This window comes from Abramis brama, assembly GCF_963993115.1.
Source record: "Abramis brama genome assembly, chromosome: 9".
Taxonomy (NCBI): Eukaryota; Metazoa; Chordata; class Actinopteri; order Cypriniformes; family Leuciscidae; genus Abramis; species Abramis brama.
Genome location: NC_139971.1, coordinates 2,480,886 through 2,732,500, shown reverse-complemented (window position 1 = coordinate 2,732,500; position 251,615 = coordinate 2,480,886). Strand labels below are relative to the sequence as shown.

The 251,615-nt window shown below is 38.0% G+C and overlaps 1 protein-coding gene across 6 annotated transcripts; it reads right to left on the bottom strand.

Annotated features, from left to right (window-relative positions):
* Positions 1-11,624: 11,624 nt before the first annotated feature.
* LOC311089269 (leucine-rich repeat and fibronectin type III domain-containing protein 1-like protein) lies at positions 11,625-187,015 on the bottom strand. 6 transcript variants are annotated; one of them, XM_084123826.1, is made up of 7 exons: positions 186,273-187,015; positions 96,770-96,900; positions 32,655-34,031; positions 19,030-19,681; positions 13,195-13,869; positions 12,529-12,815; positions 11,625-12,014 (listed from the first exon to the last, which is right to left on the bottom strand). In XM_084123826.1, the coding sequence occupies exons 2-4, from the start codon at positions 96,814-96,816 to the stop codon at positions 19,132-19,134; spliced, it is 1,974 nt and encodes a 657-aa protein (XP_083979952.1). In that variant the 5' UTR covers positions 96,817-96,900; positions 186,273-187,015; the 3' UTR covers positions 11,625-12,014; positions 12,529-12,815; positions 13,195-13,869; positions 19,030-19,131. The 6 variants fall into 6 exon arrangements, with proteins under 6 accessions (XP_083979952.1, XP_083979953.1, XP_083979951.1 ...); XM_084123827.1 differs by lacking the exon at positions 11,625-12,014 and having other exon boundaries at positions 12,760-12,818; XM_084123825.1 differs by lacking the exons at positions 11,625-12,014; positions 12,529-12,815 and adding an exon at positions 12,933-13,070.
* Positions 187,016-251,615: the final 64,600 nt, after the last annotated feature.

Here is a 251,615-nt window from a genome sequence, read left to right as displayed (position 1 = left end):
CAGTCTACTAATACTTAACTAACACTCTAATGAGAGTTAGTAGACATGTAGGTGCGACGCTACTTATAGTCAACAGAATGTGTTAAAGGGACCATCAAAATAAAGTGAAACCCTTAAGCTTTAGTGGCAATGCATCACTGACCTGTCAACTGTAGTTCACACTTGTTCACGTTCATGTTCACAACATTGCAATGTTAGAATTCATAAAGTTTCCAGCCAGTTGGCGATCGACACCGTTTCACATACTCACCAACGCATATTTTTACTCTCATTTGTCGAGTGTTAATTTTAGGCCCAACATGGTTTGGTTTTTTCAGAATGTCATCTCATTCTTGCTAAATAGTTGACATTTATCAGATGAAATGGTATTCCCCTTCCCTCATTCCTGATGTATGAGTGCGAGTGCAGGCCTGGCACACGGCCTCTCTGACCTCTTCCAATGCGGAGCGGAGCCTGGCTCTCTGAGCAGGGTTTGTCCGGCACGGATCCCAGCGTGTTATAGATGGTTACACAATTCATTAAAATACTATTTCAGGACACAAAGCATGTGGCTGTTACTCAAAGAGCTTTCCTCGCACAAAGCTGGAGAGCCACAAAAAAGCGATCATTGTTTCACGAGTCCTTCATTACTGCCGGTCCATGTCATTCACAAGCGTTCCGGCACAAAGAAAAGCATTTAACTCGCTCACCTCGCACTGCGTATGGGAACCAAAACAAAAATTATCTTATACTTTGCACAATGTGAGCTCGTTTACATAATTACTGTTTTTTTTTCCGGTTACTCAATCCTTAATGAAAAGGAAATTATTTATTTTTCATATGACATTGTGTTTTATTCTTGATTATACAAAGGTTTGTTGTTAATTATTCACTTTAGATATTCTTTTTTATGCAGGTACGTTTTTAATAATTAGTCAATTCACGCTCCACAGTGTTTGACAGCTCACAAGCACCCGTAAGTTCACTCAGATGGACATTCGCACACACACACACACACTTTCTTTGATTTGAAGCAGGGCGTTTGATAAGTATGGACAGCCTCAAGCACTCGGCCATAGAAGCGACTGAACATGTTCGCTTGGTGAACTGAAGGCCAGACAGCGCCTGCCATTTCCCTTTGACTCATTAAAGGGCTTCAGGATCTGCTCTTGTTAGCAGTCATTAGCCTGAGGAGTCCCTGGCAGCACACACACACACACACACACACACACACTGGTGCTCCACAGGGGGGAAAGTGAACCGCAGGAAGAGCAAAACCCACTCTTCCACTGATTTGAGAGCTGAACGATGACTCGACTGATTATGTTATAAACTGCAAGTACAGCAACAATAGACTACATTACATGCATATCAATATTCTGACAGTAATTGGGATGTGTCAATATTCAGATTAGTGTCATTGCCCAACAATATTCTGATTCCCCAAAATACGATTGATCTAGTTTTGTACCTTGCTATGTTTTGAGTTTGTGGCAGAGGTCCCTTGTGAAAAAGAAGTGCACTTAATTGTACAGAATGTGCACTTTGTAGTGTACTTCAAATCTTAAAAGTATATTTAAGTCAAGTCAAGTCATCTTCATTTATATAGCGCTTTTAACAATGTAGATTGTTTCAAAGCAGCTTTACAGAGATAAACGTATAATTTAAGGTAACAGAGATTGTTTTGGCTTCATAGCGGTTCTTTAATAAAGTTATTTTCCAGCTAAAGTTAGTTTTGATTGATTTGCTTCCGTCGCAACGATCATTTGTTATTAAATTAGGGGCCGCTAAGACGACACCATTCTCTCTACACAGACTTTAAACGCGAACCTGTGATTAACGCTGATGGCGTTCACATGCGCATTAAGAACTGGTTCTATAGTTATGTGCATTTATTTAAAGAAATCTGTTCTTGCAGATAATAAAATACACACTTTAATGACTATGTTTCTTAACGCACTTAAGTACACCTTTGAAAAATGCACTTTGTAATAATGCTAAATAAAATGTTTTTTAAATCATTTTGGTTGTAATAATCTTTTCTCATGCTTTAAAGTACACTTATTTTGATGTGCTGACTAAATACTAAAGCACATGTAAAGTATTTGTTTTTAACTGTAGTGTGTTATTTGATATTACATTCAAAGTTAATATATTGTAAATGTTCTAAATTGCAACCACACACACACACACACACACACACACACACACACACACACACACACACACACTCACTCACAGTGAGCATGAACGTATGTTAACAAAGAGGTCTGTGTTTGTGCGAGTGTGTTTCTCTTTCACATTTAACGGATGAAAAGCAAGCACTACAAATGACAGTGCTTTTCTTAAATACATCTGTATTCTTCAAAAATGTGTTCAGAAGCAATATAGTGCTCTCTCCGTTCATTACAAAACCTTTTGACATTTCTTGAGTGCCTACACTGTTTGTAGGGATGATAATGAATTTCAGTTAGGTTTCTTTTTTCTGATAAATGTTGTGTTTGTGGCACTTACATATAGATTGATGTCTATTGCATTTTCGGGTGTAATGAATTCTACATACAGAAGGTTTTGGAATCTACTTGAACACTTTACGACTGTCAGCTGTGATTTCAGGACGGCTACACCCAAAGTACCAAAATACATTTTAAACTATGACAATGTACAAGCCATACATATTTAAAGTGAAGTTTTCTTAGGTTTCATGAAAATGGTTCCCTGTGAATAAGCAAATGCTGAAATCTAAAATTACAATAAAATGACTTCCAAATAACGTGAAACGCCAAGTGTAATTATTATTATTATTATTATTTAAAAGATCTTGAAGTCAACAACAACATAGCCTACAATAATAACAGAAAAAGAAAGCCGCTCAACAGTAAACCATTAATTTCTGTCTCATATTTACCACCGAGCTACTTTCAAATTTCACAAGCTTTTGGCTGGCTGGTAGCTGGTGCTAATTCTCATCTGTGCCGAGCTGTGACATTAGGTGCTTTAGCTTACTTCCCCTGTAGTATCTTTGCTCGTTGATGCCCGGAACATGTCCATTATTTTGGAGCATTTTGCGGCCTCCTCCTCCATAATTTCTGAGTCTGACCTTCTCAGCGCCAACTTTCCCTTTTATTTTTTGTCTTTCCATCATTTGGGGCTGTTTACACCAGGCCACTTCGTGCGTTTTCTCAGATCGGAGAGCTATCTGATTTATCAAAACGATTCCATTTACACCTGGTCACATAAATGTGTTTTTGCAAAACGGATATAAATCCGATCTTCAATTCCCGCGCTATATAGGCCTACAGATTTAATGGAGTGCACGTCACCGAAAGCAACAGATAGCCTATGAACTGCATTTTATTGATCATCAGCTAAAATGTCAAAATCAAAGACCGCAATAAGAGAGCGGCAACAGTAGATCTTTTCAGTTCTTTACTTTTAATGAAGATGATTGTGTTAAGCATCTGCGACTTGCGACTTACTTTCACTTTAATTCACTTAGTTTGCACGTTGGCTTGATGAGTAGATGCTCAGCTGCGATCGGATTCGGATTCAAATCCGTCTCGAATGTGTTTCGGAGGGCATTTACACCTGGTCTTTTCACGATCAGATAGCTATCCGATCACAGAAAACGCATTAAGTGGCCAGGTGTAAACATTCCACTCACTCACACACTGTCTGTAAAACGTGGCTTTACGACATTTTACGTTATTTCTGAAAATCGTTAGTGCTTTCTGATTAACCTGTGATTCTACTGAAACAAGAGGCTGATGCGGCCCGCCGTATGGGTTTAGCAGAGAGGCTGCACAGTTTGACCCGATGGTGTTGCTAAGAACTTGCAATGTATAACTATTATCAGACCCTCGCGGCCTCAAAACACTACCGGCCCACCGGGAAAAGTCCCGACTCTCCCGATTGCCACTCCGCCCCTGACACATTGTGATTTTGTTTCTTAAAGGGATAGTTCCCCCAAAATAAAAATTCTGTCATCATTTACTCACCCTCATGTTTTACTATTCAACTATTCAAAGTCTATTCATTCAAAACTTTCATAAAGATAAATCCTTATGAATCAAATGTTTTAATCCTTCTGAAGAGATTTAATTTAGGCTTTTATTCACATAAACATTGACAGCGAACATAAACAACAGCTCAAATGTACTTGCTTGATGCGCGAGAACCTCATTGGTTCTTGCTGAAGCTCAAACGTCCTGCGTAACACGAGAATGAACCTCATTGGTTCTTGCTGAAGCTCAAACGTCCTGCGTAACACGAGAATGAACCTCATTGGTTCTTGCTGAAGCTCAAACGTCCTGCGTAACACAAGAATGAACCTATGAATAAAAAGAATGAATAAAAGGCTAAATTAAATCTGTTCATCATAAAAATATCATGTCTTTTCAGAAGACTTGGAATAAAACATCTTGTTTTGGGTGAATAGATGGAGGTATAAAGGTATAGAGATATAAGAGATATATAAGAGGTATAAACATCTCTCAGATATCATTAAAAATATCTTCATTGTGTGTTTTGATGAATGAAAGTCTTATGGATTTGGAACAACATGAGGGTGAGTAAATGACAGAATTTGCATTTTGGGGAATTTTCATCTCATGTTAAATTACACACTAATGCTGGCCATGCTTGAATATTTTAAGCCTGATTTTGGGCCCAATTTGCACCCGCCAATGAGCGAGGGGCTTTGCCAAATTCAAGGCTTGTCGTGACCAATCAACTGGTGTCATTGCCAATGAGAGCGAGCGAGCTTCACCAACCCAGTGGCGTCATGCCCATTCAAAGTGAGGGGGCACGTGCCCCCTCAGATTTTTCCTCCCTGATAATTTTTTTGTCACAACTTTATTCCTATTATGCTCCATAATATACCAGAGCCTATAACGACTCAAATGTATTATTCTGGATGTGTAATAAATCGGTCAGCATCAGCCCGCCCCTTTTTCCTAATATGGTGTCTGTGTATATAAAATCATGCTACGCGCGTAGCGCTCTAGAATCTTTGCTGTGTATGTACAAGCAACTCACTCGTCTCGCACGTTGAGCTGGCAATGTTTTACAGATGGTCTTGAAGTGGTAAGTCGGCAAAGCAACAAATCGGCATTGAATTAGTTATCGGATGATATTAAAAGGTAGTGGGATTATTTGTGGTTGACCTGGAAATTTTAACTTGATCAAAAGTTATGGATTTGATATTAGCTGCGAATTCAGAGCATTAACTTAAGTTGTGTCAGTGTAACGTTATCGATAGCTAGCCTAGTCTAACCGTAAACTAGTTGGCTAACGTTACTGCCATACAAATCCATAGTAACGTCATCTGATCGGTTTTGAAACATCTGTTCTGTTTTGTCTTGTGTCAAAGTCTCCAGCTGGTTCAATTGTTTTCAGTTTCATAGAAACGAGGGTGTTAAATTTGTTGTAGGCTAACTGCAAAATCCAGCCTAACGTTATCAAGGCATCAACTTGATGTTTCTCCCATAGACTGTTATTATGTAACTACAGTATTTCAATGGTTTCACTAAAGTAATGTTACATATTACATTTGATTTGATTACTTTTTTACATTTCTGTCAAATATTAACCATTTTCAAATAAACGGGGTAGTGTTAACCTTATTCAGCACTGAAATCTGTCAAACTTCTTTTTCAAAGTCCTTCATCACATATTAATATTAAAATAACTTAATTTAAGAGCACCACAAAGTCAGACCTCAGCACCTTTATGTACCTTTAATGTAAGATCGTTCTTAGGTCACATACCAATTTAAAATCATAACATAAAAACTGCAAAGGTACTGTTTTTAAAATCATGTGTAGTAGGCCTAAGTGTACAGTAAGTGTGTGTGTAAACATGCTTTAATGAAGTAGACTTCAAACGCTTTTGAATTTGTGCTTACAGTTCTTTCATCAACCTGTCTTTTACATAAACTTACAAAATAGATACTTTAACTTAGTCCTCAGATAGAGGAGGGTTGCTGCTAGCTACGTTAAGGTATTTCTGTCCCTCCCAAACTGCATTGAAATGGTATGTTTAGCAGCCAGAATTTAAAAATGTTCAGGGGGAGAAACCCCCTAACCCCTCCTAACATGATCCATATCACCCGTCAGAAAACAATTTCAACGTCTCAGATTGTGCCCCCCCCAGAATTTTGGCTTGCATGACGCCCCTGCACCAACTGCATCTCGCATCCTCTTAAACCGCTCTGCAAAGTGTACTCTATAATCCATGTCTTCACAGCCAAGATTTCACCCATATTCTTTTTCTCCTTTTCTTTCCTCGCTGCGATACAGAACACGCCAGGAGAGCGAGCTGATGACGTCAGTCGTCCTCCATGTTTGTTTTTCTTCTAAAATCACGTTTGATCACGCGAGTTTCTGTGAGATCTTGCGTCTGTGGAATTGCCACTGTTAAATCAATACAATCGGCAGGTGTGTGGTGTGCGTTCAGAGGATTATAACGTTAAAAATCGGTTGAAATCGTTCTTCGTTCTTTAATCGCTTACGCTTAAAAATCATCTAGTGTGTCCCAGGGCTAGAGGAAAAGTTGCAGCAGACTGACATCATTCTTGCAATTTGACTTAAAACATTGCAAATAATGTTGCTGTTACCATTTCTTGTAGTTGTGACTTCTCATTTTCACATCTCATTGTGACGTTATACCTTTCAATGAACTTTAATACACACAATTATCTTTTTTTTTAGGAAGGCATGGGCTCAGCTTGACCCTAAGGACTATATGGGCATTTTCCTTTTAGCTCGTTGATTGTAATGAAGTGTGAGTCCCTCGGCTGAATCCGGTGCTCTCATTACTCAAGATCTGTTTGCGTCCAGCCGTCACCACCACAGCATGAGAGATCTTTAAGCCTTCAGAGCGACAGAGGGGATTTAGAGAGCGCCGAGATCAAACAAGTCACCCGTACACACACATAAAATACAATAGAGTTTCAAAGACAGCTCTAGACATATTAATCACGAACATATGAAACGAACAGGGACATGTTGGGCCAGGGATGAACTGACAAACGAGGCTTTTTTACCCCCTGCTAACTGACAGCAGGGTTATTAGCGTTATCTAAAACTGTTAAAAATATTTCTGTTAATTGAAAATTACAATAAACAAAATATTATCTGAAAAAAATTAACTAAACAATAATTTGAAATGTTGCCTTGGAAATAATCTGAAGTTGCTGAACTAAATTTATCAACTGGAAATAGATAAAACTAAAACTAAACTAGAACTAAAATAAAAATATAAATAAATTACACCTAAATAACAATATTTAAATATAAACTAATAAAATGATTAAACATTAATACAAATTAAACTAATATTAACATATAAAAATAAAAGCTAATTGACCCTTCGCTAAGCCCCGCCCTCCTTAGTTACTGTTGCTACGCCTGTCAAGCTTTTGCGCCTGGCACGTCTATTACAGTATGTATGCACTGGTTTCAGACATTCCTAAGGAGATAATTAGTCATTTTTGGCAAACAGGTGAAAATATGAGAGTGCAATACTGCAGTATGCATTCGAGGGCTATATCCACGACATAATATACAAACGATTAGAGAATAATTTCATCAAAATTGAAGTTAAAGCATAACGTTAGGTCCCAGCGCAAGCAGCAACCGCCTCATATGCTGACCATTCAAATGGGAAACACACAAATTTGAGGAACAGCTTTGTGCATGCCCAGCAGGGTAAGTGAAATTTGAAAATATTCTAATATTTATAAAACAAACAGCTTATCCATATGTATTGTGGAATAAACACAAGACATTAGCCTGACCACTTTCCAATGATAACATTCTCCCGCTTGTATTTTTAGCGTGCCAGGCTAACGTTACTGCTCACACGTCGGACTAACTTACTGTTATGAACTGATTAAGTTTGCATACCAACCTTTTCCTTGGAGATCTCCGGCAAGCCCCCTGATGTTCCCTCCTTTTACTAACTACCTTTTACTTTTACTAGAACTAACGGGAGAGTCGCGATCGGATTGGGGTAACGGTTTGGCCGTCGATTAACAAAATGTTGAAATATATTTTTAAGTAACGTTATGTCAGTGAGCCTCCGTCTTGCCTTTAATCACACTGCTTGATCCACGAGCTGGACAATAACTTTATTCTAGAGCTGCTATAAAGCCAAAACTTTACTTTTAATTTCCTATTATCAAACCTGCTTTGGAACAATCTACATTGTTAAAAGCGCTATATAAATGAAGATGACGCCCGGCATTTCTCCCCTTGGGTTTTAGGTTTCGGGAAGGGAACAAAATCCACCACCCCGTCCAAACTTTTAGGATACCGGGTATCAGATTTGCACAATCCATACGCACAACGCTTCGGCATGTTTCCCTCTCGCTCGAAAGCTTGCCAGACCTCCCGCGCCTAGTTACGGTTGCTAAGCCACGATTGGCCTGTGGCGGTTTTCGGGCGTGGCTTAGCGAAGGGTCAATTCAAAGTATTAATAAAACTATAATAAAGATGAAATTGTTGGTTCAGTTAATTGTGTAAATCAGTTGCATTTAGCATCATATATATTACTGATGACATTATGTAAGGATGTTATTGAAACTCTATCCATTTTTCAGGCTACTGTTTTTTGGTACTTTATTAAGCACAGTAGTAGACAAAATGGCAGAACAATAATGCTTTGATTCTTGTAGTGCTTATTTCGGTTGTGAACAACTGTGTTGTTTGAATGATTCAATGACTCGCTCATAAAAGTCAAAAGGAGACTCACTTGTCAGAATCAGTCTTTGAACGAATCTTTTCAGTGGACGGAATCAAAACCACTAAGAGTCAAAATCACTAACACTGACATTACATATGCATACTTAGCCAGCCATTACATTACAGCTCATAAAACTCATGTTCAGTCTGCACACAGCAGCATTAGAGACTATTGGCACTTCTGAGTGCAGAACATTAGTTTCAAGGACAGAACAATTGAAAGGCCTAAAATGCCCCAACATGAATGAATGAATAAAGTGGAGAGATGGGATTGCTCCAGGCTTTCCTCAGTTAGACAGCTCAGCACTGGGCCTGGCTCTCGGTCTGTAATGGCTTTGGCATTTTCCGTTTCTAAAAGACCTCCAGACTGACACCTCTAAAAGACTGCTGGCTTTCACAATAACAGCAGCGCTGAAAGAGAAGAATCAGCGGATGACGAGAAGCAGATGTAAGTACTCCAGAAAAATGAATCTTCTGTGTTTTAGCATGATTTCCACTTAAAGGTCATTGCACGATATTTAATGATAGTGTTTCTGTTGTAGTTGCTAAATGCTGCATGAGTTTGCAGACTTCACTAAGACTTCAGAGGGCAAAATCAATTACAGCAAAAGGCAAACTTAGACTATAATCAACAACTAAATGACTTGCATTTCTTGCATTGGCATTTATCCTCTTTAGTTTGTTTTCCTGTATAGAGCATGTTCTTTAAGATTAAAAAGTGCACTTTGTATTTGTTTTTCGTGAGAAAGTTTTAACTTTTTTCAATGGAATTTCTAGAATGTCTAGATTTCAGAGAAGGGAAAGTCCCAAGTGGAAAGTCCCAAGTAAAAAGACAATCATGATAATGTGTTCTCTCTGACTTTATCTGTGATCATTTCTGAGTGAGAACCTCAGTTGGGAAACCAATGTCTGCAAAAAGAAAAAAGAAAAAAGAAAACACACAAAATGAAAAATAGACAGTTTATAAACGACGTAAAATTATCAAAATCATGGCTGAATTAGCAGCTGGAAATACAAAAATTAGTGAGCTCCCTACATAGGCAGTATTTCAAGATGCTCTATGTGTGCATCTATACAAAAAGGTAGCCATTGCAATTGGTATTTTTTATATCATAGTATATATTTTTTATAACTGTAGCAGATAATATATTAATGAGATAAAAGACCATGTATGTGCACTTGAAGAGAGCACACTTTCATGACTGTTTTTCAACACACTTAAATACACCTTTAAAATGTGCACTTTGTAATAAATTCAAAATAAAAGTTTTAAAGTAGGCCTACATCAATATGGTTAATATTTGTTTGGTGCTTTAAAGAAGTACACTTATTTTGATGTGTCGACTAACATACTAAAACATGTAAAGTACTTGATTATAATTTTAACCATAGTGTGTTATTCAATATTACATTTAAAGTTAGTATATTTATGTACTAAATTGCAACTTCATCATGACAAATGTGTAAAATAGATTTTAAAATACATGACATATAAGGTTCAATAGAAATGACAGTAAAGTTTATTTTAGTTCATCATAAATGCTTGTCAGTACATTCAGCAGGAACTTTAACAATATTTTTTAAACACAATTGAACTAATTATGAAATTACATGTAAATATGACCTGAAGTCCAACTTAAGTGAGGCAAAAAGCACTCTTTAAGTTCAACTAATTGCAATTAATATAAATTTAAACTATATATATTTTTTCATTTAATTGTATTTAATATAAATATTTGAGCTACGTTTAGCTTAGCGGTATGCTAACACCAAACTGTTGAAATCTTTGACTGAATCATTCACTTGTCTCCCAAGGAGGTTTTTTAAATTGCAAGCGAGTCGCTTTTAAGACACATTCTTGTGTTCAAAACAGCAAGTCAGAGATGCATTTGAACGTTGCACTGTTTTTACTTCACACACAGCAAACAAATACATAAAATAATTAAAAACCAGCCCCTTATGTTCGCAATAAACAGCGAAGCAGAATTGAATTTGGAAGCGAGCCATTGCTTCAGAAACGATCCACAGCTTCCCATCAATATCCCCATGTTAAATTGAGAAGACACAATATGAAACGTGTTTTGCTGCATATCTTCAGGCTCGCTTCGACAGCACCTCAAAATTACAATCTGGTGTTTAATTAACAGCAGAAGCAAACACTTCGCCAGCTGTTTGACAAAGCTTCACTAATCATGGGGTTTAATAGAGCTTTAGTGAAGTCTCTGGCATCTTCATAAGACATGACAATAATACATGTGCAACATCCCACCATCTTCATGAAATATGACCTGAAGGCATGAAGTTGAACACATCATCAGACGCATTGATTTGTTCATGCCGTTCAGCCTCAGCTGTGTTGGAGAAACTCGGGTCCTTTATTCAGCGTGTTTAGACTCTTATCAGATTACACTGTGAACCGCTGTGTGTGGGAGTCGCGGCGATTATGAGAGACAGCGGAGAGAAAGGGAAGAGCTCTGTGTGTGTAAACTCTTACTCTAGAGACTGTGCTCTTGCTTAGAAGGCGTTTATAAATACGGCCAGTCACTGCTTGCTTTTTTGGGGATTATATATCCAGAAAACAGCCGCATATTTGGGCCTAATAGTGCTTGGTCCCCTTTGGGCAAATATGAAATATGACCAACCACTAAGCATAGTTTGTTCCCATGTTCATCCAGCGTTTCTGCTTCCCTCAGTCCCTCTCCTATTACAATTATCCATAAAGGCATGTTATTTTCCTTTTCCATATGTGACAGCATGAGAGAGAGAGAGGGATTAATTCATTAGTTCCTACGTGTGTTCAGGCATTGAATTAAATTTGTAAACACACACACACACATATATATATATATATATATTAGAGAGACATTTTGCCTGAAAAAAGAAAAAGAAAAAAAAAAGCAAGCAAGCAAAAGTGTGATTTATTCATTAGTTCAAAGAGTTAAATTATATTTGTAAAATAATATAATTATTGAAAATACATTTGCCTGTGATACAATAAATTAATATAAAATACAATACAATTTAGAAGGTGCACGTATTTATACACTTAAATTATATTTGTAAAAAATATAATAATGGAAAAGATTTGATCTGTCTGGATTAAAAAACAACAACAACAACAACAACAACATAAATAATTGAATTAAAGCTTTTTTCTTGAGATCTGGCAACTAGACTTTCTGATCTCGCCAACAAAAGATGCAAGAGTTCAGAGTATCCCCGAAGTGTCCACGGTCTCGCAGAGCCTCTGTGTCTCGGTGTTGGGAAGATTATTGGAGAAGCTCTGCTGCCCTGTAGCGGTCAACATTTGGGTAATTTTAGCATTAGGATTCATTTGCATGTTTATCAGAAGGCATCATTCTCCTTTTGTACGGCCTCTGGCATCTGTGTGGCACATTCACTCTGATAAACTGCCCTGTAACGACAAACTGAGGCATTGTGGGTAATAACAGCCACAGCATGATGATTTCTAACGTCTCTGGTGTATTAGTCTAAAGGAATCCACAAACATTGTGATTTTCACTGAAACTATATTAGTAACGGCAGGGGTTTCGCATGATTGTCGGCGTCATCATAACAGAAACCGGAGCAGAATTTAAAACAAGATGAGGTGTGTCGTTCCTTCTGAAAATGGCCAAAACAAAATAAACCTAGACAATGCCTTAATGTGAATTAATGTTAACTTCCTATTGTCATAAGAACACATTCAATCATATAACAATATCAAAACAAGGAAGAGCATCCTACACTTTGTTTAAAAGCCCTTAAGAAAGTTTAAAGTGCTGATAATAACGCTGTAACGTACCATGATCAGGAACTGAAGTCATCAGTCCAATGGTTCAGGATGGGACACGAGCAAGTGTGTGTGCAGTGACATCTTGTGGTGATGCGAGCCATTATGGCTTCATTATATTAGCATGAACGCCTTTGGCTACAAATAATCCATGCATTTGTAAACATTTGACACTCAATAGTGCAACAAGATAAACATTCTCTCTAGAATATTGAGATTATGAGTAATGCACAAGACTGAAAATCACTAGCATATGTTTTGCAGTAGGCTATGCTTGACTTCCACTCAGCCCTGAAGACCTGCTGGAAGAGAAAACCCTTTAAATATGTTTCATCATGAAAATAATCAAACCACTGCGCAGTGGAGGGAGTATCAGGAAGAAAATCTCGGTTAATGAAAAGTCTTTAACACAAGCCTTGAAGAAAAATACTTTATTTCTTTATAAATCCACATAGAGTACCTATGAAAGCATAAAATTCCATCCCATATTTTTATTTATTTATTATTTTCTCCTTGAAATCAAATGATTAAAATCAGAGATGGCTGAAGGTGTACTTCACATACAAATACGTCCACGGTCAATTGGAGGGAAAAAAAAGAACAGTATTTATTTCAGTGTGTTTATCGCTGCTTTCACATAGTCTGTTGTCAGATAATGAGTTCTCAAAAGTGCCTTACCGTCAATCCTTGTCGACACGGGAGATTCAGAAAGTTTTAGTGCATCGTGATAATCAATGTTCTGCCGGTGCCTCTCCTGTTTGACCTAATCTCCAGATCCCAAGAACACACTCCCCATGTTTGTTAATCAGCTGGATATCGATCCCAGTGTTCAGTTTCCCAATAAAGAGAGCGCCAGAGACAATACAGAGGAATCCATAATAAAGTGCTCCTGAAGGTCCACAAATGTTAACTTGATACCGACTCATCAATATTTCATTGAACTTTGATAAGTCTGAATCCACACGGGCCTGCGGGAGAACATTAAATCCACACGATTCAGTCCTTTGGCACTGGACCATCGGTGAGAGCGGAGCTGCTATTTAACACTGATATTTAGTCAAAACATTTCCAACATCTTCACACAAAAAAACAACCGCAACGTATTCCCAAAGAGTTTCATTGTCTCTTCCCATAAAATGATTTGATGATTTGATTCTTCTCTCTCAGGGCATTAACCTCTGGTTTAAAATGAAACATAATAATATCCACGGTCTGGGGAGAGTCTTGCATAAAGAACTGAACACGGAGAGCCTGTTATATTTGCCTTCCGACCGCAGCTTGTCCTACTAATAGATTGGATCCAATCCCATTTAATCTGGCATTCTGCATTTAGCTTCCAGACTGTGAGTTTGCCTTGAAAAACAACAGAGGCAAGAGATCAGCTTCAGCAGCTTAACACATTTAAACAGGTATTAAAGTCTGCAAATGAAATGCAGAGGAATAAGCGAGGTCTGAGTGGACAGGTCTGAATGCTTTCAAAGGGAAAAGACAGTAAAGACATTCCTCTAATAAAGTGATTTTATACATTTTTACTCCTTAACATCCATCTCGGGTGATCATTGCAGGTCTAAACGGGGTCTCTAATGTTTGGACCACATTCAGAGTCAGAAATGCATGTGACCGCATGGTATTTTGTAGTAAATGCTAATCTGCCCATGAATGATCGCCTACTCACCTGTCAATCATCCACTGTGCTATATATTCAAGGGCTTTAGCTTATAATTGCTTTAAAAAGTATTTGATTACAAAAATTAATTAAAACAATTAAAAATTATTTTAAAGTTTTTTTATATTAAAATATTAATCAAATTAAAATGTATTTTATTAAATAAATAATAAAGATAACACATATTGCTAAATTAAACCCAATCATTAACATTTAAAATGCAACAAAGTGCCTTTTTTTTTTAAATACTTTTTTGTGTGTGTTTAATCCTTTATATGCTCGTAGCTAAAAAGCATAACGTGGCTCTAGCAACACTCAAGTCATGGGATCGATTCCCAGGAAACATTGACATTATAAGTGGCTCCCACTGAAATCTGATCACAAGAGGCGTTTAAACAGTGACCAGTTTCTCCTGACCACTTGTGATGTGATATCAGGTATAAACTGGGCCTGGAGAATCACTGAGTGTGTTTATACACACTCTGAAAGTGTAAAAGTTTGATTTCAGTCAGACTAAAACAATTTAAAATGTGATGTAACACTTTAGTGTGACTATCTGTTTTTGTGAAGTCTGACTGACTAACTCAGGGTTTCCCAAACTGGGGTTCAGGAATTGATGGAAAGCTAATAATGAATTGAATCATAAAATATAAAATTTAAATAATGTTTACCTGCATGTCACATGACCGTTAATTGTCATCAGAGTGAATATGCAAATGTGTTGTTAAATCCTTGAAATACTGACTTCATATCAGGGGGTAAATACTTTAGGTCAATGGGACTCAGCTGACAAAAAAAGTTTGTGAATCTCCGAACAAATTAACTGACTAACTGACTAACTAACTAACTGACTGACTGACTGACTGACTGACTGACTGACTAACTAACTAACTGACTGACTGACTGACCTACTAACTAACTAACTAACTAACTAACTGACTGACTGACTGACTGACTGACTGACTAACTAACTGACCTACTAACTAACTAACTTACTGACTGACTAACTAACTGACCTACTAACTAACTAACTAACTGACTGACTGACTAACTAACTAACTGACCTACTAACTAACTAACTAACTGACTGACTGACTGACTGACTGACCTACTAACTAGCTGACTGACTGACTGACTGACTAACTGACCTACTAACTAACTAACTAACTAACTAACTAACTGACTGACTGACTGACTGACTGACTAACTAACTAACTGACCTACTAACTAACTATCTAACTGACTGACTGACTGACTGACTGACTAACTAACTGACCTACTAACTAACTAACTAACTAACTAACTAACTGACTGACTGACTGACTGACTAACTAACTGACCTACTAACTAACTAACTAACTAACTGACTGACTGACTGACTGACTGACTGACTGACTAACTAACTGACCTACTAACTAACTAACTAACTAACTGACTGACTGACTGACTAACTAACTGACCTACTAACAGACTGACTGACTGACTGACTGACCTACTAACTAGCTGACTGACTGACTGACTAACTGACCTACTAACTAACTAACTAACTAACTAACTAACTAACTAACTAACTGACTGACTGACTGACTGACTGACTGACTAACTAACTAACTGATCTACTAACTAACTAACTATCTAACTGACTGACTGACTGACTGACTGACTGACTGACTAACTGACTGACTAACTGACCTACTAACTAACTAACTAACTAAAAAAGCTGGCAGATGCATGAATGTAAATGTAAATGTAAATGAATAAATTATGTAAAATAAATGACTAACTTTATAATTGCAATTGTAACTTGGCTTTGTCCAGTAAACATACACATTAACACAGTGCCATTTCAGTAAATATTATTGCACCAAACTTAATCCGTATCAGAGGAAACGGCACCCAAGGATACGCAAACAATTTTCTCACAACACCGGCTGAGCTTGCATAAACAGACAGAGCGAGGGACTATACATAGCGCATGCTAATTGGACATTTAACGACTTCATTAACTCCAACCATCATCAATTTACTCAGACTTTCCTCCCAGATTTAATTCAGAACTAACAGAGACTCCAAGGCCTGATATGTTGCGGTTAGCTAGTTATCTGCAGTGAGCTCGCAGTCGCTAATGCTAGGCCTCATTCAGACGGCTATTTTTAGCGTGCCCTGCTTCAGCCTGGAGGGATTCTGGTTCGCATCGGCTGTCGGCAGGGAAGGAGAAGAGAGCTTGTGGCTCATTTTGCGGAGAACAAATAGTAATTGCCTTCTACTGTGGGTCTTCTCGTATTCTGCAACATCTCAGCCCACAGATCAACCCATTTGTCTCAATATCTGAGAGACCAGGCCTTTACCCTTTTATCTCAATCTCTAAACCCCCATCACAATACTCATATCAACCCTTTTTCTTCCATCATAGTGCATTTGCTATCTCCGTAGCTCTTTTCCAGGCCTCGTATCTCTATCCCCTCCACGTCCTAATCTGTCCCATTTCACGCTGAGCAAAAGGAAATGTAAATCCATCAGAAGCTAATAGGAGAAGGAGCTCTACTTGTGCTTTAATTTTAGAAACAAGACCTGCATTTTAATCAATTATGGTCCATCAAAAATGTTATATCATGAATCGGCACTCAATTGAGCTACAGGCAGGTTTGAAAATAATAACACAAATGTGACCCTGGATCACAAAACCAGTCTCGAGTCGCACGGGTTTATCTGTGGCAATAGCCAACAATACATTGTATGGGTCAAAATGATCGATTTTTCTTTTATGCCAAAAATCATTAGGATATTAAGTAAAGATCATGTTCCATGAAGATATTTTGTAAATTTCCTACCATAAATATATAAAACATTTATTTTTGTGAGTGAATGCAGCACAATCGTGAACATAAATTAACAACTTTAAAGGAGATTTTCTCAATGTTTTGATTTTTTTGCACCCTCAGATTCCAGATGTTCAATAGTTGTATCTCGACCAAATATTGCCCTATCCTAACAAACCATACATCAATGGAAAGCTTATTTATTCAGCTTTCAGATGATGTATACATCTCAATTTCAGAAAATTGACCCATTTGTGGTCCAGGGTCACATATAAGCTCACTGGCTCGTAACTTATAAATGACTCCAAAAACTCATAACCAGCGAGTGATGATTCCTAAACGACGAAGGAACGTCCAACATTAGCATAAAAAGAGTCACATCTATAAAATGTACACATGCATTTAATTCATAATTAATGTAAAAAATCGTATTATATTATATTTTTTGGTATTTTTACTGTAAAACATTACTAAAAAAAAATATATTAATACACAGTAGTTTTATTTGTAAATAATTGCTGTTTTAAAAGATAAATCACTGATATTTTTATGGTATATGCGAACAATGATTCAGAAAATCAGTATTAATACTAAATATAGTAAATTCATATATTATAATCTGGGTTGTTTCTGACATTTATTTTTTTGTTTTGGCTAAAAGAAGTTCTGAATGGCCCGTTTCAAACCCCAGACGAATAAAGCGAAACATAATCCACATGTGATCCAGAGCTGCTGATTAAAAGATGGATGTTTTTCAGGTCAAAAATTTATCTCATAAGCTTGAGAAGTCTTTGACCCTGATCAGATATGATCACTCATTGTTCACCCTAACTTCACACGCCACAGAAGCCTTGTGGAGTTTCTCCTGAGACACTCTTCAGCCCTTCATCTCTTAGTCGAGATTCCAGATTCCTGTCCGCTGGAGGAGCTGTTTCCCACCGATCCGCTTCATTCTCAACCGAAGGCATCCGTGACCAATTCACTGAGATGGCTCTCTCCTGGTCATGTTAAATGGACTTATCTCTTGGACCTGAGAGCTGAGGTGTCCATCGCTGTGTATTATCCACACTGCTGATTGAGGAACCAGGCCAACATAGATTGTGCCTCCAAGGGCGTCATACAAATACAACTCGAATACAAACCAGAGAACATGCCTCTAGCGCTGCCGCTGAGCTGGTGGTTGCCCAGCAAGCAAAAGCCGTCATTTCACCGTAGGTCAATATATCTATTTAAAATAATTCTGTATTTTCAGCTTCAGAATCATGAATATTGTTATTCTGGAGTCTCTATTGTCCTGTGCATTGGGTTTCCAGCACCAAGTCCAAGCCTATTCATTTACACACACAATGTAATACCAAATTTGGCATTTTAGTCAACAGTTAATTTCTTTTGTTGACCTTTTATCATATGTCTTGGAGTATCGCAATAATATTGTCTTGTGAGTTCAGTATCGTGATATATATCGAGTCGTGACAACACCCCTAGTATTGTGTGAAGTCATGTGCCTTAACTCTGGCTTGGACTCATAATACTGTGATGAAGTGATAATTCAGATTCAGTCTCTGCAAAATACCAATATTTAGACGCATGACCTGCACCTCGCGAAGGAAAATAGCACTATTGGGAACTCAGCAGGGATATGTATAACATACACATGAGCCTAATGTACTGAAATGTGCAAACCATATGCAAACATCCCAACTAGGAATAGCGTTTCAATTTTACGCCTTTGTAATTCAAATGCATGCTATTGAGCTTAACAACTGTCAGGCTATCAATTTAAATAGTGTTCTCAAGCGTACCGTACCGTTCGGGAAATCTTTTTAGGCCCGTTGCCCTGACACAGACAGACAGCAGAGTCGGTACGCCTGTAATTTATCCATTAAAGGAGGTCTAATTAACAGAACTGGAGAACCTCTGCATCAGCACTGAGGGGAGATTCTATCACGCTGGCAACCAGTTACCTAGCAACAAATCCTTAACAGATAGAGGAGAGGAGAGAAAAAATAATAGATAAATCGTCCTCACCTTGGACAGAAGAAATCCTCAGTAAGACGTGGCAACAGAAAACAAAACTGAATGGGTTGAGGTGTGAAGAGAATGGGAAGGGAGGCGGGATTGAACCCTGTGTTATTGTGATATGGAGTCGTCCTCTTTCACGGATTTCCCGTATTCCGGGTTCAAGTCCACGACCGTGGTTCCTTTCAGTGCCCCGTAACCCCCGTCCAGGCCGTGTGGCCCGTCTTGTCGGTCCGACCCGAGCGGGACGGAGGGCTTGTTGGCGGATCCCGAGGAGGATGAGGATCTGGGAGGAGGGCCCGATGACGCCCCCTGCTGGCCTCCGTTGGTCTGAGAACAAACGTTACTGACGCGGGCCGCCTTCTGCTTGTAGTGCTGACTGTGCAGTTTGTACTTCATCAGCAGGATGAAGATGAAGACGAGGACCGAGGCCACGATGATCCCACCGATGACGATGATCATGGTGCCGCCGAGGAACTGGTCGTGGATGGAGCGGCAGTGGCGAAACTCGCGCTCCGTGGCGAAGGACACGCAACCGACCAATCGCGTGCCGGTGAGAGACGTGATGCCGTCGTCGTAGACCGCCAGGACACAGAGCTCGTAGTCCCGCGACGAGGCCAGATCACTCAGTGTGAACAACTTATGAGAGGCGGGGATCATCCTGAGAGAGAGAGAGAGAGAGAGAGAGAGAGAGAGAGAGAGAGAGAGAGAGAGAGAGAGAGAGAAGATGCATTAAAAGGTTAAATAAATGCACGTCTAAGTTGCATCTTCTGTTCTTGTCACCAAGGCTGTAATTATTTTATTTAAAATACAGCGAAAGTTGTGAAATATTATTAGGCTACAATTTAATATAGCTATTTGCTATGTGAATATATTTGTAAGATGTAATTAATTCCTGTGAATTTTCAGCATCATTACTCCAGTCTTCAGTGTCACATGATCCTTTACAAATCATTATAATATGATGATTTGATGTTCAAGAAACATTTATGATTATTATCAGTGTTGAAAACAGTTGTGCTGCTTCATATTTTTTTTGTGGAAACCGTGATTAACTACCATTCAATAGTCTTGGTTGAGATTTAAAAAGAACGAGATAAATTAGCCTAATACTTTTATTTACCAATGGTGAATAAAAAAATTATCAAAAGCGACGGTAAATGCATTATAAACATTTATAATATTACAAAAGATTTCTATTTTATATGCTTTCAAATGCTTTTCTTTTTAACTTTCTATTCATGGTTTTCACAAAACAATTATTTAAAACATTGATAATAATAAGAACAATTGTTGATAATTGAGCACCAATAATAACATTCCTGTCCCAAAATTTAGTCCTTACCCTATCCCTATCCCTACCCCTAAACCTAACCCTACCCATAACCTATCCCTAAAATCAGAGGGAAATGAGAGGTGAATAACACTGATGTTGAAGCACCTCACCCTGGGTCTAAGCCTAAACTTGACATAAACTGTAAATTTGTTCCTCAAATTGGAAAGTTGTTCCAGGATCAACAAAGATGTTGATCCAGGAACATGTGGTACTTGGTGAGATCACGTTCACCTTATATATTCACATAGAAAACAGCTGTTTTACATTGGAATAATATATCAGTTTTTACTGTATTTTTTATCAAATAAATGCAGCCTAGGTGAGCAGAAGAAACTTCTTAAAAACAAAAACATTAAATAATGTCATTCCAAACTTTCGGTGAGAGTGAACAAATGTTCTGAGAGTTTTAAACTGCACAGAATTGAATTCAGGGCAGATGGCTGTCATGAACACACAGTGTTTACAATATTGCCATGCTGTCCAAAGGGAGACACTTGTCAAAGTAGATTTAGGCCTAACATGTGCTCTGTGCGGCGCCATCTGCTGCCGAGAGACTGTGTCTGCGCGCTTTCACTACAGGACGGCGTAAAGAAGAGCAACAGTGTCGAAAAACTTCATCTGTCTTCATCAGGGGTCAGTGAGTTTGAGGAAGGTTGAACTTTGGTACATTAGCAAAAAAAAAAAAAGAATGGAGAGGAGGTTTTGTATATGATTGTCATTTTATTTTAGCTGTCAGCGTCCACAATTAACAGCAAATGCATGCTGATAAATAATTTACATTTAAAATTCAGCTGCCAGTCATTAATATTCAGAAATCAGGAAAATATATTGTATATAGTGCATTTTACATACTTCCTCTAGATATAGCAAATACAGAGATTCTGTAGCTTACTGTAAAACAAATAAAAATACAGTTATTTACTGTAATCAGAGAATACAATAAAATTATGTAAATTAAATTACAGAAACGCTACTGTAAAAAATACAGTAACCCTGCTGCCAGTATTTTACTGTAAAAATTTATATTTTTTCTATAGAAATAAGCTTGCGTAAATAAAACACGTTGAACTCTATAATCTGACTGTATCACATCCCAACCGAAGTGACCAGACAGATTTTTTTTTTTTTTTTTTAAATAATGCAGGTGTTATACATTTTTCAAAGGAAAGATTCACAGTTTTAAATGTACGGATTAAACATGCACTATCATTTTCCCAAACTAAGCACCAGAAGAAACGGCATAACTCATTCAAAGATTAAAATAGCTGGTAAAACTGAACTTGAAGCCTGTATGTATAATGCATCATACAAGTATTTGAATGCATTAATTATGTCTTGTACATTATTTAATGAGAAACTGCAGCCACAGTTATAATACATTATAATGCTTTTTTAACACTTTTAGAAAGTATACTTTTTTAAAACACATGATGAACATCCGATTTTGTGCGTAGCAAGTAATCTGCAAATATTATAGCCTAATGCATTTTAACTAGCATTACAGCGTTCATAATGAGTGCATTTATAATGCACTATACAGGCATTATAAAGTGTTACCAAATATATATTTTTTGAATCTACTAAACCGATGTAAGCCTAATCCCATGAGCACGAGGATCATGCTTTCTGCAGGTTTGGTGAAGTTATGTGCATTATTCAGCAGACTCTGTCCAGCTCTGCACTTCTTCTCTCTGATGCTCTGAAGATGAAGATGAAGACCTGAGTCACGCTGTGCTCCTCACCCTGGGTGATGGTGTGTGTGTGTGTGACCCTGAGCATGACCGCATATTTTTGCATTTGACCCCGCGGGTAATTGGCCGAGCTGCGTCTGCGAGCGAGGGCTTGACGGTGAGGGTAATGGTGCATGAGTGTGTGTGTGTGTGTGTGTGAGTGTAAGTGTGTATACTGCTATCTGCTTACACACTGTGGAGAGCCGCTCGCTCTTTTTGATTGCTATTGACAAACAGACGCATATGAAATTACATCATATCAGCAGTGAATTGGCCCAATGTTTTCTTTTTGATGGAGCAACACTTTTATCAGAGATTGTAAAACACGACAGTGCTAGTAAATATTGCATATGATTGTTTACTTTTTTAGGGTTATCTTTCAATAACCAGAGCATCAGATCCAACCTGAATACTATTATAACAGCTTACTAAGGGCATTTTTAATTAATGTAAAATGTAAAAATAATCAAATAATGTATTAAAAATAAATACATACATTTTTATCAATTATTCTAAATAAATAAATAACCAGGGGTCTCATTTATAAAGCGTGCGTACGCACAAAACGGGGATGGAAATGTACGTAGGGGAGAACGGGGTAATGTGAGACATCGGGTAATGTGAGACACCCCCTATATCTAGGCAACGGAACACAGTTTTGGTCATTTGACCATTATGTTTTCAAGCCCCTTCCATTTCACCTTGGCCATGAAGAAGAGGACCTCATGGTGCTGTAGTAAGCATGTTTTTTTCACAAAAATATTTTTTTTGCATGTAAAAGTAAATTTTCTTGCTGTCAACATAATCGACTGTTGTGCCAAAGCAAATTGATTCAGGAAGAAAAACTTATGTCATACATGTTGATGAACTACCAACATATAAAACCATGTGATGATGCTAGCTGAAGATAAGCCTGAATTGCTAAGAGAGATCGTTTTTTTCTAAAATGTGGCAGAGGGGTAAAGTGAGACAAATGCTGTGGGGTAAAGTGAGACATGAGGCACAAGTTAAGTTTAGTCTTAAACATATTTTAATGTAATATTACATGACATATGTTTTATTTTTAATGTCATAAACATAGTAGAAAAGCCATCATGCCAAGGCAATACACCAGGAAGAAAACCTGATGGCCCGAAGGAGAGGGTGCACTCCTCTGGGCCCCAGGCAACCCGGAGGCGCCTGTTTTCCATTACCTAGTCCGATAAGAGTGTCGTCTCCCTCCTCTACAACACCCCGAGCGTCCATGTTTGGACCGTCGTTGCTCCAGCAGGAGCGCCAGCAGGTGTACGGATCTTACTTTGACCGGAGATGACCCACCCTCCCTGGGGCCGGCCCGGGAGGTCTGCGAGCATGGAGCTCTTCTTCAAATACAAGATATTTTTGGACATTTTTACAAGGAGGAATATCCTCCCGTGTGTCTTTCACCCCTAGCTCACCCAGGATGGTTCACGTTCACCGTTGTGCACGCCCTGGCACCGAGGGACTGGGTGTCCAAACCAGACCCTATTTACTGGAAGTCTCGCCCGCACAAAGTGCACTTTCTCTGGCCTGGGTCAGGCTGTTTCTCCACCCGGTCTGACCACCACGGTTCTCTGGTCCATGTTCCTTGTCCGAGCGGAGCATTGTCCCTCCTCCACAAAGACCCAAAGATCCATTTTAGGACTGACTGTGCTCCAAACGGAGCTCCAGCGGTGGCGGACAAATCCGAATCTGGCTCAGGACGGGCCACTCTCCCTGGGCTGGCCAGGGGAGGTCTGACAGCATTTAGTTTTCCAAATGTATCACAATAATTTGGACATAGTTAATTTTTTTTAGGAGGAATTTCCTCCAGTGTGCCATTCACCCTAAGCACGCCAAGGGCGTTGCACCTTCACTTGGATGCGCACCGGTGGGTCATCAAAAAATTGTGCTTAATTGACCAATCCCCATGATTCTGTTACTAGTTCTGGAATGTGTGGTTGTCAAGCTAGCTGTCAAGATTCTTACTGTTACAACATGTGTTGTTATGGAAGTTTCAGAGTGGAAAAAGTAAGTGGATCAGTTTACCCCCAGCTGGTTCACTTTACCCCCTTGATTTCTCTGGTCTGTCTCAGTTTACCCCTAAGCTGGGGTAAAGTGAGACACAAGACCACTTTTTTAAAAACAATCATATTTTCACTGCCCTTCATCCTGAATACATTCTAATAATTTCCATTGCTAGGAAACATCCTGAATTAATGGGAAATGTGTACATTTGACTGATCATATCATTTTAGCTTGCTTAGAGGGTAACAAATGTAAAAAATGTCTCACTTTACCCCACTCTCCCCTACGCCAGTTCCCACGCAAAGGTTGTGATCTATAAAAAACAAACTTGACGGGAGAATGTGCGCACCTTTAAGCAAACTTTGAGCCGTGCGTACGCACATTTTGGAGACAAAGGGAATTGGCGACACAGATGGTGAGCTGGAGTTAAAGGTGCATTGCGCAACATTTCATGTTAAAAATACCCGTTTTTCTAACCCATACATGCTTAAACAATTGCCTGATGGGCTGAATGAGCCCTTCTCTGATCACTGCGATTGCCTCTATAATCCTGTACAGTAAAATAAATAAGAGGGATTCGGGACGGAATTTGAGACTGGGCGTGACGTCATGCGCGTTCACGCTCACCTGGTAATGTCTGGCAGGTTTGTGTATTCGCCGCCATTCTCCGTAGCGAAGACAACTCGAGCGACAAAACAAAACTTTAGTCAACTTTCGACAAAAGTAAAAGATGGATTCAAAGAGACCGGCTTGTAGTTCATTCCAAACCCCAATGCAAACTCCACGTAAGACAAAGAAAAGAAAACTTTTGTCTAGTGCCACAGGTGTCGCAATAAGATGAGAGTCAACATCGGGAAGGCTTTCAACAAATGGAGAGATCTCCGGTCTGCACACACTAGGAAGCGCCCGCGCCCTCAGATCACTTGGACGTGGCTGTGTACAAAAGGTAAAAACGATATAAATACTGTTCGTTGGAATCTCCGGTCTGCTCTAGGGCTCAAACGGGATCCTCAGTTGCCTTTTTTCTTGATAAAACGGTAAGATATAGCCCAGTCTCTAATGTCTGATACGGCAAATCTATGACAACAAATGATGTAATAATCTATGAATATTACCTTGAGACATTTGAGTGCATTTTGTTGACCAACTGTGTATGGTATGATTATTATTTTGAGCTTTTACAAAGTAATAACAAAGTAATAACTTATATTGTTCATGAATGTGTTTCCATAATAATACAATCATAAGTGGATACAGTAAACACATAAAACAGTTCAACATGGAGATAGATGGAAACAAAAACCGAAGTTTTCTACTACCCCCGTTTTCCCCTCACACATAAGTGTGTAATTTACTCAAATGCCTTTCCTTTCACATATTTAAAATGACTTGCAGATTTATAACTTTATTACCTCTGAAGACATTATGACTGTAAACAAAAGATTTGTGCGGCTGATGCTCCTTTGGTTATGAACAGCTCATGCAAGCGTGCGTGTGCGTGTGGTCCATGAACGTGCACACCTCTGGTTGCAGTTTCGCTTGTCGCCAGAGGGGGCATAGTTCTGCAAAAACTCAGAGACTTGCGCAATGCACCTTTAAAGGGATAGTCCACCCAAAAATGAAAATTCTGTCATCATTTACTCACCCTCAAGTTGTTCCAAACCTGTATGAGTTTCTTTGTTCTGCTGAACACAAAGGAAGATATTTGGAAGAATGTTTGTAATCAACAGATCTCGGTCCCCATTGACTTCCATAGTAGGAAAAAAATGTACTATGGTAGTCAATGGGGACCGAGATCTGTTTGGTTACAAACATTCTTCCAAATATCTTCCTTTGTGTTCAGCAGAACAAAGAAACTCATACAGGTTTGGAACAACTTGAGGGTGAGTAAATGATGACAGAATTTTCATTTTTGGGTGAACTATCCCTTTAAGTGTCTTTTTGGTCACTTTTAGACAGAAAATCTAAAGAAAATTAAACATATACAGAAAGATAATACAAATATAATTTCACTCAAGCCTATCTTGAAGCAAATATCCATCCCTTCTTAAATGTCCACGCCAGCGAGCACGTTGGGCCGTTTAGTGAAACTGACGCAAATAACAGTTTAAATAAATAAAATAATGATTTAAACTATGTTTTACTTCTGTTCTGATATAAACATTTAGATTAAATATGCCTTTCAAATTAATGGAGTTAAACACTTAAACATGAAATCATTACTGAGAAGTTACAACATTTTTTATATTCAAATTCAATCAATATAGAAATATTTGTTGTGGATGCGATGTTTTTGAACACTTTTCCTGTAGCGTGATGTGTTTTAATGTTTTAACCACAGAGATAATTGCTTATCATGATAATACAAGATTCGTGATAGTTTCGTGCAAATAATGCCCAAGGCCTATCTGTTTCCATTAAAAAATATAAATCAATTAAAAATACAATTCGGCCAGTGGAAAAGATTGAGAAAAACTTTCTCTGAAATGTATTTTACACTATTTGATTTATGTATTCAAAAACAAGACAAGGATAGGCAAGTACATGATTTTTATTAATGTAATGTGTCTTGTACCGTTAAACGTTATCACGTGGATGAATAATCATATGCAAATGATATGCAGATGAGGATATGCATAGTAAAACTAGGCGTTGTAAGCTACATATATGGCTATTTCGGGGTGGAGACGCATGTGCGCACAATCTTCCGCTGACTGGGATTTATAAAGTGAATTCTGCGCAGGTTCTGGCATACGAACGGTTTTATAAGTCTGAATATTTTTTTGCGTACGCCATTTTTGGCTTTCGGGCGCACGTACACTTTTAGTAAGGTTCCTACGCACAGTTTTATAAATGAGGCCCCTGAGCATGTCAAATATTAAATCCAATCTGAATATTATTATAACAGCTTACTAAGGAAATGTTTAGTTAATGTAAAATATAAAACTAAATATTAAAATAATTTGTTAAAATAAATAATTTGAAATACATTTATTACATTATTCAATACAAAATACAAAATTTAATAAAATAATTACAGATAATAATAAAATAGACTTTAAATAGATATGCAGTATCACAAAAAACTCCCATGAATAACTTATTACTGTAAAATGTACTGTTTTTACAGTTTTAGTGTCCACTGATTAGCTGTCCTGTATGTCCTAACTGGATCTGCATGTTCATCCACACGCATCGTCTTATATCCCATAACCGTTAAACACTGTTGTCAGTGAGTTTTAATAAGCGTTAGGTTTGGAGAAGCTACAGCTCTGTGTCATGTGCTAATGAGCAGATACAGGGATCTCTCTTCAGTCTGTTCCTCTGGATCCTCTCAGGGCATTTGATGGATTTATACGGAGAAATCCCTCTCACTTTGGCAGGCACTGGTGTTTTTAAGCGTGGAGGGTCAGACTGATGCTCCTCTGTCTCTGAGCTGTCACTGTAAGTGGAGGAGAGGGTTCGAGCTCTTCTGGAGACGTGTCACTTGGCACACAGACCCTGTCATCTCACTGTCTTCTGAAGGAGCTCGCACAGCTTAATTACCCACTTAAAAGAGGCTTAAAAACATGCAAATAAAGAGGGACATAATAAAGGGAGCGAGAGAGAGAGAAAGATACAATGTGAATGTGAAAAATATGAGGTACGATAATGAGAGCTAACAGTGACATTCTCAAGCAGAGACCCTCGTCACCTACAGCTTCTTCTTTTAAAGGAACAGTTTTTCTATTTTAAAAAAGAAAGAAATACTGGCAATTCAAACCGGTTTGACTTTCTTTATTCTGTAAAACACAAAGGGAGAAATTCTGAAGACTGTGCTTGTATATTTATCCATTTTATATTATGAATGCAACCAATATGTATATATATGAAGAGTTCAGATGCAAAAGCCTCTAAGTGCCATCTGAAATTTTCTTCTAGAATGATCATTTTTATCAAGCTTGTATATTTAAGTTCAATAATTTCACTTAAATGGCAATGCAAATTACCTATTGACTGTCATTTAAGTGAAATTACTGAACTTAAATGCTTTCTAAAAATGATCATTCTAGAAGAAAATTTCAGATGGCACTTAGAGGCTTTTGCATCTGAACTCTTCATATATATATATATATATATATATATAGACACACAAACGGGGGCTGTCGATTTAACACGTTCATTTAATTCATCATGGAAAAATAACATATTAAAATAATTGAATGTACCCGCCCCGTCCCAGACCTATATAGTTCATCTTCCTATATAGTTCATCTTACATTCAGCAACTCACTGATGGAGACTATAGAATGCAGTTATAATGGCCCTAAAATGTAAGATATCAGGGCAAATTTTTATCTCATATTTATATCATATGACATTGTTAAACAATATCACACGAGTGCTGTTTTGTCCCAAATAGCACGAGTGCAAATGTGACATTGATTTTATACAACAGTTCAATAAAGAAGTTAATACTGTGATATATTTTACTCACAATATTGTCTGTTTTTGCTGAATTTTGTCAGTGAAAAGCCAGAGCAGAACTGCTGTAAGCCTGTGAGCAACACACAGCGGTGTTTGAATTCTGAATGAATCCGAGTTTTGAGCGAATCAATCGGGTGAGCCGATGATTCAATGACTCGTTCGCTAAAAAGAGCCATTTCTTTCATTGCTCTTCACAGCCCTGATATATTGGAATGTGCATTTGCAGATAATATAACATTAATGAAATAAAAGGCCACTTAAGTGAATATGTTTCTTAAGACACGAGTGCACATTTAAAAAAAGTGCACTTTGTAATAATATCAAATTGTTACTTTAAAACAAACAGTTTTACTTTAAAATACATTTTAAATATGTTTTAATAATTTTCTGTCATGCTTTATAGAAGTATACTTATTTTGATGCGCTAACTAACATACTAAAGCACATGTAAAGTACTTGATTATATTTTTAACCATAGTGTTTTTACAGTTAAAGTTAATATATTTGAAATGTCAGGAAAAATGAAGCCACTGGTTTTCCTATGGGTTTTTATAAAGGTTTTTTTTCAATTTATGAACACATCAGACGGTCTTATCTGGTTACTTACATTTTTTTAAATATACATAACGCCCTAAAAATTCGGGATTTCGATATGGGCGTATGAAATTCACATTGTAGAGCAAACTGTCCAAGAAGAGCCTTCACTGTCCTGTCAGTGGCTGGAAGAGAGCGTCTGAGATGAGAACGCATGTCGATGTAAATGCACTCCACACCTTCACTTCATCCAGGTCTTCGTTCGGCATCATGCACACTGTGCCTCCAGCGCTCTTTCACCCACACATCACTTCAAATGTAATCTGTCTTTTCAGCTCAAAGTTTACACTCTACATTCTCACCTCAGCCACCATCTCGCAGTCATCTGTACTCTAACCCGGCTCGCTGTCAACAGGGAGTTCCTCCGCATGCATTCCTAATTGATTCTGAAAGATTTTTAGATTACTCTGCAGCTCCATAAACCAAAGAACTCCCCTTGCCTTTTCCATAATTAATAGCAAATTGCTTTCTGTATGTATCTTTTCTTCTCTCTTAATCTATCCACAGGGATTATTGCAGGAGTTAATTACATCCTTACAGAGGCCTTCAATGAGGAATCATGGTCATCACTGGCAGTGGGGTGAATGCTAAAAAGTGTCCGCATAAAGACATGCAACCCATCCTCTTAATATAGTACAAAGCAAAATATTGGGTTTTGAATTTGAGACATATTTCAACATCAATGCAAATACTCCTTCATTGTAATCTTTCTGGAGCATCAGAAACGAGGGCAAGAGCTCGACGCGCAGCTTCTGTTGTTATTCTGTTATTATGGTCTTCCTCAGCGCACCTCGAGCGCTGTGATTTATTGAAGGGTGTCAATGCGTCTGCTTGCGGATCCTGCTTTGCAAAATTCGGTTTGAATTGCATCAGGCTGAAAGTATTACCGTGGAAGCCAATCTGTCAGCGCACTAATGAAAATCCTTCAAGAGCTTTTCTGACTTGTCGAGCAGAGACCCTATAACAGCTGTTCCCGTCGGGAAGGAGCCTTTGATTAGCACAGAACAAAAGTATGGATGCGTTTCATATATTGCATTCATGATATTGTTGTGTCTTTGTTGGCTGGCAATCATTGAGGTCCATTTGTATTCATCAGAGGAATTGCAATGTTTCATCCCCTATCTGAATAGGATTGCGCTATAAGCCATTAACACCCCCAGCCTCAGATGCCAGCCTTTCCCTTTGAACAAAGACAGAATCAATTTGTTTATCTAATGCAGAATTACCCAGATTCAAAACCTATTTGGGGAGATAGTCCATCCACAGTACTCTCTCAAATATTGCGTTTCAAAACGAGATTTTTTACTAAAAAATAAAGTCTAAAATCTATAAATGTCTTGCATTTCATATCAACAAACTTCATTGTAAATTTGGACTTTCAAGCTGCATGTATTTTGACATTGATTTAAGAGTACTTAAACTGCTGTAATCTCCATGTCACATTGCAATGTTTTCATGAATCTTTTCAAAACACTTCCGTTACATGTATGCCAACCAGAGAGATTACAGGCCGAATCAGCTGTGAGCTTGATGTTTGACTCGGGTGGATATCTATGTACACAACTTTATTTTTAACTTAATTATATGATAATAATTATTATAATGTTGATATTCATGCAACTGGGAATACATTAGAGGCAAAAGCTGATTTAAATGAGTAGATCAGAGAGAAGAGAAACCATGAGCTGGCTCTGAATTAAAAAAAAATATATCACATATATCTGTAAATCATTTAATTAATGTTGGTAAAATCCTTTTATTTCTTATGGAAGGGGATGATAAAGTGTCTGGGGAAGTGCATCAAAAATATCAATGTGGCGTCTGTCGGCCTCCAGTGTAGACGCATCGATTAAAATAAAAGCATTTTAGACACGCCGCTCACGTCCTCAGTACCACTAACATGAGTCTGTCTGCAGTCTAATCACCAATAAAATCACTGCAAACCTTGTTATTATAGTTAAAAGCATACTAAAACTAAAAGCATACAAAATGCTGCAACTAGACATAAAATTAGCGTTAATCGACATAAAATCCCATTTTATTCCAGCTAGTTACCAAGGAAATATTTCTCATTTTCATTTGGTTTAAGTAATAAAATAACTAAAACTAAAACTGAAATTAAACAGACATAATAATAATAAAACACAATTACTAAAACTTTAACAAAAATTAAATTAATAACAGAAAATATAAACAATTTAACAATTCAAACTATTAACAACTATAATAGTACAATAATAGTATCTCATTATTCTAATTATTTTAGCATCATTGAGATACTATTATAGTTTTTATTGATATTTTGAATATTTCTATAATTTCCGTTTTCATTTTAATTTTAGTTGTGAATTTCTTCATTTTTAATAGTTTTTTTTTTTTAAATGTCTAAATCATTTTTACATTTTTTTTATTTTAGTTTTAGTTATTTTAGTACATAAAGTAATAATCCTGACTAAGGGGCTGTTTTCACGACACCATTTTCAACTAAAAAACGTTCGTTTACGCGACAACAGTGTTTTGGGTGACTGAAAGCGCAAACTTTTGAAAATGGGTTTCAAAGTGCAAGTTCTTGAAAACGGTCTCTGTGTAAACAACAAAAACGCGAATCTCTGAAGACCATGATGTCATGCATATGCTTATTACATGTTCAGTCTATAGTGCTTCATCGCCATCTACTGGCCTGGCAGCAGAATACAGCGTTTTTATTCGTTTTCGCGGATCCCTATGAATGGGCATCATTTTGACAATGCTGTTGTCTGTACATGGAAAACTCAAAGGAAAAACGTCTCCATTTTAAGTATACTGTTGTCGTGTAAATGTACCCTGAAATAACACTGGTGCAAATCATAGAGGACAGAAAGCTATTTACGTTCTTGTTTCCATAAGTTAGACGCTAGTTTCGCCTTCATCACGCAAGTCGTTAAAGACGGCAAGTGATGATTGGTCATGTAAGTCTGACATGTTTCTTGTCCACGACACAACAAGAGTATAGGAGTCAAAAGTGCATAATCTGACACAGTGAGTATCGTAACAAACAAACATATTGTGTAGTCTAAAAGTTTCAGGTTTAGTTAACTATAATAACAGTGACTAAAATAACGGTGACACTTTACAATAAGGTTCATTAGTTAACATTAGTTAATGTATTAACTAACATGAACTAACCATGAGCAATATAGTTGTTACTGTATTTGATCATCTTTGTTAATGTTCGTTAATAAAAATAAAGCTGTTCATTGTTTGTTCATGTTAGTTCACAGTGCATTAACTATCAACATTTTAATAAAGTAAGTAAATGTTGAAAGCAACATTAACAAAGTTTAATAGATGCTGTATAAGTGCAGTTCGTTATTAGTTCATGCTAACTAATGTAATTAACCAATGTTAACTAATGAACCTTATTGCAAAGTGTTACCAAAATAACAGTGGTGCAAATCATAGAAAGCTCTGTGTTAATCTCTAGAATCTGAGACGAATCTCACCTGTATATGAGGATGTCATCGGTGGAGCTGTTGTACTGGATCTGGTACATGCGAACTCCAGGGATGTGGCTTTGAGGAGGCCAGCGGATCAACACTGAGCTTGAGGTTATTTCTGAGACGCTGACCCGCTGATCCGCTCGAGACTGGCCTCCACTTCCACTACTGTTGGACTTTATGGATGTCGGCATGTCCGAGGGTCCCGGTTCAGGCTCCAGTTTGGGGTCGTAATGCGGCGAAGGGTTCACGACTAATTCCACCGGAGCCGTAGCCTCTCCGGCAGCATTGGACGCGATGCATGTGAACACGCCAGAGTCTTTCACCGTAGCCGTCAAGATATCCAGAGAGCCGTTATCGTAGCATACGGTGCGCGAGGTGTTTCCGATCAGCTTCCCGTCCGGACTGACCCAGTGGACGGTCGGCTCGGGGTCTCCGATGGAGCGGCATCTCAAACTAACCTCTTGGCCTTCCATCACGAACATCTTAGACGTGTGCCGAGTGATCATGGGCGGCTCGCACACGAACTCCTCCTCGCGAATCGTCCAGAAGTATTTTCCCGCTAGCTCTCGCGGGGACGCGCACGTCTCCAGATCGTCCTCCCGCGTCAGGCGTCGAAGCCAAACCAGCTCGCAATTACAATGCAACGGGTTCCCGCCGAAACTCAGCACTAGCGCGGTTAGCGGCGAGCCTTTTGTTTTGGCGTAGACCGGGATGCGCAGGAACAGAGGATCCGGCGGGATCTTCTTCAGCTTGTTGGACGTCATATCCAGTCTAGCCAATTTGTGAAGATTTGAAAATATCCCTTCAGGCACGAAGTCGATGAGATTGTGATCCAAACTAAGAGTGTTAACGCTGGATAGCATAGATATAGTGTCCCACGGCAAATCCACCAGATTGTTATACGAAAGATCGAGATCCTCGAGAGTTTCTAGGAAGTCTTGAAAGGCTCCATCCGAGATGCTGTGAAGCTGGTTATTTGCGAGGATAAGGTGTCGTAGATTCACCAACCCCTGTAAATGTGTGTCGTCCAGCGCCGTGAGCCGGTTTGCGTCGAGATGTAACGCGTGCAGATCCTGCAGGTCGGCGAAGGCGTACGGCTGGATCTGGCTGATGGTGTTTCGGGAGAGCGTGAGGTGGATGAGACTGCTCATGTTAGCGAAGTCTCGGTGGCGCAGGGTGGTGATGAAGTTGTCCATCAGTCGCAGCTCGGCGGTCTGCCGGTCGATGTTCGGTGGGACGAAGAGCAGGCCGGTTTTGGCACACAGGACGGTGTAGGAGGGCAGCAGGTTCTGGCAGGTGCAGCGTTTGGGACACAGCATGGCGTGGGACGGCATGGAGAACAGAGCCAGGACCAGCAGCAGCCGCTCCATGGGTGCAATCCTGCAGGAACCAGAACACAGGGACAAACGCTTTAGCTCTCATGCTGAGTCGCTTCCCTCTGTCTGGGAATGTCTCTCCACACACTATAACCTTCCCAAACACACATGCACACACACAGGCACACACACACACACACATACACACACAGTCTGGTTCGCTATCTTTGTGGGGACTCTCCATAGACGTAATGGTTTTTATACTGTCCAAACTGTATATTCTGTCCCCTTACACTAACCCTACCCCTAAACCTACCCATCACACACACACACACACACACACACACACACACACACACACACACACACACACACACACACACACACACACACACACGTTTAAGAGAATGCTTGAATTAAACATGCAAATACTGTTGGACACATTAAGACAGTGGGAAGGTAAAACTGAGCAGACATCGTGATACTTACTTGCATGTATCAAAATTTGCTAATGCCCAAATGGTATTCGCTCCTTATGCACATTTGCCTAATTAAATTAGCACATTAACATTTTACTAACAACATGATGTATGAATTTTCCACATCTGCAGTTGCAAACTACAATATTATGCATGAAACTGTTCTTCTAGCTGTATTGTTTAAAGGGACAGTACACCAAAAAATGCATTTCTGTCTTCTGGTGAATGCATGTTTCTAAAATTTATTGAGATGTAAAATTAAAAGAAACAGAAAGAAACAAAAAACCATAAGACATAAAAACCAAACAATGATCTGAGCATCCATTCCTTTTCCCTTTTTAAATTAAATTGGGAAGATGTGGTTTCTTCTTCAATGGTTCTAACACTGATTAATAGAATAAGCAGATCATTTTCTTGATAATATTCTATGCCTAAAAAAAATAATGCAGGAAAATATATCTGGAAAAGTAGGATAAAAACACTTTATATATATATATATTAACCTCAAGCTTACCCTAAACCTGACCACTTAATGTGACAATTTTATATTTTAAACTTGATCTCACAATTACCAGTTTGATTTTTTATTCTGAAGAGGAACAACAGGCTTCCATACTCTTGTCTTTGGAAACCTGTATGACTCTCTTTCTCCCACTGAACAGAAACTGAGATCATAGTAAAATTCTCAATGAATCATATCAAATTATATTCCTCACATAAAGCTATAAGACTTGGAATATAGTGCACAAACCCTGTGGCACTTTGTTTTCTCCATCATCCACTCGCATTGGGGGAAAACTAGCTCAACACCTTTCGTGATACAGTCATATAGTATTGAAATATCATGAGGGTGAGTAAATGATGATAAAAATGATGAACTCTATCTTTAAAACATGCAGAACGCTGCGAGACTGAGAAACTGCTTATTTAATTTCACCAAATCTGATGTTGAACACAAAATTACTAGATATTATCGTTCAGTCTGGATGTGTTAATGCAGGCATCTATTCCCGTGTTATATAAAACTGCTGTCTCTGCCTTCAATAACATATGCAGGATCTGCAGAGAGAGAGAGAGAGAGAGAGAGAGAGAGAGAGATGAAGAGGAGGGGCTGCTATAATTTCACACAAAACCCAATGAGGAAGAAGACGAACAGGAGAGAGAGAGAGTTGGAGGACGTGGCCTTCGGAGCCGGCTGGTTTTAATAGCCCTCGCTCCTGAAATTCATATGTGGTTACAGCGAGCCGATAAAAAAGGCCGTGGAGAATATGAATTATTATTCTATGCCATTGCTTTCACACAAATGCTAATATCTGATGTGTGGCTCTTTCTTTATTGTGTGTGCATACCATTCCATTGTAATAACTTTTATGTAAAAGCACATGAATGCAATTATTTTCCACCGCTCGCGAAGCCGTCGTGGATATCAAGGTTCAGGCCTGCGGTTTATCATCGAAGGGATCTCTGACTATAACAACTATCACCAGCAGGACTTTACCTCTCTCAGCCAGTAGGAGGGAACGTTGAGCTTCAGTCCGGGGAAAGAAGAAGTGAAAGTGCTGGAGTGCGAGATGTTGTGTGATGCATTCAGGCGAGCTTAAGCTCCCTCTCTCCATTACACTCAGAAAACAGAGTCACGGAAACCCTCAAGAGAGAGCCATTATCCACACAACTAACTACACACAAAAGCAGTCTCTCACTTTAGTTTGCATCGGCTTTTTAGATGCATGTGCATTTGCCCGCTCCGCTATAGACATGCATCTCACAAATAAATGGAAAGGCACGACAGATTTCCAAATATTGCACCGTGTTTCAGACCAGTGATATTTTCCCCCAGTCTCAGCCAGCGAGTCGAACACAACACGGGGAGGATTACAGGGAAAGCGGAGGATGATTTACACGCAGAAGCCTCCTTAGGATGCCCTCGCGTTTAATTCCAGAAACACGCTGACAACGTGATACTGTGCTGGCTTGTGTCATTATGACAATGCGAGAATAAATGGATTTATTCTGCTTGGGATAAATGGATATCAATTGAATTTGTTGCAAAGCATGAATGAATTTCAGTGCAAGTGGATAAAAATGTGGTTAAAAAAACACCTCAAAGCGGCTCTAATTAGGTGAAGATGAAATGTCAACATGGTCAACATTTTACCCTGGCATCCATCTCTCTCTCTCTCTCTCTCTCTCTCTCTCCATATCGACAGGATTCATTAATATTTCAGAGAGGACACAGGCTGCTGTGGGTATTTGACACAGTGTGTAAAAATTAAACCGTACTGCACTGGTGCCTTTCTTCGACAAATGAAGGGCAAACACACATCATGCATTATCATCCGTATGAATACTTTATAAAGACAAAAGTATAAAGTATACAAGGAATTTGTTTTGGTGTACATGGAAACAGTACAGACATTACGGCAAGGCAAAATAATGAAGTAATGAGATAGTAATGAGAGGTGATGAGTATGAAAACATATGCAATGAGAAGTCATTGTTGATCATTACATATTTTTGGCCAAATTACTATTCAAGTCAAGATGGTTTATATAGACATAAACAAATTTGTTGGTTAGGAAAATCTGATATGCATTAAATACAGAAAGATGCAAGATATTATTCAACATTTATTGTGGTCATCAAATGGTCATTGATCACTTTGGGTGGTATAAAGATTATCCCTTTATTTAAAAGATGATATAGTAGTATAAAAAAACATCCAAAATACATATTTAAGTGTTTTATTACACTTTCTATGTGTGTCTGTAGATTACATAGGCTTCACCAAACGTTACAGTTTTATTCCTGTCTTTATTCTGAAGGCTTTTACAGAGGGGTTTAAATATCATATATAACTCGAAGATGCCAATAGAGTGAAACAAGAATTTTGAATCTGGCTTTATCCAATGTTCGGATTTCTGTTCTGGAAATGTACGCAAATTAGTTAATTTTTTTAATTACATAATGCCTCATTTGCATATTTAAACATAACATTTCAGAAAACTTGCAATGCACAATTTAAATGTGTTAATGTACTGTGATTAATTAACTGTGGAAGTATGATGATATATGTTAGTTAAAATTGTCTCCCTGTTAACCTGTGGTGACTTAGAAAGATATTCAAACATCGTCTATTACTGTTTAAAGTTAGATTTACTGTAAAATGCTATTGCAATCATCAGGCCATTCGTTTGCAGTGGTGCAAGACATCTCTAAATGTGTCCTCCTTTGGTTTCCTATGACAGTGGTTCAGCATATTTCAGATTTCTGTTCCATCAGGGATTTATTATCAGTGAGAAATATCTGCAAGGATAGGAACAGTTTCAGTCTCTCTGTGTCCTTATTTAAAGACTTCAGGACAAAATCAACAGGGATTTAAATACAGCCTGTTCTAATCTATCTATCTATCTATCTATCTATCTATCTATCTATCTATCTATCTATCTATCTATCTATCTATCTATCTATCTATCTATCTATCTATCCATCCATCCATCCATCCATCCATCCATCCATCCATCCATCCATCCATCCATCCATCCATCCATCCACACACACATTGGGTTTCCATGTTTTAAAGTGACTTTCAATTATTTTTATAATGTACAAACTGTATATTGTATATTCTATAGATTGTATATTATGCATACTGTATATTCTACTGTACATCATAACCCTACCCCTACACACAACTCTCACAGATATCTTTCGGCATTTTTACTTCTGTTACATTTTTACAAATGTCCCCACAAGAACAAAAGTGACTAGGACTATTCTTGTGGGGTTCCCAAAACAAAGGGTTTTCCAGGACCACACACACACACACACACACACACACACACACACACACACACACACACACACACACACACACACACACACACACACACACACACACACACACTATCCACATCAACTCATCAACAGAGTGTCTTCAGAGGATACAGTGCAACACAACAGCAATAACATTTTCGTCTGAGAGGTCGTGTTGTTCAGTGTGTGTGTGTGTGTGTGTGTGTGTACAGAATCCTCTAATATTATGCAGATTACACAGAGGTCTCTAACCTGCCCGAAAAAGATGCATGCTGATTGTGTCCGTGTCCCGCTGTTACTCCCTCGGTCCCTGTCGCAATCTCTCCGTCTTTCTTTGCTCATTTACAGCAGAGTCAACAGCAGAATCAGGCTGTGATATTTAACTAAAGACAGACCTCTTCACTTCTCCACCCTGGACGACTCCACGTCCCGCAGAGGAACAGTTCTCTACGCTTGACTATCAATGGATGATAGTGGGACTTCACTGTACTAGCATGCTTGTTACCTAACCTATTCCCAATGCAACACTGACTGTACGACAGACTATTCCCTCCTTATGCATCTGATGGACTTTCTCTCTGTAGCCTGTAATGACCATCCATGATTTTAATGTACACAGGTGGGGGGTTTGGATACGGTCGAGGCTGCTGTACTTTGACCAGTTGAGTGTTGAATAATTGGGGTTTTAAAAGAGAACGAAACAAGTAAACGCTGGCCAGGCAATTAGCCTTCGCAGTGCATTAAACTCAGGCCATCAACACCTGCACACAATAAACCTCACAGCCTCAACATTACAGCTCAAAGGTGAATATTTCACAGCTGAGGGTGTTACAGCGGAGATGCTTCTGGACAGAGCTTTCGCTGAAACGAATTAAATCCAAAAATCCATAAACGTTACTGTCCTTGTTTGTTGATTTGCAACATGTTTTATGAACTGAGTATATGTTAGTGGGACTGAATATGTAGTCTGACTGAGTTATCAGCATTGCTAGTATATGATAATAATGAAATTTAAAAATGTAATATATAATATCTCAGTATATACTGTATTATAACCATTATAATTTAAATAGTGAGCCTAGTTTATAGTACTGTGGGGTTTGTGGGGATATGAATTAAAGCTATGAAATCCACACTGATTTATTCCTCCTGTAGTTTAATTTACATGACAGATTTCACATTTCACAGCGTGTTTATGCCTTTGCTGAATATTCTCTTGCAACGGAGGTCCATAATGTTTATGAGATATTTAATAGTCTATAAAGTCACCCTCTCTCTGCAAAAAGACACACACCATCACACCTCAGAAACATCCATAACTCAATCCGTGTCTCACTCAACCCTTAGCAGCGCTATTCAGAACTGAACTGAGAAAGTCTTTCAGTCGTCAATTCTTCATTATGGAAGCAAAGGATGTGCTGAAAAAATCTAAATGGATTTTATGGAAGTAGAAATGCCTACAACTGCTGTAAATGTATGAATTCAGTATGAATTGAGCATAAGCAAGCAACACACACACACATACACACACACACACACACACACACACACACACACACACACACACACACACATATATATATATATATATATATATATATATATATATATATATATTGTAAAGTTTATGTTGGCTAATCTGTTCTGTAACTATACACCTTTAATTATCCCACATAAACTTAAAGTAACCTATACTTGGGAGTAATTTTGAATTATATGGAGTCTTGTCAAATGTCTTTATTATTACAGTTGTTTTCAATTGCTAACATCCTTTTGTCCAATCTGTAGTCACATTTTCAAAACTCTAAAGACAATTAGCACAACATCTGTCTGTTTTGACCATACCATTAACACAATTCATGTTGTTTTCACACAAAATGCAGTCAATTAAGACGTTTCTAGAAGGCCTACATTGTCTTTACATATAAGCATACCCAATACCAAAATCATTGATCTTTATAGTCATTTAAAAAAAAAATGCTTTAACGCAGCTTGCCAGAAATGAAGACCTAAGAAGACCTAAGAGTATATATATATATAATATTCAAACAGCTGATAAGCATTTTCAAATGACTGATCATTACAGTCTCAAATCTCCAATAGACTCCAATAGAGATATTCCAATCTCAAAGACTTTTTACACAAGAAAAAGGCACTCTTTGGACTAGTTTTGTTCAAAGCAACACAGAGGAGCAGAAAACGAAAGAAAATGTCTGGACGAGGGAGAGGACTAGTTGGTCGAGGGAGAGGACTAGTTGGACCAGGGAGAGGACTAGTTAGACGAGGGAGAGGACTAGATGGTCGAGGGAGAGGACTAGTTAGACGAAGGAGATAACTAGTTGGACAAAGGAGAGGACTAGTTAGATGAGGGAGAGGACTAGTTAGATGAGGGAGAGGACTAGTTGGACCAGGGAGAGGACTAGTTGGACCAGGGAGAGGACTAGTTAGACGAGGGAGAGGACTAGATGGTCGAGGGAGAGGACTAGTTGGACGAGGGAGAGGACTAGATGGTCGAGGGAGAGGACTAGTTAGACGAAGGAGATAACTAGTTGGACAAAGGAGAGGACTAGTTAGATGAGGGAGAGGACTAGTTAGATGAGGGAGAGGACTAGTTGGACCAGGGAGAGGACTAGTTGGACCAGGGAGAGGACTAGTTAGACGAGGGAGAGGACTAGATGGTCGAGGGAGAGGACTAGTTGGACCAGGGAGAGGACTATTGGACAAGGGAGAAGGAGAGGTAGGGGGAGAGGTGTAATAATGTGAGCTGCTGTTCGAAGGAGAGTAAGAGCTGTTGTCACGTATGAAATAAGAGCCACCATCATAGAGCATGTGATAAACCATGCTATCATTGAGAGAGGCTGGTGAAAGAGTCCAGCCTAATCTCAGACGGTCAACCATTGCTTCCATTATCCGGATTTTTCAACAAACCAACAGGTAAATCATGCATTTCATGAGGGCTATCAGTGCAGTTGCTATTTACTGTATTACAGTAACTGCTGGCCACTAGCAATATGTTGTATTTTTGTTCCTCTAAAGGACACAACGACTTCCTCGCTCTGGGGAAAGAAGAAAGCTTCTCAGTGAAGGCCAAGAACATGCCATTGAGGGATGGGTCATTGCTGACAATGCAATAAAACTGAGAGAAATTCAGACCAGAATTGTAGAGGACAACCTGGTATTCCAGAACGTGGAAAGCATCAGCTTGGCTTCCATTGCTCAGACTCTGACCAAACACAGAATTCAAATGAAACAGTTGTACACGGTTCCCTTTGAGAGAAACAGTGATCGGGTCAAGGAACTCCGGCACCAATACGTCCAGGTATGGTGTCTATACACCATGTCTGATTCTACAATGACTATTTTTTCACTATTCTCTATTGCTACTCTACAAGTAAACACCCACATAGTGAAAAGCATTTATGTAAAAATTGTGTTTGATTTTTCTTTCAGAGAATTATGGAGTTGAAGGCTAATCAGACACTGCATGAATTCATTTATGTAGACAAGGCAGGGTTTAACCTGGCAAAAACACGTAGACGAGGAAGAAATGTGATTGGGAAAAGGGCCACCGTTGATGTGCCGGGTCAGAGAGGAGCAAATATCACAATGTGTGCTGCAATCTCAAGTGCTGGTTTGGTCCCGCAGAAAAGCCAGATTGGTCCCTTCAACACAGAGCGCCTTCTTTTGTTTTTAGATGACCTCCACCAACAACTGGTGCCAGAAGCAGAACAGGTGGGAGGAAACATGAGGACATTTGTGATTACATGGGACAATGTAGCATTCTACTGACTATAAGTAACTTGGCAACTACAAGTCAACTAATTCTCCTAACCCAAACCCTAACAACTAACCATAACCTTACAGTCTACTGATAGTCTACTAATACTCTAATGAGAGTTAGTTGACATGTAGTTGAAAAGTTACTTATAGTTAGTGGATTGTCTAAAGTGGACTATCGAAACAAAGTGTAACCCATCCGAGAATGATTTTCCTTTTCCTTCCTCTGTACTCTCCAACCCCATTGAGGAATTATTTTCTGCTTGGAGGAGGAAAGTATATGATCATCAGCCGCATGACCAAATGTCCCTCCTGGATGCCATAGATGCTGGCTGCAGAGACATCTCGAGGTGGATAAGGCATGCCAAGTGTTTCTATCCAAGGTGTATAGTGAGCAGATGCGGCCTTACCTATGTTTCACCCGTTTCAATTGAAACAGGCCCCGCCCTCCAAGGGGGACCCCAATAGACCAGCAAAATCCCATTCGTTTTCTCCGTAGGATATTGATTTTCAGCCATAATGTCTAAACCTTCCAAGGTAGATTGACAAAGAGCTACGAGGTTGTGAAACGAAAGTTTCTGCTCCTATAAAAGCCACAAGGTATGAAATCAACCTTGTAATTTGCGATCTTCTGGAGAAATACTACACTACCCACAATTCTAAGCAAAACACTGACGTCTCTGATTGGTCGAACTCGCGCCGCGGTTACCATGGTGACGTTTACCGCCCCCCGCAAACGGCTTAAGTGGTGCTGAAATAACGCGGAGCCCATCGTTATTTATGATAAGTTCGGTTCAGTGTCAGTCAGACACTTTTTCTTCTTTGCTTTTGTTAAATAATTAAAGTTTAGGGGATGTTTGAGCTGTTTTTTTTTTTAAAGTCAGCCCAGACAGCTGAAAATATACTGCGCAAATCAATTAAGCAGTGAAGTTGCCCTGCGTGAAAGGGCGAGGCTTATTCCAACGTAAAACGCTGTATAATTGTATATAGTTTTAATCAAATGAGGTTGGATTATTTCTATGTTGAGCTGCCTATTCATGAAGCTGAAAGTGCACATATAATGCACATAATACAATAGTGCACATAGTACAATAATATACCATTGATGCAAACCAACAGGAATCCTTGCTTTTTCTGCTCTATAATGTTTATGTTTATGTGGGTAGGGCCCCATATTAGTTATTGAAACGAGCCCCCAGATGCTTAAGGCCTCTGCTGATAGTGAGAGACAACATACGATGTGATGTAGACGAGAACATGTGGCCAAATGTTGGAGATCATATAGATTTGAACAGGACTTTTTTTTCTGTGCCTTTTCTCTGTCATTTTTTTATTTTTGCACACTTTAAACCAAAGGCCATGTATGTTTGTCTTTTTTGTTTCGTTTTGTTGATCACTGACAGCAATTTCATATTGCTAATAAAGCCTTTACTGCAGCAATTCTGGGTAACACTTTATAATAACGTTCAGTTGTAAGGCATTTATAAGTGGTTAGTTAATGATGAACTAATCATTTACAGAACATTCATAAATGATTAGCAAGTGATATACTAATATTTTATGTATGTTTTGTAAATTCCGTTACAAGTCATTTACTAGTGATTAGTAAATGATTAATTAATTATTTTTCGAAACATGACTATGCATTCATAAATGATTAATAAGTGATATATTAATTATTGTATGCATATTTTGTAGATTCAGTTAGAAGTCATTTACAATTGATTAGTAAATGATTAACTAATCATATACAAATGTTTAATAAATAATGTATTTTTTGTATGTATGTAGCAATTAGATGGTGCAGAAAGTGCTGTAAATGCCTTGAATACATGTACAGATCATTTGTAACATATTTACGAGTGATGAATAGTTTACACTTTAGATTAGGGGTGTCACGGTGTCAGGTTTGTGTTCTCCAGGTGTCCACTAGATGTCCTCCTTCCCCACGGTGTTAGTCACATTTTGAAACTACATTCCCCACGATCCTTGTCTCATCATTGCACTCAGCTGTTCTTTATCACTAATCATTGCACTCAGTCAATTCCCCATTAGCATTGTCATTTCCCTGTGTATATAACCCTGTCTGTTTTAGTATGTGTTACGGAGTCCTTGTTTGTTCACACCACTTCAGTTCCCTGTTTTCCCAGTTTGTTTTCTGTTCTTGGATTGATATTTGGATTTTGACCTTTTTGCATGGAGGACTACGATTTGGATTACCCTAAATAAAAGAACTTACACTGCGTTTGGATCTTGCCTGTTTCCTTGTGTGGATAGTGACAGAAGGACTCCGTCATGCAGAGATCCAGTAGTGTGAGTTCGAGCCTCTTTTCCCCAGCCACTGAACTGGAGAGGAGAGAGTACTTTAAAGGAACCCACCTTGTCATTTTTCGTGGGACCCGGGGAGGTCGCAGAGGAGGAGGTGGTCGAGTGGAGGTCCAGCATCACTCTCCACCATGGCCCCCATTCGACCCTGGGCTCGTGAGGGACGGACCGGAACCACCATCTCGCCGTCGCGGACGGAGAAGAGGGAAGAAGAACACGTCTGCCGATCCAGAGACTGTTCACGTCACGTCTGCCGAGCCTGTGTATTCGGACAAGATGGCCGTCGCGGAGCTGGTGTCCCCTGAAGAGATGGCCACTGGAACATTGTTTGATTATTTTTCAACGCTACTTAAGATCCTAGAAACACCTAGGAATGTTCACGTCACGTCTGCCGAGCCTATGTCTTCGGACAAGATGGCCGCCGCCGAGCCTGTTCACATCACGTCTCCTGAGCCGGTGGACTCTGTTCCTGAGCCGGTGGTGTCTGAGCCGGTGGTGTCTGAGCCGGTGGTGTCTGAGCCGGTGGTGTCTGAGCCGGTGGTGTCTGTTCCTGAGCCGGTGGAGTCTGTTCCTGAGCCGGTGGAGTCTGTTCCTGAGCCGGTGGAGCCAGTTCCTGAGCCGGTGGTGCCAGTTCCTGAGCCGGTGGAGCCAGTTCCTGAGCCGGTGGTGTCTGAGCCGGTGGAGTCTGTTCCTGAGCCGGTGGAGCCAGTTCCTGAGCCGGTGGTGCCAGTTCCTGAGCCGGTGGAGCCAGTTCCTGAGCCGGTGGAGTCTGTTCCTGAGCCGGTGGAGTCTGTTCCTGAGCCGGTGGAGTCTGTTCCTGAGCCGGTGGAGTCTGTTCCTGAGCCGGTGGAGTCTGTTCCTGAGCCGGTGGTGCCAGTTCCAGTGCCTGAGCCGGTGGTGCCAGTTCCAGTCCCTGAGCCGGTGGAGCCAGTTCCTGAGCCGGTGGAGTCTGTTCCTGAGCCGGTGGTGCCAGTTCCAGTGCCTGAGCCGGTGGTGCCAGTTCCAGTGCCTGAGCCGGTGGTGCCAGTTCCAGTGCCTGAGCCGGTGGTGCCAGTTCCAGTGCCTGAGCCGGTGGTGCCAGTGCAAGTGCCTGAGCCGGTGGTGCCAGTGCAAGTGCCTGAGCCGGTGGTGCCAGCGCAAGTGCCTGAGCCGGTGGTGCCAGCGCAAGTGCCTGAGCCGGTGGTGCCAGTTCCAGTGCCTGAGCCGGTGGTGCCAGTGCAAGTGCCTGAGCCGGTGGTGCCAGTTCCAGTGCCGGAGCCGGTGGTGCCAGTTCCAGTTCCTGAGCCGGTGGTGACAGTTCCAGTGCCTGAGCCCTGGCCGCCCGAGGGAAAGTCTCCGCCCTGGCCGCCCGAGGGAAAGTCTCCGCCCTGGCCGCCCGAGGGAAAGTCTCCGCCCTGGCCGCCAGATGGACTGGCCGCTCCGCCCTGGGCGCCCGAGGGAGAGTCTCCGCCCTGGCCGCCTGATGAATGGTCATCTCCGCCCTGGCCGCCTGATGGACTGTCACTCCCTGTCCCCGTTTCCCTCCATGGACCTGGCCCTCCATCCCTCCCCCTGATCCTCCACCAGTCCACCTCCCGCCCTGGACTCTTGTTTTGAGTTTTGTGTTTTGTGGTCTTGGAGTGTCTGGTAGCCACTCCGTAGAGGGGGGGTTATGTCACGGTGTCAGGTTTGTGTTCTCCAGGTGTCCACTAGATGTCCTCCTTCCCCACGGTGTTAGTCACATTTTGAAACTACATTCCCCACGATCCTTGTCTCATCATTGCACTCAGCTGTTCTTTATCACTAATCATTGCACTCAGTCAATTCCCCATTAGCATTGTCATTTCCCTGTGTATATAACCCTGTCTGTTTTAGTATGTGTTACGGAGTCCTTGTTTGTTCACACCACTTCAGTTCCCTGTTTTCCCAGTTTGTTTTCTGTTCTTGGATTGATATTTGGATTTTGACCTTTTGCATGGAGGACTACGATTTGGATTACCCTAAATAAAAGAACTTACACTGCGTTTGGATCTTGCCTGTTTCCTTGTGTGGATAGTGACAAGGGGATGCAGAAAGTGTTGTAAATCATTTATAACACATTCTGCATCCCCTAATCTAAAGTGTAAACTATTCATCACTTGTAAATGTTTTACATATACATTCGTAGATTCGATTCGTTGATCTTATGCCTTTTTGATTCTTGAAGTGGTAATCTACGAATGATGTGTAACACATTTACAAGTGATGAATAGTTTACACTTTAGATTAGGGGATGCAGAAAGTGTTGTAAATGATTTATTCATGCGTTTACACATCTATAACAGGTGTTGAACACTGTAGTGTGTACTGCAGTGTAAGTGCTGACTGGTGAGGGTATAGACAGCTGTCTTCTCTGAAACTCATGGAGTCTTTAACCACTGTGCACCTGATGTGAGCAAAACATTAAAAAAAATGGTAACACTTTACAATAAGGTTCATTAGTTAACTACATTAGTTAACATTAACTAATAATGAACTGCACTTATACAGCATTTGTTCATCTTTGTTAATGTTAATTTCAACATTTACTAATACTTTATTAAAATCTTGTAAACATTAGGTAATGCACTGTGAACTAACATGAACAAACAATGAACAGCTTTATTTTCATTAACTAACATTAACAAAGATTAACAAAAACATTAGTAAATGTATTGCTCATTGTTAGTTCATGTTAGTTAATACATTTACTAATGTTTAATAAAGGAACCTTATTGTAAAGTGTTACCAAAAAAATGTAACATCATTTATTAAACATTTATGAAACGCATAGTCATGTTTTGTAAATGATTAGTTAATTATTAACTAATCAATTGTAAATGACTTCTAACTGAATCTACAAAACATACATAAAATAATGAACATATCACTAATTAATCATTTATGAATGCATAGTCATGTTTTGTAAATGATTAGTTAATCATTAACTAATCAATTGTAGATGACTTGTAACGGAATTTACAAAACATACATAAAATATTAGTATATCACTTGCTAATCATTTATGAATGTTCTGTAAATGATTAGTTCATCATTAACCAACCACTTATAAATGCCTTACAACTGAACATTATTATAAAGTGTTACCAGATATTATACTATCTAATGCACCATGAATTCACACACACACAGCTGAATGAAAAAACAAACAAAATTGATTTCATACTGTATGTTCTATACAGATAGAACTGAAACATGACACATAATGCAGTTTTTGTAATGCCACCAACTGTTAGTATATTGACAGTCATTGCGCTATGATTGACTGTGTTCATGTTGTATAGAAAACGAATGCTAGAGTTTTGACCGAATGATTCGATTTTTAAATGGTTTGCAGTGTTTTGATAGAGTTAGTGTATATCAAAAAAGGTTTTTTTTGCATTTTGCATTTTGAAATGTACAGTTTGTATTTATTTAAGAAAATGTGGTTTTGGCCAGAAAATTTACTATTTGGCTAATTGTGTGTTGTAGGTGTGTTGCTGTGTTAAGAGTTTAGAAAAAGTATTTTAAGAATTGGTAAACGCTTCTTGGGGCAAATATAGAAACACTACCTCTAGCGTCACATGACTACGCCACCCTATTTAATAGGGAAATCTAGATGTTACTACTAAGAATTGGTAAAAGATACACAGGAACGTAATTAGCAAGAAGGGGCTAGAGACGTGGATACCAATAATACAAAAGTTTTTATTTAAATACAATCATTTTTAAAATATATAAAAACTTAAAATCATCAACAGACACATACAGGAGAGACCATAATCCGAAGGAGACCGAGGCTTGATGGCAGACACACGCCCAAGGCTTCAATATCACTCTCAACACCCCGTGTACAAGTAACAGCACACACACTGCAATAAAGTCAAGAAATAATCACACAGCACTCTGTGACGAGCTCTCTACCACCACGTACGGGCCTACTAGTGGTCTGCCCCAAAGCCTCAGCTCCTGTAACAAGAGTGTGAAATTATTTATGGTCTCAATATACAACACCCCCACTCAAAACATGCACAAATAATAAACAGTTAGATCAACAAACAAGAAAATACTACAGAAAATGAAAATATGAAAGTCAAAGTTTGGTGCTGGCATTGGGTATTACTCTCACTGACCTTCTACCAGCACCTCTTGAAGGAACTCACAAATCAAAATAAATACAACACTGCAAAACACTCAAAATAAACAAATCAGATCACTCAATACACACAAACAATTATAAATGAAAATACTGCAAAATTTGAATGTATAGTGTGGAAGACACTCATCCTTTAATTCATAAACCCATCGCCCATCCACAGGAACAGGACACAACATCCCCGAAGCACGGGAATGCAAAGGGAGAGCAGCAGCCACTCAAAACTCAAACCGCGGGCCATCCACGCAGCTCAAAGCATATGACACGGGACTGCAAGAGGCATGTAACGTGAGAGCCGGAGCCGCCAACAGCCGCGGGCCATCCACGCAGCTCAAAGCGGAAGCGCTGCAGAAACAAGGGGCGGTCCCACGGGCAATGACGCGACGCTCAAACGCCAAGCACATGCAGGAGGTGACTACATGTTCTTTTATACTGTCCCACCCTGCTCGTAATTGGACCTGCACTACCCCAAGCACATTAGTCTAATTACAGCGCCACAATACGTCCCACTACATTAGCAATTGAAAAAAACTGTAAAGTATGGCATGAACATAACCTTTTCCACATCTGTGAGAAGGTCCTTGTACATGAAGTGCATGTCTATGATTTACACTGTCATCTTTGTCAAGTATATTTACAGGGTGTGTCCAGGAACACTGCGCACTACATGATCGGCAGTACGGTGACTGATGACTAGACAAGCGCCTCTTGCGAAGGTGTGGTTCATGAGGACATGTTCAGCCCTGATTTCTACTTCTACAAAGGCTACTGCATTCCCAGAAGCAATAATGTGGATCAGTATCTGCAATATGTTCAGGTGAGATAGAAGGTTCCAGTGCAACTGCCACTTTAGATGGAAGTGAGAAATTGAAGCGAGACTGTGTAGACAATGGTGGTTTATTACAACACTGTGGGCTGTTCCCTGGTCAAGACTCACAGCAGAGTGACTCCAATTAACATTTACAATAAATTCTGCCAATACTGAGTACCAATACTTACTTTAAAAAACAACAACATTACAATTCTAAAATGATACCAAGTAATGTGATAAATTGATCCAAGCAGAAACAAATTCACTGAACCTCCTCAAGAGATAAATTATGCAACAGCTTTGCATAATGCAAAGTTCCTTTACAATTATAAGCTGTTAATGTAAATTCCAAGTGCATTTTTTTTTTTTTTTACAAAGGTGTTTGCGTGTGTGTATATATACAGCGGGGAAAATAAGTATTGAACACGTCATCATTTTTCTCAGTAAATATATTTCCAAAGGTGCTATTGACATGAAATTTTCACCAGATGTTGGTAACAACCCAAGTAAGCCATACATACAAAGAAACAAACAAAAATAAGTTCAGAAATTAAGTTATGTGTAATAATGTGAAATGACACAGGGAAAAAGTATTGAACACATGAAGAAAGGGATCCTTGGCTCTTGGACAACTCTTCTGATTATTCTTTTCACTCCTCTATCAGAAATCTTGCGAGGAGCACTGGTCGAGGCAAATTTATGGTGAAATTATTGTCTTTCCACTTCCGTATTATGGCCCCAAAAGTGCTCACTGGACCATTCAGAAGCTTAGAATGGCGCCTATAACCAATGCCATCATTATGTTTTGCAACAGTTAGGTTGCAAAGGTCTTGAGACAGCTCTTTGCTTTTACCCATCATGAGATGTGTCTTGTGTGACACCTTGGCAATGAGACCTTTTTGTAGGCCATCATTTGGGACTGAACCAGCTGTTATTAATTGAGAAAAATGAAAAATTATGACGTGTTCAATACTTATTTCCCCCGCTGTACATATATATATATATATATACAAAGCAAATAAATAAAATAAATAAATACAATTTTTGATGTCAGTATTTAATTAGAATATATCTGAAATAACGTGTTGGGTATTTTAAATTTAAATCAAAATGAAAATCTGTTTGGATGGTTCTGTTAAATATTTTCACAATTAGTTTGATCATTTGAGAAAACAAATCTACCCATCAGAGAACAAACAGACCCAGTTTGTCTAAATAAACGACTGTTTGTCATGAAACGCCTGTTGTGTGAATGCTTCAGTTTATTCCTCTTACGGTCGCTTCAATCCAATTTCCATTTCAACGTCATAGGAAGTGTCCAGATTAATTCAGACTATCGTGATTTTCATTTAGCCAAATCTTAAATTGTAAAAAAAAATATATATATTAAAAAAATCCATCCCATCCCAGTTATACAAACAATTCCAACATTCAGTCACCTAGAAAAGCAAGAGTCCAGCTGCAGCTCCTCTCCGTTTCTCAGCCCACAAAACAACTCTTTCTTCAGCCAAAACAAACAGACAGTGAGATCGAGAGAGGAGCAGTGACACACACACACTCGACACACACTCGATGGACACACGCGTCTGACAGATCCATCAGCTCTGCCTTCCCTCGCAGTCACCGCTACCATGCCTGCCAGACCTGTGTGTCACTCCCATTACACACCCAGCCAAACACACTCTCTGTCCTTCGCCTGAACACACTGTCAGACACACACACAGCCAAACACACTCTCTGTCCTTCGCCTGAACACACTGTCAGACACACACACAGCCAAACACACTCTCTGTCCTTTGCCTGAACACACTGTCAGACACACACACACACAGCCAAACACACTCTCTGTCCTTCGCCTGAACACACTGTCAGACACACACGCACGCACACACACACACACACACACACACGCACACACACAGGGGACGTCAGTTACGCGATTGAGTCGTCAGTTATGACTGCCAAAACATTACATGCTATTAACACTGCTAATTACTTGCTCATCATCATCATCATCATCATCTTCATCATCATGCCCTCGATCCAGCGCATCTGCCATTGAGACGAACGTGTTTCTCCGGCTGTCAGAAACATCCTCGGCTCAGACTGACACTATACACAAGGACTGATGGCGTAAAACGTGCTAAGATCTGACAAATGTGCTCTTTTTACTCTCATAAGCTTTTTAGAAACTTCAATAACACTTTAAAAAAACCTGAATGTCATTAAATGTCTTGTTTTGTGTTAAATATTTCTGTTAAAGCCTGAATATTAGAGCGACTGTACACTGTAAATATATATATATATATATATATATATATATATATATATATATATATATATATATATATATATATATATTACAAGGTTATACATAAAACAAAGATCACTGGAGTATGTTTTACAGGAAAAAACTATTTCAGTCTTTCTACTTCAACATGTCATATTTAATTCACTGTGTAACTAGTTTTTTTCTTTGTAGTTATTTGATAAATTTACAACAAAATTGTTTTAAAGTAAACACTGCATTTCTTTTTTTCAGTGTACGCAGCATCAAAACGATTTTCCAAAACAGTTTTAAATATATTTTTTGAGGTAAAAAGTATTTTTAACTGGTTTGTATCATTGCTAGTCACACCACATGATAAATCATAACAAAGAAACAGTTTTAAATATTTTTCAAGGGAACATTTTTATTTATTTTTTTCCCACCAAAATGTAGATTATTTATTCAGTAAATACTTTAGGGGGTCCTTTTCTCACCATGAAATGTCTGTCTTTGTGCCCCAAAGAATATACTTTTTTACTAAAACATGCTCATTTATATTCAAGTCAATGTATTTCTTGCATTTTTTTATATATTGAGTCAATGACCCTCAAAAACAGTTTCTATATACTCATATCACCAACATAGGTGCAATAATTTCCTGCAGTGATATAATAGACATAATATCTCCATGCATCTGTAAATCTCCAGTCAACATTAGCAGCAATCACATGAGCTCAGCAGGAGCGACGCAGGCCTGATGTGTTTGTGGCTTTCCCGTCGACGCTGTTGTCGCAGTTGTTTAGCAGTGGATGTTTGCCTGAGGGTTTGAACCGTTCTGTAGGACATGTGCTATTTTGCCAGAGGACGAAGGCAAGGAAGACACGGTGCAAATCATCAAGGCATAAAGCACACAACAGTTGCAGACGGGCTCATGTCTGATATTAAAAATGCTGCAGAATGGAAGAGTTTTGCCTCCGGATGAAAACACTCACCTCAGCCGAACTCTCAGACCTCGCAGCAAGTCAACACTTACTTCCAGTGGTGATTTTACCAACTCCACACTTTTCTATTACAGGTGTGTCGAAAGAAAGTAGAGCAAATAAAAGCACCTAGATAAAGTTTTGTGTGAAATCAGCCCAGACGTCTGCAATACATGTTAACTTCATGAACACATCCATAAGACCTTGCATGTCTACAGTCATACTGAGGAAATCAATGCTATTGTGCAACGTCTCAGTCTGGCCTCGCTGACGTGAATGGCCTGTTATATGAGTGCGTTCTTCCTCCTCTTTCTTCTTTGATCTTTCCTCAAGAAGAAAGGAGGAAGAGAGAGAGAGAGAGAGAGAGAGAGAGAGATTCATATCAAGTTAGCATTGCTCAGGAGGTCTTTGTTATTACATTTCAGAAGTGCTAACTAGCCTGGATGTGTTGTGTTCGTGGGGCGGAGACAGAAAAGGAGTGAAAACGAGCATCCCTTGGTTCTCTCGGCAGCTGGAGCCGGATCTCAGATCTCAGTATGGACTGGAATTGTAATGCTCGGTTAAAGTTTGCCTCGGGTTATTCTGGCGTTCAGCTCAGGCGGAAGCATGTTAGCGGCCATTTTGGACACTGGCACTTCTCTTCTTGGCAAACATCAAACAAACACTTTTCTTTTCTAGTTTTTTGACTCTCTCTGTCTAGCCCATGGCTAGAGAAAGAGTTTCCAGGGATAGTGATCCGTCTCTGTTCCAGCAAGATTTGGACTAGATATAGAGGGAAAAAAGGACAGGCAGTGGCCTAAAGATATGTTAAAGGATTATCTCGTAAATTCTGGCCTCATTTATGCACTCGCGTGTCTTTCGAAACCCAAATAGCATTCGTTTTCTGTGGAACACAAAAGGAGATGTTTTGCAGAATGTTTTTGTGTGAACATTCCCAATAGATCTTTTTGTTTTTTTGCAGTGGTGTTAAGTATTTGAGAAATTAGTTGAGGAATTATTCGAGTGATACTGTACTTGAGTATGTTTTTTGCTACTTTGGCTGAGAATCAAAGATATATGCAACTTTTACTCTCTACTTGACTATTTCTGATTAGTAAATGTACTTTTTACTTCAATACGTTTATTTCTGCTACAAAAGAAGTGATATCGCCATCTATGGGGCATTGGAGGCACTGTATTGTGTGTTTTGCACTTCTTGTCAACAATGCTAGTTTACAGGAATATGAGTACATTAGCAGGTAGTTGAAGAATCACAGGTGTTTCATATATGAGATGAGGACATGCTCTGCGTTCATGTCGTAATAGACTTTAGTTGGACGCCATATTGAATAAAAACGAGGCTGTGATGGACAGTCTTTGGCACGCACTGGGTAAAGGTTATAGATATCATTTTCACAACTCATGCACCTTTTAAAACTGTTTTATGTAGCGCCTGTCCACTGAAAGTCTATACGGAAAGATGTTTTGTCCGCTGAACAGATTGTTGTTAAACACCAGTACAATCCACTGAACACACTGCATTTTATCCCTCACAGCCTCGTTTTCTTTCCTGTCAAACATATACAGCGGGGAAAATAAGTATTGAACACGTCATCATTTTTCTCAGTAAATATATTTCCAAAGGTGCTATTGACATGCAATTTTCACCAGATGTTGGTAACAACCCAAGTAAGCCATACATACAAAGAAACAAACAAAAATAAGTTCAGAAATTAAGTTATGTGTAATAATGTGAAATGACACAGGGAAAAAGTATTGAACACATGAAGAAAGGGAGGCGCAAAAAGGCATTGAAAGCCAAGACAACTGCTGAAAACTTACAATAATTAAAAAGCAATCCAGCCCCGTCAGTGGAAATTAATAACAGCTGGTTCAGTCCCAAATGATGGCCTACAAAAAGGTCTCATTGCCAAGGTGTCACACAAGACACATCTCATGATGGGTAAAAGCAAAGAGCTGTCTCAAGACCTTCGCAACCTAATTGTTGCAGAACATAATGATGGCATTGGTTATAGGCGCCATTCTAAGCTTCTGAATGGTCCAGTGAGCACTTTTGGGGCCATAATACGGAAGTGGAAAGACAATAATTTCACCATAAATTTGCCTCGACCAGTGCTCCTCGCAAGATTTCTGATAGAGGAGTGAAAAGAATAATCAGAAGAGTTGTCCAAGAGCCAAGGATAACTTGTGGAGAGCTTCAAAAAGACCTGCAGATAGCAGGTACTGTTGTCTCAAAGAAAACAGTAAGTAATGCACTCCACCGCCATGGCCTGTATGCACGCTCACCACACAAGACTCCATTACTGAAAAAAAAGCATGTTGAAGCTCATTTAAAGTTTGCTGCACAACATTTGGAAAAGCCAGTGAAATACTGGGAGAATATAGTGTGGTCACATGAGAGCAAAATTTAACTGTTTGGATGCCATAATACACACCATATTTGGAGGAGAAATGGCAGTGCACATTACCCTAAAAACACCATACACCTTGGTGTTGGCTCTTGGACAACTCTTCTGATTATTCTTTTCACTCCTCTATCAGAAATCTTGCGAGGAGAACTGGTCGAGGCAAATTTATGGTGAAATTATTGTCTTTCCACTTCCGTATTATGGCCCCAAAAGTCCTAACTGGACCATTCAGAAGCTTAGAATGGCGCCTATAACCAATGCCATCATTATGTGTTGCAACAGTTAGGTTGCGAAGGTCTTGAGACAGCTCTTTGCTTTTACCCATCATGAGATGTGTCTTGTGTGACACCTTGGCAATGAGACCTTTTTGTAGGCCATCATTTGGGACTGAACCAGCTGTTATTAATTTCCACTGACAGGGGGCTGGATTGCTTTTTAATTACTGTAAGTTTTCAGCAGTTGTCTTGGCTTTCAATGCCTTTTTGCGCCTCCCTTTCTTCATGTGTTCAATACTTTTTCCCTGTGTCATTTCACATTATTACACATAACTTAATTTCTGAACTTATTTTTGTTTGTTTCTTTGTATGTATGGCTTACTTGGGTTGTTACCAACATCTGGTGAAAATTTCATGTCAATAGCACCTTCAATACTTGCGTACAACACAAACGTGTTTAATACTTATTTCCCCCGCTGTAAATATGGTGCTACCCTGACTAAGGTATATTACCGTAATCACCAGATGACAACACGTAAAGGTCTCTAACACTATCACCGCATTAATGAATCTACAACAGTCACATGGTACAAGTCGGAGCTTTCAGGAAATTTCAAGCTAACTGAGACTTTAAGACTTTGCAGACATTTAAGTGTTTTTTGCATTGACCTTGATTTATTGCAATATTGAGGTGCTCAGTTTCTGTTTTAGAACAGACTGATTCTTGATTTTCACTGGCATGTCTCTCGGGTGTAGAGGACTAGTGCATCTCTGAGCCTACTTTTAGTACGAGTAAAACACTGTTCAAATCACATACTGTAAGACTTTCACTCAAATGATACTGGAATTGGTGACTTTTCACAGTAATGTGTCTCTACTTTTACTTACATATGGGTTTCAGGTACTCTTTACACCTCTTTTGTCATTTTTATGACAAGGCATTGTTAGTTTTCTTTTTTCGAGAGTATAAATCAGCTAAAACATTTATTGATTATGGTATAAATGTTTTAAAGACACCTGAAAACAACATACAAGTCATATAAACATATATTAAATACATTTTATGTGGTTCCATTCAGTATGGAAAATAACATCTTGGATGTTCTACTAAATGTCTTTTTTTTAATTCCACAGAAGAAAGAGCGTCTTTGGGTTAATGATGATAGAATCGTTTCATTAAACGTCTCGCTTTAATTAGTAGTACTATAAGTACATTAAGTAGCTAGGAGATGATAATGAGAGATGACAAGTAAACAGAGAAGTAAAATGAAAGATCCAAACCCCAAACAGAAATACTGATACATCACTGGCCGCTGAAGCAACAGTCAATGGTTTTCCTGAACAACAATGGTATTGTAGGGATTGACAGGTTAACAGTGTTGACTCAGAGTCCACACAAATCCACACACAATCATTCTTTGACGTCTCTAGAAGTGCATTATCTCTACCCACACAATCGCAACAAAACAGCAAACCAGCCTCCCACACGCTCACCTCGTCTCAAAGACACGCTCCCTCACCTTACACACCCACCCACACACACACACACACACACTTGAGAAACCAGACAGAGAGCACTCGGAGAAGACACGAACATCAGGTGTTCAGCTTGTGAAATCCCACATATTGTGTGTGAGAACCGTCCGGAAGCAACGGCACACCGAGAGCCTCTCTGTTAGAGACCCGCCGATTGTTCTCGCTCGCGTTGTCACTAGGGAAACATTAAATCTTCCTTCAAGGCAGTATCATCTATTACACACTTCTATCTATGTTTAATATTCAAGAAAATATTTCATAATTACCCTGCACTAGAACATTAAGGAATGCTAGGAAATGATCACATTTAAAAACAATATATTTTATATGGAGATATATGATACTTGCGCACTTCTGAGTGTGATAAGCACGGTGTGTTCATTTTAGACACTGGGATTTTTGGGGGTATTTGTATGCACTTTTATTTTGTATAGCATTTTAAAGCATTTTAGTATCTTTTGAAAAGTGTCCTTTTCGTGAATGAATGAAAGAACGAACAAACCACTTCAAGTCAAATATTTTGAATATTTCGAATTTTTTCATGCTTTTAAAAAAAAGTTTATTAAATATTACAAAAGTTTTCTATTTAGTTTTCAAATAAATGCTGTTATTTTGAACTTTCTATTCATCAAATAAAGCTATTTTTGATCAAATAAATGCAGTTTTGAGCATAAAAAATTTATTATTCACAAATTTTGACCAGAAGTGTGTATGTGCATATATATATATATATATATATATATATATATATATATATATATATATGCACACACACACACACACACACACACACACACAAACATATACTGACATTTAATTGTGCAGTTGTTAATTTATAAAACTATTTCTACCTCAGACCCTTAACAGTTATTGCTATTGTTTGTCAGTTTGATTAATTGATATTAAATAGATGATCTGACTGAAGCAGTTGATTTAGATGTTGCCACATGAAGCATATTTTTATTTTACCTGACAAAACAAATATACAGTGATACATAACATACCAATACACCTTTTAAATGAACATGCACTGTTATAATTACAGGACATTATAAATATATGCTTGTTTTTCTTCTTGAATCCTCTCATGATATTTCATCAGTGGATAAAGCATATTCTGTGGTGTTATAACATGTACTTGAGTCTATTTGACTTGCTAATCATACAGCTGAGAATAGCATGGCAGTAATGATATACTGCACGTGTTGAGCGAGTCGCTGGGACACACGTATAGCTGTGTAATAGAGACAGCGACAGCGATAAATCACTCGTCCTACACACACAACGGCAGGTCAAGGAGAGCGGCTCTCCTCTCTCTCACTTTCACACTCATTCTGTCCTCCATCGCAATGCCGAGCTCATGAAGCTGTCCTGCTAAACTAAAAACTACACATCAGTTTAATAGACAACATTGTTACTTTCTATTTACTACTATTAATACACAATAATTCAAAAGCTTGGGATAAGGGTGGGCGATCATCCCAAAATATCATATCACAATCTTATAACAAACAATCTTGATCTTCCCAATTTTGAGATACACTATAGAGAATAGACTTATCCATTTACAACACAGTATTGCATCAATCAATTGGCAAAATATTCATTAAACCCTAAGTTAAACTTGAACCCTTGTGTGGTGTTCGTGGGTCTGGTGGACCCGCTGCATTTTTGGGTTTTTAAGAGGACATAAAATATCACAATCTCTACGATTCGATTGAAAAGTAGATTGTGCACGTCTTCAAGATCGATCACGATATTAAATCGTCAGATCGCCCGTCCCTAGTTTGGCGTATAGATTGGGGTGGAAAGAAAGGAGTACTTTTACTCAGCAAAGATGCATTCAATTTATCAAAGAAGACACAATGTTACCAGAGATTAATGTAACTAAGATTAATGTTAGATTTCCATTTCAAATAAATGTTGTTCGGTTGTTTGTCAAAGAATCCTGAAGAATAAAATGTATCACAGTTTCAACAAAAATATCAAGCATCATCACAACTCTTTTCAAAATTGATAATAATCAGAAATGTTTCTTGATCATCATATTAGAATGATTTCTGAAGGATCATGTGACACTGAAGACTGGAGTAATGATGCTGAAAAATCAGCTTTGATCACAGGAATAAATTACACTTTACTATATATTCACATAGAAAACAGTTATTTAAAATTGTAATAATATTTTACAATATTACTGTTTTTGTTTTTGTTTTATCAATTGAATGCATACTTGGTGAGCAGAAGAGCCTTCCTTCCAAAAAAAATTAAAAATCTCACTAAACCCAATTCTGCATTATTTCTGTGTGCCTGATCAAATAAATAAATTCATGTTATTGATCATGTGACTCTTTGTGCCGATGGTCAGATCATTCTGGAGAACATGATCATCAGTGTTTACACAAAAACGTGTCATTAAAGCAAAATCTAAAGGAAATCTGACATTCACATTTTCGCTCAAAACGTTACGCTAATAATAATATTTCTATTTATTAAAAAAATGGTCTCAGACTTTCAGACTAGAGGTTTCCAACACATTTTGTGTTGCCCCATTTTAGTGTTTTTAAAAACATTATTCCATCTCATATTTGTTCACTGACTTCCGGCACAAGCTGTTATATCAGGTGCTCATCGTCGCTTTCAGAACGAAACACCTGTAGACAGCCAATCATCCACACACCTCACACACAGCTCACACACAGCTCAGTGCAGGCCTGGGTGCGGCTTCACCGGCGGACTGGTTTAATAGATCACTCCTCTGAGAAACAGGGACCATATTGCGTTTGCTGAGGCGGCAGCAGGGACGAGATTATTGACCTTGGAGAAACAGGTTGGCTTTACGGCAGGAGGTTGTCAGCGCTGACACTAAACACACAGGTAGCAGTGTGTTGTTGTTTTGTTGTTGCACAAGGAGGACACATCGCACAGTATTGCCAGAAACAGCCGTCTTCTAAGAACTCAGAAGGGCTTTTATCCAGAGAGCTTGTATTAACACATTTCTCAGAAGGACGTAATACACAGGTACTTACGATTTCCCTTTTTTAAAAGGGACCGGAACTCAATTCAAATTTCATTGCTAGATTAACTTCTGTGATTGTCTGTTCTCGAAAGAACAGCCTCTTCATTTCGCTTCACATTTCCGTCACAGCATGATGTAACCCAGTTCATGGGAAATAAAGTGAATGCATCATTGCTGAAGTGAATAAGCTGCGAGTAGATGGCGAAGTCACTCCATAGGGACGGTGCCTTATTCCAGTTCTGTAGAGAAATGAGCCCGTGTCACAGATACATTATTTACATCTCCCGGTCCTTTTTTTTTTTTTTTTTTTTTGTTCTTTCACCAAAGGGACTGCTTTATTTAAACACATAAACAGAAGAGTACCGGATGACATATTGACATCTCTACCACTGGGACGTCTACTTGATCTACATTTCAGCACACACAAAAAACAGACACTAAAGGCTTTTGTAGTATTATGCAGATGTTGTATGATGATGTAACATATTTACTTCCTGTGATCCTGTGTGGTCTATTTTGATTGGAGGATTGTCAAGCTTCACTTCCTGACCTTAATTCTTGTTGCTTTATATTTCTGATTTTAGATTGAGGTTCTAAGCCTTTTGCCATTTGAGATCCAGATTTTGTATAAAGGTCATATTGTATCTTAGATTTCACATAATATTTTAAGCACGGAAGCATTCACCAATACAGAAATTCTGCATGATATTGATAATTATTTTCATGTTATGGCTGATAACTGATACATGGCAAATATTTCTACACTGCAAAAAATGCGTTTCTTACTTGTTTTCAGTCCAAATATCATTAAAAAAAAAAAAAAAAAAAACTTAAATCAAGATGCATTTACTAAAGTAATAAAATGCCATAAGATATTATGTCTTGTTTTCTGGGTAAATAAATCAAAATTAAGTGAGTTTTTGCTTAAAACAAGCAAAATTATCTGTCCATGGGCTAAGAAAAATAATCTAAGATAATTTAGCTTGTTTTAAGCAAAAACTCACTTAATTTTGATTAATTCCCCTGGAAAACAAGACATAATATCTTATCTAATTTTACTTATCTAGTATATGCATCTTGATTTAAAAATGTTTTTGATATTTTTAGATATTTATAATAAATCATTTTGAATGATACAAATATGAAAAATGGATATTCAATTGGAGAGTTGCAAAAGTCTTTTATGGAGTATTGCAGTGTTTATTCTAAATGATTTATCTGTGCACATCATTTTTGTTTTAAATTCATGTTCCTGGTAATCTTGAATCAAAAAAACTTCCCCTCGCTCTTCAGCATCTCTTCTCTTCTCTTCTCTGATGACGAGGGCGGGGCAACCTGTCACTCACATGAGATCCACCAATAGCAAACCACAACCAGCAAATCAATTCCCCACGGACAAAATCAAGCCCCGCCCACATTTGTTCTCGTTCCAGAAATGATTCTCTCAGATATACGGCACAATAGGGAAGAAAAGATGAGTGCAACTTACGACTTTAAGGGAGTGTTACATTTCAACAAAGGTAATCTAAATGTAAAAACATCAGCATGCACACACATCAAATGTCAACCTATATAGATAAAACAAAAAGCATACATAAAACATACAATATAACTGATGCATTATGCATCCCTAACAGTAAGTATAACTACAACTACATATACGTTAAAAAAATATACTATAAACAAGATTCAGACCTGAAGGTTGAAAAGCTCTCTCTTAGATTTACTCTGTTCTGAACCTTCCTCAATTGTTACTTTTAACAGATCAGTTCCTGCAAACATAATTGCCTAAAACTGCTGTATATGCATAACAGAATAGCAATAATGTTTCTATGCTCACTTAACTAGAATCAATGCAGAACATCTGGCATGGCTTCCTTTACTCCCATGTTACACAGCACTAGTCAATAAGGCAGAGGGAGAAAAAGGGCTGCAGTAAAGGAGAAGAGAAAGCGCATGTGTGACAAACAGCACTGAAAATGGACGTGAGAGATAGGAAAGTGGGCCGGGAGAGAATGGAAGCGCTTAGCCAAGCGTGAGTATGTCTTTCCAAGCTCACGATAAGAGCAGCTCTTGTCTTGTCATCGTTTTAGCACGAGTTCACAGCTTCACCAAGGTATTGTCCTCAGGCTTATTCTCTTCCGTACAGCCATTATTTAAATTAATCGCAGAGCTTCATTAATCCTAATGACTCCTTTTGGAAGGATCTATAGAGAGAGGCGGCTTGCGACAGGGATTTTGCGATCAAATGGAGCGATTCTGCTTTTGTGCAGCGCAGAACTGACCAGTCTGAGCCCAGTCCCGTTTTGAACACGAGACACGCTCTCAAGCAGAATTAAAGTTAATGAAACCCATCTGAACAGACTCAAATGACAGCAGCTGAGCCATTTAATCACTTAATATGCTATTGTTCTATGAGGTTATAATTAAAGTATTTATAGGCACTGCCATTATTGTGTAATTACAAGATATGACTCATGCAGTTTGTACTGTGCTGCAGTAACAATTTCATATTTACATGTGAAGTGTGTCATTTTTAAGACTTTAAATACTTTAATCCCAGTTTAATACAACATAAGCAAGTCATTAGTAAGTTGATTCCTTTGACAAGTATGAACATGACTCATTCGCGATATGAAACCAGTTTAAACTGCACTCAACCAATTGCACGTGTTTGGGGGCCGGACTATCCATTTGAGTGACCAATGGCAGACGAGGGGTGCGGTCAGGAAATATGCGTTTACTTTTGCAACTCTGGATATGTCTACATTAATCTGGATCCACAGCATTTTCAAATTTCCAAAAGTTTCTCATCCACACTGAAACCATCTTAAAAATAATCTTACTGTGTATGCGTAAAATGTAATAATAGCTCACTGAGATGATGCCAAGAGACCAGGCGTAATAAAGATCTCACGCTTCTCTTCCGGAACAATAATTTTATTAGCGAGTCGTTCTCAATCGACGTTCCATATATAATCTAAAACACAATGATTTGCCACAGAACAGCAATTGCAAGTAAATGTTCTGTTTTCTTTGCTGGAATGTAATATGAAGGTTGAACAAAGTAACATTTATCTTTGCAAACACTGAGAAAGTGAATAGCACTTAAGCACGGAATTATGTAATATGTAATAATATGTCTATCAGTACAATATAAGTCACATGACAAAACGTGTCATCACTTTCAAATGCCTCTGTTTTCACAGTCCGCCTGTTTGGGAAACTGGACTTTCGAAGAACAAAACGCTGTTTCAGAGTGAACCGAAGGCCAGAACATAGAGAAAAAGATGCGATTACCAATGAATCTGGATAATGTAGAGGTAGTTCGGTGATGCTAGTGGTGCACAAATGACACACTTCTCTTTAAATATAGTCATACTAAATAATGAAAATGTGTTACCTTATTATCAGCATGATGTGGACATAACGTATGTAATTAATGTTTCTTTTTCATTAAATGCCAGAGGAAGTGTTATGAAATGCAATATAGTGGATACGAAGTCAATGAATATTGACAGAAGGACATTTCTAAATGTATCTTCCCCAGAGTATAATCACTGACATTGCCATGAACTGCCACACAAAGTATACAGAAGATATACAGCCTTCTGGGCGTTTTTCCAGTATTGGCAATCAACATGATTCTTTGTTTTTGTCAGTGTCCGTGACAACTTCACACGCACCTCGTTTCTGCCTCAATTCAATATGTATCGAATAAAAGTGGAAAACTTGCCTAATTTCCCTTTTCTGAGGAATTATTGGCATTCTTGCTTGTGGTCGATTACTCTCTGTCGCTGTGCCTGTTTTTCCCCGAGCTTGTTCGCGTGTGTTGGGCGGGAGCGTCATTATCGCCTGTGCAGGGATTTAATTGAATGTGTGAAATAACACAGGAGGTTATGATAAAATGACAGTGAGAAATTCACCGTGGAATAACCACTAAACTGCTGATCTGTTGTGAAAAGAGTCACAACAGACAAAGACTAAATAGAAAGGAGAGCATTAAATCAGATGGGTGCGAGCAGGTGGGACATCCAGTTGAGTTATGTGCTGATATGCTTCGAAAAACACCGTCAGACTTTTTTATATGAGAGCCTCATTATCATTCCACAGTTTGTTTATGCAGATATGACTGATTCCTACTATTAAAAAAAAATTAAAAAAAAATCATTTTGACCAAATTATGTGATGAAATATTGGAATGTTCTTATAAACTGTTCTTAAAGAAACACCTGAGCTACACGATTCTGGATGAAATGAGAAACATGATTTTTTTTTAATTAAAATAAAGATCACGTTTCTGAATAGACACCTAAACAAAAAATATTTAATTTACTTCAAGTTCTGACAAAATGTTAATTGCTGCAATCTATTTAAAAAATATCAATTGAATTTAAAGTTTTTTTTTTTTTTTTTTTTTTTTTATCGGATCGAGTGAATGATTCAATGACTCACTCATAAAGACTTGTTTCATTATTTGGATGAATCTGTGTTTTTCAATGAATCTTATGAATGAATGATTCAATGGTGAATACATTCAGATAACAGTCACTTGTTGTCGCCACCTACTGGTGTAACGATGTAATTGATACAATCATTATTTGAAGCGTCAATATACTTTCAAAACCTGATTTGCTTTATTTTTGATTTGCTACTGTAGACATATATGCAAACTAAAAACTTTTAGCCCAGTACTTCTGTGATAATTTTAATTATTGCAACACAGAAATATTGTGTGTTTGAAAAGAGTGTTTGTGAAGCTGTTTCAAAACTGGACATGACAGCTGCTCTCTCTGGGTCAGAAGTTTAATTGACGAATCGTTGTCATTTAGGAATGAGATCGCGTGTTTGAATCGAGACTGAGATCTTTTAACTATTAATTGTGCAGCTCTAAAACCTATACAAAACCCTCATATTGTTCAAAACCTGTAGGACAATAAAGGATATATTTTAAAGAATTTTTCTAATGAAAAGTAATGGGGTCCAAAAAACAAAAATTTCTATGTCTATGTGTCTATGGAAGAAAGAAAGCCATGAAGGTTTGGAATGACATGGGGTGAAGAAATGATGACCGAAGATACATTTTTCTGTGTACTATCCCTTTAAGGATATGGAACTTGTGCGATGTAATATTTATTATGAGGTTGTTTGTGACACTTTTGCTGCAGCTTCTAGAAACCATCAAAACAATCCATTAAAATCCATAGTTCTCAATGCTCCTCGGGTACATTTTTACAAATAGCATGGACCTGCCCTCAGATCAATAGCTTCTGGGAACTGACCTCAAAAGCCCTGTCTGGGAACTTTCCCTGTAAACCTAATGTTTCGTAAATGAATCATAATTCAGTTTTGAATCTTATGTTTGGCCTGCTAGACTGACTGCAACAAAACAATCAAGTGTTGGTGTCAAGTGTTGGTCTCTCTCTCTCTCTCTCTCTCTCTCTCTCTCTCTCTCTCTCTCTCTTCTGACAGCTAAACCAGTGAAATCAAAAACCTGGAGTGGAGCTGAAGCACTTTACAAAACACTTTAAGCAAGAGGTTTACTTTAACCACCCCACTCACATAATCCGTTCCAGCAGAATTCATTTTTATTCACACTCCAAGAAAAGTCCCATTAAAATACAGCCCATTTGTTAAAATGACAGAATTTACTGTACTGATTTTAACATGTTTTACCCATATTTTGAATTTTTATTTGCACTGTATATTGTTTTATGGTAATTTTCTGCCAGTACATTACCTGTTTTTAGTCAGCCCTACATTTTGCGTTGGCCTAGACCCTAACAGCAACAGCTATATTTATTATTAATTATTTTTCTTTCTTTTTTTCAGTCACTCACATGTTTTGGCTTGACAAAAACAATCCGTTTTTGCATACTGACTAAAATATACCGAATATAAATTTCATGATGTTGTATGGGTTTGACTAAAATTGCATCTTATTTTAGCCAACAAAAACGTTAAAAACATTAAGATATTATAATTTTAGTTGATGAGAAAATGCTAAATTAAGCAAAATATTCAAACATTATTATTTTACAATGAATATTTCATGCAAACATGTAAAAATGTTCTTTGTTGTTCTTCATGTTTTTGTTATTTGTTATGAAAAACATTTAGAATCAATATTCGTTATGCACACATTTGTGTATATCACAAATATCAGGATTGTCAGTTGATGGAGTGGATAGGGCTAGTTATTTCGACTTGAATGTCTGAAAAACAAAAAGTAAATCACAAAAAGAAGATTAATAACAATGCAATGGCGTCACCATTAAGTTACTTGTTTAAACCTGGTGGGGTGTCCTTTAAAACGGCTAGGACTTCGTGAAAGTCAGCGGAAGTCGTACTGTGGCTGATTGCTATTTGATTTGCCACACAGCTTGATTTGTTTTGTGCCACATCATGCTGCAGAAGTGAGAAGATGCCCCGAGGAGATGCGTTTGAGTGTCGGGATTTCATCCGTTGGAAGCTGAGAGTTGACTGCACTGACAAAGAGATGGAAGTCTAATTCGAGATGTGTCTTAGGGAAGTACTAAGAGGAGGAAGAATATTCCAGTGGGGCGAGTGAGGAGTTGTGTGCTCAACCTGTGAAATGAATTATTACCGAAAGCGAATTAAAACTCACGCCGACACGTGCAAAGGTATATAAATGCATATTATAAATACATGCACACAAACCTCTTTGCCATTAGAGGATTAGGTGTGCGCCTCGGAGCAGCCGGAGAGACTTTTACACATTAATCTTGTGGTTTAAATTCCTCTCGGTGTCAGAACGTTACACACCACGATGCAGGAGAGAACACAGCAGGACGAATTAATTGAATTCTGGGACTACAATGCAGTTTTTTTTCCCCTGATGACCTCCGTGTGTATTAGTCTCAGGTTACTGAGCATATTTCTACCAATGGAGTGTGAAATGAATTCAGGCCTTGATGTATGTGTCTATAAATACAAGGGGGGTCATAGATGCGGTTGAGTGAATTGACAAGAAAGTGAGTTTGTGTGTGTTTGTTCGAGCGTTCAGACTCAACCGGCGATGTTGGTTTCTGTTTTACGACCAATGGCAAAAGAGAGGAACTGGGAAACCTGTTTGGAAACAGTGTTCTGATGGCTCACTAACTGCAGCATGTAAACCGTGCAAACTACATATTCTTTATGAATAAATCTGCAAAAAATGCACAATATATTGATTAGTGTATCCTTCTCGATTTGACCATCTGTCACTGCTGCGATTTTACATTTGTATTTTCAATATTTGCCAAGAGATTCACTCCCAGTTTCACAGATGAGGCTTTAGATAGTTCCAGACGAAAATGCATGTTTGAGCTGTTTTAATTGAAAGCATATCTTTTCATATGTCAGTGTCATTGTTTTGTCTCAAGATTTACACCAGTATTTATTTTTTATTTTTTTTTTAAATAACCTAAATAACCGTGTTTCCACTGTTGGCAGAGCCGGATGATTTCATACACTAGCTATCATCAGCATTAAAGACTTTTTAAATCATTTTAGCTCAAAACTCACTTTCAGACAGCAGCGAGTGTCTGAAATAACTTCTGTTTTTGATCTGATGTGGAATATGATCACCGTATAAGGCAGAAATGTTTATATGCAATGCAAAAGATGATGTGTGCCATCCATTCCCATAGTAAACATGGTAAATACAACCGCATGAAGAAATCAAACAAATCATATAGGCTATCGCAATCGTGTATTTATATTCTTTGTTAGTGCGTCTCGTCCCTTTATACCGGTTCTGTCTGATATTCATATTTAGCTCTGCATATGTCATAAAATAAAGCAAGTCCAGTTTTTCAGGATCTTCCTCTGTTTCGCTGACTGAAACTATAAGTTTATTGGGACTGTCACTGGAGAGAGTGCTAAAGCTCCTCAGGTCGTATTTTTGGTGGAAAATATGTAGAAATTATCATTCTTTCTAAATGTGATGTAATGTCCTGTGACTGCAAATGAACAGAAACAGATACGACTGAATAAGTGTGTCCTCTTTCTTTTGTGAAATAACTGTAAATACCACTTCTGAGTGACTAATGTGCAATCTTGACATTTACATTTATTGTGGTCAATGTATCACTTATTAGTGCAAAACTATGGTAAAACATAAATGCTTAGGTTTTAAATCTTTAGGTAAACAACCAAAATGCCAACAAGCAGTGACTTTTATTTACATTTACATTTAGTCATTTAGCGGACGCTTTTGTCCAAAGCGACTTACAAATTAGGACTAAATTAAGCGAGTCATCGTGAAGAGGCAAAAAACAACGCAAGAAGTGCTCAAAATACAAAGTGCAGGCATTGCTCAGAGCAGCATAAGCCCGATAAGCGAGGGTTTAAAGAAAAAAGGAAATTTCCTTTTTTTTTATGAGGTTAAGTGCTCACGGAAGAGAAGGGTTTTCAGCTGTCTTTTGAATGTTGTCAGGGATTCTGCATTCCGGATGAGGGTGGGGAGAGCGTTCCACCAGCAGGGAACTGTGAATGAGAATGTTCTGGAAAGTGATTTTGTGGCTTTCTGTGATGGAACCACGAGACGTCGCTCGTTGGCCGATCATAGGCTTCTGGTAGGGATGTAGACTCGTAGGAGTGAGTGAAAGTAGGAGGGAGCTGAGCCTGTGATAGATCTGTAAGCAAGCGTCAATGCCTTGAACTTGATGCGAGCAGCGAGTGGATGAGATGATGAACAGAGGAGTGACGTGGGCCCTCTTGGGCTCGTTGAAGACAAGACGAGCTGCAGCATTCTGGATCATCTGTAGAGGTTTAGTTGCACATGATGGAAGTCCAGCCAGAAGAGCATTGCAGTAGTCAAGCCTAGAAATGACCAGGGCCTGGACGAGAAGTTGTGTTGCATGCTCAGTAAGGAAAGGCCTGATCTTCCTGATGTTGTGCAGTGCAAACCTGCATGATCGAGCTGTCTTTGAAATGTGGTCTGTGAAGCTCAGCTGGTCATCAAATATTACTCCAAGATTTCTGACCGACCTTGATGGGGTGATTGATGATGAGTCTAGCTGGATAGTGAAGTCGTGCTGTAGAGACGGATTGGCAGGGAGGACGAGAAGCTCAGTCTTTGCCAGGTTGAGCTGCAGGTGATGTTCCTTCATCCATGCCGAGATGTCCGTCAGACAGCTTGAGATCCGTGCAGCTACTGTGGGATCATCTGGTTGAAATGAATGTTAGTTTTGCGATCTCGCTGTTAGTTTTGCGATCTCGCTGTTAGTTGTCATGTTAGTTTTGCGATCTCGCTGTTTCCAGTGATTTCTTTCTGATATGTGTTCTGATAAAACTTTCATTTGTTGGTGAAATGCTAGGTTTGTGTGACGTTGTTCCAGAGAGCGTGTTTTAGGCGTAGCTTCAGGCCCGACGGTGGAAACACAGACTGGTTTTGGGCTCAGTGCTACAGATCTGAGGCTATTCACCCCGCCTGGCTCATTTAAAGCCCTGGCTCACACCGGCCCGACAGTGGAAAAGCGGCTAATGTTTACCAAAACACTACACTAACAAAACACTATACTATTTCACTTCATTTTAAAACTACACAACATACACAGATACAGCCAGTGTAAAATGTCCACTTAGAAGAATAAGATTCCCTTATTATGTGTAATAATAGTATAGTAATAATACCGGTATATATGCAGTATACACGGCACAGTATTCGGTAAGTATTCTAAACACATTCAATTATTATTTTTGCGATTCTGTATAATGGCAATAGTGGAACAGAATGACACACTTCACCTCTGAAAACAACAGATGTTTAGGGGATGTGCAAATATATGAATGTGTGTGTGAGTGAGGTGGGTTGGTTTACATAATAATTAAGGTGTGTGTGTGTGTGTGTGTGTCCTGCAGGGATGTGATGATGAGCTTTCCCCCGGCAGGCTGAAAGCAGTGAAGTGGAATGGCTCCCCACGACCGCTGTCCCCTACAAAGTGATGTTCATTAACACAACCAACAAAACCATGTGATGCTGTTTCGATCATAATCTGCTGCTTATGTGCTGCTGTTCAGAAGATTGGGGTCAGTAAACGTTTTTGAAAGAAGTCTCTTCTGCTCAGCAAGGCTGCATTCATTTGACCACAAATACAGTGAAAACAGTAATATTGTGAAATATTGTTCAAATTTAAAATGTGTTTTCTGAAAGCTTCCTCAACAATGCTCCTGATGTTCACACACAGAGACGCTGCTTCTGCATTCTGCTCATGATTCATATTTCAGCCATATTTACGTGATTATAATATGATCACCTAGCTCAACTCTGAATCTCTCAAATGCCACGTGACATGTATGGAAAATGATACAGCTTAAGAAGGGAACATTGGGCTTTTTGTTAAGAATGGTATACTAACATACTGTGCAGTACATGCTTTACACTGCCCATATATATATATATCACTGGAAAAAATGAAATTATTTTAAAACTGAACATTTGAAAAAGTAGTATGCCACATTGTTGACAAGACTTAATTATGTTGCATGTTCAATTCAGTGTCCAGTTTTTAATCTGGATAATAAAAAGATATTTAGCATTTTTAATTTACTTTTCTGTATTTCTTCTTTTTTTTTATTTTTATTTTTTTATTCAGTTGTCCAGTCAAATACTGCGGTTGTACAGTACAACACTGTAAATAAGTACAGCATTATTGGACACAGCATTCCATGTGCCTTATATAATGCACATTTTGTGATAAATTTAATATGTCATTCTGTGCATACAGAAAATTCCCATGCTATTTACTGTAGCAACATGGTAGTGTGCTAGTGTGTGTATTTGTGTGGAGAGGTTTGCCCAGAGGGCTTTTTAAACAGACAACGCCTTTTCCCTAACGCATCAATTGTGTTAAAGCAGAATGAATACATCCACCTGTCAGCGAGAGAAGAGCCCTGTGAGAACGTGTGCCCTTCTGTTTATCCTTTCCTTTCTGACCAGCCAAATTGCAGGAGCGATTTCCATGCCACGATTCATCTGTCCTCGCGCTTCCGCCTGTCGCTCTCAGAGTCTCAGAGTCCGACTCTCTTTTCATCTGCGTCTGATGGCTTTGAGAGAAATCTGCAGTGCCACTTCCCTCTGGATGTTGAGGTGAAAATCACAGCGCTCTATCGGAAATGACAGGCGCTTCTCCTAAAATGGCGACCTCATCCGGGTCGCAGACGGCAGTTTGCCTGTGTATTGATGTTTGTTTCTTGACGTCTCTGTTCAGTCGAATGGGACGAGCATCTCGCTGTAGAGATCTGGTGTGATTACCTCCCACTCCAGCCAGTGTGTATTTCTTCTCCTTGTTTTCTCCCGTTCCCTGCTGGTGAATCTTAATTAGGATCTGACTAGGCCACGGGCCTGTGAGCATCAAAGAGTAGAAATCAATCTGAGATTGAGCGAGATACGCGTGGAGGACTTCTGCCATCTGCAGACATGCTGAATCATGGTCCCTCACTCCGGGAAAGTGTGATTGCTTTCCCTCTCTACACTCCACTTCATCCTCGGATCTCTTCCTTTGTTCTCACAACACATCGGTCACTTATCCATTCCCTTCTCTGAGTCTCTGTTTTCATGTTTCTGAACTCGCCATCAATCTTTCCTCTTCTCTCTTCATGTGTCATTTCATAGTTGGTGGTCCCACTATATATACAGCATATCCCACATGCTGTCCTCAAGCACAGGGATCCAGATTTACTTGTTGTCTCTCCTGTTCTTTGTCGCTCCCCTGTACTTTTCAATATTTCCAGTCCTATCTATTCATTGTTCTGTATATCTCCTGTCCCTTTCCTGTCCTGTTTCATTCTTCTTCTCTGAACAGTTTTGTTTATTTCCTATTCTGCCCAGCACATTTCTTTTCCTGTTCCATGCAGTCTCATTCATTTCCTTTTCTTTCGTTTCCATTTCCTGACCATCACATTTCCTCCCATTTAATTTTCTTTCCTTTGTCTCTTTCCTGTACTGTCCATTTCTCAATTCCTGTACTGTTCATCATGTTAATTATTTTCTTTTCTTTTCTTTTCCTTTCCCACTTTTTCCTTTGCTTTCAATTCCCATTTTTTCCCTTTCAACCTTTCCTTTCCTTTTCTTTCTTTTCTATTCCTTTGACACATTTTACGTTCCTTCCCTTCCATTTCCCACTTTTTCATTTCCTTTCATTTTCTTTTTCCATTCCTTTCCTTTCCAATTTCATTCCTTTGCTTTCATTTCCTTTCCCCAATTTTTGCTTTCCTTTCCTTTCCCACTTTTTCCTTTCCTTTCCTTTCCTTTCCTTTCCTTTCCTTTCCTTTCCTTTCCTTTCGCGCTGTTCATTGGTGTTGTTGTTTTTGATGTGCCTGGCGACATGGAAAGACAGCCAGAAGGTTTCTCTCTAGCCTGACTGTTCTGGTTAGCAGACATCCGCTCCTTGCCCTAACACCCTCACACACACACACACACACACACACACACACACACACACACACACACACACATGCAGAAATGCATATTTAATCACAAAACACTGTGATAAAATAACAGCAGTCAGAAAAACAGGCAGGTCTCCTCGCACAACACGCACACATGCAAACAAATATAGAAGCAGCTCTGCAAATATACTCATCCACACGCGCTTGTATATTTCCCATCCGGTGAGATGAAGTGGGTTAGGTTGTGTTGGCTCTTTGGCACAGTACAGCGGGAACAGATGGCCAGGACTGGATCACGTCCCGGCTACAGTTCTTCAGGGAGTGGCACGCAGAAGGACTGGGATCTTCAGCCATCCGCCAGCCTGAAACCTTCATCCTTTCAGTTTAAGAGCTGACAAATATCACTCCATCTCTGTCTCTCTCTCTCTCTCTCTCCCACTGTCTCTCTCCCAGTGAGCTGCTTTCCCACCTGCTCTCTACAATTAATCTAATGTCCTCCTAAATCTTAATTTCAAACCCTCTTCCAAGAAGAAGGATCTGATTTTAACTAATTAATAGATCAAGGTATGCAGAATGTGTGATGAGTCTCGGATCGCAGGAGGGAGGGAGGCTTCAGTCCCCTCCCAATGATTTTCCCATTTCATGCTCATTTGTTATGTTAACTATTATTCAACATGGCGTGATGAATTGTTGCGATTGTTCAATTTAATCCTTGTAAGACGTCTTCAATCATCTTTGAGTAATCATGTCTGACATGCTCATCAATTATAAATAAAATTGCTTTTTTTATATCATATTCAAATGTTGCGTATGATTCGCATAGAGGATAATTCGCAAGTTTCCAAAGCTTGCAAACTACACTATATTATAAAAAGAATGTGGACGTTTGAAAACAACACCTGTATGAGCTTCTTGAACAACTATAATTTCAACATCATTAATAGAGAGTTGGTTGTGCCATTCAGCTTTAACAGCTTCTTCTGGGAAGGTTTTCCACTTGACGCTGGAATGTTCTTCGAGCTGTGGCAGAGATTTACTACCATTTAGGCACAATGACTCACAGTCAGCCTTCCACTTCATCTCAAAGGTGTTTAGTGGGCTTTGTCCACACACGGTTCAGCAAACCATTTCTTCATGGACTTCGCTTTGTGCACAGGAGGCACAAAGAAAGTGTTATCTGTGTTATCACACTGAATCAGAAAAGGTTCTACGGAATTATGTTTGCCATTCTACAAAAAATGTTTTTTGTTGATTTCATAGCAGTATGTTTGATTTTTTGCACATGCTCGTAAAGTGTGTAGCTGATTTAGGCCAATCTGTTGATTAGAAAGGGATGTCCACATACTGTAGTGGAACCTGAAAAGCATTAAATGCATGCAAATGAAAGTAAGGCTGTGAAGGGTCAATGTAAAAATCTGTTCAATTGGTTGTTGTCATGGGTCCTGGTTGCAGCAGAGAAGAAACAGGATCTATATGTAGCAGTCTTTATTAATCACAAACTCAAACTAACAGAAATACTCAGAATTCTAATACAAGGAACAGAACAACCAAGGTGAAGATGAGGACAGATGACTAGACATGATTAAACTCAGGCTTAAATACACAGGCAAACAAGCGGAACCAATGAGGCTGATTAACAAGACAAACCTGAACTCAACCAACACAATCAGTAACCATAGAAACAAACAGGAGAGAAGGAAGGAGAACTGAAGTGAAAAACAGAAACAAACTCAAACATGAACAGAACTCAAAACGTGACAGTTGTACTGTTGTGTCCATGTTCAGCTGCATCTATGGCATTATGAAAAATACCCAGTGGTTAACCAATAATACCAATGAATAAACAAATAAATAAAAAGACAATGCAAACACATCTGTTAAAATCACATCTGTTAAAATCAGTGCACATGCATTTTACACATGCATCCTTGTTTTCATCAGTGTTAAATTAAATGTCTGTACTGTCAAATACATATTCCTAAACAATCCTAAAATCACCTTTGGCCACTACTGTGTATGCATATGTATATTTGGCATGTTTCTTTGCGTTATCGCTAATTAAACAATTGACATATACACAATATGCTTACAAAATCTTTAACAGGTTTTTAATAATATTTGAATCAAGATGTCTAGCCTGGACATCACTGATTATGCAGGCTGAAATCAAAATTTATCACAAATGATAAATAATTCTGCCATGAAACTCAAGATGGCGCAATCTGATAGGTCAAACTGCTTGTAATCACGTCATTATCTATAGAGCACAGCTGATTGGTTCCTATCAGTAGCCAATGAGCTCGCAGCTCAACCTTCAAATCCTCGGTCAGCATTTGCTGTAGCAGTGCAGCGCAGTTTCAGAAACCCTCCCCAGCTCCACCTGTATAGATCTGCTACGGGTAATAGCTGGGTTTCAGTCACGTGATTATGATGACGTGCGAAGGCGGCGCGATTTTAGACGGAGGGCAGGAAGTAAACATAGAGAATACGTCTATGGAGGAAACCGTATTGTACGGATTTAGATCCAGTTTCAAGACATAGATACAAGGAGTTAATTAACAGATATGTTGGACGGGACCCATTCCTCATGAAGATGAGTGAGTTTTCGGGAGAACTTAAAGATTTGCCGACAGTCGAGGCTGTTGACATCACCAACTATCTGGTCCTTCAGACATCGTACTACACCAGACAGCAAATGAAGTCCTATAAAAGTCTGGAAGCATTCAACTTTTTTGTCGAAGAGATACCTCTGATTTAGGCTTAGTTTTTTGGTAACCGTCGGAGCCCAGTCTCCCGACTCAACGTCACCCAAAGCGCTAGGGCAGCCTAAAAATTCCCAATGAAGTCCATATTAGACTACCGGTAACTTAATAATCACTACTAAGTAAATGAGCATTTAACAACAACCTAATGCTATATAAACACAGACACAAAAACCAAGTTAGCTAGCTAACATACCTCCGACGAAGTGGTCGCTGCAGACACAGGCATTAGCAGACTCTTCTCCTCCCGACCGCAGACGTAGGTTTAAAATTCACTTTTCACGGCATTGTTCTGTGAGCTTTTCACATTTCTCACCTTTATGAATGACAACATTTCGTACTCTATAAAACCCCTTTCCCTTTTCTCGGTTAGAACGATTGGAGCAGCCGTAAACTACACAAAACATGGGCATTTTTTCAGACGGAAGATCCTCAGCTATTTCACTCCCTGCCCTCCATCTGAATTTCCTGCTCTCGCGAAGCAGCAACGTCACGTGAAACCAACCTATTCGCTATATTGTACAGCAGTAGCATGTCTTACTTGCTCACATCAGCGTGTCATGTGTGTTTTGGCAGTAGCAAGTCCCATACTTGCTCTGAAGCAGCAGAAGCAGCAGCGTAGCAAATCTATTCCACTAAGACCAAACATATCAGCATTGTCATACCCATTATCATGCCAAACACTCAGAGAGTTGTCGTGACAGACCTTCAAATTGCAATGAAAACGTTCCTATGTTTAGCCAATTCATCTGAACCACAGGGACTCCCTTCTCATAAACGAGCTTATATTCTGCCAAACACTAGCACACCTATAAAAACAAACCCCCCCTTTCCTTTAATGGCCTGCTGCTGTCAGGACAATATAAAAACACTCGCCCCATAACCCTTCATTGGGCTGAATTCATCACGCCACGACGATGGACATTGGATGAGAAAGTCCGAAAGGTGTTGGGTAAAAACATGGTGATGTCTCTCCACCTAATGAGGAACGTCTTCAATCCCAGAAACGACGGTGTTGAGTGAAGTCATCATTACCTCCTAATAGACTCGGTGTAATGACTACTTTCACTCTCTTTCTTTCAGCACCGTTCCCTCTCTCTGATGACAGTCGTCTAATGGAGACTAAGCAGGATCATTCCCCACTCCTTAAAACACAGCCCGCCACACTCTTTCATTCAATAGCTCTTTTCCCGAGCTGATGATGTTTACTCCCTTTGAAGCAGACGGAGACGGCAGAACAAAAGGAAAACACGCAATTGTCACCAGTCACTTCAAAAAGCCATTTTGAGCATCAATCTTGTTTTCATTTTCTCTTTTTTCCGACGACACGATCCGTGGTCAATAGAGCCGGTAGAGGTGTCAAACTCTCCGCGTCAGGCGAGGTGTTTGGTTAAAGATAAACTGGCAGGGATGTGCTCGCTCTTGGCAGGTTATACATCATGTGGATGCATTTCCTCTTAAAGTTGGATGAACACAGCGGCAGGGAGACAGCTAAATACATCAGTAAATACTGGATTCACTGCGCCATTAAATATAAACTCGAACCCCATTTAAATACCTTTGACATTTGGTGGTGTTCATTTCTTTAAGTTCATTTAACAAGCAATTTATTGTAGATAAAAATGTGGTTTAGAAACAAACAAACAAACACATCCCGGAAAAGAGTTATTTCAGATTAACACACATTAATGTGTGAAATACTGTATGTCTTCAAATGATCTACAATCACCAATTTGATTATATTAATATTTCATTAGCAAGCAAGCATGAGATTAATGAAAGTAAAATATATGTCAAGGTTTTTATAGTTAACTAAAACCATAGAACATTTTAGTTACTTGAAATAAAATAAACTTAACTGAAATAAAAAATTAAATATATATATAAAAAAATGTTTTTCAGCTAGATGCCAAAGTGACTCTCCATAACTTTACTAAAATAACTAAAACTAAAATAAAAACAACAAAATTACCAAAACTTTAACTAAAATAAAAAATAAAATGGACAATATAAAAATAATTTATAAAAACGACAAATAATGACAATGACACTAAAATAACACTGACGCACATACACATATTACTATGTATATATACAGTATATATATGTATGATTATATATATATAGTATTCCTAGTATTGACTTGCATCATGTGATGGTGCTTGTTTTTAAGTGCTACAATCCCAAATGAAATGCTAACCAATTTGCTCTTGTTCTTCGAGAAACTACAGAAGGAAGTCCTTCAGCTATAATGAACCTGGAGGAACCCTGAAGCCTTGAGGAGTGAAGTGGAGCGAAGTGAAGTGTTCTCAGATCAGCATGACAACACCTCGACACCATCAGCTCAAGAACAGCCAGAGTCTAGACATAACAAGGATGCGACTGAATGGGGAAACTTGTTTCTCAGATACAAGACTGGATGTGAGAGATAAAGAGGGAGGAGAGAGAGTGACGGAAGCCCACTGGGGGAGATTTGATGAGATCTGCCATTGGCTAATATCAGACATGAGCATCATATTATCTGATAAAACTGCTCCAGCTCCCCGAGACACACACACACACACACACACACACATACACACACACTCTTGTACCCTGACCCTAAACCGACCCTTAACCTCATTATAACCTTATCCCTAAAACCAGGTCTTGACCCTCAAACAGGCCTTTAAAGGCTCTCAGAAAGTGGTTTGGTCACTCCAATGGTCTAAAACTCAAACTGGTCCTCACAAAGATAGTTGTACAAGTACACACACACACACACACACACTCTCTCTGTGCGCATGCACGAGTGTGGTGTGTCTGTGAGAGCGGCTGTGTTTTTACCAGCTTTCACGGTTAGTTTTTTTTTTTTTTTTTTTTTTGGGAAGTTAGGAGAGTGGGTTGTTTTTTTTGTTGTTGTTGCTGGTCATTATGGCCAGTGTGAAGGAGGGAACGGGGTTTGAACAGCTCACCCGGCGGCGTGGGATTCAGGTGCCGGTCGGCGTCGAGTGTTCAGTGGAGGAATGTAGTCTTGCGGTTGGACTGGTGATTGGGCATGAAAGCATAAGATCGGCTTCTAGAATGAATAGTACGATGGTTCTTTTCTTAGAAGGTGAACAAGATTGTTCACACTCCGAAACGCACACACTCCCGTTTTTCCACTTGTCAATCCAGCAATGAAAATTACTTTGTCAAATGTCACACCATTTGTTAAGGATGATGTTTTGGTACGTGAGTTGTCACGATATGGTCAATGTGTTTCGGCATTAAGAAAAATACCGGTAGGATTTAAGTCAACGATTTTGAAGCACGTAGTTTCATTTAGATGACAAGAAAAAAAAGTGTTTTAGTTGTGGCAAAGAAGGACATTTAGTTAGAGCTTGTCCTGAAAAAAGACAGCAGGATTCAGATACGAGAGAAATTCAATGTAGCAATGCAACTACGGAAAAATAAGTGATAGAAAATGCTACGCAAATTGTTTGTGGAATGGGTAGGCCTACAACTGCAGAATTAACAGAAAAAACTAATATTACTGCAATAGAAAATAAAGAGGAAGTAAGAGAGGAAATGGCAAAAGATGTTGCAGAATTTGTTTCTGGGCAAGATTTGATGGAAGTTATTGAACCGGATTTCAAAATACCAGTTGTGAAACGTAAAGCAACGAAGACTGCAGGTGAACAGAACTCAAAAAGAGGTCATATTAAAAAAAAAAAAAAATAGACAGGTGAATAAAAAGTGAATAAGACTAATACTTGCGGTGAGATTGAGCATACATCAGAATCTGATAGGGAAAGAGAAATCTGCACTCAGATCATGACAAGTGCAAAGGAGGAGAATTATGATGTAGAACAGCTCTGGAGATTCCTACAAAAGGAAAGAGAAATGTGGTTGTTGATGATTTTTTCTCGAATCGAGCGAAGTTCATTGAATCCGCAAAGGTGATGATGAAAGATGTTCATCGATGCCTCACGAAAACTGAAGTTTATTAAGAAACTGGTGCAAATGGCACGAACACAACCAACACAGGATGAATTGGAAGGATCACAATATTTTATGGAAATTTTATGTTGTGAGGTTTGTCTTGATAGTCATAACTCTTTTAACATTTTTTATGGCTGAGTTTAAGATTTCCTCACTAAATTTAAATGGAGCACGAGATGTTAAGAAAATAGTTTCTTTTTATGAGTTAATGAAATTGAAGAATGTTGACATTTCATTTGTACAAGAAACTCCCTCATGCATTGATAATGAAGTTGATTGGCAGAGGGAATGGGATGGCACTGTTATAATGAGTCGTAAAAGTTCTGTTAGTGCTGGAGATGCCATTCTTTTTTCAAGATCTTTTATTCCTCTGGCATATGAAGTAGAAGAAGTCGTAGCAGGAAGGCTCATTAAAGTCATTGTAAAATATGAAAGAAAAACAATGATTTTGATTAATGTATATGCTCCAGTTAATGCAAAAGAAAGGATGCTTGTTTTGGAAGAACTGTCTGATACACTGGCAAGATGCGAGTCTGTTGATTTTCTTTTTTTAGCTGGAGATTTTAATTGTACGATCAATAACTTAGATCACAATCATGTTGAGCCACACATCGCTTCAAGAAAAAAGCTTGCAAGTATTGTGGAAACTTTTGACTTAGCAGATGTATGGAGTGATAAACATGGAGTTTTAGACAACATTCTTGAGCACATTATCGAGAAAATTTTATTTCCATGGCTAGAATTGATAGAATATACTGTTATAAACATAATTTACAGATCTTTAAATCCTGTGCTATAACTCCAGTTAGTTTTTCAGATCATGGTTTGGTTTGTGGAGTTGTTTTTATTAATTCTGTCAAAGCCAAGAGTGCTTATTGGCATTTTAATGTTTCATTGTTAAATGATATGCATTTTAAGTAAGGGTTTATGCTCTTTTGGGAACAATGGACAACAAATTTACATCAGTTTGAATCAGCTCAATAATGGTGGGATGTGGGAAAAGTTCAGATTCAACAATTCTGTAAAGAATATACTCTTTATACCTCTAGGAGTATTGTAAAAATTAATTGAAGATTTTGAATCTGAAATAATTGAACTTCAGTTTTTAAGTGACTCCGCTCAAGATCAAAGTCATTTTCAATCTATTAAAAAGAAAAAATATGTTTTCACAGATCTGCTGGGACTCAAAGGGAAAGGAGCATTAGTGAGATCTCACTTTCAGAATTTAAACGAGATGGACCAGTTTTTTTTTTTTTTTTTTTTTTTTTTGGTCTTTAACAAAAGATGTAGACAATGCAGATTAATTAATTCCTTACGGTATGATAATGGGAATGATTTGACAGTGCCCTCGGAAATTCGTAAGAGAGCTGTTGATTTTTATTCAAATCTATATGCCTCTGAATATCAAGAAGATATTAATATTGCACAGCAGTCTTTTGAAGGTCTTCCGAAAATAAAATAAATACTAAACTTGAACAACCGTAGTTATTGCCTGAACTGTACTCAGCAGTGATGAGTTTGGGAAATGGGAAAATTTCCAATGGGAAAGCTCCAGGAATCGATGGAATCCCCATAGAGTTTTATACAACTTTTTGGAGCATAATGGGTTCAGATATGTTAGCAGTCTTTAATGAGAGCTTTGTCAAAGAGCATCTCCCAGTGGGGATTTGAGAGATATAGCTAACTGGAGACCTGTTGCTCTGTTATGTGCTGATTACAAGGCTCTCTCTAAAGCTTTGGTAAATAGGGTTAAGGATGGCAATGGAGTATGTGATCAATGATCAGTCCTATTGTATTCCTGGTAGATCAGTTTTTGATAACTTATATTTCATAAGGGATTTACTCCATACTTCTAATTTGTTTGGTTTTAAATTTGGATTGTTTTCGATGAATCAAGAGAAGGCTTTTGATCGTGTGGAGCAAATATTTATGGAGCACAATGGAGGCTTTTAATTTTTCTTCAGGTTTTCTGAATATGGTTAATTCTTTATGGAGGTATTGAAAGTGTATTAAAGGTCAAAGGTGGCTTAAGTGCCTCTTTTAATGTGAAAAGGGGGATAAGACAAGGTTGCTCATTATTGGGCATGTTGTATACATTAGCTATTGAACCTTTATTGAACAGATTTCGCAATGATTTAATTGGGCTTAAAATTGCTGATGAGTTTGCATCTGTATAAACAACATCAGCTAATGCATATGATGTTGTGGTTATTATTAAAAATCAAGAGGATATAAATAAAATAACCTCAATAGTACATGATTTTGGTAATATATCATCTGCTAAAGTCAATTGGAAAAAGTTATTAGTAGGAGATTGGAGGGAGTGGTCTAAGTTTGCGTAATGGAGGTTTTAAGTATTTAGGTGTTTATTTAGGAAATCATTTTATGGAAAAGAAAAATTGGGAGGGCATTTTAGAAATGGTAGAAGGAAGATTAAAAAATGGAGATCCATGTATGTCTTGCAGAGGTAGAATATTGATGGTCAATAATTTGATAGCTTCTGCATTATGGCATTATGGTTTTAGAACCTCCAATTGGTCTATTAATGAAAGCTCAAAGAATGGTTGTTGATTTCTTCTGGGACAAACTGCACTGGATACCACAGAGTGTTTTATATCTTTCAAAAGAGTTTGGAGGTCAAGGTTTGATACATTTAGCCAGTAGAAAGCTGCTTTTAGAATACAACTTGTGCAAAAGTGTTTATATGGTAACCTAGAAACATCATGACGAGGATTAACTGGGTGTATTCTAAAGCAAGTTGGAAATTTAGGATTGAAAAACTTTTCAACAATCAAAATATTGTTTTTCCTTTTGGACAGCAATGTTTAAAATGTGAGAGGGACTATTCCTTTTTATTTAAGTGTTTTTAAAGCTTGGGACATTCTAGAATGCAGAAAACTTTTCACACAAAAATCCTCTTTATATTGGCTATTAGAAGAACCAATTGTTTATGGATCAAGAATGGACTTTAAGAGAAATGAGGCTTGGATGATGCCTTCATCAAAGCTAAAGCTGTTACAGTAAAACATCTGGCATTATTAGCAGGCTCAGAACTGGACAATGTGGATGCTGTGGCCAGAGGACTTGGTGTTCATTCGGTTCGGAAAGTTGGACAGATCCTACAGAGTTTTTGAGATTCATTAACAGAAGAAGAAACATTGCTAAAAAATTGGACGGAAGGTTGTGAAACACCTGATCGGGTTGATTTGTTTCCGATTATGGGTGTAAGACCGAACATTGATGAAGAGGACTTTCAGGTGTTATCTTGGAATTTTAAAAATGATGTTCGTTTACTGTTTTTAATTCTATTGGAGGAAAAAGGGTTTACACTTTTTGTGTTAAAATGATGAATAAAGAAAAACTTAAAAATAGGATAGATACACCTTGGAGAAAATATTTAGGAGTAAAAGATGAAGAAATACCAAAATGGGAAGTAATTTATAAGCCACCATTAACCAAAGGGGTTGGAGATATTCAGTGGAGAATATTGCACAATATTATCGCTTTTAACACTTTTGTGTCCATTTTGAATGTCCTTTTTTGTAATTGTAGAGAAACAATTGTCCATTGTTTCCTTAGATGTGAACGAATAATTCCTTTACTAGATTTTTTTAAATAATTGTCTGATTCCTTTGAAGAGTTTGGGAAAAACAGAAATGTATAATTTGTAATTTTCTATTGGGTCAAGCTAAAATGGCAATTTATGCAACACGGACAAGGAAAATTGAAAATCACAATTGTATTGATGCTCTTGTGTTTTTTAAATGCATTGTCAGAGCTAGAATATTTTTAGAATATAAATATTATAGTTTTATGGATAATATAGAGGGTTTTAAAGAAATTTGGAGTTTTAATGGACAATTATGTAGAGAAACTTGCATAATGTTTGTATTTTTAAATTGTTTTTTTGTAATTTTATTGGTGACCTTTTAAGAAAGCTCTCTCTCTCTCTCTCTCTCTCTCTCTCTCTCTCTCTCTCTCTCTCTCTCTCTCTCTCCTCTCCCTCCCCCTCCCTCGCTCCCTCTCTCTCTCTGTCATTACTTGAAAAATGGTGGAATTGCAAAGAATCAATATTTTCCTTCATGTCCTTCCTCATGCTACATTTCCTGAAAAGGTCAGTAATTTATTAAATCTTCAGTATAGTGAGAGCATGATTCTTTATCAGTGTGTTTTAGACACTGTTTAAAACCTTTTCATTCTCTTCATTGATTCACTTACATTGATTTTTTTTCAGAAGCCTCAAACTATTGTCCGCTGGCACAGGCCTGAGGCTGCAAATACTGACTGGCGTTTTCATATGCGCTGACTTCATTTACAAACAAGTACAAACAAATGACTTCCAGACTGTGGAGTATAAACTGTTTCATATATATATATGCTGCTGTTGGGTTGGTGAAAGATGCATTAAGGATGCATTAACTTGACCAAAAGATTATATTTCAAATTTATACGGTTCTTTTTAACTTTCTATTCTTTTATCATGCTTTCCACAAAAAAAATGAAGCAGCAGCGCAACCGTTTTCATTGATAATAATCAGAAATGCTTCTTGAGCAGCAAATCAGCATATTAGAATGATTTCTGAAGGATCATGTGACTTACACAGTCAGATACAGTAAGAGCTAACAGAAATCTGTATTCATGCATTTCGCGAAATGAAGATATGTAATTTATGCATAATAAATAATAAAAAATTGTATTTTACTGTAATTATGTTTATGATTGACATACAATTGCTAATGTTTGCGATAAACGTCTAAAACGTCTTTTCAATCAGGCAGCCGATAACTAATAAGTCTGTAAAATGCAGGGCGTTTAATTCCTCTTGTAGGGAATGAAATACATAGAGGCAAAGTAAATATTGCATCAATTATTTTAATCTACTGATAGCCATACTTACTAAGTTGCCTTAATGTGTCATTCAGCATCATTTTCATAACAGAGATGAGAGAAAATATTTATTTTAATAAACTGATCAGTCTTCAACGATGAAACAATTCAACCTAAAGAGTTTTGCATTTGAAGACACAATAGAAAATATTATTATTGCTGTAATATGCTGTATTTTCCAGTTGTCCTCCCTGCTGCCAAGCGCTGTGGGTGCAGATTACACGTCTCTCAGAAAACATCTCGTTTACAACGCCTCGTTTTAGTGGCAGCTCTTTAAAATCATTCAATGTTTTATTTCCACAGTTGGAGTCAAATGGCCCAAACAGAACTCTTTCCAAAATTATTTAATTAACATGTTACTTCCTTGGCCCATTTGCCATGTGGAGTATTTAGCTAGTAGTTCAGTTCAATTCAGTTCAATTCACGTTTTTCGTTAAACTGGTCATTTCAGAGCAGCTTTATAGAATATGCATGTTTTGATGATACAATATCATTCGGCCCTAATGAACAGGGAATCCTGCACTAAATCATGACATTTTCAGCAATCCGCAGTGAGCTCCAATGGTGGCGTTGGAGAAAAACAGTAAAATAATGTCATATAACAATAATGCACATCTGTAAGCTGTACAAGTAATGCTTTCAGTCAGACAGACAAAATGATGCTATCTGCCAACGAATTAATAAGGCAGTAAATATAGCTTGTGATTGCAATATAAGGATAATATAATGGAATAACATTCTGTTTGGTAATTAAATATTCTTCCATCCAAAGTTGTGCAAAAATAGATTATATTGCAAAAAACAAAAACAAAAAAAAAAAACATTTGCAAATAAAGCATCTTGTGTTCAAGACATCAAAATCTTCGCTTCCTGGGAAACTGGTGCAAAGTATCAATAACTGTGACTCTTTTTTTCTACATGATACATTTATTGTGTAAAATGCAATAACGCTGTCATGTTATATTGCATTCGGATGTGTTTCTATCACAGTTTATGAGCATGTTTTCTTGTTGAGAAGTTTCTAATAAATGATAAGCCCCAATTGAGCGCATACGCTATTATGCAGATTTTAAAGGGGTCATGAACTGCATTGTTTTATAATGTTTCCTGTGGTGCACTTATAATGTTAGTATGATTTTACATCAAACATGGTCATAATTTAGAAATAAAAGGCATTTTTCCTACCTTGGTTTTAGCCTCTGATTTGAATGCTCTGTTTGAAGGGGCGTGTCTGTGTGAGACTTCAGTGTAAACTGCTGTGATTGGCTGTGAGACTTCAGTGTAAACGCCCACTGCTGTGATTGGCTGACACAAGTATTACATGTGGAACACTCTCGAAAACTTTTAGCATGTTTTTGCTATTACAGCTCTCAAGTTTAACTAATTGTGAAAAGTGTTGATTGCAGCAACACTAAGAAAAAAGTGATTATTTTAAAGGTTCGAGGAACTCAAAATGGTTCCTCTATGGCATCACTGCGAAAACGTCCTTTTAGCACTTTTATTTTTAAGTGTGTGCAGTCTTTTGGTACTGAATTATGTAATGCCCTGTCAACAACTAGGGTACGAAACAGCCACACAAAAGGTGAACAAAAGACATGGGACCCCAGATTGCAAATCCATGGAAAGAGCTCTTCCATGAGTATAAACACAGCTAATGTGGGTTGATTCATTATCCTCAAACACTCAGCAGCAGATGACCTTTGAACCCACAGCAGGAGAGCGGCTCCAACACTTAACAGTAGATGAGTACTCGTCCCTCAGTAGGAGATCAGTACCAAGCCCTCAGCGGGAGATGAGTACTCAGGGATCTGTCCTAAATTAAGCCCAGTTGGAGACTCAGTGTGTCAGGAGCTTCAGACGAGCTTTAACCACGTCTGAGACAGCAGAGTCATGACCCACATCCCTCTTCCGATCAGAACCCCAGCGGAAAGCAAGGAGCCCAGGGATCCAATCTGGGAGAAAGGTGTAAATTCAAATCTGCACAGGAAACCAAGGACGGTGTGAATGAACACGGTGTCTGCTGTTCTGTGTTATCTGAATGATGGCAGGAGTGGAGGCCTGTTAAGCAGCTAATGAGAGAGTCAAGGGTTATCTTGTGGCTGAGAGAGCCTGTTAGTTTTTGGATGTCTTTAGGCAGGGCGAGTGAGGACTATATCACAGGACACTTTCCAACTGGTTTATAGATGAATGGACAGGTGGTTGAATTGGTGCAGATGTGAGTTAAACACCCGTTTACATTCCACTGTGATTGGCTGGCTTCTGGTACAGCTCTGGAAATTGCAACTTTCATTGGAAATAAATAACCGGCAGACTCTTTGTCAGTGTAAAAGCCCTTTTCAGAAATATAGTTCAGAGGTCAGTCCTCTTATATCATTATAATAAGGGACAGCAGTGTTGTGTACTCGAGACTCGGACTCGGTCTCGAGACCATATTTTAATGGTCTCGCTCTTGTCATGGACTCGTGTGCATTTTGACTCGGAATTGACTCGTACTCTAACATATTAGGACTCGGACTTATTCCCGAGTCCACTCGAGTCCCATTCAAAATATTTCATGATTGTTACTGTATGTTAATATTTCTTTAAATTGTTGTTTGATTGAAACGTCCAATGATTGCTGACTTTCTTGTGCGCAACTGCGCATGACTTGAGACTAACGTTCGCGCCACGCAAATGCAGCAGGAGCCTGGTCAGATGTGATGTGGAGCCTCTAGCTCAACTATGTATTGAAAATGTCTGCCTTATATAGATATCTTTAGGTCTGGTTTTAGACCCAACCTTAGGTTATCCAACCTCTCTGGTCTCGGTCTCGACTCAACTCGGACTCGACTCTCTTTGGTCTCGGTCCCGACTCGGACTCGACCCTCTCTGGTCTCGGTCTCGACTCAACTCGGACTCAACCCTCTCTGGTCTCGGTCTCGGTCTCGACTCGGACTCGAGTGAGCTGGTCTCGACTACAACACTGAGGGACAGCATGAAAAATTTAATTTTAATGCTTTTGCGTTCACTTTCACAACCTTTTGCAAGCTCCTCCAAGAAACTTTGCGTCCACAAAGTTTTTCAGTTGAATGCAAATGTTAAGGAAGTGAACGCAAAAGTTTTGCAAAAAGATGCAAAGTTCATTGGAAAAACTGCAAGTGAACACAAAAATATTTCAAAATTTTTTTCCTCATCATATCCTAGAGGTGTGCAATACCACCCCACGTGGGCTCTCGCAAAATATAATGATCTAATAATAACAGCATACAGAAGTCAGAACGTTTCGGGTGTGAGCTGGATAAAATCGAATATATAGTTGACAGAAGCGGGTGGGAAGTAAGGGTTAATGCCCGACGAGGTGTCCATTATCAGGTATTAATGGACGACGGCGAGGCGTGAACCGTCCGACGCGCAGCGGAGTCCATTAATACCTGACAATGGACACCTCGAAGGGCATTAACCCGCTTATACCATGGTCACTTACGAAAGAAAGAAATATTTAATCAATTAATAATACTTTAATGTGTTTTAGAGTAAAAATCGTGAGGGTTTTTATTTATTAAGTCGAGCGCACTATTTAATATCTCCCGTATACAGGCGTTGCCAAGCAACGTGGCCACAGCGACCCGACCGCAGCAGTTGATTGAGCCAGCGCAATCATTTAGAACTGTCATCAGGCAAATTGACGGGACACCTTTCCTAGGTGTACATTATCACTTTTTAATGGACACCCTGCAGCCAATCAGAATCGAGTATTCACCCAGACCATGGTATAATATCTAATAAATCAATATCTACATACCTAAAATTATAATGAGAAGATCATTATAATTGTGCGCTTGGGACATGGATTTTAATGGTGATACTTTTGCTTTAGTAATCAGGCTCTCAAAAATAATATAAAAATTTGGATTTATATTTATTGGCCAATATATCGGATATCGGCTTTTAAATATAAAGAATTATCATATCGGTGCATACAATTTTCATATCGGTGCATCCCTAGAAGGTTCATGGTTAGTACCTTTACCCAGTTATTGCAATTACTATAATCAGTACATAGTATGCACATGGAGAACAGGACTGTAAAATAAAGGTATGGTACCGATATGTGCATCCCTAAGAAAGACAAACTGACCCACTTACACTTAAATCAACACAATGAAGTTATGAGATTAAAATGCTCTCTCCATCAGCTCACATTAACAATGTCCAAAAAAATGTTCTTGAAAAACTGTTAAAACTTTTCATTGGACCTTCACAGTTTGTGTTTGTGTTTCAGGGCAGGTGCCGCCGTGACCTCGTTTCATGCAAGAATGTAGTGGGATATTTTGAGGCAGCAGAACAATAGACTTCAGGACTCTAGAGACTTCTGTCCATCTTTACTGTAAGTCACAGAAGATCACAGAGAGTTTGAACATCAGAACTCTCAGCATAAGAAATATGAGCTGTACGGAGCAGCCAGAGAACCTCAGGCATTAGGACTATGGGGCTTTGAGGATGAGAGCATCTGTCCATCCAGGCAGAGAGGATTGTGGGAGAGATTTCCACTATAGCTCTCTGCAGTGTTTAAACAGATGGGCCCTCCAGCTCCAAGAGTTACACACTCGCTCTCTCTGTCTAACACAGATACACATGCACACACCACCTCGCAGTGGCAGGGAGGAGAGAAACGGATGCCCTCAGAAATACATGAGACACACTGGCAGGAGAGATAAAGAAACAGAGAGCGGAGAAGTGGATCAGCTCCAGCTGCTTTCTGCATTAAGTTCAGTGTTGTTGGATAATGCAGTTGGGTAAACATGATGTCCCCTGGCTATCCTCTGAGAGCCAATAAACTTCAGACTCTTCTGAACCACTACAGCACTTAACAGAGTGTCGTGCCAAACATACTTAACACCTACATGCACATTCTTCCATAGTCTTTTACCTGGTTTGTCTGAGTCAGCAGCTGATTGGATTCATTATAGCGCTACATGCTAGAAAAAAATAAATAAATAAAAGTGGAATAGCACACAGTCAGCGGTAGCGCTCAGATTAGGAGGAGGATCTGAAACTCTGTTGACTTGACAGACTGCAGCTGTGTGCATTCGGCTCTCACCACACCTGAGTGATTACAGCGAGGTTGCTTAAAACCACTCTCTCTCTCACACTCTCACACACACACACACACACTCTCTCTCTCTCTCACACTCACAAAGCGTTCTTTGAGAAGCTGTCTCTTTCTTCACTCTCTCATCTAACAACAGAAAAATGTCAAAAGGAGCTCATCAAATTCATGACATTTTATGTAACCATTTTTTTGAACATAATAAAACATATAAACATTTTAAAAAGATTATATTTTTTTTATTTTTAATAAATTGAATGCATTTACGCACACACACACATTCTGTATTTAATTTAAGTCTGGATAATGTGTCTGTATAAATGTTATTATTTTTTTATTTACTAGTTTTAGTTTATTTAGGCTATAGTAAGTTAATATAAGTTAAAATTAGAAATTTTGCCTTGGCAAGTAGCTAAAATAAAATAAGGTTACTTTTTTATATTTTATTTTATTTAAGTAAATGTTTATTTTATTTCAATTAACAAAAATGTTAGTTTTAGTTATAGTTGATAACAACCCTGCTCTGTGTGTGTGTGTGTGTGTGTGTGTGTGTGTGTGTGTGTGTGTGTGTGTGTGTGTGTGTGTGTGTGTGAGAGTGTGAGTGAGTGAGTGAGAGAGAGAGAGAGAGAGAGAGAGAGAGAGAGAGAGAGAGAGAGAGAGAGAGAGAGAGAGAGAGAGAGAGAGAGAGAGAGATAATTAGTGCATTTCCATCATTTCTGTTATGAAGGAAAAATAGTTTACCATGATGAGTAGATGTGGGTAAATGGAGAGCAAAGCACCCTTCATTCAGAAAGTGCATTAGATGAGTGGGTAGGTAAATATGTAGTATGTGTGTCAGACAGTTCAGAAACTCAAAAGAACTCAAACCACAATCTTTAAAGTGAGATGTCTGTCAGACTGTACTGTCAGACGCTGAACAGCGAGGGGTCCTCCTACTCGATCCAGTCAACTGGGATGTTTAGGGATGTTGTCATGGTGAGGCTCAGCCACTCTTGTCAAAAGATTCCATGACATCACAATGTTATCCTGCAGAACCGGCCAATCAGAAGGCAGAGAGTGTGAATGTATAATGAGGTGGAATCCACCAGCAGGACCAGAGAGTACCAGATGGCTGAGACGTCTGGGAGCTGAGAGCAATCTCTTCTCTTTTACCCCTCTCAATCCATCTCTCTCTCTCTCTCTCTCTCTCTCTCTCTCTCTCTCTCTCTCTCTCTCTCTCTCTCTTTTTAGTCTTGTCTACTACAGCGTAAGATTCAGCATTTTTTTTTTTTTAAACATATGGACATGATATTCTTATACAAATGCAATATGTATAACACAAGTTATTCATTAAGGGGTGGATCCCCCACCAGCCACAAACCCAATAGATACTTCAGCTATAATAGTGCTTATAATCAGTTAGATTAAAGATAGATATTGAGATGACTTCTGTGATGGAGATGAAAGACACTTGTAAAAAGAAGTGTCATGCATATTCAAACTTGAGCTGTTCAGGTGGATTATGAATGTGACCTCCAAACAAATTGCTCAAAATTCTTATGACTTTTTCTCCATACAGTGAAAATGCATTATGGCCATTGGCTGTCAAGATCAGTTAATAAATAAATAATAATAAATAAGGGGGCAAAACAGAGAACGAGCAAGGGAGAAAGAGTATGAATGGTAGGGAAAAAGTCTACACCTGCTTTAATAAACCATCTACAGCTCGCCGCTCACAGAACTAAACTGAATGAATTTAAAACAAAAGATCAGGATAGAGAAAGACTACATGCATGTTACAGCAAATCATAAGCCTCAACAGTCTCATCTGCAACTGCTCAAGATCATTAATCATCATTTAATTAGTAAAAATTGGTAAACAAGTGCATGGTCCACAGAAACACACATCATTAGTAAAATCACTTTAGAAGGGAAGAAAAGTTACAGCGTTCGCCACAAACATCACCTAATAGAAATGTAATAAAGTAAAATGAGTGTTTTCAAACAGGTTTCCCAAAAACCCTGCTATTGATATCGATGCATATTAAATCGGGATAGAAGAGTGTATTTCAACACATCACCTTTATGTCATTCAAACCCATTCATGCATGTGGACGTTTTCAAACCAACATCGCATTACGTAAATCCCAACACTATTAACGTTGCATTGTGAGATCTAGTAATTGTTCCCATGTGATTCCCGGACTCTTAGAACTCCCTGATAGCCGGAATAGAGTGTGTTTACATTATTTCCCAGGCTGCAATGGTCTTTAATGGCACCTGGGAGGACACATGGATCTGACTATTATCCATTGGTGTCAGTGCATTAGTGTTCGACAGAGAGACACAGACCAATAACATGCAATACGAATCAAGGAGATGTGTGGTGGGACATTAAACAGTCCTCCGATACAGAAGGAGGATTAATCTGCACACCCACACGTCCCGTCTCATTGCGCACATAAAGGTCAGAGAACAATGAAGAACTGAGATCTGTCTAGAATGAATGTGCATCCATGTTTTTTGACGGATGGCCACTGGGATGGATCAAAGCGTTGACTGCAATTGTTCCAAGTCTCTCGACTTTGAATTCAGTCATTAAAGACACGCAAAACACTGTTAGATGAACACATAACAGACTACAGCTGCAAAATAACCTTTATTGTTATTTACGGGTCTTTTCCTCATGGAAAAATACCAAAGCAGTCACTGTTGCCAATGAGAAAGCATCCATCATAACACGAACAATGTGAAATCCCCATTCCAAGCATGCATCTTTTTTATTATGCAGGATGCAGAGCCGAGGATAAAAAACAACAACACCAATAACAAAAAAGAAGCTATTTTATGAACACATTATGAGGTCCGTGTCCCACTGAGGCAAGACTAGGGAAACTCTGTAAGCAAGTGCTTCGTATTTAATCACCAAAACCATAATTGTACCACTCGACGAATCAAACTACAGCCATTAGGTGTATAGTATGCTTTAAAGGGATGACTATGGTCTCCGTCTAGAAGCCCTGAAGACACACTAAGACTATCTTGCTCTCCCAGACACTAACGGCTAATTCATTGACTTGTGCTTCTTCCTCAGCTGCCCTCCTGGCTTGATCCCCAACTTTCCTTGCAACTGCATAAATTAATTTCAAAACAGGGTGAGACAGAGACCAAGAGAGCGGGATGTGGAGGGGAGGGTTGCATTAATCCAATGCAAATGGAGTCTGTTGCCACTGGCAGAGGTAAAAGAGACACGACGAGAGAAACAGAGACACGCTGCTAGAAGAGATGGAGATGCAAACGCATATACACAGGCCAACACAATGAGAGAGCAACGGGATTTCATTAGGATCCGTTCCGAATGCCTTTATCTTTGTTTGTCCAATTCCTAATGAGCGCTGTGGCTCGACGAGGCTGTTCCCGTCCTCGCTCCCCTGCACACATCTGGCACCTCTGGAAGCCCAGAAGCACCTGCTGATAGTCAATGAGGGCGTCCAGCCACAGACTGAGCTGCCAAACGCCATCTGCCCGACTGACCGAGGCTTAAACACCCTCCTGCCACCTCGAGTCTCTTCCAGAACGGCCCCTTACAGCTCTAACACTGATCTCTAATGCAGCTGAACACTGACCCTGCAAAACAACTCAGGGAGATTCAAGATGACTGTTAATTTGTGTGTGACTGTAAAGACTGTAAAAAAAAATATGGACGTAGTGTCTGTGACGTCACCCGTAGTGTTTCTGAAGAGCATTTTTGAAGCCCAAAGTGGGCGGAGCCGGCCGTCGCCATCTTGGCCGCGCATCACTCTCGGATAAACGAAACTGGGCAGCGAGGCGGATTAGCTGAGGTGACGTGATGCTAACAGACAGCAGACAAACGGCTAGTCGTGACATCAGCGGCAATCCACCTGTCACTCAAGTGGCCACACCCTTAATTATGCAGAACTTTAAGGCTTAATATAAAAAATTTAACAGATGAGTTATAAAAATATTCACCCCCCTCACAGTTGTCATGAAGGGGAAAATTAGCTATATAGACCAAAACCACTTTTTTCACCAGGCTGTAAACCTTTTTTCTGCTGTAAAGTTGGGGATTTTAACATGGGGGTCTATAGGACTGACTCTCTTTTGGAGCCGGCCTCTAGTGGCCAGTCGATGGACTGCAGTTTAAGTCACTTCTGTGTTGGATTGAAGAGAGGTTGCCGCTTGGTGAAAATGTGTATTAGCATTATATTAAAATGATATGGCCCCACATTATATTAGTGTTTAACTACTTCCCTGTACTAGTTACGTGCGCCAGGTCTAGTTTATACTACCGTTCAAATGTTATTTAACAAAATTAATACTTTTATTCAGCAAGGATGCATTAAATTGATCAAGAGACTTTTATAAGGATACAAAAAAATTGTATTTCAAATAAATGCTGTTCTTTTGATCTTTCTATTCATTAAATAATTCTGGAAAAAAATGTATCACTGTTTCCACTGTTTCAAATATAAAGCAGCTCAACTGTTTTCAACATTGATAATAATCATAAATGTTTCTTGAGCAGCAAATCCTCATATTAGAATGAAGGATCATGTGACACTGAAGACTGGAGTAATGATGCTGAAACTTCAGCTTTAATCACAGGAATAAATTACATTTGACTATATATTCACATTTTAAACTGCTATTTTAAACTGTAATATTTTACATTTGTCCATATAATACAGCCTACTGTAACATAAGATACTTATTTCAAAAACCTTAAAACAATTTGAATGGTAGTGTAGGTTTACAGTTAAGTGAAATAAATGGTTAATTGGTTAAGTGAAACTAAACACATTCAAATATATTTTAACCACAGTCATTATTGTATTTTAATAGAGTATGCTATATATACCCCCCCCCCCCCCCTCCATTTTTTTTTAATTCAAACTCAAAATTATTTAAATAGCTAGTTTACAAAGCTAGTTTACTTGTTTATCATCTAAAGTAAATGATCTATTTCAAGGAACATTAATATTGTAGATGATTAGAGGCATATCAGAATACATAGAGAATGTGTCTAAACAGAAACAGTTAATCAGTGGAGTGCAGATGCTCTCTAAATTATGAGCTGTTGTAAAAACATAAATAAAATTGGACATTGAATCTGCATGGGTGTTTGCTTACAAAACACAAGCACGCGCACACACACACATGGCATCAACATGAATTTTCCATTGATATATATATCTCACATTATTCCACATCAGCAAAAACACATTCAATTTCTCCTGATTCATCAGACGATCACTTTGCAAATACTGAAAATGAGGCTGAATTCCAGCCACCGAACAGAACCTTCTCACTTCCTCTCAGCTGGGCCATTTTTCTACACAAAAGTCCGGATACATTTACACTTTGCAGGAATCATCTCACTTCCAGGGTTCAAGATCAGTGTCCCTTTGTGAAGGAGGATCTCTAGGGAATCCAAATTCAGGCGGCACGTGTTCTCTGCACTGTCACCGCTGAATCGATTCGGCCACCGCAGATCCGCTGGGGAGACAAAAGGGTCACGGCTTCCCTGTGCTACGGCCATTTAGTGCTCTTAAAAACATCCACTCCCACCGAGATTAAACTTGGTCTGCTCAGATATAAAAACCAGACCAGTACAAGAATGACTGCACATTTCAGACTCCATCTTCCCATTGAGATTGACCGCTTTCGGATGTGTGAGAGATGCTGGGTTGCACACTTTTTAAATATAAAGGTCATTTTTAGTATTGCTGTATCGGACACTTGACTACATGGCCAACAGTATGTAGACTGTTAATCTGTTAATTAACATGTTTGGCTATTTCAGTTACACTCCTTACAAACCAGTGAACAGCCATGACATCTCCGTAGGCAAACAATTTCTGTAGAATGGAGACTTTTTCTGCTCCAGCATGATAATGCCCCAGTGCACAAAGCCAAGACCATAAAGAAATGGCTTATAGAGTCTAGTGTGGACTTGACTGGCCTGCATAAAGACCAGAATAAAACCCCACTGAGAAGCTTGAGGATGAATTGTAGCGCCGACTGTGAGCCAGACCTCGACGCTCAACATCATGCCTGACCTCACGAATCTCCACAGCCATCATCTACTGCAAACTCTGGAGAGGAACAACTCGCTATGTGGTTGTTCACACTAGTCAAAGGTTTTTGCAATGCTAAACTGAAACATAATGTGATTATCAGTTTTGCGAGGTCCGTCTTTCCAACATTTTGTTTCCAACGTTTTCTGCTACTTGTTCTACAATCTGTGTCCAATCTTCACTTAGATCATCTTCAGACCAAACCTCACAAAATTAACTTGTGAAATTTTGGTGTTGGTTATAAAATCGCTAACACTTAAAGGGGTGGATGATTATGATTTCACTTTTCTAACTTTAGTTAGTGTGTAATGTTGCTGTTTGAGCATAAACAACATCTGCAAAGTTACGACGCTCAAAGTTCAAAGCAAAGGGAGATATTTGCTTTTAAAGAAATCGCTTTTTAAGGACTACAACAAATGGCTGGTAGAGACTACACCACATTCCTCCCGGGTTAGTGACATCACCAACCCTAGAATTTACATAAACCCCGCCCCCTGAACACGATTTATAGATTATCAAGACAGAATATGCTAATCAATGACTAGAAGATAACTACACATAAGGTACATTAATTCATCAACTAACCATTCAGAAATGAGTCTCTCCATCTTTGTTTGACTCTGATTTGAACATAAAAGGCTAAAAGATTTTGAAATTTTCAGAACACAAGCTGTTGTAGCTCCGCCTCCTGTGCCGCTCATTTGCATTTAAAGGGAAACTGTGCGTTTTTGCTCACCCTCAAAAAGTGATAACTTATATGCTGTATAAAAATATCTGTTGGGTATTTTGAGCTAAAACTTCACACACACACTCCATCAGAGACTTATTTTACATCTTGTGAAAAGGGCATTATACCACTCCTTTAATTTATAAACCCATTAGTTAATGTTAGATAATGCTTTAACTCTTTCACCACCATTGACAGAATTTTAGGCTTTCAGTGTTTCCACTGTTATAGGGTAGGGGGCGCTACTACACATCTTCTGATAGAGTACTGACTCTCCTGATCAAAACAGGTGAAAAAGAAGCAGAAACAAGCGATAGCATATGTTAGGACGTGCATATAAATCAAAACTGCCTAATGTTACTGAATAAAATGTTGACCCAGGACGAGCTACAGTGTGAAGCTTTGGGGGTGTTGATGGACTCCATCTACTTCATCTGTGTTTTGATCATCATTCTGAATCCGATCTAGATGTATTATTGGACAAAAACGTAATATTCTCAGTTTTGTGCAAAATATGTTGATTTGTCTGTGAAACTTACCCACATCCAGGTGTTGATTATAAAAGAACGCATGCTTTTTTAAAGCAGAGCGTCTGTTCTTTTGAAATATTGCATGTTCAGATATTCATACAACAAAATATTCAGGGGGCCATGAAACGTTTCTGAAAATGAACAAAAATGCTGGCGGTGGCTGGCATCTTTTTAAAAACACTGGCATTTGATAAATGTTAGAAATATGTTAACTAATGTTAACAAATGGAACCGTATTGTAAAGTATTACCTTCCCGGTAATTCAGGATGCCCGTCATTATTTCATAAAATTATCTGTGCATATCTTTGTACGTATCATTGCCACAATGCTCTGATGATCCCATGCATGATGCCAAAAGTTATGCAGACATAAATCTGCTTATAGTCCTTGAACTAATTTTCATCCTGTCACCAAAGGGAGTGGCATGACCAAGCAAATCTGGGTTTGGGGTTCATCCGCATAATTGCTGCCTGTGGTTAAATCTGCCGTTGCTCTCCCTCATGGGTAAAGCATCCAGGAACAGACCTGTAAATAAGACTGAATGTCAGCATGGCATCACAACGGCATGGCAGGACTTCACTGACCTTCTGAGAAGTTGACCCAGCATTCTGAAGTCTTTCTTTCCGTCCATTTTCTCCTCTCTACAGGGTGCGATGACACCAAGTTACTGAGTTACAGCAGCTATTGAGTCATTGGCTCAGATACACCAATCTATCTGTGGGAAAGAGAGAAAGAACCAATACAGATGAAGACAAAATGACTGTCAAGGCACCTGAGCAGTGCTTCACGTTCTCTTATATTTACACAGCTAAGGGTAATTGATTACATCCAGGACAAAAACAGAGAATGAGTGGAGCCCAGTGTTGAGAAAAGCTGATTGTTCTTCATTCATCAGCTCTCGAGAGACAAATGTGCTTGTTAAATGACAGGCTTCCCTCGGCTTCACACCGAGATGCTCGAGTCAAAGTGCTCCTGAATTACAGAGTGGGATTTTTTCTGTTGGCCACTGTGTAATTGGCATGTTCTGGTGCTAATGGTGGAGTAACGGGAGATGTTCGGGAGAGACCAAATTACCATTCATTATAGTGGAATAACACAAACAGAGAGTAAAGCGCCATGGAATTCTGTAAAATTGGGTGTAATTACAAAGAATGTTAAAAAAAAAAAAGCTGCACAATTGTCATTTATTTCCCTTGATAATGTAATAACTCTTGTGTTCACATAGCAAAATTTGCATATAAATTAGGGCTGTACATTTAACATGTTAATTTATTGTTATTAATTATTTATTAAAAATTAATGCAATTAATCATGTTCTCCTGACTCAAATGTAAATTTTAGGGAATTAAAAAAAAATCTAGATGGAGTAGAATGGAATTGAACACATGCATAAAAAATAAAGGGTAACACTTTAGTTTAGGGTTCAGTCCTCACTATTAACTATAGTTGTGTATTATCATGCATATTACTAGGATATTTGCTGATTATTAGTACTTATAAAGCACATATTAATGGCTTATTCTGCATGACCATATTCTACATCCCTTAATCCAGACAATACCTAAATTTAACAACCTTTCTAACTAATAAGCAGTAATAAGGAGTTTATTGAGGCAAAAGGTGAGAATTGGACACTAAAATGTGACCAAAAAATAAATAAACTCCCTTTAAAAGTTTGGGGAAGGTAAGATATTTTTTTTTATTACTTTTATTCATCAAGCACAAATCAAATTGAACAGAAAATACATTTATAAAGTTATAAAAGTTTCCTTTTCAAATAAAAGTTATTTTGAATTTTCTATTCATTAAAGAATCCTGAAAAATAAAATGTATCACTGTTTCCACAGAAATATGAAGCTCAACTGTTTTCAACATTGATAATAATCATAACTGTTTTCTTGATCATAAAATCATCATATTATGCTGATTTCTGAAGGATCATGTGACACTGAAGACTGGAGTAATGATGCTGAAAATTCAGCTTTGATCACAGGAATAAATTACACTTTACAATATATTCACATAGAAAACCGCCATTTCAAATTGTAATAATATTTCACAATATTACTGTTTTTTCTTAAATTTTAATCATTTAAATGCAGCCTTGGTAAGAGCAAGAGACATGTTATGGAAATTAAAACACTGAATTTGTATTGCATATTCAAAGATTTACTCGTCTACCTCAATAATGCAGTCGAATTATCTTTAATTAGAGGGGTTTCAGCTGCAAATATTGATATATGTGATTATTTGTGATTAATTTGATTGATGAATTGCGGTCTCATGTAATTAATCCGATTAAAAGTTTTAATTGTTTGAAAGCTCTAATTAAACAATGAGTAAATCAAGACAGCATCTAAACAGTGACCTTCACATTGGCCCTCTGGGCCGCATGAAAAACACAATTCTAATTATGCCCAGAAACTGAGCAACGCGACGATATACTAGCGCGCTCGCAACCATTAAAATCACTGATTCTGTCACTGCAAGTTTGCACAGTTTGAGGCCTGCAGTTCAGCACGAGTTCACCGAGTTCTGGACTTGCAAATGCTCCCCTTAAAATCCACATAGCTGTCTCTGCAGAGTAAATATCTCATTTACACCTCGCTTTATTGGCTGTTAAACCGACTGCACTGCAAGCGAGCGGCACGACATGCAACAAATCCAAAATAATTCCAAAATTACCAATGCTTCATTTTTCTCAGGGTCAGGTGATGCTCCGTCAGCATCTCAATTTCACGTGCCATCGCCGACTGAAGTGAAGACGCAGATGTGTGGATCAGATTGCTTATAAATCACTCATTAAGGACCAGATGTTATGCTTTGATTGGATATTACATTTATGTGCATGACTGACATGTCTGTGATTGGTTATAAATCTCAACGTCTGCAAAACACACTAAAAAATATCTATATTTGCAAAACTCCACAAATTATGATTATGTGCAGATTATTGATTAATAGACACATTTTAATGTGGTTCCTTGAATAGTTGTATGTTATGAGCTCAATACACTTTTACCATAGTGCATGATTTGTAAACTAATAGAATTTGATGTTTACATCACATAACCAGCCCCATATGTTTCGCTTTTTTCTGATGTAGTAAACTACACTTTGAAGGATTTTTTTTTTTTGAAGAAGAAGAATCATTGTATGATTTAAATTCTACTACTCTATGTTGGAAAATGAATATGTTTTCTTGAGGTATTTATGTGCACATTTAAGGGTTAATGATGTTCTGATCAATGCGCATAACAGAATAACATTTAGAATAAAGACAATCATGACACAGATAGGAAAACCGTTCACATTAGCAAAGGAACAATCCAAGGATAGATAGAAAGTCCATCCAAAAGCAGAGCAAATGTTTAGACGTGATATGAGAGAAATCTGTGACAGGCAGTGAAGGGAAATGTCGTGCATTTTAATATTCCCTATTGACGGGTATTATTCTTTTTTCCCAAGGAAATATGCTTTGATTAAAGCCAATGGGAGCTGCTGGGTCACACTGGCAGATCGGCACTGCTTGACTGCAGTTGTGTAAGCCTTGAAATTCAAAAGCTGAAGCAAAATCCCCTTTGAGCACCTCGGGGATTGGAGCTGAGGAGACGAGAAACCTTCAACAATCACTTCGTTTTCTGCGTCTGACCTCCTGACCTTTGAATAAAAATGAAGAAACGCTCTCTTGTACGCGCATATTTAATTGTCTAATGTGTAGAGTTACTGAACTGCAGTCATAAAAGTAAAGAGCAGGACATACAATTTCATTTCAAGGATGTATACCAGCACAGACTATTGTATTGGGTTAATTATACAAGATTTTATAATGTTCAAATTTAAAACAAAGACGCACGTAACTATAAGTTTCGGTTATATAACTGGATTCTTTTCTGGTCGTTTGAACAAATATACTTTTTTATATTTCCTTCAAACATCCCTGGTTTTCTTCCCCGTCATTAGATCTGCAGATTGCAAATGAGTCACATCTAAGAAAATGCCAAACTTTCATCAGACGCAGCTACTGAGCTGAGAAGCATCACCTTACACACACACACACACACACACTCGTTCATGGCATTGCTGAAGTTCTCAGGCATGACATCAAGGATTCGCTTCGTATAAAACCTTTCCATTCTAATAAAAGCGAAACGCTCGATAAATAAGTCCAATCTGGCAACCTGAGCGAAGGAATGCGAGTGTACGATCGGCGTCAGCTCTTCTCCAGTCCAAACGCCTGCTGTCTACGCTTTTACAGCAAGTGTGTGTCAGATCTCGACCCAAACATGTTGTTAACGATCTAACTTCTCAAGCATTCTTCTGTGATTTATATAGCCTAAAAGAACACGTAACGACACCATATTTTCATTTGAATGGTATAATCTGTTATAGATAATCTCACTAAAGACGAAACTAATGATTGGTCTCTTCAGACTGTCTTAGTGGGCGGTTCATGAGATTAGAATTCATGCAGAGTCAAAAACCACTATTGAAATGACCCATAATCTCAGCGGTCCAGTTGACGCTGCATCACGTCATGTCATCTGGATCCTCTGAACGTTCATTTGCCGCTAATGAGCTTGTAATAATGCATGTGTAAATGTGATGGAAAGACCCCTTATCTTTGATGATGTCAGCCATTTTCCCAAGCTTTCTCATTCTTTTCTAACACATGTGAAGGGAAATGCGTGTTTGATTGGCACGACGACAGCCTCTTTAGCTGAGATCCGGTTCACATGCAAATCAGGCCAAAGTCAGGCAGGAGTTTGCGGGATCTGTGACCCGAAACGCTGAAGCTGTCCGGTCAACAGTTACAAGCCCTGAGAGAGACAAATGAAGCCAGATGGGGAGGAGAAGGAGAAATAGCGAGAGACGGATGAGAGAAAGAAATCGAGAGCGACTGCTACTGTATATCAAACAGCGCTTACAGTTTCAGAAGAACAAGTTACAGTTTAGTTGCATCTGACCACAAACCCACACCACTGATTAAATCACAGTGCATTATAATAAACATGCAAACACTCCAAACCCTTTTATACAACAACCTCTAGCAGAGATCACTTTTTTAAATGACTAATTAAGTCATCAAACACAAGGAAAGGTCTAACACAGACTCACTGGTTTGCTCTTTATCAAAGCTCTGCAAGTATAATGACTCTCTAGATCCGCACTCTCAACTGGTGCAACTCAAAACAACAACGCAAGTACCAATAACTAAACACACCTAACTGCATTATCATGTAGGACAGAAACATAAATAGGCTTTTAAAAGGCAGGTGAAAATGATTCCAATGTCATGTTCTGACGTCAAAGGCTGTGCAGCTAATCAGACGCTAACACATTTTAGCATTACTTTTCACCCAGTAAGAGCTTGGATGATGCCAACATGTTAAATATCTTTTTTTCGTCATTTATTTTTCTGTTTCCATTTTTTTCTTAGACCATTTGCTTGGTTTAAAGAGACTCTCTTCCTTATTTTCTTACATAAATTACTTTGTTTCTTCTGTCAAACATAAAAAAAAAAAAAAATTGTTTTATTTTTTTGGTGACTATCATGTTGTAAAGCATAAAGAAAATCAAACAGGTTTGTAAGGAGATAAAAGTAAGTAAACAATTTTCATTCATGTTTTTGGGTAAACTATCCCTTTAAAACCTCGAAAAATATTTGTTGATTTATAAATATGTTCTAGTGGGGTAAATGCATAGTAAACACACAAAACATGTATATATTCTCTGAAAACAAGTGTTATACCGTATATTAGCAACATTACAGATAAATAAACTATTTTGGCACAGATTCCTTAAAAATGTGGGAACAGAGGGGGAAGGGTTTCTGTCTGATACACTTAGTTTTATTTATCTTTAGTGGAGTTAAAATAATCAAACACACTCTGTAATGCACTACTGCATGCAACAAAGTGCACTAATATATTATACATGGTTTTATGAGCTTACAATACATTTATGCAGATGCTTTTATCCAAAGCAGCTTACATTGCTTTGAGTTTATGCAGCCTGGCGTCTCGCTCTACTGTTAATGTCAGACAAATAAACAGATCTGTATATCTGTAACTGAATGCACAAATAAATACAGAGCCATTTGAATTTGCAAAATTTTTCATTTTTAATAACTTTTGAAATGTTATTAAAGGATTTACCTCAAACAAACAACAGTCCCAACTTTCCATAAAGCAAACTCGTGCATAATCCCCAAAAAACGTAATTTTCTCTTACAATTAAAAACAACCAATGCTATCTTCTCAGATAAATGTGTTTAGTTTTTCATGACCATTTGGCACAAAAGCGAATATCAAGCGTCCGAATGTTTGTGCACAGCTGGATGAGTTATTGTGCAAAACACCGGGAACATTGAACTTCCAGGTAAACAGAAGCTCAAGTATTAATGTTACACCTGCGGTTTGTTCGAACGAGATAGAGATCTGCAGCCTGTTTTCTTTGTTAACTAAAGCTTGTATCGATCACAGTGCTGTATATACGGCGTGTTTTAGATTTTAGTTGGTATAAAGATGAAACACTGAGCTCCCAACTGGGTTTCCATTGGAGTCAGAGCTCTTCCACTCTTTCGCTCTTGCTCTTTCTGTTCACACAAAAGCAGGCCTTTCATTTTGCATTAAATTCTAGAAAGACCCAGACAACAGAATAAAGAGAAAGAGAGAGGTAAGCGAACATAATCGAGGAACAGAATGGAAAGTGCCTCTGTGTTGAGGTTGGATCTGGTTAGTATATTTTGACGGGTGAATTATGTGTTTGAGTCAGGAATCCAGTGTCGCCTTTGCGTTTACTGCTTGATTCCAGCGACTGATATCAAACTACTGCCAATGGAGAGATCAGATGTATTCAGAATACTCCCAAATGAAACTCTACAAGAGAGAGACCAGTAATCAAATACAACCGATCAAACTCAGTACGTCCACTGGGTGAATTTAGATCTGCAATGACATCTTTATTTTGACCCAGCGAACCAAAATATGTTCTAAGAACGTTTTGCCAACATTCCCATTAAGTTGTAAGTTAAGTATTTCGGAATGTTCTCGGAATGTTCAAAGCATCATTTTTTAAGGAATTAAGGAAACATTCATTCTGCAAACATAATGGGAATGCTACTTTCTGAACATTCTGAAACAAAAATGTTAGATGAATTTATCCATCCATTTAAATATCAATTTAAAATATTTCATTTAAAAAGTTTCATGGACAACGTGTATATAACATTTTTGTGCTGATGTATAAAGACCATTAACTTCGAACAGGCGTTCTGTTAAATTTACTGGAATAATGTTTGTTCATAATAACTTTGAGAACATTATGTTATTCTGTTGTGTAAATAATAATCAAATCCTAAAAGAGACAAAAAGGGAACAGTCCAAAACTCAACACAAACACAGAACACACTCAAGATATGCAGCTATAAGAAAGAAATAGCTAGAAACTGAATCTTAATATACTTTAAAACATTAAATAAATATTACAACTTTTCATAAGTTATCAAGGATATCCAGACCTCATTTGAGTTGTACATTACTCAAACAGCAGCATATAGTCCAAAGCACAATAATCTAGGCAAAACATTAAAAGATTTAGGTCAGATCTTTCTTAACGGTCATGAATAAAGCCCTCGACCAAACAACCGATAAAATCGAGAAAAACAACTCTGTGACTCTGTGATCATTTCAATGAAATCAATCTATAGTTTGCAAGCCGACCAACCAGGTGTTTGTAGCGGTGGGTGTTCATGAGAGATGCTCTGTCAGATAAACCAGCGTATATATTGACCTCCTGGAGTGATCCAGTCCGCTTGCAGAACATTTGGCAAAAGTTTATAATCTTCAAAAGACGAGCCGAGGCCTTGAAAACAAGCATGCCCCGAAGCCTTCTTTATATTATCAGCATCATAAATGAAAAAGCAGTACCCTGGGAAACTTTGATGTATGTATGAACGCACTAACGTGGAACATCATCAAAGCAATTTGTGCCATTCAAAGTTATACCATAAAATGAACATTTCGTGTAAACCTTGATGGATTTTTTTATTTGACATTTCCTGTTCATGCTCTCCATGAAAAAGCAAGAGGATCTGTCAGTAGAGCTGTCTACATTAGCCAGGAAAATATCACCCTACGGGACCACAGAAACTACTTGTAAAAGTTCGGAGAAACACAAACCAACTCATGCGTAGCAAAATTAGGCCAATTCCCATTTTACAAATCTTCATCCTGAGCTTGCATCTCTAAGCGTGTCTGATGTTCGAAGCTGTAATGATCCAGCACATGCAAAACCAATCTCCTGTGGCAGACCATCAGTACAAATCCAATAGCAGAACATGCGTGCATGGCTTCAGCAATAATGATTCCTTCGAAATAAAGAGAGAGGCAGACTCTTGAATGCTGGATGACTCGAGGCTTCTGGAGTCGCCGACGTAAATCTCAAGTGGGACACTCCAGTGAAAATGAAGAGCTGCGTTCTCCAACATGACACTCACTTTAAGTGCTCGTGAAGTTCCACCACACGATATTGTTCCCGTCCCTTGATCCCAGCAATGTACGATGTGAAAATGCACAAGCGAGGATTGATTTGAAAATATCTTCTGGTTGAATGGAAAGGACAGGGGGAAGAAAAGTCAAGCTGAATGAAGGCCAGTGTCAAGGTGGCAGTGGTGGACTGGGACACATAGATGGACAGAGAGAGAATAAGGACATTGAAACATTAGTGAAAAGATGGTTCTGGTTCTGATTTTAGAACCAAAGAGGTTAGAGCGATAAGTTACCAAAAAATAAAAATTCAACACAAAACAAGCGTTTTCTTTTTTTCAAAAGTCAATGAACAGCAATGTTTTTTGGACCACACTGAATTTAATTGTATGGACAAAAAATGTTTTATTAATATTTTGCATATAAGAATGACAGCCATATGTAGCCCTCCCGCCGGGTAGAATCTTATGGCTCACAAGTTAGAAATCTATCTAGGGGATCTTGAATTTACCCACTACCCCGGTAAAGGCACATTCTCTTCAGTCACAGTACAACTATAACCCAGATTGTCAGATTTATGTTTCTTCTTTTCTGAAAATAATAAATAAATAAACAACTACTGTGTTTCCCTTTAGATAAAAAAACCTATTAACAAATCAATTCTTTCCACAGGAAATCACACAAAATTATGGCAGATCAATAAACATGTATTTATTCTTCTCCGAAACTCTTTTTCTCTTTTGTCTCTCTTTGAATTACCAAATAATTCAATTTACAGAGTCACAACAATGAATCAACATAACCCCAAAAAGAATAAAATAAAATATCAATGCAACACTCAAAATTTACCCAGCTGGGATTTTCAGTACACAGATGGCGCGCTAGTTGGAGCTCTTTGATGCAAAACCAGAGTAGCCTACTCACGAACAGGGTTGCCAGATTGGGCGGTTTACCAATCTATTTTACGGGCAAAAATGGGTTTGGGCGGGTGGATAAAAATTGGGCTGGTTTCGGATCAGTTCGGCGGGTTTTTAATTGCCGAAACACCGGCACTTCAGATCCTTCTTCCTGCGACCCAGTGTTCAGCCAGGCAGCAGTCTCACTCACTCACTCACTCACACACACTACGTGCCCCCTAACCTCACAACAGACACTCCCTCCGAGTCCCACTACCTTCAGTGATGCACGCGCCCGCGCCCCTCAAACAACAACACACTAGATCGCGGGGTTTTCAAACTTACTTAGCTCGCTGACTGATATTGCGGTTTCATGACAACTCTCTCTGGGTCAGCGGAAGCGCCAACACAGATTTGAATGTTGCGATATGATTTTGTCAAAGGTTTAATAGACAGACGAAATGGAATAAGATCGCGTGGGTGTTTGAATCGAGATCACAGTCTTTTAAAGAAGAATCGTGCAGCTCTATAACGACATTTCATCCTGAAACGTTTTTGAAACGATAGTGGCTAACTTCTGTCAACCTCATCTATAAGCAAGGGCAAAAATAAAGCAATTTAATTTGAATTAATATCTGTAATATTCTGTAATAAAAAAAAATCTATTTAAAAAAAAAATGCGATACCTAAGTTAGGTGAATCGATTTTTTTCTCCCAGCCCTTATATGCATGTTTCATGTTGCCATTTGAAATAATTGAAATGTTAAAGTGGGTTATTTTTTATGTCCATATATCCACTCAATGTTTTTATGTTACTGAATGCTTCCAAGCGACTTTTATTGACAATAAACAGACTCATCGATAGCCTAAGTTGATCACATTATTTTCCGTAACATAATAGAATAGTCTGACTGAGGTAGGCTACAGCCTACTTTTGCGTTCATTTGATTGAATATTGTTTCTAAAATCGGATAGGCTAAGTCGAAAAAATGGGTAATTTTAAAGCTTGTTAGTGATTTTAATGTGTTTAAACGAGAAACAAGCCACAAAAAAATTGGGCGTTTTTTTGTGCATTCTCGCGGTTTTTGACGAGGTTTTGGGCTGGAAAACCTTGCTGGCATCTGGCAACCCTGCTCACGAATCAGGACAACAAGAATTCCAGTTGTAGAATAGTAACCTCGAATCCTTACTCCTCGCCGAGATGATAAACAGTATCCATGATGACACATCCCACGACGACGCTTGAGTGGATCTCAATGAACTCCTCCCTCCTCGAACTGGTTAGATGCAACCGCGGAAATCAATATAGATCTCCCGATTTCGACGATCTCTCGTTTTAAAGAAAAATAAACACACACTTAACGTGCACTCTCAACTAGATAGACCACTGCAAAGCTTATTCCCAAAATTAACCAAATAAAACACTGGTATTTTCTTCCGGATTTCAAACGACTTACACAACTTATTATAACTCAAGAAATTAAACTCGGGAATATTCTTCCGGGTGATTTCACAATCTAAAACTAATAAAACAAATAAACGTAAAGATAGAAAATAACAATATCTCTCACGTGTGATCCTCGTGCTAGATCTCCTCCTCACGCGAAACGGAAATGCACAGTCTCTCACCGAACTCTCTCGAAATGTTCGGTTTTTCGTGCTGCAAACTGATTTGTGACACTTTCACAGTTCACACCAATCTCTCGCGCAAACTTTCATCACCAAACGGCACTCAAAAATGTCCGTGAACACTGATTTCTCTCAGCTGTCAGCCGAACTGCAACTCATCCGCCAGAGAGAGAGGAAAAAACAACAACTGCGTGTCCTCTCTCATCCCCTGCACCTCGAACTTTTTCAGAGGTCAAAGTACACAGTTCTCATCGTCAGACTGACGCTCTCAGAAAACACAATTAAATGCAACCATTTATGATTTGTTTTCATTTACACACACATATTCGAAAAAAAAAAAAAAAACTTTTATAAACATGTCTCATATGAACATGCGAGAGAAAACAAACAAACAAAGTCCATCAACACTTTGCGTATGAATACAATTTCAGGCCCAAATACAAATAATTAAATTATCTTATTTATAAAGAAGATTTATGACAGGTATACATGTAGAAAACCCAAAACATTTTTCCTAGGTCTCTACACATATACTGTTTGAAACAACATGAGGGCGAGTTCATTTTTGGAAAATGATTAAAATTTTTCATTTTTGCAGTCAAGAATCACTCAGGCCAATTCTGACAGTAAGTCGTGCAACTCGATCTCGTTGTAATTGGTAAGTATTGTTGAGTTTTAGATTAGTACGATCATACGATTTGTAGGTGAAACCTAACCATGAAGGTCCACCCTTAAACCTGACCAGTGCAAACAAAACATGCCATTCATGATGGTTGAATGGATGAATTCTAGGTGATTCTCAACTCTTTCCCGCCAGTGTTTTCTAAAAAGGTTGCCATCCAGCACCAACATTTTTGATCATTTTCACAAAACTTTCATATATTTTGAATATTTTGTTGTGTGAATATGTGAACATACAATGCATCAAAAGAAACAGCAGAGCCTCTGCTTTAAAAAAATATATATTCTAGCTTGAATTATTTTTTATTTTTTTTATCAACACTTGAATGTTGAAATATCTGTGAAAACAGGGATTGCTTGCCGGAAAAACTCAATGGCAGGGAAATAGTTAAAAGTAAAGCATTGAATTCAGTTCAGTTCAAATTCTTCCTTAAAAGCTGATGACATTTATTCAAATCTTGTCATTATAACTAATAATCAGGACAACTTGACCTCCGAAAGTACATTTTTTCAATGACGTAAAACAGTGACAAACATGCTTTTAAATTATATCATTAAATAATTCTTTTGTTTAGCTTTTTGTTAGGCATTGCCTTAATGCTGAACCCATGAAAACATAATGAGTAAAAAAATAAATAACTGCAAATGTCATAGAAGAGGTATATCGGATGAAGATATTTTTCATGAAGACACAAGATATTTTTCAGGCACTTTGGGGCACTTTGCAAATGGAAAGAATTAACAAAAACAAGCAAATGAAAAGAGTCCATCTATTCCATTTTGCTTATTATTTATTTTTATTTTTTTATAATAATGGCCTCTTGCAATCTTTTTCATTACTGCGAAGTCAAAACACATGTGTGTGTCTATACTTTGAGAATGACTCTTCAATCGAAAGATTGCATGTTTCTTACATTTTAAGAGAGAAATACTGTGCCGCTGATAGAGTAAGAAGAAAGCGAGCAAACCAGCTCTTATTTAAAAATTATTTCACCTCCACCACTTTAGAGCCTTTATGTTCACATCACATTTTATCAGTGTCATAAAGATGATGGTCGAGGCCTGAGGACAAAGGACGGGCATCAAACGTCGAGGCATGGCGAACTGAGAATTTCACAGTGTGACCTGCACTCTATAAAAGCAACCCTCTCCGAACACACACTGAGTCTGGGACTCCGGGAGAGAGAGTTAAGCAGATTGATGGATAGATAAATGGGAAATGGGAGAGAAAAACATTTTCAGGGGGCAAAAGAAGTGGTCTTTTGCACAGTAGGTAGGGAACAAAATATGTCTGTATCCATTGAAGAGTTCACATCATCTCTCACCTGCATTTGTTTCTGTGGTCATCAATGCATGCTAAGTGCTTGCAGGAATAAAAGTGGGCCATGTGACACCAAGTGATGGGCGCTTTCGAAACACTGCTTCATGACGCTTTGAAACCTTTACAAATCTTTGGTTTCGAATCAGTGGTTCAGAGCACGTATCAAACTGCAAAAAAGTCATGTGATTTCAGTAAATGGCATCATAACTGTTTTGAAACAGAAAGATAAAAGACAACTGAAACACAAAGGCATATGCACAGGATAACAAGAGGCTAACAAGGAACAGGTGTGGGTAATTAATCACTATGAAGACTAACAAGAGTACTATGGAAATAAAAAAGGCAGCTATGAAAACAAAGGTAAACAGGATCTAAACACAAGAGGAGAAACAGTGCAACAAACAGAACAGAAAATACACTTCAAAAAACACATGGGAAATCATGACAAACAACATCTTTTTAACAATGTCTAATTACACATGTAGTTTAACTGATACAACCACATCTTTCAGTCCTCTACCACTGAGATTTGCTCCTGACTGCTGTGCCAGCGGCTTGATGTCTGTAATCATGTGGCCAAATCCATTCATGGCCTCTGTTGTTATGAATGACCTCCGAAAAAAGTGAGAGCAGTCTTTTATTGTCAGCCAAACTATAAAAATGGCTGGTTTCACAGACAAGGCTTAAGCTAGTCCCAGACTAAAATACATGTTTGAGCTGTTTTGACTGAAAGCAACTTACACTGGTGTATCTTAAAATATGTCAGTGCACTTGTTTTGTCTCAAGATTCACACCAGTAATGTTTTTTTCTAAGGCACGTTTATTAAAGCTACTTAAATGTCCTAATTCAACTAAGGCCTAATATGGCTAAATCTAAGCCCTGTCTGTGAAACCAGGCCATAATATTCTAAAATGCTATGTTTAGTATATTCTATATCATAATATCATATAGTTATTTGTGATTGACAGTTACTGGAAATATGACAGAAAAGGCTTGGTACTAGTTTGCTGCGGGAGAATACTATACCGGAAGCTCACGTAGGACTGAGATTTTAGCGCAAATATGTAGATAGTCGTGTCCATAGCTATTGCTGAACTGCCAAAAATAATTTTCGCAATCAGTACTTTTGTCTTGTTTTTGAGCAAAAATATCTACATCCTCAATCCCAATTATTAAGACTTGTTTGCAGATCGCTCCTTATTCTAAGCAAAAAAAAAAGATGAAAAATAAAACACTAAAAAATAAAATCAGTCATTTGCTACAAATGCTACAAGCGAACTTAGATATTATAACATACAGTTTAAAAAAAGTGGACAATTACTTTTGTAGTTTGCTAAATATTACGAACCATACTGGTCAACCTGAGTAGACTGGGTAGACCTTCAGACTGACCATCGCAGCTTTCATTGGCTAAGGACCGCACAGAGGCCGTCTGACTGACATGCAAGGCAACCAATCACAGTTGGTTTTGTTCTGCGTCATGTTTAGGGGCATGAGAATGGAAAGTCGATGTCCCTACGATAACAGACCGGCGTGCATCCAGTAAATGATTCATTCAAGAACATTGTGCAAGTTCACTGCAACAATGGGGCCTCGAACTTTGAAAATACTTACTTAATAACATACTTTTGAAAATCCAGCGTTTAGTTGGCTTTGTTTCCAGGCGGACCATTAAAGAACGCGACACACATGTCTCCAACCCTGGAGATCCAGAGTTCTCACGAGAGCACAAGTTGAATTTGCTCAGCGAGTGACTCTGGCGTCGAGTATGATGCTCATTAAATATGCCCTTGTATCCGAGCTGCACCAATCACATCGGGTTATCTGATATAGACTGGTCAGAGGCGAGATGATAACAGCGCTGTGACGTCAAAGTCATTAGTAAACATTGCAAGATGGCTATGGATGAACACCAGTTGTTTGAAACGGCTTTTGGTTAGACTTGGCTTTTCATCTAAAAGAGGAACAGAAGACGGCGCTCGAATCGTTCCTTTGCAAGAAGGGCTTTTTTGCTGTTTTACCGACCGGATACGGCAAGAGTCTAATCTACCAGTTATCTCCGCTGGTAGCTAAGGGTATGAGGCTTGTTGTGATTGGTCGTAGTGTTATCCAATTGCGTGCAGTGAGATCTTCAAACGCATGCTTGGTGCCGCCCCTCGAGCTGGCCGATTTTCATTAGTCGATGCCAGACCATTAATCTTTCATATTTAGGTCTGGATTTCCAGGCTACACGTCTCCCGGACATCCTGTAGAATTTAACCAATCAGATGACGACTTCCCAAATCCTGAAGTGTTTCCAGTTAAGTGTGCCATGTTCACCAGACGTTCAGCCAACAGTCGGTGGGCGTGACGTCTGAGGCTGAGGTGGTTAATCTAGTAAAGGTCTGACATGTTCCAAAACACCTTGAACTTGCTGACCACAAGAAACCAACCTGCTTATATTGGAGCTTGTTAATTCGGTACTGGGCTTGAAGTTGTCCTTTCATGTCACACATAAAACCCTTATCGCTGGATCACCATTGACCCTTCTAGCATTTATATATATTGTATGTGTATTGGACATGGCACAATCACACAATTATCACTATGAATGTCCTTGTTGCAGAGGCGATGAGAAAGCAGCATGAAAGAATCCAGTGGGAGGCGTAAATTCAGTGAGCGTGGAGTTGTGGGTTCAATCAATTCTCATAACTGCTTTGCCTGAATCCAATTAGCCGAACAGCCCTAACACGATCCGGGCGTCCAGGCCAGGGCACGGATCTCTCTCCCACCTGACCTTGCTCAGCAGGAGACGTTAATACACGTCAAAAGGTAAAGAAAGAGAACGTGAACTGTGCGAGAGAGGTGATGCACAGGAGACGGGATGTTGGCTAAATTGGGAAGGAGAGTGGCAGAGGAGAGAAAAAGCGAGTGTGAATGATGGAAATCACGGTATGCTGTGAGCGAGAGTAAATAGAAGACGGCGAGAATGAGAGACGGAGCGCTTTGGCTCACACTCCATCACATCCAGTGCAGGATCACACTGAAAATCCTCATTGGAATGCTATTTTTGGCGAAGGGAAGTGTCTGATTTTGAATGTGGGTATGTGCGTGTATGAGTGTGGGTGTGTGCGTGTGTATGAGTGTGGGTGTGGGTGCGTGTGTGTTTGAGTGTGGGTATGTGCGTGTGTATGAGTGTGGGTGTGTGCATGTGGGTATGTGCGCGTGTCAGTGGAGCGCTGTCTGTTGTCTGCTATCCTGCTATGCTGGGGATATGTGTGAAAAGAGGGGTTATGGACCAATTACTCTGAGAAAGCAGGTATATATATAGAGAGAGAGCGAGAGAGAGACAGACAGAGAGAGACAGACAGAGAGACAGACAGAGAGAGACAGACAGAGAGAGAGAGAGAGAGAGAGAGAGAGAGAGAGAGAGAGAGAGAGATTGGCTGCTGCCCGACTGTTTGGTGTTAATACTGCAACACAGGAACTGTCAAGCCATTGTGCAACATTTATCTCATAGATCTTCTGTAGCTCTGCCCCCTTTCAGTCTTCCGGTTTGTGTTTCCACAGCATGAAGGTAAGATCTTACGGATTTATGAATGAATTAACCGCTTGTTTAAATTGTCCGGTCTACTGACATTTATTACGACATCCGCTTAAAACATTACAATGCTCATGATAACTTTCGTTAACTCTACAATAAGTAAATTCACTTCACCAGATAATTACTCTTCGACAGCAATGCTATGGAAATATACAGAGCGACCGCAAAAGCAGAAGTTTAAAGACAATATTCTAAAGATGGCTGCGTGTTTGTTTCTCTGGCACATATAGTGTTAATATACAGTAGTAAAGTCAGCTATCAGTTGACAGGCCTTTATTTCGATGGTCCCATTCTACTAACTACAAGTAACTTTGCAACTACATGTCAATAACAGTCATTAGAGTATTAGTAGACTGTCTGATTAATATCTGCTAGCATTTTATTTTCAATAGACATTCAACTGACTGTAAGTATCATTGCAACAACATGTCAACCTATTCTACTAACCTGAACCCTAACAGTACTAATACTCTAGTGATTGCTAGTTGACATGTAGTTGCAAAGTTACTTGTAGTTAGTAGCATGTCTAAAGTGGACTCAAAATAAAGTATAACCATTTTTTCCTTACTATACACTCCAACTCACACAGGCACAATTTTGTATTTCAAACACTGAGACATAAACAAATGGATCAAAATTTTGTAAATAAGATCCAGAAAAACAAATTCACTATCGAGTGACCAAATTGTCAGAGGCATGTTATCCATATTCATTTGACTCTTATTCAACTGTCATATTTGAGTTATTTTAGGAGAAACATCTGCGAGTTGATACTTACATTTTACAAAACTGTAATCTCCATTAAGGAGATCTGAAAAAGGAACCTTTGAGCAATACAACTTTACTATATGGGTCAATAATAAAAAATAAAAAAAGAAGGTATTGTAAGATATCCATATTGTAAGAGTCAATGGCACTGTCATATTTACGTCAAACAGGCAGAGACCAAAATTAAAAGTCATTGCATTTGCATTGCATGCATCATTGCAAATAAATGCACCATTAAACAAACCATTTAAAGCACACTGTTAGGAAATAAACTCTATATGACATTGACCAGGCTCTGTTATAAACTAGGATCAGACCATCTCTAATGCAATATATATTTCAGACGACACTAAACCTCGCTGACGTGACGCCATCAAACTCCCGACCGTAAAACCTTCTGCGCTCAATCTTGCTCTTTCTCACTCATGCCAGCAGTCAATGTCACATTTACCACGCGGCCGGACGCCGGGTACCTCATCACATTACACCCCCGTCCGGTGACAGCATGCTGGCTCCAGTACAGCATCGCCTCATCGAGTATATTTCTCCAGTCCAAACGAGAGGTACAGCTGATAGAATTAGCATCAATGTGTCCTAGTTACAGTAATTGCTCTCCTTTAATGGAGCGAGAACACTGCACAATGCAGTTTCTCCGTTGGAGAGAGAAAGGAGGACTTTCACCTGCCGAGGCCTGTCAGGGCTGAGTGTTTTAGTGTAAGAGATCCGTGGAATGCACACGGCTTTTGGCTGGTAATGATTTCAGCTGGCGCCATTTGTTGAACAGACACAGGCAAACATCATTTTTCCCCATCTTGCTGGGAGAGTCAACATCCCATTCGTCGGAGGACAGCAGAGAAAAAGACAGAGTCTCGGTTTCCCTTGAAAGCACACAATTTCTATTTTGCTGTTCCTTCTAACTATTGCTTTTACAGTGCATTTTAAATGTCAAATAGAATGAGAACTGATGCAATAAAAAGGAAAAGAAAGAGCGCTCTGGCTTCCCCCCTGCCTGCTACATCACGCCTGGCACTTTTCTGTCACCTGCTATTTCGCTCTTGCCGAGTTTCTTTCTGGTTCCCTCCGAATGGCGCTCCAGGATTTTATAGATCTATTCCATACCAGCTGTTTTAAAAACGCACGGCAGGAAACTCGTCAGCTCTTCCTGTCAGTTTAGACTCTCACAGCTCGCACACATACGGAAGGATATCAACCCGAGAAAAGAAAAGTTTACAGAACGTTGCAAATGGAAATCAAGCTAAAGCTATTTCGTAAGCAACACACAGTTTATGTAATGTCCTTTTTTCGTTTTACACAATGATCGAACACAATTGTAATTGAACATTTAGGACATCCTTAAAATGTATTTAGATTTAATCGTATTTAAAGGCACAATATGTAACTTTTTTGCTTTAAAAATAGCAAAAATCACTATATCTATGTTATTTTTTTTATTTTTTTTTGTGTACTTACATTATCCTTACAAGCAAAACGTCATCGGACCAACTCATCGTCTTAATCACACACTCGATTTAATTATATCATATGGAACCGATCCAACCGATATAGATATCATTCCACAAAGTGATGATGTCACTGACCATTACTTGGTAACTTGCATATTACGTACTGCTGTAATATGTCATGCTGCACCGCGTTATCGACCAGGCAGAACAATCCTTCCATCCACCATAGATAATTTCTCAAATTGCTTATCTAATCTGTCTCAGCTGCTGCCTGAACCCAAACAAACAGATGAACTAGAAGAACTAACTAGCACTATGAGCACCATTCTCTCTAGAACATTGGATGTTGTTGCACCCATTAAATTAAAAAAGGTCAGAGAGAAAATTAAAGCACCATGGTACAATAATACTACGCATGTTCTAAAGAGAGAAACCCGTAATTTAGAGCGTAAATGGAAACAAACTAATTTAGATGTCTTTAGAATCGCATGGAAAGACAGTATGTCACGTTATAAAAAAGCGGCCAGGGCTGAGCACCTCCGCAAACTAATAGAAAATAACCAAAACAATCCTAGGTTTTTATTTAACACCGTGGCTAGACTAACAAATAAACAGACGTCACCCGAACAAAATATCCCGTTACAGTTTAGTAGTAATGATTTCATGAACTTCTTCACTGAGAAAATAGAAAACATCAGAACCACAATTGTAAACGCTCAATCCTCAATCGCGCCTTATAATTCAGCCTCAATTATCACGACGCAAGAACAATTACAGTGCTTTACAACTATAGAACAAAAAGAGTTAAATAAACTCATCACTTCATCTAAAACAACAACATGTTTATTAGATCCTATACCAACTAAACTACTGAAAGAAGTGTTACCTATAGTGGAAGAGCCTCTCCTCAATATTATTAACTCATCTTTATCTTTAGGTCATGTTCCAAGAACATTTAAACTGGCAGTATAAAACCTCTCATTAAGAAACCACAATTAGATCATAATAATCTAGCAAATTATAGACCCATTTCAAATCTTCCATTTATGTCTAAAATACTAGAAAAAGTTGTGTCCGCTCAACTGGGCTCTTTCTTGCAAGAAAATGACATCTATGAAAAGTTTCAGTCTGGATTCAGGCCGCATCATAGCACTGAAACTGCACTCGTTAAAATCACAAATGATTTACTCCTACCTTCTGACCAAGGCTGTATCTCAATACTAGTTTTACTTGATCTAAGTGCTGCGTTCGATACTATAGATCACATTATACTCTTAGATCGACTACAAAATTATACTGGTGTTCAAGGACAAGCATTAAGCTGGTTTAGATCATACTTATCTGACCGCTACCATTTTGTCTATTTAAATGTAGAAAAATCGATCATAACTCCAGTAAACTATGGAGTGCCGCAGGGATCTGTGTTAGGCCCTCTATTATTCTCAATATATATGATGCCACTTGGAAATATTATAAGGAAACATGGAATTAGTTTCCATTGTTATGCTGATGACACTCAAATATATATTTCATCACGGCCGGATGAAAACGCTAAATTATCCAAATTGACAGAGTGTGTTAAAGATATAAAAGATTGGATGACGCGTAATTTTCTTTTATTAAATCCAGACAAGACAGAGGTACTAATCATCGGTTCAAAAAACCGCCCACAAAACCTCTCACACTACAACTTTAACATAGTAGGATGTCCTGTTACTTTATCCTCTACAGTAAAAGACCTGGGTGTTATACTAGACTGCAACCTGTCTTTTGAAAATCATATTTCATATGTTACAAGAACTGCCTTTTTCCACCTTAGAAACATTGCTAAGCTACGTAACATGCTATCAGTTTCTGATGCAGAAAAGTTAGTTCATGCATTCATGACCTCGAGACTAGATTACTGTAATGCTTTATTAGCCGGTTGTCCTGCATCCTCAATAAACAAGCTACAGTTAGTCCAAAATGCTGCCGCTAGAGTTCTTACTAGATCAAGAAAATATGATCATATAACACCGATTTTATCATCACTACATTGGTTACCTATAAAGTTCCGTATTAATTATAAGGTATTGCTACTGACTTATAAAGCCCTAAACGGCTTAGCTCCAGTCTATTTAACGGATCTTCTATCGCCCTATAATCCATCGCGCTCTTTAAGATCAATAAATTTGAGGCTTTTGGTCATACCTAGGATATCCAGATCCACCAAAGGAGGGAGAGCATTTTCACATTTGGCTCCGAAACTCTGGAATAGTCTTCCTGATACTGTTCGTTGCTCGGACTCACTCTCCCAGTTTAAAACTAGATTAAAGACGCATCTTTTCGGCCAGGCATTCATATAATATTGTTAATCTTACAGTTCAAACTACAATCCGGCCTCTAGTTCATAAATGCCAGAGGAGAACTGGCCCCCGACTGAGCCTGGGTTCTCCCAAGGTTTTTTTTTTCTCCATTAGGTCACTTGATGGAGTTTTAGGACACCATTAGGTCACTTGATGGAGTTTTTTCGGTTCCTTGCCACTGTTGCCTTTGGCTTGCTCAGTTGGGGATATTTTGGGGATATTTAATTTTATTCTATCAATCAATAAATTCCACTAGAAACAAACCTTGTTGTATTATTTTATTTTAATTTAATACTGTGAAGCTACTTTGATACAATCTGTATTGTGAAAAGCGCTATACAAATATACTTGATTTGATTTGATTTGATTTATCCCGACTGTTTCCAACAACTTTCAAACCAAGAGAAATTTGTAATTTAATTAGAAGACACGTCCCGTTTCTTTATTTCCGTTTTGTCGCAGTCAATGGCGTCATATCCGCGTTGTCCCTGGTTTCCGCTTGTACTGCCATGGCAACCAGAGCTATGAACCAGAGCCGTCTGATAGTAACCAAGACGACAGACGTGGACCACTGTAGTTCGCAATGTCTATCTGCACGCTGTTGTTGTTTCGTTCAAACATTATGGACCATGGCAAGCAGACTTTGGATAAAAAAGGAGAACTAAAATGAGAATCAATATCAGCACGGTGTTTTCGAGATGCCGAGAGCTCCCATAGACAGTATATAAACGAGAGCTCCACGTCCGAGACTTCGACCGCTTCTACATGTACTTTATTAAACAGGTGAGCACATTTACATAAAACTAATCAATGTTATATAGTTCAACAATGATAAAATGTCAGAATATGATCTGTATGTTATTCTAATGTTGATCTAGTTTACTGCTAGTCTCATACAGACAGACTAACACATACATTTCAACACATTCAAATGCAGTTTAGTGTGCTAGTGTAATGTTAGACCAAGTGAAACAGCGCTGCGTTACCTCACAAGTTTAATTTGTCTAATAAACTGACCTGTGAGTAGTAATTCTGCACTCGCGTGTAGTTCGGTAGAATGAAATGTCCATATTCCTTTTATATCCGCGGGACTCGCACCGCTTGTGGAGCTGATAGCTGTCTCTTAGCAATCCCTAACTGCTTCATATCACAGTCATGATAAAAACATTGATGTATTCAGTCATCCATAAACATTATTAGATCGGTCGGCTTGACGTTGACGACAAGATCCATAATTCTTAGCAAATGTTGCGTCATCAAACTACGCCTTTGTTATTGTAAATAGGTTAGCGACCCCTAGTGGAGAAAAAATTCCATACTGTACGTTTAAGAGACAAAGACAAGAAACTCATTTGTCATATTTCCTGAAAATCATGAAAATTCCCAACACAGTGTCACTTCCATAACATCTCAAATTATGTATTATTCTGTGATTGAAATTACGTTTTTGAACACAGTTGACTCTTTTGTAAACTCCTTTGCTAAGGCAGCATTTTATGAAATACTAAAACACAGTGTTAAATAATATCATCACTCTTTATTCATAAATAAAGAAAAAACACTGAATTGGAAAAGAATGGACATTTTGGACAATATTTTAACATTGTATAAGTGATATCTTAATTTATTTTTGTCACAAACCAGTTTATAATTACTTCCCTCTAATTATCGTCATAGTTTTAAACATGTAATAATTTATATTTTTTTTGTGACAGATTTTCATATTTTAAGATAGAAAGTCTGGGACACGGGTATAACAATACAATCCACTGGAAAGATGTGCATTAAACTACATTGAAAATATGCAAATATAAATGTGCATGATAACAATCTTACAAGACTGTTTTAATGTGAACTTTATATATTAAAAATAAAAAATAAAAAATAAAACTATCTGTTAGTTTCAATAAAAATCAACCCCTGGGACATAAAACAGGCTTAAAGTTGGAGAAACACTCATAAATTGATCAAAACTGAAATGAAAGGTTAAGACTGGTAGTCAAACGTTAGTGGAATGTTAATGAACTACACCTCTGTGTGAACTTGAGGAGAACCGGCTTCATAAATCCACTAAAATCCTCAAACACCAGCTGACTGAAAGTCAAAAGTGAAGATAGTTCAAAGAAAAGCACAATTTCCCCACTAATATGTTGCATCTAATGCAATGACATTCAGGCTGTTTTAAGTGTCCAAAAGTGTCTGTTTCTTTTTCTGTGCTGATAATTGTTTATTTTGCAATAATGACAAGTGACTGTATACTTGACTGCACTCCACTGTGAATGAGAATCACTCACATTAATGGCTTGTGTTGATGCAGCCAAAGCCATTTTAGTTGAAACCACTTTATTTTAGAAACCTGATCGAAGGATAAAGCATGAAGAAAATGGCAGAATGCAGACCAAAATGGCAGCACAAGAAAACGGCACAATCAGGACTGCATTGTCCTCTCGCCGACTGCTTTTGTCCAATGACATTCAAACGAACGGAGGAGTATCAAATAATTCATCTCGAATCTCAAGAGCAACCAATTAGCTAGCGAGGGCCTTCAACGTGCTAAACATCTGATATCACGAGCGCGTGCGCTCTGTCAAAGACACTGAGAAAAGATACAAATCTTCTCTTTAGATCTTTTTCAGCCTGATAACTGAACAAGATGACCCTGTTTTTTTGTGAGAAACCCCCAAGAGGAGCTTTAGCACCCTGACGGTCTCTCTGAGCTGGCTTTCTTTCAGGGTTGATCGAGCATGTTAAAGGATTAGTTCACTTTCCAAAAAAAAAAAATTGCTGATAATTTACTCAATATCCAAGATATCCATTTCTTTCTTTCTTCAGTCGAAAATAAATGAAGGTTTTTGAGGAAAACATTCCAGGATTTTTCTACACAGAATGGACTTCAATTGCAACCAACTATACCAATGTTCAAAGAAGGTTTAAATGTCCGTCTCAATGCAGCTTCAAAGTCTCGTCACGATCCCAGTCGAGAAATAAGGGTAAAGAAAAAAAATAAGAAATAAGAAAAATGACCGATCATTTCGCTATATAAGACCCTTATTTCTCGACTGGGATCGTGACGAGACTTTGAAGCTGCATTGAGACGGACATTTGAACCTTCTTTGAACATTGGTATAGTTGGTTGCAATTGAAGTCCATTCTGTGTAGAAAAATCCTGGAATGTTTTCCTCTTTTCGACTGAAGAAAGAAAGACATGGATATCTTGGATGACATCGGGGTGAGTAAATTAAAAGCAAATTTTTTTTTGCAAGTGAACTAATCCTTTAACGTCTGATAATCAGCCTCATAGAGGGTGTGGTTTTCAAAGGTGGATGTGGCTGTTTGATGCTGGAGGCTCTCCTGTTACTTTTTCATTATTAATGTCTTCTATTCTTTATTTATTTATCAATTCCTCCCTCTGCATCCCAGGCTACACAAACCCCTTAACACACACACGGTGACTGTCAGACCTTAGTAAAGGTGACATCTTTTAAAAAGCCTTCCCGATCTGTAAACCTCATTAGCGACTGCTAATGTATTCTGGTAAGTGTACGAAACGTCTGTTTTTGTGAACTCTGACCTCACTGTCACAATACTGTACTGCCATTGATCTCTGCTAGTCTCTTCTTTTGTAGTGATATGCAGAGATGGAATTCATTAAGATAATTAAAGATTATAAATGCTGATGTTGAAAGCTTTTTCATCACAGTTTTGTCCTTCTTGCTATTTTTATCACAGTGGTTTGGTTGTTGATAATGGCATTACTGATTTATTTCTCAATATATTGTCAGACAGCAGATCTAGCTCATAGAGAGACACAATCATGTTTGTATCTGGGCTTATTTAGATGTATTTAAAAGCATAATATTTAGGGCTGTCAATTTAACATGCTAATTTAGTGTGATTAATTATTTTAAAAATCATGTGCTAAAAATAACTTAATTGTTCATGTGTACAAAATAATGTATCTATCATCTGAACAATTCAAGCTTGAAGCCCCAGCTGTTGTTACCTGCACCTCACTGAACTACACTAATACTGAGACACTTACACTCGGAAATATTCATATGAAATCATTTATTATACTTTTTTCTTTTTTTTGGGGTGGGGTGTGGGGGGGGGGGGGGGTCTTAATATAATCATATAATCATAAATATAATAAGTGCTTTTGTCCTAATCAACCCATGACAGCGATATGAGACGAGCGACAGGAAATTATATTTTAGATACGATTTATATTTCCACAATGTCGCGGCTGGAACTACACCATACAAAATATGACAATTATAATATCAGGTACTGATTATGGGCTAATTTAATTTAACTATTTATCAGATCAGTGTTGTTATTGTTAACAGAAAATAAAACTACTGAAAACTTAACGATTAAACGTAATTAGAAATGTTTTTTTCTGAAATAACTGAAATAAGCTCTAAATACTAACATTAACACTAACACATAGTAAATAAAAAAGAATAAAAACAAATACTAATAAAACAAATAATAACAAAATTATTACAACTAAAATAAAAACAGAAAACATGAAAATAAAAACATTCAGAATATTAATGAAACTATAATGGAATGTTGATAATACTAAAATAACACTATGCAACATAATAGAACATAATTCAGAGAAACATTATTATAAATTGAATCACTTTTAACTTCACCATAAATGTGGCGCTTATGGCGCAAGACACTGTAAAAAAGCAAGCTGTGATGTAACAGCTAAATATTATGTTAATATTAAAAAATTGACATCTGCAAGTGATTAATATGTAAGGGATAATGTAGAGCGAGGCGGTTGTTATAGCGAATACACCCCCGACAGGCTGATCGGGACCCCGACGTGAAGCGGAGCTTGAATCCTGAAGGGGTTGTATTCGCTATAACAACCGCCTCGCTCTACATTATCCCGCTTATTACATGGCTACCTACCAAATAAATCAATAATTTGACACAAAATATCGATTTAAAAAGGAGTTTATTGATTTAAAAACGATTGTATTGCTTCCGCTAAAGAAAATAGTCCGTTCTGTCTCTGCGGTTATCAAGAAATAACACACCGCATTCTACATTAGAATTCAACCAAGCCATGTAATACAATTAATTAATCAACATGTAATTGATTTGAAAATAATAATAATCAACTGCCAGCCCTAATTAATTTGAAATTTGACAGTATTGATGCCAATAAGAGTAGCATTTTACATACACTAAAGGTGATGATACTCAGGGCAACTTTTTGAGCAATGTTGCTGGGCAATCTTGCTGGTCGATTGTTGCTTGGGCACTTTCCCATTGAAAATAAGCAATACATTTATATCTGGATAATTTAGATCGCTCGTGTGTCTCACTGGCTTGCCTGTTGACGGTAACATTGCCCAACAACATTTTTTTAAAAGTTGCCCAGCATATCATCACCTTGAGGCTTTGAATGTTTAATTCAGAGATTTCTGTGTCATTCATTCAATCATGATGGGTATGGAATATGTGTTTGTGTGACTATAAATAACAGACATTGTGAGCAGGAGGACGAAAGTCACGTTTCTCTGTCAGGCAGAAGTAGAGACGAGCAAACCTGTCCAACATCTACAGCACTGGAGGATCCCTGTCTCAATAATGAACACCAGCACCAGCCACTCATCAATAATTACATTGATTTCGTCAAATATGAGCTCCATATTCGATATTAATCTTGATTAAAATATGTATCGAGGATAGCATCTGGAGGGATGGAAATTAAGGTCAAACCGAAGAGCGTAACTCCATCACACAAACTCTGGTCTCAATCCGTCTAATTCACACGCTCATGCATTACGAAGACGCCACATGTGCATCGGAAAGCATTGAGCACTGTGGCCAGCCGGCGTACGAGCTGTAAAGTGGAGTCTGTAAACAGCAGTGTGGGAGGCGGTCGGGCCAGAGATCTCTGGGGAACATGGTACACTGCACAAATAAAACAACACAACATCACGACAGACCGTAGTAGCATCCGACCGTGATTAATGACACAGACCTCCTCCAATGCAAAGCTCAAATCCTTCTGAAGCACAAGTGTACATTACATATTCAAAATTACACTTAATTGGAAGCAGCTCACTGACTGAATCACGTTTTGAAAAATGAGCCAATTACACATCACAGGTACGTTTCAATATTTCAGCTGCACACCGTAGAAGCTATTTACTTTTCTAAGACACGCTCCTGGTTTTATTGGGAAAGACTGTGTGCAGGAGTACAACTAAAACAAATGTTTCTCGCAGTGTCCTCGGAAACCACTTTACTTTCCAGCTGACATCATCGAGGCCCTCTTAATCTACAACCTCTCGCATCCAACCATCGGTCAAACAGAGACCACTTTTCAAGAACCAATCAAGTCCCAGTGGGAAAAAAATCAAGCCTCAGCCTTTATTTTCTTCACTTTGAATATCCTGTTTGACTGGATATCAAACTCCAGAGAGTAAAATGGGTTGCGAAGCAGGGTCTGAATATGTAATGTTCAGGGCTTCTTTGTAATATTCGATATATTTCATGCTATTGTATATGGGCAGGAGTCTGCGCATGAAATTAAATAGGTGAAATTAAATATTTTGGCCCATTTTATTCTTTCAGCTGCTAGAATGTACTACTCTGTTCTGTTTCTTACATGTTTTACATGAATCCCAGAGATTTCCCAAAAAGAATCACTGTATAAAATGTGGAAGAAGAAGATTTCATCTGAGCCTGGTTATTTAAGAAAAAAAAAACTTTCCATTTCAGTTGTCCAATACCCTAGTGCCTCTTAAAGCTGTCGGAGAGGCTCTGGCTGCGTCCGAAATCTCATACTCTCTTGAGTAGGTACTTATTTTGAACAAGTAATTACTTCACGATTTCTAAAAAAAAGTATGTTCTATATAGTATGAATGCACACTTCATAATCTCACCAGACGCATAGGTCATCTGGGTTATTTTTGCCTATACTCTTTTATGAGTACTGTGAATTTGGACTTACTTCATTTGTAACATACTGTTTTTTACCTACTATATAGTAGGGAAGTATGCAGCCAATACTTTAATGTTATTGGGCTACTGGTTAAAACTCTCTTTACATCCTGATTGCAATCCATAATAGAGGCGGTCTAAATATTTTTAAAAAATTTACAAAAACTGTGCGTGTTCATGTGTTTTGAAGGAGGCGTGGCTTTGGAGACGCTCTGAAGGGAGGGCGGATCTCGAGTTTTGAAAGCTAGCTTGCTATTGCTAGTCTCTCCAAATCTGCCTATCCCACCTTTGACGAAAATGTATTTCTGACACTGTCACGAACGTCGTTTAATGTAGCAATTACCCGAGCCTGTATAAAAGAAGTGGTTCATTCTTATATAAATATTGAGCACTATAAACTCTCCAATTCATTTATGAAGCTGTAGTACTTCAGTGTTTATCCCTAGAGATAATCACAAAACAGCTGTAGAAACTGAAAAAACATTTGGAAATGTTTACTTCAATTCTTAAAGCAACTGAAAAAGAGGAGTGCCTTAAAACTCACCAAATTACTTGAAATATATATCGATTAATCCTCTAAGTTTAATTTAAATCATTTTAATTAGCTTTGTTGATGTTGCTTTTATTTTCAATGTATGCTGCATGGATTTATTGTGGCTCTGTTTAACAATGGGAATGTATGGAGCCCCTAAAGGGACATGGTGGTGGAAAAAATATGGGTTGGGAGGAAAAAAATTTTTTTCAAAGCTTTTGCAAAGTTTCTCGGGGGAACGCAAAAGAGAATGCAAAAGCTTTGAAAAATATTTTTCCTCCCATCCCATATTTTTTTCCGCCACCATGTCCCTTTAGGGGCTCCGTGATAATGCCTGTTAGTAATAGAAGAGGTTAAATTAAAGTAAAGAATAAAAATAATTCAATCGGCTGTGTGTTAGCTCTCCAACACGCATGCGCATTAATGACCTGACCAAAAAAAAAAAAATATTTTAAGCATGATTGTGTGTAAACAATAGACAATTCTGTTGTTGTCTGATTTTAAACTGTTATTTAAACATAATTTTGATCTTTTCTCTCATTCTTGTAGCCAGAAGGTGTTCTACCGTTGGAAAAGCCGCTGAGAAGCGATACGAATGTGACCGCCGAGTGAACTGACGTATACGCACAGCTCAAGGCTGCAGTACTTCTTTGACTCGTTTGACTGCTACTCACCACTCATTTCAGTAAATCTCAATCTCCTTTCTGCTGCAGGGGCTCGTGAGGTTTTACTGAAGTCATTCTGCTGATTTCATTTCCCCATGCTCATTTTTTGCAGCTGCAGATAGCAGAGTCATGTCATCCTCTTAAAACACAATGGCACATTACCTGTTCGTCATTAGACACGCCTGATCTGAATCTCTCACCGAAGGCAATCACACAGCTAAAGATACTCATTACACAGAGCAGGGCTGGCGGAGATTAGGATGTCATACTTCTGTGAACAATGCACACCAGCACAGTGAGATACCGTAAATGTACCGTATATTCATGAACAACAAGAGCACTGTCTGGTTTCATTGACAGCTTATTCCTACTGCTCTGGTAATGGCAATTTCATGGTCAGATTTTTTTTTTTCCAGACATTTCCGAACATGAGGAGGCTGTTGTATGTTAATGTTGATATATTATACTTCATTAAACTCCTCTGTGCTTGATTCTCATACAAAATCATCACTTTGTCTGACACTAAACTTAATCTAAACTTAAAGGCCAAATAAAAAGCAATGTACACAATGACAGTATATTGATTCTTTTTAAATTGACATCAAAATCCTTGTGAATATATCCTGAAATAAGCGATATCACATAAGCAAGATCATTGTTTCTAATCAGCCAAACGACAGACATTTTATGATTCACGCTAACAACACAAATGCTTTCATACGGTATCAAAATAATATAGAGTAACTTACAGTTCAAATTGTTTTTGAACAAATTGGTCGATTGAATTATTCAACGACTATAATTATTCAATATATCTGAAATCACATACTGTATGGTACATTGGATTTTAAACTTACTTTGTGACCATAAAAAAAGTTTTTAGTATGAAAGTGTGTAGTACCCAGCCAATATTTGTATGTGGGGCCCGTGGGATTAAAATGGGCTGAAAAATGGGCCCCATGTTGGATTGTCCGAGGGTTACATAAATTTCATGTAGGATTGCACTTGGTATTAGGTGGGACAAGTGGGCAACATGCACAAGACCCATCTCGGTCCCAGCGAATGGAATTTGGACATACTACATCCGCCATTTTGTCGTTATTATGGGCCTACGTTCAGTTGCATCGCTTCATTTCAACTCACAAAATCTCCGTTATGGCATCATGGGATAGTAGCCTGGCTAACGTCAGACCTCTTCTCATTGAGACGTGGTCTGGGAACCACATGTTCATTTTCTTGTATTTGAGGCGTGGTTTACGAATGCCCAGAGCCGTTTATTGGGCGCTACGAATGTCTATCAAATGCGCCTGTACGTAGCTTAAAGCCAATCGTTTCAATTATACCAGATGACGTATGTAGAGCGACAGAAATTCGACGAGGAAGAAGACGATGGGTCAGAGATTTATGTTTACACGATGGCGTTCAGCGACTATTGCCGTTTGTGCAAGACAAACATCGAAAGGTAACTTCGTGTCTGCTGCCATGTTGGATCCATAGATATAAACAAACTGCTTCGGTGTGTCACATAGACGTCGTCATCGTCTTGCTGCTCCCTCCCCGTTCTGTGATTGGTCCCCTCGCTGAGGCGCAAATCTGGTCCATGGAATCCAGGCTGCCTAGCAGCGTGAATAAAATCGCGCTGTGCGCAAGGCAGCATGGGGAAACCCAGGCTAATGGGATAGTAAACTGTCCATTAAATGCACACCTCAGTAGTACTCAGAAGTAGTAGGTTGTCCGGTTACTTTTCCCCTACTGTTTAATGAATACTATGAATTCAGACATACTACTTGGCTCACATACTGTTTTTCCCTTACTATATAGTATGGATGTAGGCATATTTGGATGCAGCTAATCTGTGTTTATGAATGAAAAATAATTTGAACAAACAAATCAACTAATCATTTATAAAAACAGTCCAATGTTGCCACCTACTGGCGCAACAATATAACCTGCATAAAGAGTCACTGAAAACCCACTAATAAACAAACAGTGAAATGTCTCACACTGTATTTTTTTATTTTTTTTTAAACTTAAAGGGATACTTCAGCATTTAGCATTAAGCTTTGTATCAGTAGAAAACCTGTAGTATTTTCGAATTTCCGTGCTTCCCTCCCTCATATCCCCCTGAGACAAGAGATTTACATATTTTTGTCTGGAAAAAATCTTCCGATGACGCAAAAATCATCATTTTGCGTCATTGGAGGATTTTTTGGCCAGAGGCTAAAGACTACAGCCAGTAGGAGGAGCTGTCCTGCATGTTTTCAACCCGCCCATTAGAGGGTGGGATCTCACTCACAGAATGTACACATAGTGTCAGCCATCTTTTATTTGGAAGCTAAGCTAGCAGGCTCTTGTTCTGTGGAGAAAGCTGAGTAGTAGGGGTTACCATCCTCTTTTTCCCGGACACGTCCGGCCGCCGAGATCGTCCAAAATGTCCGGGATTCGGCTTTTGCTTTCTGCGGTCGCCATTCATTGTTTACATGCCTCGTCCTGCTCGCCACAGTAAACATAATGAATGGCGACTGTAGAAAGCAAAAGCCGAATCCCATTTTAAATACACATTCATCTTTCCAGAGGTGAAGTATCCCTTTAAAAACTTTACATATATAAAATAATAAATTGACTTGAAAAATAGAGTTGAGTCTTGTAATCTTAAATTATGCTGAAATCGGTTACATTATTTTGATGAGTTAAAGTAATGAAAATTCATATGTTGACTTATTGAACATATCCTTTTTGGACTTTCAGCACATTTGAAACAGTGCTCAACAAATTCACACTGTAATTCAACATATCGCCCAGCTCAATATACTGAACATCAATAAACTTTAATTTAACCGTGGTTACACTGATGTACAATATTCTTATAATTTACTGTAGCCTATATTAGCAGAGTCCCAAATGCACCACGCCTGCAGCACAATCAGTGTTGCTGAGAGAAACTCAGTCTAATTCTCTCACAAGTAAATGACTGCGGTACTGAAGTATGGAAATGAGATGCTCAGTGGATGAGCAGAGGAAAACATAAGAGCGGAGAAACGGGAAGAGAAGACATAAATAAAACACTCTGATCACAACAATGTTGTATTTTACCCATGCACTCAAGATCTCATCATGTTCACTCAAGTGATATAGATTGAAACAGCTTATTCTGAATTCCACACCCATAACGCAAAAAGGTCCAGCCGCATTCCCACAGGAGATAACAAGTCGTAACGGTATGCTGATGACTGGCAAATGTTACGTGTCTCTCTGCTTAGACAGACGCCCCTCTGGTTTCAAATCTGTCGGACCGCAAGTCTTCCGAACCACTTGTATCCCAAGCGTCTCTTCTGTTGCCCTAAACGAAGTAAAAAAAAGACAGCAGAATGTTGCGCCTAATGCTTCAGGAATACATGATAGATGCTCAGTCATTTAATATCACCTTGTTGCTCATCAATCACCGCTGACATTTAGCAAGCATCTCCTCCCTTTCCTGGAGAGAAGCCTTTTAGGGTATTAAAATGACAGACAGAATGCTGGTAATGAGCTTCTAATGGTACTAGATTATATGGTGGTTTCCAGGTAAGACTTATTCAAGCCTCTAATCATATAATACGGCTCTGATGAAGGCCTCGTGTGGAAGAACTCCCGCTGCGTGTGCTATAGCTGTGTCACTGGTCGGACAGGATAATGTTCATCATTTCCTCAGAATATTCTAGGTCATGCAAATGAACTCAGAAGAAAGAGGAGAGAATATATAATGACATCGCTTTTGGAGTGAACAATCCTCTCATTTGTTCACCTGCCTTCCTGAATCCCTCAGCGCCTCGATGACAGACGGACGGACCGAAGACAAGGCCGGAGCCGCAGAGACCAAATTGGACAGATGGGAGTTGATTTATGGACAATTATTCTGAATGTGCTGGCAAGGGCATCAAAATTCACATCAGGAAGCACAATTGCTCGGCTAACGTGGGCAAAGATCCTGCAGAACTAACACTGTAAAGAGGCGAATCACAGCTATGTGCAACGGGAAACGGCGAGTTACGTAAGCTCTACAGCAATGTGTTCATTCAAATAAAAAGGCATGGCTTGATGTGTTATGTATTTTTAACTCTTGTGCTGTGCAATCTTAGATGAAAAGCTCAGACTGAATGCCTAATGTCGGCCGTTAGTTCTAATGAGGACAAACACAACGTGTCATGCCTGAGACTGACTGATCACTGACCCTGGGAAGTTTCCACTCACAGTGGTTGTATTAAATTCATCCCGAATACAGCATGGCTTAAGGAAATGCATTTTTTTTATTTATTTTTTTTTATTAGCTTAAATCTTCAAATTACAGAAAATATTTTTCAACCTTAAAATACCTTTTGGGTTGTATACAAAGTATATAAAAACACAATATATATATATTGAAAATACATCAAAATGGCCTAAAGTTATGAGGAAATACAGTAAAGCAAAAAGTACTGACAATATATTTATGTAAACATATTTTTGGCCATTTGTTATATAATATGCTGAACAGCCCATCAGCTTCAGAAAATAAATGCAATTTTAAATTGAAATATTTAGTTTTTCAAAAAGTGTACTTGTTATGGAAAAATATTATTGTACTTGTTGAATATACAGTGTGAACTGCACGTAATGTTTTTGGAAGCTTAAAGGCGGGGTATGTGATTCTCTTTTTTGTCCATTTATTCAAAATCACTTGAAATCCTATTCCTAACCCACTTACAGCCACTGCGTTAGAAGCACTGAAATGAAAATTAAGCAATTTAATCATCTGTGGAACGGGCAGGACTCGAAAACTCCAGCCAATCATTTCCAAGACCACCTAGAATCATTGGACAGTAAGTTCGTCAATCAAACGGTTGTACACCCTCCCCCATCCCCCTCGCGTGCGTGACCGCGAGAGACAGAGAGAGAGTAATGGGTGGAGTCAGGGCCAGCGTTGGAGGAAAGAAGGTAGGACCATTTGAGTGTATTTTCAAAATCTGCCGGCCGTTTTGCAAATCCCATACCCTACTTTTAATTGCATGTTAATTGCAATTAAACAAATGTATTACTATTTACATTTATATTAAATTCAATTAGATGATCTTCACGGTGCTGCTTTTTGACTCACTTAAATAGTACATCTTTAAAAGTATAATTTCATAATTTTTCACAAGGCAAGTGAACAAACAAAACCAGCAAGCGGACCAGCATCTGTTTTGAGCCGCAAACGGACTCGTCTGGGCGGCGATGCAAAGGAATGTTCACGTATTGTTTCCAACGCAATTAAAATTGCACGGTAAAAATCACCGCCTGTACGAGGAAATCATTTCTGAATGGTGTCTAATAGGTTCACAGCGCAGTCAGACAGTGACAGGTGTCAGTTCCCATCGGGAGAGCACACCTGAGCCAGATGTGGACTGAGCATGTGCAGGTGCTTCACTGGAAGAGCAAGAGCAGGTGTCAGACACACACACACACACACACACACAGATGCTTTCTCTTAAAACCACTGAAAACAAGATGAAACCGAGCACAATGCCTGTCCATCTGCATGGATATCTACACCTATATTCACATATACGTCCATCTTTTAAATGAGTTTTAGGTTTAGATTGATTTTACCTTAATTATTTTAAAAGGTAAATGGTAAATTAATTTTATTGTTGACAATACAACTCTCTTTGAATAATTTGTCTTGTACGTGAAGGTTGCCAAATCCTCCTCCTGCCAGACTCACACACTGCTAATACTGGATCCAAGCCTAATCATTCATACTTGACTTTATTAAACAGATGTTCCTCTGGGCTCTTGTGTATTTGGGGAAACTCTGGGTCAAAACTTTGGGGTTTTCAGCAGTGCTGGAGTAAAACCCCAGAATTAAAATAGGCCTATTACTCCAGTAAAAAAAATAAAGATACTCATTTTCAGGTTTGCTTGAATAAAAGTTCAAAAGTACTTGATAACTAAAGTATAGTTAAAGTATTTCTTCTAGTCAATATTGAATCAGTGAGTGGTCGACTCCAGGACAGCTGCGGTTGGATCAATCCGATTGAATTGTTCAGTGGAATATGTGAAACAGTTCTTCACGTTCATTGGAAAGAATCAACTCATTCAGTTGGAAATAACAAGGAACGACATGTTTTTATGGAATGTAGTGGAGTAAAAGTAATAGTTTCCCAAAATGAAAAATGTTCTGTCCAACACTGGTTTCGAGTCAAATGAGCTGGTAAGAATTTATTTTTATTTTATTTTTTATATACTAATAAATAAAAGGAATATTAGGATGGATAGATAGATAGATAGATAGATAGATAGATAGATAGATAGATAGATAGATAGATATTTAATATGAATACAAATTATTCTGCACTAATCAAATGGAAGCTAATTTGTGACTCTTTTGTACAGACTGTCAGATGTTCATTCTTCCATTGAAGCACAAAATCATTCTCATTAAAGCAAATGAGACACAAACCAAATACTGACCTTCTGAAATACAATGAAATGCAAAACACCCTCAAACCATTCACGATTCATCCATTCAGTGAAATCACAATGCTGATGATATGATTTGGAATAAAATAAACAGCTAATTTTCACTAGTGGTCTCAGACTTTGGCGCCCAAGCTCATTTTCTGTAAAATATACTAAGCTGCACTAGATCAGATACTTCACAGGTCAAACCAGCATCAACAAACAGGATTTCTCTGTTTTCCACAACAAAACCAGCAGGAAATCTTGACGTCTCCATCGCCACAGATTGAGGAGAAGCTGGTGACGAATGGAGGAGGAATCCATGTAAACCTCCTGCTTACTACACACACTAGTCCAGCTCACAGACTGCGTTCAGGTTCAGCTGTCGCTCAATAACTCAAAGCTGCTGCTGTTTCAGAGCTTAATTAAATAACGTTTTAAGTCATGATGGAGAGAGATGCTCATTGAAAGCATCAACCGTGGATGAAAACGTAAACACACGAGTCCCAGAATACATCTCTAGATCTTCTTTAGAGGATCATGATGAGGAAAGACTCGGATCGACGTTTCCCAAAGTTACCTAAACATTTTTTTTTCCCTTTTTCCTATATTGTCCCTTCCCATAGCAACTGCTTCAAGTGATATTCCGTGAATTGATTGGATCCATTTGTTACCATTAGCTAACATGAACTAAAAATGAACAGTTGTACCCCCCCCCCCCCCCAAAAAAAAAATTAAATAAAAAATAAATAAAAATAAATAATAATAATAATAATAATAATAATAATTATATATTTGCATTTATTTTTACACTGTGTAAAATAGTCAAGAGCTGTACAAAAACCTGTATTTTTACATACAATCATATCTCCAGTATTGCTTTATATTTAGTGCACAATATATATATATATATATATATATATGAAATTGGTCAAATATGGTTGGGAAAAAAAAATATGATCAGAATATGGACTTGCATAATAATTATGCATGCACTGTAAAATATTGCATCGATAGTCTGATTGATTTGTGCCCACCAGCTTTTGGGTTCATACACAGACCGAACGTAACAAAAGCAGCATGAAGCCGTAATTAAACTGCCAGACAAAAATGCAGGTTAAAGTTTGATTTCTTTCATCAGAACTGTGGAAGTTGAATAAAGAAATGCATTCATTTATGATGAAGTTTCTTAGCGGCGAAGTTTCTTAGTGTCACGATTATCCCTTCGTTGCCAGGGTCATTGAACTCCGTCTGCGTATGACTGCGTGAATAATTATTCCACATGTCCTGCTGCTTAAAATAATGAGGTTTTGATTTGACAGGGTTTGGTGTGTGTTGTGTGGTTACGGCCCGGTGATTTTTATCGTTATCTGGGTAATTAACTCCAGAGCAGGATGAGTAAAGATATGACAATACAGAGCATATATGTCAAGTCATTATCGCTGGAATATATCGACTCGCGTGTTAACATGCATAACCTGTTTAAGGAGTCGAAACCCTATAGTTTGTGTTCTTGTTCTGCTATTAAATGATTATCAGCTCTGTTTTGACAGCACACAATCTTTAAGCCCCACAGAGACTTATCAGATAAAAGGCTTATATTTAATTTGTAACTCTGCGTGATACTGAATATGGTTTATAAATAGATGTGTTAGCTATGCTATGCTCTGCCCTTCGTCTGATTCGCCCACACTGAATCTCTCATGCGCAAAACAGCACATAAACAGTGTCCATCACTAGAGAAAACACATTAATGCACATGCATAAACAGTTGAACGTGCATTTCACATTAATAAGCATGAGTGACACTGATGTGCGCATGCGTGAACGCCTCCACTGGCACACACACACACACAGGCGTAATGTGCATCTCTGACCGATGCTAATGTGCTGTAATTTAGTGTAATTGAGTGCGAGGCTGTCCGGAGTTCATCTCAGGCGTGGATGAAGTCGCACAAACACACTTATTTGGTCACAAAGTCGAAGGCGAGTCAAACGGACAGCTTCCAAAGGTTAAACAAATGATTTGTGCTCTGGATCTAATTGCCTCCCCACGGCATGTAATCAAAAAGCCAAGACATGATTGCATTAGGATGAATTAAACAGGCACAAAACCTTCCTGTGACCCATCTTGATCTGATCAAAGTTTCTGACCTGCCCTGATGTGAGAATACTGAGAAAAAGACTACAGACTAACAGAAGGCTGAATGTTTTTCGGCCTGCAGCTAGTGTGTGTGTGTGTGGGTAAGACTTTACTAAGATTTTTACATTTAAATTAGATTTGTCTATTAAGGAAGGATGCATTAAATTAATAAAAATTACATTAAACACTTTTATAATGTTACAAAAGATTTCAAAAATAAAATGTATCACAGTTTCCACAAAAATCTGAAGCAGCACAACTGTTTTTGACATTGATAAAATCATAACTATTTTCTTGATCATCAAATCATCATATTAGAATGATTTCTGAAAGATCATGTGACACTGAAGTCTGGAGTAATGAAGACTTTGATCACAGGAATAAATTACACTTTAATATATATTCACATTCAAAACAGTTCTGTATCAGTAAAATGTAACTGCAATGTCACTATGTCACCTTAAAATAAAGTGTAACCAAAAATCTTAACGATCCCAGTATTTTGAATGATAGTTTATATGTATTAATATGAGTATTATTTTTTTGGGGATTCATCTGAAAATCCACTCCGAATGGATTTTCTTGCTCAAAGGACATCTTAAACCAGCTCATGCGGGTCTGCTAGTCTTGTGTGGTTTCCCAGACTGGCCTGTTGGCTGGTTTAGACTGGTTTTGTGCACTTTTCAGCTGCTCATGCTGGGACCTAAAACAGATTCGAGTTAATTTGACCTTAAATTTCATGTCATAAAACAATTTGTGATCAAAATGAGTGTGCGCCATTTCTCCATGTTGCTTTATTGACATGCACACGCTGAAGTGCTTGAAGTTTAACAGCAACAATCGCGTTTAATCACTCGCTTGCTGGAAAAATGTTTTGCAAAGTGGAAATGCTCGCCGTACGGATATAGCAGTGAAATGTAAGATATGCCCTGATAAAACAAAACCCTCTCAACCACGTGAAGCAACACACTGACAGCTGCCAACCTCGTCATGAAACTATATCCTCATGACCTTCTTAGTTATAAAGCATTTATCTCAAAGTGCTGTCGGTTTCAACAACTTATATTTAAGACTTTCATCTCTCTCTCTCTCTCTCTCTCTCTCTCTCTCTCTCTCTCTCTCTCTCTCTGTGGCCATTTATCAAACGTGTTTTTGCCATGAAAAGTTTACGTCTGCTGGTAAACCACTGTCAATCTGTACAGAGTGCAAAAACCAAATAACTGATCATGAAATTTGTTATCATCTATTTTCATCATTGATAATCAATCGTATTAACTCGCAGTTGGTAATTTCTTTCTTCTGATTTTCTTCCAGAAGCATTTGCTGACTAATCCCATATTTGCTGATTTAATCGCATATGAAAAAGAACATTAGACCTCCAGAAAAGGAAAAAGCCATTTTTCATGTTTGTCCCGTAGCTGAATGCCAGCAGTGGTCATTACCGCAGCGCTGAACCCGTGAGTCCACAGGCTGCAAACGCTCTCCTGTCGTGATCCTCGCTTCAAACATAACCTATAAAAGAGCTGACGTTTCACACAACTAAAATCTGCCACAATTTGATGGTTTAAGAAACCAATTTGTAAAGGAAGTGTTTGTGAATAATTCTGTTCTCCGCCATGATGTGTGTATTCGCTGTGCTGAATGTTTCTGAGCGCACACACACAGCATGTGCTTATCACAGAAGAAAGAGAGATTTCGCCCACACATCTGACTTGCTCATTGGCTTTGATGCAGCTCCTATTGGTTGTTTTTCAGTGTTTTGTTCTTCTGAATCATTCGAATACAAGTGATTTTTGCCATATGTTGCTTTGTCTATGTATCTCTTATGTTCCCCACATCTGATCTACACTCTAAAAAAATAATATGATCAATAAGTTATGCTTTTACATAGCCATTTTCAACTTTTTTATATAAGATATACAAGATTCAACTCATTTTTTAAAGTCGGTTTAATGTAATTAAGTTGAAATAACTTAATCCTTCAAGTCAATTATACTTAAAAAAATAAATCTATTTTAAATGACAAAAACAACAACAAGCAAACTAGAATCCAGATAATGAACAGTATTTGCAAAAACTAGATTCAGTAAAATATTGTTCTGAGTATCTGTTAATTTTCCATCAATCAGCAGGTCAGCTTCAGTGGGAAACATTGTAGGCCTATTCATAGGAAATCAATATGAATTATTTATTTATTTATTTTTATGTTTTTGAAATAGTTCATTATACATTACTGTCACTTTTGATCAAATAATGCATCCATGCAGAATAAAAGTATTAACTTCTTTAAAAATCATATTGTTTACTTATTACCTTATTTGTAATTTGTTTGCAGAATTGTTTCATGAATATTGAATGTGGATATCTCAAATGAGAGAACATTTTTTAAAGATAAACAAAATTTGAACATGAAATGTCTGGAGAGAGGGAATGGAAGGGAAAATAGGAAAGGAAAGGAAGGGAAAATAGGAAAGGAAAGGAATGGAGGGAAAGGGAAGGGAAAATAGGAAAGGAAAGGAAAGGAAAGGAAAGGAAAGGAAGGGAAAATAGGAAAGGAAAGGAAGGGAGGGAAAGGGAAGGGAAAATAGGAAAGGAAAGGAAAGGAAAGGAAAGGAAAGGAAAGGAAAGGAAAGGAAAGGAAAGGAAAGGAAAGGAAAGGAAAGGAAAATAGGAAAGGAATGGAAAATAGGAAAGGAAGGGAAAATAGGAAAGGAAAGGAAGGGAAGGGAAAGGGAAGGGAAAATAGGAAAGGAAAGGAAAGGAAAGGAAAGGAAATAGGAAAGGAAGGGAAAATAGGAAAGGAAAGGAAAGGAAAGGAAAGGAAAGGAAAGGAAAGGAAGAAAGGAAGGGAAAATAGGAAAGGAAGGGAAAGGAAGGGAAATGAAATGAAATGAAAGGAAAGGAAAGGAAAGGAAAGGAAAGGAAAGGAAAGGAAAGGAAAGGAAAGGAAAGGAAAGGAAAGGAAAGGAAAGGAAAGGAAAGGAAAATAGGAAAGGGAAGGGAAGGGAAGGGAAGGGAAGGGAAGGAGTTTTTTTTTACTCATGTCATGTGATGAAGAGCAATAAGGACCTGTCTCGGAGATGCACCGATCTGGAGGGTGAAAAACCCCTTTCTGACTTTCTTTGTTCGGCCAGCTCAGCGTCTGATATACACTTTCTTGGAGTAAGTATTATTTCTTTCCTCCTCCTCCAGGGTCACTCCCACAACTCAAGCGCACAAACATGTTGAGTTGCTTTTATTAGACAGCAGTTAAGTTAATGTTCAAGAACTGACTCTAAATCTTGAGGTTCATTTCTTAAATTTCCCCAGTGACACATTTGTAAGGTGAGGTGTGTAATTTCCACTCCTTGAGCGTCACCAGGTGGAAGTTCAAAAATAATGTTTGCAGGTTTCCGGAACACTCTGCCATTGGTCAAACAAACAGAAGCCCCGCCCTCAAACTCACGCCATTGGTTGAGCCAGCATTGCTGTGCCAGGCTGGTTGAAGAGCACTGCCATTTTCTGTTTACACTTTCCAAAGAGTTGTCTCTGCATATTAATCTAGGATAGAGGAAAGAAATTTAACATAAAAAAAAAAACAAATAACCTCTAAAGGTGTAAATTTTTAGATGCGATTTATAGTGGGGGAGATATATAGATCTGAAAAAAAAAAAAAAGAAAAAAAAAAATCTGTTCAGTTTCTTATCCAAATACATACATTAAACAATATCTTGTGTAGAGCATAAAAGTTGCTGTTTTTATTTTGTGAAAATAAACGCATGTATATATATTTTATTTTTTTCTCAGTTGAATATAATATAATGCTTAAATACTTTTAATATAAAGGATTTAAGTACAAAGATGCATTGTGGTCAGAGAGCTATTAATACAAACCTACATTAATTATTATTATTATTATTATTATTTACAATTTGCAATCTTTTAATATAGTCGTACTAAGTCAGTCTGTCTCAATTTGGGGATTATTTTATTTAGGAACAACACTATTTTATGAGCTTTACCTCATACAGTATATAAGTGTTTTTTCCTCATTTTAATCTTTTTTTCCTCGTTTTATATTTTTTTTCCTCATTGTCTTTTAATATAAAGATTTTAAGTCTTTGATACAAAGATAGGCCTACATTATTGTCAGAAATCCAAACTGCAATGCAAACCCACAATTTTTATCTTTTCTGTTTTCAACAATTTCCAGTCTTTTAACATCAGTCTGTCTTGATTTGGCATTAAATCCTAAATATGAGCTTTTCCTCATATACAGTTGGTAATTTGGAAGTAATACTATGTCGAGTCATTCATTGCGGATGTATGGCTAATTTAAATGAGCAGGATCGTCATATGTAACCCAATGCACGCCATATCAGCGAAACCCCAAGCTGTCGTTCACTATACCGAAATAGCTCAGAGGTAAAAGTTAGTTTGGGAAAAGTGACTTTCCGAACCTTGCATGCACTTCGCCACCGTAACTTTCTCAGATTATTCATCACAAGCCTTTGATGGCGGTCCGCGGAGTCTAACGCGAGAGCACTGGGACTGAGGGAGCTCGTTGTTCTCCAGCAAACTACATTGTTTCTTATGCTCATGAGGCGAGCCAAGAGATAGAAGTGGATCTTTGACAAACCAAGGGAAGGAGAAGACAAAGAAAAGAGGGTCAGATCAAAGCCTAGATAGTGAAAAGGCCATTTGCTAACTATCATAATGCAAGCAGAGAGGACAAAACCGCAATGCCAGTTAGTCCATGTGCATCCCTCCTCCTTATCGCTTTACCTCTTGTCACTGTATAAACGCCAAGCCTCGGGCAAGAAAGTGATATGATTCATACTTTTCAGACTGGAGAGTATTTTTGCCCGAAGGTTTGTTTGATGCAGTAACATAATCACAGTACGACAGCAATTTTGTTTGTACGACAACTAAATCTGAGCAGAGAGCAGCCATGATGACAGTAGTTTCATTTGGAGGAATTACTCTGCAAACTGCTGATTCTGAAGTTTAAAGTGGTTGTTTTTTTCCGCTCAGATGAAAGTAACAAACCAGCTGAAGCTGTAGAAAATCGTGATGATGATTTTAAAGGTAAAGCTGAATCAGGCGCTGGCTGAAGGGAAACTCGGCCACCCAGATCCCATAGAAGCTTCTGATTCTGCCGTGAACTAATCCTTTTAGGCCGACACCGTCTAACTGAACACTCCTTCACTCTTTGAAGCTCTTCTCCCCTCGGAGAACTACAAAAGTCATTTTTTTGTCCTTTGTCTGGAGGCTGACCCAAGATTAGAAGTGAAAACAACTTGCCCACCTCAACCTACTTTGACACTTGTCTCGTTCCCTCCTCTTTGCACTGGCAGCAGGTCTGGGATTAGATCTAAGAATGATATATATCATATATATATATCCATGATCATTGCACTTTAAATTCCAACCATGTCCTACCATCCAAAATTGTCAGAATTTAAAGCGAATATAGAGTCCTTCATTTTGGCAGCGATAGTTAAGCGCTCAAGGCGATCTCGGGAGGAGCTCCAAATGCGCTTTGCATTGAAATCTCTCTCAAAAGGTGTGTGTTTTCACTTTATTTTCACATTTGCATGATTCCACAAGTTTTTGGAGGTTAAAAGTCACCATAAAAATCGAATTAAAATGTAATGACACAGAGGAGGATTTTGAAAGAGGAGCAAAACTGTCAATGACACACAGAAACTTAAAGGTTTTCCATTATGCAAAATTAAGACTCGAGGGTTTAACTTCTTAAAATGCCACCTGAAAGTGCATAAATTAGGACAGAAATATATTACCATTACATAAGACAATCCATGGCTAGTGCATTTAAAGATTTTAATGCATGATGTGGAGGCAAAGAACCACCCAACAAATGGTTTAATGCACATCTGGCCGTGGATTATCCCGCTTATACCACGGTCATTTACCAGCATTGACAACCTACAGCTGTTATTGATTTGCAGAGCAATATTTGACCGAAGGGGTAAAAATTAAGGTTAATTTTCGCCATTTACGGCTCGTTAGATCAAGCATTCTGCCCGCTTTATATCATACACAGAGATTAAGCAGTGCGTAAGATTACATTTATTTGAATGAATGAATAGCATTTACTGGAATTAATTATCGAGAGAGAGAGAGAGAGAGAGAGAGAGAGAGATGAGAGATGCGTGTGTGAATTACCTGCATCTGTTCAGCATCTCTCTCTAACAGCGAAGCTATAAGTTTAATTCCTTCAAAACCAGCAATTTTACCCCCTCGTTGCTGAGAAATATAATGTAGTGAATAAGTAGTGAAGCTTTTTATTAATACAAGTCATTGATAACAAGTTTCTGTGCTTCTGAATGTTTCTGTGTGCACAGTGTGATCTCCGAGTGATGTGTGTGTGTGTGTGTGTGTGTGTGTGTGTGTGTGTGTGTGTGTGTGTGTGTGTGTTTCTGTATGTGTTTCTGTGTGTGTTTAATGAAAACAGTGCACTAATATAGAATGGTAATTAAACTGACTTGGAACTACCTTAAACTGTATTATCGAACACGTTTTAGCCAATCAGAATCAAGTATTCAGTCAGACCATGGTATAATAATTCTTATTTTCACTACAAAAAATAATAAATAATGTTGCATTATTCTAAATTAATGTTTGGATGGGCTGGCCAATAAAAACAACTGTGTGAATGGAAAATAGACTTAACTATAATATAATATAATATAATATAATATAATATAATATAATATAATATAATATAATATAATATAATATAATATAATATAATGGGCCCTATCTTGCACCCAGCGCAATTGACTTTGTACACCGACGCATTTATCATTCCTATTTTGCACCCGCGCACAGCGGACTTTTCCCTCCACAGACGCACGTCGGTTAACTAAGAAATACACTTGCGCTCCCGGGGGCGGTTCAGTGCAAAGAGGAGGCGTGTTCCGGCGCAAACGTTCCCTGGTGCTATTTTGCAGGTTTAGAAAACAATTCCACCACTGACCGAAAAAAAACAGTTTAAAGTCAGTGGCGCGTTGCGCATGTTATTCATATGCTATTTTAAGGGCGCATGCTTGGCCATAATCAATGTAGCGTGTGCACAACGCACATACACTTTGATTCTCTCATCTACACACAGACGCAGCAGTTATCATTTTTGCAAATCATACATTATTACGATAGATAGATAGATAGATAGATAGATAGATAGATAGATAGATAGATAGATAGATAGATAGATAGATAGATAGACAGTTTATTATAAAAGCATACATCTAGCTTACACATTTACCCAAATTATTATACGCCTGTTTAACCGAAGCTAATCTGGGTGTGTTTCTCCATCCCCAATGTCACTTCTCTGTGTTTTACGGCCCTGACGAGAACGTCGGTCTCCTCGGCTGTGAACCGCTCCTGGCAAATCCGCCGTTATAATAGCGATCCGCCATGGAACAAGCGCGCCTGCTCTTAAAGGGAATGTGAGATGACGCTCTGATTGGTTTATTTCACGTTACGCCAAAACCACACCTATGAATAATGAAGCGACTTCAGACCAACACATTTTAGATTTGCGTCGGGCGCAAGAGTCATTTATCCCGCTGGTATAATAGCAACAGCGCCCGAGACCCGCCCACAAAGTTACTTGCATTTTGCGCTTGATACTTGCGTTTCAGATCGTTAAAATAGGGCCCTAAATAATATAAATTCATGTCATTATATAACAGCAAATAATACATTTGTATTTCAATTTAAATGTGATTTTTTTAAAAAAAATAAAACTTGATATCATCCATGAAAATGAGTTATGTCTGTATAAATTCATGACTTTAGGTTGATTCAGTGATTTTTGATTATTTTTTATTATTATTATTTTTAAAAACAGTAATATTAGATGTTACCAATTTATTTTTCATTATTATTATTATTGTGGCATGTACAAAACAGCCAATCTGTAATCCCAATTATTTGTATCACACACTAATACCATCCAAACGTTATAGTCATGACAGTTCGTAACATAATAAATGAAAAATCACTTCAAGTTCTAGTCTAATTTTGTTACGCTTTCGTAATGGCTGAAACACAGTGCTAAGAGCTGTTTCCCATTCGTCTTGCTGTCAGCATACAGAAATACAGCATTGCATTATTGTACGGAACACCACTTGAGACAAATGTGTCTTACTTACGAGACTCCATAGCCAAACCCTAGGCCTTTACTTTATGAAACACATTTGTTTTAAAATTCATATCATCCCTCTCCAAAAAAAGACAAATGCTCTCGACCCTAACGTGATCATGGTTTATGCTTTATGCTTTAGTTTACAGTATTGCGTTTGCATATGCATGCAGCTGAAGGAGATGGTGTATTCAAACACGGTGAGACATCTGACAGAGCATCTTTGGTTTGAACATATTCATGTCGTCTTACATCTGTGGCCTGGAAGCACAAGTCTTCACACCGCAGTGGTGTGTGTGTGTGTGTGTGTTTTAGTCTCAGCAGACGTGCCAATCTGACGGATGGTCCCTCAGTATGATTCTGTCAAACAGTGAGGTGAAAAGGGCACATGAAGGTGAAGCTGTGTTTGCTTTCACATATAACACAAGATCAAATCCTCCGGAGGAACAGCAATGATGTAGGTTGAGTCAGGAATAGATGAACTCATGAATTTGTCAACAGATGAACAGAAAACATGGCGAGGTCCTGCGAGAGGTATGGCTCTTACCTTGCAAATAAACACGTTTGATATTGACATGAAAATCTATTTACGCCTCACCAGAGCCAATCTAAAGCTCACAACACGGGGCGGCCATCGTGATGAAGGCTGAGACATCGAATCCGGTGTAATATGTAAATCTTATGGCAGATATCCAGATAAAGCTTTCAGTCACAGGTCTGAGCTTGTCTACATTTCTGCAATCCCATGTTCCCATAAGAATTGAAATAAAAAACATGAGACATGTCAGTACGTCTCTGTAGTAAACATCAGAGACCCTGAGTACACTCGCAAGTGCTCCTGTAGAGAAGTACATTTACTGGCTAGTGCTGCTTGAGATTCAGATCAGTGTGTGTGTGTGTGTGTGTGTGTGTGTGTGTGTCAGTGGGGTTTTAAAATGAGAAGGTGAACTCTTCACAGTTGTTGTTATTGTTTTCACATATATATATATATATATATATATATATATATATCGCCTCTTGTTTAGAATTGCATGAGGTCTTTATGTAATGTTTATTTAACCAGGAAATATGTGTATATATATATATATATATATATATATATAGTTATATTTATTTATTTATTTATTGCACGAACCAATCATATCCAATCATATTCAATCAGCGCAATGGAGGCATTCATTCATTCATTTCCCCCATTCATTCTCAATTACCCCCCACTAAACCCAGTGCTTTTTTTTTACAGTATATATATATATATTCATACACACAGTAGTATGCAAAAGTGATGTCCAGAAGGGATATTTGTTCTTAATGACCGTACAGGTTGATTAAACCATCAAAATATGAGGAAGATATTTTTTATTTGTTTTTTAAATATGAGGGGAGAGTAAAGCACTTACCTTGGTTCAGGTGTTTATCTGACAAAATCATTTGGTAAAACAGGCAAACATCAGCTACAGATTTTATTTAAAAAGCAGAGAAAAACAAAAAGCTCACAGGAAAAAGCATGCACTGACTACAGCATAATTAGTTAATAATAATTGTTTGGTTCTCTCTTGTTTTTTGCATGTGTTCTTAGTTTCTTTGTATGACAGTCTGGCCAAAAATGATGTCGCAAAATTTGGCATGTTTCATAAAAAAGACAAAAAAGCCAATCGACTCTACGCACAACTATGTATTCTGGCAAAATCTTTAATAGAATAATAGAATAGTCAATTTTCATAGGCTAGACCTTAATTTTGGCCACTATTGTGTATACACACACACACACACATACTCTTTGAGCTATTTTTGTGTCATGTGGAATCGTTTGACGAGCCTTAGGCTGTGTATTAAGTCTGATGATCAGTGACACTAGTTTATTAATCACGGTTACATGGAATTCATGGAAGCAGAAAACTTACAGTTTTGTGTCAGACTTCCAATTGTTTTTAGAAATCATTTCAACTCCACAATATGAATTCATCTTATATATTTGTTCATTTGCATAATTGGACATGTGTACGAATCCACGTGTTTCATTCAAATGCACACAATCCACACACCGAGATCTGAGGATCAGCATGCATGCGGTCCATCAGTGATCTCGTTCCACAGCATCACTATTATTCTCTGCAGTCTTTGTGATTCAAGTTAGTTCTTACTGCCATGAATCTTCATTTTGTTCTGTCCCGCTTCTTTTATGTTCCCTTTATTCCCCGTAGCTAACAATCAGACACCCGTGACTGTCGTTAGCTCGCTGACAAGCAGAATAACTCGCAAGCTATTTTCTCTGATGGAGTAGTGTGTGTTTCGATGTTGCTTTAAAGACGTTGCCGTTGGTTTTAGGTTAAAAATAGAGCCGTTAAAAGTTTAATCAAATTGATTGCATTAAATGTCAATTACATGATTAAAATAATGGTATGCATGTCTGAAGATGAATAAGAAGGATGAGGATGAATAATAAAGATATTTTAAAGTCATTACATTCTTGTGTCAAAATAAATCACTGGACTGCCTTTAGAAGTCAATATAGTGTTTCATGTTTAAACAAAATGAATCGCACTAAAATAATGTTAATTTGACATAAATTAACATAAATTATATTACAAAATATTTTGAATTTATATATTTTGTTTGTTTAGTTATAGGATGCATGTCACGCACGGACCAATGCAATGCAAAAATTGATAATCGCAGCATCTCCTGTTTTATGTTTCATCTGACGAGCTGTAATGACTATAAGCTCAGATGAATTGTGTGTTCGGGACAGTTTGCTCTCATTTAGCTTCGTTTGAACTTCTTCTCTGATACTTCAGTACACAGACTGGAACGATCCAGAACACGTTTTTGACGGGCATATCTACACACAGCCGTAGTACGCCTTCATCTATCTCTTTCTGAGGACGCAAGTGAAAAAAGCAGAAACACAGAGGTCGGCGGAGGCTTGTGAGATTGCGAGAAAGAATAATGAGCTCGTCTGCTTTTAACAATCCCCCTTTTTTCCCCTTATTTCAGAAAGCCTGCGGCAGAATTCCAGGTTTGTCGTTTGTCAGGCTACGGTCAGACTGTCAAGCGGACTATCTATTTCTGTACGGCCTTTATCTTTTACCAGCCCTGCTTCACCGGCTGCGTAATCATTATTTTACACAAAAACAGCCACTGGTGGATGTAATAAAAAGCTCTTATTAAATGCCCCATTGCATTGAGCTATTGTTGAGCATGTGACCGAGTTCGGGAATCAGCAGAGCGCTCGTCCCAAGGAAATAAACAACGCTTTCTGACTCGGACTGTTAACCTCCACAAGTCTAAACCTCATATGTGACCCTGGATCACGTCACCAGTCTCGAGGCGCACGGGTATATCTGTGGCAATAGCCAACAATACATTGTATGGGTCAAAATTATCGATTTTTATTTTATGCCAAAAATCATTAGGATATTAAGTAAAGATCATGTTCCATGAAGATATTTTGTACATTTACTACTGTAAATATATAAAACATTTATTTTTGTGAGTGAATGCAGCACAATCGCCAACATAAATGAACAACTTTAAAGGAGATTTTCTCAATGTTTTGATTTTTCTGCACCCTCAGATTCCAGATTTACAATAGTCGTATCTCGGCCAAATATAATCCTATACATATCCACTATACATCACTGGAAAGCTTATTTATTCAGAGTTCAGATGATGTATAAATGTGTGAAATAGATGTGACCCATGTGACTGGTTTTGTGGTCCAGGGTCAGAAACATGACATTAGCTCTCCTGTGCCGAACAAAACTTGCGTAATCAATCAGTGTGCACTAGAGTCAAGGACAAGCTGTCACGACTTTACTTCAGACCGCAATCCCATTTCATGCATTATACTGAGGAAAAACATATATTGTTAGTATGTTAGCAAATGATAAACTCAAATATCTTTAGACTGATGTGCTCTCTCTTCCACTGACTTCATCATTCTATGACATAAATCAGGAATGCATTTTCTGGGAAGAATAATAAACTGGCTAGTCCATCTTTATGTGCATTGTTCACACACTTTATCAGGTAATTATGTTTCGTCTTCAGCGATTCCTGGAAGAAAATCGAGAGGTTGGATTTACTTATTTTAGCCTGCAAGACATCAGCAAGTAATAGCATTGATCTGTAACAAGAGCAAAGCATGAAGGGAAAGATTACACCCAATTATTTAGTTTTTTACCAATTCCTGAGACATTCTTGGGAATAAAAACAAGCTACAGATTATGAAGTTTTGTAGACGGATTAAAGAAGTATTGTGGATTAAATCTGTTAAAAATGTGAGTTTATGTTGTCGTGTGACCTCCTGCTACTGCCATGTTCTCGCGAAATGTGTTTCCTCATTGTGTGAACAATGTCAGATACTAAAATAATGTGCAATGTCAGGTCAGATATTTATAATTAACATTTGTATTCAGCTTATTAGCAAAGAATCAAGACTTCAGGATGGTTTCAAACTGTTTTAGCTCTATACTTGTCAGTTGTTTTGTTGAAACCGCATATGAATTCATTTCAGCAGTCATTTTGTTTTCTATAGTGATGTTAGTTACTAATATGACCTACAATCCCCAAAAAATTATTTACAATTTGTGTGATGGAGCTGAAACACCAGGGTTATTATACAGCAGTGGTCAAACATGATGCCTGTCATAGGAATATTGGCATCACCCTTTATTCAAATATTGTTACAAATGTGAAAAGATTTTGTAAGCATATTGCGTAGTTGCACTTGGAGTCAATTGTTTTATTTGTGATATTAAGGCAATGAAACATGACAAATTGTGCAACAATTAATAATTAATTATGCTGTAGTCAGTGTATGCTTTTTTCCTGTGAGCTTTTTGTTTTTCTCTGCATTTTCTTACACAGGACAATAAAACCTGTAGCTGTAGTTTGCCCTTTTTTGCCAAATAATTAGGTCAGATAAATATCTAAACCAAGGTGTGTGATTTGCTCTTCCCTCATATTTAATATATATGTATATATATATATATATATATATATATATATATATATACATATATATATATATATATATATATATACATTTACATATATATTATTGTTATATTTATATATAATGTTCCTTATATATACATTTACATATATATTATTGCTATATTTATATATAATGTTCCTTATATATATATATATATATATATATATATATATATATACACACACATATATATTACAATTAAATAGTTTCCTCATAATTTTATGGTTTAATTGAACTTGTAGGGTTATTATTATTATAAAAAAAAAAAAAAAAATGGTGGCCACTACTGTAAAACTAAAACATAAACAGTAAAAATTTATAAATAAATAAATTCTACTTATTTGCTTACAGCTAGCTGTTTAAGTTAAAACTAAAACTGAAATAAAAAAATATATAATCTCTCTCTCTCTCTCTCTCTCTCTCTCTCTCTCTCTCTCTCTCTCTCTCTCTCTCTCTCTCTCTCTCTCTCTCTCTCTCTCTCTCTCTCTCTCTCTCTCTCTCTCTCTCTCTCTCTCTCTCTCTCTCTCTCTCTCTCTCTCTCTCTATATATATATATATATATATATATAGAAAGAAAAACCAACCTGGTGAGAGTTGAAAAGAGGACCTTCAGGAGGACATGATTTCTATTGCTTGATTTTTTTTTTTTTTTTTTTTTTTCCATAAGTCTCTGATGGTATTTAAGGACACAGACGTGGAAGCTTATAAGAGCTTTTTTTTTTTCGTTTTTTCAAGGGTAATTTTTTTTTTTTTTTTTTATGTGCATGGCGCATTGATTTATGAACCAAGGACAGGTGGTATGGGAAGGAGTGACCATGTCCTTTTATAATATTTAATAACGCTTTCGTTTAGGCTACAATTCTCTATTCACTATTAACTATTTTCTTATTATCATGCATATTACTAGGATATTGGCTGTTTATTAGTACTTATAAAGCACATATTAATGCATGACCATATTCTGCATCCCTTAATCCTCCCCAATCCCTAAATTTAACAACTAATAATAAGCAGTAATTATGAGTTTATTAGGCAAAAGTCATAGTTAATAGTGAGAATTAGACCCTAAACTAAAGTGTGACCAAATATTCAGAAAATAAACAGCAAACAAGGCGATATTTCTGATCGAGTCGCTCCAAAATAATGTCAGGTCAAAGTGTGCGACATGTTTTGTTTGCCGTGTCGTATCATCACCTTCATTTTTCTTCCCAGAGACAACACTTTTATTTTTAGACAAGGGCTAGAAAAGCATTGAGCAATTGATTTAAAGTTTTAGTGGCTGCATGGGCTGACCTTTTAAAAACAAGTTGTGCGAACACAGCAGTGACTAATGTTTGTGTGGTTGTGCGTCGACATCATCACACACTTCAGGTGAATGTCTATAAAGGTTAAACATGAAAGCACAGGTTAATATCATTCAGTCTGAAGTACTCTCCGGTTTCCAGCCACATTGTTTGTATAGCTGTAGCACGAGCCGAGCGGTTAATGTGAAGGTAACAGGGGTGACGCCTCGACAGATGCTGGGAAGCGGCAAATCCAATTGGGTGGCACATAATTAAACTGGCAGAGAGATTCCTGCGGCAAAGACGCTTACAAGAGAAACACCCCCAGCCTCTCTGCTGGAAGCACAACCATTAAATCATCACAGTCAAACATTCCTTTAAATAATATTAAGTCAAGCTCATTCCCAGAAAATCGGGCGGATCGGTGGCCTACTTTGATAGTTAGGCTACAAAAAAAATGATGTTCGTCCTCAGTAATTTCCATACAAGACAAATATATTTACTTCAGAAGCACAGAAACAGAAGTCTTGTTTTCTGAGAAACATGCTTCAAAATGAAGTGACTCTGTGCTTAAAACTAGAAAATAAGACCTGCCGATGAGTTTTGGATTGAAGTTTTCACGTGTTATTGTATTTTTTCTGACCCCATTGGCAGGTTTTGTTGTTGTTGTTATTTTAAGCATAAAGTTACTTCATTTTGATCAGTTTTCAAACTATGTTTTAGACGGGATTAATTTTGTTATATGAAATCTTGTCATTTTTGCATCAAGATATAATTACTTTAGAAGCAAAATTACAATGTATGAAAAATGAAAAACAAGAAAAAAATATCTGCAAATGGGTTCATAAAATAATCTTGTTTTCCCTTTAAATTAAGTTTATGTTTTTATGTTTTATTTTTATTTATGTTTTATGCATAAAGTCACTTCTTTTTGATCTGTTTTTCAAACTATTTTTTAGACAGTTGTCTTGTTTTATGAAAATCTTGTCATTTTGCATCAAGATATCATTACTTCAGAAGAAAAAAATATTTATGAAAAATGTATCAAATACTTTGTGCTTAAAAAAACAAACAATATCTGTTAATAAAATAATCTTGTTTTCCCTTTAAATTAAGTTTATTATTCTGACCCCATTAACAGATTATTTTATTTATTTTTTAATTGTTGTTTTAAGCATAAAATCAAGATACATTTTTCAACAAGACTTCATACCTTCAGTCATTTAGCATCTCAAGTAAATGTATCTTGATTTACGCATGTTTTACTGCGAAACAAGACAAAAACACAGAGGAAGAACATCATTTGTTTGCAGTGTCAGAGCGGCTGTTTTTGGTCAACGCAGAAGGAAGGTTGGGAAATTTCATCTCGAGCAATTAAAGAAATTAAAACTTGCAAACACAAGCACAAATGCAGAATAACACAAGGCTCCCTGGGGACCAGAGGTAAATCGGCGCTGGATCCTTCTTTATCATCCATCAATGGAAAACTCATACCGGTTGAGATGTCGCTCAAATGAAACAAAGTTTATATATTGACAGTATTGAGAAGATCAGAAAATAAGCCTAGACTGCCACCGCTACATTATGTCTCCACCTGCGTCATGATCATCCTTATTTTTCCATTGTTTAGCAGAAATGCACATTAATAACAGAACTCAAATTATTGAAAGACATCAAAGTGAAAACAAGGTTATTTGATGTGCATTTTGAGGCTTTTTAGAAACAGGTTTGAATGAGAGCTAGATAAATACAGTGCGATTCTCACAGCATGACACCTATACAAAGCCAGAGCTGCGCTTTCCAATAAATCTAACATTGGCTAGGACACAGCGGTGGTTGTCTGGTCGACTTAGAAAGCAGGAACGAACACCTCCGAGCGAGCGTGACTCCAGCCCGTGTCTTCGCCGAGCCGTACGAGCATCACAATCTGATTTGAGTCATTCTCGGAGGTGAAGAGTTACCCAGCAATCTCGGCAAGGCCTCGGGCCGTCGTGGCCAGCCAACAAAGACCGCCCAGGATAAGAACAACAATGCATGCTTTCAAACTGATTTTCAAAAGGGACGTTTGAGTGCGGGAAAAAACACACTCTTTGAGAAAATGGAGCATATTGTGTGCTTTCGCTACACCTACACCAGGTCAAATACTGACTCTTCCGCTCTAGCTTCGGTCTCCGTCCTCTTTTGAGAGGAATCCTGACACAAAACATTGCCAAATGTAACACTAAAAACACCTATCCATGTTCAAGCTACATACAAACTTTACAAATTTATATGTATAAGCAATAATATGACACTGTTAAAGTTTAATTTAGAACTGATACCATAAAAGTGCTAATTACTTAACTATATAGAGTTAAGGCTACGTCTACATTAATCGGGATACATTTGAAAACGGTGTTTTCGTTTATAAACGCTCTCCGTCCACACTTTTCAGGCGTTTTCGGACGTTTCAGTGTGGATGAGAAACTTTTGAAAAACGCCTGAAAACGCTAAATTCACCTTTACTGCGCATGCGTAACCCCACACAAGATCACTGATATGATTCAGATGGAAAAATAAATAATGAAGTTATCACGCAATTCTTCTGACAGGATCATTTTATTTAGTGAAATATCTGAGCATTCACTGATGCGGTCCAGGTCGCACACAGTCACCAGATGTTTGGTCTAAAACGCTGAAACTGCTCTCATGTATTGCAGCAAATGTGAGTAAATTCTGTCATCTTTGCAGGACTGTGATATGAAGAGTGTGCAATGTAGAACATTTTTAGCAACAGTGTGAAAGTGAATAGCACATAACAGGCACAATACTGGTATAAACATGAATATCTATTGGTACAGTATGCGTCACATGACTAAATTTACGTCATCGTTTTTAAATACCACTGGTATTTGGCCTTGTCGGCTCCTGAGGTAAAATCCCATTGTATCCTAAACCTGTTAAAACTCAATAAATATTGTTTCATTCACTTTTCCATAAAAGAAACCGCGTTGTTGCTTTTTGTTTCATGTTACGTCCTTTACCCTAGACGGGGCGTAACCAAGCGGCAACATTCTAATCTGAAAAATGAAGCCTACCCGGAAGTGCGTAAAACTGCAATACATCGAAAATCCACTAGAGGGAGGTCCCAAAAGGGAGCAAATGTCCATAGCCCCCATGTTAAAATGTCCGTTTTCACAGCATAAATTCATGTTTTTACAGGTTGGTCCCATGGACTTTTATTGTATTTTTCGATAGCTTCCGAGTGCCTGATAACTGTGAGGGGGGTGAATTTTCTTCTAACTCGTTAGTTTAGATCGTATTTAGATATAAAATGTATGACAAATAAGGGCGTGGTTAACTTTGATTGACAGCTAGATTGACAGCTTAGGCTGCGCCAAGGAGAATGACAACATAAGAAGCGCCATTTTTTAACACAGTTGAAATATAATACTACTGTTTCTGTATCATGAAATGTAGTTTTAAGAGTTTTTCAACGTCAACAGTGCGCACGTTCCGATCAGCTGTTCCATAGTGTTTACACAATCGAATGACAAGGACGTAAAAAGTAGAAAATTAACAATGGTGCGAACTTGTAAATTCCCAGGTTGTGATTCTCAGATTCCATCGTTTTCCTGTTTCGGATATATCTAATATGAGACAGCTTTGGCTGGTTGCCATCGGCTACTCTGCGGGAGCTAAAATATCCAGAATCAAGGATTTTCGTGCTCACTTCAGCGAAGACGATTACATCCCCAACCAAGGAGAAAAAAAAAAAAACAGATTTTAAAGAGTTTTGCTGTACCAGTACCACGGGTAAGCTCTATATTTACTAACTTTATGATCCCATGTCTAAACTGTACAGTAAACAATGTTTAGACTCCAGTAGAAATCACATGAAAAGAGGTCTAATATAAAAACAGTATATAGGGATATAGGTACAATTTGCTGAGAAAACTATTTGGATGTAATGCAGACAGACCTGTAATGCAGTTGGCGTCCTCGTCAATCGATGGGTTTTGCATCTGTGGCATGAGTTCCCATTCGTGGCAGCAATAGCTTCTGTTGGCATAACTTGACAATTTGAACAAGTGCACCACCATTTGTCGTTCATCCTGGCTCTTGCTACAGCAGTGGGCAGCATCAACTTGGACAACTTCATCTCTGTCCTCTCGCTCTCTCTCTTCCCGTTCTATCTCCATCTGCTGAAGTTCGGCATCGGTATAATCCGGTTCATAAAGGTATCCCTTTGGCGTTGTGCTAAAATTACTTTAATCATCATCTGTTCCGTCTGACATTGTGCTAAAATTGGTTTCATCATCAGAAGTTTCGTAGTCAGACATGTTGTCAGCGAGTCGCGCTATCAACAGCTGATCGGAACGTGCGCACTGTTGACGTTGACAGCAGCGCGGATTGATAGAAATGGAAAGAAAATAGTGCCGATTAAAACTGAGGTATGAATTTTGTCTGGCGTGTTTTTTGTACTGTAAATTAATCAAGCTTTGAAACGCATATAATTTTTTCACGTAAAAACGCACAGTTTTGAGGCCCCGGAAACTAACCGGGAATACTTTCTTGAAAAACTTTCAGCGGCCAGAACTCTGACCAGGGAGGTGACCACAGAGTGGGCCAGTGTACATGCACTATAGTGCTGGTAATGATTGCATACAACTTAATGTCTGAAATGGGCGAACTAACCCTTTAACTTTACCTTTGTATGGTTAGACTAGAGCGCTGACTTTGTCTGCTTGACTGAATTGTTTGCTTTATTTGTATAGCTTCTTGTACCTTTTACTTATACTTTTATAATGGCTAATATTGATAAAACTGAAATTTAACAAAAAGAGACTGGGTTGAGTTCAAAATCTGTTGTTTAGTACAAATGCACATATTGCCTGGACCATATTAAAATGTTTACTATTTTTATATTATATTTAAAACGAAAAGAGGCAGGTTTGTGTTTTATATTTTGTTTTTTTTATAAATAGGCAAACGTTATGTGCAGTGAATATAATCAATACGCGTTGCCTGAACGACATTTGTATGGCTATAATGTTTAAGATTTCTTTAAATGAAAACGAAAAGAGTTAGTATGGTGTTTTATAACATATTTCGTTGCCTAAAATATACACAGAGATAACCGGAGTAGCAGAGCGAGCTGAGTGACGCGCGCTGCGTCAGAAGGTGGGCGGAGTTAGGATTTCCCAAGATTTCCCAAGATGGCGCCGCCCATACCCCCCATAAACGGCTTCAAACCCGTTCTTCAGAAAGTCTATGGGTGACGTCACAGACGCTTTGTCCATATTTTTTACAGTCTATGGGCGTAACACAAGTGTACACTTGATCTGTAGCAGCAGCAATGATAATCAGCAGAAGATACCGAGACCAAATACATATACTCATTCAATAGCATGCTAAAACTATTCCAAGAGTTGTCATGATTGAAATAAATAAATAATCTGTTAAATTAAATGTAAATAATCACACAATAAAACATTTAATTCAAATTTTAAACTTTAATTATTAGGTTTTCATTATTAGGAAGCCTCGACTTCACCCTATAGCAAAGCAATATCAGTTTGTCTACACACATTGACTTAGACCTGCAGTGAGTAATAAAAACTCACTGTCCGGGGGTAAAAACCAGAATCAAACAAACACATTTATTTTATTTTATTTTATTTTATTTTATTTTATTTTATTTTATTTTTAAATTTTTTATTATTATTATTTTATTTTATTATTATTATTATTATTATTTTATTTTATTTTTTAAATCATTGAAATGTTGTACCTCTCAAATACCCTGCTCAGATTCATCCTAAAACTGCTGCTGTCATATGAAAGTCTAAGCACTGTTCATTGTTTCGTCTGCTACACGTTCTGTTACTGGCATCTATAGAGAGTTATTTTAAGAACTGACAGGAAAAATCTGATAAAAGAGGCAGATAAAAGTCTTCCATTAAACATGACTACAGTGGCTCTTCAAGTGAGAAGGTTTCTGCAGCTCTTTTAGCTCATTCAATTCTCATATCAGCCATTAAAGAGCCGGCCAGCCCTCAGCGGACTCGGCGAACGACAGCAGACGTCACATCGAGCTGTGGGATAACTGTGGGATAACTGTGGGATAACTGTGGGATAACTGTGGGATAACTGTGGGATAACTGTGGGAGGCGCTCGTATGGAAGCGTGTCTAATCTGAACTGACTCCAAGACGTTTGACCTCTACAGAAACAATAAACTTCTGAAGAACCTCAGCTTGCCTACAGGCCTGGGACAGGCTCTCACTGACCTGATGCCAGGGACTGACCGTTCTTCAAGATGAAAAGAACTTCCTGGAAGTGGGATGACAAAGACACAAGGGCATTTACACTAAGAGACAGCAATGACGTTTTAGTTGTTTTGTATCAGAGTTTGTAAGTTGCATTGCATGAATTATATCAAATATTCCAAACTTAACATGACAGATCTTATTGATCTTCTCCAAATTATGGGGTTCAATGAAGCATGTCATTTTGTTGATTAAAACTCTCAATCACAGCAAATTCCCATATGTTTGTTGACAAAATATTTTAATTTCATGCAGAGCAGAAAATACATGTCTGATCTGATCTTATTCTCTTTTATATCCGGGGTTTAAAGTAAGTACAGCTCAATCCGCAGCATTTTTGGCATTATGTTGATTACCAAAAACAAAAACTTTTTTGGTAACACTTTATAATTAACTAATCAATTGTAAATGACTTATAACTGAATCTACAAAACATACATACAATAATGAACATATCACTTATTAATAATTGATGAACACATAGTCATGTTTCGTAAATAATTAGTTAATCATTTACTAATCACTTGTAGATGACTTGTAATGGAATTTACAAAACATTTACATAAAATTTACATTTACAATTTACATAAAATGTTAGTATATCACTTGATAATCATTTATGAATGTTTTGTAAATGATTAGTTCATCATTAACTAACCACTTATAAATGACTTACAACTGAACATTATTATAAAGTGTTACCATTTTTTTTTTTTTTTTTGACTCAATCCTATTGAAAAATAAATAAATAAATAAATGACTTAACCATATTAAAAAAATATGTATGAGGATATGGTTAGGTACTTATAATATATGTGAATGTGGCCAATTTTTTGTTGGATTTAAACGCATGTTCCAGATTTATACAAAATAAATAAACACATATTATATATACACGATTTGTTTGCATTATTTGGGCTGTAAAGCTGTTCAAATCATCATGCATGCAGTTGATTTAGGGCTTTAGGCTTTATGTTTCCATGGACTTCACAGAAAAAGGTTAATAAGAGATTTTTTCAAACTTTAATCATGTTAACACACATATATAGTTGATGTTTTGTGGTTGTACTTTTGAAACATTTTACATTTGTGGATCGGCTCCATTCACTTATATTGTGAGTGCCTCAGTTTAATGAAGATTTTTGCTTTAAAAAAAAAAAAAATAGGGACAATCTGAAATGAATTTTTGTGGTAATCAACACTGTGAAATAAATGTTGTCAGCTGAACTTGTGCTAACCCCGCAATATTCCTTCATGAATAATGCTCAGCAACGCAAAAGCAGCGTTCCCGTAAAACTGATTCATTAAGTAATTAAACCGCACCGTATCCAGAGTCATTAACTTATCAACAAGTAATCATTCTCAGTCTGAAAGGCCCTAAATATTGCACCCTTCACACACAGACATTAGGCAGGAGATTAATTACCTGCAAACAAACACCTGACCGGCTGAGCGTCTCTAGTGAAAGCATATCTCTGCCATCTCTTCCTGGATAATTATGCCCTCTGTCTTACAATTAGCCAAGCATTCGCAGGCTGTCACTCTTCATCAGTCTACAGTCACTGTTCCACGCCACGCTTATCTTTGACCCGGGAGATTTGTATTGCTCTTTCATATCTCAGGAGACCTAAAGGACTTCTCAGCTATCTTTCATTTTAGTATCACATTTGTCACAGACGTTTCTGGTAAATTCACATAGGAATATAAAAACAGAAGCAAATACGATCATTGGTTCAGTAACTCTCTATTCAGTCTGTGTTTAGTGTGTAATGTTGCTGTCTGAGCATGAAAAAGCTCTGCAAAGCTCCAGTTCTTCTCTATATCAGTGTCAGTGTTTCTGAACTCCTGAAACGCCTCCATTGTAGTCTTGAGTTTCTTCCGGGAACGAACACGTCACAATATTCCTCATTTAAATCATTAATACGCAGAATAAAGGGGCGGGGCCTGGTTGAGTTAGTTAGTAGTGTGTTAAACTGGTGGTTATGGTAAGGGGCGGGACATTTCCCAAACACACTCGAAGCGCTCGACCAATCACAACACACTGATCCAGCCGACCAATCAGAGCACAGTGTGCTTTTCAGAAGGAGGAGCTTCATAGAGACGGGAAGTAAACAGAACGTTACCTTACAGACTGGGAAGAGAGGAGCCGCAACAATGGAGAATATGAGGAAAAGAATGTCTTTTTCAACATTTAAACGTTGAAAAAAAATGCAATTTATACATTCAATGACTTAAAAAAAACAACTGCCCTGATATTACAGTCTGCTCGATACCAATCATTCCCATGGGTCAAAAGAAAATCCCAGTGAGCTTTCCGCCTCCACCATTACCTCTCTTACAGACGAACATGTCCTGTCACAGGGCACTGGCGGCCATCAAATGTGATTCCCCGCGTAAATATTTGTCAAACAAGCGATGCATTGCCCTGTCCTGTCACCACTTAAGAAAAGCCGTGCCTTTCCCCGTTTGAATTATACCAATTTGTGGCTTCATGTCTGGAGTCCGTGCTCTGCTTTTCTTCCTCCCCGCCACATCTGAGGCTTCCTCTAATGGTGCATAATTCCTCACAAAGTGAGCCAGGCCGGTGAAGAGGGGCTATTTGAGATGATGGGCACGGGCAATAACAGAGCCACTGGGCTGTGCCGGGCGAACGGAGCGGCCTGGGAGAAGAGGAGCGGATTGTCAGGCTTTATCAGACCCTCTATCAGCAACACGGCTGGAGAAATGGGCCCTCATAAATTATGAAGGATGTATTATCACACAAATGGAATAGGTGACAGTGATGGAAATTAGAAATGGGATTCAGCTCTTCGGTCGTGCCCGGTAATTATACGGCAACAATATATTACGGTTTCTCCAGAGCCCAATGTCAGACGCTTTACCTGGGCGCTGATGTGCATGAGCGCGCACGCACTTAAATCTCTCATGTTTCTCCGTAGTGGAATCCGACGGTGGTCGGTTTGAAATTTAATGACGCCACACACTCTTTCTGGACCGAATTGCTGCAAAAAAACAGGGTTTTGGTCCATGAATTATAAATGACTATTTTTTTTTTGGGAAGGGATCTACTTTGGGGGTATCGCCGAACTCAATTTCCAGACAGCATCAAGGTCATTTCTGAGCAAAGGAGTATGAATTGTAATTATTAATTAGCGAGACGATAATCGCTGGTGTGCGTTTCACCTTTGAGACAAGAAGAGCGAGTGGCTGATTGAGTTTTCTCTCTGAGGTTTAACAGACGAAACATGCACACTCAATCACAAGGTGCGGAGATCTCATTTCCAGACTGATTTCTTTGTTTTCTCGCAGTTTCCCAGCACAGACTGACTGAAAACCAGGAGCAACGCATCGCTTTCTTCTGCTTCTCCTTGAGTTGGGAAGCTGAAGGTCAGCTGTAAAGCTTCATTACACTCTCAGCTAGACTGTATCTCTGTCTCGGCTTTTATGGCTGTTTAGATGGGTGTGTTTGAAAGAGGCTATTTTTGGCCTGTTATTAATTGCTTTATACTGTGTGTTTTCAGGTTCAGGACTTCCTCGCGGCTGAAGTGCTGTGAAAGAGACTTTCTGGCAGTTGTCTAAATAAATCAAATCTCGTCTGAGCTCTCCAGAAAGATGACAGGAACTGAAGAGCAAGCTAGACTATTTGTCGAGGCCCAGCTGGCTTTGGAAATGGAGATGAAGGCTTGATTAACATGAAGAGAGACATGTTTGCTCTGTTTTAAAACCTGAGTTTAACAGATGAGTCCATTATAGAACAGCTAACCCCTGTGGTGTGCTTAATTATACTGAATGTGCATTTTGTATTAATGAAAAAAGCCACTTAAGTGCATTTAAAGAGTGTTTGAATGTTTCATAACACACCTAAGACATTTAAAGAGAACTTTAATTGTCATATTAAAAGTTTTACTTTAAAGTATTTTAAATCATGTTGTTTTACATTACATTAAGCATGACAAACACTTATTTTGATGTGCTGACTAACATAAAGTTAGTCAACACATCAAAAAAATAGCGATGTGTTTCAGATGTATTGTAAATCGTATTGCAACCCTCGAAAACGAGATGGTTCATCTCAAGGGGTTTATCCTATTCAATAAACTTGAACCTAAACAAACTATATATATATTATTATAATAGTATTATTATATGCAATAAGTGTACTACTTTTCCCACAAGGACAAATCCCAGAATGCATTAATATTCTGAGAAATCTGTCATAAAATTAAAATCAAAAACAAATTAAAAGTGGGTTATTTCATGGATTAATTGGCCGTATGAGAGCATGACACTAATGCCAGTCCTAGTGCAACATGCTAATGCCAAACTCACAGCTATTGTGTGTTAAATGCAGATTCTCTTCAGTGTCTTGTCTTGTATTTTCTCTTTTGTATGCCAATGCTGCTATTATTGGTCTTGTTTTTTTATGTGAATTTCAATTTAATATCTTCATCAAAACCTTGTCAAATTCTCTTTTATGACAGATGTGCAAATTAGACTGGCTTAGCATTTGACCAAAGATAATTTCTGCCCTCTCTTTCTCTGTTTTCTTTCCCTCTCTTTTATCCCCATCCAGAAACTGAAAAAGAAGCATGCATGTTTTTAAAACCTTCTGATCTTTGGATTGTGTCGCTCCAGACTGGCAGAAGGGCTTGGATATCATCCCTCAACACAGCTACTGTTTTATTTCGATGCAGTTTTACTGATCTACAAGATTTAATACTATAAAGGCCCTCAGGAAAAGACAAACACTCAGATATTCATTGTTTCAGCTAGGATTTTATATCAAGCATACTTTGCTGAGGGAACTGAGCTATTTTACTGAAAACTAATGTCTGTCATGCTTTGTTTAAGCTGGATGTATCTCCAGCGCTTTAAACAGTGACAATGCTCAACAGAGAAAATGCAAGACGAAAAACTATTTCGCTCATCATTACTTTTGCTGCAAACCATTTAATCAGCATCTCTCAACCATCCTTTTACAACCATGCAGACGTGGTCCATCGAATTGAGTGGAAATGAAATGGATCACATGGTCTCTGTCACTTTAGTCTCTACAGTCGTCATTCTCAGGGCTAAACCAACTTAAGTATGGAACTTATTTATAAATGGCTTGTTGCCTCTAGACCAAGATAAAACACATAAGAGCTTATGAAAACAAAGTGGAGTTGCTATTAAATTTACGTGTGGTGCATTCATGTTTGTATTGATCAAAGGTGAATTATTCAGATTATACCACTGTTATCAGTTAATGCATTCCCTGGACATTGAACCATTGATCTTGCTCTACTAGCTGAGCTATTGCATGTTGTTTTGCTGAGGAGGTACAGCTGGATGTACAGATCCTTTGAAGCTCTGGTCAAGTTCTGGCTGAGTGATTTTAAACTGTAATGCGGTAAAACAATGCAGTTGTTGTAGAAATTGCTACAATGAACTCTCAATATGCATGACAGCAGAAGAGACTATTGCAGGAGGGAAAGAGACACACCCTTCAAAATAAAGGTTACAAAAGGGTTCTTTTGCAGTGAAGAACCATTTTTGATTCCCCAAAGAACCTTTCAGCGAATACAGAACTAAAGCTTATTTGATGGCATCTGGTTCCAAGAATCTGGAATGTTGGAAACATGAAACGTAAAGGTTCACAAAAGGGTCTTTAGATTATTAAAATTCTTCACATTAAAAAAAAAAAAAAAAAAAAAAAAAAGGTTCTTCTATGGCATCACTGCAACTTTTTTTTTTTTTTTTTTTTTCTTATATAAAGGACATTTTAACAATATACATAACTTTTTGTTCCACTATGAAGTGCCTTCTGTGGAATGGAAAGGCTCCATGGATGTTTAAAGGTTTGTCATGGAACCATTGATGCCAACAGATAACTTTTATATGTATTTAGTCAAACGTTAGGGTCCAATTCTTTTAACAAACTATTAACTACGACTTTTGCCTCAATAAACTCCTAATTACTGCTTATTAATATTTAGTAAGTAAGGATTAAGGGATGTAGAATATGGTCATGAATAATGCATTAATATGCATGCTAATAAGCAAGTTAATAATGAGAATTGGACCCTAAACTAATGTGTTACCTTTATGTAATTATTTTTTTCCAGTGTGCACACACGGATTATTCAGTGTCTTCTGAAAGAGGACGGGATACTGACAGTAAGCCTCCAGTTGCCGGTCTCTTCTAGCAAGGGACAAAATCCCAAATCCCATTATGAGGGATGCAATCTTTTTTTTTTTTCACTGTTGTTCATCAGAGTGTTGTACTAAAGCTCAGCATGACAGTCAGCGCTCTTGAAACAAACGGCTGTATAATATTAACTCAATGATGTAAAACAATGCATAAGTTTCTGGTGTTGTATTGTTTGGATCAACGCTCTCACTCTTGCTTTCATTCGTTCTCCCGTCCATCCAGTGCAGCGATGTTTGATGTTTCCATTCTCATTGATGTTCATATTCTCTTTTTTTTTTTTTTTTTTCAAAAAGAGCCCTTATTTCCCACTCCGAAAGTTAAAGAAGCAACCTTTCTTTGAAAAGTTTTGCTTGCTATGCTGCTTTTGTCTCATATGCCTTGGGATCATAAGGTCTGCTGAATTTAAATGCAAATTGCCAAAATAAATTATTGATTGCTTCAAAGCTGCAGCAATAAGAAAACATGTGGGAACAACGCCGACCCTTCATCCCTCCGGACCCGCAAACAATATATCAACTTTTGTAGACGTATGCAGATTGTTTAAGGGAAGAGAACAATAAACAAACAAACACACGGATGAGTTTCAGGACAATGCTAATATATGCACAATAGCTTGGCCTGCGAGTCTACATAATTCATTATATAAGATAATAATACAAAGGCGTGATAAAATATTCAACAATATATAGTGATATCACCTCAGTTTGACATGCAAGAGGGAAATTGATCATTAAACAATGAAACTCCAGTGCTTTGGAAAATGAATGCAAATGTTAGTCCTCTGACGGGTCACAGGCCTGGGGTGCGTTTCCCAAAAGCATCGTTAGCCAACTATGGTCGCAAGTTCTGCCGTTATCATCATAGTTCAGCGAGTCTGTGTTTCCCGAAACCATCGTTCCAAGGAACATTCGCAAACAGCATCGCAGAGTTGTGTGTTTGAGCGACAGATCTCGACCTGTGGTTAGAAGAAGAGTTTCTAGTTTTCATGACATGTGGACTCAATAAATCCTGATCTTGAGCCAAATAAGCAAGCTGACATGCAGTACAATCTGTATATTTTATTTCGAATACATACAAATGTCATTTACGTCTTTTAGTTTGTCAAGAGATTTAAAGTGTCGTTTTTGAAGAGTGTGCATGTGTGAACGAGCTCTAGTGTAAGAACGAGCCTATGAGTGAATCTGGAGATAAAGCAAAATAACTGAGAGAAATGAGAAATAGTCCTCAGATGTCATGTCCCACACCTGTGTGACATCATTAACCAACGTGGTTGAACGACCAATTTGCGACATTATGGTTTTGGGAAACAGTCGCGACTAGCTTTGATTTCTTCAACAATGTATCGTACTATAGTAAAGCAGCGAGTTACAGCGGTGTACGGGAAACACACCCCAGGTCAGGTCTTCTGTCCTCCTCATTACTATTTTCAACCCTCATCTGGGGACGGCAGGAGTACAGTAGGTAGAGGGATGTCCTAGTTACATTCATACCTTGAGAACAGACGGGGAGGACACATGAACACCATCTGACCAGAGAAATTCTGTCTTCAATTAATATGGTTAATTGAGCTGTCAGAGGAAAATATTTGATGATAAAACAAAACAATGTTGTACACATGGAGGCATTTGCACGCCGGCAACATTAAATGACATTCTTACCTTTGTGTCTGTGTGTGTTTTCTATAATGAAAGGTTAAATAGAGTTTTAATGAAACCATTGTGTGATGTCAATTACAGAAAGCCCAAAGCTGACTTCCAGTTTTCAAATAATAAAGGCCTGCAGGTGTAATTAGATAAGCAACAGTGTGATTATGAAAACAAAAGACATTTCAAATGAGATATTAGTACCACTAACCAACTAGTAAACTATTGTTAATGTTGTTGTTACACAGAGAAATGCAAAACAAAAACAACAACAACAAAAAAAACAGGTTTCCTGGTTTTCCAGTTAAGTACGACATCACAACTTAAATTAAAATATAGAAATAAGTACAGGAAGATTATATATTTTAACTGGAATACTACTACTAATAACAATAATAATACTGAAATTACATAAGATATTATACAATATACCCTTAAATTAATTTTAGATTTCTTACCCCATTGGCGTATGTATTATTCTTAGTATCTTATGCAATTTCATTTTTCAATATATATTTTTTTCAAGTTTACAGGAAGTTTGTATAATTTTTGCTGGAAACTGAGACACAAAAATGTTATTTAATAATAATAATAATTTTAATAATACTAATAATTTCTTGCCAGAGAAAGGACAGGTAATTATGCAAAGAAGAGGAAGGGAATGGGAGCTATAATGTCGCGAGCTGGATCCAAACCCACATCGATCACATGAGCACCATCCGCTACGCCACATCTCCAACTATCATTGTATTCCAGCTGAAACAAACTGCCCTCGCGCTCTCCTTCTGAGCCAGCTGCTTTCTGTCCTGAAACCATATCAAAGATCACAGTGGCAGGAAGTCTTCAATGTCTATTTGTCACGGTCGATAGATAATACTCTGCAATGACCAGTCGAATGCCGGAAACGTGATTTAGCCTGTTACCTTGAGCATTGATCCATGAGCCACACGGGTTCCTCTCACTTCCAGTAAGTTCGAAGAGAGGAATCCCAACACCCGAGTTTCCTCAACTCTGAGAAGTGTGTAATTGGGATTTCAACCATAGTTTATTTGACTACAAATACGAGAATGATGAGATTCAACATCCTGATTGAGCACATCTCGAGATACGAGACGTCCATGTTCTCTCATTAAAGTAAAACCGCTCAGAGGAGTGTGTTCGCCCAAGGCGTGTGTGTAAGGAAATGCACGCGAGCTCAGAATAACACGTCCTTTTTCTCCATTCAATGCAATCTCTGCCTCTAACAGAGCAGAAGCGACACAGAAAATGCATTAATGGAGAATCGCACCCGAGGGTCCGCGATCGCCTCGCACCAACCCAGGTCTGTTCGACAGGGTCTTGCACCGATGCACACTGGATCCTCTCCCGAAACCTGTCTGTCTCTCCGAGGATGGCTATAAGGTGGCACATGCCACATCGGTTCAGAAGGAATGACCCTCCATGTTATCTGTAGAGACACAGCTCTGTCTGATGGGTATAAAGGAGCAGGTTCGATTGGCTGAAGCTGAATGTCTAATACGAGCGATTTAATCAAAGCTGACTCGGAGATCAGCGAGAGAAAAACGAGTGTGAGATATTTCTGAAGAGAAGATGAGGAAGTGTAACAAGATTATTTCACATTACCTCGGGCAACATCCAGCCAGAGCCGTTTGTCCAAATCTCTCCTCAATCCAGTCCAGCGCTTATTCTGAAATATTAATTCTAATCGCAATCAAGCACATAATTACCCAAACGTGATGGCTAAAAATATTCATCATGTGAAAACGTGATAAATTAGGCATGATGATATTTTGCATATTTCGAATGAGCGCTTTGACTGTTGTTTGCATGTGTTATACTTCATTTTTCACTTCGGGAAGATATGCATGTGTGAATTTCAGCATGAACACGTTCTAACGGTGACAATTTCTTTATCCAGCCATTCAAACGTGATAAGTGTGTGTGTGTGTGTGTTGCATACTGACACATCTGAGATGGTTCTGTGAAACAAACCAAGTTAAAAAAAAACCTGTAACTGTCTGTCAGGCTGCAATATCATGGAGTCACTCAATAATCACAGAGAATGGCTCATTTATGATCTGACAAAACTCAAGCTCTCAGGCAGAGACATGAACCAGACGCGAGACGTCTACCGAAGACGGAGGATGCCTTTGCTATGTATTTTAGTTAACTGAAAGTACATACATTATTATTATTATTATTATTATTATTATTATTATTAGAGACATAGAATTTAAAGAAAACACTTGGCGCTCTATTATTTCTGTGTTGAGCACATATAATCTCACAGTGAAATTTCAACCCAGTAAAACTGAAAACTCAGTTTGAACTGCTGCCATTCATTTTTAAGTAAAAGTGGAGCAAAAGATACAATTTGCAATTCAATTTTTTTAACCACTTTAAACCCAAACTACTTTCTTTCTTCTATAGAAGACCAAAGGCAAATCTCTGGAGGCTTTTCACTAGTTCTTTTCCATGCAATGAACGGATACTGAAGCTTTTAGACTCAAAAAAAAAAAGATGAAAAACATCATAAAAGTATCATAAAAGCACTCCATTGAACGTGTGCTATATTCCTAGTCTTTGTGCAAGACATTGAATTTTAAGTCATTATTAATTAAAAACAAAAACTTGGCATCCACACTAGTTCTCTTTGAGACAAGCAGTCATGGTTTGTGAACAAATTCTTTGAGTCAGATCTTTTCAATAGCCGTGTTTCCACTGTCAAAAGAGTGCTAGTGCTTGCCAGGGCCAGTCGCGTTTCCACTGTCAGTTCCAGGGCTTGATCGGGCCTCATCTGGGCCTCATCTGGGCCTCAACTGGGCCTCAACTGGGCCTCGTCTGGGGTCTCATTTATAAACGTGGCGTACGCACAAAACGGGGCTGAAAATGTGCGTACGCCGCTTCCGACGCATAAGTTGTGATTTATAAAAACAAACTTGACGGGAAAATTTGCGCACCTGCACGCAAACTCTGACCCATGCGTATGAACGTTTTGGAGATGGAGCAGTTTGGCGACACAGATGGTGAGCTGGAGTTAAGCGTCTTTTTGTTCACTTTTAGACAGAAAATCTAAAGAAATACAAGATAATACAAATATAATTTCACTCACCAAGCCTGTCACTTGAAGCAAATATCCATCCCTTCTTAAATGTCCGCGCCAGCGAGCGTGCTGGGCCGTTTGGTGAAACTGACGCAAATAACAGTTTAAATAAATAAAATAATGATTTAAACTATGTTTTACTTCTGATATAAACATTTAGATTAAATATGCCATTCAAATTAATGGAGAACACTTAAACATGAAATCATTACTGAGAAGTTACAACATTTTTTATATTCAAATTCAATCAATAGAAATATTTGTTGTGGATGCGATGTTTTTGAGCACTTTTCCTGTAGCGTGATGTGTTTTAATGTTTTAACCACAGAGATAATTGCTTATCATGATAATACCAGATTGTCTGAGAAAATAGTTTCGTGCAAATAATGCCCAAGGCCTATCTGTTTCCATTAAAAATATAAATCAATTAAAAATACTATTCGGCCAGTGGAAAAGATGAAATGTATTTTACACTATTTGATTTATGTATTCAAAAACAAGACAAGGATAGGCAAGTACATGATTTTTATTAATGTAATGTGTCTTGTACCGTTAAACGTTATCACGTGGATGAATAATCATATGCAAATGATATGCAGATGAGGATATGCATAGTAAAACTAGGCGTTGTAAGCTCCATATATGGTTATTTCGGGGTGGAGACGCATGTGCGCACAATCTTCCGCTGACTGGGATTTATAAAGTGAATTCTGCGCAGGTTCTGGCATACGAACGGTTTTATAAGTCTGAATATTTTTTTGCGTACGTCATTTTTGGCTTTCATACGCACGTACACTTTTAGTAAGGTTCCTACGCACAGTTTTATAAATGAGACCCCTGAGCCTCATCTGGGCCTCATCTGGGCCTCAACTGGACCTCAACTGGACCTCATCTGGGCCTCATCTGGGCCTCATCTGGGCCAACAGCCAGGGGTTTGTGGCCCGCCGAATACCTTGGTCCAAAGTGGGCCCATTTCCCATGATATTTTATCAGGTTACCTGCTAACTTCAACATTTAAAACATTTTGAACTATTTTTAGCTCAAAACTTTTTAAACACCAGCGAGTGTTTGAACTAACTTCCTTGCAATCCGATGGGGATTCTGATCAATTTTCAAGTTAATTTAAGAATTGCAGGAATTATTCTGACAAGACTAATGCAACAAATATGTAATAGTAACAATTTTCCTAAATATCTAAATTAAATAGACAAAAAAGGCAAAATAAGTATCTTCTGCTCATCAAGGCTGGATTTCTTTGATCAAAAATACAGTAAAAACAGTAATATTGTGAAATATTATTCCAGTTTAAAATAGCTGTTTTCTATGTGAATGTATTGTAAAATGTAATGTATTCCTGTGATCAAAGCTGAATTTTCAGCATTACTCCAGTCTTCAGTGTCACATGATCCTTCAGAAATCATTCTAAAGTTTAATAACAACTTTAGTTTAGAAAAAGCATAAAACAACATGAGTATGTGATTTTTTCTTTGGGGTGGGGTTGAAAATCTGAAAACTCACTGCAGAAATCTTTCTGACGAGTAACAGAAAAGAACAAAGATGTTACAATAACATAATGATTGAGTGATGCATTGTTACAGTGTTGCGTGAGGCCTAGTAAACATTGACCAGCTAAAGACATCACATGATTTCTCTCAGACTGCATTCAGATATCATCACCTTTATGAGTATCTGCCTTTCAAATGCTGCACATTCTCAGGGGAGTCTAAGCAAAACACAACTGTGGCAATGAAGCCTTGGATTGTTTTTCATTGCAGGCATGGCGAAATTGATTTTGAGGGTGTGAAAAGTGCTCAGCTGAGCCCTCGGCCGAAGGGACGTGTGATGGGGTTTAGGTGTCTGCGAAGGTGTAGATCGAACAGTGAATTGTCAAGGCGTTTGGAAATGGCCTCTTTCTGTAGGTGTGGATCGGATGGCAAGCTGTTGACTCTGTTGTTAATGGACTATTGTTTCCCTTGAAAGCTCCACATCGCTATAAAAACACAATAACCATAAAGTTTTATTTCTGTTTTTATTTATCCATGATGCTAGAATCAATTCTGAAACCATTATATAAAGAAGGAAGGAATTACATTCATTTACAATAAAAATAAAGTGGCTTTTAAAAAAAAGTAATTTGGCCTTGAAATCATATTTGCCAAACTCCAATGAATATTTCATCAGTGAATCCGTGCCAGCTGTGCCAGACACCACAGAACAGGATCTTCATGCATATCATTTTGAAAACAGAGCACTGGTGGCCTTAGGAAACACTAAATGCAGATAAACACTTAAAACGTTTCTCTTACCGTCCAGGAACAGCGGGCTCCCATGAGAGCGCGTTCAAGCTCACCCGACTTATTTCTTTATTTGGGTGGAACTGCAGCTGTGAGCGAAAGCATTTCAGAGAGCGGGGTAAAGAACTGGGCCACAAGTTGTTAAAAAAAGTTTGGAATGAAAAAAAAAAAAATGAAATCTCTTATGCTCATCAAGGCTGCATTGATTTGATAAAAAAAAAAAAGGTAATATTGTGAAATATTATATTTATATATTATTTAAAATAGCCGTTTTCTATGTGAATATATAGTAAAATGTAATTTATTCCTGTGATTAAAACTACATTTTCAGCATCATTACTCCAGTCTTCAGTGTCACATGATCTACATGATGTTTTATTAACAAAGTTCAGGAGGAGCACGTTCAGATAATTAACACAAGTGGAGAGCACTCAGCAACCAGTGGAAAGAGGTATATATAGACTCAGCAGTCTCACCTCAATCCATTGACAGTTTTGCAGCATCCCCCCACCACCCCTCCTCCACGCTTCTAGTCCTAAACACTTACACATACGGGGGGAGTACTCTGGGTTCGGGCCGAACTCTGAGCTCAGAGCCCTCCCCCCGGACAGCACGCCAAATACGCATTAAACTTTACCCCCTCAAATTGTCTGTAAGTGTGAACTCGTGAAATGATATACATCACAATAGGGAAGAAAAGACACAATTTGAGTTTCATAGAGACAGAGCGCAACGCGTCATAATCTGAAGACCACGCCCACCGGGGGGGAAACAATCCAACCGACTCGTAAACGCTCGTTTTTTGGGGTCGACAGATTATAAAAACGTATTTCTGGGTTTTTTAGCTTGTTTGCTGTACACCTCGTCACATAGCAGCTTTTAGACATTGTTTTGTTTTTTGTTATAAGTCAGAAATGACAAGGAGGCAGCCTCTCGCAATGCAAAGTCAATGGAGACGGCTGGATTGCCCCCCCCCCCCTCTTTTGCGAACCTTTGACTGGTTTTAGATTTCGAAAAGAAAATCCACATGATCTGTGCCTCTAAAGCTTTAAAGACAGTCATGGACACCAAAGTGCACCGCATTGCTGGAATGTGTTGTATTTGTTGTCGTCACCCACATGTGTAGACCAGCGGGAGCACATGTGACTTCTCTGAGTGCAGAACATGAGGGCGTCCAACAGAAATCTAATCACTGCAATCTCACTTCCACAGCGAGCGCCGACTGCGATACTCCTGATCGATTACCACTCAGTTTGTCTGTGTGTGAGGGAATGTGTGCGTCTCCTACAAAGAGTTGTGTGTGCAAATGAAACATTTCACAAGGCCGCCGAGTGTGCTGATGGTTATTATATCTATTTTTGGATGAGCACAGGACTGTGCACGTGTGCGTATCTCTGTGTCAAGCACCAATTAGATGTAATATGTATTGAGGGTCTAGCATGGGAGCTTGGTATGCTAATGTTCTGATCTGAAGAAGCTCTAGAGAAAGGGCACATTAAATTCCTTGAGCCTCAAGGACTCAGGAAATATAAGCAATAACGGATCAATGCTTTGATCAATCGTAGCAATTACCGTTTAAAGCAGGTTTTGCTGTGCCACGCTAGCACTCTGCCTAGCATCATCACCCAGCATGCCACACTGCGTCCTAAATGAAAAATTCATGAGGATCCCTTTTATAGGGAATATATCAAGTGCCAAATTACAGAGGATGAAACACACACACACACACACACACACACACACAAACAAACCCAGACAATTTTTCTCTCTCATAAGCAGGTCCAGACAGAATCCACACACTTTTTTGGGGGGATCTTCTGTGCTAATATATTTGAGGCAAAATATGCAGAACAGGCATAAACGATACTCATGCTGTGAGTAGTTTTATATTAATTATATAGTATGTCTTCGTACAGTTATTTTTGATGGACATTCAATCTCCAATGCTTTATATATCCCATAATCATGTACTAATGTCTAATAATCATTTTGCTACACCATCACTAGCTGTGCTTTCTCACTCACTCTTCTCTACGACAGCAAGTTCATACACACCACACTGTGTGTTATAATATATAAGTATATAGTTCACTGTGTACGTTTGCACGCGATCAGCTCTTTTTTTAGCATGTAAAACGAGCACTTCACAGTATGACTCTGCATGCGCTGCGGGTTTAACATGCAATGTGCGCCAGATACGCTTTATTTTCACATATTTCGCTTAATTTCAAACATTTTTTTTTTTTTTTGTGGAATATTGCATTGTCGATTAAATATGATTTTTATGTGCACATCATTGTTGTTTTAAATGTATGTTCTTGGTAATCTTGAATCAGATAATAATTGACGAAGATGTGGTGACTATGACAACAGACATGGCCATTATCGTTGTGACAGCGATGTTTTGGATGATATTTAGATTAGCCTTTATGATACCTTAATACTTGATTTCAATCTTAAGTTTGTACTTCTATACTATTACAGAATCCACCATTCATTAGGTGTTACTAACGAGCCCTAAAGTCACCGTGAAATCAAAATGGACAGCTCTTATTCTCTATGGAATATTGCAGTGTTTATTCTAAATTATTTATCGGTGCACATGATAATTATTTTAAATTCAAGTTCCTGGTAATCTTGAATCAGAATAACAGCGACATCTCTTCTCTGATGACGAGGGCGGGGCAATCTGTCACTCACATGAGATCAGCCAATAGCAAACCACAACCATCCAATCAATTCCTCACAGACAAAATCAAGCCCCGCCCACATTTGTTCTTGTTCCAGAAGCGTTTCACTCGTATATACGTCATTATAGGGAAGACTAGTGCAACTTCTGTTTCATGTTGACTAAAAAGGTCTTCTTGCAGTTTTCTGCCAAAATAAAAGCTCGACGGTTTATCTCTGTTTGCATTTTTCAGAAAATGCAATCGATAATTCTGGCATTAGTGCATAAATAGCTTCACATTATGTAACATTTAGGTTATAAGACTCAAAACAGTATAAGCAGTGCTTAAATCAGAATCGCCCCGTTCATTCCTCCTTCACTCTCTCGTTCTATTAATCCTGTCCTGATGTGATCGCCTTGTGTGCTTATACACACAAATGAATCCATTCAGAGGCTTTTGATCAGACTAAAGAGGCAATAAAAAGTCAGAGTTAATTACTTGAGAATATCACTCAGGACAGACATTTGGAGGGGTATTAAAATTATTCACAGATATTAGCTGAATGCGCAAACTGATAAAGAAGATAATGAAAGCAGTAATAATTTACTACTGGGTGCATTCAAAGTTTAATAACTCTATAATGATTCGGCTAGATTAAAAGTGATTTTATGTGTTAAAGGATACTGAGCAAATGAACAGCATGTGCTGTAATAAGGATGAAGACAAGACAAGTGAAGTTCAAAGAAGTGAAAGTTCCTGTTCTAATCGGCTCTTTCAGAAGTTCCAGACTTTTGCAAAGACAGTGAGATGTGGAGATCAGTGATCACTTCATGTCTGCACAGAGCAAAGCACAAATGTAAGATTAGAAGAACAGTTCTGCCCTGCAAAGGCAAAAGACCTTAAGTCGCTAGAGTGTGGAACTGAGAAAAATGACTTTAAAGATTTGTAGTTGTCCAGCCAAATTAATTATAAGTAGGACACTGGAAATCTGGCAAATAGATGTTTTAGTAATGAAAATTATATACATTAAAAAAAATCCTGACTTTTGACCACTATTTTAAAGTTACTGTACTCTGCCTTTGTATTGTCAGCAAAAAGTGAGAAGTCATGCCAAGGCAAAAGGCAGTAACTTCCACATTATCAATATTTGGTTGCTGATCATCATTAACAAAATCATTATAGTAACACATGTATAAAATCTAGTGATCATGGCATTTATTTTGTATGATTTACAATTATTTATAGCCATCTACAATTGCTATCCTGTGCTTTGGTTGCATTCTGATGGCATTATTAATACATTTGACATGACAAAATACCTCCATAGATATATTAGTCCAGCGTTGGCTCGACCGTGTTTAGGGCTGTTCTGAAGGCACCGGCAAAGTTTTGGCGCTCTGCCAGCTAGATGCATGAGTGTTTCAACCAGGTCCGGTACCCGAACTGGGTGAGGCGGGGCTTTAGTTCTTTGTTGTATTCATCTGCTACGGCATGTGTAACATTTTTACAGTACACAGGCTACACCGTAATTTTAATTTTAATGGACAGTAAAACAAAGGCAAGGTAGACAATCTGGTAGGTAGCATTATTTGATAGAACACCGGCACAGTAACTTCATATTGACGCGCGGCTAAACAAAGGCAGAGCACCGTAACTCAATTTGAGCGTTCCAAAACAAAGCCAAAGAGCGGTAACTGATGTTACGGTGTTCTGCCTTGGTTTCTCATGGGCTTTTGGAAGTTACTGTTAAGACAACTCATTATTTTCTCGAAAAAACAACGGAATTGATTCAAGATACTCATCCACATGATAAAGGAGGTCTTGAATGTGCCAAAAATATGAATAACTCACTTTCGACCATAAACGAAGTTACGGTCTTTCGCCTTTTTCTCGGCAGAGTTCTTCTCCAAAAAAATGAAAATACCCTCATGCCACTCCAAACCTGTAACACAAAAGCTCCATATGACTTTTGTATGATACCTTGTGTAAAAGAAGCACGTGTACATACTTTAAAAAAAGAGTACTTATTATGGAGATAATATACTTTAAAAGAATATACTTAAGTGTGAACTGATGTCATGTTTTCAGACACTTAACTGCGTGTTATTTACAATTAAATAAAAATATATCATTGTTTAAATTTACAATAAATGCAATTTTTAAACATGCTTTTTGACCCACTTGTTAAGTGTATTTTCATAATTACTTGAAAATCTCTCCTCCCCCATCATGTGTGGACACGCCCCCTACTGCTGATTGGCTCACTCTCTCTCTTCCCCCATCATAATTGGACACGCCCCCTACTGCTGATTGGCTCACTCTCTCTCTTCTCCCATCATAATTGGACACGCCCCCTACTGATGATTGGCTCACTCTCTCTCCTCCCCCATCATAATTGGACACGCCCCCTACTGATGATTGGCTCACTCTCTCTCCTCCCCCATCATAATTGGACACGCCCCCTACTGATGATTGGCTCACTCTCTCTCCTCCCCCATCATAATTGGACACGCCTCCTACTGATGATTGGCTCACTCTCTCTCCTCCCCCATCATAATTGGACACGCCCCCTACTGATGATTGGCTCACTCTCCATCCTCCCCCATCATAATTGGACACGCCCCCTACTGATGATTGGCTCACTCTCCATCCTCCCCCATCATAATTGGACACGCCCCCTACTGCTGATTGGCTCACTCTCTCTCCTCCCCCATCATAATTGGACACGCCCCCTACTGCTGATTGGCTCACTCTCTCTCCTCCCCCATCATAATTGGACACGCCTCTTACTGATGATTGGCTCACTCTCTCTCCTCCCCCATCATAATTGGACACGCCTCCTACCGATGATTGTCTCACTCTCTCTCCACCCTCATCATAATTGGACACGCCCCCTACTGATGATTGGCTCACTCTCTCTCCACCCTCATCATGAGTGGACACGCCCCCTACTGTTGATTGGGTCACTCTCTCTCCACCCTCATCATGAGTGGACACGCCCCCTACTGCTGATTGGCTACAAGTGTGTTTTGCTGCTCTTTCCAATCCACTTTCTACAGCGTTTCTCAGAAATCGCTTACTGCACCTTTAAGCATACTTATTTTTCACAAGGGTTATTCAAAGTCATACAGCTTGCCCTCCACTGCTGCTGACAAAATGTATTGCTTCAGAAGACATGGACTACTTTTATGGTGTTTTGGTCCTTGAAGCAGTAAAGATGATTGTGTATGGGTTTGTAATGACAAGTCACTTGGGGGTGAGTGTTTTCTAGAAGTGATTATAAACACATTTCATTTATGGGTGAACTGTTCCTTTAAGAATGAAAGTATAATTTCCAGTGAGTCCACAGTAGTGACCTGAAGTTCTCTGCCCAGAGTTAGTGTCATCGCAGAGGAGAGAAAAGAGAGGTCCATTAGTCTCTCCTGTCACAAGGCTAAATAGTATATGAGTGTCTTTTTCTAGATTTGAGGGAACCTTTAATGCTTTGAATTTTTTAAAAAGTGGTGGCTCAGAACAAGTATAGTAGTCCATACCAGACCAGTAACCATTTGACAGGGCACTTTAGTATCAATATACTATTTTTCATGTCATAATGTCATAGTCATCCATTTTAGTCTATTTCTAATTATCTGTCATAATAAAATAGACTACACTGTCAATCGTTTTAGTCTATTTTACTGATATTTTTTACAAATAATTTAAGTTGGTGAAATTGTGCAAAATACCAGAAACATGCCCGACCGAATTTTCTTGTTCTTTTTTTCAAAAAATGTCTAAACATTTATGCATTCACATATTTATAAAACATAAGAAGTATTTCACATAAATACTGTCCTTGTGAAAAACCTGAACTCCTGAAAAAGTCAAAAGTCAAAAAAAGTTCATCAAAGTTGTCCTAAGACAAGAACGGGTATCGTTCAAAATATAACTTTGATGAAAAGTTTTGATCCACTTCAAATGTTGAAAACTGTATATAATTAAGTATTTTTTCATGCTTTAGCAACTGCATTATCACTGAAAAAATAACAAATACAAAATGGTCAACTAGCATTTTAATCTTATCTTCAAGATTAACAGGTAAAGTCGACAGGTGTGGAAGTTAGAAGCTGAAAAACCCAGTCTGCGCTCCGTCTGTGTGCGGGTTGGTAAAACATGTCTTCGTCGTTCCGTTGACCTTGATGTCAATGTCTAAACAGAATAAGCTTTATTCCCTACAGCAGCGTCTGTCAGGATTTTTACTGATTTACTCTGTTGCCAGAGTTCATTAGGTCTGTAGCAGAGACGTCCATGGCAGACGCTAAACATTTGCCAAGACCAATCCGCTTACAAGAGATTTCACCACTTGCTGACTCACATGACTTATGAAATGTTGTGGAAAATCTTTCTTTTGTGAAGACTAAAGTCATGTCGGGACATTGTATTAGCGATAAAAGAGTTCCTGCTACTCTGAATCTCAGTCTAATGTGAAAAGAAGAAATACAAAGTCTGCATCATAAATAATGACAATGAAGGCTTGAAAGTGAAGCACAATGAAACTGCCCAGCTGAATGCTGCTAATGCGACAGCTATTCACCACATGCTCAGAATACGAAGCTAGTCATGGATGAGCAGCATAGTAAGCAATTGCATTTACTCTCCTTTAATAACCTAGAGCTGATGCAATCTCTATAATGACTGTGTGAATATGTTATTCATTTGTAAACTAGACTTCATATTTCTTTCCATGTAGTTCGGTCAAATAATGACAATATCAATCCACTATAAGTGTGCACAGTAAGCCTATAGCCTATTATTCACAACGCTGTGTCTGTTGCATTGATTTCAGCATGATCACAATGGGAGATGTTCAAAGAAAGTCAAGCCAGTAACTCTGTGTGAAGGCCGTCCTCTTCCCCAACACGGCCAGGTTAAGTAGGTCCATTAACTCAACCCTGCAACCAAAAGACACTTTGACCTTGGCCAGAGAGACGGAGAGCAATGAAGCCATGAGCAAAACGCTATTAGCTGCTTCTAATGAGCCGAAACAATCTGACAGTCTGTTAGGAGCACACAAACAATAAGGGGGGGAAATCAGTAAATGAAAGCCCTTATCAATGCAATTTTAATTAGTCATAAAATATTAATGCTTTACAGCACATGTCCACATACAAATGATCTTCTCACCTAATAACCATCTGTGTCGCCTAATGGCTTTAATAATCAAATGGTTGTAAAGCAGCCAGACAAATCAACCCTGTCTCATTCTTATGTGCATCTATCAGATCTCTTTATTTCACAAACCAACGTCATGTTTGACACAAAAAGCCACTTGCACCTTTCCTCTTTCTTAAAGTCATCATGGAACGGTCTTTTCTTCCCAATTGTGACGTATATCCGAGTGAAAAGCTTCTCGAACAAGAACAAATGTGGGCGGGGCTTGATTTTGTCTGTGGGGAATTGTTTGGATGGTTGTGGTTTGCTATTGGCTGATCTCATGTGAGTGACAGATTGCCCCGCCCTCGTCATCAGAGAAGAGAAGAGATGTCACTGTTATTCTTATTCAAGATTATTAAAACAATAATGATGTGCGCCGATAAATCATTTTGAAAAACAAAAATGCAATATTCCATAAAAAATAAAAATTGTCCATTTTGATTTCATGCTGACTTTAGGGCTCGTTAGTAACACCTAATGAATGGTGGATTCTGTAATAGTATAGGAATGCAAACTTAAGATTGAAATCAAGTATTTGTCTTTTCTCAGAATCCTTTTCAAAAACGCCCCAACTAAACCTTTTCTGATTCATAAAGGCTAATCTAAATATCATCCAAAACATCGCTGTCACAACGATAATGGCCATGTCTGTTGTCATAGTCACCACATCTTCGTCAATTATCACCGCTCACTCCATTTCATTGTATCTGGCATCATAAACATGTGACATGTGATTTGGAAAAAAGTAATTCATGCTTTTATCTTTTCACGGTTAGATTATTGCAATTCCATTTACCTTGGGACTTGTCATCCGCATATCACACGTCTCCAGTTAGTTCAAAACGCTGCTGTAAGATTGCTTATGAATGCAAAGAAGACAGATCATATTAGGTATACATATATTAGGTGTTAATTATCCCACGAGTTCATCTTAAATCCAAGGGCGATCGTGCTTTTGCTGTTGCTGGTCCGTGATTATGGAACGACTACCCTTTTCTGTTAGATCTTCCCAACATTAAATAGTTTTAGGTTTCGTCTAAAATCGTACTTGTTCTCTCTTGCATTTTAAGTCACTCTTTTAAAGCGTGTTGTACTTTTGTATTGTTTATCTTGTTGTTTTGTCCTCGGTCATTTGTAATGTAGAGCTGTTTTGATCATTTGTAATGTACAGCACTTTGGAGCTACTGTATAGCCTGGAAGATGCTTTATAAATAAATAAATACAAATACAAAATAAAACCCATGCTTCCCACTCCTTTCCCGACACCCTTCCTTGCCTAATGATTATGAATTTGTAAATATGAGTCTCATCTGTTAGACTAGATGAAATAAACCTCCTTCTGCTGTGTAGAAGAGAGAGACGTTCTAAAGACACAGGAAGTGAGGTAATCAAATGCTGAGAAGAAGATCGATTGGCTATTTTTGGCAAGAGGCTTTTGCGGCACGTTGTGTGCGGTCGAAATCTCAGTCCCTCGCAAACATGAGCTGCAGATCTTTGACTTTGAAGAAGCGAGACAAATGTTGCAAACACGATGAAGATTCAAAGCATTGTGCATTAATGCAGGACATAATTATAAGCCATTACACTTCTCTTACAACTTATGTTTCTTGTAAAAGAGTCCTTATTCACAATAATATTGTTCAAAAATAGACTGGGCAGTTAAAGTTACAATAAAGTTATTGAATGTAATTATTGAACTACTGTTAAGTCTTTGTTTTCAGGCTCTACTACAGTTGGTTTTCATGCTTGAATGTTCATTATTTCTCTTATACTTGACATTGTTGCGGCTCCTCTCTTCCCAGTCTGTCAGTAACGCTCTGTTTAGTTCCTGTCTCTATGAAGCCCCTCCTTCTGAAAAGCACACTGTGCTCTGATTGGTCGGCTGGAGCAGTGTGTTGTGATTGGTCGAGCGCTTCGAGTGTGTTTGGGAAATGTCCCGCCCCTTACCATAACCACCAGTTTAACACACTACTAACTAACTCAACCAGGCCCCGCCCCTTTATTCTGCGTATGAATTATTATAATGAGGAATATTGTGACGTGTTCGTTCCCGGAAGAAACTCAAGACTACAATGGAGGCGTTTCAGGAGTTCAGAAACACTGATATAGAGAAGAACTCCCGCTGTGGAGGGACTTTGGAAACCTTTTTAATGCTCAAACAGCAACATTACACACGCTAAAGAAAGATGAATGTGTAAAAAAGCATATCAAGACCTCTTTAAAGTAGGGTTTACTTTGTGTTCATGTTATGATTGTGAACTTAATACATTCTTTATTGTAGCTGTAAGCATGTAACCTGATCCTTATTAATTGCCTTTAATCCAACACTATAAAGCTCAATTGACATTTTCCAAAGCAGCTTATAGCAAGCGCTGTGTTGATCGACTCTACATGAGAGGAAGGATTCACACACGCTCTGCAAAGAGACCTGTCTATCACAACCGCACTTACTGTAGCACGATGCATTAATAAACATCTCTCTGTCACCAACAATCAGTCCAAACACATCACCATTTCAACAGGAGGAGCAGAAATCATGTATATGAGCACAGAGAATAACCAGACACAACCAACACGAGATGTTCGGGACTGAGAACAGATTTATTCCATTAGGACTTTGTCACTTTTGTTTTGCATTGCATGGAAAGTTTGACCCTTCATTTTCTTGTTTACTACTATCATCCCACAAATGTATTGCATTCTGTAATAACTCAATATGACGTATGAATAATGCAGACATTATGAAAAATTATCTGCATTATTTAATGCATTTCATATATGGAGCGAACTGTGATTGTGAGTAAATACTTGCGTGGAAGAACCAATCATGTCCAGTCATGCATAAAGATATTCTCTATAAGAAGATTTCAGAACATTAACTTCAAACACGTCATTATGTTTTAATCAAAGAGCTAAATGTGGATATTTTGTTCGAGCGTGAGCAATTCTTGCATGCCTTCGCGTTATGTATTCAGATCACAGAGGCGGACAGAGAATGATAAAGTCATTGAAAGACACGTGCTGGAACCAAAGACACGCAGAGATCGCTTTCTCAAACCTGCACTGTACATATGTGTGTGTCATTTTAGCACTAAAAAAGTCAAGTAAAAAGATTACCTTGCTGCCATATGGTGGTGAAAACTATGAAAAGCTTGTTTCCGCCACAGAATAAAATATTGTAAAAGATAATTGAGACTTTTTATCTCACAATTCTGACATCTTTTCTTACAATTGCGTGTCAGAATTGTGAGATAAAAACTCCAAATTCGGAGAAAAAAAGTCAGAATTGGACTTTATAACTCGCAATTGCGAGTTTATATCTCACAATTCTGACTTTATAACCAAGAAATGTGAGATTATATCTCACAATTCTGAGAAAAGATGTCAGAATTGTGATATATAAACTCGCAATTGCGAGTTATAAAGTCCAATTCTGACTTTTTTTCTCCGAATTTGGAGTTTATATCTCACAATTCTGACTTTATAACACACAGTTGTGAGAAAAAAGTCAGAATTGTGAGATAAAAGTCGCAATTACCTTTTTTATTTTTTATTCCGTGGCGGAAACAAGCTTCCATAAAATACATGTAACTCTATAGTAAAATAAGGTTAAAATGATATTTTTCATAAGAAAAAGCAAACATCTTTTTCTTTAGTAGACTAAACAGGAGTGTTTTCCTCCATTGCTCTTGTCAGACGGAAGAGGTATCCAACATTAAACGTTTGCACATGCTTGACTGTTAAAGTTTGAGATGGTCTATTATTAACTCCTGTTCACACAACAGTGATTGAGATAATTGGTTGGTGTTTAGCTGAGTAGACATTCAAAGACAACCACCCTTCCCTCTGCCTCGCGCTGGCATTACACACAGTGTGTGTTCCACCCACAGGCATTAGCTATTAGTGTTCACCATTGCAGACCCTTGTGCAGAGTGCGGAGTGAGAGAGCAGTGTTTACACTGCAGATGCATGAACAAATGATCAGCAGAAGAAAGACAGCGAGTCCCCCAGGCAGAGGAATGCAAGAAGAGAGGAACACTGTGGAAGAAGAACAGGACATTAAAACAAGAGAGGGGAGAATGAATGGATGGATGACGCATGCTTCACTATACGGCCATAAACCTTTTATGTGATATCAGCGATGCCAAAAGTGGCATTTCTTCAATGTTAAAATAGAAAATGCACCGTTTCTTTCCTTCTGCAGCATCAGTCGCTGTCTGACTGACACTGAACGCTCACATGCATATGTTCATGCATGCTCTGTGAAGTGTGCGCTCACTGCCTCGCGGTGATGTGGCTGAAAATGCACGTCTTGCTTGAAAAGACTGTCTTAAGTGCATGAAGAATATCTGATGTGTCCCAGGCCTATTAGTCCAGTCATTTTATGAAAAAAGGTTGAACAAATTGCAACAGAAGCAAACTCAACTGATTTTGTATCCTCAATTTGTCCTGAGTAAGGAAAAAAAATCTAATTTCTAAGAGATGGGGTTTGGGGCTGAGTCCGTGGGACTGTTTCTGGGGGACGAGTCTGAGGGAAGAACAGGAGACAATGGTAAGGAGAATGCAGAAGACAAAAGGTAGGCAAAATAAAAAGTCGGACCCAGCCCCAAACCCCATCTCTGCAATAATAATTAATAAAGGCTGGTCTAAAGTAGGCTACTTCTTCCTGCCTCTATGTATTAATGCTCATGGGTAGCCGTAATGGGTTCCATTCAGACCTTAACATGAAGTATTTTACTGTTATATGTCAACAAGATTCAACAAGACATGTTCACCTGGCTATACCCAATGTTTAGACCTGTTGTGGTATTTATGCAAATTAGCACATACGTAATTAGATTATGCACCATTTGTCCATGTTAACAAACAGTTTCAAAAAACTTGTAATACATTTTTTGTTTGTCTTGATGTAAGTAATCAACTCAGTAATTTTCATGGTGATATCTAAAGGTTAAAATTATTACCCTATTCACGTGAGAAAATAATGAATAGGCTTTATTTGGGTCTTTTTCGAAACTTTCCCCTAATGGGATTCTTCTGGGCTTTTTTTTCCCTTACTCAGGACATATTGAGGATACAAAATCAGTTGAGTTTGCTTCTGTTGCAATTTGTTCAAGGTTGACCCCCATTTTGGCTTAAAATGACTGGACTATATAGCAGTGTTATGCTAACACACAGATCTGCTGCATATTGTGCGGTTCACTTTATTCTTACCATATATACCAGCAGCATTTCATTATTTAAACGGCATTTGTTCGTATTATTAATATAACATATATTTTGTATTAAAATAATTAAAAACAAAATTTTAAAAACTTATAATATAATATTTTTTTAAAATAATAACAATGCTAACATTTTACATTAGTTAACGTTATTTAATTAACTTACCTAACATTATCAATGCGTTTGTAATATAATATAAATGATACTTTTTATCAAAATAAAAAAAATAATATATTAAAAACTTTTTAGTAAAAAAATCAAGTTTTTAATGTTGTTTATATATCTATGTGGTGTTTTTAATATGCTTTATTTTTATATGTTTAAATTGCTGAGTATTTTCACTTTAAAACTGCAGTGAATCAATTGAAATTGCTGGTGTTTCTGAAGTCACAAACTACCTTGTAACCAATCACGTCACGAGGGGGGTGGGCTTTAGCATATCATTAACCAGCCTGGTCTCATTGTTCATATGTAGACCTATTAATACGTACTTTTCAAAAGACAGAACACTTACTTTTTGTGCGTTTGGATAGATGCTGAATGTATGATATGGACGTATCTGCAACATTTAAACGTAGCATTATTGCGATTTTACAGCAACAAAATGTTAACTATTTACGCATCTTTCAAATCATCAAGATATCTGTATAATTTCCCTTTTACCCTTTTATAGATGAATGTAAGATCCCTTAACCCTACTCCCAAGCCTAAACATGGCCATTTTATACAGAATATAAAAAGGATAAAACGTAATGGACAGAGATGTGTAGGGAAAAGGCAGTTTTATTAACAATATAGCATTAAAAGATATTTTGAGCCACTAATCCTACTCCTACCCCTAAACCTACCCATAACCATTTCTTAAACCTACGAAGGCTACAATTATGAAGAAAAACAACAGACGTGTGTAATCACAATAATTTATTTCTTGCTAAAATGACAAAACCAGTACCAAAAGTCATTCACATGACGATGTGTTGCAGTCGCAGTCCTCTCTGGCAGTATATAACAGTTTTGTATGAGGTACAGAGCAGAATTGAAGTTATTAATCCATGAAAACGTTCTCCATTTCAAATGTAGTTCACCAACTGAAACGCGGCATGTCGCAGTCTGAGACGAAGCAGGCGAGAGTCAAGCCAGAGGCTAATCACATTAATTACCGTTATGCGTCCGACGTTAGAGAGCAATACATAAAACACGCATTATCACTCTGATTATATATTAACTTGTAGACGAGCCTGTATTATTCGCTCTTTCACTTCATCTGAATCAGTTTCTGGTTCAAACGTATATGGCTGAATTAGTGTAAGTACCAGTATTTCCACTTGGCATTGTGCAGCGTTTACTACAGTAAAGTTGAGCGAGTGGATCAGGTATTCTGAGCTGAGTGAGTGAGTGGAGGCGGGGCTAATTAGCATATTTATGGATCTGCGTGTACTAAATGAAGCAAGGGTGTAGAGTTACATTCAAGCTATTCTAAGGCATGAAAAACCTTTAAATATGTAATTTTGGTGATCAAAGATGAGTTTCAAAGGATAAAATGATATACAGGGGGACTTTAACAGATATAACTTTTGATTTGAATGATAATATAGCAAATGTTGAAATAAGAATAATGCTTTATATATGTTAGTTCATGTTAACTAATGGAACCCTATTGTAAATTGTAACCATAATAACAAAACAAGTTTAAAAAACCTTTTTACATAAAGCCAATTGCAAAAAACAGCTGGTTCCAGCTGACATACATCTGCTATTTAGTGGAGGGGAGAGAAATAACGTCCAAATGACGCAAGATTAGCAGAGAACTATGATCAAAGAATCCCGTAATGGCGAGTGTGGTCTGACCATCACGATTAACATGCTTGCACTTCAGGAAAAGTTCGAGATGAAAGTGGAGAGAGATTGTTACTGACTCTGGGAGAGCTGAGAAGGAACTGTGTCCAAACAGAGAGGAAATCAGTGTTGTGTAGAAAAAATAAGATAAAATACAGCTTGTCGATGCCAAAGTAAGGAAACTTGTTTCTGACACAGAAAAACATTATACAAGCCAATTGCAACATTTTATCTCTCAATTCTAACTTTTTTTCTCACAATTTCGAGTTTATATCTGACAATTTGGATTTTTTTCCGACATAATTCTGAGTTCACATCTTGCAATTCAGGGTTTTTTTTTTTTTTTTTTTTTTACACTAAAGTAATATTAAATTATAATAAATAGTCAAATAATAAAAAGGTTATTGATATGGTTATGAAATTTGTAAACTTTTTATCAAAAAATTCGGACTTTTTTGTGAGTATATCAACACTATCTCACGACCAATTCGTATGAGTGATTAAAATGTGGCTAATTGACCTCACTCATACATTTGTCTATCCCCACATGATGGGTAGGTTTAGGGGTGGGGTCAGGGGTAGGTTTAGGGGTGGGGTCAGGGGTAGGTTTAGGGGTCAGGGGTAGGTTTAGGGGTCAGGGGTAGGTTTAGGGGTGGGGTCAGGGGTAGGTTTAGGGGTCAGGGGTAGGTTTAGGGGCAGGGGCAGGGTCAGGGGTAGGTCATTCATACGAATTAGCCACCTCGTAAACAATTTGTACGAATTGCCGTGAGATTGGTATATCTCACAATTTACACTTGTTTCCCCACAATAGCAAATTAATATCTTACACTGTTTACATTTTTTAAGTTTTTTTTTTTTTTTTTTTGCTACATTAAAATTAAAAAAGGTAATTGTGACTTTTTATATCTTGCTATTCTGAAATTTTCCTCAAAATTGTGAGATAAAAACAATTACACAATTGTTTTTTTTTTTTTTACTTTTTATTGCATGGCAGAAATAAGCTTCCACACCATGGAGATTGTTTTTTACAGCAAAGTTTCATCATTGTGCATTATCAACACACTGTCATTGACCCACATCCAAAGAACAAACCCATATCCGCCTTGATCCTGTAGGATCTGCTTTCCCTGCAGCACACACACACACACACACACTCAAGCAGGCCAAGCGTACGGGTGGCTGAGTAACGGCACCGGCAGAACACAGGCATGAGAGAGGCCTTGCTTTGCCTCAGGGTTGCCCGATCCAGAGTAACAGACTCCCATCCTCTTATTCCCAGAGAGCCGACAGAGCGGCCATGTCATACTGACTGAGAACTGACTAACTACAGACCGAGAGAGAGAGAGAGAGAGAGAGAGAGAGAGAGAGAGAGAGAGAGAGAGAGAGAGAGAGAGAGAGAGAGAGAGAGAGAGAGAGAGAGAGAGAGAGAGAGAGAGAGAGAGAGAGAGAGAGAGAGAGAGAGCTTGTGTTCTTGAAACATGCCAACAACAATAATGAAAATGTGCAGAAAGCATGCATTCATTGATGACCTTTTTCCAAGCTCCAAATTTAACCAAGCTGCCAGAAGCAAGACCGTCAATCGTAATATGCAATGCGTGACTGAAATTTGACTAAATCACAGACATATTGGTGAAAACTGACCATGATGAGAATAAAGCATATTTGAAGCCAAATCTCAGTCCTAATCAAGCTGAAGGAAGATGCCAGCAAAGTTTTCTCCAGTGAAGTATATAAAGTGAATCGTGTCTGTCTAATGTATCTAAGATAAACAAGTAGGTGGATGGTTAATTGAAACCTTTTATGAAATTCAATTAAAAGGATTATACTTTACCTGTAAAAAGGGAATGTTGCTACATTAGAAGCTATTTCTACCTGCCATATAACCCTTAAAAGTACAACAGAATGCATGTAGTACAGAGTGTATTTAAAATAATTAAATTGAATAATAAATTTGACTTGAATAAAGTATGGACATGTTTAGGTTTTTTACAGAAAACATTTTTCTATGCATATTAGGGTAAAAAAAAAAAAAAAATTTTTTTTTAATATTTTATATTTTACTTTCTTTTTTTTGCTCAAAGACATTTGTCTTTACCCTAATATGGGTAAAAAAAATAAATAAATAAAAATAAATAAATATATATATATATATATATATATATATATATATATATATATATATATTAATAAAAATATTAAACTTGACAAAAAATATTAAACTTGACAAAAAATATTAAACTTGACAAAACCCTTTAATATTTGCAGAATGTTTGGATTTAGTAATTATTGTTGTTGTTTTCTCTGACAGAGATTAAAGGAAAAGTCACAGTCTCTTTTTCACACACACACACACACACACACAGGCCAGTAATTACATACGTTTCCACATGATATCAAACATTAGGTGTGGCACAGCGATTACTGGACACAGAGAGATGAGTCTGCCAATGAAGTCTAATCAGTTCATTTTAGGAAATCTCATTGTGATTCATATCTAACAACGGCAGTCTCCACTGGTGATTCTCCACTTGCCAGCCAATCTATTTTAGGCTGAGAGGAAAAGCAGTATTGGGATGCACAGCAGCACTGCTGTCTGTCACATGGCAACAGAGCAAAGCAGTTCAGGGTCATAGTTCCTGAGAATGTTAGATTTCTGTCAAATATGACCTGCACAATCATTTCACCTGGCTTTCTCTCTTTGTCCTACTCGCTCGCTCGCTTTTTGTGTTGAGTGAGACGGAAAAAAGAAAAGTGCAGACCAATTATTTCAACATTTCAAAGCACCTCTTCGCACACAACATACTTTCAATCAGAGGCATTCACTTGACTTGAAACTGACACGCACAATGCACGCTCTTAAATCATCTCAATTAAACCAGAAGTGTGTGTTTGTTACACATCCACAGGGAGAAGAAGACTTCCCCCTCGGCTCAAACAAGGAGCTGTCCGAGGTCCTGAATCAAGTATACAGTCACTTGCATTGAACTAATCGTTCAAGCGAAATTTGCATTTTAAAATAAGCATAAAGAGTGTAAAATAACAGCGCGAGCGTTTACGCCGTCACATCATTTTTTCGTCGCATGCACCGGATCAATCTCATTTTTCTCGCATCCTTCCACAAAAGACAGATGAAGCTCGACTCTCATCCATTAGCCGCTGAAAAGGTCACAGATACAGTCTTTCGTGTATAACAATGCGCCATTTAGACCAAGTCTGGAAAAGCCTACCTTTTTTTTTTTTTTTGATTCCGGGATCCAACCTAACTTTGCTCTCCAGATTTCGGGTCCGAAGGATCCTATAGCCGCCCGAGCGCGCGCACGAACTCTCCGACGAATTGACAGCTGAAGATCATCGCTTTAGCACACGCGAATCCACCGGGCTCGATCACACACACACACGCGCGCAACGAGAGTGTTTTCTTGGGCTTCTGTCGAGCTCTGATGCATCGCCGTCTGATGCATGCATTTATTACGCACGATGTCCTTGACAAGTATCCACATCACATTAAACAGTGGAAACGGCGTTCAGTCCGCTGAAAACCCAGCCATATGCACGGAAACATACTTGTTCTGCACACATTTATCAAAGTGGTTCAGTATGCACATCATCTAATCCATGCAATCACTGGAAGTCCTCGCCTCGGCTCCAGTATATCCAAACATTATCCCAAGTCGCCTTCCGATGAATTATTCCTCTCCGGGACTCCGATGAGAGAAACGTGCTGCGCGTGTTATAAATGAAGCTCTGTGAAAGAGGACGTAGTGTTTCTGCAGTTCAGCAATGGGAGTGGTGTGTGTGAGAGTGAGGAGAACCGCGCTCCACGCGCCGCAGACACGCCTCGCGCTGCCCACCGACAGAGTCCGCGAGATCCTGCTATCTTGACATGTTGCAATAATTCTGAAAAAAAACCTAAGATGCTTCTTTAGTTTTGTTGCAAGCATTAGATGAGTTTCAGATGAGACGTCAAATGTGCGCGTTTGCGTGCGCGTTTGTGTGTGTGTGTGTGTGAGAGAGAGAGAGAGAGAGAGAGAGAGAGAGAGAGAGAGAGAGAGGGTGGGGGGTGGGTGGGTCTGTCCCCACGAGGATAGTAAAACCTGAAATATTTGCAGTAGATGGTTTCTTTGCAGTATTAAAACGGCTTAATACACATGCTAAATAATGTTGTAGCAAAAATGTATAGATGCAAAGGGTTACTTTAGCAGTGGGTTATACAGACTATCATAAGATCTGTTTTAAAGCAACAGAAGTCAGTGTAAAGTGTGTGGGTGCGCGTGCGCGGGAGGGGTCGGGGGTCTGTGTGCTCTAGAGGCTGATCTTGCATTTAAATTACAGCAAATACAGCACGTGAATGGAATGGATCTTTCATTTAGGAAACGTGCTGTGAATTCTCATTCCTATAAGACCTTATGCGCCAGATAAACGAGGGCGCCGCCATCTTTAGATTATTGTCTTTGAACTTCCGTTTTTGCGGTCGCTCTGTATATTTATATGGCATTGCTGTCCAGGAGTAATTAGCTTTTGAAGTGGATTTACTTAATGTAAAGTTCACAAAAGTTACCATGAGGATTGTAATGTTTGAAGCAGATGTCTTAACAAATGTCAGTAGACCGGAAAGATTTTAAAACGAGCCGTTAAATACGCAAGATCGCTGTGAAAATACAGACCGGAAGTCAAAAGACAACGAGCGCAGCGCTGAAAAGGGGCGGGGCTGACGCTTTGGTGAAGGAATGTTGAAAGTTTGGTGTTAAGGTATAAAAAAAAAAAAGAGGAAATTCTCTGTAGGCTACACATTGCTTTTCTGTTAACGTTTTCCTGGGATTTATTTCATTACAATTCTCTAAAATGTGTTTTAGCTGTGGTCAAATTGAGCTCAAATTAAATAAATAAGTAATCCCACATTTGTTTAGTTTCAGGTAAAACACTCAGGCTAAATAAAAACAAACAAAACAAATAAATAATTGTTAGTTTGAGGTAGGCTACAACATTCAGATCAAATATATGAAGAAAAAAAACAATAAAACAATAAACAAACAAAACTATAATACAATGAATGAATGAATGAATGAATGAATGAATGAATAAATAAATAAATAAATGCTAGTTTGAGGTAGGCTACAACCTTCAATCCTAAAATAATAAATAAAATTAAATTAAATTGACAACACTCAGATAAATAAATTAATAAATGGGAAAATAAATCTGCCTGCTGTATTTAAGTAAGAACATATGACATCACATTTAAAAATATGAATATATATATATATATATATATATATATATATATATATATATATATATATATATATATATATATATATATATATATATATATATATATATGAAATGTCATAATAATTTCAAAATTATTTTCAGTTGACTAATTCCTGTGTTAATGGACAGCCCACAGTGCACGATACAAATATGTAGAGATAGAAAACTGGGCCCGGTTTCCCGATAACGCTCACTCTTAGCGCGCTAAGAAAGCTCGAAAGATATATCTTACCAAAGGTGTTTATGTTCCTAAGTGTGTTCCCCGAACTATACCTTAGAAAGCTGCTTAAGATATACCTTCTTACGTGCGACGTTACCCGGCGCTGTCCGTGGCGATGGTGCTGAATTGTTTGATATGGATGGCTCAAGAATCAATTATTCTCTCGTGCAGGGGCTGTTTATGTGAGAAAGCGGTGATCTTTATAAATGAAGCACTTCAGAAATAGTTGAAATTGCAATTTATTATGATTATTGGATATTATAAAAAATAATCCAAACTATAATAGCCTAGCCTACATATTTTAAAATTGTAACATATATTGCTGCCACAATAACCTTTTCAAAAATTTACTTGCCTTCTTTTCTTTCCCATTTTTGTTCGCTGAGGTGGAGCTGCGATGAAATATTGTTCTTGTAAATACTTTCCAGCATTTCAGTAATAAAAGTTTACATCTTGCGTACGGTGCTCGGCAGTGATCAAAAAGGATTTAAACCGTGAATTTTGAATCTCTTGTAAACTCAGAGATGTGGATTCAGACGGCAATTAAATTACCACACGACCTGTTTGTCAAAAAACAGAAGGTACTAATTTGGCCAGGGATTTTTACGCGGGTTGGGTGAGAAAAACACTGATATTATGGATTCGGACGGCACTAAAATCGCCGACTTACCCCTGTAAATGTTTAAAATACCGGGCGAGCCCATGAGAAACAATATTAGCGTCCGAATAGGACTTAACTGACAGTAGCCTATGCTTTCACTGGCCTTTAAAAGAGCGTTTTAATTAAATTAATAATATTGTATAATAATATAATTAAAAATCTAACAACAATCAGTGTAATGACAATTTTATTCTTTGCATGAAAACACTTGAATTAGCTTAATTTAATACTGTCTGGGTGTATTAAAACTTCAGAATTATATTCATATAGACCTGCAACAGTGATATGGTGAAGCTAAGAGTGGTCCAGACCAACCTTACGAAAGTGTGACTTACAGAAGATGTACTTAGCGAACGAACGTTTCGGGAATCGTGCCATAAGGTTAAGAGAGAGGTTAAGGAATAGGTTAAGAACTACTTAGAGATAAGAACGCTTTGGGAAACCGGGCCCAGGTTAGATGTCGTTTATTTAATAATTCCTGAGGTCACAGCTTAGAAGAAGTAACTAGCAATTATCCATAGATGAAGTAATGGAGAGAAGAAAAAAAAAGTAATTTAGTTATATATTTGTATTTGAATGTGGTTTGGAAACTGAATTGTCAGGTGTTACACAGGCCTAAAATGTCTGGAAAACAATGCCTGTTGGTTATTTTAAGATCTTCTGTTTGCAGTCCCTGAACTGAAAGGCATCTGAACACAGTACAAACAAACAAATCAAATAATAATGAAAACCTTGACTGATGCCCAAGAGGTGCAGATAGCGATTCTGACTGGGATATGAATATTACGCTCATGCCTCGATTTCCTCAGAAATGAAAGCATGTGTCTCACCTAATGTTACATAAAATGGCATTTCAGAGTACAGCAGGCAAAGTGCAGACGAGATAAAGAAAATATTACAGCGGAGGATGATGGTTAATTGCGCTGTCTATCAGGTAATCTGCTCATCTTTCCTGTTGCTGGCAGCATTATCAGAGATTAGAGAAGATCTGGTTATGGCATGCACATAGATACAGGTTCCTGAAATCTAATACCCCAGAGAGAGAGAGAGAGAGAATCCCAATCCCGAACTGCTGACACTGACTGAGATAGTCAACTCCACACAAACGGATGCATATCAGGTTTTCTGAAACCATCTGCTGACTTCCTGTGCTTTCCAATTTTGCTTTACAGCTTCCCCCCCCCCCTTTAAACAAATGGTAATGGCAAAGCAGTTCATCTCTGCATGAATCGGTTGAGAGGAATAAATCTCCATGAAAAACATCTTCCTAGTTTTAGAAGGTTACAGAGCATTAAGAGACAAATTCTGCTCGAAATGCAGAAGTGATGGACTTTGAGGCGTGCTTTGCCGAGACGAGGCTTTCTGCGGGTTAAATGGAGGTTAGTGGGAAGATGAACTCGGGCCGGCAGAACGCGCCTGTCGCTGAGGTTTGTAATATTTGTGCCAAGTGACTTTGTGTGGTTTGACAGATGGGAGGCAAAGACTGGAGTTAATGGGGTCGCCAGGCTCACGCTCCCTCTAAATGAGACGGCCCGAGACTCAGCGGCTGATGTACATTCGGCCCACAAGTACAGTTTTACCCAGAAAGTTTCTCTGCACCTGGTGAGACCCTCTGTCATGTTTTTCTTCCCCTCTGTCAGGGTTTTCTGCTGTAAAGTGTTGCCCTGAGGCTAAACAACACATTCAGACTCAGCAATGACATGCCGACCTGGACTATCGCGTTGTCTGGTCTCCTGAACCACCAAAAGTGTTTTAATCATTTTAAAATACCTGTATAGCAGCCATGGAATTAAAGGAACAGTTCACCCCCAAAAAATCAGTTATTGAATCTTTTCAACCTCCAGAATGGCTAAGCAACATAAAGTCTATACAACATGCTTACATTTTGTTTAAAGAATAAGCCATATGGTAGCACTGTATAGAAAAGAGGAGCACATACATTCAACAAACAGTAACAACAATAACAAAGAATAACAACAAACAGTGTTGAAACATCATGAGGGTGAGCAAATAAGCCCTTGTTACATGTTACATGTAGTTATCACAGTATAAATTAAGCATACTTTCATGCAACTAGCCTTAAACGAAACCCTAACCCTATAGTAAGTGTAGTTAATTAATATTACTTAGTACTTAAATGTATAAGTATAAACAAAGACGTCTTAAAATAAAGGGTTACACTTTATTTTACGGTGTCATTGTTACAGTGTAATTATATATTTAAGTACTGAGTTATATCAATTAAGTGCATGTACTTACTATAGGGTTAGGGTAGGATTAGGGTTTGGTTGAGGGTTTGTTGCATGTAATTATGCATAATTAACTGTTATTATTATAGTAACTACATGTAACATATGTAACAAGGACACTGTAAAATAAAGTGTAACAGCAAATAATGACAGAATTCTCATGTTTGGTTCAACGGTGCTTCTTCTTATGTGTAGGAAAACATGATAGAAACACAGTTCTGTGAAATTGCTTTCTTTACCTGCAATCGACCATCTCTCTCTCTCTCTCTCTCTCTCTCTCTCTCTCTCTCTCTCTCTCTCTCTCTCTCTCTCTCTCTCCAATTGCTCTACTCTGTGTAATGTCATTTTGATGATGCTTTAGAGCAGCATGTTTAAATAGTTGACAAATGCAGAAGGTGAGCTCTCCATTCACAGATTCTTTAAGAAAAAAAAAAAAAAAATTTCAGCAGTTTGATTGATTCCTTTTGTAGAATAAGGTCTCTCAGACGGTTCGCTCTTTATGCCCTCCTGCTCAATCTATCCTCAATGCCAGCTGAACTTAAATACACATCTATTCACATCAACATCAAAAAAATGACCTTTTGATATAGCTATTTTCCACTGTCTATAAGTGAGGGAGAGATGTCATACTGTATATGTGCCAGGTAGAAATTGCCGAGCTGACCGTATGCTTTCAGCAGCTTAGAGTGAGAATCCCACAGCTCTCCTTCAGACTGATGAAAGCTAAAAGCCTGACCAGTGATGATTGCTTTCATTTTTAAGAGAAAGTTGTTCTAAGGCCAAACAAGTTTTGTATTGCAGGTTGAGGGTTGTCAGACCCCTCATGCACTGTAAAATCGAATTAGTTGGACTTAAAAAAGCATGCAAACTGATTGCCTTAAAAAAAAAAACAAGTAAAGTGAAATAGGAATAGTATGTGGTACTGACAAATGTTTAGTTAGTACAGTTCACTTACACAAGAGTTCTAGTAACTATAAAATAATTGTAGACAGTACTTGATAATTTACTTTAAATGAAATATAATTGTTACCATTGGTGTGTTTTGCAGGCTGAATGTTGAAGTCTGTGTGAATCATTATGATCAATTGCAAGATTGTCACAAATATAGAGGGTTTATATAAACCCAATTCAAAGTTTTGCAAGGTGTTTAGGACATAAGTGTTAGCAACAAAATTATAAAAGATAATTAATTGACATGAAATATAGTAATGTTATACATCATTCATACATACATACAAACATACATACATACATACATACATACATACATACATACATACACACACACACACACATATATATATATTATCTTATCTTCCTTTGAAACCAAATAACTGATTTCTTGTTGCAATCGTTGCATCAATGGGAAGAGAATTACAATAGTATAAATGAAGTTCCAAGTGCCCAACCAAAGGGATCACTAATCGCCATAATGGTGACTAAAAACATTTTAGGAAAATCAACATCAATTTATGAAGTCAGCTTATGTAATGTTCTCTCAAATTGTACAGTTAAAATTTCAACATTCAAGATGACTTTGGGAAATGAGTGAATGCAAACAGGGAAAAATAACTGCAGAAGTGGAGGAAATGAGTGAAAAACTTGGGTTTTCTTAGTAAACAAAGCATAGTATGTGAATAGTACAGATTACTAGATTTTTAGTAATACTAGATTTTAGTAAAGTAAAGTTAACTAAAAAGTGTAAGTTACAATCACTGTTGGATTTTACAGTGTGACTAGAAACTCAAGAAATAAACTGTTAATGCTTTAGGAATGGGTTTCATGTGTTTGTAATATGTTGAATGATGGTTTGGTTTTATTTCTTTAAAGCAATAGCTCACCCAAAACCAAACATTTATATCATCATTTAGACCGGGGTTATTACTGTTGTTAACTAAATGATGGATGGATGGATGGATGGATGGATGGATGGATGGATGGATGGATGGATGGATGGATGGATGGACGGAATCGAATCACTGTCATTTACTCACTCTAATGTAGTTCCAGACCTGTATGACTTTATTTCTTCCGTGGAACACAAAAGAATATTTAGAAGAATGTTTCAATGTTTTTGTCTATGCAATAAAAACCAATGGGGTCCGAATGTTGCTTTGGATTCAATTGGTTGCTTACACTGTGTGGGCGAAAAAGAAAGCTCATTTACTGAGTACATCTGTTTTTTAATTCAAAAATCGAATCAGCCAATCAAAACTCAAGTGCATAAAGCATGCAGAGATTCAGTTGCTGTTGGCTTTGATCGTTCAATGATTGTTGGATCTAAAGGGTGTTTGTGTATCTTAAAAACCGCTTACATTAGTGATGCACTGACATTTCGGCAATATAGCTTTTGAGGGCTGAAGAATTGACTAAAACAGTTAGTGCTTCTCCACTGACACATTTTGACTGTGTCAGTGTATATTTCATGGGCTCAACATGGATAAGCTTACAAGTAAACATGTCAGCAAGATGTACTTAAGTGTGACCGAAAATGACGCTAGTGTAGCAATATGTGAACTTTGTTAATGTCAGTGTTTTCCCTGAATCTTTAAGCAATGCTTCCAGGAGCTTGTTCAATCAATGTCAATGTCAATCAGGGTCCTACACTATTAGAAAGGTGTACCCAACAAAGTGGCCACGGATTGCAGATGCATACAGTGAAGCGTCACATGGAGTGATTGTTTCGGTGACGGGAGTGAGATCTGTACCGAAGGCCACTCATGCCGAGGATTTGACTGTCAGCAGCTTCTCTGACCTCCCAAGATTCAGCAGGATTGGACAGGCTTGTGCAGGGACCCTGGAGCTATGGAGTTGAGAGAAGGATCGCACAAGGGGATTACAGATGGATGAAGAACGAGACCTGAAAGTGAAGGATGATTGCTCTTTCTCTCTCTCTGCCCTCTGGTTATCTGTTGGTCCTCTGTCATGTTATTAAGTTGTTAAAAGGTCAAACTTTTCATACTTTACATCATGCTAACCTCTTCACATGGCCATTTCGCAGTCTCTCGCATAGACTCACACATGATAGATCAATTCTGAGTGTTGTTTCTCAGAACTCAAACTTGTTTCTACACCATTTTATTTTAGCATAGATGGATGGATTAAGTTCTTAATATCTGTTTGTGAGATACATCATTATTAGAATAATGCATGGTGAATGTATACACTATTTCCCAGAAAACAATGATAAAATTACTTCATCAAGCAATGCCTGCCATTAGACTTATTTTATATTATATATTTGCATAAGTCTATCATGTTTTTAAAAAATATATTTGCATAAATTTGTAACTAGTGCCACCTATCTGTGAATGCATAAGCATGAGTGAATGTCTAATTGTTAATTTAACAAATGTGTTTTGGGTTCACTCTGGAATGATGGTTGCTCCAGGCAAAAGTTTGCATTTTAAGATAATGCCATTAAACAGGCTTTGTGTTTTTCCACTTTAGACCTCCCTGTTTCTCCATACAGATTACTTAATTAAAGAGCAACGGCAAATGTTGTCCCTGCCTTAAACCTTCATTTGTCACAGAGAGGCAAAACAACCACTGCGCTCCAGTTGTATTTAGCACAAAATCGATGTTCTCTTAAAGTAAAATGATGAAAGTGGTCAATGGAGGGTCATTTTCCAAAACACAAATCATGGCTTCTCCTTTGGCCTGACTTCAATATATTCTAACTGTGTAATCAAACTCAATGTTATCTGAACTAGGAATAGAATTAGTGCATTTTCAAAGTTCAAAAAACCTCCAGTTTATAACAGTAGATTTTATGCACTAGGTTTAATTGCTGTTCGCTTATTAAATGCTTTGCTGCAGAAATAAGCAGATGTCTCTGAAGCATCTGTGAGGCAAATGGAGTCCAGTGGGAGATCGCCATCAAAGGCAGTGCCATCTTCCATGCTGAGGGAAAACCGAAATTAGGCTTCTCATTGCCTCCATTTATTTGAAACTTTTTCCACCTTCCTCTAACTTCAATGACAGGATTTGATGAGATCCTGAGATATTTGTAAAGAATCTTGTGACAGATGCATGGAGCTGAGAATTATTTCCAGATTTCTTCAAAATACGTATGCTTGGGTGGACAATAGCCGCTTTCCGACCGGAGGAACCTTTTCACAGTTCCTAGAACTATTGGCTAAAGTACCCGGATGTCGGCGTGTTCGCACCGCAGGAACTAGGAACGATTTTAGTTCTAGGAACTTTAGTTTTAGGGTCTAAACCAGTACTATAGGAACTACCCGTGACGTTAGTATACGCTGATGACCGAACGCACACAAAACACCAGCACCTGCCATTTTTAAAACGGCTAGAATGTAAACACACAGATTATAGCCTATATATTTACTCCAGAAACTAACTATACAAACATGGAAAACAGTGATAGATGGGTCTCTAAACCTTTATGCTGAAGAGAAAATCCAACGCAACTTTGAGGGGACCAAGCCAAACATGATTATGTATTTCTGCTCAGTTAGCAACACTGGACATCAACCACACGGCATAGGCTAATAACCTTTTTTTCATATACTGTCTACTTTCTATAACAGTTTTATCTAATAACATGTTAAACAGTACTGTTAGACAGATCGCTAACTAATAAACACAGAGAATGCGAGCATTGTTTGCTCTGGCGTTCTCAGCGCCACCAAAATAAAGGTCCGTCGCACCGTCAAAATAAAAGTTGCCGCGCTTGCGTCACTCTCTCTCCTACCAGTTCCTATGGCCACTTGGCCAGTGCGAACGCAAACAACAAAACTGAGTTTGGGGGAGAGTAGTTCATAGAATAGTTTAGAAGTGGACAGTTCCTATAACTAAGTTCCTGTAATTACTTGGTCGGAAAGCGGCTAATATTACATCTTTGAAGGCTTCAAGAACACCAAGACGGCATAAACCCCAAAGGAATATTAAGTGTTCGATTCAAGTTAAGCTTAATCGACAGAATCATAAAAATGAATATAGCTGCAAGCTGCAATTAAGGGGCCGAGCACAAAAAAGACATGATGGATTATGCAAGAATGGCTGGGAGCATCAGACCAACTGCAACAATGAGTAAAACGGACAAGAAATCATAAATACAATCACTAGTAATTGTTTATCATTTTTGACTAATTGGTGGTGCTGTTACCAGATTGATTCCATGTGGTCAGTGTGAGATGACTGACAAGTTGGGTGTCAGTATGCCAAAGCATTGCAGAGTTACAGTCTCAGAATAAGTATGGCAGAATGACATCAAGTTTGTTGATGCATTATTCAAGAACATTTTTTATTTATTTTATTTTTATAAAGCACATATTGTATATTCAATGCAACCAATGTTACCAAAAGTGCAGTGCATCAACAATAATAATAAAACAAATAATACAAATAAAACAGACATACAACAAGGAAACAACATAAAACAACCACACACCTAAGAATTAATAACCTGGGTAATTGAAAGCTGTCGTTAATAAAGCCAGTTTTGGCTTTTGAGACAGTTCTCTAATGTTTTCAGGTATTTTGGTGCCAACCCGTTCAAAGACTTAAAGACAAACAATAAATGTTTAAATTCAATCCGGAAACGGACCTGCAGCCATTGGAGCCAACTTCACATGAAAAGGTTAGTAGGCATGCTTTTCTTCCCCCAATCAACTCATTTAACCGCTGGCGACTTTAATCAGTGCAATTTATGGACTGTGCTTACCAAATACTACCAACATGTGAACATTCCCACCCGCGATAAAAACACACTAGACAATGTTTACAGTGACGTATGTGGTGCATATAGGGCTGCACTCCGCCCCCATTTTGGACTCTCAGACCACATCTCTTTGTTTCTGTACCCGGCCTACAGACAAAGACTCAAACAAACAAATCCTGTCATCAAACAGGTTAAGCATTGGACCCCACAGACTGAGCTCACTTCGCAGGACTGTTTTGCTCTGACAGACTGGGATGTGTTTAAAGCTGCAGCCCCCCAGGATGAATTTTCTGTCAACATTCAGGACTATACTGAGTATGTGACAAGGTATATTAGCACTTGTGTTGATAACATCATACCCACCATCATAGTCAGGAAGTTGCCCAATCAGAAGCCCTGGATAAACAGTCAGGTACGCCACATGCTGCGTGCTCAATCTTTTGCATTTACATCTGGCAATGAGACAGAGTACAAAGCTGCAAAAATATGGACCAAGAAGAGCCCTTGGTCTTATGGTATGGACCAAGAAGAGCCCCCCCCTCCCTCCCTTTAACTGTCTCACCAGCTTACACAAAGCACTGAGGAGGATTGACCCCCGTAAGGCAGCAGCGCCAGACAACATCTCTGGGTGGGCCCTCAGAACTTGTGCTACTGAGCTGACTGATGTATTCACATCTATCTTCAACCTTTCCCTCAGTCAGAGCACCGTTCCCACTTGCTTCAAAAGAGCCCGTCGACCTGCCTGAATGACTACTCACTTCAATCATCATGAAGTGCTTTGAGAGAGTGGTGCTGGCCCACATTCAGAGCAGTGTGCTGGACATATTGGACCCCCTGCAGTATGCACACTGTTCCAACAGGTCCACCTCGGATGCCATTGCTGATGCCCTCCATATTTCCCTCTCTCATCTGGAAGATAAGGACACATATATTAAGATGCTATTTATCGATTACAGCTCCGCTTTCAATACAGTCATCCCTCATAAACTCACTCATAAACTGTTTGAGGTCCTAACTGGAAATAGGACCTCAGCCACTATCACAGCAAACCTTGGCATCCCACAGGGGTGTGTTCTCAGTCGCATCCTCTACACACTGTTTACACATGACTGTGTCGCCTCCCACAAGGACAACGTCATCTTGAAGTTCGCTGACGACACCGTAGTGATAGGACACATCACTGGCGGGGATGAAGCAGCCTACAGGAGGGAGGTGGCCAGTCTTGTAACATGGTGTGAGGACAACAACCTTACCCTCAACACGGACAAGATGATGTGAGGAAAAAGAGGAGAACTCATCAGCCACTGTTTATCCGAGAGCTTGACGTAGAGAGGGTGAGTAGTTTTAAACATCTGGGGGTCCGCATCAGTAAGGACCTCACCTGGACACTCAACACCAACCAGCTGGTTAAGAAAGGACAACAGCGGCTGTCCTTCCTGAGGAGACAGGGGAAGTGTGTCGACTAAGATCCTCAACAACTTCTACAGCTGTGTTGTGGAGAGCGTCTTGACCAGCTGCATCACCGTGAGGTATAGAAACACTACTGTGAGGGAGCGCAAATGTCTGCAGAGAACTGTGAAGATCATCAGGACTCCACTGCCTTCTCTGCAGGCCATCGACCATCGCAGAGTCCACAGGAGAGACACCACCCTACCCATCCCCTATCCTCCATCATTGAAGACCCTACACACCCCCAGCATGGACTGTTCACACTCCTACCCTCGGGATGGAGGTACAGCAGTGTGAAATACAGGACTTCTAGATTTAGGAGCTCGTTCTACCCCTCAGCTATCAGACTCTTAAACAGAAAGCCAGTGGACACAGATTAGTCTCATCTATCTCAGACAATAGTTGGACTAATTGTTGCATCAATTGCACATCTGTTAATGTTATTGCTGCTGCTATCATGGAGCTGCACTCAAATTGCACTTTAATGTATTATTGTTTTGCACATTGACAATTTTGCTCATTTGCATACATAGATGTACTATATTTTTATATTTTATACAGTCTAATTCTTATTTCTACAGCATTTTTATTTTGTTTGTGTGTGTGTGTGTGTGTGTGTGTTTAACATACTTTGCACTTGTCTTGGCATTCACTGTGGACAGCAAATAAATAATTTCATTGTACAGGGAAACTTGTTTTCCTCACTGTGCATTTGACAATAAATGCTTTGACCTTGACCTTGACCTTAACACACATTGTTTACTTTGTGTGTCTATACTATTGAAACAGTGAGCATTTTAACATTCACTTCCACTGTAACTGCACCACTGTTACCCATATTTTTGCTTTAAAGAAAAGGAAAGAGAAGTAGAAATGATATGGTAATCAACAAGTGTTGTCGTTTGAGCTTAACTTGTAACAAGCCCGGAAAATGACTTTAATGCATCATAAGAATGGAACGATTGCTCTTTGAATACAGTGTTCTTGCAATGATGCAGAAGTAGTAAATGTTGGGTGATTAGGTAAGAAAGCAAATCAATGACACAGCAGAATCTGTCCTGTTCTAATATTTATCAGAAGGCTGTTATAGGTAAGGAAAAACGACTCATAGAAATCGATTTCCTGCAAAGCAGCTTTGAAAACAGGGTCTTGTCTGTGGGAAAGCATAACCATTCCACCAATAATAAAATTAGAACCCCCCATTTTTCTGTTTGGAAAGTGCTCTAATATCTCTGCATGTGAGTTAATGGAAATGTTTTCTAAATCCATGTTTTCCAGGCTCATACACCAAAATCAATTTCTCTGATTGATCAACATGACTTCACCCAGACGGTTTAATTACACTCTTTTCCGCTGACCATAAAACAAGTGAATAAAAATGGCCACTCAACAAAACTGCAACACCTAAACAAATAAATCCCCCTGTATGAGCCCCAGTTCCCAATGCAGCTGTCCTGCGAGTTTGCTCTGCGCCCTCGACGGTGTGTTTTGCTTACGATAAGGCCTCCCTAGACGCTCCTCACAAGCCTTCAGACCTCTATTCTGTGATATCTTCTATTGAATGTGTTGGGATGTGCTGCATAAGCTCACCTCAGGCACTGTGGAAAAACTAAGTTTGTGGGGAAATCCCAAGACATTTAACTTCTCCTTCAGACTGTATCTCAAGTCTTTATTTGAACCAATTTGTAATTTATCAGAGATAAATTATTCAAAAGGTGCACACCAACCTGAATATTTCAGAAAAAAAGAATGTGGAGTGAAATCAGCAGCTTGGCCTTGATTATACAAGCTTCAGAAGAAAGTGTTCAGATCAAAAAAAGTTCATGTTTTTTGTCATTTTATTTGGCATGTAAAAGATATTCAGTGTGGAGTTTCCATTAATGCTACAGTTCAGTGTAAAGTCACAGCACATATGCAGCTAACATGGACCTACACTTGCACAAAGTGACACAAACAAACAGAGGAAATGTCAGTCAGAGTTCGCCTGCTCATCTCGCTTCATGAATATAGCCTTCAAACACTCACAAATAGCAGGGAATGCTGAGTAGACAGCAGATATTCTGCACTGGGTTGCAGATTCATTCAGTTTCAGCATTTCTCCTCAGTTTAAAACACTTTCACTTATCACGCAATTTTTCAACATGTTACCTTCCAATAGTTTTTGAGACCTAAAGATAAAAAAGGGTATTTTTTGTGATGGAGCTTACCGAAAAAAGGAAAAAAAATTGCTCGTTATATGTGTGTACGTATGATGGTATTTTGATCACCTGAGAACTCGTGAAGAGATTATAAAATGTGTAAAGGAGTCAAACAGCGTCGCACACAAATGAAGAAATGCTGCTTTTTCACGCTACACTGAAAACAACTGAACTACTGTCACACTACACTGATTAACATAGTAACATCACTATACTTAGTTAGTTACTCACCAACACTATTAAATAGCATCACACGAATAACATCTAATCAAATGCTGGGTAAGAGTCAACACTGGGAAGATGGAAATGAGGTTTGTGTTGAACAGTAATCAAAACTGCCATGATTTCCCTTCTCGTTAATTTGCTTTTGTATTTAGATGCTGTTTTGTTTGCTTGTTTGTTCAGTTGCGTTTCATTCTGATGCGATCTTCGTTGATTAAATCACTTTCTAGCAGAACAAAGGGCCTTTGAATGATTCTGAAAAGCAGCTCATATATGCGTTTCCTTGAAAACGTGGGCATCGAAATCATTATGTATACAGTGTTTTCCAGCAGTGGTAGCTCCTTCTTTACATAAACCCCCAGAACATTTCATTTTGAATGATTGTAGGTCTTTAAATGTCTTTTTAAGATAGGTAAACACTGCAATATTCGAAATGGATGGCTGTTTTCACAATTCTGCTCCCTATGTAATACGCAACGGGTTTAAAAACGAAAGGAAAGTTTATGTTAGATTTATTCCAACACTCTAAACTAAGCGGAGAACGCTGGGGGAAACGCCTAAATTTTGAATGAGTGTCATACTGAATGACCATTCAAGCCTTCACACTGATTCTTCCCATATTTCATGCTCTCATAAAGAGTTGGTTTGCACAAAAACTATTGTTTATACACTGAAGGATTTCTGTCATGGTTGGTGTGAGTTGAAAACATCCTTAAAGTTACTACTTCAACCTCAAAAATGTATGGTGAAGCATTACTGAAAGCAAGCCTTGACTTTCTCTATGAAATGTGTGGCATGTGCTGAGGCTCCGGAGCCACCGGACATCAAGATTAATAATACATTTGAAAAGAAGACATCGACTAATTGGCTTTCTGTAAGGAATATTACCTGCCACAACCTTTGAACAACTATACTAATGAATGGAACCCTGCACATGGAACTAATGAATGAGTCCTGCACATACCAGCTTTGAAAGCATACACAAAATTTGTGTAAAGTTAACATTTTTGTTACAGTTTGAATTAAAGCAGAAACTGTTAAATATTATTAGTAATAATGGGATTAAAATGAGTTCTGTCATCAATTACTCAACTCATTAGTTATTGTGGAAGCTCAAACGTGCTGCGTAACATGATATTGAACCTCATTGCATCTTGCAGAACATGAGGGTGAGTAAATGATGACAGCAGTGAACTAACCCTTTAAGGTCCCATACTGTAAGTTAACGTTAAGGTTAATGCATTAACTAACATGAACAATGAGCTATGCATACATTTGTTAATAAAAAAAAAAATTAATAAAAATGTATTGTTAGTTTATGTTTGCAGAACCATTAAATAATATAAAATATTTATAAAATTTTAAAATGAACATTAACTAAGATTAGTAAATGGTTTAGAATGTTTTTTTTTAGTTCATGTTACAGTTAACTATAATGTGAACAAATTGAACCTTGTTTGCCAATAGATATGTCCAATTTATGAATAAATCATCCTTTCTGGTTTATTCCATTCACAAATCTGACCAATTCAATGATTCGTTCACATATCGCTAAACAATGACATAAATAACAGTCTGTTCCAAAATTTTCAGAAGTCACATGGTACACTTTAATGGTAGGCTATAAACATTTTTTCTACTGAATAAGGTTGTTAAAAAAAAAAAAAAACTAAAATCCATGATCATTGGCTAGATTTACTTCTAAAATGTCCAACTGTCCTGAAGTCACATGACTGCTGAGCACAGCTGAGGTGTTTCGCATGACTTCAGAAGAATAAAGATGTGTCTAGACAGAACCCTAATTGAATTTCCAAGGAACCAATATTCTGTGACGATCAAAGAGCGCTGTAAACAGATTTAAGATAAGGTTCTTAAAACAATAGCCAACAGGGAATGGTTAAAGAGGGGAAACCAAGATTTGAATTTAATAAAACTAGCAATATAAGGCCATCATGAAAAAGATGAGAAATATTACCGTAAACAACTGATACAATAAAGCAGGCTTTTCTCGATCCATAATCCATTCCTCTGTCAGATTAGCAGGTGTGTCAGATTATTGAGATATCTATAGGGACCTGATTGAGAAACCCTGCGATAAAGCATATATTGTGTGTGCACATGATATAATACAGAAGCCTGAACCAGAAACACATATTAATAAATAAAAATATATCATGTTGTATACGATCACACACATACTTAACAAACATGCAAAATATGTTCCAAAGACCAGTTTATGTGAGGAACTACTTTCTTTCAGCCATATTCAGGATCTGCCGTCGATAGTTCAAAAGATGTTTTTAAATTCTCCATTACTACTACATTACTACAATAATTCTCCATCCCAAAACCGGGAGAATAGAATTGACGACAGCTGTTTGGGGCGTTCTTGAGTAACAGAGGTAGCTACTGTATAATATTGCTTTTATAAAACAGTTCTGTAAGATAATACTGTGGAACTAATATTTTATGCACAATATTGGCAGTAACTTTGTCTGATTTTGCTCCGCCAACGAGTTACAAACACCAGCTAGCAAAGCCGAGGACTGTGAATGTAAAAGTTTTTGAGCAAAAGTACTTGCTCGTAGAGTTGCTTGTTTCGGACTTGAATGAATTAGTAGTGTATGTAAACAAATTTGACGGCGTAGTGATTCACTGACCATTCTTGAATGAATCAGCGTTTTGAACGAATTGGCTGAGTGAACGATTCAGTGACTAATAAAGGTGAGGCAGCGGCTATTTACACTGTGAAAATACAACATTTTCTTAGAGATAGCTTTTTACACTAAGTTTGAACAGCAATAGATTATATTTACACTATGTGAAAATAGCAATAGATTATTTGTAATAAGTGTAAATAGTAGTTATGCTATTTATATTTATAAATAGTGGCAGATATTATTTGCACCTCAGTGTTATTGTAGATTAAACTGTATGCAATAATAACATAGAGAGTGTTAATTATTATATATATATACTGTATATATATATACATATATTAATATTAATATAACTTATTAGAAGAAGAAGAAGAAGTCTTATTTATATAGCGCCTTTCCGTAGCTCAAGGTCGCTTTAGATTGTACATTACAATACACACACATTACAATCACATAAGGACACATACAGTACAGTCACATTATCCAAAATGCATGTTAAATAGATATATTTTTAGCTGAGTCTTGAATGTAGCCACAGATGAGATATTACGAAGTGTAAGGTGTTGTGAATTCCATAGTTTAGGAGGATTAACACTAAATGACCTTAGTGAAAACACCTACAGTAGCCAATCAGAAACGAGGGATGATAAACCAATTAAACAATAAACCAAGTCCGAGATGGTCCTCACTGCAGAACACGAAATCCAGGGGGAGGAGTTGGATCCAGATCCAATTCCTCCCTCCTTACATATACCTAAACCTACCCATCTCCACCCCCTGATCCCTAAACCCACCCCTAAACCTACCAATCTCCACCCCTTATATCTGGATCCAACTCCGCCCCCTGGATCTCGTGTACTGCAGTGAGGTGCTACTGACAAGTCCAGCTGATCTAAGGGACCGGGCAGGGTGGTAAGAGTAAAGTAGATCAGACAGATATGGAGGAGCAAGACCATTTAATGCCTTAAATGTTAGAAGTAATACCTTAAAGTGAATATGTGATGCCACGGGTAGCCAGTGAAGGTCATGAAGCAGAGGAGTAATGTGAGCAGAACGCCTGGTGGAGGAGAGAACTTTATTATTAAACACACAATAGACACTTTATTTCCACTTTTCAAATATTTTCTTCATTTTTATTGAAAAATAAATGCCTTTTCGATCTGACATGTGAAGGCAAAAGGCAGATTCAAACTTGAGTCGATTTGCATCAAAATCAAATCTTTCACAGTCACACATCTTACCCCTACACTATTGCCACTGTTGACAATTTTGCGTCTTCCGTAATCTTGTCTGGCCCAACCAGACGTCAGTGGGCGGAGTCAGTGGAAATAGCCTCGGGATATTTGAACTTAGTGTAAATAGACACTCCGTGAAGAAGCGCGGGCATCAGCCGCCGCCACCTACTGGTGTAAATATGTAATCTGCAGAAAGCTTCAGTAAAAATTAAATAAAGTTTTGGTAACACTTTATTTTAGGCTCCAATTCTCACTATTAACTAATTGCTTATTAGCTTGCACATCACTAGTATATTGGATGTTCATTAGTACTAATTTAAAATAAAGCACATATTAAGGGCTTATTCTGTATGACCATATTCTACATCCCTTAATCCTACAATACCTAAACTTAAATGCTACAAAAACTACCTTACTAACTATTAATATTAATAATAAATTAGAAGTTTATTGAGGACAAAGTCGGAGTTAATAGTGATCCCCACACTAAAGTGTTACCAAAGTTTTTGCTCAAAAGCATGTGAACGATTCATGGATTAAATGTCCTAAGGGATGCAATTGTAAAGTTTATTAAGACCAATTTTTAACATTTGTGACTCAGGGCTGGTTAGTTCTCAACTGCACTGAGATCTCATTGATGTGAAGTACAGAGCTGCAGGATCATGCTGTGTCGAAAAGATTTGGTAACAAACAAGACTGAGTACAAATGGATGGAGCTGGAGATGGGATAAAGTGCAGAAACTTGTGGAGGAAAACACATTGAAACCAAAAAGGAAAATGTCCTGGAGTGTCTTGTTCCCAGTTTGATGGAGCTTGGACTATTTTTATGAAAAAAGTCCAGAGTGAACATGAATAATATGGATAGACACTTACTCAGAGTGTATCCAAAGGCGCTTCTACACATTATTAACTCTGAGAGGACTTATGCAGTCAATTATTTTCCGTCATCTATAATGTATGATAAAATGTGATAAAGTCCAAATAAAATTAATACTTTTTATAGGCATATCCACATTTATAGTAATAATTCACATTGTGTTACAGCATTGAGGCCATAATGTGCTTTAACTGGGAGTTAAAGGTATTAATTCCCATTGGACTTTATATCACATATCGTGTTACACATTACATTTTTAATATAAATATAATCTTCATTGTGCATTGACTTCAAGTACATCGGATTGATCCAATTATGGCACCTGTGAGGAGAAACGGTGAACGAGTGATGAGTCATCGTCCTTCATCTGCATACACAAGAACAACTCACTGTAATTTGAGGATTACTCTGACAATCTGTCATTCAGGCAGCAGCCAGAAACACACGTCTCCCACCTTGACTGTCAGTGTAAGGATGGTGTGCGGCTTCATGGTTTATATCATGATGCCTCATACTGTATGTCCTCTTCACCTCATTAACAATGCTGTGATGCAGGGCCAATTATTATATTTCATTAGCAGGTTAGGATAGCAGCTGTTGCCGACATACTGTTGCCTTCGGTTGTAATTTCATACAGGGGTTAAATTGGGATTTTGGAAATGGGGGAACTGTAAAATCTGATGGTCATTCAGGTGCCATTGGTGAGATATGACATGCTCCATCCACCCAAAAAGTAATTTTATATACATATAGTTGATAGATAGATCAACAAAGATACTTTGTTAAAATCATTAACACAATGAATGAGTTAAAATTAACACAAAAAACATTGTCCCTAAACTCACCCATCAATGTGTACAAATTTAACACATCATTTCCAGCATTGGCAGACTGTTTATTTTGTGATATATATGAAATGTTTAAATAAATAAAAAAAGGTATTTTGTAATAATTTTGTCTAATTGATTTGTATGTCAGTACTTATGTAGGATGAAAATAAAATTAATTATATATAAAAATTATGAAATCTAATTTATATTTAGTACAAATAAAAATAATTACAGTAGTGTACTGATTAGCTTGGTTTTTACAGTAATGCACTGTATTACACAATTACAGTACCATATAGTTACTGTATATATATATATATTAGAAAAATCATGTTCAAATGTGAGTGTCAAATATGATCATCAGGCTTTTGAGGAAGGTATATTTGTTCATCTCTCAATCATCATTGTATTGCATTATTAAAACTACAGAGCTTTGATCATAAAATTAAGCTTTAAAGGAGTCATGACCTGTAATTTTCACTTTTCCACGAGAATCAATGTAAGTTATGATTGCCTAACGATTATACACTGGCCGGGAAGCCGATATTTAAAAGTGAAGCGTTTGTTTACCCCTGGGTTCGTCAACCAGCCCACGTGCACGCGCACTCAAATACGTGATGTTAATTTCTATAGGATAAGGATATACCATATATGGACACCGCAGACCTATGCTGCAGGAAGCCCTGCCCCTCCCCCTCATATTCAGTCGCGAAAGATGCAGAAACGTAGTGCACACGTGAGTTGCTCTGTTGTTGACTGCCAGAATCAACATGTAAATGTGTTTTCTCAAGAACGGACTAAGCTGTCAGGGACCAGTGGATTAAATTAATTTTTAATGACGCGGTTCCTACAACCCTTCCCACTGGCTTAACGTTAGGTGTCTGTGCTAATCATTTTATTATAATTATAGAATTGTATATTATATAACTATGACAACATATAATTGTATTGATTTTTTTATAGAATAGATAAGGATAGATAAATAAAACAAACAGTCAAGTAATAATAAACATAAAGAAAAAGATCACGTTACATGTCTGTAGAAGAAAAATATTGAATGTCTAAAAAACCACAACGTGAAACAAGGCAAAAACACCACATGATAGCAAACGTTGATCTCAATAACCACTGTAAGCTGATAAAAAAAAGTACACTACATCTCCGTTAATGTAATCTACATTAAATAAAAGGTATAATGTATGTCTCAGTCAAAATGATTGTCTTTACCATTCAGAGACATCTTGATGTAGACGTCCTTCCATCGACTCTACATCTTCCCTTTCCAGCTCAGGTTCAGAGTCTGGCTCATACATATACGGTTGAATTCCGTAGGTCGCGGCCAGGTCGGGTTCATTCCTATTTTTTACAGTCTATGGTTCATTCACAACTTGCGCCATGATGTCATTTTGGAATGATATGCTGAAGCGTTACCTGCGGTGTCAACCCCCCTCCTTCCTGCCACCAATCAACGCGCCCCTCATTTGCATTATTACAATGACCGTCCACGACAGCCAAAATATCGCATCAGATCTCGCGAGACAATAATGCCTTCAGAAATAAGGGTCAGAGGAGCTCTGTGTTTAGTTTTTTTCCACTTTTCTTTTTTAGAAGGGCCTGAAAGACTATAATAGAGCGTGGGTATCCAAGGTAATACTAGGTTATGACTCCTTTAAAAATTATCTGCCAGATATAGAGTGACAAGTTATATTTATATGCATTTTATCTGCTATAATGTTATAATAAAAGACTATTATTTCATATGCCAGGCTTTATAGTGTTAAAGGTTTTTAGCAAGTACATTTACTAAATGGAGACTGAATGTACAGGTTTTAAAAAAGACCTGGAGCAAACAGGAAGTGCAATGGATTGATAAACTGAATAATTTATCAATGTGAATATATTTTTTCATAGTGAAGTTGCTAGCACACCATTCTGGACTGTTCTGGCCCAATTTAACCCCTGCTTAGATACATTAACAAGGAAGAAGAAGTCCATCTCAAATAAATACGATGACCTTTAAGCGCACCAGAGCTGACGCTGCGGATGATGGATTCACAGTAATGTTACTGCACAGCTGTATTAGCTTTTGCAAACAATCGTGTTCCCATACAGACATTAGTCACTCCATTAGTCAGTCGTGTTCAGGGGGGATTTACCCGTTTACACAACCGTTAGTTGCAGTGCTCTGATCTGATTGGTTAAGCAGCATTTCCAAGAGAACAGCAGCACTGGGACGTTTCATTAGCAACATCCCACATCGCAAACTATCATAGCAGGTACTACTTTATTACTAAGTGCATTCTATAGTGTATGCATGCTGTATATATGCCGACATACAACTGCACTCTTACTGGTGTGATATTGCTTAATTATGAATTTGGCAAGGACATCTGAATATAAAAGAACTATTGATGCAACTGTCATTTTGGATATCTGTTATTGTAGATATGGGTACCATATCATGCTTTCTTAATGAAACAGACTGTTTAATTACTTTTGTGAGAACACAGACCTGATTAAAAATGACTGTATGGCATACTGGGACCAAGAAAGTGGTGCACGTTATATTAATATATCCATCTTAGAGCAGAAATTAAATTATGCACATGTAAACTAATTCTCCCTCCACCAACATCTCTCTCTCTCTCTCTCTCTCTCTCTCTCTCTCTCTCTCTCTCTCTCTCTCTCTCTCTCTCTCTCTCTCTCTCTCTCTCTCTCTCTCTCTCTCTCCCTCTCTGAATGTCATCATTGAAAGTAATGTCTATTGTCTCTAATGCCTCTGCTTGTGCTCAGTTTGCCGTTTCTGTGCATGATAAGAGTGTTGTGCTCGGCTCTTGTGTTTTAAGTGCCTTCATTGTGTGACTCAGCAAATGACCGCTGGTTGGTCTGTCCAGGGCTGATAGTGTCCTGTCCTAAATTTTCCTCTTCTTTGCAGCCGTCAAGCCAGCAACACATCACAACATGTGCAGGCCATCTGAGAGAATCCTGCTGCTGCAAAACAAAGACGTCATGCCCTCCATGCAAAGACTGCTGAAGTCACCATGAAACCAACATTGATAATATTGCAGTGTTTATTCTATATGATTTTTCTTTTTTTTCTTTTTTTTTTTAATTGACGTTTCTCGTAATCTTGAATCAGAATAATGTCCCGTCCCTCGTGCAGCATCTCTTCTCTTCTCTGATGACGAGGGCGGGGCAACCTGTCACTCACATGAGATCCACCAATAGCAAATCACAACCATCCAATCATCCAATCAACTCCTCATGGTCAAAATCAAGCCCCGCCCACATTTGTTCTTGTTTCAGAAGCATTTCACTCGGATATACGTCACAATAGGGAAGAAGAGACGAGCACAACTTACATTTAAGGCCGATTTTAAGACACACAAAAGAATGAATGGAGTGTTTTATAAAGAGGCACAACACAATGGCATTATCAAAGCAAACAACATTTGGCCACTAGGAGTGTAATGCAAAGATACCTGGATAAAAACACTACTTGTCAGTGAAGAATGATGTTTTTTACCTGACAACTTAGCTGAAATGTATATATATAATGGCATTGGTTACATGGCTGCCACACAAAATAAAATGTATTGAAACTAATATAGACCTTTCATGTAAAGAATCTACTGTCATCTACCTTTGAGCACAAGCATTATGTTAGACCTGAAAGACAACCGCACTACTTGTTACTTCTACCTATCATTGATTTATTAAATCAGTCTGTTCCTTCCTTCCCTTCTCGGTTGATGATGTGTTTTCTGATTGCTTGTTCTATTCTCGGCGTTCAACTCAATATGAGAAAGAATTGATTGGCACTATGTACACAGCCAAACTGGAGAGAGAATCAAATTAGTTTACTTTGTCTCCTGATTTGCATGAGAGCGTTTCCATTCATTTTCCATCTGTAAAAAAAAAACAAAAAAAAAACCTCTGAATAAACTTTCACACATTAAACAAGAAAGCTTTCTGAGACTGAAGCGCTGGACTTAACCGAGCGATTAAACCTTAAAATCTGCCATTTGCAGATGTAATGGCATCTAAAGGGATATAAAGTATCTCATATGTATAATTATAATACTTCCTTTTTTTCTCCAGATCGTCTCTTAATCGCTGACGTGGGTGCTTGAAGTCTGCCTCTTGGAGTCTTGCATCATTACTGTTAATTTAGCTCTTGTTCCAGGTTTTGTATTTCTTGGTATTGCTGTGTTATAAATAATTTAGTTTCTTTTTCATTCTTAAAGCTACACTGTCTAATTTTTTAAGTTGATTCTTAGCAAAAAACACTTTGTTCTTTCAAAATTATATGATATAGATACCAACTAATCAAGTATTCTCGTAAGGGTAGAATCTGCCATTTAGAATACATACAGTACGAGCGAGCCGCTCGAATGGCGGCAGCCATGTTGTGCCTCCATCTTGAAAATACATTAGCCAAAGAGGGACATACCTGGAAATTCAAGCTTCGTCTTTCGCGTTTTTACACTCAGTGGCACCGTGACGAATGCGAGGGGGAGATTACTCGCGACTGCCAGCAGATTTGAAATAATACGGCCACCGTAGGAGTTAAAACGCCCTTGGAATGGGAGGGGCTAGACAGTAATATTCAGTTGGTAGTCATAAACAATTTCACCGCTAGATGGGAGAAAATCCTACACAGTGTAGCTTTAAGTTGAGTCAGCCCTCTGGGATTGGACGCTATGATGCAGGCGTGGCCGTGATCGACTTGCTTCAGCCTATCAGAAGCTAGCGCTGTTGCGATTCAGGGGTGCTTTATAGTTTCCTAGTCGATGACGTCACCCGCCTATGCCGTTCCGTCTCGCCATTGGACTGATTCCATACGTGCTTCATGACGAAATCCCTTTACAGGGAACTAGGGTTACATACGTAACCGAGACGTTTTCCACCATAGCATTTTTACAGTCTTTTACCGATAAAGTCACAATACTTTTTACAAAGATGTCTTCTTATCGTAAGAAACAGAAAACAAAAGGTGACGGAGAGAAAGAGGATTTTGGGAGAACAGATGAAAGCAGAGAGGAAGATGTGACCTCTGTGATTTGGGGTCACTGCACAGCGGTAAATGTCAGAAAATCTTGAAATACCAGGAAAAGCATGACAGCTGTATAACTCTTGCTTTGCTTCTCAGTGTCAGTCATTCCAGGTCTCTATAAATATCATGGCATTTTTACACTCCGTTGATGACCAGGATCTCAGATAATAAGAAACGAAGCAGCAGGTCCATGAGACACAGCACAGATTTGAGAAGCAATGCAAGTAAAATCAAAAGCTACACGTTTTTTTATTCACATGGAATCACTCACATGTTTGCGTTATTCAGCTGTATAGTTGACCTGATCACTCACAAGCTGTCAGTTATGATGTCTTCTCGGTATTTTTTCTAACCTTACTAGCTTTCCCAACCACAATATAATGTGCAATTAAATGTACAATGCAATACTTTTAATCTTAATATATCTATATTTATTTAATTAACGCTAAAAAGTAATAATTAAATTATGACAATATTTTCATTCATTTTATATTGTTTCAGGCTTAAGGAAAAAGATGATGGAATAAATAATATTCCTAAATAAATTGAATACTGCACGATGTCAAATTATAGTAAATGCATTCAATATTTTTTTCTATTTAATTCAATTGATTAAATACAATAAAATCAACTTATTAATTAAATTAATTCATTGTTATATGAACCTTAAAGTATTCATACACATTTGTTATATGTAAAGAGCTGCATTTTAGAAGCTGTCAGTACATTTCAGTTTCTATGGAGAAGTACCAAAATGTATGTGTGCAAGAGCCACACTTTATGAATGCCTATGATTACTAATGACTACCTATGATTCACCTTGCATTTTAAAATTCACAATTCATACACATTTGATATTTACATTCTAAAAATGCACCAGTAGATTAACCAGTAACCCTAACCCTAACCTAACCCTAACCCTAACCCTAACCCTAACCCTAACCCTAACCCTGAACCTAACCTAACCTAACCTAACCCTATTATTGAAAACAAATACATTTCTAATTAGTTCCAAATGCTGGCTAATAATATCTACTTTTCAATGAATTTTTGACATGCAAAAACATTCAGTGTTCTCAGATCTCAGCTCTGGGATTGCCTGCTTGGCAGGATCAACATCATGTCCAAAGCACAAAGCAAAAGAAACTCTGCTCTGCTGATTTTTAATCAGAAATGACCTGTCCTGTGCATTCAAATTGGAGTGCTGTTGAAAAACTGAACCAACTTCTGCAGCCTGCTTGACTTTTCCCTTAGTTCAAGGATACACTTGAGGACATGATTTAATCATTCAAAGGCGAGGAAAGGTGGAGAGGAAGTAACAGACAGAGAATGCATGTTTACTACAGTGTGTGTGTGTGTGTGCGTGTGTGTGTGTGTGTGTGTGTGTGTGTGTGTGTGCTTGTGCGACCGAGGGAATGTGTGGCCAAGTGAGAGAGACGCTCTCCTGTCAGTTTGGGCTTCTTCACACAATCAACTGGAAGCGAAAGAGAGGCTCTCATGTGGAGCGGAGCCACACAGGTATTGCGCTTGGCATGTGAATGCAGTCATTAGCATATACATGGAGGAGCGCGTCACGAATTACTGATGTTCTGCTCAGTGAAGGCGATGAGGTGAAGCGGAAGGCCTGCAAAAACAACACCGCTTGTTAGAAGGGTAGAATTCAATTGTAACTTAAACAACCAGACATCTGGGGAACCTCAGGATGGACAAGGCGAACGCCTGAACATCTGTTTCAGTGCATGAAAGTACAAGTGCAATAATTAGTTTCTGTGCAGTAATTAATGAAATGCAGTGCTAATTCTACGTCCACAGACAAGAAAGGGGTCAGCGATTTGAAGTGATGTGTTTTGCGATGATGAAGCGTTCATGTTCAGCGCCATCTCACAGCAATTCGTATGAATTCGTACGAGTGAGTAAAAGGTGGCTAATTCGTACAAATTCGCATGACCTCACTCGTACGAATTTGTATATTTGTCTAAACCCACGTGATTGGTTGGTTTATTGGGCGGGGTCAGGTGTAGGTCATTCGTACGAATTCATACGATTTGAGCAACTCGTAAAATATGTACAATTTAGCAAAAATCATACGAATTCGTACGATTGAGGTCGTATTAATCTAAACACACCAACCTCAGTTTACAATCATTAATCGGGTACGATGAAGCAAAGAAATATGGTGCCATGTAATTCTGACGTATCATTACAATGTAATGATATTGCCATTGTGTGGAACTGTACAGTCCACAACTGAATGAAGTTCATCTAAAGATCTTGTTTTTCTGCCTGTTGCGAAATTCCTGCAAAATAAGTTTAGGAACACTTTCAAAGTGAAATGCCCAGGTGAACTTCTGAGCAAATTTACTGAATCAGAAAAGCCAAACATATGGAGCTGGTTATGTAATGAAAACATCAAAATATATTAGTTTACAAATCATACACTATGGTAAAAGTGTTTTGATGCCATTGAGTAAGGAACCATGAGGAAAGTCATTATTCATCAGTATTTGCCATCGTAATCATAATTTGTGTGAAAAGGAATCAAATTAGTTGGAATTTTTCAGCCACTAGTCTTCATTTTAGCTGGTAACTGCAGTGAATCGTTAGCCTGACGTCGTCTCAGATTCTAGTCAGAATGTGAGTCTGATCTGCTCCATTGGGCTGTGATTATGGCGTGTTTCAACCGAACCAGGAAAGAAAATGCCTCTGCACTCAATTGGATGGACCTACAACCAATCAGAGCAAAGGAGTAAGTGACGTATGTTCTTCATTCATCTTTCCGATCGACAAATGCCTTGATTGCGGTTCTCTGTTCCTCTTTTAAAATGAATGCACTGTCGATATCTTCTGTAACAGACGCGATGGCGGAATCTACACATCTCAATTCTCCAGCGGCAGCCATCTTTGTTGCAAATGAATTCAACCCAAGCGCTCTTTGGTGACGTGGATGATTACGTTACTGTTGATCATCTGTCCATCATCGTATAAAGCCCACCCTGACCATTTGATTGGTCCGAACAGCTCTGGTTCGAGCATAGTTGCTCCACAACGGATCAAGTCCAGACCGAACTTCCCGACCTCAAATGTTGTGGGCGGGGCTAAGTTCGGCTGGCATCCAGGCTAGTGAATTGTATGTATAGGTACATTTTCACAAAGATCCTAGGTTGTCTTTTTTTGTGTGTAAAATCTCACTGGTGCATTCAATCTGCAGTGCCATATCTCAACAAAATATCTGACAATCACCCAATATTAAGTTGTCTAAATGAGCTCTGATCATATTTTAAACCTGCTTAATATCAATCAGATTTCGTTAGAATTTATGTCGAAATGACATGTTCAATTGAGCTTTTCAAACATTCCCAATATGCTTTCCAGGTGGTTGATTTTTTGAGCTATCGGGTGCCGTCCACATCATCAAGGACTGTCTATTGACTCAACACTCCAGCGTTCTGACAGGCATGAAGGCCGCGGCTAAGTGATAGATGACGCTAACAGATTACCAGAGCTCCCAAAACAAGCTATCAGAGACAGCCAGGAGGACGTGCACCCAAATCTATCCCGCGCTTTTGATCCAAAATTTCAGTCCAGCTTAAAATCCCATCAATGTCTGTGACTACAGAGGTTGCAGAAGTTAAATGGATTTGTTAAAGGGCAAGAAAGAGAGAAACACATAAGAGAGGCAATTCCGAAAGATGTTTCCAGATATAGATCCTTTCTCAACTCGCGAGGAGCAATCAATTAAGTTAACGGAAAAGCCTGAGATGGTACAGTATGTGTGTTGTTTTGGAGTCCGAGTTTCACCGGATATATGCCTGCATGGCTCTTAAGATATGCCGTCCTTGATCAGAGGGTAAAGTGATGTGAGACAGATTCATTTATTAAGACGAAAAGATTGCAGTTGAATTTTAGTGCCTTAGCCTTCAGCTGAAGAATGTAATTTGTTTTGTAAGCCATTACTTATTAGTTTTCAGAAGTATTTTGACCAGCTGATGGATTTAAACATGTCAGCATGTTATTTGTAGGCATTTAAAACAGTCACCTCATTAAATTATAGCCATCAATATCTGACGAATTGACATATTGCATCTATTTTACACCCTTTGATTGTGATTAACCTGTGATTAAGTTAATGGATATAGTAATTTTGACTTTAGCCAAGCAAGCCATATCATAAAAGATGAAAAAGAAAGCCAAAAGGGCTTTTCATACTACACTTAACCCCGGGTTAAAGACCTTTTGAACACCTGTGTTATGAAACCCTGCTGCAGAGGTTCTTTTGCATTGGTAGAACTGAATTGCAACTTCAAAGAATATACTACAATAAACAATGTGGTGCTAGAATGCTACAGCAATGTGTTTAGCAACAGACAACCAATCAAAAATAGCCCCAGCTTTTACCTCATTAAATATTCATGAGCTTCATATTTTTTGCAAACACGGTCGTTCACTCTATCCACCTTATTTTTACCGTAAGAGTGGACGTGTCCTGCTTCAGGTGTCATCCGCTTCCAGTTATTTTAGCTGTATAAAACAGCTTGTTATTGAGAGTTCATGACATTGCAAACTGGTATTTCTCACCATATTATTGTAATCTATTGTCGTAATTCTAAAGACATGTTCTGCATCCGAAATCGAATACTTCCCTACTATATAGTATGGGAAAAACAGTAAGCGAAAAGTGCCAGGATGACCTACTACTTCCGGTGAGATTATGAAGCACAAACATTCGATTGACACTTTACTATCCCATGAGGCCATGAAGAGAATTCCACGAAGCAACTGAAGCTGGTAGGTCACATGACAGTAACAACATGGCAGATGTAGAGCGTCTGAATTTCATTCATACTACCCATATTCATGTTATATAAAACATACTTTTTTAACAGCCGCAAAGTAAGTTCAAATTCAAATGTAGTAGCTACTCAGAAAGTATGTGCTTTCGGACACACCGATGGTTTGTAGCACAAATAGTTTAACCGTTTACTGCACATCATTATCCTTCTAGTTCATACCGTATAGGCGCTGATGAATTGGAAGTCTTGCACATTCCCAGAAAATACACTGAATAAAATTATAAATGCAACACTTTTGTTTTTGCACACATTTTTCATGAGCTGAACTCAAAGATCTAAAACTTTTTCTATGTGCACAAAAGGCTTATTTCTCTCAAATATTGTTCATAAATCTGTCTAAATCTGTGTTAGTGAGCTATTCTGCCGAGCATATCAAGATGCTGATTAGACAGCATGATTATTGCACAGGTGTGCCTTAGGCTGTCCACAATAAAAGGCCACTCTAAAATGTGCAGTTTTATCACACAGCACAATGCCACAGATATCGCAAGTTTTAAGGGAGCATGCAATTGGCATGCTGACTGCAGGAATGTCCACCAGAACTGTTGCCCATGAATTGAATGTTCATTTCTCTACCATAAGCCGTCTCCAAAGGTGTTTCAGAGAATTTGGCAGTACATCCAACCGGCCTCGGCAATAATCATGCTGTCTAATCAGCATCTCTATATGCCACACCTGTGAGGTGGATTGATTATCTCGGCAAAGGAGAAGTGCTCACTAACACAGATTTAGACAGATTTGTAAACAATATTTGAGAGAAATGGGCCTTTTGTGTACATAGACAAAGTCTTAGATCTTTGAGTTTAGCTCATGAAAAATGGGGGCAAAAACAAAAGTGTTGCGTTTATAATTTTGTTCAGTGTAGATAACTTCCGCATAATAAAATAAGGTGGATTGTTTCAGCATCTGTGGAAAACGAGGAGGATGAGACGACCGTTTTAATATTTCAGCACTTTAAGACCACCAGAGCGGATCTACATGTCGACAGATGGACAAACACTCCAACAGGCTGCATGCTTGTTGCATGTTCATGAATATGCAAATAAAAGTGCTTACAGGGTCTACAATGAGAAAACGTGAAACTAAAGTATAAACCGTTAAACAAGGTAACCCTGGGGTTATGCTCAACCAGGGCTAAGAATGACTCTGGGTTAACATTTACTGAGCTAAATGGTCCTTGTGACCTGTTTTGAGAACGCCACTACAGTGCTTGTGATCATGCAGTCAGAGGACAAAGCATTGAATTCAAGGGAAAAATATTCCCCTCTCCTAAAATTAGCATCTCTCTGTTCCTGCCCGCCTCTCTTTTCCAACTGTTCTGCAGTGGTGTACGAGTCTCTCTGAAATCTGCTGCAATCAAATGAATTTTCCCATTAATCCATCTCCTGACGGCCCTAAGTCGTCGTATTCCCCACTTTCAGAAGGCTTTTTTATTTTTTTTTGTACACAGTTCAGAAGCTATTGTTGCATGGCAAGCGCACAGAAAGTAGGGCAGCGCTCACAAACCTGAAGATCCCATGGGGAGAATGAAACTTTGTAGAACTAAAAGACAGACATTTTCCAGCCAAACAATCTCAATAATGCAAATGAAATACATCCACATGCACGCCGAACTGTGGGAACGGCATCTGTCACGTCCACACACCAGACGCTGGCCCCTGCGCACCTTCCATAAGCCTTAAAGTAAATGGGAGATTAATTTTAAATGATAGCTATGAATAAAAATAGTACGAGAGGCTTAAGCGTGTTCCTGATATGCCCAGTGGAAACGGTTTGATGTGCCTATCGACTGCTGCAGTGTCTGGTTATTCAGCTTTAGTCCTACAAAGCTTCACTAAGTGCCCCTTTCAGTCTGAAAAATCAGGTCACATTTACATAGAGCACAGTGTGAATGGCAAAGCAGAAAACAGTAACAGCAGACACAGCGCACACCATGGGAAGACATTGTTTATTCGTAGGTATATGCATTAAAGTGTAGATGCTTGCTGTGACACAGAAGAAGTCGGGCGGGGGGTCTCCATTCATTTTTAATATTCCCAAGGCAACTAATTCAATAAAACAACATTATACCATCTCATACCCAAGAAAATGGCAAGCATTCATATGTGTAAATATACCATAGACTGTGAAAAAATGTGGATGTAGTGTTCGTGATTCACCCGTAGGTTTCTGAAGAGCATTTTTGAAGGCCAAAGTCGGCATCTTGGCCGCGCGTCATTCCCGGATAAACAAATATAAGCAAAGAGGCGGATTAGCTGAGGTGACGTGACGCTAACAGACAGCAGACAAATGGCTAGTAGTAACATCAGTGGCAATCCACATGTCACTCAAGTGGCCACGCCCTTAATTATGCAGAACTTTAAGGCTTAATTTAATTTAAACGAATGAGTTATAAAAAAAAATCACCCCCCTCACAGTTTTCATGAAGGGCAAAATTAGCTATATAGACCAAAACCACTTTTTGTACCAGGCTGTAAACATGTTTTTTTTTTCTGCTGTAAAGTTGGGCATTTTAACATGAGGGTCTATGGGACTGACTCTCTTTTGGAGCCGGTCTCTAGTGGCCAGTCGATGAACTGCAGTTTAAGTCACTTCTGTGTGGATTCAAGAGAGAGACTGGAAGGTTGCCGCTTGATAAATACTGAGTTTATGCTACTTGAGTCTGTTAAGATTTGGTAAATAGGTACATTTATATATATATATATATATATATATGTCTGAAACTGATTGTGGCTGCATGCAATTTAATAACCAAATTTAGAGGGCTCTTTTTTGAATAGATCACTTATTTTTAATGGATTTTCCATCCTGCCCATTTAAAGTCTAATTTTAAAATATATATAATTTGCACTCCAAAGTGCCTTTGCAAGTCACTTATGGGGACTAAATGACAATGTGACATTTTGTACATCTCACTTCAACGGCTGCAATTATGAGTGGCAGTCTAATGGGTTTTAGCTGGATCCAGAACTGTGTATCCTGGGATATTGAAATTCTCTCTAAGACAGGGGAATGAACGAGACAAAGACAATGTGTAGGAGTTATGAATTAGATTAAAATGTATCTTTGGGGGAAAGGTAAAGAGAGAGGTTCTAATTTTGCTTTTTCATGTGGTTATATAAAACCTGCGAATTTGCTGACGGCAACATGCACAGTCAAAAACTGAAGAACGTTTCACACTTAGTGTTTAAAAGTCACAGGAAGAACATCTGCTATAATATGAAATAGTTGTAATTTGTATTTTGAATAAATAAATGTATTCATAAATAAATAAATACATAATTTTATATTGATTTTTATTTATTTTAATAATAATAATTTCATATTTGTTATTATTTATTTATTTATTTATCAATAAAAAAAAATAAGTTTCAAATATTTTGTTATATCCTAGTAGATGCAGTAGTATTTTAGTATCATTGCTGTACTATTATCGCTTTTGTTAATATTTTGAAATATTTCATTTTTATCTTTATAGTTTAAAATCGTATAAATATAAAAAAAAAAGAAAAAAAATATTTTCTGTTTTTATTTTAATTTGAGTTAAAGTTTTAGTAATTTTGTTGTGTTTTGTCCTTTTTAATAGTTTTTTTTTAAATGCCTTTTTATTAAGTTTTCAGTTTTAGTGTATTTAGCTTTAGTTATTTTAGTACTAATAAATAAAAATGAGAAATGTTGCTGAAATAAAAAAGTTAAAGTTTTTGACATTTTATTTTATTTCAATTCACATTTTTCTAAATTTAGATGGAATTTAGATGAAGACATTTTTCCCAGTCTTTATTCCCAGAATTTATTTAAAATGTTTTATCTTTTACTTATTTTTTAATGGTTTTAGTTAACGATAATACTACTGAGTAGATGCTATCATATCGATTCATATTACAAATATTATTTATAAATACAATCCGATAATATTACAACCCTGTAATGTTTGCTACCATGTTCGCTACAATGCTACCATGTTTTCGGCTTTGTTAAGTCTTAGTATTAAGTATTAGTATTAACTTGAAGTTTACGGAGATGAGAACGTTTTCTAAACTTGCACAATGGAACTTATTTCAAAGTTTGCGTTCTCGAGCCGCCAAACACCGTTTTCGTGCAAATGAACGGCCAGAACGTGTTTAAAGTTTTCAGTTTTCAGTTAAAACGGTGTCGTGTTAGCGGCCCCAAGTTAATAACTAATGATTTTTACAAAGAAATTGAATCAGTCAAAAAGCTGGACAATAACTTTATTCTAGATCTGCTGTACAGCCAAAACAATCTCTCTTCCATTAATTTCCTATCATCACTGTAAAGCTGCTCTGAAACAATCTGTATTGTTAAAAGCGCTGTATAAATGAAGGTGACCTTTTTCACTCCCTCTATATTATTCCTCTGTTCTAGAAGAGCAGATCTGAGCTCACACTAGTGATCCGCCGCTCTGGACATGCAGGAGCTGAAGCTGAGAGTCCCTCAAGGGATTATGGAGATGAATGCAGGAACCGAAAGTAAAGCTGGTCTCAGATCAGTGGCCGAAGCCAGTCACTCTCGCAGTGCAGAGAGGAATACGGATGCAGGGTTCTTCATATCTCACTCCACGGCTCGAGAAAGTGAAGTCAGATGTTAAACAGGAGTCTCTCGTGTTGGTCTCCTCCAGTTAGTTGCTCATCGGCTCAGAAGTGTCATTGAGTTGTTCCCATGGTGAGGCAGTCGTGTGTGTCTGCTTCTGTCTGCACGAAGAAAACAACAGCATGAATAAGGGACATTTACCTGCCTTGATTGGAACAGAATATTATTATTGCACTGATTTTTTTTTCAGCAGCTGGAAGAGAAATTGCATGTCTGCACATAGCATGACCCAACTACTTTATTCATAGCATTACCTATATTTATACATCAGTTGTTGCATCAGCAAGTCAATATTACACCAGTGTTCATTTTTCCTGCGGATTCCTCATGCCACAGGCGGCTCTTTGTTGGAGAGAGCCTGGTTGCACATGGGATGGATGTTTGTGACGAAACGAGGAATGGTGGAGTGAAACTGAAAATACGGGAGGCACACTCCATCATGGAGCGCCGAGGGCATTCACCGACCTGTCAGAATCTGTCATGATTTGTGGAAAGTCAGTGAATTCGGATGGATGGATGTGTTAGACTTTATGAGTTGAATGATGTTTCTGTGGAAACTGACTGTACTGTTAGTGGGAATAAAACAAGGTCAGTGACATCATTCTTATATCTACAGTAAAAACTATACCTGACAGACCTTTACATTAAAAAATAGAATTGTGGAGTCATTGTGAGGCTTTATTCACAAAGTTTGGAGTCAGTGTAGGAAATTATACTTATGAGATTTACAGTTTCCACAAAATCTGAAACTGTTTCAACACTGATGATAAGCATAAATGTTTCTTGATCATCAAATCATCATATTATGCTGATTTCTGAAGGATCATGTGACACTGAAGACTGGAGTAATGATGCTGAAAATTCAGCTTTGATCACAGGAATAAATTACGCTTTACTATATATTCACATAGAAAACAGATCATTTAAATTGTAATAATATTTCACAATTTGTTTTTATATGTGCTAAGGTACAGTTAGAGAATTAATATGATTTACTGCACATTTTTTTCAGTGTCCAAACTCTTAGTTGCTGTGTATTCAATCTGCTACACAGACTCATTGTGTACAAACCTTGTATTCATAAATCGTGATAATGATACATTAGACATGTTTGTGTGATATTTATTGGGAGAGCTAAAGAGACAGAAAGAGAGAAAGCAAGAGATGGAGAGCTGTTCTGGAAAACAAAGTCAAAGAGGATGTGTGTGTGTGTGTGTGTGTGTGTGTAGCACAAGCTGACACGTATTCATGTGCTAATGCACTGAGTCTTTCAAACCCTGTTCATTTAGCCAATTCCCTCATTTATTTGATGTGCACAAAAAGTGCCGTCACTGCTTAACGTTAAATTTAACAAATTCAAATTAGTTCTGCTTCGATCAGTCCCTGACGGTGATGCTAATTTCATCATCTGTTGCTCCCAAAGGGTCTCTGACCTCTCCAGCGATCTAAGGAACAAAAAAATGAAGATCAGCAAAACAAAAAAGTAATATTAATCCCACAGCAAAACAAAAAAGTAATATTAATCCCACAGCAAAACAAAAAAGTAATATTAATCCCACAGCTAAACAAAAAAGTAATATTAATCCCACAGCAAAACAAAAAAGTAATATTAATCCCACTTCTATAAAGGCTTGGCAGACCTGCACTTTCCCAACACTCACCTGAGAGTTACAGTCAAACCAGAGTTTAGTCAGACGCCTTCAACATTCCTCACATTATCACAGTTTATTCGCTATAGTTTTGAAAACGGATTGTCAAATCAGTTGATATTTGACTGGTTTTGTCCATCCTTCTGTTAGACTGTCTCTCAAATGAATTATGTTGAATATCTGTCAGCTGTTAAAGGATTAGTTCACCTCAAAATGAAAATTTCCTGATCATTTACTCACCCCAATGCCATCCAAGATGTCCATGTCTTTCTTTCTTCAGTGGAAAAGAAATTAAGTTTTTTGAGGAAAACATTTCAGGATTTTTCTCCACACAATGGACTTCAATGGCAACCAGAATGCTGAAGTTCAAATCAATGCCGTTTCAAAGGGCTCTGCACGATCCCAGCTGAGGAATATGGTCTTATCTAGTGAAACGATCAGTCATTTTCACAATAAAAATGTATATACTTTTTAACCACAATTATTAGTCTTGTGCTGGTCTACGACGCGCCACGCATTGCGTCATCACGTTGGAAAGGTCACGCGTCACGTCATCTATCTAAGTTATTTGTCTGTGTTCTCCGGTTCAGAAAGGTCGGGAAGGGCGAAAAACTCCATCTCATTTTCTCCGCCAACTTCAAAATCGTCCGACATCTTTGATTTAATTAATTATTATTATTTTCTTCTTTTTTTCGTGACCTTTCCAACATGATGATGTAATATGTGGCGTGTCGCAGACCAGCACAAGACGAACAATTGTGGTTAAAAAGTATATACATTTTTAATTTTTTTGGGACTGGGATCGTGCAGAGCCCCTTGAAACACTTCAGAGCCCTTTGAAACGGCATTGATTTGGACTTCAACATTCTGGTTGCCATTGAAGTCCATTGTGTGGAGAAAAATCTTGAAATGTTTTCCCTCAAAAAACTTAATTTCTTTTCCACTGAAGAAAGAAAGACATGAACATATTGGATGGCATTGGGATAAATTATCAGGAAATTTTCATTTTGAGGTGAACTAATCCTTTAAATTTAACTACACAATTAGATAATACCAGTTTAGCTCAACCAATTTTGTTCAGTCTGTGTGTAAAAAGGTCACATTAGCAATTAAAGAAAAACATGATCAGGTCAAAGTGTCTGAATCATTTTCGGTGCCAAATTGTTATAAATGTCACTGGTAGTCACTGTATGAAGCGTTTTTGGGTATAACATGTCACAGTTTACTTTATTTTGCTCTCCTCACTTATATAAATGAACTATAGTGTCCTGCACCTACAAGTAAAAACATATAAAAATGTATATCTGGTGGCTGAATAATATTTGGTTTGTTATTTTTTTTGTGAAATCAAACAGATTCTTTCCATGCATTCTGAGTGTTTACCTACTATCAGGCGTGATGAGTGTCATGCTCACTCGTGAACACCACAGATATGCTGTTCCTGCTGAGAAATGACACAAAAGGCCCAGAGGACGCCGGCGCTGCGAGGCATGGTGGAATTAAACACAGCGATTAGCATTGTTGACAATCAGGAGAGCGAAAATGCCATATGCATATACAGTATGACATTCTCCCACACACGACACTTCACCGCAGGAATGTCCAAATGTCCTTTTCTTTAGCTGTCATTTCTGGGTTTTGTATCCATGGGAACAAAATGTGATTAAATGTTAATGTGCTCTTTTTTTCCATCAGTTATAAATGATTCACCGAAGCCCACCAATGCAGTTTAAATGTGGCTATTTATTTATAGGATATAATATTCATGCATAAATTAACACTTGGGATTTGTGGTTTGCGGTTTATATATCTATGTTTATATAAATAAATGCATATGAGTATATTACAGGGACAAAGTGCTATGTGAATGTCATTTATTTCTATAGCACTTTATGCAAAACAGATTGTTTCAAAGCAGCTTCGCATTTGTACACGAGAAAAATAACAGTGTTAATGTTGTACAATCATTCAATTATAAAACTAATTCAATTTCAGCTGTAAAGCATCTCTACAGAAGATTATAGTTTTATTATTCAGTTCAATTCAGTTCAATGTTGATTCAATTCAGTTCAATAACGGTCGATGTTGCAAAGTTAGTGTCGTTATTTAGCTCAATTTTGCTCTCATCTGAGAGTGTCAGTGCATTAAATCAATAATATGACTAAATAATAATGGTCTTTTATACCCCAGAGTGTGAAATTAGTGCGAGTGGTTACTCATAATCATGCAATAACAAATTATGCAATACCTTTAGACGAGTGAAGGACAAAGAAGAGGAACAATTATGAATTACTAATCAAAAGATGCAATGGTACGAGTCAGTATATCTAAGATTGATTTAAACAGCTACAGTAACTAGGCTTCTACTAAAGGTGCAGGACGGCCATCTCATAGGTGGTTTCAGATGGAAGAAAATACCAAACTGTATTATCATGACATTCTGTGTGATGAAGCCAAAAGTTCTGCCTATTTGTACGCTCAATTTTGAATCAAAAGGGTAAATAAAATAAAAATGTTATCTCATGATTTCAAAGGCCAAATTCCAAAAAAAAAAAAAAAAAATCTTTAAGAAAAAAAAAACTTATTTTATTATTATTGTGGGCTATTTTGCTTCCATATAATGTCTTCTGTGTAAAATAAACATTCAAAATACACAGTTAAGTATTTATTTTATTATACTCTACCAATTACAACACATACATTAAACAATAATTTTGAACCTGGCTATTTACACGACACCATATCCAATGGTAAAGTGGTAAAGTGGATATCTGTTCATTAAAGCGTTCAGCCTGTTGAGCTGTGGTGTCTTGCCTTAAAACAATACAAACACCTTTTCTTGTTTAGGGGCCGTTTACACGACACCATTTTAATGGTGTTTTATGTGTTCTGGCCGTTCATTTACATGACAATGGTGTTTTGGGAGCCTGAAAACACAAACTTTTGAAAACGGGTTTCAAAGTGCAAGTTTTTGAAAATGATACGGTTGTCATCTCTGTGTAAACTACAAAACCGTGACTTTGTGAAACCGGTGATGTCATGCACATGACCTCGGGATGTCTTTCTTTACAGTGAAATCGCCATGTACTGGCCTGGCATGAATAATGCAGTGTTCTTCTCGCAAATCTGTGTAAACGGGGACCGTTTTGACAACATTGTCGTCTGTATGCGAAAAATGTAGTGAAAAACTTCAGATTTAGTTCATTGTTTTTGTGTAAGCATAACCCAAGAGAGTAAAGATTCTGTATATTGTGATGCAACATTGAGACCGGATGAGGGAAGATGAAACGCTAATTTACAGTTAAGTGATATTTAATGTATTTTTGTGCAGAGTGAACGAGGAGGGATTCTGCTATGAAGGGTTGTGGTTTTTAAAAGGGTTTGAGTTTATTTGGGAAAACAGCTGAAAAATGGATGAGAAATATGCTAGCATATGTTTCTGATTGTGCAGATTATATTCTGCTTGATTTGGGTTGTTAAAACCATCCAGTGACGTATGAATATAATTCCTAATTCCTATAATCTTCCTGAAACAGCAAATGTCTTTCCTTAAAATAAAAGTTAAAGGTAGGGTATGGGATTTGCAAAACGGCCGGCAGATTTTGAAAATACACAACTCAAATGGTCCTACCTTCTTTCCTCCAACGCTGGCCCTGACTCCACCCATTACTCTCTCTCTGTCTCTCGCGGTCACGCACACGAGGGGGATGGGGGGAGGGTGTACGACCGTTTGATTGACGAACTTACTGTCCAATGATTCTAGTTGGTCTTGGAAATGATTGGCTCGAGTCCTGCCCGTTCCACAGATGATTAAATTGCTTAATTTTCATTTCAGTGCTTCTAACTCAGTGACTGTAAGTGGGTTAGGAATAGGATTTCAAGTGATTTTGAAAAAAATGGACAAAAAAGAGAAATTACATACCCCACCTTTAAGTCCCCTTTATTTATATAGCGCTTTTAACAGTACAGATCGTTTCAAAGCAGCTTTACAGTGATTAATAATGCAATAATGTAATAATTACAGGAAAATAATGCAACAAAGTTTATTTCGGCTGTACAGCAGATCTAGAAGAAAATAGTGTCATAGTCCAGCTTAAGTAAGATCAGTGATGGTTCATTTTTGTTGTAAAGATGTTATTAATTTAGTTCATTTATCTATAGAGCCGCTCTGGAGTTCAGTTCTCGTATAATAGTGTCAATGCAGGAAGATCAGCAATATGAAAATCCCACATAGTGGATGGTAAACAGAGGAAGGTGATTCGCACAGCATGTTTCCTAACCGAGAGAAGCTGCTTGTTTTTGAGTCTCCTCAGTCGTGACGGGTGTGAGTAATTACTGCCATATTGTTGCTAATGCTGTGGCGTCAGTGATAAGGCGGTGATGGATGTGATTGTCTCAGATGTACATGGTTTAGAGGACAGTGACAGCAGAGACACAGATGAGATGAGATGAGATCAGGAGCCCTCGTTTGCTGTATCTCTCGTCATACAGCCTCAATACAGTCAGGAAACTCTCTCTGTACATGCAGTCGGATCTGTAATGTTGGTGTTGTCTGCAAATTCTAATCTATGTTAAAATTGTATGTGTTTTTGTATGTTTCTGTCAGTTAACCAATGCTTGAGAGAGGCCACACTTGAAAGTGTGCTTTCAGAGAGGCAATTCCATTAGACCTTAAATGTTGTGTACTGTATACATAAATTACAAAGTGCACTGTTTAAAAGTGTTCTTAACTCGGTTATGAAACATAGTCATGAAAGTGTACTCCCTTTAAGTGCACTTAAATTATATATATATATATATATATATATATATATATATATATATATATATATATATATATATATATATATATATATATATATATATATATGTGGCTGAGAACAGAAGCACAGGCTCATCCGGGTCACTGGAGTCAGCAGCGCTATACACTCGCTATACACTCGCTAGGAACGGGTTTTCTTCATGGAAGTTTTGCTTTTGGTGAGCTAATAAAATATTCAAACTATTTATTATTTATTATGCCATGCAGTATCATGGACTCGCTCTCTCTCGTTTCATACAAATGCAGCGGCGGCCATTTTATGACTATTGTTTTGTTCACTGTTGGATTATAAGATACAAACAGGAACGATTTTAAAACAGTTTAATCTGAATTCATTATCTCTGATCTCCATAATTATTTTATGTGGTGAAATGCTGTGTAATAAGTGTATGACTGTATAGCGTATCTCTTAAATGTCCGTCTAGTTGCCGCTTGCCACTGAAACTGCTCTCTCCGCGAAGCTTTGTGTTTAAAGAGCTAATAAAATATTTCAACTCAGATCAATATTTCGTATCTAATTATTTACTTACTTATATGTGGCAAGTGTCCGTGTAATAAGCGGGATAGTGTACATCCAGCCGGTTGTTATCTCAGAATAAACCCCTTCAGGTGTGTGTGTGTGTGTGCGCGTGTGCGTGTGTGAGTGTGCGCGTGTGTGTGTGCGTGTGTGTGTGTGTGTGTGTGTGTGTGTGTGTGTGTGTGTGTGTGTGTGTGTGTGTGTGTGTGTGTGTGTGTGTGTGTGTGCGTGTTTTCTCAGAATAAACCCCTTCAGGCTGATGGGAGACCCCATGAATCACCGTGTCGGGGTTTATTCTGAGATAACAACCGGCTGAATGTACACTATCCCTTGCATATATAATTCCAGCAATATAACCTTTTCTGCAAGTAGTTTATGTTTTAAATATATTTTTTATGATTTGAAGTACACTACAAGCAACACGTTCAGTTCAGTTAAGCACACTTCTTTTTCACATGGCTTTAGACTTACCACTAAAATGCTCAGGCAATGTAATATAAGCATGAATGTAAATAAGCTTTTTATTCTGTCATTTAAACAGCCTTGTGAAACCCAGACTAATTATATTTGCTTTGGGATATACAACTCTGAATTCACTCGTGGTTAAAATCTCTAACCTTAATGACCATGAAACAACATTAATGACTTTCGAGGGTTTCAGCTCAATTATACACATTCTGACCATTTAATAAACTGTTACTCCAGTTTAGATCGAAACAGAAATGAACTCTGTGGAGATATACATGCACAGATTAATCTAAATTGGTCTTTCTTAAAATGCAGCAGAGAGAGAGAGAGAGAGAGAGAGAGAGACAGAGAGAGAGAGAGAGAGAGAGAGAGAGAGAGAGAGAGAGACATAGAGAGAGACAGAGAGAGAGAGAGACATAGAGAGAGACATAGAGAGAGAGAGAGAGAGAGAGAGAGAGAGAGAGAGAGAGAGACAGAGAGACAGAGAGAGAGAGAGGTGTTCCTGCTTTAATCCAAGGCCTGCATAAACAAGTGCACTGAATCATATCATCTCTCCAGATCTAGTTTTCTCAGAACAAATTACTGAGACTGTCTCATCTAGATCCACTGAGATTAAAATTCACAAAATTGAATGGAATTAATGAGGTTTTCCATGTACATCATGCAGAGATTAGACGTGTGTTTCTGTCAGGCGAAGCTGCAACCAGACAGAAGTTGTGTTAGGATTATCTAAACACCCCGGATACATAATAACAGTAGATTATAATCCAGAGGGGGAAATGCACACAACATAGGATTTTGCATTGTCTCTTATTTATAGGTTTGCCAGTTTTAGACATGTGAAGTGATTCATCAAGCACTGGTGTTGTACAGCAGCTTCAGGGGGATCTATAGCGGACCTTGACTTCATTTTAAAAGGTTAGTTCACCCTGAAATGAAAATTAAGTCATAATTTAATCACCCTGGTGTTGTTTTAATGCCGTATGCCCTTCTTTCTTTTTCGGACTGCAAAAGAATAATAAAATAATAATAATAATAATAATAATAATTCCCTTTTGTGCTCGTCCATATAATGGCATTGAATAGTGACAGAGATGTAAAAGAAGTGAAAGCATCACAGAATGGTCCCATGTGACACATGCCGTATATCCCGTGTGTTCTGGGGTCTACAGTAGGGTCTGGTGAAAAACAAACCAAAATTTTATGTATTAATTAATGAAGATCCTGACTTTACAGCTGGTCTTCTGTACACGGCTGCGCGTTCATGAGATTCACTTTGGCTGCCCAGAAAAAGCACAATCTGTTGTGTTCGTCACAACAAGAAGTTATCGCGTTCACTTCTGTCAACTATCATCAGTCCGGTCCGAGATGTTCAGTCTGGTCCGAGATGCTCAATCCGGTCCGAGATGTTCAGTCCGGTCCGAGATGTTCAGTACGGTCCGAGATGTTCAGACCGGTCCAAGATGCTCAGTCCGGTCCGAGATGTTCAGTCCGGTCCGAGATGTTCACTACGGTCCGAGATGCTCAATCCGGTCCGAGATGTTCAGTCCGGTCTGAGATGCTCAATCCGGTCCGAGATGTTCAGTCCGGTCCGAGATGCTCAATCCGGTCCGAGATGTTCAGTCCGGTCCGAGATGTTCAGTCCGGTCCGAGATGCTCAGTCCGGTCCGAGATGTTTAGTCTGGTCCGAGATGTTCAGTACGGTCCGAGATGCTCAATCCGGTCCGAGATGCTCAATCCGGTCCGAGATGCTCAATCTGGTCCGAGATGTTCAGTCCGGTCCGAGATGCTCAGTCCGGTCCGAGATGTTCAGTCCGGTCCGAGATGCTCAGTCCGGTCAGAGATGTCCAGTCCGGTCCGAAATGTTCAGTCCGGTCCGACATGTTCAGTCCGGTCCGAGATGCTCAGTCCGGTCAGAGATGTTCAGTCCGGTCCGAAATGTTCAGTCCGGTCCGAGATGCTCAGTCCGGTCAGAGATGTCCAGTCCGGTCCGACATGTTCAGTCCGGTCCGAGATGCTCAGTCCGGTCAGAGATGTCCAGTCCGGTCCGACATGTTCAGTCCGGTCCGAGATGCTCAGTCCGGTCAGAGATGTTCAGTCCGGTCCGAAATGTTCAGTCCGGTCCGACATGTTCAGTCCGGTCCGAAATGTTCAGTCCGGTCCGAGATGTTCAGTCCGGTCTTAATTAATGAATATCCTGACTTTACAGCTGGTCTTCTGTACACGGCGAGATTCACTTTGGCTGCCCAGAAAAAGCACAATCTGTTGTGTTCGTCGCAACAAGAAGTTATCGCATTCACTTCTGTCAACTGTCATCAGTCATCAGATGCTCAGTCCGGTCCGAGATGTTCAGTCCGGTCCGAGATGTTCAACCCAGTGAAGGAAGTGCACATACTTTTCTGGGACTTCTATGCGTAATATTTCATGGTGCGTTTTGTGTTGCAGGGATGACGTATGTTTGTAGGCCAAAACCCAGAAACGAGTTGTATTTCAGCACTTCCGGTTCCATCGTTTTTTGAATGGGTTTTTGGTTAAATGCCTGAAATAAGGTCTGTAGTTAACGCAAGCTCAAGATATTTCCAAGTTTTATTCTACGAAATCAAATACGTCTGTAAACCCCTTTTGTGATTTTTTTTTTTTAAACTTTGACTTGTCTTGAAAACAGCAGTCGCTAACAAGTGTCTAAATGGACCACAGAGGTCATCGGGGACATTAAACGTCATCAGCCGTGGGTGAGTAAACACCAGGGTGAGTAAATGATGACTTCATTTTCATTTTATGGTCACTGTAATGAACCTTTCATGTCAAATATTTTCTATTTAAGGAGATATGTCTTAAAATATTTCATAATACTTTCATGTTTAATGAATTATTTCATTTTTTATAATAATAAATTATGTTTACATGCTGCCAATAATTCATAAAATGTAATTAACATTAAAAATTAATTAATTCAAACTAAATCCATAAAATGATCCCATAATGGGAACCCCTAAAAGGTTCTATATATGAAGCATAAGGTTCATCAATGTAACTTGTTCACAATTTACGTTTTGCTAATAGATAATCAGACTACAATCTGAACAGCTTTGTTTTGTTCAATATTATATCTATAAATGGTTGTCTAGATTGTCAGTTGTCTAGAGAGAATGTTTTCTTGTGTGCTGATTGTATGTAATGAGTGCCTACTATTGAAGCTTTTATTGTGTTATATGTGTATAGTTAATGTTTCATGCATTAGTGTATTTGTAATGTGTCGTGGGGAAAGTAAAAGAAAGGATGAGTCTCATTAAACAGGACACCCAAGGACGCATACGCTTGTGCAGATGTGCAGGTGGGACGTTAAATGTCAAGTGTGTTTTGGGAATAGCGCTTAAACTGATGCTAAAGATTGGGAAGTCTAGTTAACAACGGGAGACCGACACAGACGTCATTCACAGAGGAGACGACGGGAACATCATCACGACCTCGTCACTTTTATTAAGTGATATGACTTGATATATCACTTATGTAACTCTTAGTTTTATTCTTCCCTGCCTGTGTTATAATGAGAATAACCTAATTAATATGCATGAGACAATGGATTTTGTGATGTCAAAACTATGCTGGTGCAAGTTATAAATAGTTGGGGGGGAAATTCAATTCAATTGCCAAATCATGACAATTTCAATAGTAAATATGTTCTTAATTCTTGTAAAAGGTGTATTGACATATTACACATACTTTTTAGAGTGATTTAGAGGTGGCATAGAATCTAACAACTGATATTGACTATATATTAAGAAACTATTAACTGAACTGAACTGAATTCAGCTCTGGTGTTTTCCCAAAAAACTGAATCAGTTCTGATTCTGTTTCCAACTCTAGTATTCGTGCAAATTTTTGTGCACTATTACATAAATATACAAATATACCTTTACTGCACCTTCCAGGTCCTTTACTTTCACACATCTGTACTGGTGCTGTTTAAGTGTACATCTATTTTTATGTCATATGGTAAAAGGTTGTGCATGTTATCTATTTGTTTTTTGTTTTTTTAGAATGCTTGAAATATTCTTTCAAAAATATTCTTTTGATGTCTTTTATAAAATGCTCTCATTATCCTGTCATCTTTAAATGCAACATAACTACCAAGCTAAACTAGCAATAAAAAAGGGGGAAAATGGGATTTTACTCAAGTGCCAACCTCAGGACACGGTGTCTTCAAGGAAAAATATATATGCTACTTTTTAACACACAAATAGAGAGATACTCATGGACCCATATGCAATCTATGATTCATATCCCAGAATGCTCTAGTGCTATAAATACTACAGAAGTGGTGCTGTCTGCAGGCAAAGAAGAAGCTCTGTACTGACCCGTATCAAACAATAGAGCCGAGGAGACACAAACACACTGACACACACACATATGCTCACAGAGAGAACGAGAGAACTGTAAGCGGGTTTATTCCACAGTTTAGAGCCAGAACGCTACAAATACTAAGCTCACAGAGTTCTTATGGACAGAGACAAAGGCTCTTTCTACAATAGCCAATAAATCCACAAACTCAACAATAGCTGGTGTGTGTGGGCAGTAATTCTCTCCGAGTGCTCTGCTGTCAAAATATGAGCTTTTGAGAGGATTGAAATGGAATAGCAATTGATTTTATTGTAATTTTTTTTACCTATATTTGAAAACAGAGAGACAATACTGTCATCATGTTGAGATTTACTCTTTTTACCTTATGATTGGGGTTCCAGTGACACACACACACACACACACACACACACACATACATATATACATATATACATACAAGATACATATATATATATACAAGAAAACAGTATTACAAGAATTAAGGGGGAAAAGCTGTTCACTTAAAATTTCTAAAAAAATCTAATCAATTTATATTAATATTGGGACATTTAAAAGTGAACAGATTTCCCCCCTTAATTCTTGCAATACTGTTTTCTCTGACCTTCTAAAAATCCAGTATGCTAAAAGTATTGAGGCTTTAAAAAATATATATATAATAATAATAATAATAATAACCACAGTGCACATGCTTTTTACCAGAAAGGTGACTCTTATCAAATATAATCATGTTTATTCTGTTTGAGGTCAATCTGACACCAGAATGAAATGGCACTGCAGGAAAATACAATGAAGCAGCCCAAAATAAACAAGTGTCAGAGAGAATCTCTACAGCGCTCGTCAGAATCAAAATCAAAATCAAAACACAGGGTGAAAAGTCCTTGCACTTGTTTTTATATTTGAGACCCCAAACAGAAGCAATGTATATATTTATTTACTATTTTAAGGGAAGCATGTTATCAAGTTGAAACGTGTTCATTATCGGAAATGTGAATAACATGATACTTCAGTGTGAAGTGTTTTAAGATATTATAAAGGCCTTGGGTTTCTGAAATATCTAAAAATATGAGGGTTAAAAATAGATTTGTATGCATGTGCGAATGTGCGTAGATAAACAGACATTGCGGTAACACCTTTATTTTGATGGTTTTCTTTAAACATTCTGTTGACTGTAAGTAACGTTTTACATGTAGACTGTCTGATTAATATCTGATAACTCTTTATTCTGATGCTCCTCAACAGACAATCTACTGACTGACGACAAATACAACTACAACCTCAATTCCAGAAAAGTTGGGACATTTAGTAAAATGCAATAAAATCAAGAATCTGTGATTGCTGGAGTTCATTCTCTTTAACTATTAGCCTATTTAACTGGCAAAATACAAAGAAAATGTTTTCAGTGCTGACCAACTTAATTGTATTTTGTAAATATAAACAAGTTTTGATTTTGATGGCTGCAACATGCTCCAAAAAAGTTGGGATAGAGGCAAACAAAAGTGAAAATATTTATTGAATATCCGGTTTTACTTTCTTTTGATAGTCCCTTTTGAACATTCTGTTGACTATAAGTAACATTTGCACCTACATGTCTACTAACTCTCATTAGAGTGTAAGTAGAGTATTAGTAGACTGTTCGGGTTCAGGGCCCGGTTTCCCGATAACGCTCACTCTTAGCGCGCTAAGAGAGCTCGAAAGATATATCTTACCAAAGGTGTTTATGTTCCTAAGTGTGTTCCCCGAACCATACCTTAGGAAGCTGCTTAAGATATTCCTTCTTACGTGCGACGTTACCCGGCGCTGTCCGTGGCGATGGTGCTGAATTGTTTGATATGGATGGCTCGAGAATCAATTATTCTCTCGTGCAGGGGCTGTTTATGTGAGAAAGCGGTGATCTTTATAAATGAAGCACTTCAGAAATAGTTGAAATTGCAATTTATTATGATTATTGGATAATATAAAAAAAAAATCCAAACTATAATAGCCTATAATAGCCTAGCCTACATATTTTAAAATTGTAACATATATTTTTGCATATTTTCAAAAATGTACGTGCCTTCTTTTCTTTCCCATTTTTGTTCGCTAAGGTGGAGCTGCGATGAAATATTGTTCTTGTAAATACTTTCCAGCATTTCAGTAATAAAAGTTTACATCTTGCGTACGGTGCTCGGCAGTGATCAAAAAGGATTTAAACCGTGAATTTTGAATCTCTTGTAAACTCAGAGATGTGGATTCAGACGGCAATTAAATTACCACACGACCTGTTTGTCAAAAAACAGAAGGTACTAATTTGGCCAGGGATTTTTACGCGGGTTGGGTGAGAAAAACACTGATATTATGGATTCGGACGGCACTAAAATCACCGACTTACCCCTGTAAATGTTTAAAATACCGGACGAGCCCATGAGAAACAATATTAGCGTCCGAATAGGACTTAACTGACAGTAGCCTATGCTTTCACTGGCCTTTAAAAGAGCGTTTTAATTAAATTAATAATATTGTACTGTATAATAATATAATTAAAAATCTAACAACAATCAGTGTAATGACAATTTTATTATTTGCATGAAAACACTTGAATTAGCCTAATTTAATACTGTCTGGGTGTATTAAAACTTCAGAATTATATTCATATAGACCTGCAACAGTGATAAGGTAAAGCTAAGAGTGGTCCAGACCAACCTTACGAAAGTATGACTTACAAAAGATGTACTTAGCGTACGAACGTTTCGGGAACCGTCCCATAAGGTTAAGAGAGAGGTTAAGGAATAGGTTAAGAACTACTTAGAGATAAGAACGCTTTGGGAAACCGGGCCCAGGTTAGTAGTATAAGTTGACTTGTAGTTGCAAAGTTACTCATAGTCAGTAGAATGACTGTTGAGGAGCATCAGAATAAAGAGTTAGCAGATATTAATCAGACAGTCTACTGATACTCTGACTGCTAGTTGACATGTCGCTGCAAAGTTGCTTATAATCATCAGAATGTTCAAAAGGGACCATCAAAATAAAGTGTTACCAAATATCCAAGTTAAACTCTCTTCATTACACTATTTAATTGTTTGGGAATTGAGGATACTAATTGATGCTTCTACATCTGCTCAACAGTCCGTGGTCGTCGTGGTCTGATTCTCCTTTTCATGATGGGTCATGCATATTCAATAAGAGACAGATCTGGACTGCAGTCAGGCACATCTCTTCTATGGTGTAGGAGAGTGTCTAGAAACCTTTTGTTATCGCGTGTGCAGAATGAGGCCTTGCATTGTCTTGCTTCCCTGGATAGATGTCATCTTGATGGCAGTTTATGTCTCTGTACAATCCCAGTGTTTATTGCTCCATGTCAGTGGGAGCTTCACACAAATGCAGTTCACCCATGCCGTTTACACTGATGCTCCTCATACCATGACAGATGTTTGTTTTTGCAGAACATCATGAGATCTCAGTGCCCGTTTTTACCAAAAACAAGCTGAAACATGGACTCATCAGACCACAGCACACATTTCCACTGTGTTTTAGACCATCTGAGATGAGCTCGGGCCCAGAGAACTCGCCAGAATCTCTGCATTGAACAGATATGGCTTTCTCCTTGTGTAACAGATATTTAAGTAGCATTTCTTGATGCAGCATCAGACTGTTACGTGACAACGGTTTTCCGAGCACATGTGGATGTGTTTAACAGAGTAGCATGACTGTTTCCCATGCAATGCTGTCTGAAGGCAACAACGGTCACGCACATGGAGGTTTCCTGACTTGCCCTATACAGACACAGAGATTTATCTGGAATCTTTTCACAGTGTATCATCAACCCGATCGCATGAAATGCATTGTATTTATCGTGCAATTTATACGCGGAAATGAGTTTTTACGTGCATATGATACGCACTGTGAACCCCTTGGGTAGGATTAGTGGTGGGGGTATGTGCGTATTACACGCCATAAAGTGCGTATCATATTTTCACAAACTCATTTTCACGTATAAATTGCACGATAAATACAATGCATGCTGTAGACATGCATTTCATGAGATCAGGGAGGTAGGCTAAAGACCTAAATACTTAGAAATGTTTGACAGTTCTCTCAAGATATTTGGCACACATCTTTGTGGTCTATCCTTGAACCATCTTTGTCTTTGACGCTCTTCTATACCGAAACACGATACCCTCCCCTATTACCAGTTCATCTACTTACTGCATCGTGGACGGTTTCATAAGAGTTTAACTTGGATATTCTATAATCTTTTCAACTTTTTTTGGAGTGTGTTGCAGCCATCAAAATCAAAATGTGTTTATATTTACAAAATACACTTAAGTTGGTCAATGAAAACATTGAAAATATTTTCTTTGTACTTTTGTCAGTTAAATAAAGGTTAAACAGAATTTAAAAAAATTACATATTCTTGATTTTATTGGATTTTTACAAAATGTACTAACTTTTCTGGAAATGGGGTTGTACATGTAAATTTATTTTACTAACCCTAACCGTCTACTGATGCTCAATTAATCCTCCACTGAGAGTTAGTTGACATGTAGATGCAACATGACTTATATTCAACAGAATGTCTAAAGGGGACCATTGAAATATTGTGCAACTGACATTCCCAGCAACTTAAAACAGGCGTTTTCTGCGGATGTTCCCGGTAGACTACAGATCTGTGTTTCCCTCAGGACTGTGAGTCTGAGGACTGAGTCATGAGTCCCCAAAGAGATCAATCTCGTATGTTTTGAAGTATAAAGTTCTATGAGTGAGATTTCTCGGATGTCGATCAGTGGGTATCACGTGTGTGATTTGAATGATACAACCCTTATACATCCATATTGCAATGGGAAGCGTCAATAGACAATTTTATTCCTTTCACTTTTTCTTTTTCCTTGAAATATCAGTGTGTTTCTTACTATGCGACACAGCTGTTGCTCAATATGATTACATACTGTGATGTCTGGAGCAAACTCTCAATAGTATTCATATCACATATGAGCCGCCACTCTTTTCATCCCAACTCAGCATTCATTTGTCTCTGTTTAATCAATAATCTTTTTTAAAGATGTGTTGAGTAGGGTTTCAGCCTCTCTGCCGCTCTCCAATTCAATGTAATGAAGCACAATCACTTTGGACATATCCGCAACGGTGCTTGATTTACAATTAAAATCGATTTAGCATATTCGGAGCTCCAGTAGGTGTTCTGAATGAGGCCTGTCTTGGTAGGATTCACGACTGAGGTTACACATGAAACATGAAAGCATGCGTGGGCTGTCTACTCTCTGGTCACCGCCAGCAAGTTGCTATGGTTTTAACAAATGTAGTCAAAGGCAAGGTCTTTCTTTTCTTTCTCCGCACAAAAAAGCTTCATTCCACACACAGGGCTGCAAAGATGAAATATCCTTTAAAGAGATAGTCCATCATTAAATGATGAGTCGTTTTACTAATATCATTTGCATATACAAAATTAACTACTTTTAAAATAATGTACTTGAATGTGAATTTAATGCAATATTTTCAGGGAATTAATTGCATTTTATTTGCAATTAAATCTAAATGTATTTAGTTCAAATGTATATTATATGTAGTTAAGAGTGTTTTTTGACCAACTTAAGTATGTATAATTTCACAATTACTTTGATTGTCTTGAAAATATGGTTAATGTGTACTGCTGAATATTTACTACAGTAGATTTGTCATTGCACTTTACGTGTGCTTTTGTCAGCACTTTAAAATAAGTGAAAATGTACGTGTGATAACATTTAATTATACATTATTACAAAGTGCACTTTTTAAACCTGTTTTAAGTAACAGTTCTGAAAGCGTACTCTCTTTAAGTATGTTTAAGCGGCATTTCATTTTGTTATTTTTTATTATCTGCAAGTACAGTGTGTTAAAATGATACTTTTGTAAGGATGGATTTCTACTAAGACTGAATTCAAGAATTTGAACCTGCAATAAAACAATAAAACTCACTAATCTGAAGAAGAGATCTATGGGACAGAGAGCACAACACAACTGGCCCAATCAGTTCAGTCATGCAAATCTCACGAACTTACTGTCTCTAGCTGTTTTATGAGAGGTCAAAATAAATACTTCTGGTGCGAATGGTAAAGGAGTTTCATTCAGAAAAAAGAAAACAATGCCTGTTCTTCTGATGTGGGAGATGCCCCAATAAAGATAACCACTGATAACCATCTGTCTTCATCCCCCAAACTCAGGCGTGACCACTTGAGGCACGAGAAAGGGTCCAACGAAAGCTGAATAAATATTTGGGTGCTAGATGTTTATTGTTCTTTTGTTCCACTTGGGTATTTAAAGGGAATTGGCAAACCACTCAAGGAAGCATCTGTGAACAGAACTTCCCACACTGTTGCTGTGTGTCTCTATTTCCAGGTATGCTGACTCTTTGAAACTATTTTTGATATGGTATTTTGAATTATGTTTGTATTTTATGTTGATCAGTTATGTATTGTGTATTCTGTTTAATCCTTTTAATTGATGCTTAACTCTGCCTGGCAAAATAAATGTTACATCTTGATTTATTCTGAAGTATTCTGAAATCATTATTTTAATGGATTATAAGGAGGCTGGTGCTACCGCAAATCTTAGTTAAGGTAGGTCAAACTAAAGGCGCATGTATGAACGGAGCAGGTAAGTCATCTGAAGACCTTTTGATTTCTGTCTATCACTGATTCAGCAAGTTGTATGGAAATGGCTAAAATAAACTACACTTTTTTTGTACGAGTGAGCAGTAGGCAACCGACTTGAGAGGTATTAGCAAACCCTACATCCACTGACTAAAATCAGAATTAGCAAGTTTGTGACCGTGAGAAACACGATCCGGCCGACGTGATCTCTATGCGGCATTGGGTCCATAATGAATTAATAACTGAAAGTATGGAATGCCAAGAATAATCAAAGATCTAAATTAAATCACAATTCATCTTTTAATCAGCTGTTAAGATAGAAAATCAGTAAAAAATATAAAAAGGGTCATTTAAATTTGGAGTCAGATTCAATTATCTATGGAGTCAGAATTAAAATTAGAAATCAACTGTTTAATAAATTAAAGTGATTTTTCCAGAAGCGCCCGAAAAGACATACACGCTGAATTCCCTTCGACCACAACACCGGATACCGTTTTTGGGCCAGTGGGAGGAGTTTACATTTTTAAGATTTGAAGTGCACACACAATACACTATGTCTTCATGCAGCCAATGCAAGAATACCTCAATCCTGCAGAAATCTCCTCTGTGTTCCATGGAAATACAAAACAGCATATGAAAATGCTCATTTTATAGAACTATTTCATGAAATGTATTCATCAAGCTCAAGTTCATCTTCACAACATATTGCAGGTGTGCAGTGCGTTGTCAAACTGATGCATCCATCATTTCCATGCTGGGACGTTAGGCATTCTGCAGATGTTAAACTGAGAGGAGGAATAAGAGGAAGGAAAAAGGGAACATCACTCATACGCAATATCATCTACAACCCATATGCAATATTTAGAAGCCACCCTCTGTTTCTGACGGGTTTCTGACAAATCAAATGTGTTTACTTATTTCTCCATTGTGTAATGCACCAGATCCATGTATTATCTGATGAAAACCTCTCATCCGTTTTTATCCAGAAGACTAAAACCAGACGTATTCTCCACAGATGCACTGCAACAGGTTGTGCAAGAAAGATCATGTGGTCTAAATGAGGCACATGTGCTGTCTTCTCCCAGCAGAGAGCATCTGTGGCCCTGTCAACACACACTGGCATCCATGACGAATTATACCAACCCGACGAAGCCCTCAGTGACATTCTCACCCATGACTCACATGTCTTGCCTGAATTCTGATGCTGATAGCTTGGGATTCAAGGGAGTCTCGCTCGCTCTCCCTCTCGCTCGGTCCTTCTTCTTCTTCCTCGAGTGCAGATGAAGCAGAAGTGAAGTGGACGACAGCAGGGATGAGAGGCTGCTCAAACAGAAACTGAACAGCTTTACATGAATGTGGTCCAAAGAAAACTGAACCCGATTCTACACTGCTAAAAATGAGTTTGCTACTAAACACGATCAAATCAAGAAACAATTACATGAGAGACGAAGGGACTGTAGATATAGGGCCAGATTTGCTAACAGCATGCACCAGCGCAAACCCTCTTTCGCCGTTAAAAAACTATTGTCAGGATTTACTGGATTTAGGGCTGACCTTATTGCGTAGGCCTATGCATTTGTAGGAGTTTCTCTTTCAGACGCACAATTTATTGGAGGAGAGTATTTCAATCAATCATGCATGGTGATTTACTAAGGTTTGTGCTTGTGAATTTACTGATATTTGCGCCATTATTTACCAAAAAAGCATGTCTTAAATGGGTCCTATAATGCTTTTCCACTTTTTTCCACTTTAGTTAGTGTGCAATGTTTCTGTTTGAGCATAAAAAAAAGATCTGCAAGGTTACAAAGCTCAACATCCACTCCAATGGGAGATATTTTATTTAACAGAATCCCCTTTTCAAGAACTACAACGAACGACTCGTTTGGATTACAACACGATTTTTTCCGGATCTTATGAATTCAGAATGTTACTCGCTCAAATAATCCCATGGAATACGCAGAGAGGGTACGAGTCCTGCTTGATCTGCATAAGACAGTGTTGTCGCTGTTTTTCTGCAACATTTCCAAAACTAAATTGTTTGACCTTCCTAAGGCTGACGCACTTTAAAACTTTAAGACAAACTTTAAAACACTGTTCCTGAACATTATTACCCCAGAGTTTTGCTGTGTGCTGTATATTTTATGGAGAACAGCTTGGTTTATGCTGCTTTTGTAGGACAAAATAAAAAAATAAAAAACATACCACTGTGAAACGTCCTGTAGTCTGTGTCTGTGCATAAAATCCATTCTGCACAGTCCTCTTGTTCGGTAACATTGTCAGGGTTGGAACTGGTAGGACATTGACGCCATCCAGCTAACCAATCACGGCACATTTTGTATTTCAGAAGGAGGGGCTTCATCGAAACAGGAACTGTTCTGCGCGTTCAAGCCAGACTGGGGAGAGAGGTGCTGTAAAAGGTGCTTTTTTGAACAATCAAGCACGAAAACTATTCTAGTACACCCCAAATACAAAATCAAGACTTCGTAAAAGGCCATAATAGGACCCCTTTAAACCAGACGCTAATTTGCGTTACTCTTGATAGATTCTGTTGGTCATAATGGAAATGATTGTCTGTGTTCTTTAATTTGCGCCTCGTCAGTCGATCACAAGCTGAACTTTCCACTGCCATCGGCGCTTTTATGGGATTGCACTTTCACGCTAATATGTTTAGTAAATCTGTTTTCTGAAAAATGTATCAAAATAAAGTGAGTTTATGCATGAAACACACACACAAATGCACTCTCTCACACACACACACACACACACACACACACGCGCATACACTCACAATCTGTCAGTGGGGTAAGATTTCCCTTAATTAAAAGGGAAAATAATATTATTTCCCCACTGACAGATATTTTTTTTCCTGTTATAAGCATAATCTCGCTTCACTTTGATACTTTTTTAAAAAAAGAAATCAAGACGTAATTATCTTAATTAATTTCCTTCTAAAGTAAAGGTATCTTGATTTGAGATTTTTTGCTGATATATTAGACAAAGGTATTGTAAGTTAAAAAGTATTTTTAAGAAATACATTTTTAGCAGTGTAACATTTAACAGGATGAATTGAAACCCTGCGGATGGGGGATTTGGTTTAATGGTGCTATATTGTTGATTTCTATTTAGCAGAATAAGTGTTCGCCTGAATATGAAGTAGCTATAAAAACTAATAGGTTTAATAATGTAGAGAATTTAAAAATCAGACATGGGGAACGGCTCAGACCGAGCTAGATTTAATAAGCAGCCTGCAGCCCAGACTCCACAAAGAAAGTCATTTTTTATTAATTTCCTTACATGTCTCTGTAAGAACATTCCATTACTTTTAATCTCAACAGAAACAATAATGAACTGAAAAATGGATTTAAATAAACTGTCAACTATTAACTAAATGTTTTTATTTATTTAATTCGTATAAGTCTTCTTAAGCTCTGTCTACTTATAAATATAATGTGATGTATCTAATTTCCCTCTGCAATGAATTCGTTCAGATCACCAACTCTGATATTCAGGGCTCAGAGAAAATCCAGAGTTTCCCACTGGAAGCAACAACATTATAGTGTTCTCATGTTGTAAATGCGATCATTTCGACATGACTTGAAGGCAGCACAGCACACTTCTTTTAGCGTCACAGTAAGCGGACTAGCAGATATAATCCCTGAACAACAGGAGAGACTCTATAGAGCTCAGATGTTGAGCAGATCGCCGTGGCAGAAGTGCTGGCATGCCGGGAGAGAAAATTAAATGTGGTAACCTACAACCCTTTCACTTCATCTTTACAAGATCCATGTTAAAAACAGCCTTTCACTTAATGACTGCCAACTGAATGGAAGTCCACTCTGTTGTGTCTGTCTTTCCTAAAACCTCCACGCTTGGCAGCATTAGAGGAAAACTCACTCTTTTTGGACGTATAAACAAGTTTACATTTAGCAATACCCTTGTGGAAAAGAAGTGTGCTTAACTGTATTGAATGGGCACTTGTACTTCAAACCTTGAAAGTATATTTACCAAAAAACTGTACTATTAGGGGAAAGAAAAAAATTAAAAGCAAGAAGTGTTACAGTATTAAATAAGAAAAAACAGTGTCAGTGTCGCAATAGGAATTACACTTCAAGATGAAGATTTTCATGTCAAAGAAGGCGGAGCCTCAGAGCCACACCTACCTAGTACATCATCGCAGCGGACCAATGGTAGTTCGAAGTTGTTTTGAATTCCCGAAACAAAATTTAGTTTGAAATGACATCACACAAGTGGAAAATTGTTTACCATACGTGCTTGTCAGTACATTTGACAGGACACCTTAACCATTTTCAAGCAGATTTAATTAGGCAATCACAAATAAAGATGTACTGAAATCCTACTTAAGTAAACTAGGACAAAATAGCACTGCTCACTGCATTCAATATAAATTTAAACGATAATATATTTTAATTTAATTGTAAATAACATACAATTATGTTCACATTCAGTTCACATTTGAGTATTTTCCATACTAAAAGTAAGGGTTTCAAACAACTCTGTTACTACAAAAAGTTAAATTAGGCCTACAAATTAGTCACAATGCACATTTTCACCAGTTGGTTAATAGACGATGAGGTAAAGATAGTGGGACACTACATTGACTAAACAAATACTTATTTATTACTTTATTGCAGATTTTTCACAAATACATTTTTTAGCGGTGCGTCAGAAAGCACATACTGTTTAAGTAGCTACAGTAATACATTTGAATTTGAACTCACTTTGCGACTGTTAAAAAAGAATGTTCTATATTATATGATGGTAGTATGAATGAAATTCGGATGTACTACATCCGCCATGTTGTTAGTGTCATGTGACCTACCAGCTTCAGATGTCATTCATTAATCCCCTCCCGTGGCCTCATGGGATAGTACACTGTCCGTCGAATGCACACTTCATAATCTCATCCAGGGAACTTTTCGCCTACTCTTTTTCAAACAGTATTCAGGGATTCTGCTCTTTTGGCATTCTGTTTTAGCACACTTTAAAGTAGGGAAGCACGGTTCGCGGTTCACTAAATGAGTGTGTATTTCAGCAGTGGTGGGTAACGCAGTCTTTCCTACTAGCGGGTAGAATTTTATATTTAATATATACATTTTTCAATTGTAGTCTTTTAAAAAGATATCTGAAATAATAATCTAAGTGCAATGTAGTGTTGTCAAAAATATATTGATTTTTCGATACCTATCGATTCTGAAATATCTGAAACACCTCCAACACTCATTTCCCGCAGAAAAGCTTCACGATACCAGCTCTTCGTTCACTCTCTCATCTCTCCGACAGCGACTGACACACAAAGCCTCCTCCCCTCACTCACTCGTTTCATTTGAATATTATATAGATGAATATTGTTGGTGTTACAGGGCTTGAATTTCGGAGTGGGATTGTGCATATTGCACATAATTTTACTCATTCCCGCAGATTTTGAGCTCACGCCCAAAGTGCGCACACATAAAGCCGCCTCTCATAACTAAATTGAGTTCTTTTTTAAGCTACATATTGCGCTTAAACAGCCAAATAAACACAGAATAATGTAAAAATGCCGGTCTTGGAGAATTTTACATAAACACAGTAAGTTATGTTTTAAGTGAAAGTAAACAGTTGAGAAAGATCACATGTGTAACAGTATAATTGATGCGTGCGTCAGGTCTTAAAGTGACAGCGGCCTAATAAACCTGCTGCCAAATTATGAGGTAATATAAAAAAAAAAACATATCTATATGGCAGTTTTTTCCCTATGGTATCGATGCCAAAATTGTGGCTAGTAACTTTGGAAACTAAAAATTATGTCAAGCCCTGTTGGAAAGTATTCGATATTGCAGCGATTTTTTTAGCTGACATTTAATTAATTGTGGTAGAGCCGCCAAAAGACGATTTATCTGGCGTGAGATGAACCTCAACAGACTGCGGCATGAACATTTCCTGTAGAAATTCATTTTTAAAAAGTCAGCACTCCTGAAAGCCATAACTTACACACGGCCTATCGGTCACATGGGAACTGTCCGTACACTTGCAGGAAAGAGGCTTGCGAAAATAATAACTTCCATAGCTATTTAATACTCTTTTGTAAGGAGCTTTGATGTCCATGGCCACTGAAATATTGATCACTGAGAATTTGTGGTTGTACTAGCTTGAAAGACTTTCCGTAAAGCAGTGCGTAAGCAAAAGAACACAACAGTCCTCCTGTGTGTCTCTTCTCATCTGAGAGGTGAAGGGAAGATAACTGCTTTACAGAGCCGATCGCTGCTTTCAGCAGGATGGGTGTGCAAATATATGAGCCAAAACATCTCTGCTGTTCTCGAGCAAGACATTATCCTCTTCAGTTCATTGATCTGTCTCTTTTTCTCCGTCCACGTTCCCTATCAGTCTCTCATATCATGGTCCCTTTAAAAGATTTTACACTTCAAGGACAGAGGAGCAAATTTCAACCAAGACCAAACAATAAAAGCCCTCAAAACAAACAAAACGTGAGCTTGAAATAGTGAAGCAAATGAAGCAGCGTATCAAATTTGTAAAAATACAAATGGTACGGATCTTAATAAGACACTGAATCAAATTGCTACATAATTCACACCTGAAGAGTAACAAGTTAATTCTGTCATCTTCTGCCCAATCTGAATGGAATAATCCAATTTTCTACCGATGATAAAAGCTAAATACAGCCATGTCGCGTATATCTCATCCAGACAGGTTTACGGGATAATTAGAGAACATGGGAACACACATAACATCTTTCCCAAAAGGAAAGAAAAGAAAGATGAAAGGAGAAAGAGAGAGACTGTTAGCTAGCGTGTCAATTAAGCAAAAAATGACAGATAAAGCATCCATGTAAATGCTAGTTTGGCATAAAAATAGACAAGGTACATATTAATGAGATCCGGAATACAGTTGGAGTCGGCAGCTGAATCGTGCAGACATTGATTATTCAAATGAACCCGCGGAGGGCGACAGATTTGTGATCTTGTCAAAGTGTAACGAGGAGAGGAACAGTGGCAGACAAAGTAGATGTCAGAGTTACATGAAGAAATCAGCCCTACCTGACAGATCCTCCACTGTTGCTTCATCAAGACGACCGTAAGCAGAGCAGATCAGAAGGCTTTAGAATTTCATGAAACGACATTCAATCCTTGTTAAGCCTTGCGTTGTGAACACAGATTAAAAGCCTTCGACAAAGTAAACACTCTGAAGTCACTTCAGGTGTGGTTCTCGTTATTACACGACCAATCATGACATTCACATAACTACGGTAAAGTGCTGTAATGAATAACCTGAGCTGAACGCTTACTGGACTCCATGCAAATGGCAACCGATGTGTCTTAAATATCCTTGTCAGGCTGTGAAACTTTTATTAACTCTCAGGAAGACTGTAAAACAACCTTAAAGGATTTTTTCACTTTCAAAAAAAAAAATGTTGCTGATAATTTACTCACCCCAATGTCATCCAAGATATCCATTTCTTTCTTTCTTCAGTTGAAAAGAAATTGAGGTTTTTGAGGAAAACATTCCAGGATTTTTCTACACAGAATGGACTTCAATGGCAACCAACTATACCAATGTTCAAAGAAGGTTCAAATGTCCGTCTCAATGCAGCTTCACAGTCTCGACACGATCCCAGTCGAGAAATAAGGGTCTTATCTAGCAAAACGATCGGTCATTTTCTAAAAAAAAATATATATATATACACTTTTTAAACACAAATGCTCGTCGTGTACCATCTCAGAGATGCGCCACGCATTGCGTCATCACGTTGGAAAGGTCACGCGTCACATGATCTAAGTTATTTGTCTGTGTTCTCCGGTTCAGAAAGGTCGGGAAGGGCGAAAAACTCCATCTCATTTTCTCCTCCAACTTCAAAATCGTCCGACATCTTTGTTTTAATTTATTATTGTTATTTTTTTTTTCCGTGACCTTTCCAACGTGATGACGTAATACGTGGCGCATCTCAGAGATGGTACACGACGAGCATTTGTGGTTAAAAAGTATATATATATTTTTTTTTTTAGAAAATGACCGATCGTTCCGCTAGATAAGACCCTTATTTCTCGACTGGGATCGTGGGATTCATGATTGGTCGTGTATACTGTTATACTGTACACACTGTATATTCTCTCCCCTTACACTAACCTACACCTAAAGTACACTTTAACCATATGTCAAATACAATGAAAGTAATTCTGAAATTACATAGTAAGATGGATGTGTTTAAGACCTACTTATGCAGGGTTCAGCTAATTGGATTTAATGCAAATTGAAAGTAATACATTTTTCATTTAATTGCAGTTAACATACAATTAAGTGTCTGAAGTCATTACATTCAGTTTGCATACAGGTGTGTTATTTCTGTAATAAGTCAGTACTCTTTTTAAAAGTATGCTACTCTTTTTCACAAGGGAATACTGTGAATATTGTTGGCTCTGTGACAAATTTCTCGTTCCTCTACTGTACTGAAAGTTGCTTTCGATAAAAGCGTCTGCTAAATGTTTAAATGTTACTGTAGAACCAATGGCAGTAACACTGCCATCATGAAGACTGCTGGTATATCACTTCCGCAATTTCAATGCAAGAAAGGTTGCCTTTTATTTTTATAAGTCATCAAAATGAGGAACAAAATGGGTAATTTTGTGACAAATAGGCTCTGTCCCAAACCGTAGTGAGCATCGGCAGCATTTAAAGGCATGATAGATGTGCTCCATATGTGGATGTTGCCCCAGCCTTCTAACGGTGCGTGTCCACTGGAACGGAGTGAGCAGAGCTGAGCAGGCATTGTCAAGTCATTCCCACGGGATCCGCGCTACACGCTTGTCCAGGGAATTGAGGGATTGACAGCGGTTTGGAGAAAGATTTGCAACTTTATGCAAATGTCAGGCAGCCAATCGCTCTGAGATGCAGGGAGTGATGCTGAAATGCTGTCATGAGCTTTTTTTAAAATCTGCTGAAGTTGCTGCAGAATTTAGTGCGTAAATCATATCAGGTGCGCCCCAAGTCACATACTACAAAATGGCACAGAGTGCATAAATAGTGTGAGAAGTGTGTTGAATTTTGGACACTTCATGCACTCAACAAAATTAACTTATAAAATGAATCCAGATGGTAGATTACATGCATAGTGCATAATTTGGGACACAACATTTGCTTGCATATATTTGTGACTGGGATGACAAAAAGTTTATTACATTTACACTGTAACTTTACTTAAGGCATTCAAACCAAAGTCTGCATCTTTTCTACTGTAATTATGTCCAGACTATATGATTATATTAGCAGTGTATTGAAAACAACTATAGATTATACACACTTGCAACAGACACACCCCGGAGAGGGAGCGATCTAGAGTTTTGAACATGTGCCGTAAGAAACATTTTGAATAAGAAGTGCACTTAGATTGTATGTGCATTTGTAGTGTACTTCAAATCTTAGAAGTATATTTAAAAACACTGTTTGCAGATAATATAATATTAATTAAATAAAAGGCCATTTACTTAAAGAGAGTAGACTTTCATGACTACACTAAGTATACTTTTAAAAGTGCACTTTGTAATATTGTTAAACTTAGTTTAATAATCCATTGATGTTTTAAAGAAGTACACTCATTTTGATGTGTTGACTAACATACTAAAGCAAATGTAAAGTACTTGATTATAATTTGAATTACGCTTAAAGTTGATATATTTTAAATGTTCGAAATTGCAACTTCATCATTACAAATGTGCAATTATATATATATATATATATATATATATATATATTTTTTTTTTTTTTTTTTTTTTTTTTTTTTTTAAATGACATTTTAGTTTACCATAAATTTGGCAGTACTCTTACCATATTTCAAAAACAATATAGAAGTAGTTATAAAATTACATGTAAAGATGTACTTAAGCGGGTCAAAATACATTCTTTAGTTCAACTAATTGCATTTACTATAAATATAAATGTAAACCATAATACAATTGTAATGCAATTGTAAATAACAATGTCCGAATTTGCACCAAAAAGTGTATTATTTCCGTAATAAGCACTCTTCTTAAAATGATGCTAAAGTTTACTTCCTTTTCTCAAGGGGATGCATGATACATGGTGATTTTTTTTTTTTTATTATTATTAAAAAAGGAAATGCATGTTTTAGTAGAGCAACAGTAGACCGCTAAAGCAGAGCCCGGTTCGAGCTGAAGGGTCTGGGAGTCCTAGTGTTCAGTTTGCCCTGTATGAGTCAAATACAGGGCAATGGAAACGTTGGTCTGTTTCCTTTGGCAATCTCAGCCTAAAGCTCTGAAGGCTTTTGACAGTCTCGTGACCCGGTCCATAATCTAGCCCTGTGCCAGTGACACATGACCTGCAGTGTTTGACAGATATACACAAGAGAAAATCATCATAGCAACAACAAAATAGCCCAGATATTTTCATGAAATAGTGATGCTAATAATAAATGTGACCATGGACCACAAAACCAGTTTTATGGGTAATTTTTTTTTAAAATTGAGATGTATACATCATCTGAAAGCTGAATACATAATCTTTCCATTGATGTATGGTTTGTTAGGATAGGACAATATTTGGCCGAGATACAACTACTGAAAATCTGGAATCTGAGGGTGCAGAAAAATCGAAACATTGAGAAAATCTCCTTTAAAGTTGTCCATTTCTATTGGCGATTGTGCTGCATCCACTCACAAAAATAAATGTTTTATATATTTAAGGTGGGAAATTTACAAAATATCTTCATGGAACATGATCTTTACTGAATATCCTAATGATTTTTGGCATAAAAGAAAAATCTATAATTTTGACCCATACAATGTTTTGTTGGCTATTGCCACAAATATACCCGTGCAACTTAAGAGGGTCACAAATGTCCTGCAAATTTCCACGACACCCGCCACTGACACTAAACAAAATGATTTGGACTCTTTATCAGTGACTAAGAAGCACAGTGAGAAATGTTGAAGCGCATAATGAGAACATGAAGAAACTAATGCTTTTATTATAAAGATGTGATAATTATCTGTTAGGTGACATACTTTAACGCTCATGATAAATACTTGAAGGAACATGACGAATGCTTTAAAGTAGCTTCATTTGTTCTGTCTGTCTCGCTCGATGGAAATCTACAGGGCAGTAATTGCAGCGAGACGTCGATGAGCAAATGCAGATCGCGGTGTTCTCAGGCTTGTTTTCATCTTACCTTGATGGATTGTGACACGAGAAGATTCTGCGTTTCTGTTCGCATCTCTATCTGAAACCTCTTTGTCTACACCCACCCATCAATCTTCTCCGCTGGCTCGGATGCCACTGATGGTGTATGATTGCAATGGTCCTGTCTTATTCCACCTCCATTTCCTCACTCAAGCCTGTGTCTATTTAACCCCCCCCACTCCATCTTTTCCAGATCTAGTCACAACAGAGTGCTTGCGTTTTACACGTATACATGTGTGACTCATTTGTAGGAGAGACAAATCACAAGGTTAAAAAAAAAATGGATGAAGACAAACTTTCAGGAAATGGTGTCGCTCAATTCCTTTGTGTCCCAGTGAAGTTTTACCGATAAATCCTTGTCAGCCATTGTGAAAAAGAAGTATCCTGACCCACTATATGTACAAATTGTCATGCATTAATCACTTTTTAATTGCCAGTGTATGGACAGCTTGTAATGTAACTCAACTTCCTGAGTTGTTTATGAACGCCTGCAGTCTGACTTTTCATGTGAAGGACTCGGGATGTTTTTTGCCGGGAAAATCAAAAGTATGTGGCATTTACATGTGCTCCCGTGAACCTTTCTTTCATTTAATGACACACAAATGCTTATACAATGTTCAGGATGATGCCAAAAGAGCCATTCTGTACTGTAATGTCAATGTGTCATGTATTAATACCATTCATATTCATATATAGTCTATAGTCTCAAATATACTTTATAATCAAACTATCATATAAGTGTGATTTTAATGACCGCATCTGTCGACATGATGCCGGTGAATTGCATGATGTAATTGAACTGATGTAAACATATCCACATTATTACGATCAGATGTTTTCTGAACTGCTGTTTTC

Coding starts and splice junctions, on each gene's coding strand:
- LOC311089269 (XM_084123826.1), bottom strand. CDS start 96,816: ATGGACGGAAAGAAAGACTTCAGAATGCTGGGTCAACTTCTCAGAAG. Junction 34,032..96,769: donor CTGGGTCAACTTCTCAGAAG/GTCAGTGAAGTC, acceptor TGGTTCCTGCAG/GATTGCACCCATGGAGCGGC. Junction 19,682..32,654: donor GATGACATCCTCATATACAG/GTGAGATTCGTC, acceptor TCTCTCTCTCAG/GATGATCCCCGCCTCTCATA.